Source organism: Sus scrofa, chromosome 13 (genome assembly GCF_054392235.1).
Source record: "Sus scrofa isolate SSC_HxYL_T2T_F1_AM1 chromosome 13, Sscrofa_HxYL_maternal_Yorkshire_Landrace_v2.0, whole genome shotgun sequence".
In the NCBI taxonomy this organism is placed as follows: domain Eukaryota; kingdom Metazoa; phylum Chordata; class Mammalia; order Artiodactyla; family Suidae; genus Sus; species Sus scrofa.
The window spans coordinates 210,863,655-211,152,012 of record NC_139395.1 but is presented as its reverse complement, the minus strand read 5'-3'; the positions used below and the strand labels follow the sequence as shown (position 1 = coordinate 211,152,012).

General features: G+C 46.8%; 1 protein-coding gene and 1 long non-coding RNA gene across 3 annotated transcripts; both read right to left on the bottom strand.

The window, feature by feature from the left end:
* Nucleotides 1–150,706: 150,706 nt before the first annotated feature.
* HUNK (hormonally up-regulated Neu-associated kinase) lies at nt 150,707–287,489 on the bottom strand. Of its 2 annotated transcripts, XM_021070911.2 has the most exons (11): nt 286,592–287,489; nt 237,485–237,777; nt 219,728–219,783; nt 211,662–211,797; nt 196,051–196,178; nt 184,641–184,776; nt 177,717–177,879; nt 171,731–171,814; nt 165,356–165,403; nt 158,060–158,240; nt 150,707–154,152 (listed from the first exon to the last, which is right to left on the bottom strand). In XM_021070911.2, exons 1-11 carry the CDS (start codon nt 286,850–286,852, stop codon nt 153,491–153,493), a joined length of 2,148 nt encoding a protein of 715 aa, XP_020926570.2. In that variant the 5' UTR covers nt 286,853–287,489; the 3' UTR covers nt 150,707–153,490. The 2 variants fall into 2 exon arrangements, with proteins under 2 accessions (XP_020926570.2, XP_084848065.1); XM_084991939.1 differs by lacking the exons at nt 219,728–219,783; nt 237,485–237,777; nt 286,592–287,489 and adding an exon at nt 211,906–212,339.
* On the bottom strand, nt 227,752–236,607 carry LOC146397872 (uncharacterized). Its single transcript, XR_014825129.1, has 2 exons — nt 234,865–236,607; nt 227,752–230,879 (listed from the first exon to the last, which is right to left on the bottom strand). It is a non-coding gene; the product is annotated as an uncharacterized LOC146397872 (long non-coding RNA).
* Nucleotides 287,490–288,358: the final 869 nt, after the last annotated feature.

The following is a 288,358-nucleotide window of genomic DNA, read 5'->3' as shown; positions in this document are numbered from 1 at the left end:
ATGTGTTGGGGTATACTTTCAATGTTCTGGTGATTTAAAACTCTCCTGCTCTCTTCATTTCCTGCTTGTACCAGGCTCTGACAGCAACCATAGGTTAGGGTCTTCTCAGATATCTCCTAGGCATGCATGCAGTCCTGCCCATGAGCATGGTCTTCTAGATTTAAGGAATATGTTGGAGTTTTTCAAAGCCCCCCATGGACATCTCATTCCCCATATTTTCCTTTTTTGCTTTTGGCCAACCTCTTCTTTGGCTCAACTAGTCTTGCCAACTGAGGCAGCTGTGATGTTAATTAATTGCCTCTGACTGCTTTTGATAAATGCTCACTGAGCAAGCTCTGAGTCAGGTCAATTAAGAGAAGGTTTATGAATGAGGTTTTCCAGGGACCTGCCAGAAATGTCAGACAGTGATAATTTTCTGAGAATATGTACTTGGGAGGAGCTTCAAATGTATTCTTCCTCTTCCAGTGGCTGCCAAGAGGCTATTTTTCACAATTTATGTGGTTGTGAGGCTGCTGGTTTGTAAGGCTACCACATAGCTATAGAGAGGATGTGGGGGTGGGAAGGTACTTTAAAACACCACAAAGCTTACTGTCCTTACCAAGATTTAGATATGTTTCTTGAATAAATACTTTCCTTTGATTAATTTCTAGAGTTCTGGAAAGTTCATTTTAACAAATTTTTTTTGCCAGTGTACTTTTTGTGCTTATGAAGAAGTGAAATTTTGGAAGTTTTTATTCTGCCAACCCAATCTTTGATTTTTTAAATTGGCATATTTAAACTATTTACATTGAATGAATTACTCTAACATATTTGTGTTTATATCTACTATTCTACTATTTATATTCTATTTGTTGTATCTACTTTATTTTTCTTTCCCCTTAATTTTATACTTTAAAAAAAGATTATGTTTTACTATTTTACCACTATTAGCTCATTAACCACACACACACAATATGTATACATATATCTAATATATGTATTACCATTGTATATACTACTATTACATATAACAGTATATACATTAATATATACATACACACATACACACACATATACTATTCTTTTAGGGGTAATAGTACAAATCCCATTTTAAAGAATCTTTTATTAGTTAGTTCCTTTACCACTTCCCAGTAATATTAGGGACTTCAAATTTTTGACTCGATTTCCCTCTGTCTTACATTTTGTATTACTATTGTATGCATTTTTATTTATATATACAGGAAGTCACACAATACCTATATTTTCCAGTCAATAGACATTTTATTTTACCCATATATTTATCTTTTCTGTTGCCCTTAATTCCTTCATACATTTCAATCTGCCTGAAGAAATCCCTTTAGTAGTTTCTTACTGCAAGTCTGCCAACAACAATACCTGAAAATTTTCTTCATTTCTCTCTCTTTCATGAGATATTTTTTTTCTGGCTGTAGATTTCTATGTTGGCATTTATTTTCTCTTAGCACTTTAAATATGGCATCTGGCTTAGTCTGCTCAGGCTGCTATAACAAAACATCATAAACTGGGTGGCTTAAGCAGCAGATATTTATTTCTCGTAGTTCTGAGGCTAGGGAATCCAAGATCAAGGTGCTGTTTAATTTGGCTCCTAGTAAGAACTCTTTTCCTAGCTTGCAGATGGCCATCTTCTTGTGATATCACATGGTAGAGAAAGAGAGCATCTCATATCTCTTCTTATAAGACACTAACCCTGAATGGTTGTCCTTTAGGTCCTGATTTTTGGTATCCTGACGATCTTAAATTGAATGCTGGGTATTATGTGTGATAAATTATAGAGCTCTGGATGAAGTTATGTACCTCCACAGGGGATTCATCCTACACACTGGCAGACAACAGAAGGAAGATCAACGCAATCTAATCAGGGGCTGGGAAGACTCAAGCCTGATTTGTGGTTTGTGTTAGTCTTGGTCTGAGAACTGGGAAGCTTCTTAGGGCTTCTGCTCCTTGGTGAGCCTTGAGGTTGAATTTTAATTTCTCAGCACTGTGAAACCACTTTGCTCTGTTTTTCAGCTATTTCTACATGACTTTTTAGTATCTTAAGTGCTAAGAAGAAATAACTTCAATTGGAAAACTAATGTCGAGTGTCAGGCTCACCTCTCTGGGCTTTTTTTCTCTCCCAAACCTTGACCTCTCAAGTCCTGCCTGTTTTGGCATCCACGATCTTCATTTTTTGTCTCTCTCACCTTGTGAGATTTTTATCTAGCTCTGCTGCTTTCCAGGCCACCAGCCCCCCAAAAAAAGTTGGCAAACGCCTCAAGAGGGAAAGCTTCCTGTAAAAATTTGGGCTTCTTCGATGCAGTGTCCTTCTCTCTGGGATCTGAAGTCTCGAGTCTTGGCATCCTTGAAAACTTTTTAATGCTTTCAAACAGGTTCCCCCACCCCTTTTTAATCCAGCTCTTCCAGTTTGTTTGTTTTTAATGGGAGCACTAACCTGCTAAGAAGTTACTCCATCACAGATAGAATTAAGAGTCTGATGTATGTTGCTGTTCAGGGCCACACCTGCGGCATATGGAAGTTCCCAGGCTAGGGGTCAAATCCGAGCTACAGCTGCCAGACTACACCACAGCCACAGCAATGCAACATCCAAGATGCATCCATGACCTACACCAGAGCTCATGGCAATTCCAGATCCCTGACCCACTGAGCAAGGCCAGGGATTGAACCTGCATCCTCATGGATACTAGTCAGATTCGTTTCAGTTGTGCCATGATGGGAACTTCCAGAATTTATTTTTTAAATAGACATTTTTTTTAAAGTCACATTCACAGAGAGATAGTGCAGAAAGTACAGAGTTCCCATATACCCCTCTCTCTCCCATCCCGTGGGCATAGCCTCCCCCACTATGGACAATCCTTTTATTATAATTGATAAACCTACATTGACACATCATCCTAAGCAGAGTCCATAGTTTACATTAGTGTTCTCACTTGGTGTTGTACTTTCTATGGGGCTTGACAAATTGCTTTTCTTTTAAAATAAACTTTATTTGGAAAAAATTTGAGATTGACATGAAATTTGCAAAGACAGCACCATGAGTTCTTACCTACCCTTCCTCCCCTGTTGTTAATGTCTTATAGTATCATGCGATATGTTTTAAAATTAAAACAAACAACAACCCCCCCCAAAATAAACGTTAATTTGGCGTATTATTATTAAGTAAACCTCAGTCTTTATTTGGAGTTCACTGATTTTTCCAGTTTCTCACTCTTTCCTTTGTTTTTCATGACATTGAGCTTTGAATATTACTGGCTACAATTTGTAGAATGTCCCTCAATTTGGCTTTAACTGAATTTTTCATATAATTATGAGGGGTGCCTGTTTTCAACATTTCTTACTATTGCTGATACTATCCTTAATCACTCAACCAAAGTAGTATCTGAAAAGCTTCCCTACTGTAAAATTTCCCTCTTCCTTATTCTATTCTTCAAAAGCAAATAATGAAGTCCAAACTATATTCCAGCAGAGAGGGTGGAATTAAGCTTCATTTTTTTGAGTGGGGTATTTGTATAACTAACTGGAATTCTTCTTTGAGGAAGATTTGTCTTTTCTTCCTTGGTTACTTATTTATTCAATCATATTTTTATATCAGTATGGACTCGTATGTATTTGTTTTATACTTTATGTTACAGTTCAGTTTTATGTTGTGAATTTTAGTATTTGTTTTTGTTTGATTGATGGTGAAGACTGCTCCTGCTTTGCCATTGGGAGCTCTTCTGTGTCCTTTTGACCTACCTCCATCCTTTATTTGGGGGGTGGGGGGAACACTTCCTTACTTTCTCAATACTTTAAGAGGATTCAGGCTCATCTAGTGTTTTTCCTTTCTCAGCCCTCAGAATTGGCCATTTCTCCAGGCCTCTGGCTTCCTTCATTAGAGACTGGTATTTTTTTTTAATTAAAATATAGTTGGAGTTCAGCCAAACTGAGCCATTGTGGCTCAGCAGAAACCAATCTGACCAGTATCCATGAGGACTCAGGTTTGATCCCTGGTCTTGCTCAGTGGGTTAAGGATCCAACGCTGCAGTGAGCTGTGGTGTAGGTCACTGATGCAGTTGGAATCCTCTGTTGCTGTGGCTGTGGCATAGGCCATCGGCTATAGCTCCGATTTGACCCCTAGCCTGGGAACCTTCATATGCTGTGGGTACGGCCCTGAAAAAAAAAATTAAATTAAAATATAGTTGATTTACAACGTTTCTTCAGTTTCTCATGTACAGCAAAGTGACCCAATCATACACAGTTCCCTGTGCTGTTCAATAGGACTGCAATGCCCATCCATTCCAAATTGCATCCATCAATCCCAAACTCCCCGTTCATCCCACTCCCTCCACCGCTTCCTTCCAACAATCGCTGGTATTTAGAAACCAATATCTGAATCTAGTATGCTCACTGCTACTGATGTTGTGTCATATGTTTGCAATACAATTAGTATTTTTTTCACAGTCTGCACTGCATCCTGGGATTCTCCAATTTTCTAATTGTTTTTTAGGATTTGCATATATTAAAGTTCACTCTTCATGACATACAATTCTATAGCATTTGACACGTTCAGAGCTATGTATCCATCATGATAGCACCATAAGAATATTGACATCATCTAAAAAAGTGCCTCGTGCATACCTTTTGTGGTTGTCCGCTCTGCCTTCTCATCCTCCAACAACTGAGCATCTGTCTTCTGCATTTGGCTTCAGTTCCACCATCTCCACCTTGTGTGTAGACCTTGGAGTTGGGATGAATGACTGAGATGGGGTTCTAAGGTCAGTTTTGCAGAAGTAAACAGGCAATAATGCCTGTTAACTAGATTGTGAACCTTGTTCATCGTTATTCCTGGAGAACAGCACTTAGCTCTGAAAAGTTTAGTGCTCGTTAAATTTTTTTTTAAATGCATAAAGTCTCAGCATGAGCCTGATTCAATCAATCCTATAACAGTTTAAAATGTGCTTCTTCAGACTTGTGGTTGCTCAGGGGGAGAGGGAGGGAGTGGAATGGACTGGGAATCTGGGGTTAATAGATGCAAACTACTGCCTTTGGAATGGATGAGCAATGAGATCTGGCTGTGTAGCACTGGGAACTATATTTATTACTTATGATGGAGCATGCTGGAGAATAATGAGATAAAAAGAATGTGTATATGTATGTGTGACTGGGTCACCTTGCCGTACAGTAGAAAATTGACAGAACACTGTAAGCCAGCTATAATGGAAAAAATAAAAATCATTAAAAGAAAGAAAAGAGGAGTTCCTGTCATGGCTCAATGGTTAACGAATCCGACTAGGAACCATGAGGTTGCGGTTCAATCCCTGGCCTTGCTCAGTGGGTTGAGGATCCGGCATCGACATGAGCTGTGGTATATAGGTCGCAGACATGGCTCAGATCCAGCATAGCTGTGGCTTTGGTGTAGGCTGGTGGCTAAAGCTCTGATTGGACCCCTAGCCTGGGAACCTCCATATGCCATGGGTGTGGCCTAGAAAAGACAAAAAAAAAAAAAAAAAGAAAGAAAGAAAAGAAAATGTGCTTCTTGAAATGTTTGAGAATTCCTAAATATTCTAACCAGTAATTGAATGTAGCTGCAGTGTGGACTGGTTATGCTAATACCAGCTTTGCAATTCTCTCCATCTCCCGTCCCCAAAGTCTCCCACACTTGATTAAAATATGTGCATGGCACTTTACACTCTTATCTTGTTGATAAAAATCAGCCCCTTCCACTAGGCCATGTTACCTCATTACAAAAGACTGCCTCTTTAAAGTTTCTAGGTTTTAATCTAGAAAAAAATTTTTTAATCTGGAAATAATTTGCCACTTATAACCTTCCATGTACCCAATAGTGGACAAAAGAGCCTTGGAGAAACCATAGATGCACCTCTCCCAGCCACCCACAAATGGAAAGGAAGGATATCAATTCTTCAATTCAATTCGTGTGTGATCCGCAGGAAGGGAATTTTGCTTCTCTTGGCTCCTGTAATAAAGTGTAAACAGCAGTCACTTTTCTGGATGCTGATATCAACAGGAAATGCAAGTTTATAACCTTGGCCTGGGTTGACATGCCAAACTTGAGGTCACCAGATTCCTTTTAGAGCCAGGTGAGAGGGTCAATGTCCTGGTGCTGTGAGCATTCCTCTTTCTCTGGCTGTTTTCTAAAATCATGGAGAAGAGCCAGAAGGATAATTTAAGATAAAGGAAGATTCACCAGGAGAACCGGGCAATTTGCTTATAAATGGTATCTGTAGCCTCAGATCTGTATCTACCCAGCAAAAAAGTGAAGTGGAAATTTGGCAAACCTGATCATTAATTATCTAATTTGGCTGTTTACGCCAATCAAGTGAATTGGTTAGCTGCCAGGTTTCCACTCCACTTTGAATTACTCGGACAGCAAAAAAGAAGGGGGATTAAACACGCATCTGATGATTTTCTGTGTAGCTGATGAAAATGTCTTCATGGAATAGATATTTGGCCTTTAAGGTACCTTATGATGAGACTTTTCTTGCATTTTCCTTCCAAATGACAGAAGAGGCTCAGCTGGATTTCCAGTCCATTAACTGACTTCAATACTGAGATTAGGCCAATTCTTCATTCCCAGGTTCCAAACATTATTCAACCATGGATCCAACAAGATGCTCTTAAGAGCAAGATGGAAAACTCCTGTAGAGGCTGGCCATGAGCCCCTGGCCTTGGAGAAGAGAGTGTGGAGGTGGCATTCAGTTCATCTTCAAGAAGTTTATGTCTCTGCATGGACGACTATTATATCCTTCAATACTCATCCATTCATTCATTCATGTGCCAGGCACTGTACTAGGTATGGCAGATACAAAGATGAATGAGACAGGATCCTTGACCAGAGGGGTTCAATGTCTGGCTAGAGAGTGGGGGCTGTAAATCAATAAGGTTCCTATGGTATGAGCAATGCAATAGGAGAGGCATACAGAGCGGGGAGATGGAGTCTACTTGATTGGGTTAGAGGTTTATTTCATAGAGTTAAAAGTTGAAACTGATAGATGAAACCTAAAGAAGCCCTCCCTGCCCTGGAGGGGCAGAGGGTGGAGAGGAAATTGTTCTAAGCGTGACAACAGTACATACGAAGACACACGGAACATGCCAAGTACACGCACAAGCGAAGTACACACACAGGCGAAGTATGTGGAACACAATACATGGAACATACTGTAACATACATGTATGTGGAACACATAGGACACACACATGGAACATACATACATATACTGCAAAGTACATGGAACATGTGAAGTACATGCAAAGACATATGGTTCTTCAGGTAAGCTTCTGGGTGCTAAATGTGCCTGGAGCTTGGGGTACAGGCTGGAATGTATGGACTCTCGGGCAGTGCTCAAGGGAGTCTTGGGAGAGTTTGAAAGAGGAAAAATCACTTGGTCAACTTTGAAAGGTCACTGTAACGGTAACAGGGTGAGCAGAAACTCTGGAGGCCACAAGAGATAGTTCAACTCTGGAGCCACTTTTTCGCTGCTTAGCTTTGGAGAAGTTCCCAGATACTGCTGAGCTTAAAGAAAATAGGATATTGTACAAATAGGTCCATGGTAATTTAAGCATTCTTTCTTCCTAAGATCACTTTATACTTCAAGATTCTGGTTTTTTGAACTTTATTTTCCTCTTTACAGATTCCCACTGATCTTCATAAATATTCAAAATCTCATTCCATACATTCATCTAAGTAGCTGAATATCTGTTGATCATTTACATATAATCCTATATGTGGTCGTCATGTGTGGTGGTCTGTTTGCAAATATTCTGGTTCAAGGTTACTCTTAGGCCCATGGAAGGATTGCATTCCCTGCCAGATTTGAAGTTAGGTGTAGCCATGGATCTAATGGAGCCTAAGCAGCAATGAAAGTGCCTCCTGATGGTTGGGAGTTTCAAGCCCAGGTGTACACGTCACCACTTAACCCTTTCCTCACTGCTATGTCCACCAAAATGCACCCAGGGAAGTGGAACTACTGCGAATGTTATTGGTTTCAGGAATTGGATCTTACACAGTGGTGGGAGGAACTGGGAAAGGGAAGGTCTGGAAAGGAGAGTTAGAAAATTAGAGATGAAGTTACTAGCCAGGATTCCTGAAGCACTGGTGTGAGTGGATAAGTTGGAGCTTTCAAGGGAAATCTGAGAAGCCTGTTACATCCAGCCCCTGAAGTAGAACCAAGAACAGGGAGCTTCTGGAGGTGGCCATGGACACTGCTGCCTGAATGCATCTACCACTAAGCCTGGCTGTGAGCCCAAGGCCACCGCTGGCCATCACGACGTGCATTCTGGAAGATGCACTGAATGAAGAGCAGAGGAAGCAAGGACAAGCTGGGACTCCCCTGAGCATCTGGTTTGCTGTTTCTGTAGCTAATGCTGTCTTTCAGAGAGTAATTATACTGCTTCACTTTGCCTCTCAATTTTTTTTTTCAGATTCTCTTTTTAATCAATCTTAAGCCCTTTAAAACAGGAAACAGGACTCTGGAAGTGAAATTTCCAGTGTAACCAAGTTGTCCACAGAACAATCCAGCACACACCTCTTTGAACCATCTACACATACCTCTTGTACCCATTACTTCCAAATAAAGGCAATAGAAAAACAATGCTTCCACCTAACATGATGAGCAACTGTCCTGTACAACCAAAAATGTGCTAATGTCTCCCTCAAGGAGGATATACAATGTCTCCAGGGTTTTTGAAGAGAAATCAAATGTTATTCAAATCTTTGTTACTTTGTATGTAATGTGTCATTTTCTTCCACTGCTTTATTTTTATTTTTGGCATTTAGCTATTACGTGCCTAAGAATGGTTTTCTTCATATTTACAGCTTCTTAAATCTGTAAATTTATGTCTTTCACTAAATTTGGGAAAACTATCATCCATTATTTATTAAAATACTTTCTCTGCCCCAAATTTCTCTCATCTATCCCAAGACTCCAGCCATATGTATATAAAACCTTTGATAGTTTTTAAACTGATTCCTGAAGAGACTCTGTTAAATTTTAATCTTTTTTTTCTGTTTTTTTTTCTTTTAGCTTGAACAATTTCTATGGATCTAGCTTCAAGTTCATTGACTATTAATTCTGTCCTACTTTCAAGCACACGTAGTGAACTTTATAATTCCAGACATTGTGTTTTTCTGTTCCAAAATTTCTTTCTTTTTTTTTTTTTTTTTTTGTCTTTTTGCTATTTCTTTGGGCCGCTCCCACGGCATATGGAGGTTCCCAGGCTAGGGGTCTAATCGGAGCTGTAGCTGCCAGCCTACGCTAGAGCCACAGCAACGGGAGATCTGAACCACGTCTGTGACCCACACCACAGCTCACGGCAACGCTGGATTGTTAACCCACTGAGCAAGGGCAGGGATCGAACGCGCAACCTCATGGTTCCTAGTCGGATTTGTTAACCACTGCGCCACGATGGGAACTCCTGTTCCAGAATTTCTATTTGACCATTTAAAACCTTTTTTTTTTTTTTTAAATTTTTTGGCTGTGCCCATGGCATGTGGAAGTTTCCAGGCCAGGGATCGAACCTCTGCCACAGTTGTAACCAGAGCCATAGATAGCAATGACAACACTGGGTTCCTTTTTTTTTTTTTTTCTTCTTTTTGCTTTTTACGGTCCCACACATGGCACAGGGGATCCAAGCCATGTCTGCAACCTACACCACAGCTCAGGGAAATGCCGGATCCTCAACCCACTAAGCCAGGTGGGATCGAACCTGCATCCTCATGGATACTAGTCAGATTTGTTTTCACTGAGCCACAATGGGAATTCCCACAATGCTGGATTCTTAACCCACTGTACCACGAAGGAATGCCTATTTGGCTCTCTTTATGATTTCTAGTTTTCTGTTTCTCTTTAAGTCAACGAATGTAGTTCAAATGCTGTTTTAAGATCCAAGGCCACTAATTTTAACATGTATTTCATCCCTATTGATTGTCCTTCCCCTTGAGAACAGGTGCCATTTCCTTGGTTCTTCACATGTAGAAGTGTTTATTATACTCTGGATATTAGTTTTTGTGGCAGAATTCTGGATTCTGTTATATTCTTTCATAGAGAATTGACGTACTTCTTGCTTTATTTGTTTTAGTGTCATGATTTGGTTGAACTCAAACTACAAATCCACCTTTAATGCTCCCAAGCCCGATTGTCATTCCTGGTATAACTCTTTTAAATCCATAGCAATAATAGGTTTAAGTGTGGATTTCTCCACTCAGGTGTAAGCTTGTCAAAATTATCCATTTTTGTGTCCTTCCCTTACAACTTAACATTTCACACAACAGCCCTGATATAATGCTAAATGCATGAATGAGATAATAAAGCATGTATTTTAGGAAACATCTACAAAACCAGAACACTTTATAAAGACTCAGAAACCAAGAGGGGAAAGCTGGGAGTCTTATGTGTATATATCCACCTTCTTGTGCCTGGTGTAATTTTCTCTTTCTTTCTGTTTTCTCTTTCTTTCTTTCTTTCTTTCTTTCTTTCTTTCTTTCTTTCTTTCTTTCTTTCTTTCTTTCTTTCTTCCTTTCTTTCTTTCTCTCTCTTTCTTTTTTTCCTTCTTTCCTTGTTTCGGTTTTTTTTAGTCTTTTTAGGGTCGCACCCATGGCATTTGGAGGTTTCCAGGCTAGGGGTTGAATTGGAGCTGTAACCACTAGGCTACACCACAGCCATGTCAACACCAGATTTGAGCTTCTTCTGTGACCTACTACACAGCTCACAGCAGTGCCAGATCCTTAACACACGGAGTAAGGCCAGGGATGGAACCTGCATCCTCATGGATGCTAGTTAGATTTGTTTCCACTGAGCCACAATGGGAACTCTGCTTGGTGTAATTTTTGATTGTTAATCCACTACCAAGAATCGGGACCCCAGCTACATTTACTCTTCCATATTTGTGCCCTCTGGATCAAGAAGAAAGGTGTGGAGTTCCCGTCATGGCACAGAGGAAATGAATCCGACTAGGAAACATGAGGTTGTGGGTTCAATCCCTGGTCTCACTCAGTGGGTTAAAGATCTGGCGTTGTCATGAGGCGTGGTGTAGGTCATAGATGCGACTTGGATCTGGTGTTGCTGTGGCTGTGGTGTAGGCTGGCAGCTGTAGCTCCAATTCGACTCCTGTCCTGGGAACTTTCATATGTGGCGGGTGAGGCCCTAAAAAGACAACAACAACAAAAAAATCTGCCTATAATTTTACCAAGGTAGACACTAGACTAGTGACTATCAAACAAGAAAGTGAACACTTTGGGGGTCCGTAACTAATCTGTCTTTATCTAAGTCTGTAGTTTTGTGCGGTATAGACAAACAAGATTTTAGAGAAAAGCAGGATTAAAACCAATTACACACACTCACATATGTGGGTGTATTTTCATGTCTATATATGTATATATTTCCCTTAATTTACTGGGAACCAATATTTTAAAATAAAATTCTTAAAAAAATTTGTATCCTCATCTGTTATTCTTTGCAGAGTACACATTGTAGCAAAGCCCCATTATAATAAAATAATTAAAACAGCAGATAGTGATTGGCCAACCATTACTTCAGCTGCATTTCCATAATGTGAAATTAATTTAAAATACATGTTTTAAATGTAAAATGTAAAACACAGCAAAATTCATCTAAGATGAGTCATGATTCAGGAGTTCCCGTTGTGGTGGAGTGGATAATGGAATCCGACTAGGAACCATGAGGTTTCGGGTTCAATCCCTGGCCTCGCTCAGTGGGTTAAGGATCTGGCATTGCCATGAGCTGTGGTGTAGGTCGCAGATGCGGCTCGGACCCCACATTGCTGCGGCTCTGGCGTAGGCTGGTGGCTACAGCTCCGATTGGACCCCTAGCCTGGGAACCTCTATATGCTGTGGGAGCGGCCCTAGAGAAGGCAAAAAGACAAAAAATAAAAATAAAAATAAAAATAAAAATAAAATAAAATAAAATGAATCACAATTCAGACCCACAATTCAAGCCTACTTTATTTGTTCATTCAATAAACATTTGAGCACCAGTACTGTCACAGTTTCCAGAAATATAAAAATTAATAAGCGCAGTTCCCATCCTCAGGGAGTGAGAAAAACACAGAGGTTAATCATTTAATCAGTTATGTGCAGAGTCTAGGAATATTTATGGTGTTTCTATTTTGTGCTGGGCGATTTGCTAGGATCCAGGAATAAATAATGAGAAGATGGACAGTGCTCTGTCCTCAGGGAATTCAGAGTTTTCATGGAAAACATAAACTCTAAGAGAGGTTTTCTTATATTGCAGTCATTTGAGTACTACCCTCTTGGTTTTTTTTGTTTGTTTGTTTTTTGCATTGGCTAATACATATTTCATTTGTCTTACTCTCAAAACCTTAAACTAATTTAATTTGAAAAGAAAGATTATAGCACAGATGGGATACACTACTTAGGCTTTCAAATTCACATTAAACAAATCCATGATTATTAAAATACAAAATGACTAAAAGCAAAATACCAGGTATTACATGTCCCACACTCTGGGAAATGCTGCTTTACGTGTGTTAAGTGTTGTTAAAAAGATATTCATAAAGTGCAAAAAGTGTAATGGGAATATAAAAGGAGTTATTAATCCTGTCTGTGTTTATAAATAAAACTGCAGAAAAGTCTCCCTGAGGAGTTCTCATCCTGGCTCATCAGAAACGAATCTGACTAGCAGGTTCGATCCCTGGCCTTGCTCCGTGGGTTGAGGATCTTGTGTTGCCGTGAGCTGAGGTCTAGGTCACAGACACAGCTCAGATCTGGTGCTGCTATGGCTGTGGTGTAGGCCAGTGGCTACAGCTGTGATTCAACCCCTAGCCTGGGAACATCCATTTGCCATGGGTGTGGCCCTAAAAAGACAAAGTCTCCTTGAGGGAACTCTCAGTAACCCCTTTATCATTTTATCCTCCATGGTAGTTGAAATAATAGTCCTCTCCAAAAGATGTCACATCTTAATTGAAACTGATGAATATACATATATATATATATAATTCTTTTTTGTCTTTTGTCTTTTGTCTTTTTAGGGCTGCACCCATAGCATATTGAGGTTCCTAGGCTAGGGGTCCAGTCGGAGCTGTAGCTACCAGCCTATGCCAGAGCCACAGCAACGCCAGATCCGAGCCACATCTGCCACCCACACCACAGCTCATGGCAACGCTGGATCCTTAACTCACTGAGAGAGGTCAGGGATTGAACCCACATCTCATCGTTCCTAGTCAGATTCATTTCTGCTGCACCACGATGGGAACTCCCGGAACTGATGAATATATTACATGATAAGGTGAAGGGATATTAAGGTTGCAGATGGGATTCAAGTGGCTAATCAGCTGGTTTTAAGATAAAGAAATGTGACGGGCCCTATGAAATCAGAAAGGACCTTAAAAGCAGAAGAGGAAGGCAGAAGAGAGTCTGAATGATTTGATGTGAAAAGGCCTCTATTGCTCTTGCTGCCTATAAAGATGAAAGAAGGGGCCACAAGCTAAGGAAAGCGTATGCCCTCTAGAATTCAGAGAAGGCAAGAAAACAGATTCTCCAGAAAGTCAGGCAGACTTGGTTTTAGCCCAACAACCCCCATACTGGATTTCTCGCTGACGGAAGTCCGAGATAATCTGTTTGTGTTGGTTTAAGTCACTAAGTCTGTGATCATTTGTTTTAGCAGCCATAGGAAACTCATACAGCCTCTCAGTGCCAGATGCATCTTAGGCACTGGCTAGAATTAAACCAGACTGGATGTGGTCTAAGTTCTTTAAGGACACGAACCTCATCTTTTTGTCTGTTGTAGACCTAGTGGCCACAATCACACTTAGAAAACAGTTGGCAGTCAATGACAATACTGAGTGCCTTTTACAGGAAGGTGCTGTTTGAACTGGCTGATCAGGAATGGGTCCAGGAGTTCAGTTGATTTTATTGAGAAAACGTGCAAACAACTTAAACGGCCAATAAGAGAGGATGAGATAAATGAATACATCACTACTGAAAACCATGGCGTGCATTCCTGCTCTGGAGCACAGAAGTTTACTTATTATATTGTAAGTGCCAAAAGCAGGTCACCAAACAATGTGGACCTTATGATCTCATTTGTACATCTGGAAAATTGCATGCCAGACTCTTAATAATTGCTATTTCTGGGTGGGGATTGAAGGTGGTTTTCATTTCCTCCTTCTTCGCCTGTCTGTATTTTCTAATGATAATCATAAAGGTGAGTTCCTGTTGTGGCTCAGCAGGTTAAGAACCTGACATCGTGTCCATGAGGATGAGGGTTCGATCCCTGGCCTTGCTGTGGTTGGCGTAGACCAGCAGCCGAAGCTCTGATCCAACCCCTAGTCCAGGAACTTCCACATGCCTTGGGTGAGGCCCTAAAAAGAAAAAGAAAGAAAGAAAAGTAACGGTTGACATTTACGATGCATGGAAATGGATTGAGGAAGGACTCTGAAGATGAGGAAGCTGCTTGAGCAAAGACATAAATGTTCAAGGTGTGTTGGGAGAAATAAATGATTCTTTGGCAGAAGACAGCTGCCCAAGGAGAACTAGCCCAGGGCAGTGGGCAGCATATCAAGGAAGAAGGGCCTTGGGTGCCTATCAAGGAAGGGCCTTGGGTGGTATATCAAGGAGCTTGACTGGAGCTCTGAGTGCCACAGGGAGTCATGTGTCAATCTTCTATGCGGCCTTAAAGACCATAGAGGTTTGCACCCTCTCCAAGCTGGTTTCTTCATAACATCCACTGGACTCTTGCTTTTCTGGAACCAGGGTCCCTGCAATCCATGCAGATGGTTTGGAAGAAGGCCTGACCTTGTGCGCTTGGGCTCTTGGGCTGGGGGTCAGGCATTGCCTATCAGGAACGGCCAGACAGAGGAAACCAAGCCGCCAGAGAAGCCGGGTGACTTCCAAGCCCCCTGGAACTCCCTCCCTGCAGGAGCTGACGAGCTGTCAAGGTTTCCGTCATAAACCCCGTACTCCATGTGTTTGCAATGTGGCCACAGAGACGCACAGGGGATCGGGGGCTGGGGTGTGAGGGCTTAGTTCTGGAGGCATTGCTTCCTCTCTCTTCCCGTGCATTTTCGAGAGAGCTTATTATGCTTTCGCAAAGTTATGGCGTGGAAGAAAGGAACAGTAATGAGTTCCAGATGCTTTTATTTTTCTCCTTCTATAATTGGAAACAAAAATATGGCATGGCTTTTAAATCGAAAGTGCCCGAGAGGAATGATGCTTTTAGCTCTGGGGTTTTAGCTGTGATTTAGAGCCCAGCGTGAAGCTGTGGCCGTCATCACCACACACCAGCTCAGTCACACTGCTCCCTGCAGACCCAGCTCAGGGCTTTATCTCAGAGCCTGAATGAGGTTCAACTGTGAGTCCTATTTTAAGCCACTCTAATGCACGAAACCTGAACTTGCAAAGCAGACAGATTTGGGCGGAGCAAGCAGCCACGAAGTCAAAGGGTGATTGTTTTGCAGAAGGCCACTGCACAGACCTCTTTTAATTGCAGCTCCCTTAGGGCACCTCAAAGTTTGCCCACACATCGTTAATTTTTTGAGGAAGGGGACCAAGAACCTTCCAGCTGATGTTTCAAGTGTAGTGCTAAGTGAAGATCGATTTTCAAAAATCGAAGGACTGGAATCTTGAAGTATAAAGTGATCTTAGGGGAAAAAAAATGCTTAAATTACCATGGACCTGGGTGTACAATATCCAGCTTTTCAGGAGACCTCGAGAGCCGCCCTATGAAAGGTCGACTCAAAGCCACACTTGGAGTTGGAACCCTTGTGAGTTAGACCAAGAGATCACCTTAAACGTGCAGGAGGAAACACCTATTCACTTTCCACTCCAAGCTTTCACTCCCTTTTGGAAAACATTCTTCCCTTTGGCCAATTGCTGTTACAGAATGAAAGAGTGGTGGAAATAGGTTTCGGAGTTTGACTGTGGGAAAGGGGTTGGCCTCCGCTACAAGAAGTAATAATAGCAGATTACACCGTCTCCAGGGAGATAATCTTTAACACAAAGCAGATCCCAGCAGCCACCCTCCCCGTCCCCTGATCTAAAGCAGGCCAGACCGGGAAGATAAAGCGAAATAAATGACCACTCAATCCGGACATGATTTGCGCAGCAAACTGGCCCAGAGGGGAATTCTGGATCCCAGTGCTGAAATTTAAGATGGGCCTCTTACATTTTGATCATAGCAAACCAAATAGTTCAGGTTCCCTTTTGATGCCAAAACTCAGGTCGGTCCTGATGAGCATTAGAGACTGACCGTGTCCCTCGTTGTCCCACCCCCCGCCCCCCGCTTGCTCCCCCACTGCCTTAAATCTTCCTCTTGCAGCCGTGCAAGTAATGAGTCCTCAACACACTGACCTGCCAACCATCGCGGGCCTCGTCTGTGCTGGCCATCTTACAGGGGCAAGTGTTATGCCATCCATTCTCCAGACCCTTCAATCATTCAGCCACTTCCATAGTCTGCCTTTACCTTCTGCCCAGTCTAATCCTAAGTAGCCCATGATGCGGTCTAGAGAGATAGCTTGGTGGTTTTTCATCCTTTTGGGAATCTTACCAAGGTTGGGGCTCTACCCTGGACCCATGAAGCCAGAACCTCTGTGTCTAAGCCTTCGTGTCTTAAATCGGCTCACTGTGATTCAAACGCACAGTGGGAGCATCTGCACTAGCATCTTCAGTGATGTGGGGGTTAGGGGGCCAGTTGAGAGCTGATCCTTTTTAGGGAGCTCTGCTCTGTGATGGGTTCTGAAGCCCACCTACTGCCTCTCACGGAGCCTGATAAATAATCAGGGAGATGGAGGCAAAGCACACACCCTCATTCTTGGTGGGTCTTCGGACCCCAGTCCAGCTCTTTCCTGACCTTCTGAGTTGGCCAAGGAATTCAGAAGGAAATTTTGAGGTCCATGTCCTTAAACCCTAGGGCCAGATTTTTGTCCTTCCTCTCTGTCTCCTGCTCCTATTAGCTCTGAGGACCTGAGGTGGCCTTCTAAGAAGGCTTTGCCCATCCCTATGGGAAACTTGCTAAGCCTAAATGACAGAGAGTTTAAAATATGGAGGAACACAGGAGAAAATGCAAGCATCACCCACTCCTTCCCAGGCAGGGGAACTATCCCCAGCATGTGGGGTGTTCACAGCTCACCTTCATTCAAATGGCCGGGACTCAACCACTCTCGCTTTTCCCCATTGAGCTGGGATCTCCATTCTACTGAGTATTGACAGGGCGGTGAGTAGGCAGAGCCTCCAAGCTAAAGTGATTTCCTGGGGCTGGGGGACTCCTCAGGCTTTCGCCCACCAGCCCAAAGAAGCTAGGGCCCACTGGACCTGAGCTTCTGAATACAGTCCCAAACTAACTCTTCCTCTCTGGATCAACCGACTTCAAGCCTAGGTCCCCTTGGAAGCGGGATATGTGATGTTCCCAAAAAAATGTCTTTACAATCATCATTGTCCTCAGCTTATGTAAATGAGGAAGTCGTGTGCTCCCACAGCTGGTTATGAGACTATTCACTGCAACATTGATTTTACTGAGAAAACTTGGAAGCAACCTAAATGGCCAATAAGAGAGGATGAGATAAATGAATACATCACTACTGAAAACCATGGCATGCATTCCTGTTCTGGAGCACAGAAGTTTACTTATTATATTGTAAGTGCCAAAAGCAGGTCACCAAACAATGTGGACCTTATGATCTCATTTGTACATCTGGAAAATTGCATGCCAGACTCTTAATAATTGCTATTTCTGGGTGGGGATTGAAGGTGGTTTTTAGTCCTTCTTTGTGGGTCTGTTTTTTCCAATAATAGTAATAAAGGGGAGATCTTATTGTGGCTCAGCGGATTAGGAACCCAACATGGTGTCCGTGAGGATATGGGTTTGATCCCCAGTCTTGATCAGTGGGTTAAGGATCCAGCATGGCTGCAAGCTAAAGCATAGGTCACAGGTTTGGTTCAGGTCCATTGTTGCCAAGGCCGTGGCGTAAGCCTGCAGCTGCTGCTCCGATTGGACCCTTGGCCAGGGAACTTCCGTATGCCGTAGGTACGGCCATAAAAAGAAAATAATAATAATAATAATAAAGAATGTTTAGTCCTTGTTCAATGGGTACAGATCTCACGTGGGTGCTGTGTGAGGACAGACACCTGAAGGCCAGGTGGGAAGGAGAGGCCCCCTTCGCAATCTTCAAAGACATAAAGGCCAGGCCCCCCCATTCGCATCTTGCCCCAACTCCACTTCCCAGCCACCCCGATGGACATCAGCAGGCTTGACAGGCATTACTCTCTCCAGCAAGGCCTTCGGATTTTTTCATTAACCAGAAGCAAAAGCAGATCGTACGAGACTCCACGGTGGCTACACTCTGTCTGAGGTTGCCTGAAAGAGCTGTACATCTTCAACCCAAAGAGGTCCAGCCCTAGAGACAGGCAAATGGAGAAAGAGCACTTCCTTTCCTGCTGGGGTTGACCAGAGGCGTGGCCTCCCAGGTTTGGAGGGCTTGAGATAAGAGATGGGTGTCATGCCATCACTTTCACTTCTGGGGAAACTAGGTTTTGGGGGAGTTCCCATTGTGGCTCAGTGGGCCACAACCCTGGCTAGTATCCATGAGGATGAGGGTTCGATCCCCAGCCTCGCTCAGTGGGTTGAGGATCTGGTGTTGCTGCGAGCTGTGGTGTAGGTTACAGACTCAGTTCAGATCCTGAGTTGCTCTGGCTGTGGTGTAGGCCAGCAATTACAGCTCCAATTCGACACTTAGCTTGGGAAATTCCATATGCCAAACGTGTGGCCCTAAAAAGCAAGACAAAAACAGACAAACGAAAACAAAAGGAAAGCACAAAAAAAAAAAAAGTGCAAAACTAGATTTGGGGACCTCGGTTACCCAAGTGGTCCTGATAATCCCTCACCCTGAAATGAGGCTGGGTCACAGCTCCTTAGTGGCCACACAGAACAACTTGAGGCATCCAAGGATGTCCTGCCCCCAGGACTTCCAGCGTCTTGGAGTTCCCTGCAACCCCACACAGCCCCCAAAGAGGGGTGGCCAGAGTTTGCCAGTAAAACACACGATTGGTCGCATCACCTCCCCACGTGAGAAATAAGAACAGAGATATGGAACTCTGTTCTAAAGTAAGGGTCAGCCTGCATCCCACAGGCAACATCTGGCTACCTGCTCTTTTTTTTTTTTTTTTTTCAATTTAGGGCCACACCCAGAACATGTGAAAGTTCACAGGCTAGAGGTCAAATCAGAGCTGCAACTGCCAGCCTACACCATAGTCATAGCAACGTGCAATCTGAATCTGAGCCATGTCTGCAGCCTATACCACAGTTCATGGCAATGCCAGATCCTTAACCCACTAGGCAAGGCCAGGGGTCTAACCTGCATCCTCATGGATACTAAGTCAGATTCATTACGGCTGAGCCACAACGGGAATTCCTCCCCACCTGTTTTTGTAAATGAGCTTTATCCAGACACAGCATCAAGCGTTCATTTATGTATCATCTAAGGCTGCTGTCATGTTCCAACACCATAGCTGAGGAGTAGTGACCAAAACCATACAGCCCAGAAAGACAAATATTGCTGACTTTGCTTTGCAGGATGTCTCTCCAGGGAAATGAGAGGAGAGGGGTTTTCCTGGTTGTCCTTCTCTCTCCAGACCATCCTGCTTGGTTGGTGTCAGTCCTTGGATATGAAGGTTTATCAAGATATATGCAACCCAGTGTTCACTGCAGCACTGTTTACAATAGCTAAGACATGGAAGCAACCTGAATGTCCATCAACAGATGAATGGATAAAGAAGATGGGGTATATATAATGGAATATTACTCAGCTGTAAAAAGAGAATGAAATAATGCCATTTGCAGCAGCACAGATGGACCTAGAGATGATCACACTAAATGAAGTCAGACCGAGAAAGACAAGTATCCTATGAGATCACTTACATGTGGAATCTGAAAAATGATACAAATGAACTTATAAGACAGAAATAGACTCAAGGTGTTCCCGATGTGGCACAGTGGGTCAAGAATCTAAGTGCATGAGTTCCCATTGTGGCTCAGCAGTAACAATCCCCCCTAGTATCCACAAGGACGCAGGTTCTATCCCTGGCCTCACTCAGTGTGTTAAGGATCATTTTTGCCACGACCTGTGGTGTAGGTTTCAGACGAGGCTCAGATCCTGCATTGCTGTGGCTATGGTATAGGCTGGCAGCTACAGCTCTGATTCAACTCCTAGCCTGGGAACCTCCATATGCCACGGGTGTGGTCCTAAAAAAAAAAAAAAAAAAAAAAGAATCTGACTGCAGCAGCTCTGGTCACTGTGAAGGTGCGTGTTTGATACCCAGCCCAGGGCAGTGGGTTAAAGGATCCAGCATTGCCACAGCTGCAGTGTAGGTTGCAGCTGTGGCTTGGATTCAGTCCCTGGCCTGGGAACTTCCATATGCCATGGGTGCAGCCATTGAAAAAAAGAAAAAGAAAAGAAATAGACTCACAGACATAGAAAACAAATTTATGGTTACCAAGGGGGAAATGGAGAGAAAAATAAATTAAAGATTTTGAATTAACAATCTACTATATACATATATTATATATTTTATAAAATAGATAAACAATGAAGACCTGCTGTGTAGCATAGGGAACTATATTCCATATCTTGTAATAACCTATTACACAAAAGAATCTGAAAAAGAATAAATACGTGTGTGTATGTGTGTGTGTGTGTAACTGAGTCACTTTGCTGTCACGTGAAACTAACACAATATTGTAAGTCAACAATACTCCAATATAAATAAACAAATAAAAAGTTCATCAAGGTTTTCTCCTCGGTGCCTCCTCTTGTCATTCTAGGCTCTCAAAATCTTCTCTTGCGGAGTTCCTGTCATGGCACAGTGGAAACGAATCCAACTAGGAACCATAAGGTTGTGAGTTGGATCCCTGGCCTCGCTCAGTGGGTTAAGGATCCGGCGTTGCCATGAGCTGTGGTGTAGGTCGCAGATGAGGCTCGGATCCTGCATTGCTGGTGGCTGTGGTGTGGGCTGGCAGCTACAGCTCTGATTGGACCCCTAGCCTGGGAACCTCCGTACGCCATGGTTGCGGCCCTAAAAAAAAAAAAAAAAAAAAAAAGCAAAAAAACCCCAAAAACCAAAATCTTCTCTTGCATGTCTCAAAGGCCTTTCAAATCATACAAGGTTAGCCTGGGGTGACCATACAATCGATTGGTCCAAACCAGGGCCTTGGGGGAATAACAGATTCTGGACAAGACTTAGAATAGGCATAACGAGGACAATCCCTGAAAGACGAAGTAGGATCATTTTAGATGAAAATACTCATTGTCTTCTTTTCCCAATCCTGGGTCTTTCTCAAGAGTCCCCAGCGCTCTGGCATCACCATCTTGCCCGAGGTGTGGACAGAAAACCCAGCATGTAGCCTCTACACCACCCTCACCCTCGTGACCCACCTCCAACCAATCCCCAACTCCCACTTCCTACACTCTGGAATCCACCCACTTCTCCCCCATCTCAGCTGCTCCATCCAAGTCCACACCACCATGTCTTGTCTCGGCTTCTTGAGAGCCTCCTCTCTGACCTAACACCACTGGCTTCAGCCCTTCCCACCTCGTCACCAGGCAGCAGCCAGACCGATTCCTTGGAAACATCAGTCTGATTGGGCCACCCCTGGGCATAATACAAGTGGCTTCCCCATGTCTGAGGACAGAGATAAAGTTCTCACGTTTGGCCTGCATGGGCTGCCCTCTGCTCCCATCCAGGGCCCTTCTTCTGTCTGCCTTTAGGTAATGCTTGAAAGCGTCCAGAGCCTTCTGGGTCTTTCTACAGACTGTTCCCTGTAACTGGAAAGTTCCTCCCCCCACTGAAGCTCAGGTCTTTTTTTAAATCTCACTCCCTCACTGTCCACACGAGGCCATTAATATGCCATCACTTGTCACACACTCTGCACTTTCCTCCTCTCGGCACTTACTGCACACAGTAATGACACCAGGGAGGTCCCTGGGTCAATGAGCATCTCCCCCACCATAAGCTGCCTGAAGATGGGGTTCATGTCTCTTTGCTCACTGTTACACCACAGCACCTCGCTCATTCAGCACATGTTGGCACTCATCTGTTGAGGGAGTTCCCACTGTGGCTCAACAAGTTATGAACCCAACCAGTATCCATGAGGATGCAGGTTCAATCCCTGGCCTCACTCAGTGGGTTAAGGATCTGGCATTGCTGTGAGCTATGGTGTAGGTCACAGACGTGCCTCAGATCCTGCATTGCTGTGACTGTGGTGTAGGCCAGCAGCTGCAGCTCTGATTCGACCCCTAGCCTGGGAACTTTCAGGTGCAGCCCTAAAAAGCAAAATAAATAAATACATAAACAAATCTGTCAAAAGAATGATAAAACAGGCCAGCAAACCTCCATGGTATCAGAGTTTGAGGGTCTCAGTTTAGCTCGGATGGAGAGGTCCTGGTTTTCTGTGGCTGCTGTAATGAATGACCATAAACTTGGTCACTTACAACAGCAGATACCTCTTTCCTCACTGGCCAGGAGTCTGAAGTCGAGATGTCAGCAGAGCCTGTGGGAACTCGAGGGGGGCACGTCGTCCAGCTTCCGGGGGCTGCAGCCTTTCCTTGGCTTGCGGCCACATCCCTCCCATCTCTGCCTCCACCGTCACATCAGCGTCTCCCCTTCTGTGTCAATATCCCTCCTTGGGAGTTCCCACTGTGGTGCCATGGGATCGGTGGCATCTTGGGAGCAATGGAATGCAGGTTCAATCCCCGGCTGGGTTAAGGATCCAAGGTTGCCCCAGCTGCGGCTTACGTCACAGCTACAGCTCCCCTCTGTTCCCTGGCCTGGGAACTCCACACGCCTCAGGGCAGCCAAAAACAACAACAATAAAAAAAACCTTCCTCCTTGCATAAGTGTCTTCTAAGGATACTTGTGATGGCACTGAGGGCTCACCAGACAGTCTCCTCATCTCAAAATCCTCAACTTAATTACATCTGCAAAGAAGTTCCTATTGACACGTTCCAGAGATTAAGATGTAGACACTTCTCTGTGTCAGGGACCAAGAAGGGGAGCATTTTCATCTGCCACGGGCACCTAAGAGTAGATGTGGCTCCACAGGAGGAAAGATCTGCCCTGGGAAATTCAGGATGAAAACCTCTGCCAATCAGGAGACGGAAGGGATTTAGATGATCCCACTGGCGGGAGAAACATCCTTAAGAACCTTCTCTCGGGGGTCCAAACAGACACCACTGTTGTCCTTCCCCCTCTTGCCTTCTCTGCCCACCCACAAAGAGCACTTCCCTGGGGCAGGGGGCTCAGACGAGAGCGAGTTCCTAGCCCACCTCGGAGACTCATGCCTGATGAATCGGTGGAAAAGAGCCAGAACCACAGACTCACCTTGGCTCCATAATGTTGGACAAAAAGCTTCATCTCACTTAGCCTCAGTTTCCCAAACGATAAATCAACTTCTCTCTTCCCAAAGGAGCAAATGGAATGTTTTCCTGTCCCTTCTCATGTGTCCTGGGACAATAGGGTTAATATAAAGCCTCCTTATTGTTATCAAGCTAGTTCCTCGCAAGGGCAGAGTCTCAATCTCGAGGCTGTTTCTTACAGCTGCAAATTCTCCAGCTGCCTTGAAAAATAACAACAAAAATCCACACACACTCCCCCCACCACCCGACCTCTCAGTCACTGCACAAATGTGTCTTTTCAGCTTTTAGGAGGTGTTTCCTTCGACTTCTCCTTGAAGTATATGGGAGCCATCAGCTACTTAAACTCCACTGGGAATCATCTTTTCTTTTCTTTGCTTTGAACATCTTTTCTTTGCTTTGCTTTGCTTTTTAGAGCTGCACCCGCTGCATATGGTTCCCAGGCTAGGGGTCGAATCGGAGCTGCAGCTGCCGGCCTCTGCCACAGCCACAGCAACTCGGGATCCGAGCCTCGTCTTCGACCTACACCACAGCTCATGGCAACACCAGATCCTTAACCCACTGAGCAAGGCCAGGGATTGAACCTGCAACCCCGTGGTTCCTAATCAGATTCGTTTCCACTGTGCCACAGTGGGAACTCCTAGAACATCTTTTAAAAGGCATAGCTTCCAGAGTTCCCATTGTGGCTCAGCAGTAACAAACCCCATTTAGTATCCTTAAGGACGAGGGTTTGATCTCTGGCATTGCTGTGAGCTGTGGTGTAGGTTGCAGGCATGGCTCAGATACTAAGTTGGTGTAGGCCGGCAGCTGAAGCTCAGATTCACTCCTTAGTCTGGGAACTTGTATATGCCGCAGGGGCAGCTCTAAAGAGACCAAAAAAAAAAAAGAGGCATAGCTTCCTAAAACAATTAAAAGTATGCAAACATAGGGGTCTGGCCAGAAATAAATGGAACTGTATTTTTAGAAGACTGAGTTCTTTCTTTTATTTTTAGGTAATGAGTCTAATTCGATTTCTATAAACCCCTGTCGTCCCTTCTGTGGTTTAACTCAGATGGAGCATCTTGTGCCTATAAGCTGCCTTCTGAAATGGCAAAGCTTCTGGATGTGTACTTGTGAGGGAGAATTAGGGTGGTGTTCCTTTTTTTTTTTTTTGGCTGCGCTGGTGGCTTCTGGAAGTTTCCAGGCCAGGGATCGAACCCATGCCCGCAGTTTTGACCTGGGCCATAGCTTCGGCACCCCCAGATCCTTAACCAGCTGTGCCACAAAGGAACTTCAGAGATCCAATTCTCGGCAAAGGGTAAAGATAAAGATTTTTTTTCCCGAACGGGCCCCTCTTAGAATCCAGCCCGGTCCTGGGTCTACATTGGGTACATGTGTACAGCATATGTCAGCCTCTCTTTTGAAGACAGTATATGAATCACTCTGCCTGGCTCTGCTCTGGGGAGCTCTTAAATTGTGCTGCTTCTCTAGCATGTAAAGCAGCATTTGATTTTCTGGGAGGGAGGTGATGGATATTTTTCCAGTAAAATATGAACCGTGAATACAGTCGGGCTTCACAGTGAGGACTTTGGAAAAACAAACTAAAAGATGACCATCAGATGGCTCCCCCACCACGGGGAGCTTCCAGATCCTTTTCTTGTGGACAGAGGGATGGTGGCAGCCCCATGAGAGGATGAGGTCATTCCTTCAATCAACAAACGCTTTGGGAAGCCTACCATGCATGTGTGTTGGGAAAACCCTGGGGTCCTATGGAAAACAATGAACCTTGGTGTCATAGTGTGTGTTGGCTTTTAATGAAGTGAGTCACTCCTAGCTTGTCCAAAATCCCGATCCTGACAGTGAACAGGTTCCTGATGACCAAGTTCAAGTACAGAAGCGGGGTCTCAGCCATCACAGGCTCAGAGGTCTGTTCCTCCCGGTCCATTGTCAGTGAGAAGGGCTGACCTCACTCGGGTTACACTTCCAGGACTCCAAGACTTTTTTGGGGGAAATTAGAGTCAAATCTGATATCTGCTGGGACCCCACTCCTCCAGGACCCTCCAGGTTTGGGCTCAAAGCCATCCCTGAGGCCACCCTGAAAGTATTTGCAATCTTCCAGGTTCCAGGGGATCCCCCAAGGTCCCAAAATTCCAATGTGCTGTATGGGGTCTGAGGAATGGGACTCAGGGGAAAGAAAGCAAAAACAGATTGATCTGACCGGAGCCCCCCGACAAGAGGCAGGAAGGTTTGGGTGGTGCTGGGTGGCCTGATCCCTACCCCCTTAGGCATGAAATGGATGAGGCTCTCGGAGGGGTGCCTGCAGGGAGGGCAGATCGAGAGGCGGTCGGGGGCTCACCCAGACAGTGTCTGAGTGGGGCTGATGCTGGGGAGGACCGGGTGATGGTGAAGGGTGAAAGTTTGGGAGAGGAGAGGAGGAGGTGGTGAAGAGGGAGGGGAGAGGCCCCGTGTCCCCTGGGGGACGTGGAGACAGATGAGAAGGGAGACTCAACCGAGGAGATGATAATGGCCATTACTGGCCTTTAGCACCAGCATCTGTTGAGCTGCTCAGGGAGCCCTTTTGCTCAGATGGCTTTTTACACAATCCTGCTACCTTCTCAATAGTACTTTTTGTTTGTTTGTTTGTTTGTTTGTTTGTTTGTTTGTTTTTGCCTCTTCCAGGACATGTGGAAGTTCCCAGTCCAGGAATCGAACACACACTGCAGCAGTGACGATGCCAGATCCTTAACCACTGAGCCACCAGGGAACTCCTCACTAGTGCCTATTCTTATCCACCTTGCCCTCAACTCCCCTCCTTACTAGAACCCCAAGTTCACCCCCTCTCCCCCCCAAAAAGATATTTCATGAAAAATCACTGGCTAAAGGGTAACTCAGAGGCCAGGCTGAGAGCAGTAGGCTAGGGCTCCCTTCCAGAGGGGCTGCTTCTGCCTCCCCTCCACCCACAAGATCCCACTGGGTCCCTCCTCTCTGTAGTTGCTTTGTATTTTCCAACTCCATCCTGGAACGGGCTCATGCCTCAGGCTCATGTGGAATTTTCTGGAACACAGCACGCAGCCTGACAAAGCCGGGAGAGATGTTCTCCGAGCATAGACCAGGATGGATCCTGTGCCAGTTCTTTTGCTTTTTCTTTTCAGGCATATGTTGAGTCTCGTTAGGGTTCAAGCTGCCTTCCCAGCAACACTTTCCAGAGGGTCTCCCTCCCCCCTCCCCCTCCCTCTTCTTTTTCTGGAAACTGCAGGTGCAGCCTCTGCACAGGTAGGCTTGGGGTCACGGGGAAGTCCTCCCACTGCCTATGACTGGAGCATCCTAAGTGAGGTGGAGTTCTGGGCCAGGCCCTTTGCTCTGTTCTGGGCCCTTGGGGGCCTGGGCACTGGTTTTGACTAGACTGGCCAGCTGGGAATTTACATGTGATGGGAGAATTGCCAGAAAAGATCTCCCAGGGAAAGGCTGGCTGTGTTTACACGCAGCTTCCCATAAAAGTGCCTAAATCTGTTTAAGACACAAAGCAGTCCATTCCCTTTGTTGACAGGATGTTAAACATCAAATAGAAAAGCCAAGCAACATAGGAGTTCTCGCTGTGGCTCAGCCGTAACAAACCTGAGTCATACCAATGAGGACAAGGGTTCGATCCCTGGCCTCGATCAATGGGTTAAGGATCCAGCATTGCCCTGAGCTGTGGCATAGCTTGCAGATACACCTCAGATCTGGCATTGCTGGGGTGTGATGTAGGCCAGCAAGCATCTCTACCTCTGATTCGACCCCTAGCCTGGGAACTTCCATGTGCTAAGGGTGCAGCCCTAAAAAAAAAAAAAAAAGAAGAAGAAATGCAGGAAATTCAAAGGAAGTGTCCATACTTGTTAGTCAGACAGATTTAGGTGTGAATCTTTGCTTCATTGAATTCTGTGTCCTTCAGCAAGTGATTTCCTATTTCTGATTCTGTTTTGTTATCCATGTAATGGTTGAGACTAACTCCATTGCTTACTGACTGTGTGACCTTGGGCTACTTACTTAACCTCTCTGGGCCTTAGTTTTCTTCTATCTGTGAAACGGAATAAACATTACTCTCTGCTAACAACAACCTGCTGTGGCTCAGTGGTTAAAGAATCAGACTAGTATCCATGAGGACTCAGGTTCAATCCCTGGCCTTGCTCAGTGGGTTAAGGATCTGGCATTGCCATGAGCCGTGGTGTAGGTCACAGGGGCAGCTCAGATCCTGTGTTGCTGTCGCTGTGGCATGGACTGGCATCTGCATCTCTGATTTGGTCCCTAGCCTGGAAACTTCTAAATGCCACGGGTGTGGCCCTAAAAAGCAAACAAAACAAAACAAAACAAAACAAAAAAAAAACCAACAACAAAAACACCTTGACTGAGTTACCATGTGTCAGTGGATCTCTGCATCTAGACGGTGATAAGCACGGTGTGAGAGTTTGCTGGTGTTATCATGGGTTGTTGTTAGGACTGCATGAGATGATGAAGGCCAAGCACTGGGCACATGGGAGGTGCTTGTTGAACCCATGCCCCCTCCCCTAACTCCCTCTTTGCTCACATCCACCCCCCACCCCCCACCTGCCACCAGCATCCTCGACTTCTCTCTGAATCTCACCTTTGAACACGTTCTCAGCTGCCTGTCCAGGGCAGGCCTCACGCTCTGCTCTTTCTCTCAGCTGATCTGCCCTAAACCGTGTGTATCCGCACTGACCCCAGCTTCTCCTGTCAGGTTTAGTTACTCTCTTCAGGCTGCAGCCGAGCGGATGACTAAGCATTCCTCTTACAGAGCCCCGTCCGGCTCTTCAGCATGAATGATATTCAGCCAGAAAACTTAGGCCCAAAGAGAGTGTAGCAGATTAAATAGGGCCCAAAGGTTTGCAGCTCAAGAAGTGGAATCTGGACGTTCCCTGTGGCTCAGCAGAAAAGAATCTGACTCGAATCCACGAGGTGGCGGGTTCGATCCCTGGCCTTGCTCAGTGGGTTAAGGATCTGGCGTTGCCGTGCACTGTGGTGTAGGTTGCAGCCGCATTGCTGTGGCTGTGGTGTAGGCTGACAGCTATAGCTCTGATTTGACCCCTAGCCTGGGAACTTCCTTATGCTACAGGAGTGGCCCTAAAAAAATGAAAAAAAGTTGGAGTCTATTTGTCCATCTTTTGAAATTGGGCTGGCCTTGTGACCTTCTCTGACTAATAAGAGGAGGTCAGAGTGACACTGTCTGACTTCCAAAATCGGAACACTGCCCTGAGGATGTCATGTATGGAAGCTGGTCCAACCTGCTGGAAGATGAGGGGCCATGGGGTGAACGGAGGGCCCCCAGGCTGAGCTAGTACTCCCTGCTGCTGATAAACCCCTCCCAACTCATGTGGTCTGTGTCCCTAACACCAGAGAATGTAGATGTTAAAGAGACGTGCTCAGGTGTTCCCCTTGTGGCTCAGCCGGTTAAGAACCCAGCATAGGGGTTCCTGTCGTGGCTCAGTGGTTTACGAATCCGACTAGGAACCATGAGGTTTCAGGTTCAATCCCTGGCCTTGCTCAGTGGGTTAAGGATCTGGCATTGCCGTGAGCTGTGGTGTAGGTTGCAGACAAGGCTCAGATCCCATGTTGCTGTGGCTCTGGTGTAGGCTGGTGGCTACAGCTCCGACTAGATCCCTGGCCTGGGAACCTCCATATGTGGGAGCAGCCCTAGAAATGGCAAAAAGGCACACACACACACACAAAAGAACCCAGCATAGTGTCTGTGGAGGATGCAGATTTGATCCCTGGCCTCACTCAGTGGGTTAAGGATCCGGGTTGCCACCAGGTACAACGTAGGTCACATGTGCAACTCGGATTGGGTGTTGCCGAGGCCGTGGCATAGGCTGGAAGCTGCAGCTCTGATTTGACCCCTGGCCCTGAGACTTCCATATGCCACAGGTACAGCCATAAAAAGAAAAGAGAAAAAAAAAAAAAAAAAACTTAGAGATATTTCTTTTAGAAAAGATTTTCAATGCCATATACATATTTTGAGGTCTTCTGCTGGGTGAATTGGGGGCCAGTGGTTGGAATGAGATGCAAGTCTTCATATTGGGAGAATCTATCCCGACTTGTCAAGCATTTTGGTACTTCGGTCATGACGGGCCCACCCTGAATAGAAAATGTTCCCAGTGAAATTGCAGATGGGACCGGGAGAGGGACAACCATGGTTCATTATGACGGTGAGTGAAATGTTCGCTGTGAATTGCTCCAAATCGGTAATTCCAATTTGACTTAATTCTGCGCTTTGAAGACCATGAATGCAGAGATCAGAGGAAGGTTGGGTCTGACGTTTCAATCAGCATCCAACCCTTTCTCTATTTGACAGGGACTCTGTCAGCACGGAATCCTGAAGCACCAATGTCGTAAAAGGATTTTGCACCATCTGAGCAATAATGCAAGTCTTTCTCTAGGTCAGAAAGAAGTGTCTATGTGAGGAAAACAAGAGTCTGATGGTGGTGTGTACTGGAAAGAACTTGCCCTTTGGTGTCAAACTAATCTAAGTTCAAATTCTCCTTTTGCCATTTGCTAGCTAGATATCGCAGTTACACAGGGCTGTGTAACAAACCACTCCGATGCTTAGTGGCTTAAGAACATGCCTTTGCTCAGAATTCCATAGTCTGGATTGGTGTGTATCTGTTAATTCCAAAATCCCACCCACATTTTCCCTTTGGTAACCGTCAGTTTGTTTTTATGTTTTCTATGCCTGTGAGTCTGTTTCTGTTTTGTAAATAAATTCATTTGTATTATTTTTTAGATTCTACGTATATGTGACTCATAGGATTTTTTTTTCCTTTTCCACTATGGTTTATTACAGGATATTGAATATAGTTCCCTGTGCTATAGAGTGTGACTTGTTGTTTATCCATTCTATATATATTGCATCTGCAGTCTCAAACTCCCACTCCCTCCCCCCACTCCCTTGGCAACCACAAGACTGTCCTCTGTCTGTGAGTCTATTTCTGTTTTGTAGGTAAGTTCATCTGTGTCATATTTTAGACTCCATATATAAGCAATATCATATGGTATTTGTCTTTGTCTGACTTACTTTGCTTAATATGAAAATCTCTGGGTCCATCCGTTGTGCTGTGAATGGCATTATTTCATTCTTTTTTATGACTAATATTCCATTATATATGCACCACATCTTTATCCATTCATCTGTTGATGGACATTTAGGGTGTTTTCGTGTTTGGCTATTATAAATATTGTTGCTAGGACCACTGGAGTGCATGTATCTTTTCAAATGATAATTTTGTCCAGATATATGCCCAGGAGTGAAATTGCTGGATCATATGGTAATTCTACTTTTAGTTTTTTGGAGAACCTCCATTCTGTTCTCCATAGTGGCTGTACGAATTTATATTCCCATTAACAGTGTAGGAGGGTTCCCTTTTCTCCACATTATCTCTAGCATTGTAGATTTTTTTTAATGAAGGTCACTCTAACCTGTGTGAGGTGGTATCTTATTATAGTTTTGATTTGCATTTCTCTAATAATTAGTGATGGTAAACATCTTTTAAATGCCTGTTGGCCATCTGTGTTTCTTCTTTGGAGAAACATCTATTTAGGTCTTCAGCCCATTATTTTATTTTATTTTTTTAATATTGAGCTGCATAAGCTGTTTGTATATTTTGGAGAGTAATCCCTTGTTGGTTGCCTTATCTGCAAAAATTTTATTTCATTCTGTGGGTTGTCTTTGTCTTGTTTATAGTTTCCTTTACTTGAAAAAACTTTTAAGTTTAATTAGGCCCAATTTATTTATATTTGCTTTCATTTTCATTTGCCCTAGGAAGTAGATCCACAAAGGTATTGCTGCGATTTGAGTAAGAGTGTTCTGCCTATGTTTTCCTTTAAGAGTTTTATAGCATCCAATCATATTTAGGTCTTTAAGCCATTTTGAGTTTATTTTTGTGTTATGTTGTCATAATCTCAATTTTTTACATGTAGCGCCACTTTCCCCAGCACCATTAATTGAAGAGACTGTCTTTTCTCCATTGTATAGTCTTGCCTCTTTTTTTTTTTTTGTCTTTTTGCCTTTTCTAGGGCCACTCCCACAGCATATGCAGGTTCCCAGGCTAAGGGTCGAATCAGAGCTGTAGCCTCCTGCCTACACCACAGCCACAGCAACGTGGGATCTGAGCCACATCTGTGACCTACACCACAGCTCACGGCAATGCTGGATCCTTAACCCTCTGAGCAAGGGCAGGGATCAAACCTGCAACCTCATGGTTCCTAATCGGATTTGTTAACCACTGCGCCATGACAGGAACTCTTGATTTTTTTTTAAATTAATTTCTTTTTTATTATAATTGATTTACAATGTTCTGTCAATTTCTGCTGTGCAGCAAAGTAACCCAGTCATATACATAAACACATTCTTCTTCTCACATTATCCTCCATCATGTTCCATCACAAGCGACTAGATGTAGTTCCCTGTGCTATATAGCAGCTTGCCTCTTCGGTGGGAGATTAATTGACTGTAGGTGTGTAGGTTTATTTCAGGGCTCTCTATTCTGTTCATTGATCCAGATGTGTGTTTTTGTGTCAATACGACATAGTTTTGATTACCGTAGCTTGGTAGTATTGTCTGAGGACTGAGAGGTTTATGGCTCCAGCTTTGTTCCTTTTCCTCAGGATTGCTTTAGCAATTCTGGGTCTTTTGTGGTTTCATATAAATTTTAGGATTATTTGCTCTACTTCTGTGAAAAAAAATGTCATGAATAATTTAATAGGGATTACGTTAAATCTGTAGATGGCTTTGGGTAGTACAGCCATTTTAACAGTATTAATTCTTCCAATCTGTGGAGCTTTCCTAACAACTCTGAACCAGCTGCAGGTATTCAGCCAGGTCAGATCCCTGGAAAAACATCCTTAGGTGTTCATCCAAAGGGCGTCATTATTTCATTCCTCAGGTACATCATGCTTATGAGCACAGACTTTGGAACCACGTGGCCTGGGTTCTAACCCTGGCTCATCTATCACTTACTGACTATGTGACTGGGGGCCAATTACTTACTTCTCTATAAAATAGGAATAGTGATAACCTACCTCATGGGTTATCCTGGGAATTAATTGCACTAATACTCCTGCCACTCCTAGAACAGTGCCTGGTACACAGCAGGTACTGAGTCAGTCATTATTACTTGGGATCCGTAGAATTTGCCACTATCAATGGACCCTTTTTTCTGGTCCTCTTCACCCTGTGCTTTATCATGTGGCATTAATATTAGCTGCTGCTTTTTTTTGCATTTATTTAATCTTTCCCCTTTTCTTCATTTATTCAAACACTTCCTGCATGCCTTCCATATATTAGTCATTGTGCTAGACACAGGGGACAAAAAAAAAAAAAATCAATCAGCTATGGTCTTTGCCCTCATGAAGACAGTCCATTAAACAAACACTTTAAAAATCCCAACAGGAAGAAAGTACAAGAACGTGTGATAAATGGTTTGGTAAGGGCAGTAGGATGCTTATAGGAGCCCAGAGTAGAAGCAACTACTATAACTTTTTTCAGTGTTCTAAAATGCTCTTACAATGAGTTACGCTAGGATAACTAGGCCATTACCTGGGGCTTGCAAATATTTTGGCTGCACTTCACTTGGATTTTGACTGTAACCAGATTTGACTTGTATTTAGTGGCTCCATTTCCTCAGGGTTGAAAAAGAGGTCACATCTTTCAGGAATGGGACTTGACAACGAGTTGCATTTCTTTTCAGTGCATTGCTTGTAGGAAGGAAGACTGTCACATGGCACTGGGTATAACTCCCTGTGTTATAGCTAAGCTGGCCAACCAAGTAGTTATAGTAACGGAGTTTTTAAAAAATTTGATCTGTATCCCTATTAAAGAAATACGTGACCCTAGTTTGAAAAGTCAAACAGTGTTAAAAGGCTTCCCTGACCCCTGCTTCCTCCTCTATTTAATCCCTTCTCCCTGAGGCAAACACTTCCAAGCCTTTTAAGGTGTTTCTTATGGTTTACCACCTTGGTTTTAAATAATATGTATATATTGCTCTTTCTTGATTTCTCTACTTTAGATGTTTTCATATCCCACCCCTCCCCCCAGTACTTCCTACACTTCTTTGCCTCCCTAACCTTCCAATATGTATGTATATCTTGGAACAATGTTTGATCAGATAATACTTGGGGTTTGTGGGTTTGTTTTTTTTTTTTTTTTTTTTGCCCATGTAATCATAGCTGAATCACAGACAGTTTCTTTTTTCTACAGTTAGTAATTGCCTCATGTTTAAATTTTACTTAGTTTTCTGTGTGCTTGGCAAACAATTAATTCATTGTTTCTATCAGAGCTTCTCCCTTTGGATACCTGCACATCAAGCTCCATTTTTATCTTAAATACACCTCTCCTAGGCAATTTCTGGACTTGCCTCCAGAGAGACCTCAGATTGGCCTCCAGGAAGATTCCAGACACCAATTCTGTCACTTCCCTTTACACTTGTAGTAGGATTTCCCTTCATTACCACCATGAGTGTTCCATTGAACTCTTTCCCATGTTGGAGCCTTTGTTTCCTTGACTTTTATGGTCTTCTGTTAAAAAGAAAAATTACTTCCTTCCTTTGGTGGTGCATCTTGGTGCACCATGAATGTCTGAAAATTCACTCTACCTCCAACCTGATTGCTGGATTGGCTGGTGTGATGTTTAATATTATGTGTCAGCTTGGCTGGGTTAAGAGATGCACAGATAGCTGGTAAGATATCGTTTCTGGGCATTTGTGTGAGGATGTTTCTGGATGAGATTAGCATTTGATTCAATAGACTGAGTGAAGAAGATCCACCCTCACCAATGTGAGTAGGTCTAAATAGAACAAAAAAGTGAAGGAAGGGCAACTGTCTCTTTCTTCTTGAGCTAGGGCTTATATCTTCTGCCCTTGGACTTCAGGTCCTGATGCTCAGGCACTTAAACTCTGTGATGTATACCAGTGGCCCCATCAGTTCCCAGGCCTTCAGCTTCAGACTGAATTGTATCACTGGCTGGTTATTCAGTTTTAAGATGACAGACTGTGGGCTTCTCAGCCTCCTTAACTGCAAAAGTAAATCTCCTTCTATCTTTATCATCTATTTCTATACCATCTATATATCCTATTTGTTCTGTTTTTCTGGAGAACTCTAACATAGCTGGGTATAAAATTTGAGTTTACAAATTATTTTCTCTCAATTTGAAAAGCATTGTTCTATTCTTTTCTGGACTCCATTATTACTATTGAAAATTCTAATATCATTCTGATTCCAAATCCTCTTTATACACCTTATTTTTTTTTTCCCTCCCTGGGATTTTTAGGTTATTTTTCCTGTACTAGCTCTTCTAACATCTCACAATGGTTTGCCTTGGTATGGGCCTCTTTTTCATTCTTTGTGCAGGAAACTCAAGGTAGCCCTTTCAATTTGTAAACACATGCTTTAAGTTGGAACTTTTCCCCTGTATTTGTTCTTTAATAATATCTTTCCCTCTATATTCTCTTTTCTCTTTTTCTAAAATTCCTATTATTCAATGCTGACACCCTTAGACTGACTCATAGATATCCATTGTCTTATCTTCTCTTTCCTATTTTACCTTTTTTTCTTCTCTATGGATGATCTTTTCAACTTTATCTTCCAATTCTTCAATTTTTTTCTTTTGTATTAGTTAAAAATTTTTCTGAATTTCCAAAAGCTTCTTCTTACTCTGTAATATTCTACAAATATTACATATTTTTCTCAGCATCAGTTTTTGCTTCAAATATATAGCACCTTTTCATCTTTCTGAGAACTTCTAAAAATTTTATCTAAAATTTTATTTAACATTTTTCTTTCTGCTCTTGTCACTCTCTGTCTGCTTTGAGGTCATCTTGTCTGTTGTTGTTTTTTTCTGACTGTCATTCATGCCAGAAATTTCCCCTCAGATGCCTGGTGATCAAACCCATATCCTCATCAATACCTCTTGGGTTTGTTACCACTGAGCCATAATGGTAGCTCCATCTGCTTCCTTCTTGATACTCAGTTGTCTATAACACCAGACACAGGTTTCGTCACTCTGCTGGGCAGATTATGTCTTTTTTTTTTTTTTTCCAAGCACAAAGATGCCATCTTTTTGGTTTTTCCTCTGTAAGGTTGCTACTGAAGCTTCGTTATCTGAAAGAGGGCAGCATAATGAGATGTATGACACTGAATGGGGGTTGAGAATCTCAGGATCTAATCTTCCCTTTGGCACTAAGTGGCTATTTGCACTTGACTATGTTAAGGGGCTGCTCTGCATTCTGGTTTTGTGAATATTTCTTGATCTGTCACATGGTGAGCTGAAGGCAGTGCCCTTGCCAGTCCTCAAAGCCAGAGCTTGGGCAAAGAAGCCTTTGGAAGATCAGGTGTCAGCCCTTTGGGAGTTGAGAATTACTGGGAGTCCCTTTGAAACCTCAAGCTGTCATTTAATCCTGTTCATACCTTGGGAGCAACGTTTTCAGCTAAAGGAATAAAGCACAGTAAAAGTAAGAGAACACTTGAAACACAAGATAATCCCCAGGGGGTAGACTGCTGAATAGAACAGGTGATGAGAGCTTAGCCTGTTGGCTGAAATGGAGATACTTTAAATTTTCATGCATCAAGGATGGCCGTTAGTTTGGCCTTACATTCCTCTACTCAGTGACCCTCTCCTTCCTTAGATCAAATTCTGGCTCTTTTTGGTTTCAACCTGACTTTCCAAATTGCATTAGGAACTGGAGTATCTGCAGAACTTACACCAGAGTGGCTCATCAGCACATTTCTAAAAGCCAAAACAAACCGATGACACAGAACAAATATTAATGATCTAAAAAAAATTTTTTAAGGCAGCCTCATTTATGTACAGAAACCACTCTGGAGGGGAAACCAAAGGGATGTGGGGGAGGAGCAGGTCTGGGGTACAGAGGGAGGCAGTTATGCAGGATCTCCCTTCCGATGTTATTAAAAAATGTAGGGTCCTTTAAAGCTGTATTCAGAATCTAGGCTAATTCTGAGACTCTGCTCTTAATTTTAGAAAATAAGAATTGGAGGCAAGTTTGTATGGTCTGTGCACCTCAAAAGATTCCTTCCCACCCACCCCCATCTTTCACTCTCCCCTCCTTTTTATATACCTGCCTTTCTCATCTCCTCTCTGTTCCCTCTCTCCTTAAAGCCCCTATTCTGTCTCTCTCTCCCTCCCTGTTTCCCTCCAAAACTGATGAGACCCTGCCCCAGCCTTGGGGACCTGGGAGGCACATGGACCTCCCCCCATGACTACCCTTTTCTGCTGCCAAGCCAACTTTTCAGTCATCTCCATGGCCTCTGAATCAATCCTTTGGGTCCCTGATGTTTATCTTTCAAGTTGAAAAGTTTAAATGTAGCCCAGAGTGAGGCTTGGAGGCCCAGCAGGGGAGGGCAGACTCAATAGATTCCACTCGACAGGCGGGATGCCATCCAGTGCCCACCGAGGGGGCCATTCAGGATTCAACATCCTGGGAGGCTGTGCCTACTGATGATCAACCAGCATCCAGAGCTGACAGCCCGCCCTACGTATGCAGTCTGCTCTGCTCACTTTTTCTCTGAAATCTCATCATCCTCTCATCCCATTTTTGCCTGACTCTCACTTTTTTCTCTTTGGGATGAATTCTTCAATCCCATATGTCTGTTTTAATCAAGTAGGGCTGGGGGAGTACAAATGGGGAGAAAGATATCACAGTATAACACTAGCTTGTTCTGCTGCATCCTAGCCAAACGTTTGTGCTTCTGGTCTGAAGTATTGGAAGTGGCCTGAAAGATGAAAGAGGAAACTTGACTTCCTTTGAGATGTTACAAGTCTATCTTTTTGCCTCCTTGATAAATGAAAAAGTTCAAAAGCTTGCTTTTCTGAAAAGATGACTCTGTGTGGTTTTTGTTCTTGCTTTTTAGGGTGGCACCTGCAGCATATGAAAGTTCCCAGGCTAGGGGTTGAATTGGAGCTGCAGCTACAGGCCTATGCCACAGCCACAGCAACATGAGATCCAAGCAATGTCTTCGACCTACACAGCTCACAGAAACACCGGATCCTTAACCCACTGAGCAAGGCCAGGGATCGAACCCTCATCCTCATGGATACTAGTTGAGTTCAGTACCACTAAGCCACAATGGGAACTCCAAAGCTGAGTTTTAACATGCCCACAGTGCAAAGGAGCCTGATGTGCCTGTCAAAGGTGATAGGAAATCCCAAGCCCAGGGAAGAAATAGGAATCCAGCTGGGGTCTCCTGGGAAGGATCCCGTGGCATCCTGCAGTCCTGTGGTTTGGATGGGGATGCACCCGCAGGGCCAACGGATCCACACATGTTTCCCAGCTGATTTGCTGAACAATTTTGGAACCATTAGTCTCTGCTCCACTATTTCCTTATGTGCAAAACCCGAAAGCATAAAATAAATTCTGAGATGACTCTGCATGGCATCTGGGGTCTGAGGAAGACATGTTCTGCCCTGAGTACCATCATGCTAGGCAAAGTAGGTTTGGCTGGAAAGTCAGGTGCTGGGCTGCTTTCTAAGTGTGTGGGTGTCTGGGTTTCTCTGTTCCCTCACCTTGTGCTGTTAACCTTTCCCAAGCAACCAAGTTGGAAGGCATTTAATATCTGTAGGTGTTTAGGAGAACCAGACACAAGAGTGTGGTCATGTCCCAGGTCATGGGTGAGTCCCAGGAAGGAATTTAAGAGAGAGCCATAGTAAGTGAAAGCAGGTTTATTTAGACAGACATGTTCCATAGGCAGAATGCAGTCTGTCTCAGAAGGAGAGACGGCCCCCAATTATGGGGTGCTTAGTTTTTAGGGGCTGGGTAATTTCCCAGACTAACAAGTGGGAGGATTATTCCAACTATTTGGGGAAAGGGGCAGGGATTTCCTGGAATTAGGACACCAGCCACTTGTTTGGCCTTTTATGGTCAGCCTGGGGACTCTCATGATACCTGTGGGTGTGTCATTGAGCTAATATATCACAGTGAGCTAATATATTACAATATACAACAATATATTACAATGAGCATATCATGAGGCTCAAGATCCAATGGAAGTCAAATCTTTCGCCATCTTGGGCGTAACTGGTTCTAACCAGTTTTTGTCATGTCCTGTTTTTCTTAATGGCTGTGTCATTCTTTTAATGTTACACCCTGCCTGCTTCCCTCTGTCTCCTATGGACAAAGAGTCTCTCCTCTACTAAATTCCACTCATAGTCCACTGACCTCTTCAACTCAAAGTGCCACCGAACTTTCATGTTCATCTCGGCATTGTCCAATTTTTGCACGTAATCTTTGCAAATGTAACCCAGCAGGACCCTGTGGGACTTCTTGGGGCAGGCCCTTCCCCCATATCCTCTGCTTTACCCCTCTCAAAAGTACTTAGATAACAGTATGTGGGAAGTTCCTGTTGTGGCTCAGGGGCAACTAACCCAACCAGCATCCGTGAGAACTAGGGTTTAATCCCTATCCTTGCTCAGTGCATTAAGGATCCAGCATTGCCATGAGCTGTGGTGTAGGTCACAGATGTGGCTCGGGGATCTGGTGTGGCTGTGGCTGTGGTGTAGACTGGCAGCTATAGCTCTGATTAGACCCCGAGCCTGGGAACTTCCACATGCTGTAGATACGGCCCTAAAAAGATGAAGAAAAAAAAGGGGTATCTTATGCACTGAGTTGCTTTATGAATATGAAAATCTACCCCCCCATCAAACGGAAGATGTTAACTCCTTGATAACCATGAGCACATGGCCCCCGGCCTCCTAAGGGTTGACTATGTTAACCCCTGTGACACTGCCATCACCTCACCATCGCAAACCAGAGAACTGCACAAGCTGATCACTTACCCTGAGATACCCACCCACCCCGCAACCTGGCTCTTCAAAAGGCTTTACAATTTTCTTTGGGGAGTTTGGGCTTTTGGGGGGTGGGGCATGGCATGCAATAAACCTTCCTCTGCTTTAAACTTGGACATTTTGGTTTGTTTAGCCTCACTGTAGGGCACATGAACTTGTGCTAATGCTAAGTCAGTTTCACCAGATTTCCCCACTTTTGATATCTGACTCTCATCCTTCACCCTCCTCCATCCTCATCTCCAGACCCACAGGTGAGGTCTGATCACCCTGGCCTGCCTTCAGCCAGAATCCTGTTTGATTGGCTTAGCAAGAATCCCCTCTTGCCTCTCCTGTTTCCTCTCAGCCTTGGCTGTCCAGTGGCCCCGACCCTGCTCCTTGGCTCTGAAATCCCCTTTACCTGTGTGGTATTGAAACCAACAACACTTCTGACTCAAACCCAGCCAAAACCCAGATTGGGACTTGAACCCATATTTTTTTGTTTGTTTGTTTTGTTTTTTGTTTTTTGACTTTTTACGGCCTCACCCATGGCATATGGAAGTTCCCAGGCTATGGGTCGAATTAGAGCTGCAGCCGCTCGTCTACACCATAACCTCAGCAAAGTCAGATCTGAGCCATATCTTTGACCTATGCCTCAGCTTGCGGCAACGCTGGATCCTTAACCCACTGAGTGAGGTCGGGGATGGAACACACATCCTCATGGATATTAGTTGGGTTCTTAACCCACTGGGCCATGACGGGAACTCCCAAACCCATGATTTATTAACTAGAATCACTCCCCTGGTGTCTGGACTTACTAAGGTTCAGGTTCTTTGTGTCTCAGCATAGAAGGAATTCAGCGAGAGACAAAGTGATAGGCAAGAAATAGATTTATTACAGGCAGGCAGGCAAGAAGGCTCTGCCCTGAGGATTAGGTGGGCTACATTTTTATAATCCAAGGGGAGTAGGGAGGGGAAAAGACTGCCTCTTCCTCTTTCTTAGCGTGGACATCAGGCTTACATCACTAGCTCCTCCTTCGTATCTGGTAAGAGAGTATTGGACCCTGTGAAGTCAGACTAGGACTGTCACTTGTTCACATCCACAGAAGGGTGGTAATGTGTGCTAAAATATGTTGAATCATCTCAGGTTCAGGTTTCTGTATAATGAGGGTTTCCTACTCTGGAATGTCATCTTTCCCTTAATCTCCCCTTCTGGTCCTGAGGATCATTATCCTGCTGAACTTGAATGCAGGCCTCATTTTAGCTTTCACTTGATGACCTGAGGCATATCTTGTGCTTTTAGTTATAGTTGTATAGTTAAGCGAGGCTGCTTCATTCCATGATGTTCTGATGGCTTTCTTGAGAGGTTATTAACTTACCGTGGTCTCCCAAACTTCCCTAGGTCTCCCTCTCTATTGGTGGTCCCCTAATGGGACTTCTACAACTACCTGTGTAACTATCCTACTCCATCCTTATCAGTATTCAGAGATGAGTCCAGTTTCTCCCCACTGCAAAGGTCCTATGCCTACTGCCATGGCCCCATTGAATAATATCTCCCTCACCATCCTTCATGTGATTGAATTTCTTCCTCAGCAGTATTGTTGATTTCAATGATTCTTTGCTACTTGTTGTCAGCCTGTGACATAGCTGCTATTATTACTATTGTTGCTTCCCAGATGAAGAACCAAAAACTCAAATACATTAGGTTATTCACCCCACATCACAGAGTGGAGGACCAGGTCTTCTGACTCCCAAGTCCACGGATTTACTTTCCACCAGAGGAAGAAATGAGGTGCATCTCTGGTTTGAAGACTTCTTGAAGCAAAAAATGTTAGTGTCAGGGCCAAGTATGGGGTATAATTTTGATGAGTTCTTATTCCTTAATCCAATAAACGGGGGGAGGGGGGAGTTTTATTTGCTAAAACAGGAAAGTGTCAACCCTTATTATGTAATAGCAGGTGCATTTCCCAAGAAGATCGCTATCCTAGCAGCATCTAAGCTTTGAAAAGGGCACTGGGAATGGTCTGTTGGATATTTTGGGCCAGATCTCTACCAGGGGAAATAACCAGAGTGATTCGAAAGAGGTTTTTTAAGTCCACCAAGCCCTATGATGAGGTGGTGTGTCATCAAAGACGTCACTTGCTTCTCAGAGGCTCTCCAAAGCTCCCATTCTCAGCAGCAAGGCTCAGACTCATTGCCACGCAGCCACACCAGGAGCTAGAGGGCATTCTGGAAGAAATGAATTTGAAAGGAGCCCAGGGACTCCTCCATTAAGTCAACAAGCTCCAAAGAAAGGAACAGAGGAGAATCTGTAGCCCTCATCTCTGCACTGCTAGGGCTGCTAGGAAGTTGTCAGTAAAGGTCAATGGCCATGTGTTTGAGATGAGTGCTGCTCTTTAGGAAATGATCCAGCAAGGATGTTAGAGAGGAAGGCTGGGACTTCCTATTGTGGCACAGTGGTAATGCATCCGACTAGGAACTGTGAGGATACAGGTTCAATCCTTGGCCTCGCTTAGTGGGTTAAGGATATGGTGTCACCATGAGCTGTGGTGTAGGTCACAGAGGTGACTCGGATCCCTCATTGCTGGGGAAAGAAAGTAGGAATCATATGACCTGGGTCTGAATTCTGGATCTATTATGAACTACTTGTGCGACCTTGGAGAAATCAACATTCCTCTGTTGTCCTCAGTTTCATTTGTACTGAGTGAAGTGGTTGGGTAAGGCAATCCCATTTTTTTAAGCCTCTAAGAACCATCTGACATTCTTGAACCCTCATTTTCTGGCTCAGCTTCCGCGGAGCCTTGAGGAGAAGGATCAGGCAGCCTGTGGCTCTTGCTAATGGGCAGAGGATTTACCTGCCTGCCCCCTGTCCCCAAACACACTAAGGAAATAATAGTGCTACTGCCCCCACAAAATTCATATTCAAATGGGGATTTATAGTTACAAAGCCTTGTGTGCACATTATCTGAATTATTAAGATAAGCAACCCAGTTTCCCCAGGTTACCAGGAGGCCTGACACAGATACGGGTAAATGGAAAAGATATGTTCTTTGACCGGTTGGAAGAGGCAGGATGAGCTTCCATAAGCTGGCCACACAGAACTAGTCTAGCTGCTTTTCAGTACAGGCAAACTTTAAGGTGATGATTCTGTTTGTGGTTGTGTGTTTTTATCCCAACTTCTCTCTTTTCCTCCCTTCATCTATCCATCTATCCATCCACCCATCCACTCATCCACCCACCCATCCAGCAATCATCCATAATGTTGTACTTCAAGGCCTCTTCAAGCAGATGGAACGCAAAGCCTCCGGCCAAAACAAAAATGACCAGACCCTTATCATCGCCCCACCCATCTCGTTGTAATGCCCCCTCCCCCACCTTGAGCAACCTGGCCTACTCCTTCCTTCCCCCTACTAGGATAGGTTTCTGGCCACTTCTTACCTCACCCCTATACAACCCCAACCAGCTAGCAAGTGTGTCATAAGAACCCTCTTTCCCCAACCAATCAGCAGGTCAGCAGGTGTATCGCAAGACCGCTCCTCTCCCTGGGTTATAAAAACAGACATGACCACATGCTTGTTGTTGGCTCTCTTCTCTCAGGAGGTCATCCCACTGTGCTTGCAGCATCTCTCATCTTAAACTCTTCTTTCTCTTTGGGATAGGCTCTCCCTGATTGTTAGGTTGTCATCCTGCTGGACTTGCAGCGTCTCTTATTTTAATAAACTCTACTTTCTCTCCACCTTACCATGCTCAATAAACCTTTCTTTTCACCCTGATTCAAGTCCAGAAATTCTCTTCTGACCCACGTGCACAGACCATGGTGCATAATTCATCCATCCATCATCCATCCATCTAGTAATCCATCCATCTATATTTCCACCCACCATCCATCTATCCATCATCCATTCATCATCCATCCATCCATATAGTAATCCATTCATCTACACTTCCATCCACCTATCCACCGCTCCAGCCATCTATCCTTAATCCATTCATCACCCATCATCCATCCATCTAGTAATCCATTCACCTACACTTCTAATCCACCCATCCATCTATCCATCATCCTTTCATCATCAATCCATCCATCTTTCATCCATCCATCCACCTGGTTGTCCATCCATCTTTCCATCCCACGTCTGTCTATTATTCTCCAAAAGTATTTATTGAGCACACACTTGGTTCACAGAGGCTGTGGGAGGCTTTGTGTGGAATACAAGGGACATGTTGAAGATGGGAACCTTTTTTTGATTGGGAAGACAAACTCCTGAAGCAAAGATAATGCAGCTGGAATGCTCAGAGCTGAGGAGGAGTACAAGGGAGGTGTGGGGCCCTCTTCACTCAGCCCCTCCCCTCCAGCCCCTTCATTCTCTCATACACCTGTGTAGCAGGCCAATCTGGGTCAAACTCCTTCCTTAGCTGAAAGTAATTATGTGGTTGCGTTTACACAGCTGAGAAATGAACATCGTGGAGCCGCTTCACAAAGGCTTCCAGAGTGAATGGCATTATTATTGCAGCTGGGCCCCCTACTCACCCGGTAGAATATCTCTGTGGTCAATGGGCCCTTCTATGGTTTTCTCAGAGCATATTAGTAAGAATAATAAATTAAATATGTCCTCCTTTGGGTAGAGCCTGTTAGTATGATTCCCATTCAACTTATCATTTTACCATTAACCATAATATAAAAGAATAGTTAAAAGGGTAAGTGCTTGCTATGATATTCTGCTCTGACTATCCCTCTTTTATGGGGGTCTTGTGGTAAACTGGAATTTGCCAGAGGACTGGGATTAATATGGGGAGAAGGGTGTGGTCTACACCTTCCACCACATGAAGAACTTCAGAGGGTTTGTGGGGAGAGAACCTCCACACATTCAAATTGTTCTCACTGAAGAAGGAGACTGCTTGTCATGGCTTCACCTAGAAGGTCAAAGCTAAGACAGAATTCTAAGGCAGAGTTAGTTCAGAATTTTGGTTCAACATAAGGAACTACTTTTCAAAACAATCAAAATGTCTATTGAGTACGAAATGGATAAACAAGACGCAGCACATTCATACAATGAAATATTATTCCATATTAAAAAGGAAGGAAGCATTGATGCCACTAACATGGACGAACCTGAAACATGATGCTCAGTGAAAGAAGCCAGTCACCAAAGGCCACATATTGTGTGATTCCACTAATATGAAGTGTCTGGAACAGGTGAATCCATGTAGACAGAAAGTAGATTAGTGGTTGCCTAGAGCTGGGTCAGAGTGAAATGGGGAGTAATTTCCAATGGGTATGGGATTTTTTTTGGGGGGGCAGCAGGGTACAAAGGATATGTCCTAAAATTGATTGGGGTGATGGTTGCACAGATTGTGAAAAAGCATTGAGTTGCACCCTTCAAATGGGTGAATTGTATGGCATGTAAATATCCAAAAAAAAATAGCTGTCATAAAAATTAATCTGCCTGTTTTTAACTTAAAAAAAGAAAAAGAAACTGCTTTTTAACACGGATAGTGAAAGGATACACTAGCACAGAGCTGGACCCGTGTTAAGCCCCTGGACAACGCCAGCTCACTTCTGTCCCCCTGCCTTGTCCTGCAATGGGGAGACTTAGCTGAGATGACAAAAGCTCCTATCATCTCTGGAGACACCAGCAAATCCTGGGTGACCCTCTGAAGAGGATATGAGGAAGCTTCCGCAATGAGAGTTGGGTCTTGGTTTGGAGTTTCCTGAAAGTGATGTCTGAGGCTTAGACTTGGGTCAGGTCCCTGATTTAGGAGGCGATCCCAGCAGCCAGTGTGAGGAGCAGGGCAAGGGAGGCAGGAGGAAAGTGCAAGTCAGGTGCATTATCAAGGTCACCGCTGCAGGCAGGGGGCCTCCACGGCATGGGTCTTCCTGAGAAGCATACAGAATGCCTCTCCAGATGTTCTGCTTCACAGTAGAAGGCTGCCTCCTAGCCACCACCTTCTCTCCGCATTGGCTGAGGACCACCCCAGGGTGTGCTGACCTGAGGGAGGGAGACAAAGGGACCACCACAAGCCCCTAGGGATTAAAGGAGGGAAGATGCATACAGCATATAGTGGGCCTGGACTGAGAGATCATGAGTAACCCAAGCTTGGGCTCACATGGAACCTTCCAGCACAGCTGAGACAGAAGTCAGAGGTGACTCAAGGAAGTATATTATGAGCGCCAGACACTTTTGCCACAAAAGGGCAATTTCAGTCCACATGCACAAAATTTTTTTCAGTACCCTTATTTATAGTTTCATCCGTAAGATGGACATGACTTCTTTAAAAAATGAAATGAAATAGAATAAAAATGCTCGTGTGATTACTTCTGAAAAATACCATTCCAGGAAATTTTTGCTTTTGTTACATGCTAAACATGTCCCGTGTCCATATAAAGGTATTGGATTGTGACATAAGATGTATTGGTTTCTAGGGCCACAGTGAAAAATACTGCTTAGCTAGAAGAGTCTCTAAATTCTTTCAGAAAGGGAAGTTCATCGTAAAACAAGTTTTGGGGGTTGTAGCAAAATAAATGGAAGAGTTGTGTGTCCCGATGGAAGGAACAGGAATGAAGTATGAGTCCAAGGAGATGTGGGCTCTAGTCTTGCCTGTTTCTTAGGAATGATGTGAGCTAGGGCCACTTACTGTTGTAAAGAGATTTATTTCAAGGATTTGGCTCATACAATTCCTTGTAGGGGCCAGCAAATCTGAAATATTTAGGGAAGGCCACTGGGATGTAAACTCAGGCAATGCTGCTGTGTTACAGTCTTGAGAGAGAATTTCTTCTTTGGGAAAATTTCAGCTTTTTGCTTATAAGGTCTTCAACTGATTAGACATGGCCCACCCACACCATGGAGCATCACCTTTCTAAGTTAAAGTCAGCCGATTGCAGCTGTTGACCACATCTAAAAAAAAATGTCTTCCCAGCAACACCTAGAGTGTGACTAAATCAGCAGGTGCTAAAGCCCAGCCAAGTGGACACTAAGAATGACCATCACACCTGTTCGGCAGAGATTGGAACTAGTAGCAGCCTCAATTCCTTTGAGTCCTGCAGCTCCTTGAGGGTGAGATCATTCTCTGACAGCCTCAAAGTCAAATGCCTTACAGGGAAGAGTATTTGAAGCCTGAGGCTTGTGCTCTCTTCTCAGAAATTCTAGAATGTTTGAACCCAACTCTGTTCCCAGCTGCACAAGGGAGAGGACTCAGGCTGTGTGAGAGCTTTTACTCTGAGCTGTAGAGGATCAACAATGAACGTGTGGCCAAACCCTTGCTCAGTGACTGCTCTCATCTCTCTTAGAGAGAGTGATGGGTTCCACAATGACAATTTGCTCTGGCCAAGAAGGGGGGCAAATACCACGTTTTAACAGAATCTTAACTTCACTGCAAGCGGTTCCTATTCTCCTGAACAAGGGCATGGTCATGTTTTCATTTGACAGCAAACATTATTGAGAGCATGTTTCCTATGGAGAACAGACCCGCTTCCCTTTTCAAGAAGAAGGGGGGGGGGGGGGCGGTGAGCCGCAGCTGTTCTGGGAAACTCAACCCACTCCAGCATGGATGGGTTTTGAGTCATCAGAACCAGATGTGCAAGTGTCTGGGCCTCTCCACCTCATCACAGGGTGACTTAGCCTGGAAGGGGGGCTGTGGCCTCCCGAAGGTTCTCCTGTGTGTTGGGTGCCTGGGACCTCTCAGCGCAGGCAGGGAGGGGGCTCTGTGGCAGGAAATGCATTGGTCTTTCTCTCAACTCCCTTTTCTCCTTGCCTCCTGGCCTTTCAATCATTTACTGTGGACGTGACCAGACTCCACTCAGGGTCCCCATCTCTACATCTGTTCAGTTCTTACGCTGACAGCATTTCAGCAAAGTTTGAATGGATCAGGGCCCCAGTCTTCTGGGTGGCTTGTCAAGAGCTCTCAATTTAAGCTGCACACTTATCTGTCTTATATATATTGGAGATCTGTGTAAGATTTCATTTGAGAAAAACAAATTCCCCAGCTTATATTAAAAAAATCTAAAAATTATTGCCGAAGGTAGTGAGAACTTACTTAGGATGATAGTCTTAGAAATGCTGAGCGTAACATAATGTTAAAAGATATGGGAGAAAATGACTAGATCACATATGATCCTCCCCAATTTTTTTCATTACCCTTATTTATAGTCTCCTCTGTAAGAGTTAAAGGGTCAAACTTCCCTGTGTATAATTGGGATTTTTTTTTTTTTTTGTCTTTTTAGGGTCGCACCTGCAGCATATGGAAGGTCCCAGGCTAGGGGTCCAATCGGAGCTGCGGCTGCTAGCCTACACCACAGCCACAGCAATGCGGGATCTGAGCCGCATCTGAGAACTACACCACAGCTCATGGCAATGCTGGATACTTAACCCACTGAGCAAGGCCGGGGATCCAACCTGAGTCCTCATGTATACTAAAAATTCTTTACCACTGAGCCACAATGGGGACTCCTGAATTTTTTTTTTAAATGGCTGCCCCTTGGCATAGGTGAAGTCTTGGGCCAGAGATTGAATCCCAGACACAGCTGCAACCTATGCCACAGCTGTAGCAACACTGGATCCTTTAACCCACTGCACAAGATGGGAGATCAAATCTGAGTCTTCACAGAGACCCAAGACACGGCAATGATTCTTAACCCACTGCACCACAGCAGACACTCCACCGTCTGAAATTATTAAACAGGTAAAACTGTACGTGACACAAGGCAAAATACACATCTCACTTGGACAAAGATGAGTTGGGACCCAGGAGCCCTGTCTACCATACAGTTAGGGTGCATGGTGCTTCTTGTCTAAGATGCAGGGCAGCTCCAGTCTTGTCCCCATGTCTCTGACCGTGAGCAGTGAGTCTGGTCATTCCAGCGGACCCAGGATCCCTGTCTACCATACAGTTAGGGTGCATGGTGCTTCTTGTCTAAGATGCAGGGCAGCTCCGTCTTGTCCCCATGTCTCTGACCGTGAGCAGTGAGTCTGCTCATTCCAGCAGACCCAGCTGAATGCTGGTTTACCCTCAAATGGACAAGAGTCTCCCAAAGTTCTTATTTCACACTCGGAGAACAGAGCACATCCAGCCAGAATACAATCCACCTTTTTTTTTTTTTTTTTTTTTTTTTTTTTTTGTCTTTCTGCCTTTTCCAGGGCCGCTCCTGAGGCATATGGAGGTTCCCAGGCTAGGGGTCTAATCGGAGCTGTAGCCGCCAGCCTACACCACAGCTCACTGCAACGCCAGCTCCTTAACCCACTGAGCAAGGCCAGGGATCAAACCTGCAACCTCATGGTTCCTAGTCGGATTTGTTAACCACTGAGCCATGACGGGAACTCCATACAATCCACCTTTTAGATGGATGGAGGGCAGTTCCAGTCTTGTCCCTATATCCCTGACAGAAAGCTGTCTTGCTTACAGATATCTCAAATTACCCCTAGTTTCATATTTTTCCTCATGTGTACATAATTAAAACAAAAGTGTATTGCTTGGCCTCAGAGGGAAAATAAACGCCTTCTGAAATTAAAAATTTCTGCTGTGATGCTGACTTTTAGCTGTACTTTTGCTCGTGGGAAATAGCAGTTACTTCCATCACAGCCCAGTTTACTGAGATGTCATTTTGGTGTTTCTATCAAAACCAAAGGTGCAATGACCACCTGACACTCTGTTCTGCCCTTGGCTTCATTTACGTCACTAGGGATCATGGCAAACAAGTGTGTCCTCTGTCACAGGGACTGACGCCAGAGTGGTGACGGGGAACCAGTGAGGGGAAGGGCAGGGGTGGGCACGCCTCTGGCGGCTGGCGGCAGCACGGCATGGGGGCACAGGGGCTTAGCCTAGACTGCAGCTCCAGGAGCCACAGCATTTAGGAGCCACACAGAACACTGGATGGATTTGTGTTTCTGTCTCGTGCATTCTCTGCCCACAACACTCACTCTATCACACCCATTATGGACCCCAGGCTGGAAGAATGTCCTTGCCTTGGCCTCGATCCAGGTCCTCTCTCTGAGGCTTTTGACTTCTGTCAGGACCTGGAGGATGTCTCTGACCTAAGAACCCTTGGCTGGGACTTCCTGATTTCCCACCTTTCTCTACTTCAGCGTTCACCCGAGACACCCAAGTGTTTCTACGGAGTGTCCCTGGGCCCGGGAATCTGCAAGGCCCCTCCTTTTGTTTCCTGGTCCCCTTCTTCCACAGGCTTACGGAAGGGTGTTTGCTGGTCGCCACTCTACCGCAGACCCAGGCCTGCGTCCGGAGCAGGATGACGGAAGCGGGCTGGAAGGAGAGGCGGCCCGGAAGGAGAGGCGGCCGGAAGAAGAGGCGGCCGGAAGGAGAGGTGGCCCGGAAGGAGAGCCGACCCGGAAGGAGAGCCGACCCGGAAGGAGAGCCGACCCGGAAGGAGAGGCGGCTGGAAGGAGAGCCGGCTGGGGCCACGTGCACTGTGGCAAAGCCCTCAAATGTTCTTCCGAGCAAGAGGGGAAGAACTGGAGCACTTTGAGCAAGCAGGTGACAGGATTCTTTGGGATCGTTTCTGGTTTTCAAGGTTCACTCTGGCTTTCTGTGTGAGTGGCCTGTAGACGATAAGAGCGGAAACATGGACACCAGTTGGGAGGCCATGGTGGGGAAGGGGCTGGGGAAGGTGAGAAGGAGGTGAGGATGGAAGGGGAGAAGGAGAGAGCAGAGGAGGTGAGACTTGGCCCCATAGCATCCAGACCCTCTTCTTACTCAACCTGGCAGTTGAGGGTTAACTCTGCTTCCTTTCGAAGGCATATGCTTGGGCTTTTCTAGAATGCAGGAGAATGACCCTGCAGTGCCCGCCTTAGGCAGAGTGGAAGGATTTATGTGTGGAAGAGCAGGGGGTTCCCCTCAGCCTCCCTTAAATAAGTCACCATCAGTCACCCAGCAGCTTGGACTCTTGAGCCCCTTTCAGGGAGGCCTGCCTGTTGCTGAGGGGAGCGGGGAGGAATCTGGCCTCTGTTCAAGAGAACAAATGTAGGGGAGACTGAAAAGAAACAAGACAAAGCTCACCATCAAATAAAATTCAGCATGAGAGAACACGGCTCCTAACCGTGTCAAATTCAGCCCATAGTTTTGCACGTTGCTCTCCCGCTCGCCCAGGCCCCAGATGAAATGCACACCGTGATTAGATTTTAATGTGAGAAATATTTCCACTGCAGACATTGACCATGTGTTGAGAGTTATAGGGACAATGACTTTGGTGGAGAAAGCCTCTCCCCTGCCCCCCACCAAGTAATAGGAAAATGTTTCAATAGTTAAGATAGCACTGAGAATGAAATTGTATTTGGTTTTGGCATTGAGGAGAGAGTCACAAATATAAATAGCTGTCATAGAACCACTTTGAGGTGTTGCCTGTAAAGCCTGAAAATAGTGTATCGCTAGCAAGAACAACTATACAAGGTGAAAAGTCCTTAGGTAATATTTAAGGAGGTTTTCAGCTACAAAGGTGGCTTAGACAATCAGGGTTTATTATCTCATACATCAGGAGGGTGGAGGTCGGCATTTGCAAACTTGGTAAATTCAGCAGCTTGTGGGCATCAGGGCTGTATGTCTGCTCACTGAGATTTTCTGGGATTTTTGCCTCATGGTCACAAGATGGCTGCCAATACTCCAGGCACTATAGTTTTACATCTTGGTGTCCAAAACCACAATGTGTGAGTAGACACTACTTTGTGTACCTATTTTATAGGGAGAAAACTTTTCTCAGAAAACCCTAGTAGACTTCCTCACCTCATTGCATTAGTCAAAACTGGATCCCATGCCTATTCCTAAAGCATCCTTGGCAAATCATGATTTACCTCCATGAGGCTGGGTGTACCATGTCAGAATGTATTGCTGCTCAATATCTGAATGAAGTCCTAAGCTGAGTTTCCAGCATATCTGTGGGTTTATGAACTGAATGTTTGTGCCCCACCTCCACTCATATGTGGAAACCCTAAACCCCAGAGCGATGGTATAAAGAGGTGCAGCTTTTGCAAGATAATTGGGTCATGAAGGTGGAGCCCTCATCCTGGGATTCATGCTTTTATATGAAGAGGCCAGGGAAGAGCTCTCACCCTCACTCTCTCTGCCATGTGAGCGCACAGCAGAGGGCAATTCTCTGCAACCCAGGAGGAGAGCCCTTTCCAAGAACCTGACCATGCTGCCACCTTGATCTCAGACCTGCAACCTCCAGAACTATGAGAAATAAGTTTCTGTCATTTAAGCCACTTAGCCTTTGATATGTTTGTTATAGCCACAAAAACTGACTGATATACATAGTTTATATTTATTGAGTAAAGAGGAGGAGAGTTCAGTGAAAAGAGGAATAAATAGTTCCAAACACCTGCATCAGTTTTCTCTGTTGACTTGGATCCATCAAGCTTGAGCCACTTGCCCATCTCCAAACCAATCAGCGTGGCCATTGGAATTCCACTGAATTTGAACATGAAACAGATGCTTTGGGGACATTTTAAAATGTAGTGGGAGTTCCCATTGTGGTTCATGGGGTTAAAAACCTGAAATAGTGTCTGTGAGGATGCAAGTTTGATCCCTGGCCTCACTCAGTGGGTTAAGGATCCAGCATTGCCATGAGCTGAGGCATAAGTCACAGATGAGCCTCAGGTCTGGCATTGCCATGGCTGTGGTGTAGGCAAGTAGCTGCAGCTCCAACTCGACCGCTAGCCTGGGAACTTCCTTGTGCTGCACGTGCTGCTCTAAAAATAAAAAACAAATAAAACAATTTATTTTAAATTATTTTAAAATTTAAAATAAAATAAAATGTAGTGATCACTAGTAATTAGCATACATTCTTAAAAAACAAACCAACTGGGGTTCCTGCTGTGGTGCAGTGGGTTAAGGACCAGCATTGTCTATGTGGGGGCACAGGTTCAATCCCCGGCCCGGTGCAGTGAGTTAAATATCTAGCATTTTGCCACAGCTATAATGTAGGTGACAGCAGTGGCTCGGATTCGATCCCTGGCCTGGGAACTTCATGTGTCAAAAAAAGAAACAAACAAACAAACCTAACCAAATCACCAACTTCCTTTTTTCTTTTTTTTAAATTCAAGAGACCTCTCCTTTGCGTGATTTGATTTCTATGAAGTATTTGACAGTCTATCTTGGTATCTTTGTGGCGGATGAAGTAGAATCTTAGTGCATTTAAAGATGATGAAATTAACCAGCTGATTGATTGATGGTGATTATGTCATCCTTTTTTATTTTAACTAATTTCCAAGCCATCTGTTTAAAATTTGTTGATGATCAGTGTGACAGGGTACCTCTTCAATTAACGTTCTTCTGGAGAACTCTCTTTAATGGGTAACCCCGAGTTTGGGGTTTTTTTTTGGTTTTTGGGGGCCGCACCTGCGGCATCTGGAGGCTCCCAGGCTAGGGGCCTAATTGGAGCTGTAGCCACCAGCCTACACCACAGCCACAGCCATGCGGGATCTGAGCTATGTCTGTGACCTACGCCACATCTCATGGCAATGCTGGATCCTTAACCCACTGAGCGAAGCCAGGGATCGAACCTACAACCTCGTGGTTCCTAGTCGGATTCATTAACCACTGAGCCATGATGGGAACTAAATGGGTTGTTTTTTGGTTGTTTGTTTTTTTCTGCTTCTGGCAGAATATCTTTTCAGTATTTTTCTTGGACAAATGTGTAAGAGAATTTTTTATTTTGAAGATGGTATGAAATGGAGAGGGAAAGCTTGTGCCATTGATAAGGGAGCATGTTGACTTCGACTGGAATTCTGTTTTGAAGGGATTCAAATGAGTTTTAATAGTAACTAATTCAAAAACCTGCATTTAGGTTAAAAAAATTCTCTTGTCCAAGTTTAGAGGGTGGGGAACACCTCGGTGATGGCAGCTTATGTGCATAGTCAAGATCAAAGGGATCCATGGGGCCACCCAGCTCCTAAGGAAAGCAAATGCAGCCCACTCGCTGGGAAGCCAGAGCACAGCGAGGGGTCTCCAAGCCCACGCTGCCTGCTGCTTGCTCCAGTTTTAACAGTGGGTTCCGTTCCTGGAGCCCTCATGTTAAGGGGGAAGGAGATCAATGGGCTTGAGGGTATTCCAATCAAGGCATTCTGATTAGTGAGGAATTCAGAGCCATCATGTAGGAAAAACTGGATGGAAGGTTATATTTAGCCCAGGGAATTGGAGATTAAAAAAAAGAACAGCTGCTTTTAAATATTAAAGGGCTGTCATGTGGAGGAGGAAGCAGTCTTGATTTCGTCACTCCAGAAGACGCACTAGGAGAGGGGAAGGAATTATTATTTAGCTGTGCCCGGAGCATACAGAAATTCCTGAGCTAGGGATCGAACCTCAGCCACAGCAGTGGCAACACGTGATCCTTAACCCACTGAGCCACCAGGGAACTCCAAGGGGAGAAATTTTTAAGAGAGGAGATTTGACTCAGGGTGAGACTTTTTTTTTTTTTTTTGGTCTTTTTTTCCATTTCTAGGGCCGCTCCTGTGGCATATGGAGGTTCCCAGGCTAGGGGTCCAATTGGAGCTGTACCTGCCAGCCTGCACCAGAGCCACAGGAATGCAGGATCCAAGCTGTGTCTGCGACCTACACCACAGCTCACGGCAACGCCAGATCCTTAATCCACTGAGCAAGGCCAAGGATCGAACCCAAAACCTCATGGTCCTAGTTGGATTTGTAACCACTGAGCCATGATGGGACCTCCAGTGTGAGACATTTTCTAATAACTCGAACTGGTGAAAAACGGGAGCAAGCACCTCCTATCCTTGATGGTGAGCTCCGGCAGACACTCGGGGAACTTCTTTAAGCAGAGATGGCATTTTTAGGAGTCTCCACATTTGTGGAACTGTCTGAATTAAAGTCCTTTCCCAGTCTGAGTCCAGGCTGCATCCTGGATGGAATGAGTTGGGGTGCAGACGTGGGATTGATACCGACACCCCACGAGCCCTAGTGAAGGAGAGAAAATCCAAGTTGGGAAAGAAGCGAGTCTCCTTTAACAACAATCTCCGGGTTATTTTGCCAGCAGATAAATTGAGTGTATCTACCTACAGGATCCAACTCTATAGGGATTGGATTTTACGTTTCTTGGCAGAGCAGGTTGTCTTTCTACGGATTCTTATTTGTTTGTTTGCATGCTGTCAAATGATGTCCTAGGGAGTCCTGCTAAGGGATGGACTTCCCTGTGTTGGGATTGGCATGGGGACAGGCCCTTGGACTCTGGCTCTGGTCCGGTCCCTGGGACAGCTCTGTCAAGTTGGCTGTCTTGGGAACTTGCAGATGAGCCATCCGCACTGGCAGTCTACTCAATGGCCAGCCCCCTCTGACTCTACCAGAGCCCCCAGGGCTTCTAAGGAGGAGGCAGGTGTAGAGGGGACCAGTTCTTCTTTGCAGTCCTGGTGAGATGTGCACAGGGCAGAGGCTCCCCCTGTAAGTGGCTAAGGGGATGAGGGAAGGGGAGCCATGTCTTACCAGGAAGGCAGTCAACTTGCCCACTGGGAAAACCAGAATCTCTAGAGTGAGTGCCAGCAAGACGGATGGGAAGGAAGAGCTTAAATCAGTGGTGGGGGACCAGGCTGCCGTGTCCGAGTTCCATCTTTGCTACTCACACTGATGAACTTTGGGCAAGTCACCCAGCCTCAATGTGCCTCATCCACACGAAGGATGCAGTAATGGTACCTACCTCACAGAATTGTTGGTTTGAAATGAGATAATACCTGTAAATCACTTAAAACAGTGCCAGGAGCATAAGAAGTGCTAGAAAAGTGGTTGTTAAAGAAAAAAAAAAAATCAAGGATAGATAGACTGTGGTTCATGCCCTCATTCTGCTACTTTCTGGCTATGTGACCTCGAGCAAGCGTCTCAACCTTCCTGGGCCTCTTCTTCATCCTGAACTGGGAATAGTAATGCCTACCCCACAGGACCACTGTGGGGACCATGCAAGGCCACATGGATAAACTTAGTGTGGCCCTGGCATCGGTCACCAGCGATGGCTTATAACCAAAGAAGCTGGGGACAAGCGTGAGTGAATAATTGGCTTCATGACAGTATTTACCCCCAAGATTCCAATAAAAACAGCCTTGGCAAGTCAGAGATCATTTTTGAGAGCGACGAGCGGGGCCCAGAGGGCCAGGTGACCTGAAGTAATAGTAATATTAACAACAACGACAGCAGCAGAAGCAGCAGGAACTACTGCATCCCAGGCCCTGGGCCAAACACTTCGCACATTTTGTCCTGTTGAACCGTAACAAGGTCCCAGGGGCGGGGGCGGGGGGTGGGTGCGTGGATGACGGAAACGATGATCATTGTCATTTTACGGATGAAGGACGTGAGCCTCAGCCTGCCTTATTCATACTGCCTTTCGGGGTGAAACTCAGATTGGAAAACTTGTCCACCTCCCCACCCCACCCCCAGGCTCTGAACCAGCAGGCACACAGTCTTTGAGCCACTGCAGACTGAATTTCATCAGGACCTAAGGGACCCCTGAGGACAGTCTGAAGGTCTTAATGGAACACAAGACTACATGAGCCAAAACTGTGACATAGCTCCTTAAAAAGCAAATGCGATCATTTCAGACAATTCTGGGCATGTTCTCCTCATCATCTCATTGTCATCTGCTGCACCCAGGCCTGGCTCTGGATGCTTAAATACAGCCACATTTGGTTGGCCTGAGTTCACTAGAAATTTCCATGGTTCTGGAATGCCTTCAAACAGAGTTTTCTTCAAGTACAGATAATCCTTGAAGTGCCAGCACTTTAGGTCTGGATGGTAACTTCATCTAAGATCACTGATACTGGGAACAAATTGCAAAGCATCCTTCCATCTACAGAGTGCCTGGTCCTCATCTGGCTGCAATGGCAGAGGAGGTCGAGGAGACCCAGCTTCAGTCCTTGAGCCTAGACCTGCGAGATGTAATCCCTCAAGACACCCTTCCTATTGGGGAAGGAGTTTCCTGCAAGTTCCAGGCTGTTCTCTTCAAGCAGAGATAATCTTTGAAATGCAGACACTCTAGGTCTGGATGGTAACCTAATCTAAGATGACTGATGCTGGGGACAAATTGCAAAGCATCCTTCCATCCGCAGAGTGCCTGATTAGAGCTTCCTGCAAGTTACAGGTTCTCTGCAAGTAATTTCCCCAAAGTGGAACAGCTGAGAAAGATAGAGACAGACAGAGCACATAAAGGCCAAAATCCCAAATACACAAAGGCATCCTCTAGGGTGGGAGGTTTACAGTTTAGGAGGAAGGAGATTGGAGCCCCAGAGGCTGGTTGTTCTGCAGGAGAAGGTCAAAGGGAAGACATGGTGGGAGGAAGCTACAAAGGAAACCAAACCTACCTGATGAAGACTTTTAGGAACAGAAGCAATACTAGCGATGACCAACTTTATTGTGCATTTACCGTGTCAGGCATTATTCTCTTCCAGCCTCATTCTGCAGATATCTCAGGTCACCAAGAAAAGGAGAAAAACAGATGATGGGTGAACAGTCTGTCAACAGGAAGATGTCGGTTCAAGTCCAACTTTCAGGTGCAAGTCCAACTTTCATATTTTCCAGAGACCAATAAGAACAACCTGTTGAAAGTTAATCAATGGTCAATCTATTCAAAAACGTGAAACATTTTATTTGAGCCAAATTTGAGGACTTTAACCCAGGAAGAGCATCTCAGAAAGCTCTGAGAACTTATAGAAGTCAAAACAGTCATGTAAGATTTTTTTCCGAGACAGAGGGCTCTACACGAAATGATGTATAACTGACAGTTTACACAACCCAGATCTAAGTGCTGACATGACCCCTTATGAGATCAAGAAAGAATGTTATCTTTAAGGTGTTGTCTTGTTGGTGCCAGGAGAAAGTTGCTGTTTAGGCTTGAGCAGGTATTTCTGCCGATGGGGGAGGTTTGATGATACACAGTGTACAGGGATGGGGGGGTGAGGCCAAAGGGCAGGGAAAATTTTTTGTGTTTAAGTTTTTCTCGTCTTGCCATAAAATATGAATTTTATTTCACAAACCCTGGTAGACAGAAATGTTTTCTTGGAGTTCCCTTCATGGTTCAGTGGTTAACAAACCCAACTAGCATCCATAAGGACTTGGGTTCTATCCCTGGCCCCGTTCAGTGGGTTAAGGATCCACTGTTGCCATGAGCTGTGGTGTAGGTCACAGATGCATCTCAGATCCCATGTTGCTGTGGCTGTGATGTAGGCAGGTGCCTACAACTCCAATTGGACCCCTAGCCTGGGAACCTCCATATGCCACAGGTGCAGCCCTAAAAAGACAAAAAAACGAAAAACAAAAAAAAAAGTTTTCTCCACAGTTTGGAGAGGAGAAAACTCAGATACAGAATTTTGGTAATTTGTCCACGATCACACAGTCAGTAGAAGAGCCGGTATTTGAACTCGTTTTGGCTCCAGAGTGCACCATATTGCATAGAGCACCAACAGGCAGTTACGCTGAGATGTGTGATGGAAATGTCGACTTAAAAAATATGCATAACTTAAAAGTTGAGAGTTAAGTTTTATTTGTACCAAAATGAATGCTATAGCCCGGGAAGCAGGACTTCACATAGCTCTGAAATACAGCTCCAAAGAGGTGGGGGAAGGTCAGTATATATGTGACTGTGGTGAAGGGGGAGGCACATGAAACCAAGCACATATTTTACAGAAGTTTGATGCTAGTCTCGAGGCACAGACATCACTGCAAAGGATTTTAGTGCTTTTCTAGATATGAGGAGATGCAAGAATTGGGCTCATAAAATCTCCTTAAAATATCTGTCTGGAAGTTCCCATTCCCAGTGGTAATGAAACTGACTAGGATCCAAGAGGATGCGGGTTCCATCCCTGACCTTGCTCAGTGGGTTAAGGATCCAGCATTGCCTGTGGTGTAGGTTGCAGAGGCAGCTCGGATCTGGCAATGCTGTGGCTGTGGCATTGGCCAGTAGCTGCAGCTCTTATTCAACTCCTAGCCTGGGAACCTCCATATGCTGAGGGTACAGCCCTAAAAAGACAAAAACACACAAAAAACAGAAAAACTGTCTGAAGACCTGTTCTGCCAGTTTTTCCAGAGCACAGAGGGCCTCAGTGCTGATCTCCACCTTAAGCTCCTTTCAGGGGGTGTTAAGGGTCAGCAGCTGCTGTGGCTCATGATTCAGTCCTCGTAGAGGCAGATGGCAAGTGTCCATCTCCTGTTCACAGAAAGCTCTCTATCCTCTCTCTAAAATCTTCAGTAAAATCAGTATCAATCACTAGCTCTTTTGACGTAATGGCCTCCTTCTGGGGCCTGGGAAAAGAGGCTGTGTCCTTGAGACAGTCCAGGGATGAAAATGAGGGCACATGTAGGAACATGTGACATCAAGGCCACAACAAGTCTATAACAAAGGGAAAGAAAAATTCTTTCTAAGGTAGACTGATCTCTCCATGATATCTTCTTGTAATGCAGCATGTCCTAGCATGCTCAGTCCAAGCCCAACCCCAACTTCATAGAAGAGAGTCTGAGTATATTCCACCTACACTCTGGATCACTCAGAAAATGCTGCAGTAACAACAGTCCCCAACCCACAATGACTTAATAGCCACGGGTTTATTTCTTATGCAATTTACATGTCCATCATGGGTGGATTACATCATGCTTCATGTCATCATCTTTGGCAATCCGGGCTGATGAAGCAGCCCATTTTTCTGGACCATTGTCCAGTTCGTCAGAAAGAGAGAAAAGACACACAGCCAACCATGGTCTGGTTCTTAAAGCTTTTGCCTGGATGGGACGCATGTCACATGACTTTTGTTTGTGTTTGTTGGCAAGAGCAAGCCATGCAGCCAAGATTAATGGTGAGGAGTTGACTGGAGGACAGAGGAGAAGGGCCAGCAAATATTTTTGAATAGTAAGATCATCTATGACCATCTCAAAGCATTAAACCCTTGAGGACAGATCAAAATTCCACGCTTAGCCCCATGACCCAATAAAACATTCTTGCCCTTAGTATTTTTTTTTTGAACTTTTTGTTAGGGTTACACCCACGGCATATGGAAATTCCCAGGTTAGGGGTTCAACAAGAGCCGCCAGATCTTTAACCCACTGAGTGAGGCCAGGGATTGAACCCTTGTCCTCATGGATATTAGTCAGGTTTGGGTTTATTACCTCTGAGCCACAACTCCTCTTGCTCTGATTATAACATATCTGTGGGGAGGAAGGAGGCCTGTGGAAGGGAAGGGGGAGCAGAGAGCCTCTGGAAGCCAATGGCATCAATTAGTGATGACAAGGAAAAGGGGACAGTGCAGCTTCAGCTGGTAAGTGACAAGAGTAAGTGCCCTTGGCCCAGGAGGCAAGGAGGCCACAGAGAGGCCCATCCAGAAGGTGGGCCCAGAGGAGGAGAACCTGGCACTGCCCGAAGCTATCGTCTGCTTAGAAAATGGAACAACTCTTTTTCTATGACCCAGTTTTAACACTGTGAGTTTGTAAGGAAGCTACTGAGGGAGCCAAACTTTAATCTCCAAAGGAGCTTAATTTCTAAAAAAAATAAAAACACATCTCCATAGATAAGTACAGTCCAGTACAAGTCAGAATAGAGAAAGTCAGTCACAGGGGAGCAGGTCAGGGTCACTGGCTCAGCTTCTGAGTTCATACCAGTTCACATCCTCTGGGGTTGACAGTCAGAGGGTGAAAAGGCAAAATCCCACAAGGGGATGACATTCAGCCGAGGGGCCTGCAGGGGTGGTGACCATATTCCTCCACAAAACCCACAGCACACGCACATTTCCAAATACATTTATGTGAACTGGGCCAGAATATTTTAAACTAAAATTGTCATCAAAACCTGAACAGAAGCTCATGAGGCCCCCGGGCTTTCCTACAACTAAAACCGGGGGTCCGTCTCTGGCATGGAACCATCTGATGTGACCTTTCCATTGGCTCTGTGAGAATCTGAATATTTTTAAAGGGTTCTGGGCCAACTTCCTGAGATAAGAAACCCCTGGGGGGCAAGGGGTAGATTGTGTTGGTTAAGAGGCAACAAAAAAGCCAGATGATGTGTGAGCTGTCCTTTCAAAAGGAAAGAACAGGTTCAAGTTCAATATGCATGTTTTCTGGACACCAGTAAAGGTGCTTGATAAAAAGCAAGTTACCTATTTTATTTTATTTTATTTTATTTTATTTTATTTTCCCACTGTACAGCACTATTTTGTTTTTTTCTGTTTTTTTTTGTTTTTGTTTTTGTTTTTCTTTCTTTCTTTCCTTTTACGGCCAACACCACAGAATACAGAGTTTCCAGGCCAGGGATCAAATCCAAGCCTCAGTTTTTACCTATGCCGCAGCTGTGGCAACAATGCTGGATCCTTTATCCCGTGGTGCCAGGCCAGGGATAGAACCTGCATCCTTGGTGCTTCAGAACTGCCATCGATCCCCTTGCACCACAATGGGAACTCTGCAAATTACTTATTGGTGCAGTTAGGATATAGTGGTTTAGCTGCTTTAACAGAGATGAAAATAACAGCGACTTAGACAAGAGAGAAGGTTCATATTCCTCTCCTTTGAGGTTTGAGGCGTCCAGGGCATCCGAAGGGGGGAGAGTGCAGCAGTTCTGATCCACTAGGTCTGTTGGAGATCTGAGGTCCTTCCTTCTTGCAGCTCCACTGCTCCCTGTGATCTCTTCATTGGTCCTGGTTCAGACCACTAAGGAGGTGTGGAGGGCAAGCAGCTTTCCCGAAGGGCGGAACCCTGGCAATGGCACACCTCACTTCCACAGCATCCCATTTGCTGGAAGTTAGTCACGTGGGCTTGGCTGGCTGCAGGGGAGGCTGGGAAATGTAGTCCAGTCAGGCAGTTCTGTACCTGCTAGGAGGAAGGGAAAGTAGAGCCTGGGGAACCATGCTCAGGAAACAGTAAATGATATACATCTCTATGAGTCAACAAACAAAAATGTTATGTTGTTTAATAACTGCAATTGTGACTATTTCTCAAAGGTAAAAGCATTCATTCATAGCCTCTCCTTGGCACCTCCAAGGCTGCATAGCCACTCCCTGCATGGCAGATTCATGAGGAAGATGCTCTTAGTGAACTTGCCCATCAGCCACACGTTGTCTGGTTCCAAAGTCCTCCACTCAGGTCAGCCAAGCCTTCAGAGGTCTTGAGCTGCCCCATGACCCCTGGGGTGAAATTAAGGGGAAGACAGAGTTTGAGATGGGGCTCCCTCTCCTACTGCATGTCCTGGACCCCAGGTGGTACTGTTGAGGCTGCAAGATTCAACATGTGTCTCATCAAAACCAAGCCTCCCAGAGTTCCTGCTGTGGTGCAGCAGGTTAATGATCTGCTTTGTCTCTGTGAAGGTGCTGGTTGAATCCCCAGCCTGGCACAGTGGAAGGATCTGGCATTGCTGTATCTGTGGCATAGGTTGCAGCTCCAGCTCAGATTTGATCCCTGGCCTGGCAACTTCCATATGCCACAGGGGCAGCCTAAAAAAACAAAACAAAACAAAACAAAAACAAACAAAACAAAACAAACCCGAGGCTCCTGCTTTTTTCCTGCATCTCTCTCTCTGCAGAAGAATGAGGCATCTCCCTCTCCTCCATCCTTCTCTCCATCACTCTTGTATCCTCAAACCCCCATGGATAGCAGAACAAAAGCCCTGTGCAACTGGAAAGATTATCCTTTTAAAAGCTAGCATGAGTTGGTGCTTCCTGTATTGTCCCTATCCCCCTCTCAAACAGGTAGCCAGGTTTGGTAATTCTTCATCAGAGAAGCAAGCTGGACCCAATGAGGGTGACGAAGTGATGTCCCACAGGCCACAGACAAGACCTAAGGCAGAAGGCTGACCACTGTCCCTAAACTCTTGATATCTCACCCAAGGCCTTTCCAGGGGTCAGTCAGAGTCCCATTAGAGTTCCCACAGGCACTCGGGTTTCCACAGCAACTGCAGCACTGTCCTCCACTGTCCAGACGGATGCCTCACAATGTCAGGAAAGCAGGCTGGCTGCCAGCAGGGCAGCGGGTGTCCCGTGACAGTGGGGAGGGAGATCGTGGAAGTGCCTGCAGGTCTGAGATGACAGAGTGAGGGCCAGGGTAGTGTTCCTGCGAGTTAAGCCACTGCTGAAAATGGCAGCAGAAGGACGGTCAGAGGAGCCTGGCCCTTCCCTTTCCCCGGGGCCAGTGAGCTGTCTGTGAGCTGTGTCTGGCTGGGGCCATCATGTGCAGCCTGACAGTCCTCATCTGTGTCTCTCACTGGGGGCCTCCTAAGGAGACAGACAGATGGACAGATGGGGGAGGGATATGGAAAGAAGGAAGAGAGGGGACAGAAGAGAGGAAGGGAAAGGAGCAAGACAAGGTGTGGGAGGGAGAGGGAGGAAGGGAGGAAGGGAGGCAACTGGACTTCTAGCTCCAGACCTGTGAGATAATAGATTTCTCCTGTTCTAAGCCACCCAATGTATGGCACTCTGTTACAAAAGCTCTAGGAAATGAGGACACAAGATTCCAAGATGAAGGTTGAGGGTCCTTGAAGAAGGTGACTCCAAGGGCATAGCTGGCCACTGCTGGTCAAAGCATAGTGGATCTTGGGGGTTGAGTAGATCATGGGGGTTGAGTGGGTCCTTGGTGAAGAGCCCACTCTTGGCATGGGGGTGGCAGAAAAGATGAATACAGGTAGGTGATGGAACATACGCGGTTCATGAGGCTGGAGCAGCCAGCTGGCCATGATCCTTGCTGCAGAGTGCCACCTGTTCACTCGGACAATGCCCTCTGTAGCTCCCTATTGTTCTGTAGTGGCCATGGCTTTTTTTGTTTGTTTGTTTTTTTGTTTTTTGTCTTTTTAGGGCCATACCCACAGCATATGGAAGTTCCCAGGCTAGGGATTGAATCAGAGCTTCAGCTGCCATCCTATGTCACAGTCACAGCAATGCGGGATCTGAGCCACATCTGCCACCTGCACCACTGCTCATAAAACACTGGATTCTTAACCCACTGAGCGAGGCCAGGGATCGAACCTGAGTCCTCATGAATACTAGTCAGGCTCGTGACTGCTGAGCCACAGTGAGAACTCCGGTGTTCCCCCAAATGCTCTTCTTCATTGCCTCCTCCACTTCCATCCACATTCCTTCCAACAAAAGTGCTCATCTTTCCTTACAGATGCTTTTGTGGTCAGATAGAGAAAATCCTTGATTGTCCATTAAAATCAGAATATGTCAAAGGCCGTGGAGGAAAAAAATAGGAGTTCCTATTCCTAGAGCCTTCCCCGGGGGAAAGGGAAGGCTCTTCTCCAGAAGTGTGCTTGCTCCTTGGAGGAGAGGGGGTGCTTGCATTCCAGCCTGGGAAAGATTTTCCTCGCCTACCAAGATCCAAATGACACTTCCATGAAGAAAGATGGGTTTGGAAGGGAGAGAGAGAGAGGAGGCAAGAAGTCTGCTTCTCAAAAGTCAACCCTGAGCATTATGTCTTTTTTCAGCTGTGGTCAGGAAAATGATCTCAGGCTGAGAAATCAGACAGCAATAAAAATTAACTCCAAATGTATTCTAGACTTAAATGTAAAATGCACAGAAACTCCTAGAAGATGACATAGGAGAAAACATATGACCTTGGGTATGATGATGCTTTTTTAGATACAGTGCCAAAAACATGATCCATGAAAGAAAGAACTGATGAGCTGAACCTCATTAAAATTAAAGCCTCTGCTCTGTGAAAATCAATATCAAGAGAATTAGAAGAGAAGCCACAGACTGGGGAAAAATTACTTGCAAAAGACACATCTGATAAAGGACTGTTATCTAAAACATGCAAAGATTTCTTAATACTCTGCAATAAGAAAACAAACAACCCAATTAGAAAATGGGCCAAGATTTTGACAGACACTTCACCAAAGAAGATACACAGGTGACAAATAAGCATAGAGAAAGAGGCTCCACATCAGTTGTCATCAGGGAAATGCAAATTAAAACAAGATACCACTGCACACCTATTGGAATAGCCAAAATCTGGAATACCAACAACATCAAATGCTGGCAAGGGTGTGGAGCAACAGGAACTCTCATACATTGCTGGTGGGAATGCAAAATGGTACAGCCGCTTTGGAAGACAGTTGGCAGACTCTTATAGGATGCAGCAATTGTGATCCTTGGTGTTTACCCAGAGTTGAAACTTTTGTCTGCACAAAAACCTGCAAGTAATGTTTATAGAAGATTTTCATAACTGCCCAAACTAGGAAGCAACCAGTATGTCCTTCAGCAGGTGAATGAATAAATAAACTGTGGTACATCCAGATAGTGGAATAATACTAAGTGCTGGAGTTCCCATTGTGGCTCAGAGGGTTAAGAACCCAACATAGCATCTGTGAGGATGCAGGTTAGATTCCTGGCCTTGCTCAGCGGGTTAAGAATCCATTGTTGCTGCAAGCTGTGGTGTAGGTCACAGGTGCAGCTTGGATCCAGTGTTGTCGTGGCTGTGGTGTAGGCCTAGCCCAGGTCATGTGCTGCAGATGCAGTCATAAAAGGAAAAAAAAATAGTCATTGTTAAAAACAAAGGAACAATCAAGTCATGAAAAGACACGGAGGAAATTTAAACACACATCACTAAGTGAAAGAAACCGATCTGAAAAGGCTACATACTGTATGACATTTAGTAAAAGACAAAACTATAGTGACAGTAAAAAAAGATCAGTGGTTGCCTGGGATGGGGGAGGGGGCATGAATAGGCAGAACACAGAGAGTTTTAAGATGGTGAAAATACTCTGTATGATATTATAATGATGGATATAGGACATAATATATTTATCCAAACCCATAGAAGGTACAACACCAAGAGTTAACCCTGAAGTCAGCTACAGACTTTGGATGGTTATGACGTGTCAGTGTGGGTTCATCTATGGTAAAAGAAATTTACCATTCTGATGACTGATGTTGATAATGGGAGAGGCTATGCATGTGCGGAGGCAAGAGTACGTGGAAAGTCTCTGCCCTTTTGTCTCAATTTTGTGGTAAACCTAAAATGTCTCTAAAAAAATAAAAGCTTTGTAAAAAATCAGAAAGCAGGGAATGGTGGTGATCAGAAAGAAAAGCAGGTGTTGGCACCAGCCTGGTGAGATGACACTCTTGGCCAGTTGACTGTCTCTCTGCATTTCTCCCCCTGGTTAGTCGTAAGGACAATGCCACCCTCGTGGAGCCCACCACATGCCAGGCACTGGGCACAGACTTTTTACAAGACACAAGTGAAAGTGGACTTTTATTGTTCACAATAACATGAACATTTCCCCAATTCTACAGAAGACAAGAATTAGGTGATGGCAATGAAGCAAGATCCAGAGAAGTTAAATAGCTTGAGGCCTCCTGGCCAATGGGCTGCTTGTAGTCAAACCTCAATATTTTTAATTCCGATGATGGTATCCTTTTAATGAATTTTATTACCTTTATAGTTGTACAATGATCATCGCAACCCAATTTTATAGCATTTCCATCCCAAACTCCCAGCCCATCCCCCACCCCTCAACCTGCCTCCTTTGGAAACCATAAGTTTTTCAGAGTCAGTATCTGTTCTGCAAAGAAGTTCATCATGTCCTTTTTTTAGGTTCCACATGTAAGTGATAGCATATGACGTTGGTGTCTCACTATCCAACTTCACCCAGCATGATAATTTCTGGGTCCACTCATGTTGCTGCAGATGCCATTATTTCTTTCCTTTTAGTGGCTGAGTAATATTCCATTGAGTATATGTACCACATCGTCTTTATTCACGCCTCTGTTGATGGACATTTAGGTTGTTTCCATGTCTTAGCTATTGTATAGAGTGCTGCAATGCACATTGGAGTACAGGTATCTTTTCGAGTCATGATTTTTCTCTGGATAGATGCCCAGGAGTGGGATTGCTGGATCAAATGGTAATTCTCTTTTTAGCAAGGATGGTATTCTTGCCACCAATTTCTCATCACTGCATTGCATTTAGGGAGTCATCAGGATTAGAATATACATGGGGAGAATCCATCTCCTTAACCACTCTGGACTATCTCATCGTTAAACACTGGATTCCAGTGATAACAGTCCCCCAAATACTATGAATTTAATTAACCGAAATAAAAATTTCTCTCTCAAGAAACTGTTCAGACATGTGGCGCAGGGTCGCAGCGCAACTGTGTTAGACACAGGACTTTTCCATCTCTTTGCTTTACCAACCTTTGAGTCTTGTCCTTGAACACATGGTCAAGGATGACTTTCCACCACCTCCTCCTTCCAGCCCATGAGAAAGGGACAAGGAAGGAAGGGAGCATCTTTTCTTTTATGGGAATTTACTGGAAGTTGCACATTGTATTTCAGCTCACGTCCCAGTGGCCTGAACCTGTCCATATAGTTGGTCATATTTAGCTGCAGTGGAGACTGGGAAACAGCACCTTTTTATCTGGATTAACAGAGTGAAACTTGTGTTGCTATGGAAAGGAGTAAAGGAATTGTGTTTCCCATATCATTTTATACATCACCAAAAATAGTCCCAATTGCATTCGAAAATTCAGATATAATTATGTCAGTTTCCAGCTTCCAGCCTTCTGATGGCTCCCTGCTGCCTGGAGGACCTAGTCCAATTCGCTTAGCAAAATGCCAGCATCTTGGTCAACTTTTAACTCTCTCTTCCATTGGCCCCACATGATTACCCTAAGCTGTGGGCAGATGGAGACATCAGCTACTCTCAAAATGCTACAACCTCCCACTTGTATACAGTGTTTCCTTGTCCTTGTATGTGATGTTTCCTCTGTCTGGAAGGCCCATCCCTGCTTTGTCCTTGAGGTGAATTCAGTCCTCAAGAGCTGAGACTTGAGACATAGCTCCAGGGTCCTTCCTCAGTGAAGCTCGACTTTGTCAAACCCCCCAGGTTGGGTCAGTCACTCAGAGAGTTATGAGACGTTAACAGGTCTTGGCGTTACACTCTGGATACAGAACCCACCTCTGCCACTTATTAGCTGGGTGAACCTGGACAATTTCTTAAACTTCATTTTTTGTATCTATAGGATAGAATCCATACCTGTATCATATCATTATTTTGAAAATTAATGTGATTTGCTTACATCTTCCCTGACCCATGAAAAGGGTGCAACTCATGGAACCACTGTTAAAATTATTACTCTGTGAGTGAATTAGGGTAAAGCTAAACTAGTCACCAAAACACCCTAATAGAGCATTGAGAGAAACTAAGTGATCTTTATCTCGAGAGGCGTTGGGGTTATATGGGTGTGTATTTGTCAAAACTCAACTGTTATGCACTTCAGGGTTTCATTGTACGTACAGTTTTCACCAAGAGGAAAACAATGATTGGAGTCTAGGTCATCATAGGCATGGCAGTGTACTAAATATCCAGAAGTCTGCAATATACTTTGAATCATGTCCAGAAAATGAGAAAGTCTGATGGATGCATGGTTGGGTAGAAAGATGGATAGGTTTGCAGTTTTTTTAAGTGTAGTAAAATGTTAATGGTAGATTCAAGCTGTGAGCATATAGCTGTCCGCTGTACAGGTTTTTAAACTTTGCTTTATGTTTGATATTTTTCGTAATAACAATAAATAAAATGACCCCATCATAAAGTGGTTTTTAAAATTATTGTTGTTTCTTCCCCCTTCAAGTAAAAGTTCCAGAATGAATGTGCCAGGTTTGTGGGCAGTTCTGCTCCATCTGTTCACTCAGGGGTGCCAGGCTTGTGATCAGGGACTCAGTTCTTTCCAAGTTGTCAAGTCACTGCTTATCATCCTCTAGACCCAAGAACATTGTTCTCATCTATGGCTGAAGCTGGACCACTCTGTCACCATCCCAAGGGAAAGAAAGAGTTTGGAGGCACGTCTTTTTCTGAAGGCTAGACCCACCTGTAGACTGCATGACTTCTGTCTACACACCACTGTGAGAACCGAATCATGTGACCACAAGGGAAATAACTAGCTCTGTGCTTAGAAAGAAGGGCGGTACCCACCCACCCCCAACCTTGTGATCTCTGAGAACACACCAGGCAGCTATTTATCACACTGGGGTGTAGTCCCGTGGAACCTGCAAACTCCTTGCGGGCAGGGATAGTGTGTTACACATCTTGGAATCAGACAGGTTGAAGAAATGTTTTCTAAATGAATGAATGCATGAAAGTAAAAATACATAAAATAAATGAGATGAAGAGTTAACAGGACCTTCTTGGACCATACCTGTCTCTATACGTACCTACTTTTATTGGTGGAAAGCAAGCCATCTCTTGATAGTGTAGGTCTATAATATGCCAACTCATTCATAGTAAGTAGTTCCTTATTAATTTCAACCTCTCTCCCGTCTTTCCTCAAATTTCATCTTCATGAAGGACAAGAATGACTCTTTTACAAAGTTTAACCTGGTTAAGAATGGAAACTTTTTTCCACATTATTAAAGCACTTGAGTAATACTGATTTGCAAAGTGTGAAAATAATTAATGTGAAATGGCATATGAAAATTGTCTACTTATTACAATCCACCCATAAGACTTCTACTTGGCGACTTGGTTTCCATTAAAAAAAAATCTATGTAAGAACTGGGAAGTAATATAATTGTGTTTCTTCCATTATATTCTGTAATGCTAACTTTAACTCGTATGGAATTCTTTGTCAATTAATCCAAATTATAGTGTTTTTATTGCACTTCCCCAGCATTTAATCTGAGATTTAAAGAAACAGGATACCACTGTAGATGGCATTTAGCTCAAATATTAATTGGATCAATATTGAAAAAAATAGAATATGAAACAATTTTCTCTCTCAAGTTTAATGTATTTGCCTTATAAAAGCTACAGAACCCTACTTTCTAATTCTCATGTCATTTCTTTCTGTTCACTTCAAGGACCTTTTGCTGTTATGCATTCACATCATGTTACCACATATACCACATCTAACTCGGTGGTGAATAGAGAATTACCCAGGTTATTTTAACTGGATCTCCCGTGTCTCTATATTTAACTTATTTTTAGTAAGCTGGTATGATATACACATGCTAGCTCAGAAGATATGGTGAATGTGGATGGTTCAGGAGTTGGCTATCAGAAGAAGGATCTTGGAGTTCCCGTTGTGGCGCAGCAGAAACAAATCTGACCAGGAACCATGAGGTTGTAGGTTCGATCCCCAGCCTCACTGGGTTAAGGATCCAGTGTTGCCATGAACTATGGTGTAGGTCACAGATGTGGTTCAGATCTGGTGTTGCTGTAGCTCTGGCGTAGGCCGGTGGCTACAGCTCTGATTAGACCCCTAGCCTGGGAACCTCCATATGCCATGGGTGTGACCCTAAAAGGACAAAGGATAAAAAAAAAGAAGGATCTTGTTTGGATACATATTAGCCTGGGTGTGCCTGAGAAGAGAAGGTAGTGATACAGAAACAGGAGACTTTTCTGCAAGAGGATAAGCAGAAAGAGTGATGTTTCGGGAATGAAGCAGTGAAGGCTACAAAGGGCAGCTTGGAGGTTGGTGGTGGAAAGAGGCGGTTGTAAGCAGCCAGTGATGACTGAGAAGAGACCATCAACCTGAACAGTTGTAAGACGAGAATATCTCCAAGGTCCTCAGTGAAGACGCTGATTGCTTCTAATGGGAAACATGGCCAGTGGGGTAGCATTCGGGTTCCACTTTTCAGGCTGCAGAGTTTGGGACCACCATCAATTTTGTCATTGAGTTGCATGTCTCCAAAGCCACTTTCACTCTGACACCAACTGCAAGTTGGAACCAAGACTCTTCCCCAAAAACTAGAATCATTTTTGGTTGGATGTCCAGCCTGAAGACACAAGTAAGCCAAATATTGAGAGAAGGAAGGATTTATTATTTGCAGCAAGTAAGGAGAACACTGGGAATCTTTCCCAAAGCAGTGTCTCCCCCAACAGCAAAATTGCAGGCGTTTTAAGCTAAATGTACATACATATTCTTGAAGGAACTTGAGATGTTGACAGAGTCCAGGCTTTAATTGGTAGAAGCCACAAGGGTCAGAAAAGTTCCACATCGTCATCTCTTAGGTTCCAGTTGATATCGAGGTTGAGCCCTTCAGGCTAATCTTTACCACAGAAACAGAATGGGAGCCTTTACAACAGATTTATTTACCTTTCATGTTGTTACTTCTCTTGCCTAATAACAATTGTTTCTGTATTCATTTGTTTCCTTACAATTTTTAGTACTGAGACCTGTTCCAGGTCAAGCATTGTGGTCAGATCACAAAACAGCTCAGGCCAAAAATGGCTTCTCTCATGTCAAGAAAGTCATGTCTTGTTCTCTTCCTCCAGGGACACCCTATCCTATCTGCTTACACGACCACCTTCAAGTTCAGTAGTTTGCTAGAAGTACCCAGAGAGCTCAGAAAAGTCTTTATACTTATGACTACAGTTTATTAAAGTGAAAGGACAGAGATTAAAATCAGCCAAGGGAAGAGAGCATAGGGCAGGGTCCAGGAGTCATCTGATGCAAGTGGTACCAAGAGCATCTAATTCTCCATAATACAGTAAGATGTGAAGCAACATACACAGAGTGTTATTAACCAGAGATTTTCAAGCCTTGGTGTCCAGAATTTTTATTGGGGCTCAGTCATGTAGACATGGTTTGTGATCAGCATGGCTGACTTTTGCCTCCAGCCCCTCCAGAAGTCAAGTTGATACCATGTGGCTCAAGGTCCTCCACCCTAAAACACTTTAACATAGACTTTCTGTCATGCCCCAAGGCCTCCAGATAAACAGGCACTCTTATCAGGCAGGGCATTCCAAGGGCTTAGAAATTACTTCAGGCGATGAAGGCAAAGGCCAAACTCTTCTTTGGGCAAGGTAAATCCTGTACCACGCACAAAGGTCTTTCTTGATTAGTGGCCCTATCCTCAGGGCAGATCAAAGCATCAAATCTGTGGCAGAGCATCAGATAGAAAACTCAACTGTCTTTGTACTCAAGGGGTGACTTCAAAGTTATCAAGGGAAATAAAGCGCCAAAATCTGGACAGGTAAGATGAACAGACAAGAAGGGAGACATACCCAAGGCTGAGATACCAGGAGCTTTTTCTTATTGGGTGCTTACCCTATGAGGCTTGGATGGGTCTCTCATTTAAAAAAATCCAGGAGTAGAGTGGTCCTATTGAAAAAATTAAAAATAAATCCTACCAAATGATCATTTGGAATCACATTGGTCATGATGACTAATCGGGGCACCTGAAAGTTTCCATCTATATATAGCTTGACCTAGTTGTACAGCAGATAATTATATCCAGAAAAAACTGACACTCTGATTGTGCTGATGTGCAGGCACAGGGTTGTGAGAGTAGATGATAAACTCCAAATAGCATCCAAAGAAGACCAGCTTCCCTTCTTAGGGTGAGAAGTAGGAGTGACCCCAGATGAATGCAAGCATCCTCCATAAGCTCATGAATAGCAGCATCAGTTCCCATGCCTGTCCCACCAGGAGAAGAGACAATCCCAAACCAGGCTCCTCTCTCATCTCTTAGACAAGGCACATGGGATTGGAATGGGATTACCAAGCATGGAACATCTCTCAAAATTAGAGGATCCTTGTAGAAAGACTTTGGTTGAGGCTGTAGCCAACACATTTACTTAATCAATCTATATTTAACATTTGTTGAACACCTCCTACATACCCATCGGAGGATTAAGTTCCAGGGCTATCACCACAAAGCTCACCCCTAAGGAGCTTATGTTTGACCCTCAGTCAAACATATTTATTGAACACCCACTAAGTGTAAGGTGCAGGTTCTCTTATTTGTCTAGAGTCTGTAGATATTACGTGATGGTGACATCTGGCTGCTCCATGGAAGGCAGCAGTTAGGATCTCATTGTCTCTCTGCCTTCTCTTCCTGAATCCCCATGGGTTTCTGAGCTTTGGAGAAGCTCTAGAATCCCTGGTGACCAAGAGGAGGAAAATGCTGATGTGAATGATTAGGAGAAATTATTGCAAAAATCAGCTGTGCACCTGGAACTAAAGTAATGTCTGGAGTATATTCTGATTGGTCAGGTTGATACCATAGGCATTGCTAATTCTGAATGACACCTTGGCTGGGTCCTCTCCTTCAAGAATTCCTCCCCTTCAAGGACTTTCTCTTCTGCAAGAGGAATCCTGGTCTTGATGGACAAAGGTCGACTTAAAAGACACCTTCTGGAACCTTCCACTCTTCTCCTTGAATGGTGAACTTCCCTCCCTGCCCCACCCCTGCCAACTTCACAACCCCTAAGGATTCATCTCTGGGCAATAAGCAAATCTTCATAATCGTTTCACTGGTCCATTCTACCTCTAGACCCAGCATGGCATTTGATTCTGCTAGGGCTTCTTTGTGTGTGAGAAACTGTTCTGAAAGCCCCCAACAATGTCATATTATACTGTGCTGTGTGGGAAATTCACACCATTTCTCCCTCCCTAGTGAGGATAATCACTGCCAATCCATGGTGCTTTTGTGAAAATGAGTCATTTGGAGGGGTGCCAAACAGGCAAAGAAGGGGGATAGCAAATTGGACTGATGGGTTTGGTGGCATTAAATCACATGGATTTAAATGTGAGGCACTTTGCAGAGTCGTGTCTTTCATTCTTGCTGAGAATGTTGATTAAAGAAGGTAGTTACCTAAATTTGTGACATTTGGAAATATGATTATATTACCCCATAAAATTTGAAAATTTTGACTAGATAATAAAAGCACATGCTTTGAAATTCAAAATGACATGCAAATGTTCACATTAAGAAGTCCTGCTCCTCACCTTTCCCCATATCCCCTTCCTACAAGGGTAACCACGTTTGTATTATTTATATTCCTTCATGCAAATACAAGCAATGGAGCATCCCCTTTGGTTTGGGGGAATCCCACACTAGAAGAGCTTGTTCCCACCTCTATAAGCTCAAATTAACAGATACACCCCCAGCCTTGCCCACAGTTGTGGCAAAGTCCTACGATCTAGGCTCAGCCAATCAAAAACACATGCCCAAAGTCTGAGTTGGAGGGAGGTGACATCCCAAAGTAAGCACGGAGGAGAATCTTCTCCAGGGCAGAGTCAGCTATGCCGTATTTCCAAAGACAGTGGTGCTAGTGGTTCAAAATGCAGCATTTGGGGTCCAGGGCCAACGGGTTCAGCAGTGCATGTGGAGACATTTGCAGAGCCAGATTAATAGAGAATCTAATTAACCAGAACCTATTGTAGAGCACAGGAGCATCTACTCAATAATCTGTAATAACCTCCATGGGGAAAAGGATGGATATATTTATAAGTACGACTGATTCACTTTGCTGTATACCTGAAGCTAATACAACATTGTAAGTCAACTATACTCCAAAAATTTAATTTAAAAAAAATGAAAAAAAAAAAAAAAAGCAAAAACCAGAGACTCTGTTGCCTCTTAAACCTCAGGCCTCCTCACCTCAATGAGCCTCTTCCAAAGACTAGAAGGGGGTTCCAGCCACATGCAGACATGATTTTTTTAAATCTGCAAAAGCCAGGTGTTTTCCCTGCAATTGGTTAAGACTCTCTTTCCTCACCAACTAACCATTTGTCACACTTCCTTTTGTGCTACATGATGTTGGAGTGGCTGCAGAATTTTGAAGGACAGGCTAATTCAGGGGAAGCTGAGTTAGGGTGCATTTAGTTTAGGGTAATGTGACACATTTATGTGGTTCATGATTACTTCTGGAGTCACTGCTAACCACTCCGGGTCAGAATGGCTGCCAGAAGCTCTTCTACTTCTCACTGTGCCAGTTCTCCCAGCCCCAGGTTGTGAAGGTGCAGGGCCAGAGTCTATACCGCGATTAGGATATGTCCTTAGCGCCAGGCCCTGGAACCACGTGGAGCATGGAGGAGAAATAAGATTCGAAATTCGAGGAGTTCCCATCGCAGCACAGCAGAAACGAATCTGGCTAGGAACCATGGGGGTGCTGGTTCGAGTCCTGGCCTCGCTCAGTGGTTTAAGGATCCAGTGTTGAGGTGCGCTGTGGTGTAGGTTGCAGACGCAGCTCGGATCCTGAGTTGCTGTGGCTGCGGTGCAGGCCAGCAGCTATAGCTCTGATTAGACCCCTAGCCTGGGAACCTCTGTATGCCACAGGTGAGGCCCTAAAAAGACAAAAAAAAAAAAAAAAAAAAAAAATTTGCAGAGCTGCAGAATTCCCTGGTGACCTAAGGATTAACATTGTCATCACTGCGACTCAGGTTCAATCCCTGGTCCAGAAACTTCTGTATAGGAAAAAAGAAAGAAAGAAATTCACAGAGCCAGAAGCTTATCTATGGGAAATCCTTCTAACTCTTCAAGATCACAAATGAACTTGATAGAGACTCTCCCAAATCTGACAACAATCCATCTTACATATGACGTTATGGATAACAAGTATAAAGCCAAAAGAAAGTTTTCTAAATTATAAAATGTATAGACAGGAGTTTTCATTGTGGCTCAGCGGAAACAAACCTGACTATCATCCAGGTCCGATTCCTGGGGCCTTTCTCAGTGGGTTAAGGATCCATTGTTGCTGTGAGGTGTGGTGTAGGTCACAGACTTGGCTCGGCTCTGGTGTTGCTGTGGCTGTGGCTGTGGCAGGCAGCTGCAGCTCTGATTCAACCCCTAGCCTGGGAACCTCCATATGCTGCAGGTGTGGCCCTAAAAAAAAAAAAAAAAAAAAAAAAAAAAAAGAAAGAAAAGCAAACTAACAAACCAAAAATAGTATAAACAAATATGGACCTCCATCAGGTGATGCAAGCTAACATCTGATGGGATGAAAGTGGTACTATGCCGGCATGGTCTTTCTCCCCTAAATCTAGACTCCCCATGGAATCACAAGAAAAACAGATAAACCCAAACTGAGGGACATTCTCCAAAATAGCTATGAAACTCAAATCCTTCAAGCTTATCAAAAAGAAGGACAGTCAGAGTTCCCACTGGGGCACAATGGGATCGGTGGTGTCTTGGGAGCCCTGGGATGGAGGTTCGGTCCCTGGCCTGGTGAAGCTGGTCAAGTGGGTTAAGGATCCGGTGTTTCTATACCACGGCCGTGGCTTAGGTCACAACTATGACTCAGATCTGATCCCTGGCCCGGGAGCTCCATAGGTGTGGGGGCGGCCAAAAAAAAGAAGAAAAGTCTGAGACATTGTCACAGTCCAGAGAAGTCTAAGGAGACCTGATGCCTAAATGAGTGTCATGTGTTATCCTGGAACAGCAAACAGTGCTTGGGGAAGAACCAAGGACATTCAAATGAAGAGTGGAGTTATTGAATAATGATGTTTCAATATTGATGCATTTGTTGTAACAGATAATAAAAGAGGAAAATGGGTGAGGGGTATACAGGAACTCTGCACTACCTTCACAGCCTCTGGAAATCTAAAAGCGTTCTATTTTTTTAAAGTTGCTTCGAAAAGAAATTTGGAGCAACCACGCTATAGAAAATATTACAAAGTACACTTTTTCATCATATTCTTACACAACTCAAAAATAAAATGGAAAAATATAATGTGCAGTGTGTCAGGCAAATAAATTATTATGTAATATTTCTAGATTTTGTGAGGTTTATGGTATTTATCAGCTTTTTAAATATTTAAATTTTTTGTGATTTTTTTTTCCTCATTCTAAATTTTTTTTCCTTTTTTTTTTTCTCATTCTAAATATTTACTTTGGTGCCTAATTTTCTGTTCGTGATTTATTGTAAACAAAGCTCCCTCAAAACCCAGATCTACCCCTGGGTGTGTGTGCAGCTGTGGGCAATAGTGTTATCATGGTACCAGTCTACAATACAATGGGTATTTGTACTGTTTTTTGGCCCTTCCAAAGGCCAAAGATATTTACTTAAAAACTGTTTATATAATTTTTTTTTAATGGCTGCTCCTGCGGCATATGGAAATTCCTGGTCTAGGGGTCAAATTGGAGCGGCAACTGCTGGCTGATGCCACAACCCCAGCCACCTTGTATCTCAGCTGCATCTGCCACCTATACCACAGCTCATGGAGACACTGGATCCTTAATCCACTGAGCAGGGCCAGGGATTGACCTGCATCCCCACAAAGACTATGTTGGGTTCTTAACCCACTGAGCCACAATGGGAACACTTAAATAAATTCCTGGTCACATAAATCATCCATAGTTTATTTCTGCTGCTTGTAAATGAGACTTTGACAGATAAGTTGGGCACCATTTAAAGCAATGGTTCTAAGCTGTGCATTAGAGCTCCCTGGGGTGGGGACGAGAGTAGGAGGTTAAAAATATACAGATGCCCCATCCCAACATTGAACCAGCATTTCCAAGGGTAGGGCCTGGCCATCAATAGTATTTAAAATTCCCCAGCCAAGCTTGAGAACCACTGAACAGAGTCTGATCCCCAAGTGGTCCAAGTTAGCTCTTTTCCATCATGAGTCCTAATTCTGTGCCCATCATTATGCGAGGCATGGCAGAGGCACAGAAGTAGGAAACAGACCATCAAGGACCCCTCCGTCTGGACATCCCGGAGTGAGGTTGGGGTGTCCGGATTTCCCTTTAAGTAGAAGCTGAAGCGAAAACAGCACGCAGACTGCCTGGGGAGAGGAGCCGCAGAAATGTTGGCAATGTCGGGAGAGCTGTGTTTGGCTTTATCACGTGTAGGGGTGGTGAGAGATGCTGAAGGGGTTCTGGCACTTCCCAGAAGCTTCCAAAAAATGAGGTGTATGAGGAACCCTCAGCTTGGACATTAAGCGGGGGAAGATGATCTCGACCAGCAGGCTCCAAGCCCCTGCCTTCATGGAGACAGAATACAAGGAACTAGTGACATTTGTGGGGTTGTTAAGAAAACATAAAGGCGGGGGGGTGGGCGGAGAGGTTGCTCACAATAGGACCAAAAACATAAAAGACTGCGGAAACAAAAGGGAGAGAGGATCTGGAGTCAGAAAACTAAAAACGTTCCCAAATAAGTCTTTAAAAACCTACTTCAAGAGGTCCCATCGTGGCGCAGTGGTTAACGAATGCAACTAGGAACCATGAGGTTGCGGGTTCGATCCCTGGCCTTGCTCTGTGGATTAAGGATCCAGCGTTGCCGTGAGCTGTGGTGTAGGTTGCAGATGCGGCTCGGATCCCGCGTTGCTGTGGCTCTGGCTCCCATTCGACCCTTAGCCTGGGAACCTCCATATGCCGCAGGAAGCGGCCCTAGAAAAGGCAAAAAGACAAAAAAAAATCTAAAAATTTAAAAAAAAAACCAAAAAAACTACTTCCTAAATAGAAAAATATCAAACTGGGAAAGCTTAACAGCAGAACATGTTATTCACCCCAAACTAACTATACACATCCTTTCGAAATTCCGTTTCTACCCCAATAAAATTACTTTTGGAACTTGACAGGGATTTTAAAGTTGACACAGAAGAATGTGCGAAGCTGGTCAGTTTTTGCAAAAACATAAAGGAGGAACATTGACTTTTACCAGATATTAAACTTATTTTTATTTTTTTATTTTTATTTTTTGCTCTTTAGGGCCACACCCACAGCATATGGCGGTTCCCAGGCTAGGAGTCTAATCAGAGCAGTAGCCGCCGGCCTACGCCAGAGCCATGGCAACGCCAGATCCGAGCCGTGTCTGCGACCTACACCACAGCTCATGGCAGCACTGGATCCTTAACCCACTGAGCAAGGCTGGGGATCAAACCCGCAACCTCATGGTTCCTGGTCAGATTCATTTCTGCTGCACCACATCAGGAACCCCTAGAACATATTTTTAAAGTGACAAAAACATATACAGAATGATATTATCTTAGGAACAAACATACAAGGAACAGAATGAAAAGTAAAGAAACAGCTGTAATTATTATACGCAATTAGGGATTACGATAAAGATGGAATTCCAACTAAGTGGGGCGGAATGAGCCAGTCAATATATCATTTTGGAATAACTGGCTAACCATTTGGAAAAAATCAAGCTGGATTTCCTCCTCATAACATCCACAGTAATAACTTGCATATGGCTTATGTATTTAAAAAATAAAGAAATAAATAAAGGTACCAGAAGGAAAAAAAAAAGTAAAATTGTATGTAAACTCATAGTAGGAAAAGCTTTCTAAGCCTAACACCAATAAAGTAACCTACTGGGAGAAATGATTACAAAAAATACTTTAGTCTTATAAGTCTAAAAAAAAAACAATGAAAGGTAAATTACTTCTGGGAATACAGCTGTGACACATGTGACTTTCATAAGGTTTAATATCCTAAAATACAGAAGTATCTGACAGACAAAAGAAAGAGGCAAATTGTTCAACATAAAGTGAAGGAGATAGAATAAGAAATAACCATCCTTACGGTAAGACTACACAACTAACACACAAAAAAAGCATTCAACTGCCTTGGGCAATGGAATGCATATAAAAGCAAAATGAAGCCCCTTTTGGCCTAAAAAAATTAGCAAAGAGGGTGTGGAGAAATAGGTTCGCCTCCAAAAAATGTAAAATGATAACATCATTTCTTGGAAGACAATTAAGCATTGTCTTCACAATCGTGCAAAGAGTCATATCCTTTGGCCCAGCCATCTCCTTCTGGGGAAGTCATTCGAAGAAACGCTGGCCTCAAAGCGCAAAGAGATAAAGTTAAGCACATATGGAAGCATCAGCAAAGCAAAACAATCTCCTTTTATTATTTAATTTAATGTAATTTAATTTTGGCCATACCGGCGGCATGCAGAAATTCCTGGGACAGGAAAAGAACCCAGGCCACAGCAGTGACCCAAGCCACAGCAGTGACAATGCCTGATCCTTAACTGCTAGGCCACCAGGGAACTCCCAAAATCTTTTTTTTTTTTAATAAAAGAATTATAGGGGTAGGAGAGAGGGAAGGCAGGAGGGGCTTAAGAGGTACAAACTGTTAGATGTAAAATATTCTATAAGGATATATTGCACAACGTGGGGAATTTAGCCTGTATTTTACAATAATAAATGGAGTATAAAAATTGTGAATCACTATGTCGGACCCTATAACTTACATAATATTGTACACCAGCTATACTTCAATAAAAATAAAAAAGGAGATGGGGATGATATAAGAAAATATATATAGATGTATGGTATATATATATATATATATATATATATATATATATATGTATAACTGGGTCACTTTGCTGTACAGCGTAAACTGGCACAACACTGTAAATCAACTAGACTTTAATATAAAGAAAGAAAGAAAAAAGAATTGTGTATTTGGTACGCCGTTTTTTGGGGGGGGCCCACACCCGTAGCATATGGAGGTTCCCAGGCTAGGGGTCAAATCGGAGCTGTAGCCGCCAGCCTACACCACAGCCATGGCAACACCAGATCTGAGCCTCGTCTCTGGCCTACACCACAGCTCACGGTGACGCCGGATCCTTAACCCACTGAGCAAGGCCAGCCAGGGATCGAACCCACATCCTCATGGATTCTAGTCGGATTGGTTTCCGCTGCACCACGAAGGGAATTCCTGTTTTGATATTTGGAAAAAGGACTGGAGGAGCATCATTATAGGTAAACCAGAAGCTTATTGAACCTTTTTAATGATTTTACTATTTTCTTAAATTTTTTATTATGATCAATTTGCAATTACTACTGTTTTAATTTTCTAATTTGAACTAGACAAGGGAATGCGATGAGAAACCATGATTTTTTTTCACTCTTTCATGTATCTTTATCTCTATCCACACTCTGCATCAACCTATCATGAATACTTCTAGTAATGAAAAACAAGGGGGAAAAAATAGTAGAGAAAGCAGTAAGTGATTTGTTTAAAATGTATGGGCACAGCCTTATAATGGAATACTAAGAGCCACTAAAAATTATACCTGCAAATTTCTATGTATTGACACTGTAAGAGAGTCATAATTTACAAGGTAAAGAATAAAGGGCAGAAAAAATTGCCTGGCAAGATCCCGGTTTTGTTAAGAAATATTTCGATCCTGTTTTTGTTAATAAATACTACTGATTGTATTTATGCACATAAAAAAAGCCCAGAAGGGGGAGTTCCTGTCACGGGTAGCAGGTTACAAACCTGACTAATATCCATGATATCCATGAGGATACGGGTTTGATCCTGGCCTTGCTCAGTGGCTTAAGGATCGGGCCTTGCCCTGAGCTGTGGTGTAGTTTGCAGACACAGCTCAGATCCCATGTGGGCCGGTAGCTGCAGCTCCATTCAATCCCTGGCCTGGAAACATCCATAGACCCATGGGTGCGGCCCTAAAAAAAAAAAAAAAAAAACCTCAGAAGGATAAATACCAAAACATACATATACAATGAGTGTGGAAATGGGGGGGAGATGATAGGCCAGCAGTTTTAAAAATCCATTATTTTCCAATTTTTCTACAATTAAAAATAACTTACTTTTGGGATACAGAAAAGATCCTTGTGGAAAGTTTTAGCTGCCCAGTTGTAATACTTCCTGGAAGAAGATAGAATATAAATTCATTTTTTTTTCCCTTAAGGCCACACCCACAGTATATGGAAGTTCCCAGGTTAGGGGTCAAATCGGAGCTGTAGCTGCCAGCCGATGCCACAGCCACAGCAACACAAGTTCCAAGCCTTGTCTGTGACCTACACCACAGCTCATGGCAACGCCGGATCCCTGACCCACTGAGCGAGGCCAGGGATGGAACCCACATCCTCGTGGATGGTCGTCGGGTTTGTTACTGCCGAGCCACAAAGGGAACTCCCTAAATTCATTATTTAATTAAAGAAAGTAGAGCAGTTGTTCCGAACATCTGGTCCCATACATTTGTAAGAATGCTGTTGGTTCTAGGGGTTCCCATCATGGCTCAGTGGTTAACGAATCTGACTGGGAACCATGAGGTTGCGGGTTCGATCCCTGGCCTTGCTCAGTGGGTTAAGGATCCAGCATTGCCGTGAGCTGTGGTATAGCTGTAGACGCAGCTCGGATCTGGCATTGCTGTGGCTGTGGCATAGGCCAGTGGCTACAGCTCCGATTAGACCCCTAGCCTGGGAACCTCCATATACCAAGGAAGTGGCCCTAGAAAAAGGCAGAAAGACAAAAAAAAAGAATGCTGTTGGTCCTATGACATTTGATCTTCAAGCTTCCGCCCTCTTGCCTTTCTTGACTACCCTGAAGATGCCTGGGGGTGCTCAGCCCTTGTTAAAGACGAGAGGACTGAATCCCAAAGAGGGGATGTGACCCGCCCAGTGTCACACGAAGGACAGCATCCTCACCAGGACTAGACAGGGCCCTGGGGCTTCTGCTTTCTGCCCTACATGCGAGTTATTTTGTCAATCCTCTTTTTCTCTTTCCTTTTAGGGCCACAGGTGTGGCATATGGAGGTTCCCAGGCTAGGGGTCGAATCACAGGAGCTGCAGCGGCCAGCCTACACCACGGCCACAGCAACACCAGATCAGAGCCACATCTGTGACCTATGCTGCAGCTCAGGGCAATGCCAGATCCTTAACCCACTGAGCAAGCCCAGGAATTAAACCCGCATCCTCCTGGGTACTAGTCAGGTTCGTAACTTGCTAAGCCACAATGGGAACTCCCTATTTGGCCAATCCTTGCTGGACATTCTGTCCAGGCACCTCCTTTTGCAATAGATTGGGTGCCTTTCCTTTTTTTCCTTTACGGGGTGGGGGGGGCAAGGACCCCTCATTAGGTCAACATTTGTGGGGCACCCTTTTGTGAAGAGGCCACAGTCTATGAGGAGAGAGAACACGGACGAATTACAGAGTTGTCTCAAAAGGAAAAGGCGGAGGCTTAAATCAACCCAAGGGTGAATGACAGTCACCCTTGGGGAGCCACAGAGCTTCAAAGAGAGTTGACAGCTGGGGGAATGACAGGGCCAGACCGCGCAGTTGGAAGAGTTAGAGCTGGAAACCTGGGGGGCCCTCGGGCCGGGCCACCCTTGATCCATGGAGCCTCATGGTTCCCTGGGGACTTGCCAGCCTCCCAGGGAGGCCCCACAAAGATGGTCCTCCAGCCGCTCTGCTGTGATCACAGCAAGGGCCAGTGGGGGCACCTGAGAGTTTGACACCCACCCCCTGCCCCGCCCTCCTGTCATCCTCTCTTGGCTTTTTCTTTCATGCTCCCCCCATTGGCTGGCAGCCAGGCGCTCATTGTCATCCAGAACGGAGCCAGGCTTAGCCTAAACCTCCTGGCGCATCCGAGCCCATGCTTGAGAGAGACACCCTCTAAAGCTCTGTCTGAGATGAGTGCGTTTCTGGGAACAAAGCCCGAGGGACCCTCCAGGGCCTGCATTGTGCTCAGCATCTTGGCTTCTGTCTCTCTAAAGTGGAGATACTATTATTTCCATGCAGAGTCATTAAAGAACAAAGTAAACTCAGGTACAAAACCTGGGAGATAGGAAGGGCTCAATAAACATCACTTACCACTCGACGGCAGTCTCTTCTTCTGGAAAAATGCAAGGTTGGTGAGGCAGCCTTGGTGGTCCCAGCCACCTCCATTCTCCGTGAACCCATAGCATTAGATCTCCTCAAAGAGCTCACGGCTCCCAAAGAGGTGGCTCTTCGCATTGCCGTAGATCTTCCTGAAAAGACTATTTTTTAATATCTGTTGGCTAGACACCATACCTAGAATATCTTTTGTTTCTCTAGAAAAATACATTTTCTAGCCTTCTAATCTAGTATATGATATTGTTCTTTTATCCTTTCTTTAAAAAAATCTTTCAAACTGCTGGCCTTCCGTGGAAGAATAGCTAGTACATCATTTCTGGAGGGACCTTGTAAATGATTTAACATCTTTGTTTAAAGCCAATTTACTATACGATAGCTACAAAGCTAATATTGACTTAATTTTTTTTTTCTCGACTCTGCCCAGTTGCAAAGATCTTAAGTGATAAATGGGTCTTTCAGCTCAAGTATTACACAGTAGTGTATTCACAGCTGGCAACAGCAGAAGCAGGTGTCAGGAGGCAGTTTTCCTGCAGAGGTGGGCAGGGCGAGGATGGGAGAGCCTGGGGGAAAGCTTTGGTCCAAGGTCTCTGAGCTTGGAGTGTGCAGAGACAGAGAAGGACAGAGCCCAACAGAGACCAGTGAGCTGGGCTGAAGGGGCTCATCCTGGGAGGCCAGGCTGGGAGAGCAGAATGGGAGGGGCTTGCCTGCCTGCCTTCCCTCCCTACCTCCTGCCCCTTCCCCTTTCTTCAGTGAGGGTTCAGTGGGTGGGCAGCCAACCCACAAAGCATGCGGAGAAGGAGTTTCACGCCCTGCCCCCAGGCACGGAGTTCAATAATAATGCATTGAATCGGGAGTTCCCTGGTGGCCTAGTGGTTAAGGATTCAGCATTGTCACAGTACTGATGTGGGTTCCATCCCTGGCCCAGGAACTTCCACACGCTGAGGGCACAGGCAAAAAAAAAAAAAAAAAAGGCATTGAATAGCATTTTCTCATCTTCAGATCACTGTTTCTTCACTTCAAACCCAGCTCCCATCAACTCCACTCTGAATGAAGCTCTTGACATGGCCCAAGTCAAGGTGCCTGGAGTCTAGAAGAGCACACCAACTTGGGCTTCCTACTTCCCATCCACGCCTCTTTCAGCATCATCCTCAAGAACCCCTAGGGCAGGAAATATTATGCCCAAACCCAAAACTCAGGAGCCCAGAGTGGGTGAGTAACCTCCCAATGGTCAGCCAGCCTGTGGGCCCTCCCTCCTGGGCTGTGACACTGTTCACCTCACTCCTCTGATAGTCCACTAAGGGCCAGTCCACCCTCGTATACCTTGTGCTACTTACTGCTTACAACATCCCATTTTGTCAAGGTCAGATGACTGGTCCAAGTTCATCCATCAAGTTCTTGGAGTGGATCACAAAGACAGGATAACTTTGGGATCTTCTAACACTAGCCCAGGGCACTTCTCCCACCCACAAGGTCTTGTGACATACTCAGCTTGGCCTGTGTTACAATGACAATAGCTAAAAATCCATTAGTCCTCCTTTGCTTATTGTAGGGATCACTGATTGATGTTAGCTGAAGGCAAGGGATGAATTGGATAGAGCTGCTTGGAAAGATTTCCACCCTATTGAAGAGCAGCCCAAGAAAGGGGAAGCTGGTAGTGAGTTCCTCTTGCTAGAAGAATTCAAACTCAAAATGGACAGCCATCAGCATGGGTGCCTGAGAGGTGACCAGTCAACAGAGGCTAGGTCACCTTGACGTCCAGGTTCCTTTCTACGCAGAGGCCTAGGACACATCTTGGGACAAATCTCCCAAGAGCTTTGAAAAACAGGCATTGGTGGCCCCAATACTGCCCCCTCCCTATGGAAAAAAATGTTACAAGGTTAAACTATTTCTATTCCCTTCAAATTCAGGTGTTGAAGTCCTAATCCCCAGTACCAGAATGTGGCCAACATTTGGAAATAGGGTCACTGCAAATGTCATTAGTTACAATGAGGTCATACTGACATAAAGTAGCCCTTGATCCGATATGACTATGACTTTACAAAAGGGGGAACTGAGGACACAGACAAGCACACAAGCAGAAGGCTATGTCAAGATGAAGACAGAGAAGGGGCTGATGCACTGACAAGCCCAGCAATGCCAAAGAGTGTCTGGAAAGCACCAGAAGTTAGGAGAGAGGCCTGGAACAACATCTCCGTCCCAGCTTTCAGGAGGCAGCTACTCTGCCAACACCTTGACCTCAGACATTCCAGCCTCCAGGCCTGTGGAACAATACATGGGTGTTGTCTCAGCCCCCAGCATGTGGTACGCCATTTAGAGCAGCCCCAGCAGCCTGAAATTCCAACTCAGAGCTCTCATGCCAGCCAGCTGGGGACAGTCATGTTTGTTACCTTCTCTGTAATTGCTCTGTTACTTAAATGCAGGGGTCCAGCAGCTGAAGGGCTGCTGGTTGGAGACGAAGCCATACTTGAAATGATCAGCTATGGGGCATGAACCTCCTCGGAGCCCCTCACATTAAAGCAGCCCTCCTAGGCCCAGGAGGGCCCAGCTCTGCTGCAGTTTTGAATGAAAACCACAGAGGGAGGCAGCCATCTCCTGGTCAGGGGTCAGAGGCCCTCTGTTCAGATAAAAGTACCCACAGGGACACAGGGATAAAAGGAGGAAAGAGAGAAAGAGGTACTTAGGCAGCCAGAAGCCCTGCTCCACCACTTCCTAAAGACTCTTTCTTGGAACTGGACTCCCTTTATTCTGACTAGGTTTTAATTCAAGCCACTGGGGCTCTGTCCTCAGTCCAGATTCCTGCCAGCTGTGCGTGGGCTGAATGCACTTTTAGGGTTTGGTTGTTTGTTGGTTTTTTTGGTTTTGGTTTTTTTTTTTTTTTCTTCAGGACTGCTCCTGCAGTATATGGAGATTCCCAGGCTAGGGGTCACACTGGAGCTACAGCTGTCGGCCTATGCCATAGCCACAGCCACAGCAATGCTAGGTCTAAGCCGTCTCTGTGACCTACACCACAGCTCATGGCAACACCGGATCCTTAACCCACTAAGCAAGACCAGGGATCAAACATGCAACCTCACAGTTCCTAGTCAGATTCATTTCCACTGTGCCACGAAGGGAACTCCTGAATGCACTTTTTAAAACCAGAATCCACGGACCTCAGCATCTGAAGATCAGCCCTCAAGAGGAGCAAAGATGAAAGGTCAGGAGCTTTCCAAAGACCCTGTAAAAACAACTCACATCTCTCTAGCACTCACTCTGCATGAGGCGCTTTTCATGTGTTGTGTCTTTTATCTTCCACCTGCTCTGAGAGGGGTGTCCTTTCACCAGCTCAACTCTCCCACAAGAGAAGTGAGGCACAGAGGGATAAAGGAGCTTGCCCGAGGCTGCAGAGCTCTAGATGGTGGGGCCAAGCTCTGTGCCCATAACCACCGTGCTAAACAGCGTCTACCTTGGCTGTGCCCTCCCCACTGGGGGCATCCTGGGGCAGACAGCAGACAGGAGGACTGGTAGAGCCCCCCAACTCATGAGGGACGAGCTTGGTCCTGATCCAGGCATCTTGTTCCCCTCTGGAGCCTGCTGGCCCTGCAGAATGGTAACTCACACCGTGTAGAGCTGGACAGGACCTTGACATTCATACAGTCCCCATTTTTTTTTTTTCACAAAGAGGTTGAGGTCTAGTGAGGTAAAGTGACTGGCCCCAAATCCCAAAGCAAATTAGTGACAGAATCAGGCCAAGAGCAGATGTCCTGGTTTCCAATCCAGCAATCTTTATGAAATACCACATTCCATCTTCACAAGAGGGAGTACTTTTCTTCCACAGCCTGAAAGATTCATAAAGGATGCTAAGAAACCCTTTCTGATGGCTAAGGCTGTGATGCTTTGCCATGGCAGTTCTTCCATGGAAGTTTAAAAAATGGGTCAGGAGTTCTCAGTGTGGCTCAGCAGGTTGCAAACCTGACTAGTATCCATGAGGGTGCAGGTTTGATTCCTCGACTCACTCAGTGGATTAAGGATCCAGCATTGCTGCAAGTCAAAGCATAGGTTGCAGATGCAGCTCAGATCCCACATTGCTGTGGCTGTGGCATAGGCTGCCAGCTGCAGCCCTAATTTGACCCCCTAGCCTGGGAATTTTCATATGTTGCAGGTACAGCCCTAAAAAGAAAAAAAAAATGGGGCAAGTACTGTGACTCCCAACTGGGACAAGTACCCAAACTGCTGTAAGCAGACTCCCATGAGGGAGAGCAAATGCAAACTGGAATCTCTTGGGACCATATTTTAGGTGTGAGGTTGAGTGAACTAACCTTTTGCTAGAAGTCCATCAGTCCTCCTATGCTTATTGCACCAGTCACTGGTTGTTAGCTGAAGACAAGGGAATCATTTTAGCACAATATTCAGAGACAGCTGAGAGAGAAATATATATCAACTGTGGATAGTTCTTATTGGTAGCTCTTGAAGCAGTCTACAAAAGTTTTCCATCAATTCAACTGCTTATCCATCTATCCTTCTATTCTTCTTCCCATCGTTCATCCACCGACCCATCTATCCAACTGCCTGTCGATCCATCCATCTGTCCACCTATCTGTCCACCAATCCATCTATCCATCCATCCATCCATCCAACCATTCATCCACCCACCCATTCATCCATCCACCCATCCATTTATTCACTGTTCCTTCCACTGTGCAAAGAATTCCACTAAACCTTAGGATTTATAAATGAACAAGACTTAGTTCCTGCCCTTAGAAGAGCTTGGATTCTAGTGGTGGAATCATGCTGTAAACCTGTAACTACAACTCTGTGTATTCAGTGAGGGAAATAGCCAAAAACCTGAGGAGGCTGGAGAGGGCTTCCTGCAGGGAGTGACATTTGGTTGAGTAGGGATTCCAGCAGAAAATGGGGGAGAGGGAGGGCATTCCAGCTACAGAGGGAAAGATAAGCAACAGCAAGATGTGGGTTGGGCAGGTAATGCACATAATCCTTGTGTTAGAGTGGAATTCAAACCTTATTTGTAAGGTGTCTTCACACCTCTTGTCATAGTCAATTCCCCAGCAACCCTATAAGGTAGGGAGGGTGATGCCAGGAGAGGAAACATGGCCTTTGTTCAGACACATGAACAGCACTAAACAGTTAACATGTTTTGAGCCCTCACGACGTGCCAGGCAGGCCCTCACAAGCAACCCTTGGAACATCATTTCATTTCTGGATGGAACCGAGACTTAGAGAGGTTAATGAACTTGCCCAGGGTCACACACTGGCAGGTGGTAGTGACTGGAACCAGGTCTCCCCAGCCCAGCCCAGGTGAGATACACGTGATGTCTTGCTTGATGGGAGGGGATGAGCTCAGACAATGAAGCGGGTAGCAATCCCAACCCTGGACTTTACGCCAGGAGTTTCCACTTTCTCCTTTCGATGAAAGGCTTTTTATGAGTTGCCCTCAGATGAGCAGACAGGCCTCCCTGAGGTGATGCTATAAGCAACACAAGGGGACAAGGAAGCCCCAGGCCCAGGAGAAAGGCCACATCTGCCAGAAACACGCCTACTCTCGCAGCAGCCTGAAGCGCTTTGTTCCCCAGCTCTCACTCCCCTCTCCCTCCCTTCTCTCTCCAGATGGATTCTATAAACAAGATAAAATCAGAACTTAAAAGCTAAACAGACTCCACAAGGCCCCTTTCACTGGCCAGGGCAGCCCAGTACTGTTTTTCCAGATGTTTTCCTGGCCCATTTCTAGGAGAGGCCAGAGGTAAGGAGTGCAGGGAGTTCAGCAAGTGCTGGAAGGATGAAGGGACCTCAGGACTTTCTGAGGGCAGGGAGGTCTGTGTCACCTGAGCAAATACTCTGCCTCCTTACCTTCATGTTTTATGAACGCCACCCCAACTCTCCTCCCCACTCTGTCCCAGGAATCCACTCAGCATCCTGATCGCTCTCTTTCTAGTAAAGAGTTTAGAACAACTGCAGTGCAGTGTTAGGTCAGCCCCATTCACCACTCTCAAACGCAGGCCAACACCGTTCCTATCATCTGCTGAGAACACACACCCTGCAGTCGGGCAGGGATGGGCTCTGTGGAGAAGGGACAAAACTGTTCTGTGCCCACAGGTCTGGGGAAGGAAGACCCCAAGCTGGGGGTCGGGATAGGGCCAGTGCCCAGTGTGAGTCCTGGGTTCCTTTCTGTCTTACTCGGTGAGGTTTGCAGCATAAAATGGGGCTGCAGATCAAACTGTGAAACCACCAGAGTATTAAGACCAAAACATTCATATCTTATGGTTTAAGCTTTGGATTGGGGCGGGGCGGGGGGCTAAAACTGCTATTGGATTGGCAAGATAAGGAAGTCCACTGTATGTCAGTATCATAACTGCAGAGGAAGAGAAATCTGTGACATGCAGTTATAAAAACAGTTGTTACTGGAGTTCCCGTCATGGCACAGTGGAAACGAATCCGACTAGGAACCATGAGGTTGCGGGTTTGATCCCTGGCCTCACTCATTGGGTTAAGGATCTGGCGTTGCCATGAGCTGTGGTGTAGGTTGCAGGTGCGGATCGGATCTGGCATTGCTGTGGCTATGGTGTAGGCTGGCAGCTGTAGCTCTGATTAGACCCCCAGCCTGGGAACCTCCATATGCTGCAGGTGTGGCCCTAAAAAGACAAAAAAAAAAAAAAAAGCACTTCTGTCAAAGAAGAAGAAGGAGAAAAAGAGGAAGAAGAAAAGGAGGAGGAGGAGGAGGAAGAGGAGGAAAGAAACCAAGCTGGGATTTGAACCCTAGGCAGTCTGGTATTCAAGTCCATAAGCTTAACTGCTACGCCTTGGAAGCCACATCACCTATCATGTATCTTCCGTCACATTAAGCACTTTGATGTCAACAGGCACAGGAAGGCCACTCGTCTTGTCAAGAGACTCAAAGGGTAAAAGCTGGACCCCCTGCTCCCAGTTTTAGAATTTGAGGAGGTCCTGGGAGTGGAGAATGGACTTCAGTATGATCTGGGGGGTTGGGGGCCATCCTGTAAGCTCTGCTCCTCAAAGGGCCACCTGCTGTAGAATCAACCTGCGGGATTGTTAAAATGCAGAGTTCTGAGACCAGACCCAGAGATTTAGAACTTGGGAGGTGGGAGTCTTGAGAGCCTGTGATTTAAACCAACATTCCCTACCCCTCACTCCCACACTGGCTTCAGTGACACAGGAAAGCTGGAGAAGAACCCAACTGACTGCTTACCCCCCAGCTCACCATTCTCTCTTCACATCTCTCCTCCCAGGGGCCAGGAGCTCTGAGAAGGGGGTTGCGGATAAGCAGGTGGCATTTGATAACATACAGCTCTTTCATTTACTAGGGATAAAGTGTCTTCCATATGGATTGCTGGGTTCTTCAGGTTGTGTATAAGTATGGTTCTCCAGAGAAACAGAACCAATAAGAGATACATGCAGATGGATGGATGGATAGAAAGAGAAGGGATGGACGGATGGATGGATGGATGGATGGATGGATGGATAGAAAGATGACGGAGGGATGGATGGACGGGTAGATCTAGATTTAGATTTATCTATTGATCAATCAATAGGTCTATCTATCTATTCATCTATATATCTATCAAGGGATTTATTTTAAGAAATAGGTTCATGCAGTTGTGAAGGCTGTCAAGTCCAAAATTTGTAGGTCAGGCTAGATATTCAGGCAGGACTTGATGCTATAGTCTCAAGGCAAAGTTTCTTCTTCTCCAGGAAACCTCAGTTCTTTGTTCCTAAAGTCTTTCATTAGATGGGGTTCATCCGCCTTATCAGGGATAATCTTAACTTGAGTCAATGGATTGTGGCTATTAACCACTTCTATAGAATACCTTCCCCTAAACACCTAGATTAGGGCTCAGTTAAACAACTGGACCCATAAAACTAACCATCATCAGATATTTCTTAACTGATTTATACTTACCCAGGTAGCATTGGAGGGAAAGAACATTTGTTGAATAACACATAGTAATATAACTCTAGAGTTTACAGCAAAAGCTGACTTCAAAGGAAAAGAAACACACTACATCTGCTGCCAGAAAGACTCTTTTTAAGCTAGCCAAAGCACAGGGTCGATTCAGCATGAAGAATCCCAGGTTCAGCCAGCAGTGGCCTTTCATAATCCCAAGGAGTTTCCTGTCTTGTTCTGCCTCCTGGCAGCCCTGCGCTCTGGTCTCCTAATGAGCACTTTAATTGAGATGAATGTTCCTATGTGCCAAGGAAGAATAAAATGGTGCCTTAATTGCTGTGCCTCCAACCAAATAATGTTCCTAGTATTCTTTCTTTCTCACCAAGAATTATAAAAGAGACAAGCATAACGGTCGGATCAGGGGCCATGGCTGAGTGAAGATTAACGTGGTTTGCTAAGGTGGGCTTCTTGTCATGGGGTCTGAAGGTTTCTTGGGAATCCTACTACATATAATGCTATTACATAGGTATGCTATTCATATGTATGCTATTACATATAAAATGTGTGTGTGTTTATGTGCAAGTGCCTTTTTATTGGGGGTGGGGTGGGGGAGGGAATTCATACTGTCTTCAGGTTCTCGAAAGGGGCAGTGGTTCCCAAATAAAACCAGAACCTCCTTACAGAGTTTGCAAGGTGATTCCATCCTCTTTAGAGGGCAGTGAGGTGGCTGATCCAACCAAGAGTCATGTACAGTGATTTTTTGAAAATAAATGTTACTTTTCAAAGCAGGCTTAGGTTCACAGCAAAAGTGAGCAGAAGGTAGAGAGAGTTCTAATACACTTCTCATCCCCAAGAATACACACACAGCCTCCCCATTCTCAACGTCAACCAGCATTGTGGGTTACAAGGGATGAACCTACGCTGACAAATGATTATCATTCAGAGTCCAGCGTTTACATTAGGGTTCCTTCTTGGTATTGTACATTCTTTGTATTTGGGCAAATGTATGACTTGTCTTTTTGTATCATTCAGAGGAGCTTCACTGCTCTAAGGACCCTGTGCTCTGGCTCATCATCCCTCCCTCAGTTTTTCTTCTTCTCCTTCTTCTTCGTCTTCGTCTCCGTCTCCGTCTCCGTCTCCGTCTCCGTCTTCGTCTTCGTCTTCGTTTTTTAGGGCCACACCCGCAGCATATGGAAGTTCCCTGGCTAGGGGTCAAATTGGAACCGCCCCTGACCGTCTACACCACAGCCATAGCAATGCGGGATCCAAGCCACTTCCGCAACCTACACCACAGCTCTCACAGCAACAGGGGATCCTTAACCCACTGAGCAAGGCCAGGGATCCAATCTGTGTGCTCAGGGATATGAGTCGGGTTTGTTACCACTGGGCCACGACGGGAACCCTGGAAGCAGCCTTTTTAACAAGCTCTCCTATGATTCTGTTTGCAGGTACAGTTAATGACAATGCTGTGGACATGGGACTAAACTGAACTCGCCTATTCACAGGGAGGGTCCTGTTTCGCAAATCACCACCCACAATGCCCCGGAGGGAATACGTGGTGAGCTTCTACGTCCTAATGCTGGTTCTGGCTGGCGAACCGGCTGGGGTCAGCCTGGCCCTCTTGGCTGGGGGTTGAGGAGGCTCCTGTTACAGCTGCAGAGGCTGCATCTGGATCCAGGGGCTGTGACAATGGCAGGATACAATTCAAATGTTTCCTGGCAGCAGGAAGGGAACCAAGATGATGGGCGGAGCATCCTGAGAAAGACGCGGACCACAGCCAGGGGTCCCCTCCAGCCCTCCCGGGGCCACCCGAGATCCACCTCCACTGCGACACCCACCCTCTCGCCTGCTCAAGGACATCTTCCCCAGAGACCTTCTGCCACCTCTTCTGCCCCCTAAGTCCTCTCTCTGGCCCTGGTTTCTCTCTCTCTCAGCTTCACACTTTTGGTCCTTCCTTCTCTGCCAAAGTTATAGAGGCCCCAGGGGGCATTTAGGTTCCAAATTATCCTAGAGGGTGAGGGGCTCAGCTCTGGTTATGGGGGCCTGTAGGCAGGTGGCACTTCCAGAAAACTGACCCAGACCCCAGCCCAGTCACCAAGCTGATGCACAGAATTGCTGGCAGCAGAGGGCCAAGACCACAGGGAGCAGCAAGGGTGTGGCCCCACGTCTGGGAAGTCCCTGCCCCAGGTGGTCACACAGTGGGAGGTAGGCCACCTGCACCCAAGGTGGAGCCTGATGCAACGACGGAGGCAAGCAGACAAACAGAAGGAGGGCCCATGTCGGAAGTGGATGAATTCAGAGGCAAAGAAGTGACGTCTTTGTCCTTCTGGAGGGACAGTCCTCCGCTCAGCCCTGCTCGTGGAAATAGGGCCTGCATCCGCAGACAGCGAGGGACTCCAGCTCTTGGGCAGAGGAGGGGCCAGGACCCAGCAGGACATGGCCTGGGGACATTTTGACAGTCATGCAAAAAGTCACAGATCCCAGGACTAACTACCTCAACGACTACAATTTAGGGCCCTTCCCAGGAGCCAGGCCATGCTTGGGGGCCCCCTACAGCAACCCCATAATCTAAGCCTTAGCCTTAGAGGCAGAAGTGCTCCAAAGGTCTGGGGTGGAGCCTCTGGAGCCAGGAAGACAGGTTCAAGCCCCAGCTCTCCCACTGACTAGCTATGTGGCTTTGAACTAGTTTTTTTTTTTTTTTCTTTTTTTTTTTTAATTCTTATTTCCCCAATAAAATTTTTTTTCTACTGTACAGCATGGTGACCCAGTTACACATACATGTACACATTCTATTTTCACACATTATCATGCTCCATCATAAGTGACTAGACATAGTTCCTAGCGCTACACAGCAGGATCTCATTGCTAATCCATTCCAAAAGCAATAGTTTGCATCTATTAACCCCAAGCTCCCAATCCACCCTACTCTCTCCCCCTCCTTCTGGGCAACCATAAGTCTATTCTCCAAGTCCATGATTTTCTTTTCTGTGGAAAGTTTCCTTTGTACCATATATTAGAGCCAGATATACAATGGAATACTACTCAGCCATAAAAAAGAACAAAATAATGCCATTTGCAGCAACATGGATGGATCTAGAGACTCTCATGCTGAGTGAAGTAAGTCAGAAAGAGAAAGACAAATACCATATGATATCACATGTCTGAACTAGTTTCTTAATTTCTCTGATCCTAGGTTTCCAATTCTGTAAAATAGATAGGCCAAAAGGCATTCCTGCCTCTGTGAGTTGCTATGAATGTTAAGTGCAAACATCTTTGGAAAGCTGAGTGGAGTTCCCATCGTAGTGCAGTGGAAAGGAATCCAACTAGGAACCATGAGGTCGAGGGTTCGATCCCCAGCCTCACTCAGTGGGTTAAGGATCTGGTGTTGCTGGGGCTTTGGCATCAGCTGGCAGCTGTAGCTCTGACTGGACCCCTAGCCTGGGAACCTCCATAGGCCGCAGGTGCGGCCCTAAAAGGAAAAAAAAAAAAAAGAAAGAAAGAAAGCTGAGTGCTCAGAGCCAGGGACTCCACAATGCAGCTGATGGCATGATGTTACCATTACTATTTTGTTACTGTTTTAGGTGGGCTCTCCCAGCAGGCTGTGTCAGGGGACGAAAAGGAGCAGAGAGGTAGGTGGGCTGACCCTCATAGGGATCTGGGTCAACCGAAAAGAAAATGGTGTTTAAAACATGCCGGAGTTCCCGTCGTGGCGCAGTGGTTAACGAATCCGACTAGGAACCATGAGGTTGCGGGTTCGGTCCCTGCCCTTGCTCAGTGGGGTTAACGATCCGGCGTTGCCATGAGCTGTAGTGTAGGTTGCAGACGCGGCTCGGATCCCGCGTTGCTGTGGCTGTGGTGTAGGCCGGCAGCTATAGCTCCGATTCAACCCCTAGCCTGGGAACCTCCATATGCCGTGGGAGCGGCCCAAGAAATAGCAAAAAGACAAAAAAAAAAAAAAATAAAACATGTTTTTGCCTGTTTCCCCTTGTGCACACTTCAGAGACAGTATGAACCCACCACAAACAACCTTCCACTGACCTTGGACTTATAGATGTCGAACCACGCAGCAGAAGCACCCACGCTTTCCTTGGATACTCGTGCAGAAAGACTGTCTGCAGAAGACAAGAGTCTTTAACCAAAAAAAATTATTCATTCAGAATGTCAATAATAATGATATGGAAGAAAGGAGGAAAACAGGGGGGAAAGAAAAGCAAAATCCTTCAAGGCTTAATACGATCCTACCGTGCAAATCTTTCCTCTGTCCCTGGTACATCATCTGCACACACTGATTGAGCTTTAACATAAAAGCGACCACACCCAGTTACATGTGGAAAATGCTTGCCTCCCTCTGGGCTGAGCATCCTATATGAAGGTCATCATTTTGCACACCTTGTAGAAAGAGTAGGAGCCATTTGGGTGCGGGGACAGGCAGGTGGCCTGGGGATGTAAGCAGGAGCAAGAGACCTGAAAGGAAAGAGAAGTCACTGAAATAGGATCCTTAGAGCTAGGACGCCAGGAGGCCAAGGCACGGTGCATGGGGATGGATGCATTTGAAGATGGGGTGAAAGGGGGCATAATGATGGCTGGTGGTGCACTGATGCATCAGGACCACAGGCCATAAACCTGGGAGGGGAAACTAAGGCAGGACATGAGCAGGTTGCCTGGGGGTGACATCCAGGGCTGCCATTTCTGGAGGTCGAGGGAGGGGAGGAGGATTCTGATTAAGTGCCTTGTTAACACTGCCCTGGTAACAGAAACCTAACCGGGCAAGACTTTATGAGCTCCACCTGATGCTTGAACAGCACTGGTTTCAATGCATGGGTCCATTTGTACTTGGATTTTTTTCAATGAGTATATGGGGAAAAAAGTTGGAGATCTGTGACAATTTGAAAAAGCAGATGAACCAGAGAGCCTAGAAATAGCCCAAAGTAATGAAGAAATGTCATGACCGTCATGCATGCGTAAAATATATGTAGATACTAAAAACACATAAGTAGACAGTAATCTATCCTTACAAAGGCATAACGTGAGTGATATTTAATATGAAATTAATGTGCTTGGTAGCTTTCTTACTGTTTTATGACTACTTTCAAAGCATTTACATCATGGTACACTATGCCTCTCATAATTGGAGAAGCTGAGTATCAGCCTATCATCACAGATAAGTGGTTTTTTAAAAAATGTAACAATGTTTCCAATACTGTATTATGAACGTGATTGTAATATCATGTGCCATAAAATTTTTATAATGATTCATTCATTAGTATAGGCTAGACTACTATGAAGCAATTGTACTGACTATACTAAGCTAACCATAAAGCAGTCATTCCACTGCTTCTTTGTTATCAATGCATGAATCATTACACTTGTAAATAAATACGATTTTTTTTAACATTATCTTTTTTTTTTTTTTTTTTTTTTTTTTTTTTTTTGCTTTTTCTAGGGCCACTCCCTGAGCATATGGAGGTTCCCAGGCTAGGAGTCTAATTGGAGCTGTAGCTACTGGCCTACGCCAGAGCCACAGCAACACCAGATCCAAGCCAGGTCTGCGACCTACACCACAGCTCACCGCAACGCTAGACCCTTAACCCACTGAGCGAGGCCAGGGATTGAACCGGAAACCTCATGGTTCCTAGTCGGATTCATTAACCACTGCGCCATGACGGGAACTCCTAACATTATCTTTTCATTTTTGATGTCTAGTGTTCGAAATACATATAACATCTACGGTGTTTTGGATCTTATAAGATAATACTAATGTGGGTACTGACAGATGATTTATCTTATAAGCATATGATGTAAACTTATGGATAAACACAGTAACACAACCATAAGTTTATTTTCTCTTTCTTATGACTTTTTTTTTTTTTTTTTTTTTTTTTTGCTTTTTAGGGCCACACCTGAGGCACATGGAGGTTCCCAGACGAGGGGTCAAAGCAGAGCTACAGACATCAGCCACTGACACAGCCACAGCAACACAGGATCCAAGCTGCATCTGCGACTTACACCCCAGCTCACGGCCACACTGGATCCTTAACCCACTGAGCGAGGCCAGGGATCAAACCCGCAACCTCATGGTTACGACTCAGATTCGTTTCCATTGCACCACAAGGGGAACTCCTCCTTATGACTTCTTAATTACATTTTCTTTCCTCTAGTTTTTTAAATGATAAGAATACATTATGCAATACATATAATGTATAAAATAGTGTTAATTGACTCTACATTGTTGGTAAGACTTCCATTCAACAGTAGGCTGTTAGTAGTTTGGTTTTAGGTGAGTCAAAAGTTATATGTGGCTGTGGAGAAAAGGGAACCCTCCTGCACTGCTGGTGGGAATGTAAACCAGTACAGCCACTATGGAGAACAGTTTGGACATACCTTAGAAATCTATATATAGAACTTCCATACGACCCCGCAATCCCACTCTTGGGCATCTATCCGGACAAAACTCTACTTAAAAGAGACACATGCACCTGCATGTTCATTGCAGCACTATTCACAATAGCCAAGACATGGAAACAACCCAAATGTCCATCAACAGATGATTGGATTCGGAAGATGTGGTATATATACACAATGGAATACTACTCAGCCATAAAAAAGGATGACATCATGCCATTTGCAGCAACATGGATGGAACTAGAGAATCTCATCCTGAGTGAAATGAGCCAGAAAGACAAAGACAAATACCATATGATATCACTTATAACTGGAATCTAATATCCAGCACAAATGAACATCTCCTCAGAAAAGAAAATCATGGACTTGGAGAAGAGACTTGTGGCTGCCTGATGGGAGTGGGAGGGAGTGGGAGGGATTGGGAGCTTGGGCTTATCAGACACAACTTAGAATAGATTTACAAGGAGATCCTGCTGAATAGCATTGAGAACTATGTCTAGATACTCATGTTGCAATAGAAGAAAGGGTGGGGGAAAAACTGTAATTGTAATGTATACATGTAAGGATAACCTGACCCCCTTGCTGTATAGTGGGAAAATTAAAAAAAAAAAAAAAGAGGTATAAAAAAATAAATAAATAAAGATCTCTATACTTAAAAAAAAAAAAAAAGTTATATGTGGGAGTTCCCATTGTGGCTCAGTTAAGAATCTGACATAGAGGAGTTCCCGTCGTGGCACAGTGGTTAACGAATCTGACTAGGAACCATGAGGTTGTGGGTTCGATCCCTGGCCTCGCTCAGTGGGTTAACGATCCGGCGTTGCCAGGAGCTGTGGTGTAGGTCGAAGACGCGACTTGGGATCCTACATCGCTGTAGGCTGGTGGCTACAGCTCCGATTGGACCCCTAGCCTGGGAATCTCCATATGCCGCAAGAAAGGCCCAAGAAATGGCAAAAAGACAAAAAAAAAAAAAAAAAAAAGAAAGAAAGAAAAAAAAAAAGAATCTGACATAGAGACTGTGAGGATTTGGATACAATCCCCGACCTTGCTCAGTGGGTTAAGGACCCAGCGTTGCCCCACACTGCAGCATATGTCACAGATGCAGCTCGGATCTGTCATTGCCATGGTTATGACGTAAGCTTCAGCTGCAGCTTCAATTCAACCCCTGGCCAGGGCATGTCCATGTGCCACAGATGCAGCTGTAAAAAGAATAAGTAAATAAGTAAATAAATAAATAAATAAATAAAACACAAGTTATTTGTGGCTTTCCAACTGTGACTCTGACCCCGTGTTGTCAACTGTAATTATGCTTATCTGCACTCCAGCTGTAAATAATGTTTTTGTAATGATACTAATATTTGTGCATATATGAATATGAATATATTTATTTAACATTTAACATTGCTTTCCTCCAATGCCTAATGTGCAAGTACCTTAGAGGCAACACTGGCTGAGTAAATATTTTCAGGTTTAGCGGTGGCTTCAGGGTCACAGTTCCAAGCAGGGAGCCAGCCCCCAGATGGTCATCCGCTGACCCAGCTAGCGGGAAACATCTCTTGGCCACGTGCTCTTCAGTTGGTGACTTCCTGGAGGGCAGGGACAGCAGCAAATGTCCTGGTGAACCTCTGACATTGTCCATGGCAAATATTCAGTCAAATAACATGACAGAGTGGAAACCAGCAAGGGGAGCTCACAGCTAGCCAAAGGCGTGGCCAAGGGCATGGTCGCCAGGAGACAGACGACCAGACAGATGAAACACTGAAAATCCCTGGGTAATGGGACAGACAAATACACATGGGAGAAGGGCCAGGAGGGGGTCTTCACCTGGACAGTCAGGGCAATGCTTCAACAAAGAATGCTGGTGCCCTGGTGAAGGCCCAGGTGGAGACACTGTCACTCACACCCTGCACCCCCACCACCACCCCCTGCATCCCTACCCCCCCACCCCCACCCTCAGCACCCCACCACCCCACCCCCCATCCGCTGATAACTCATACACAAGTCCCCACCCCCTCTCACCCCCCCACCCCCACTCCCCCTGCATCCTCTACAAACACCTCCACCCCACCCCACCCCCCACCTCCACCCTGCCAGATCCCAGTGATAACTCATACGATAATTCTGGGTCCAGGGCCAGAGAGGTCTTCTGTCAACCCCATGTTGAGCCTCACTACAAACTGCAACTTTGTGTGTGGGAGCTTTCAGTGTGTTGCAGAGACACCAGCAGCAGCAGCAGCAGCCCAGGACTTATTGAGCAGCTTTGGCGCGAGACTCACACAATCTCCATATTTCTCTCCCTTCTTCCTTCCTCTTCCCGCTCTCCCGCCCCCAAGACTGCAGGGTGGGAGAAAGACATGCATTAAACGTTTGGAAAGGATTAGTCCATAAAGCCAGATCAGATGGTTGGCTTTGAGGAAGGGGGAGGAGGATGAAGTTAGAGCCTTCACTTCAACCCAGACTAAAATTAATTCCAGATGGCTTAAAGAATTAAATATAAAACATGAAGCCATTAAAAAAAAAAAAAGACTTCAAAGGTGCCACGGGTTAGAGGATGATCCCACAGATGAATCCCCCAAACATAAAAGCAAGGAAAGAAGTCACAAAAAAGGCTTGCTAGGTAGGAATACATAAAGCTACAAAGTTTCATCCCACCGAAAAGACACACTAAAAAATTAAAGGGCAAGTCACAAAATATTTGCAACATATACAACCGTAATAAACAAGAGGATTCATATTGGAGCACTCGTGGTGGTTCAGTGGGATAAGGACCTGACGTTGTCTCTGTGAGAATGCAGGTTCAATCCCTGGCCTCGCTCAGTGGGTTAAGGATCCAGCATTGCCACAAGCTACAGTGAAGTTCACAGATGTGGCTCAGATCCGGTGTTGCCGTAGCTGTGGCGTAGGCAGGCAGCTACAGCTCCCATTCAACCCCTAGCCTGGTAACTTCCATATGCCTCAGGTGTGGCCATAAAAAACAAACAAACAAAATAATAGGGTTAATATTATTAATATCCTGTGAAATATATATTCGCATTTTTACCCATTTTTCTAATGCCTATAAAACAATAATAAAATTGAAAAATTAGCAAGATGGATAAGAAATGTGTGTATATGTGTATATATATATATTGCAAAAGAAATACAAATGGATAATGTAAATATAAAAATGGTAAAAGCGGAGTTCCCGTCGTGGCTCAATGGTTAACTAATCCGACTAGGAACCATGAGGTTGTGGGTTCGATCCCTGGCCTTACTCAGTGGTTTAAGGATCCGGCGTTGCTGTGAGCTGTGGTGTAGGTTGCAGACGCAGCTCGGATCCCGCGTTGCTGTGGCTCTGGAGTAGGCCAGCGGCTACAGCTCCGATTGGACCCCTAGCCTGGGAACCTCCATATGCCCAGGGAGCAGCCCTACAAAGGCAAAAAGACAAAAAAAAAAAAAAAAAAAAAAAAGATAAAAGCTGCTGGAAATCAAATAAGTATGATTTAAACCAATAACAAAATGGCATTTTACATATCAAAATTAGCAAAAATTTGAAAAATTTGTCATTCTAAGGATGTAATTGTGTTTATACAAGTGCATTGCCATAAATTCATGCAAGTCTTCCAGAAAAGCAAGTGGCAATATGTATAAAATATACTAAATACATGCCTATTCTTTAGTTTTTTTGTTTGGTTTGGTTTGGTTTGGTTTGGTCTTTTTGTCTTTTAGGGCTGCACCCGAGGCATATGGAGGTTCCCAGGCTAGGAGTTCAGTCGGAGCTGTAGCCGCCGGCCTACAGGACAGCCACAGTTACCTGGGATCCAAGCCGCATCTTCTGCCTACACCACAGCTCATGGCAACACTGGATCCTTAACCCCACCGGGTGAGGAGGCCAGGGATTGAACCCGCATCCTCATGGATGCTAGTCCGGTTCACTAACCGCTGAGCCACAACGGGAGCTCCCATGCCTATCCTTTGAAAGACTTTTCCTAATCTTGGAATCTATCCTAAGGCAATAATAAAAGACATTAAGCCCTGGATGAAAACTTAGATTTAAAGATATCTTGTGCAGTATTATTTAGAACATTGGGAAACTGGGAAAAGGCCATATGCCCATCAACTGGGAATTCTTTTGAAAAAATATGATATGGTGTCAACTAACCAAGGTCACTCATAACTCAGTGCTAAATAAATAAAACTCTACCATGCAGTACACAAATATGATACCAGTTGTGGGGTGTCTTTCTTCCTCCTCATCTTTGTCTCTGTCTCACTCTCTCTCTTTTTTTCTTTTTATGGCCACACCTCTGGCATACGGAAGTTCCCAGACTAGGGGTCAAATCAGAGCCACAGCCGCCAGCCTACACCAAACCACAGCCACAGCCATACCAGATCCAAGCCTTGTCTGTGACCTACGCTGCAGCTTGCAGCAACGCCGGATCCTTAACCCACTGATCGAGACTAGGGATAGAACACACATCCTCATGGACACTACATCAGGTTCTTAACCTCCTAAGCCACAATAGGAACTCCCTCTCTTTCTCCTTATTTCTGTCTCTTTCTCTCCTCTACTCCCTCCTGTCTGTCTCTGTCTCTCTCTCTCTCTCTGTCTTTCCATTTCTCTGTCTCTCTCTCTTACCCACAGAAATATGTACACACACAACTGCAAGGAAATTGACCAAAATATTCATGGAGGTTCTCTCGAATAGCTAAGTGTATTAATAATTCTTTGTACTTTTTAAAAACAAGGATGTAATACCTCTCTCTCTCTCTGTCTTTCCATTTCTCTGTCTCTCTCTCTTACCCACAGAAATATGTACATACACAACTGCAAGGAAATTGACCAAAATATTCATGGAGGTTCTCTTGAATAGCTAAGTGTATTAATAATTTTTTGTATGTTTTGAAAACAAGGATGTAATACCACACACTTATAAATTCCACTGTGAGAATGAGCCCCATGGCATAATAGTCATTTGAGGCATAGGCTCTGAAAGCTGGCTGAATGCACACTTCCTGAGGTACTTCCGCTATTTTTCAGAAGTCAGGGAGGAGAATCCACAGTGGGCAACTCTGTAGAATTTTCCACAAAAGTCCCCTGTGGAAGAATTTACTAGAATCCTAGGTTGCCAACTGCCATGTTTTCTGTGGTCTATTAAAATACACCAACCATGGCTCCAGTATCTGGTTGGATATTTCAATAGACCACAGCAAACGATGGCAACCTAGGATCCTCGTAAATTCTTCCACAAGGGGACTTTTGTGGAAAATTCTACAGAGTTGCCCACGGTGGACTCACTCCCTGACTTCTGAAAAATAGTGGAAATACCTTAGGCTGGGGAAATTTGAGTTTAGAACGGTATCAGCAAACTGGCCCAAGGACCAAATCCAGGCCCCCTCCTGTTTGGTACATCACAGGCTAACCATCGTTTTTTTTTTTTTTATTTCTCTTTTAGGGCCGCACCCATGACATGTGGAGGTTCCCAGGCTAGGAGTCTAATCGGAGCTACAGCTGCCAGCCTACACCACAGCCACAGCAACACGGGATCCGAGCTGCGTCTGCAACCTACAAAACAGCTCACAGCAACACTGGATCCTTAACCCACTGAGCAAGGCCGGGGATGGAACCCACATCCTCATGGATACTAGTAGGGTTTGTTACCACTGAGCCACAATGGGAACTTCCGTTTTTATGTTTTTCAATGATTATGCAAGTACCCGTGTAAAATCCTCAAGTTTGACTCTTGGACCACAAAGCCTAAAATGTTTACTAGCTGGCTCCTCCCCCCACCTCAGCCCTGTTTGGCTTATTTGCAATTGGAACGTAGGTACACTTTAGTCCAACTCCAGCAGCAGTTTTCGAAAAGTAGGGCCTTTTTTTGAAAACTTACAAGAGTGACAGTACCGATAGTTTGGGAGAACTTACGTACAGAGAAAGTTATCCTCTGGAAGGAGTGGAGAGGGTAGGCATTGCCCATCTCTTTCTTTACAGCCCTCTGAAATTACACTTCAAAAAGCCTTCACAGAGTTCCCATCACGGTGCAGTGGAAATGAATCCGACCAGGAACCATGAGGTTGCTGGTTCAATCCCTGGTCTCGCTCAGTGGGTTAAGGATCCAGCATTGCGGTAAGCTGTGGTGTGCTGTGAGCTGAGCCACAGATTTGGCTCAGATCTGGCGTTGCTGTAGCTCCGATTCAACCCCTCGCCTGGGAACCTCCTTATGCTGCAGGTGCGGCCCAAACAAGAAAAAGGAAAAAAAGAAAAAAAAAAAAAAAAAAGGCCTTCACTAAGGCAAACGTATTTACTTAGCAATTTCACTTTTCGGAATTTATTCTAAGAAATATTGCCTAGGTGTGCAAAGATCTGGCTACACAGGTGTTCCTTAAAGCATGCCCCGTGGAACTGAAAAATTGCAACCAGCCCCAGTGTCCAGCAATCAGAAATTTGTTGGCTGTCTATTGATGTCATATTACGCATTGCATAATATATAAATACATCATTGATAGACACAAGCTGATGTTCATGATATAGTGTAAAGTAAAACAAAATAGATGATAACAATTATACAATCTGAACCCAGTTTTTAGGCTTCTTAGCCTGCATGGAAAATCCCCCAGAAGAAAATAAACAAAAAGGCCAGCAGTGGTTATCTTGGTGTGATAGGATTGTGGATAACGTTTATTCTCTCCTTTTGCGCTTATCTGTACTTTAGGATTTTTATACCAAGTACAGTACTTATGCCTCTGCTTCCTTCTCACCCCTACACCCTGACAAAGTAGACTAAAAGCTGATAAATATAACAGTCTTGCCAACATGTCTTATAACATCTCACAGGGGTGTTGTATGAATATTCCTTGGCATTAAGTTTTGTCCAGGTTGAAGTGAGGGATCTAATTTTATCCCTCTCCTTCCTACCCAAGTCTAACTAGCTGTCCTGGCTCTATTGACTGATCTTCGGCCAACGTTTAATGTGTCTGTCTTCCTCCCATTCTGTATATTTTAACTGTGTCTCAGTTGCCTTTCCCTCCCCGCTTTTTTTCGGTCTCCCTACAGCAAAGAGAGTTCCCAGGCCAGGGATTGGACCCAAGCAGCAGTTGCAACCTCTGCTGCAGCTGCGGCAACTCTGAATCCTTGACTCGCTGTGCCCGGCTAGAGATCAAACATGCGTCCCAGTGCTCCAGAAACACAGCTGATCCCATTGCACCACAGTGGGAACTCCATCTCTGTTGTTTGGGGCAGCAAAATAATATACCCAAAATTTAGTGGCTTTTAAAAGCCACCATTTTATTATGGGCTCAAGATGTTGCAGATCGGATTGCATCACTTGGGGAGAGCTAGCCTCTGCTCCACTGGGTACCAACTTGGTAGCTTGCGCAGCTACAGCTGGTTGAAACAGTTTGGCTTGGTTCACAGGTCTGGGGCCTCAGCTCTCAATCTGCGGGTGTGTCTCCTGGTCTCCACTGCTAGCTTGGGCTTCCTTCTGGCATATTCACCTCTGGGTGACTGGACCTCTTACATGGTAGCTGGCTTCCCCAGAGCACAAAAGCTGAAGCTGTTGGATATTTATTTATTTGCTTTTTAGGGCCACATCCGCAGCATGTGGAGGTTCACAGGCTTCCCAGTCAAATCAGAGCTACAGCTACTGGTCTATACCACAGCCACAGCAAGGCCAGATCCAAGCCACATCTGCAACTGACACCACAGCTCACAGCAATGCCGGATTCTTAGCCCACTGAGCGAGGCCAGGGTTTGAAACTGAGTGCTCACAAATACTGGTCAGGTTCATTACCACTGAGCCACCAAGGGAACTCCTGAAGCTGTTGGACTTTTAGAAGGTATAGACCCAGATCTGTCTCAGTATCACTCCTGACACACTTTATTTTTGAAATCAGGTCCAGGCCAACCCAGATTCAAGAGGAAGGAATTTTGGGAGGGGTCCCTATTCATTGACAGTCACCAAGGAAACAATCTCACTTAGCTTTTATAGGAATGATTTAGCAAGGTCTCCGTTAATGTACACTGGTTAATTACTAATATAACTCCTATGTCCCTATTTAGGAATTCTTAAGTTCAGCAATACTGTGAAAGAATGAATCTTTATATATTTCACTATGAATGTGCACTTCTCATTTGATACAGTGTGTATTTGATTGGTTCAAACATCTTAAACCAGCTACTTTGATACCTGTCCCTCGACAAGATAACTGTCCTTAAAATATCACCGTCTACTTAGTGTCCCCTTAAAAGCAGCTAATGGCATCAGTAAATTTGAGCTTGGAGTTCCCTTTGTGATTCAGCGGTAACAAACCCGACTAGTATCTATGACGATGCAGGTACAATCCCTGGCCCTGCTCTGTGGGTTAAGGATCCGGCTTTGCCATGAGCTTCCATGTAGGTCCCAGACATGGTGCAGATCTGGTGTGTCTGTGGCTGTGGTGTAGGCCAGCAGCTGCAGCTCCAATTGGCCCTTAGCCTGGGAACATCCATATGCAGTGGGCACAGCCCTTAAAAAAAAAAAAAAATGGTGCTTAACTATAGCTTAAGCTCCAGATTTCTTTGGTGAGATTCAAGTTAGGCTAAATATTTTTTGAATATAGTTTCCAAAAACTTTTCCACCCAGATCAGGGTTTATCACAGATTGTCAAGAAGGGAGCCTACAAACACTGGCCACCTTGAGCCAGGGATGTGTTGCCTGGTTGCGGGGGCTGGGGGAGGGGGTGTTGTCGAAAGGGAGTGTGGAAACCTGGGGGATTGGTGTTGAAATCTCTTGACCTCCCCACCCCCATCCGTCTGCACCATCTCCCCCAGGACCCAGGATCTTGCTCCTCAGCCTTCTCTTCTCTTTTCTGCAATTTTGACTCTCCTTGCCTGCTGGTTCATTGCCAAAATACTACAAGACTCAAGTCCATCGCACATTGAGACAATACCAGCCACCCAGGTTGCCCCACTCAAAACTGTTTCCAAAGCTTTCTGCTTTTCTCATATCCAAATGCCCAACAGAAGAGCCTGGACTCAGCACCTGTCCTCCCTCCCCTCCAGCCCTCACTCCATCTCCACTTTCCTCCGAGAGACCCAGCCATGACCACTGCCATGACCACTGCCACCAAATCCCCAATAGACCCTCTTCAACCAGCGGCTGAACGTCTCCACCACACAGAACACTTGCATCCTTCCATCTGTCCTTCTTGGGATGTTCTCTTCCTTAGAGCACCTTGGTTCTCTGCCCATCACTCCAACAAGCCTCCTTCCCAGGCTCCTTTTTCTTTGAACACACCTTGAATGTTGATGCGCCCCAAAAGGCTATGCTTGAACCTCTTTTTTGCCCTTAAGTTTGTTCCAGACCAGAGGGTCTTTTTTTTTTTTTTTTTGGTTTTTAGGGCTGCACCAGCGGTATATGGACGTTCCAAGGCCAGGGGTCAAATTGGAGCTGTTGCTGCTGCCACAGCCACAGCAACACCAGATTCAATCTGCATTTGCAACCTACACCATAGCTCACGGTGACGCCAGATTCCCAACCCGCTGAGCAAGGCCAGAGACCGAACCCACATTCTCATGGATATCCATCCTCATGGATTCATCTCTGCTGAGCCACACGGGAACTCCCAGGACAGAGGTTCTTAATCTGGAAGCCGGGACTTCATTACAACTCTGGAACCAAAAGACGTGGGAAGATGTTTGAGTGTGTTCCTCTGGCAGGAAAGTCAAAGCTTTGAGTAGATTCCCCAAGTGGTCTGTGACGCATAACAGGGGAAACCCATTGTCTTGGGCCACGTCCCCTGCTGTCCTGACTTCATCAGTCCTCAGGCTGAAGTGTGTATGAAGCTTCATCTCCAGCACCTACATCTTTCTTAAGCTCCGGTCCTGTGCATCAAGCTGCGTGTCTCACAGTTACGCATCACTCAGCTCAAACTCAACATACCCCCAAACCTAGTTTATTATCTTCCCCTGAATCCTGGATCCTTTTACCCTCTTAGCAAAGCTCCCAAGCTAGAAAGCGGTCTCTTTTTCTGAGCCCAATAATTAATTAATTAATCAATACTTAATTAATTGAATAATTGTTGGCCAAGCTCATTAATTCCATTTCTTTTACATCCTTCTTGGGCCTGTATCTTTCTGCCACCTCCACCTTCTGCCCTGGTTTAATTCAGGAGTTGATCAGCTTTTCTTATAAGGAGCCAACAGTAAATATTCTAGGCTCCGAGGATCACGTTGTCTCTGACACAACCACGCAGCTCTCACTGTGGCTCATAGGCAGCCCTAGATACCAAGGAAATCAATCAACATCCTGAGCTCTGACAGAACTATTCATGGACATTGAAGTTTGAGTTTTATCTAATTTTCACCTGTGACATTATATTCTTCATCTTTTATTTTTCTCAACCCTTTAAAAATGTAAACTCTGGTCTTAGTTCTTAGGCCACACAAAAACAGATGGCGAGCCAGATTTGAACCATGGGCCAGAGTTTGTCAACTCCTAGTTTACAGGACATCACACCCCTTTCCTGAAACAACCTTTCTTTCTCCAGGATTGTCCCCTCACATCTGCTCCCCACAGGGCTCCTATGGCGACCTTCCTAAGAAGGAACCTGTGAACCCCACTTTCCAGCTTAAAACCCTCCGACAGCTCCCTGTTAACCTGAGAGCAAGTTTTCTCAACCTTGGCATTATTGATACTTGGGGCTGGATCATTCTTTCTTGGGAGGGGAAGGGGGAGCTGTCCTGTGCCTTTAGGATGCTCAGCAGTGTCCCTAGCCTCTACCCAGCAGACACCAGGAGCATCCCTACCTCCCTGGTAGTGACAATCAAAAATGTCTTCAGAGGAGTTCCCACTGTGGCACAGTGGGTTAAGTATCTACCTGGTCTCTGTAGTGGCACAGCTTATATCGCCACTGGGCACAATGGATTAAGGATCTGCCTTGCTGCAGCTGTGGTGTAGGTTGCAGCTGCAACTGGGATTCGATCCCTGGCCTGGGAATTTCCATATGCCATGGGCACAGCTGAAAAAGAAGGAAAAAAAAGTGTCTTTAGATATTGGGACGTGGCCCCTGGTTGAGAACTTGGATACTAGGTGTAGAGCCCAAGTCCCCAGTCAGCATGCAAGGTCCTCCCTAGCTCGGTCCTGCATTTCTCCCCATGCTCTAGGCACATGGAGCCACCTGTCATTCTCCAGGCATGCCAGGCTCTTACCACCTCCCCTCTCTCCACAACTCCCCTCTGCCCTCCTATCCAGTGGGGTAAATGCCAGCCAGCTCACCTTTCAACATTTCTCCCGCCCTATCCTGTGCATTTCTACAGCAAGGGAAGAGCTGAGCTTTTTCTCCACTGTGTCCTCATGGGCACCCCTACGCCCTTCCATCAAAGCCCCAAAATGCCTTCAGTCCCTGATTCTCATGTTTTCCCCCATCTTAGACTGTAAGCCTCTGAAGGGCTTAGCTCACATTTGATTCCTCTCTGTAGCCTCAGCATCTGGTTAAACGCATGCATGGGTAAACTGAAGCTTAGACATTCAGTGTCTTTGAAGGTAGAGGCCAAGATCAAGAACTTCCATGGTAGAGCTGGACCCCAAAGCCCTGTCCTGTCCTGACCCCAAGCCCTCCACCCTCACTCTGCCATGCAGACCCCCAAGCCTTGGCTGCCGCTTTAAGTATCTGAAGACTTTGCTCTTAGAAACAAATAGGAGCCTTTTCAGGTGAAAAAGGATAAAATGCGGGAAGACATTTGAGACGTGTTGCTGTGCCCCAGACCATCAACCCCCCTATTAAAGCTCTGGAATTCACCAGCTCTTCCAGCGGGTGAGAGCAGACTGGCTTACAGTGTGTGACAGGTCTCTGTGCAAACCCAGACCAAGGTGACCTAAAGGCTCACCCGAGGCTGGGGAAGCCAAGGCCAGTGGAAGCATAAACGCGAGATGCACCCAGATTCCAGCCACCTGGATCCTTTCCTGTCACAAAGGATTTTCTAGCTGCCGTGAGCTGAGAAAAATTACTATAATTAACCCGTGCTAAAGAATAATATTATGACACATGATTTTGCAGCAGGCTCTTGAGCACTTGGAGCCACAGGCAACTGTGTCCTCTCGGAGACAAGCAGCTCAGGAGGCGGTTTAGAAAAGCATTTACAGGGCTGAGACCTCAAGCATCTGGTTTTTATTTCAGAAACCCAAACCTTATTAAGGCATGGAAGTTGCCAACTGGTTTAGAATACAAAGGCTAAAAGTTGACCAGTGGCCTGGACCCCACAAAGGCTAGGGACAGACCTGCTTGTGCTTCTAAGAGGGGAGAGTTGCTACGGGTGAAGGGCATCTAGCTGGCAACCTTACCCCACCCAACACCCCAAGCCCCTGGTCTGGACATGACAGATGGAGCACCAGTGTTCAGCCATCTGGGCCTCATTCAGGAAGCTGCCTCTGCCTCCTCCTGCATTTCTCTCCCATGTGTGCAAATTGCCATCAAACTGTTCCTGAGAAGGAATCAGAGGAGGCAGGGCACTTTCTCCATCCCCTGGGAAACCACTGGAGAGCAGGCAGGAGGAGGCTGGGAGCAGCATCCTGGATGCTACTTGATGCCTGGTAGCTGGAAGGCAGGCTATGGCCATCTCTCCACCACCCATCATACAGAGGAGGTGCTAAGGCCGGGAATGCAAACCACATGGCCAGGGAGTGTCTCCTGCTACAGTGGGGTTGAGCAGGCTCTAAGGCTCTGCTCACTCCCAAATGCCCAGCAATAGAGGGTGGGTCCCATAAATAATGGTATTTCCCCACAGTGGAGAACTAGGCAGCCTCCGAGAAAATAAGGACAGTAGTCTTTTTTATGTTTTCCTTGTAGATGTCATTTTATTTATTTTAAATTTTATTGAAGTGTAGTTAATTGACAAAGTATTGATCATTTCTGTTGTACCACAAAGTGACCGAGTCCTACATATACACATATCCATTCTTTCAGAGCCTTTTCCCATGTAGATGATCACAGAATATTGGGTAGAGTTCTCTGTGCTACACAGCAGGTCACTGGTGGCCAGTTGTTCCATATACCTCAGTGTGCATTTGCCAGTCCCAAACCCCAGTCCATCTCATGTGGAGGGTACCCTTGAAGAGCTGGATATGAGACAATCTTCAAGACGCCTTGCAGGAGTTCCCTGTGGCACAGTGAGTTAAGGACCCAGCACTGTCACGGCAGTGGTTTTCATCCTGCTGTGGCATGGGGTTAATCTTTGGCCTGGGAACTTCTATATGCTATGAGCACAACCAAAAAAAAAAAAAAAAGACACTTTGAAAAGTGAAGAAAAGCAAAGTGCAGAGCCTCACTCGAGTGAAGAAAGGATTAATACATGTATTCGCTTGGATGACGTAGTGTGTGGAATTGTGTGCCCCCAAAAGATACGGCCAAGTCCTAACCCGTAGTATATGAATGTGATTTATCTGGAAACAGGGTCTTTGCAGACCTGAACATGTCAAGGATGTTCAGATAAGAGCATCCTGGATTCAAGATGGGCCCTGAATCTGATGATGACGGTCCGTATGGGATACGAGATACTTAGAGAAAAGGCTCCATGAAAGGAGGCAGAGATTGGAATTATGCTATCACAAACCAAAGAACACCTGGAGCTACCAAAAGCCAGAAGGAGCAATGAAGGATCCTGCACTAGAGACCTCAGAAGGAGGCAGAACCATGCTGATATCTTATATTTAGATTTCTGATCTCCAGAGCTGTGAAAGAATAAATCTAGATAGCTATAAGCCACTAAATTTGTGGTAATTTGTTATGCAGCTCTGGGAAACAGATATTGATGCTAACTGGAAGCTAATTTAGATTTTATTGAATGTAAGATCCATAGGAAAAAAAGCCCGTAATCAATACATAATTAGAAAATTTTAAATTTAGGGAGTTTCAGCTGTGGCGCAGCAGGTTAAGGATCCAGCCTTGCTACAGCTGTGGTGTAGGTTGTAGCTGCAGCTCAGATTCAATCCCTGGCCAGGGATCTTCCAGATGCCATGGGTACAGCCAAAAATAAAACAAAATAAAAAATGTGAACTCTACCAAGCATAATAGGATCAACGATGTCAAATATCTAGGACTAAATATAACCACAGATATTCAAGACCTCTACACAGAAAAAATGAAATATTATTAAGAAAAATTAAAGGTTTAATAAATGAAGGTATATGTTATGTTCATGACTCAGAAGTTTCAGGAATGTAAAGATATCAGTTCTCTCCAAATGGATTAATGCAATCATGATGTAGATTAAATGCAACGACAATCAAAATCTAGGTATATATCTGTGAAAATTGATAAGCTAATTCTAATTTGTGTGTGAAAGTTCAAAAGTTCGGAAACAGTCCAGATGATCCCGGGAATAATAAGAAAGCTAGAAGGCTTATCTTCCCGGGAAATCAAGTCATTACCAAGATAGTCATCATAACGTAGTGTGGTTTTGGGGGGGTTTTTTGTGGGTTTTTTGGGACCCCACCCACAGCATGCGACAGTTTCTGGGCATCGAACCTGCGCCACAGCAGCAAACCTAAGGTACTGCAGTGACAATGCCAGGTCCTTAGCTCCCTGCACCAAAAGAAATCTAAAGTTATGTGTTATTGACAAAGACAGACAAGCAGACCCAATGCAACAGAATAGAGCCTATGGGAACAGATTCACACACAGAAAAATACTTTTGTCTTTTATTTATAATGAAAGATTCACACGCAGTGCAGAACCGAAGGGAAAAGGGGGCTTTTCAATCAGTGGTTCTGGATCAATTGGCTTTCCATAGGGAAAAATATTTCTCTTGCCAGCTGCCTCATACCCTCTATAGAAATCAATTCCAGATCAGTCATAGGTTTAAATGTGAACAGCAAAATAATAACAATTCTAGAAAACCACAAGAGGGAAAGTCTTCATGACATTAGAGTAAACAAAGCTTCCTTTAAGACGCATAAGACAGGGAGTCCCCGTCATGGCTCATCAGGTTAAGAACCTGGCATAGTGTCCTTGAGGAGGCAGGTTCGATCCCTGGCCTTGCTCAGTGGGTTAAGGATCTAGCGTTCCCGTGAGCTGTGGTGTAGTTTGCCGATGTGGCTCAGATCCCGAGTTGCTGTGGCTGTGCTGTAGGCTAGGGCAGCTGCAGCTTTGATTTGACCCTAGTCTGGGAAATTCCATATGCTCCAGGTGCAGCCATAAAAAGGAAAAAATATTACAACAGTGTTTATAGTGTCTAATTCTGGAGGGTCAGCTGTGAAAATAATGTATTCATAAAATTATACTAAGGCTATACTAAGAATAAGAATTCCTAAGAGTGATATTAAATGAATCTTTAAAATACTATCTTAAAATTATAAAGCTATATCTATTAGAATTAGAGGAATTGCAGCATCAGTAAAATAACAGTAGCCAAACTAAAAAGAGAAAAATCAAATTTACTTTAAGGAGAAAACATACACAAGATGTTGTGGTTGTGAGTGTTCACAATTTGGTTGCTATGGAAACTGAGTCAAACCCGAGGGCGACCCTGATGTGACCCTCCTGCTCTCTGGGGAGATGCCAACCTGGGGGACCCCGTGACACTTGCAGGCCTCTGTGGGCTGCTGGTGGAACACAAGGGGCCCTTAGGAAAGGCTGGAACTTGGACTGGACCTCAGCCAGCATCTGCCTCTTGTGGTCATTTTCTTTTATTATATGCTTGAACTTTCAGTCAACACAACTGCCATTCTTCACAGTTCAACCCTTTTCTCATGGACACAGCTCTCTTCTCGACGGTAGGAACTGACCCTCTTCAATTCTTTGCCCAAGTCTTCCACCATCTTTCCTGATAGAGGTCCCGGCCCTCCACTGCGGTTGTCACGTTATTAGCGCATGCAGGAAAGTTTCTTCTCCATTTCTAAGCAGTGCATTTCCTCCTCAAACAATTTCTTCTGAAGTTGTGTGATACGACCTTCATGCATTTCAGAATTGGAAGCTTCAGCTTCAGCTGCTGAATCTCTCCTTCCAGCTTCATTCTTGCACAACAGAGATGCTTCCGCTTGGAGTCTTGATGTTTGTCCTCTAAGTTCTTCATTCAGTTGCCTGTCTGGCCACCGTTGACAGGCTGTTCCCTGAGGTTCTCTTTTAGGACTCCAAAGGGACAGGTGAAAACAACAACCTTCACCTCAGCTTCTGACTGATGGATGGATAGATGGGCATTTTCTGCTTCCCTCTGTGGGGGGACTTTTGAGCTCTCATATTACCTGAGCTCTCCAAGGCGGTTCATCAAGAATATAGCCTTCGGCATGTGCTGGTCCACTGATCTCAGCTGGCTGTCGTTGCATCAGGACCTGCTCCATTTGAGACTTTGGGTGCACCAGCCTTTTCTTTTTCCTCCTCTTTCTGGACTGTCTTGCTTCCATCTCACTATGTCCTGGATGAATAGTTCTGAAATTTCTGGAAAGTGAGTGTTCCTACTCAAATCATTTCTTCTCTTCCGAGGTTCTCCATGCTTCTCTGATGCTTTGAAGATGGGTTTTCCATCAGTCCCTTGGGCAAGTTGAGGAGGTTGGCTCTTCCATCCCTTTTCCAGGGAGTCACCAGTACCTTGAAAGGATGACTTGCACAGCATTGCATCAATCACCCACAAACAGAGGCTTTGTAACTAAGGAGGGCTGATTTCTAACCCAGGGGACCTGAGGATTTCAAAATCTTGTGTCATTGGTTCAATAGTCTCACTACCTATTCCACAGACCTCATCGCGGGCAGAACCTCTTTGGCTTTGCAACTTCACACATTTTAAAGTGTGTCGTCTCTTAACTATCAAAACTAGCAACACAGCACATCCCAGGATCTCCTGGGAAAGCACGGGGAGACCTGGGGTGTTTGGCAGGCTTTCAGAAACCACTGGCAGAGCATGCCACAGGTGCTCCAGAAGCAACCGGAAGATGGATCCACTGGGAGGCAGCAGGCCCTCTATGGTTGCCAGGGCTCCACTGCTCTGCCTCTGAGGGCCAGTGTCCTGTGGGCGACAACTGACCATTCAGAACTCCATGGAGTGTTCTATCTTCAAGGTAAACAACTGCTCGGTAACCAGGGCAGATGAGTTGGGCTGGGGGAGAGAGGGAGCCAGACATGTTCTAGGAAACAGTTCTTCCTAACTGCTCTGAAATAGAAACTAAGTTCTCTTCTGCAGGCCCTGGGGGAGGTGGAAAGAGCTGATCCCAGTCTGCAGCTCAGCCATGCTAGGCCCCACCTGTCCCTATAGCAAACCTAGGGGATGAAAGCAGGGCCAGGCTATGCCTTTTTTCCACGCACAAGGGCACATTGGGGCAGAGTGGGGGGGCTCTGTCTCCAGGTGAGGCCCAGTCTCCTGATTTAAAATTTCTTTCTTGAAGTTCCCATCATGGCACAGTAGAAACGAATCCAACTAGGAACCATGAGGTTGCGGGTTCAATCCCTGGCCTGGCTCAGTGGGTTAAGGATCCGGCATTGCCGTGACCTGTGGTGTAGGTTGCAGATGTGACTTGGATCTGGCGTTGCTGTGGCTGTGGCGTAGGCCGGCAGCCGTAGCTCCGATTAGACTCCTAGCCACAGGTGCGGTCCTAAAAAGACCAAACAATAATAATAATAAAAAAAATAAAATTTCTTTCTGCTCTAGGGAATCCCGGTCCTGCCCCCAAAGATCCCAGGATCTCCCTTCTCTTTGTCTTCCTGTCTCCTTTGTGCATGGTCAGTGTGGGCCAGCAGGGGCGCCAGACTGAAAGGTATCCCCAAAGCTTCTCAGGAGACCAAGATTCCAATCAACAACTCAGGAGAAATCAACTGGAACTGGCAGGGTCTTAAAGTGTAAGGATTCTCTGCAGAACGAGTTTTGTTCAGTTGTTCCTGGGAGGGGGTGACTCTGCTCTGGGAGTGACAGAGTGCTCAGAGCTCCTTCCCCTTACATGACTGTCCATCTTGAGCCACGCTTTACAAGGTGACCCTTGGGAAGGCTTCTGATCCACTGAGTCCTCTTCAGAAGTGGGCCTCTGGGGAGGGGCCAGGCCCTTCTTCTGTCTGAGCTGCCCCTTTTTATTTCATTAAGCCACATCTCACTTTGTAAGAGAGCCACCATCAGTGAGCGACCTTTAGTGGTCCTGCTCAGCCTTGGGTCACCACTGTAGTGAGCCTGTCCCCCAGGCAAGCGACTCTTAATGAGTGACCATTGGCCAGGAGACTGGGCCCTTTCTACTGTATAATAGGAGTCTGAATTCAGACTGAAGGAAGATGGGTTTTTTCAGACAGTAGTCTGCCATCTTCTGGGTCTGCTAGCTTTCTGATTAAAGTCATTCTTCCTTGCCCCACCAACTCGTCTCCAGATTTATGGCCTGCCCTGCAGTAAGCAGAGTGAACTTGGCCGGTATCAACTTTCCTAGCATCTCTCTGGCAGACCAGGCTTAGAACCTTGTCCATCCCCTGGGACTCTGCCCTGAGCCTCTTGTCCTCGGTCCCTCAACCCAAGGAGGGGAGGAGAGGGAAACAAGAGAACTGTCAACAGAGGCTAGCTGGGGGTCCTGTGGGGTATCAGGGTTCAGGCCACAGGGGCTCCATGGATGGAGAGGGCCATGGCTCTGACAGGCCTGGTACTGAGTGGAAGAAGGGACCAAATGCCCACAGTTGAAAGTTGTTTCTTTTTAAAATTTTCAGGTAGCCTATTTTTAAACAGTAGATTTAGGTGCAAAGAAATATGCATCAGAAAGTTTAGAGATTTCACTTATGCCTTTGTCTCCCTGCAAAAATGTCCCCTTCACACACACACCTCCACATGCATATCACTCATATACCTGCACACACGAACATGTGCACCCCACATTCACGTACATACACCCACCTACCCTTACAGGTCTGTGCACATTCTCATGCTCACTCGCAGGTGCGCACTCACACTCTCAGTCACTTTTACACATGCACACATGTGTGTACTCTTAAGCCGTCACACTCACACACTCTTACATTACCCTCTCATGATCCCTCACACTCTCACACACACACATTTACTCACTCACACATGCACAGCTCTCAAGCTCACACTCAGGCACACACTCACTCTCTCTCTCTCACACACACGCACAGTCCTCACTTGCACCTAAAGAGGTACTGACTAGCCTTGGACAAAGCTTTCAGGTCTGCCTCCTTCCTCCACCCAGCAGGATACAGTAGACCACTGACAAATTCAGAGCACAAGTCAGATAAGACCGTCCTCAGGAGGCCCCTGTGTGGTGTGGCTGCCGGGGCTTCAGAGCCAGCACAGGTCTGGGCCAGGGCGGGAGGACTCTCTGCATGGTTTGCTGTCAGCCTGAGGAAGCAGGTGTGAAGGGATGTTTTCTAGAGCAGCCCTCCTGCTGCAGCCCTGGTCCTCTGCTTGTGTTTCTTGGTTACTATCACCCAGATGATCTGATTGCTTCCCCCAAAGCCCTGATCCCGGGACCCCAGACCTCTGCACACTTTTCCTGCCCTGGTCCTCTGCTCTGACTCTCAGTCGTGGTTTTCTATCATTTGGGAGATCCCAGAGGACGAATGATTATCACTCACTACTCATTCATTCCCTCTTTCCTTCGGTAAACACTCATCGAGTGAGTGCCTCCCACGTGGGAGACTCTGCTCCCAGTGCTGAGAATCCAGCAGCCAACAAAATAGAGAACAACACAGAGAGGGTCTCTGCTCCAGGGGCACCTATTCCAGTCCTGGGGTTAGAGGTAGAGGGAGCCAAGCATAAGTAAAAGAGATGGAAGCGTCCCCACTGTGGTGCAGTGGGTTAACCAACCGACTGCAGCAGCTCAGGGCACTGGAGGTGCAAGTTGTATCCCCAGCCCGGTGCAGTGGGTTAAAGGACCTGGTGCTGCTGCAGCTGCAGCTTCAATTCACTTCCTGGCCCAGTAACCTCCATAGGCTGGAAGTGTGGCCACAAAGAAAGAAAGAAAAGAAAAGGAGACAATGTAAATGCCCTAAAGAAACATAAAGGGCACAGAGACCTCCCACGAGTTACGATGGGGTTTTTATAGGGACTTTACCCCTGCTGGAGGAGGGGCACCACAGGGACAGTTGAAGCCACTTGTATTTAAAAGGCTCACTCTGGCTATTGTGCAGATAATAGAGGGACAAAGATGGAAGCAGGGAGAAGAGCCCAGGAGGACGAGGCTGGTGGTTGGCTCAGGGTGGTGGTAGCAGATGGTGAGAAGGGGTTGAGGGTCCTGTCTTTGGGGCACCTCATGCAGGTGAGTGTTTGCATGCCTGAACATGATCGAGGTAAGAACACATCGAGGTGGAGGTGTGGTGGGGACCAGTGCAGGTGGAGCCAGGCTGTGATGGAAGCACTTAAGTGGATGGATGCTCCACCTGGAAGGCTAGGAACTTAGGGTCAGTTGGGTGTCAGGGAGAGAAGGTGGAAAAGAGGAAAACCTTCAGGCAATGCAGTGAGATGATTGCGGAAGGGCAGGCTTGGGTGGCCCCAAGGGGACAGTAATTCTTGTGTGTCACACTGTCCAAGGAGGGTCTAACAGACCCAACATCTTCCTTCTGTGGCTACTTTCCCTTCTGTCTTCCTTAACAGAATATTGTTTCTTTTCTCAAGTCCGCTCGGCTCCTGGAAAGATGGTCTGATGTGCAGACAGCATTAAGCAGACTGGGTGGGCACTCTGGCTCCGCTGGTCCTGGCTAGGTGACCTCAGAAGCTATTCTCTTATGCGTGAATCAGTGATCATGATAGCTGCCTCCCAGGGGTGCTGTGAGCGTTACATGAGAGGATATACATAAAGGGACACATGGCAAGTGGTGGCTGTTGTCGTTCATGCTAGAACTGTCACCAGGAGTGGGTAGCACAGCCTGACACCCGACCAACCAGACACTGGGCGTACCTGACAGTTCTTCGATGCAAGCATCCACGCACTACAAGCCTAGCCAGTGGTTTCTTTGGGTGGCCCAGTTGTGAGTTTGTTAATAAAGCAGATGGTGGCCACTGGGTTTTGGCAGAGGATGAATCAACTCTTCGCAACCACAGCGAACCACTCGTCTTCCAAGGCAGAACCAACTCAGCCCTTTTTCGGTGTCTGCTCTTAATATGATGCACTGAACTCTACCGTGACATTTTCTAAAGGCAGCCCAAACTTGGCTTTCTCATAAAAAGCAAACCAAAAGGGAAAAAAAAAGCCCATCTCTGTCACCGCAAAGAGAAGCATATATCCTGTGGGTAGTAATAAAAGGATAAAAGAAGGTCAGGAGAAGCCAATCCTGGGACATGATGTGGCCGACACTGCTGGCTGAATCCTGAATCATCACCATTCTTTCTCTTTAATTCCTCACTAAAAAAAAAAAAAAAAAAAAAAAAAAAAAAAAAAAAAAAAAGAAGAAGAAGAAGTTGTGGGGGGTGCTTGTTGATGATGGAGGTATTTAAGAATACCCGCCATCGGAAGATCCCACTGTGGCTCAGCGCAAATGAACCCGACTAGTATCCATGAGGTCACAGGTTCCATCCATGGCCCCAGTCAGTGGGTTAAAGGATCCAGCATTGCCATGAGCTGTGTTGTGAGTCGCAGATGCGGCTTGGATCCTGTGCTGAGGCTGTGGTGTGGACTGGCAGCTGCAGCTCTGAGTCGACCCCTAGCCTGGGAATTTCCATAAGCTGCAGGAGCTACCCTAAAAGAAAAAGAAAAAAAAAGTCCTCAAGGAGGAGTCATAATTGGCCTAGCCCAACTGTCAATCACCTTCCCCTTGGCTAGCGACTGGTGGAGGAGTGATCATGTGACCCAGTGCTGGCCAATGAGACAAAAAGAGTGATCTACTGGGGGCTTTGGGAGGAAACAGACTTCATCCTTGATCAAAAGTGAGGCAGGTGAGGGCTTGTCTTCTGTCTTGAGGAGCTCACGTTCTTTCTTCTGTCCAGTCCTTTGAGGGACATCGCTAGTCCCACATGGCAAGCTTCGAGAGAATGGGAATGATGTCTTTGAGTTTATCCCTCCAGTAGCCAATTTATATAATGAGTTTTCACACAAGTGGGCAACACATAATCTGTTGTTTGAATGGAGTCATTCTATTGTGGTGGTCCTGAATTGGGGATGAGTTTCCCCTCTAGGAGATGTTTGCCAATGTCTGAAGACATTTCTGGTTTTCACAACTGGCCAAGGGGAGGGGTACTGCTGGCATCTAGTGAGTAGAGGTCAGGTGTGCTGCTAAACACCCTACAAGGCACAGCTCAGGCCCCACAACAAAGAATGATCAGCTCGGAAGGTCAATAGCACTGATGTTAAAAAACTCTCTTCTGTAGACAACCAACTAGGGGTGCTTCCTCTTGATTCTTTTCAGTAAAGATGAACTAAGTGCTTGAAAACAAAAATCTTTTTTAAAGGGTAGAAACTTTTTTATTGAAATATAGTTGATTTACAATATTATGTTAGTTTCATACATAAGAGCAAAATGATTCAGTTATATATAAATACACTTTTTTTCAACCTTTTCCCACTATAGTTTATTATAAGATATTGAATAGAGCTCCCTATGCTATGCAATAAATTCTTGTTGGTTATCTATTTTATATACAGTACTATGTATCTATTGACCCCATACTCTTAATTTATCTCTCCCCTCCAACATCCCCTTTGGTAACCATAAGTTTGTTTTCTATGAATGTGAGTCTATTTCTGTTTTGTAAAGAAGTTCATTGGTATCACATTTTAGACTCCACATATATGTGATATCACATGATCCTTGTCTTTCTCTGTCTGATTTACTTCACTTAATATGATAATCTCTAGGTCCATCCATGATACTGCAAAGGGCATGATTTTGTTCTTTTTTATGGCTGAGTAATATTCCCAAAGGGTGGAATCTTAAGGCACCAGATCCCAGTCATCTTCACTGATTAACACAAAACCTGCATGAACAGTTCTCTGTCTGTAGGGATGCTCTGATCAACCTTCACAATTAGTCTGTAGTTGCTCAGCAGACTGGCGGCACCCCACAGTCAGAAGACCAAGGTTATTCTTCAGTAAAGAGGCCTGTATGACTGGGTTCTCTTCACCTCAAGGTCATGTTCTCTAGATCAAGGTAAGGCGAGTCGTGGTAGCAACACTTGTGGCCCATGGGGTAGGATATCCAGGGAGATGAATGGTGGTAACTGAAATCCTTTCCTTCACTTCTCAGAGGAAAGGTCTCCCAACTGACAAAGCATAGCCTATAAGAAACTCCCTTCCCATGGCCTTTGAGTCAAAGAAATTCCAGGAGAACAAATTGGGGTGACTGTCCCAAGCTTGCAGGGCCTCCAGGGGGGTAGGACAGAGACTTGGGGGCTTACTGCAATAGACTGAAAGGTGGCTGGGCTGTGTTTGTGCTGAGCAGGACCCAAGGCCTGGCCCTGAGCAGGGGACAGACTCTTCCAGGGGCCTGAGGACACAGGGGACTGAGCCCCCATCTCCCCTCCTGTCCACTCCTCACCTTGTATGGTGGCTTTTTTTGTTTGTTTGTTTGTTTTCCTTTTTTCATTTCCAGAAAAACTGCCCTTGCCATCTTTTTCCCCCTGATTTCACTCTGTGGTTGATGGTCAAGCCTCCACACTGGCCCACCCAGAGATTGCAACCCTGGCCTGTTAACAATACAAACAGAATTTCTCCCGAAAGCCCTATTTCTATCTGTAGCCTCCCTCCCTTCCTGCTGGGCAGACAGCGCTGCTTTGGCTCACAAGCAGGGTACAGTGGGGCTTTCTCTTCCGTGTGAAACCCTCACATGTCCCCCTCTCCCCACCCCACACCCCCAGAGAAGTGGAAACCTGGGAGGGAGAGGGGGCAAGAGTTCTCACTCTGGGAGTTCCCACTGTGGCTCAGTAAGTTAAGAACCCGACATAGTCTCCCTGAGAATGCGGTTTCGATCTCTGGCCTCGATCATTGGGTTAAGGACCCAGCATTGCCATGAGCTTCAGCATGGGTGGTAGATGCAGCTGAGATCTGATGTTGCTATGGTTGTGGTGTAGGCCAGCAGCTACAGCTCTGATTTGACGCCTAGCCTGGGAACTTTCATATGCCAAAGGTGTGGCCTTTAAAAAAAAAAAAAAAAAAGGAATTTTCACTCTGCCCAAGGAAGAAGGAACCTGATAAATTCATTCCTACAGTAAAGTTCTTGATGTCATGCTACCTTCTAGGGGATTTAGAAAGCAGCACGGGAGCTTTAAGAGGAAAATTCTAGACTCTGCATTTAGAGTGGAGACTTTCTGTTTTGGGTCCTGGGAAACATTTCTTAACTTTTCCTCTCACTGAGTTCTCTGTATATCCAACTGGCAACTCCCCTTTTCATACCACCTTAGTTCCCCAAACACCTGGTTGAGACACACACACACCCCCCTCCCCCGCCAATGATTTTTGGGTCCGATGGGTGAAGGTCTTATTTTTACATATTAGGAGGAAAAGGGAAAGCAAGGCTTTGGCTGCACTTGGCGCTGAGTTCTGGAAGGACCTCAGTGAAACATTTGTGGCTGTCACTCAGGAACTGTGGACCAAGGATACACACACAAACACACACACACACACAGCTAGTACTGCAGGCAATATTGGTGTGGGGAGAAAGCGGTAATCTGAATTAATGATTCGAAAGAACCTCGGGCCATTTCATAGCCTCCTCTCTGCTCAGGGATGGCTATGGAGAGACCAGACGAGGGAAAAGCAGGAGAAGTTTCTCTAAAGCTACAGGAGGTTTGGTTGTGCAGCTGGCTTGCATGTGGGGTGAAGGGGCAGAGGGGAGACACCTGAAGCCCTGGGCCTGCAAACCCTTCCTCTGGGAGTTTGGTCCTCCGGAACAAGCTGTGACAGATGGCCAGGCTTGGTGCTTTTCCTTTGCCTCTGCCCTTTCTCTATGGGCTCTGTGCCAGGTGGCCTGGCCTGCATTTACTGTCAGCAGAAGCACCAGCAGAGTTAGGCAGGGGAGATGGAGCACCGGATATTTATCCTCCAGGCTCCTGTTCCACTGAGACACTCCAGGTTGGCTGTGTGCATCTAGCAAATGTCGCTGCCCTGTTGGCAGTTCTTGCCACCCCACTGTCCTTTTCACCTGGAGGTAAGGGCTCCCTACTGACGTTACCCCCCGCACCCCCCGCCCCAGGGTACTGCACCATCCCTGTTCTTCCCCTAAATCAGCTCCCACCCTTGTAAACAGTCCTTTAGGAGACATCTTTCAGTTACCCAGTTTGAGAATGCCCATTTCCTACCAGGATCCCGACAGAGCAGATAAAGAGAAAATGAGCCACTTGGATTCAGACTGGGTCCTTGGAGTCTAGTGGGAACCATCGCTCTGGTTAAAACAATATGGTGTTTTCACCCTTCTGGCTCATGCCCACTCGTCACCTGATGTTGAATAAGCCAGCCAGCTGCTAGCCTGGCCCCCTGTCATTCTTTCTCCCCCTAAACTGACAGGCCATACTCATTTATCAAACAGGCCAGTTGTAGAAGAAGGGAAAAGATTTTTACAGAGTGAACGAAAAATTCCAAAGAGTATTATATTTCACTCTTAGGGAGAGTATCTTGCCGACAGGTCTGTGCCCTGAAGTCATTGCTGTCCCAGAACACATGGTCTTTCTTCCATGCAAGTTCTGTAAGGGCAGCAATTTTCAACTGTGTTGTTCATTTATATATCCCACATAGTTGTAACAATGTCTGGCATATAGTGGGTGTGATGATAGGAAAAAGGAAGGAAGGAAATAAGGGGAAGAGGGAGGAAAGAAAGGGATGGATAGATTATAGATTAGATAGATAGATAGATAGATAGATAGATAGATAGATAGATAGATAGATAATAGATAAATAATACATACAGATAGACCCCTCCCTTAGGCTGACAGGAGGTGTGAGGTACTCCACGGCTCTGGCATCTCACTAAGATGGAAGGCACCTAAAGCCCTGGGCCAGCAAAATCGTCCCCTGAGAGTTTCTTCCTCCAGAACATGCCATGACAAATGGCCATGACCCAAGATAAGGGCAAACCCAAGACAAGAAACTTCAAGGGCTATGGCCAATGCTGCTTAGGAGGCCAGCCCATCCCATGTGGCCCCTGGTCTGTGGCAACGGTGGTCAGCATGGCTAAAAGAAATGAGAATTAGAAGGTCACATACCCTGTGGCCAGGCTTTATCTGGTTTGCTGCATTAAAATCATCTTGGTTGGAGTTCTCATCATAGCACAGGGGTTAACAAATCCAATGAGGAACCATGAGGTTGCGGGTTCGATCCCTGGCCTTGCTCAGTGGGTTGAGGATCCAGCATTGCTGTGAGCTGTGGTGTGGGTCACAGATGCAGCTTGGATCCCGTGTTGCTGTGGCTGTGGTTTAGGCCAGTGGCTACAGCTCCAATTAGACCCCTAGCCTGGGAACCTCCATATGCCACGGGAGCAGCTCAAGAAAAGGCAAAAAAGACTAAATAAATAAATAAATAAATAAAATCATCTTGATTGGGAAAGGGGGCTTGTTTAAAATATTGACTCCAGGAGTTCCCGTCGTGGCGCAGTGGTTAACAAATCCGACTAGGAACCATGAGGTTGTGGGTTCGGTCCCTGCCCTTGCTCAGTGGGTTAACGATCCAGCGTTGCCGTGAGCTGTGGTGTAGGTTGCAGACATGGCTCGGATCCCTTGTTGCCGTGGCTCTGGCGTAGGCTGGTGGCTACAGCTCCGATTCGACCCCTAGCCTGGGAATCTCCATATGCCACAGGGGCGGCCCAAAGAAATAGCAAAAAGACAAAAACAAAACAAAACAAAAAAAAATAAAATAAAAATAAAATATTGACTCCAAAATCTGTGTTCAAACAAATGTCCCCTTGTGGTTCTGAGGCAAGTAACTCCTGGACCATATTTTAAGAAACATGGCAGTAAAAATTGTTCTTCCTGATAGAGGCCATAGGAAAAGTGTAAGCTTTCATATCATTGAAAAGAGCTTTAGGAGGTGCCTACAGGTAAACCCACCTCAGAGGGCACTTGAAGAAGGGCTGATGACATAACCACAGGTACAGGTGTGCAGAGCATTGGAAATGAAGTCACCATGAGTCAAGATCAGGCTCCTTGCTGTCCCAGGGTAGAATCAGTGCCTGACTCATGGTGAGCCCCCAGCAAAACATGTCTTAAATGACTGTCACCCACTAGGAGTGTCTACTGGTGATGCCATAGAAATCACACATTTGGGGAGTTCCTGTTGTGGCTCAGTTTTAATGAACACAGCTAGCATCCATGAGGATGCAGGTTCGATCCCTAGCCTCGCTCAGTGGGCTAAGGATCTGGCGTTGCCATGAGCCATGGTTTAGGTTACAGATGAGTCTCAGATCTGGTGTTGCTATGGCTGTGGTATAGGCCAGCAGCTGTAGCTCCAATTTGACCCCTAGCCTGGAAACATCCACATTCTGTGGGTGCAGTCCTAAAAAGACAAAAAGAACAAAGAAAAAGAAACCACACATTTTAATTTGTTTTAGAAATTCTTAGCCGTGGCTGCCCATTGGAATCTCCTGGGGAGTTTTGAAACAAAGTCTTGTCATTTGGGTTCCAACCCTGGAGATTCCAATTTAATTTGTCTGGAGTATGAACTGAACAGTGTTTTGGTTTTTTCTGTTTTGTTTTGTAAACTCCTCAGTGTAGTATGCAAATTGTGAACCACTGCTTCAGCTATTAATGAACTTGTAGGTATTAAGCTGATGTAGAATTGACTGACAAAAAGGAAAACTCATGTGGCTGAATTTGACATTTCACTTGAAGCATTGCTTCTCTTTAACACATGTCTGTGTTTGATTCTCAGAGGAAAAAGCACCAGAAATCAAATGAAGCCTTGGCAGCCCTGATTTGGGACACTGAATGAGGCATATCTGAAGATGGGTTGGTCCTGGCTCAGAGAGAGTGCAGAAACCCTGCCTTCCATGGGTGATGACTGCATGGAGGCTTTGAGAGCCTTGCAATTCTGTTTGGGCCAAATCATGAACCTACTCTTCACCTGAGAGCAAATAAAAGATGTTGATCTGAACCTGCTTTTCTAATTCACCCTGTAGTGTGAGAAAGACTGAACTGGATTCATTTGTGAAATGCACAGAAATCTATGAAGGTAAGTGCTCTGCAATCATTTTCACTTCTTCAATTGATAACTAGAGATCTGGTCTCAGTGGGGACCAGTGCAGGACCAATGGGAGGAAGGGAAGGGGATGATGGTGGAGGCAAGACCCACAATTAGCCACAAGGGAAAAATTAGGCTTCTGTTCTTTTTCCTCCCTCTTTGGCTGGTCTCTTGCTGGGGAAGACATGAATCATGGGAGCTGTGCACAGAAAGTCTTCACCTCTGGCACTAACTGCAAAGTTAAAGGGGGCACAGTCCCCACCCCAAGGTTTGAGAATTCATTAGAAGGACTCACAGAACTTACTGAAAGTTTTATACTCATGGTTATAGTTTATTACATTGAAAGGATACAGATTAAAGCCAGCCAAAGGAAGAGAAACACAGGGCAGAGTCCAAGAAACATCCACATGCAAAGTTCCTGTTGCTCTCCCATCAGAGTGAGGCCAGCATCACTGTTCCAGCACAGGCTTGTGACAATCCATACAAGGTGTTGCCAACCAGGAAATCACCAAAGCTTTTGGTCCAGAATCTTTCCTGGGGCTCCATCACTTAAACTTTGTTGGCCCCCCCAGGTTGTTGACCTCAGTCTCCAGCCCCTCACCAGGGCTTAGAGGTCCCCTCCCAGAGGACAAAGGCCAGACCTCTCTTTGGATAAGGTTGAACTCTTTCCACACAGAAGATGAGACATCTTTCTCCCTAAAAGGAATCCCACCATATATCCCATCCACCTTCCTTCATTTGACCTCATCAATCTGGAAAGACTCAATGCTTCAGCCCATTTGTCTTTTCTGGATCACTTGCCACCTTCAAACCCTAATCTATATACGTCCTAAGTCCTTGGGTCCAGTGGGGGATGGTGAGAATAGGCTTGATGCCTCCCTCTAAAACCCTCACTTTTTTGAGGGTAGTCTTGGTCTTTCATCATTGAAAGCACAGATTACAAGCAGGTATAACATGAACTGTCCATATTATTTGAAGATATTCAATTCTCTTAGGAGGACAGGAAAAGAGATGAGTTGGGTGAATCTGATAAGGTGAAGTTCAGGGAATGAATAATCAAGTACTTTGTGGGACATAAGCAGAATTCATAAGAAATGTTAATATAGACAAATAAATTAGTAATAAATAAAACAGTAAGTGATGTTATGTGATTTTAAAAAGAGAGAGAGAGATGGATTAGCAAGAATGTTACTTGCAGACAAAAAGAGATGGAAAGACCTAACCATAACGTTTGGGTCATGCCACCTCTAAGCTGATGTATGTCATCCCCAGATTGGGGAGGAGCCTGAATATTTATGCAAACGTTGAATCAGACAACCTTCTGCTTTAATGATTCCCTGGTGGGAAGGAAAAATCATGAAAGCAAAATTTGGGTATGTCTTTTGCTGCATACCAATTAAAATACTAGTGCGTTACCTTTTTTTTTTTGTCTTTTTGTCTTTTTGCCTTTTCTAGGGCCGCTCCCACGGCATATGGAGGTTCTTGGCTAGGAGTCTAATTGGAGCTACAGCCACCAGCCTCTGCCAGAGCCACAGCACCTCAGGATCTGAGCTGTGTCTTTGACCTCCACCACAGTTCACGGCAACGCCAGATCCTTAACCCACTGAGCAAGGCCAGGGATCGAACCCATAATCTCATCATTCCTAGTTGGATTCATTAACCACTGAGCCACAACGGAACCTCTGTATGTTACTTCTTAAAGGAGACACGATCACCATATGACCTGTCCTCAGAGGACTTCTACCTGACAGGGGGTCAGCATCCAGGACTTCAGTTTCTCTCTCTTTAGGTAGAAAGATGGAGAGAGAAGGGCCTTGTGTCTTAGCAGAAGAGTTTCCTTAAGAGACAGGCCTTAGAGGGAAAAAAATAGGAATAAAGTGGAGGGAATGCAGCCCTGAAGAGTAAGAAGTCACAGGTTGCTAGGGCAGGTCTTTCCATCTCTTTTTGTCTGCAAGTAACATTCTTGCTAATCCGTCTGTCTCTCTCTTTTTAAAATCACATAGCATCACTTACTGGCTACTAATTTATTTGTCTATATTTCCTCCTCTCATCCCTACCATCTACCCCCTCACATCGTCCCCTGTCACAACCTTCTCATCTTCCCCTTAGTAATCCTGAATAATTCTTTTTGTTTTGTTTTGTTTTGTTTTGATTTTGCTTTTTAGGGCTGCACCGCAGCATATGAAGGTGCCCAGGCTAGGGGTCAAATCGGAGCTACAGCTGGTGGCCTACACCACAGCCATAGCAACTCCAGATCCAAGCCACATCAGTGACCTACACCACAGGTCACAGCAACACTGGATCCTTAACCCACTGAGGATCCTCATGGTTCCTAGTCAGGTTCATTTCTGCTGTGCCACAATGGGAACTCCGTAATCCTGAATAATTCTAAAACGGTTCCAGGACAGAGTTAAAGAAAGAAATGTGGTCCAAAGTCTCTGGGAAAAATATAAATGGCCAATAAATATAAGATGTTCAACTTCACTAAGAATTCCAGAAACAGGGAGTTGCCACTGTGACTCAGTGTTAACAAACCCAACCAGTATCCATAAGGACTCAGGTTCGATCCCTGGCCTCACTCAGTGAGTTAAGGATCTGGCATTGCTGTGAGCTGTGGTGTAGGTGGCAGATGAGGCTTGGGTCCCACATTGCTGTGGCTGTGGTATAGGCCGGCAGCTGCAGCTCCAATTCAGCCCCTAGCCTGGGAACCTCCATACAACCCTAAAAAGCAAAAACAAAACAAAACCCAAAAAACAACAAACAAACAAACAAAAAACACCCCAGAAATAGGAATTAAAAACAACAATATGATTCCTCAGGAGGGTTTTGAACAAAGGTGGTCTCAACTCTTCCCAAGTAAGGAGATCTTTAAGCTTATAAGTCTTTGGGTCTGCTTCAAGATGGACACAAGTCTGATTTCAGAGTTGAGTTCATATATATATATGATAGAGAAATTATATCAAAAAAGTTGCAGGTATTTTGGCATTTAATAAAAGTGTGGTATCTGGGGTTTATTGAAATCATAACTCAAGGCAGTCTTGAGAGATGAGAGTCATTTTTTCTTTGCCATTGGTCACGTGGAGCTTTCATTTGGAGGAATCAGAGCCCACTACCAGCCTTGAGTTTTGCAAGAGAAAATTAGCCCATCTCTGGGCAATAAAAAACCAAGATCCTTCTCTTTCCTCCTCCCTTGGCCTCCCCTCTCAAGCTCTCCCACCCTGTCCTGCCTGTTCACATGTCCACTGGAGTCTGGGCAATAGAATGAATTGGAATCCTGGGTAACTTCTTTGTTAGCAGCTTTTCCTCCTTTCCTGCCCAGAGAAACTTGAGATTTGCAGGTTCAGCTAAGAGCTTTCTGGCTGGGTTCCCTCCTGAAATGAAGCTGAAACCACCTAGCATCACCAAGAACAGACATATGCAAGAGGGAATGCCCACCTGTCTCCTCCACCCTTCACTTGTTGAGGGACAAACTTTTATTTTCTACTCCAAAAGCCATCTCGTATCTTCTTCCCTTCTCAGTCTCCTCCTAGTCCACCAGGAAAAGAGGAAAGTTAAGAAGTGAACTTGAGGAGTTCCCGTCTTGGTGCAGTGGTTAACGAATCCGACTAGGAACCATGAGGTTGTGGGTTCGGTCCCTGCCCTTGCTCAGTGGGTTAAGGATCCCGTGTTGCCGTGAGCTGTGGTGTAGGTTGCAGACGCGGCTCAGATCCCGCATTGCTGTGACTCTGGCGTAGGCCGGTGGCTACAGCTCTGATTGGACCCCTAGCCTGGGAATCTCCATATACTGCAGGAGTGGCCCAAGAAAAGGCAAAAAGACAAAAAAAAGAGAAAGAAATGAACTTGAAACTCCCAGCATTGCAGAAGCGCCATAAGGCATTTCTTTCTCTTGCGACTTGGTCCATCCATCTCTTACCTCCCAAAGTGACAGCTCTGCAAAAGGTCAGGGATACAGGACGCATGAGGACGACCTCCCGCAGGGAATCCTGCAGATCCCTTAGAAAGCTCTTCAATCATTCAAAGGAGATGAAGAGATGGAAATGTGTGCACTGGGATCATTAAGAATTCCAGAACCATTTTCCAGAATCAAGGCAAGAAGATTTGGTAACATTTCCCTGGTCACCACCAGTGTGATCATCAGGGATGTTCACCAAAACACTAACAAAAAATAGCAGGAGGACGTGAAACTGAAACACTGGCGAGGAGTTCCCATCATGGTGCAGAGGAAGTTAATCCGACTAGGAACCATGAGGTTGCGGGTTCGAATCCTGGCCTCACTCAGTGGGTTAAGATTCTGGTGTTGCTGTGGTGAACTGTGGTGTAGGTCACAGATGCAGCTCGGATTCCGAGTTGCTGTGGCTGTGGTGTAGGCTGACAGCTGTAGCTCTGATTAGACTCCTAGCCTGGGAACCTCTATATGCCATGGGTACAGCTCTCAAAAGTAAAAAAAAAAGAAAGAAAGAAATGCTGGCAACACCTCCAACTGAGGCTTCTTTTTCAGACTGGTCTGCCTCACTCCAGTGGTACATTTTGTCTCAAGCCTTGGAAACTAACATGGCTGGCATGGGAGGATCACAGACACAGGTCTTGCCTTGAAATTCTTACCTGTATCTGCCTGGGAGTTGTATGGCACCACGTGGATGGGGTCAGGTTGGATGCCAGAGCCACATGCAATTCCAGGCAGCAGATTAGGACGTCTGAGCCACTGCCTTTCATTCAGTTTCCCTGCCCTTTGCCAGCTCCTCTGGGAACTTCGGCAGCTGCCATGTTGAAAGGGGGCAATGCCCTGCCACTCACAATCCTGGCTCAGACTCACTGAGCTGCCAAAAAGAGAGGTCAAGGAGTTCCCACTGTGGTGCAACAGGATTGACATTGTCTCTGGAGCACTGCGACACAGGTTCGATCCCCAGCCCGACACTGTGAGTTAAGGATTCCTGAAATTGCAGCATAGGTCACAAGTGCGGATTGGATCTGATTCCTGGTCCAGGAGTTCTGTGAGCTGAGGGGTGGCCAAAAAAAGAAAAAAAGAGAGAAAAAGAGGTCAAGTGGGGGGAAGGACACTGGAGCCTTGGGTACCCCCATCCCCTTGGGAGCAGGGCCACCCATCTGTGAAAGCCCAGACAAATGTCCCACCTCATCCCCCCAATCACAGAGGCATCCAGTGGAGGCCAGAGGCAGGATTAGGCTGCCCTTTAGGCCCGTGTGGTCCTGCTAACGTGTTGGTGACCAGGCTTTGTGGGGGATGTTATGGACTGACTTCTGTCCCCACCCCAACTCTACCCCCGCAAATTCTTATGTTGAAGCCCTAGCCCTGATGTGACTGTATTTGGAAAAAGGGCTTGTAAGGGAGCTAATTAGGTTAAATGAGGTCAAAAGGGTGGGATCCCAATTCTAGAGGCCTACTGTCATTATAAGAAGAAGAGGAGTTCTCCTTGTGGCTCAGCAGGTAGCAAATCTGACTAGTATCCATGAGGATGCAGGTTCGATCCCTGGCTTCGTTCAGTGGGTTAAGGATCCAGCATTGCTGTGAGCTGTGTTGTAGGTTGCAGTGACGACTCAGATCTGGTGTGGCTGTGGCTGTGGCATAGGCCGGCAACTACAGCTCCGATTAGACCCCTTGCCTGGGAACTTTGCAGGTGTAGCCCTAAAAAGGCAAAAAAAAAAAAAAAAAAAAAAAAAAGCAGAAAAGGAGGAGAGACTCCAGGAATTCTCTCTTTGCACTTGTACAGGACACAGCAAGAAGATAGCCATCTAAAAGCCAGCAAGAGAAGTCTCACCAGAAACCAACCCCAACAGCCCCTTGATCCTGGCCTTCCAGCCTCCAGAACTGCAAGAAAATAAATGCCTGTTGTTTAGGCCACCCAGTCTGTGGTTGCTTGTTATGGCAGCCTGAGCAGACTAATACAATAGACTTTGTGTGGAAATTGGGAAAGTCTAGGGAAAACTAGGACAAGGCCATCCCCCTGCCTGGAGGTCCCCAGGACCTTCGTTACCCCCTCGGAAAGCCACAACTGTGTATACTGCAAGCCTGCCTCCCACCATGGGAAGGCCATTGCTCTTTGCCTTGTCTCCTAGGAGCACCAAGCAGCGCTGGGCTCTGGGCCATCCCCATGGACATGAACTCCCAGCCCTTCCACTCTGTGCCCTTGCAGGTGAAGCAAATCCAGTAGCAGGTGACTGAAGGGCACAGGTGTAAACAGGTAGGAGCAAAGCACACAATGCTGGGGGTACACACACAGAGTGGGTAAAAGGGATCCCTGGGGACCTGGACATGGAGAGCGTCCCCTGGTGTTACTCTCCTCCCATTTTGCAGATGAGCAAAATGAGGTACAGGGAGATTAAGCAACTGGCCCAAGACTAACATGCTTTGGTTTGGGATACCTCGATTTCAAACTTCTGGTCTCCAGAATAAAACTGTGTTGTTCCAAGTCCCTCCTTTGTGCTACTTTTTATGGCAGCTACAGGAAACTAAGCCAGGAGGGATCTGTAATTATGGACTCAAGTCATAATTGCAAGGACTCTAGGCAGTTGAGGGTGTTTTAGCCAGTGGGGACAGCAAGGGTAGCTGCTGAGGTCCTGAAGTCCAAGGGCCCTCCATGTCCAGCTCAAACACAGTCGCCACTGCAGCCACTCTGCCTCTGCCATCAGCCATCACTAGCTACCCTCCTTAGACCAAAGCAAACCACAAACTCCTGTTTTTCCTCTGAGCCCCAAGAACACATGTTGGAAATCAGGGTTCCCTAGGGGCCTCTTACCGTGATATTTCTGAATCTGCTGGCTTCCAGCACTGATCAGTTGAAAAGGAGCCATCACACACCAGGAAGTCTCATTCTCCCACTCATCCCCACTCCTGGTCATCAGGCTCAGGGAGTCACCCAGGACACAGGAGACTCAGTGACCTGCTGGCCTCGCAGCCTGGGGACAATGAGCACCACTGGGCTGCCTAGGAACCCCTGCCTCCTCTTTATGAGTCCATTCAGGGCAGAGAAGCCACGTCCCCCAGTGGAGTAGGAGGCTGCCAAATAAAATGGTATTTATGGAGAGGTTTTAGGGACAGGGCCAAAAACTTTTGTTACATATCTGTGTTTTGTTAAGTAAATAAAGCTGGTGGCCACAAAGATTGATATGCAATTAAAAACAAAAATAAGGATAGAAGATGATGAAGGACAGTGTGAGAGGGGGAGTGCATGTGTGTGTGTGTGTGTGTGTGTGTGTGTGTGTGCGCGTGCACGCACGCGTGCACACACACACACTTTGGGTCACTTTGCTGTACAGTGGATATTGACAGAATATTTTATTATTTATTTGTTGCTTTTTAGGTCTGCACCCAAAGTACATGGAAGTTCCCAGGCTAGGGGTCAAATCAGAGCTACAGCTGCCACCCTACGCCACAGCTCAGAGCCACGTGTGGAATCAGAGCCACGTCTCTGACCTACGCCACAGCTCACAGCCACACAGGATCCTCAACCCACTGAGCAAGGCAAGGGATTGAACCCACATCCTCATGGATGCTAGTCGGGTTCATTACCACTGCGCCACAATAGGAACTGATAGAACATTTCAAATCAACTATACTTTAATAAAAAAAAATTTAATTAAAAAATGTTTGAAGAAAAATAAAGTTTAAAAACTCACATATCTTGATAATTGTACTGCTGTTAGAGGTGTTATCCCTGGGCACAGCCATTAGAAAATGGCTATTATCAAAAAGACAGAATATAGCAAATGTTGGCAAGGATGCAGAGAAACTGGAACACTTGGGTTTTGCTGGTGGGCATGTAAAATGGTGCAGCCACTGTGGTAAATAGTATGGAAGTCCCTCAAAAAAAAAATTACTTAACATAGAGTTACCACAGGGTCCAGCAATTCCACTTTTGGGTATATACCCAGAAAAGTGACAGCCCGAGTCTTGAAGAGGTATCATTCGTAATATCCAAGAGATGAAAGCAACACAAGGGTCCGTCCACAAATGAATAAAGAAAAGTATGGTCTATTGATACAAGGGACTATTATTCAATCTCAAAAAGAAAGGAAATTCTGGAGTTCCCGTAGTGGCGCAGTGGTTACCGAATCTGACTAGGAACCATGAGGTTGCGGGTTCGATCCCTGGCCTTGCTCAGTGGGTCGAGGATTCGGCATTGCCGTGATCTGTGGTGTAGGTCACAGACGAGGCTCGGATCCCAAGTTGCTGTGGCTCTGGTGTAGGCTGGGGGCTACAGCTCCGATATGCCATGGGAGCAGCCCTAGAAAAGACAAAAAAATTTTTAAAAAAGGAAAGGAAATTCTGACACTATAACATGGATGAGCCTTGAATACATCATGCTAAGTGAAATAAGCCAGTCTCAAAAGGACAAACACGGTGCGCTTCCACGTATAGGAGGTTCTTAGTCAAATTCGCAAACAGACAGGACAATGGCAGTGGCCAGGGGCCGGGGCGGGCGGGGGAGGTGAACGGGGAGTTCTCATTTCACGGGTATGGAGTTTGGGTCTCCCAAGCCTAAAAACGTTCTAGAGAGGGATGATGCGGATAACTGCACAACACTGTGACTTCATGTACTTGGTGACACAGAATGATACACTTACGAGTGCTTAAAATGGTAAATTTTATGCAGTCTATATTTTACCACTATTTAAAAAAAATAAAAAAGGTATCGTCACTGGAGAAACTGGCAGAGCGTACCTGGGAACTCCTCCATCCTAGTTTTGCAGCATATGTGAGCCTACAATTATTTCAAAATAAAAAGTTAAAAAATAATAATAAAATGAGCCATCCCTATAAAGAGTAAAAATGTATTTATAAATGCATTGGAAAGAATTTCAAGCAGATATACCAAATGTCGTTTATAGGTCATGGGATTTGGGTAAAACACATTTTTTTTTTGTTCTTTCTAATCTTCTGGACTTGCTAACAGGCAACTGTGTTTGTTATGATTAGGGAAAGAAAAAAATAATCCCTTACTTTAAAAAGCACCCTCTGCTACTTTCTAGTCAAATACAGAAATGTGAAGCTCATTTGACATCCAAAGACCAAAACAGGGTCCCATTTTTAGATCTCCAGCAACCACACAAAATTTGTCCATAAACAAATTTGTTTATATATGTATAAATATTCATATATACATATGTGCATATAAATATAGGTATAAATTTGTATACATTTATTTATAAACAAATATCTATATTTATTAAACATAAACATATTTTTGTTGAAGGAATTACAATCACCATCCCTCTAATCAGTGGTGGTGAGGTGAAAATCAGAGCAGGAGTTCCCATTGTGGCTCAGTGGGTTTATGAACCCAACTAGTACCCACGAGGTCTCAGGTTCGATCCCTGGCCTCCTCAATGGATTAAGGATATGGTGTTGCTGCAAGCTGCGGCATAGGTCGCAGTTGTGGCTCAGACGTGGTGTTGCTGTGGCTGTAGTTGTGGCTACAGCTTGTGGCCCTGTAACTTCCATAGGCCTAAAAAGAAAAAGAAAAAAAAAAAAGGGAGGGAGAGAAAGAGAGAGAGGCAGGCAGGGAGGAAGAAAAAGGAAGGAAGAGAGAGAGAGAAAGAAAGAGAGAGAGAAGGAAGGAAGGAAGACAGATGGAAAGAAAAGAAAGGAAAGAAAGAAAGAAAGAAAGAAAGAAAGAAAGAAAGAAAGAAAGAAAGAAAGAAAGAAAGAAAGAAAGAAAGAAAGAAAGAAGGAAGAAAGGAAGGAAGGAAGGAAGGAAGGAAGGAAGGAAATCAGAGCAATTGCTGAAAAGGAAACAAAGGCATCAGTGCCAGCTCAGGCTCAGGGCAGGATGCTCTATTCTAAACAGGAAAGGCTGTGATTGCCACCAACAGACTAGTGGCCTTGTCATTGACAATCAGGACGCTTTTCTCTGAAATGCAGTCACAACGCAGGGGCTCTGGGGTGTTTCATCAGACCCCCCTGTCCCTTCCCACCCCCTCTCCCACCGCAACCCACTCCCACAAACTGCAGAGAAAGCTTTTCTTGAGAGGAAACATCATTTTGAGCAAAAATTCTCATTTCCTAGCTGACGGGCTCTTATGGTTAAAACACATCCCCCATAAAAACGATACGCTGGAGCCCTAAGCCCCAGGACCTCAGAATGTGACCTTATTCAGAGAGCGGATCTCTGCAGGGGTAGCCAAGCTGAGGTCATTAGAATGGGCCCTAATCTAAAAGGACTGGCATCCTTGTGCAAAGTGGGCACAGGGACGGACGTGCACAGAGAGAAGATGACGTGAAGACCCAGGCAGGACACGGCCCCCAGCAAGTCGAGGAGCGCCCAAGACCACCTGGAAGAGCTCCTCCTTCAGAGCCCTCAGCAGGAACCAAACCTGTCAACACCTCGACCTCAGACTTGCAGCCTCCGGAACCGTGAGTCAATATAGTACCCAGCCTGTGGTACTTTGTCTTGGCAGCCCTGGGACCAAAAACACTGGCCTTCCTTGTGTCTTCCGAGCTGGCTGCTTTCCTGAGAAGCCCATATCCAGCCACGGAAGGGTCAGCTCTGGGAGGTCCCATCGTGGTCATGAACCCAACCAGGATTCATGGGGATGCAGGTTCAGTCCCTGGCCTTGCTCAGTGGGTGAAGGATCCAGCATTGCCATGAGCTGCGGTGTAGGTCACCAACGTGGCTTGGATCCTACGTTGCTGTGGCTGTGGTGTAGGCCAGCAGCCGTGGCTCCGATTTGACCCCTAGACTGAGAACTTCCATATGCTGCATGTTCGGCCCTAAAAAAAGCAAAAAAAAAAAGAAAGAAAAGGGTCGGTCTGCCTTTGGATCCGCCATTACTCAAGCCTCCTCCCCAGACCCACCCAAATCTGATGGCTGTTTTCCCATGGGCACCTCAAAGACACGAGCTTGTCATCCCCAGCACTTGGCCTTTGTTATTTTCCAATCTGACGGACTGCTCACCAAATAACTGGCTCCTAACACTAACAGCCACCCAGAAGGCCCCATCCCCAATTCAACCTTGCTGCAGCCCAGAACAGGGACCACGGGACGCCAGCCACATTCAGAGGCCAAAGGCAGGACATGGGGCCCTGTGGTAACCTTTCTAAACAGCTGTCAGACTGCCTGGCATTTCCCAGGTCAGTGGGGTACGTGGGCCAGGCCCCAGAGAAGGGCGCCAGGTCCCCCCTCTGGGAGGACTGCATGGTGGCTCCAAACCCACAGCTTGTGGCTTGGCCCAGGATCGAGGAAATTCACAGCCCACACATCACAATAGGGAGGATGGCTGGTGGTTGATCCAAGTGGGATCAGGAGCTCCAACTCTGCGTGGTTTGGCAACGTGAAAAACTGGCAACGCTAACATCTCCAAACCTCAAACCTCCCTATATGGGGAGGAAGCACCCTTGGGGAGCCTTCCCCACCCCGATGCTGCAGGCCCGCCCTGCCTGGGCCCCCCTGACCTCCAGTTCCTTGGAAGTGGTGCATGTTGCTTCTCTGGGCTTGGAAGGAGGGCAAACTTCTTCAGTCTGGAACTGCTAAATTCTGGGATTTCGTTGGGTCAAGGCAGGGCGTTACTGGGGCAGCTTACTGTTGTTTATGAGGCTCTACAGCAGATAGCTCTGTGGGACCGGCTCCTACTCAGATGGCACGTGGTCCTTCTAAGAAGAGTGCAATACTCAGGGTTCCCCCGGAAATAGAACTAACAGAATATATACATACATACGTGTATATATATATATATATAGAGAGAGAGAGAGAGAGAAAGGGAGAGAGACAGAGACACACAGAGACAGATGGAGACAGAGAGGAAGAGAGACAGAGAGACAGAGATGGAAGACAGAGAGAGACAGAGACAGACAGAGACAGACAGAGAGGGAGAGAGACAGAGATGGAAAGACAGAGAGACAGAGACAGGAACAGAGAGAGACAAAGAGGGAGACAGACAGAGAGAGAGACAGATGGAGAGAAAGACAGAGAGAGACAAAGACAAAGAGAGAGACAGAGACAGAAAGAGACAGACAGAGAGAGAGTCAGAGAGAGAAAGACAGAGAAAGACAGAGACAGAGAGGGAGAGAGACAGAGATGGAAGACAGAGAGAGACAAAGACAGACAGAAACAGAAAGACAGAGAGAGACAGAGAGAGAAAGACAGAGACAGAGAGGGAGAGAGACAGAGAGAGACAGAGATGGAAGACAGAGAGAGACAAAGACAAAGAGAGAGACAGAGACAGACAGAGAGACAGAGGCAGACAGAGATGGAAAGACAGAGAGACAGAGAGGGAGAGACAGAGAGATTGAGAGAGAGGGCAAGAGGGAGATTTCTCATGGAATTGGGCCTGAGAAGTCCCACAACCTGCCCTCTGCAAGCTGGAGCCCCAGGAAAGCTGGTGATATAATTGAGTCAAGTCCAAATGAGGCAGGAGATAGATGGGCCCCAGGCTGAGCAGCAGGAACTGACCCCTGTGAATACTTCAAGCTAAAGATGATGGCAGGACAAGGAGAAGCTGGGTCCTGCTTGGATAAAAGATAAAGAGACCACATATTTCCTATCCTTGAGGTCAAGGAGAGTCCCCCACCTCAGCCTACATATGCACAGAAAGGATCCTGGGGGGGAGGGGGGCGCTAGACCATAATAAGTTCCATCCTCGTCCCAGAGACCCTTGCGCCAGAATCCATCTTGGCTGAAAGGTGTGCTTGAGCACAGGGGAGGGCCCTGAATCTGATCAAATATGGACTCAAAGCCAGACAAAAGGAGTTCCCACTGTGGCACAGCACATTAAGAACCTGACAGTGGCTTGGGTCTCTGTGGAGGCATGGGTTGGATCCGCAGCCTCGAGCAGTGATGGTGAATGGTTAAGAATTCACCATTACCAAAGCTGCAGCACAGGTCACAGCAGCGGCTCAGGTTCAACCCCTGGCCTGGGAACTTCCATATGCCATGGGGATGGCCATTAAAAAAAAAAAAAAAAAAAAAAAAAGCAAACAAAGCAAGATGACTGGCCAGAGAAAACCCAGAGCAACTGCCCCCATTTAAAAGATTTAAACCATCCCCCAAAATACATGGCATAAGCTCGCGTGTTCGCTCTCTCTCTCTGAGTGCCCCCCGCCCCCTAAATCCACCCATGCTTGCTGAGCATGCATCTTCTCTCCTAATAAACACTTTATTTGCAGGAGTTCCCATCATGGCTCAGTGGAAATGAATCCAACTAGGAACCATGAGGTTGCAGGTTCGATCCCTGACCTTGCTCAGTGGGTTAAGGATCCGGCGTTACTGTGGGCTGTGGTGTAGGTCACAGACAAGGCTCGGATCCGGAGTTGCTGTGGCTCTGGCATAGGCTGGCAGCTGCAGCTCCAATTCAACCCCTAGCCTGGGAACCTCCAGGAGCAGCCCTAGAAAAAGGCAAAAAGGCAAAAAAAAAAAACACCACTTTATTTGCCTTACTTCTTTATGTCTCTTTGCTGACTCTTTCTTCAAAGCAGAACAAGCGCCAGGGCCCTGCCCCTGGTCACTCGTCTCTGGTGGTCTCGTGGTTAGGATTCGGTGCTCTTACCGCCGTGGCCTGGGTTCAATCCCTGGTCAGGGAACTGAGAGTGGCTGTGGCCGTCCCCACAGCCCCCCAAGATTACAAGATGTGAAAACCAAGGGAGCATCCGGTGTAAACCCCAGTTCAGTGGCCAGAGACAATGAGGTGAGATGTCCTAGCTGAGTAGTGAGGCAGGAAAAATGGAGAACCCCCCTCCACACACACACACACACACACACACACACACACACACCTGCCTTTTGTCTTAGCCAGGATGGTGCTGCTTTACTGAGACCACCTATTCAAACGCTAATCTCATCTGGAAACGCCCTCATAGACACACGCAAAATAACGTTGAATCTGGGCCCCCATGGCTAGCGACATTGACAGGCAAAAGGAATCACCGCAGACGGAATAAATATTTTAACTCTTTGCACCGTAAACACCTGTCCATCCCCTGAAGTGGATTTCTGGGCAACCAAAGGGGTGACCTTCGTGAGACTTGTGGAAGTCAAAGACTGCTCTAGAAAGGCCCTTGCTGCCACCTGCCTTTGCCCGGCTGCAGCAGGAATTTCCCCACCAGCAGGCAGGTCCACGCCAGGGGGTTGAAGAGGATGCGCGTGTGGCTTTGTGCCTGAGTTCAAATAATGGCAGTTTTAAGAGCAAAGCGGCTCACAAATTTTGCATAAAATAAAACAATGGGCAATCTAGATATATGACTTTTTCTTTTCTTTCTTTTCTTTTCTTTTCTTTCTTTCTTTCTTTCTTTCTTTCTTTCTTTCTTTCTTTCTTTCTTTCTTTCTTTTTCTTTTTTTTTTTTAGCATTTTGGGGGAAAAAAGCCAAGAACAGATGGCAAGGAAGAGAGTTCTTAACTGTCACGGAAGGTTTAAGAAAGGAAGGAGCCAGTTCAGCGATGGAGAGGGGGGAGTTGCCTTGTCCCTCGGAAGAGCAAAGGAACTTCTCGAAGGTCGGCACGCTGGACAGCAAGTTGTGAGCATGATGGCTGAAGTGTTACATGCAGATGAAAAAGGACTGGCGCACCAGGGAAAGTTCTGTGCAACCTTGCCAAGGATTTTGATTGATGAACTTAAAACTAAAAAGCCTTGGCATCTGCTCTGAGTTTTCAGGGGCGGGGGGGTTGAAGACATGAAAAAGCACACATGTTTTTAAGCAAAAGAGTCACTGATCGGGGAACATGGTGTTTCGATTATGATCCAGAAGCTAAGTGTCAATGTTTGTGGTAGAAAATTTCCACATCCCTAAAACTTAGGAAAAAGGCCCATTTCAAACGCCAAAGGGAGAGGAAGTGTTCATTTGTTTCTTTCAGTGACATGGTTCCTGTTGACTTCATCCTACAAAAGCCGAGAGTTGATCAGATGTTTTATTAAGGCATAAACACAAAAGTAATTGGAAGATGTGAAATGATTCTTTAAGAAAGACTCTGGCTATGATTTGCTTCTCAACCCTGGCATGGCTTTGGCTCACCGCTTACTTTCTGTCACAGAGTTTTTTCATGAAGGAGGTTATTTGACTCACGTGATTACCAATTTTTGTCACCAGATAAGATTCCAAGTGACTTTTGGTTGTTAAATGATTTTTCAAATCTACTCACAAAGGAATTTGCATTTGCCACTGTTGGTGGCATGAAAATGACATAATGAATCAGGGCTCCTTGGAGTAACAGCTGCTTCTATGTCTGGGGCAAGGAGAATACAAGATGATCCTGGAGCATCTTGAAGCCCCAGAAAGTAAGGGAGCACTCAAAACACCAAAGGATTTCTGATCCCTCCTCCCCTTACCACCCCCACCTGCCCCCAAGGCGTATGGACGTTCCCTGGCCAGGGATCAAATCTGAGCTGGATGAGTTCCCATTGTAGCTCGGTGGAAATGAATCTGACTAGTATCCCTGAAGATGTGGGTTCCATCCCTGGCCTCGCTCAGTGGCTTAAGGATCCGGCATTGCCATGAGCTGTGGTGTAGGTCACAGATGTGGCTTGGATCCCACATTGCTGTGGCTGTGGCGTAGGCCCACAGCTATAGCTCCGATTTGAGCCCTAGCCTGGGAACTTCCATAAGCCATGGGTGTGGCCCTAAAAAGCTAAAAAAAAAAAAAAAGAAAAGAAAAAGTCTGAACTGGAGTTGCAAGCTACACCACAGCTGCAGCAACACTGGATCCTTAACCCCCTGCACCAGCGGGGGATTGAACCAGTGCCTCAACAGAGACAAGCCAGATCATTAACCACAATGCCACAGTGTATATGACTGGGTCACTATGCTGCACAGCAGAAATTGTAAATCAGCTATAATTTAAAAAAAAAAAAAAAGGAAGGAAGCTTGGTAAAGGGACACAGGAACACACAGGAGAGGGGTCCCAGTGGCCATACCTGGAACAATTTGGGCAACAAAATAAACAAAGCATATGGGATTATAACCTAAGTACAGAGGAGATGGCCGGAGTCCACACTGATATTAATAAATCATTGAACAAATAAAGGGGGGAAGAGACACACCTTCCTTAAAGAAGAATTTCAATAGGAGTTCCCTGGTGGCTCAGTGGGTTTTAAGAATCCAGCATTCCCTCCTACACTGTTGGTGGGAATGTAAATTGGTACACCAACTATGGAAAACAGTGTGTAGTTACCCCAGAGAACTAAATATAGAACTACCGTATGACCCAGCAATCCCACTCTTGAGTACATATCCGGACAAAACTTTGCTTGAAAAAGGCCCGTGCACCCGTATGTTCATTGCAGCACTATTCACAATAGACAAGACATGGAAACAACCTAAATATACATTAACAGATGATTGGATTCAGAAGATGTGGTACATATACACAATGAAATACTACTCAGCCATAAGAAAAGAACAAAATAATGCCATTTGCAGCAACATGGATGGAACTAGAGACTCTCATACTAAGCGAAGTAAGTCAGAAAGAGAAAGACAAATACCATATGATATTACTTATACCTGGAATCTAATGTACGGCACAAAGGAACCTTTCCACTGAAAAGAAAATCATGGATATGGAGAACAGACTTGTGGTTGCCAAGGGGGAGGGAGTGGGATGGACTGGGAATTTGGGGTTAATAGATGCAAACTATTGCCTTCGGAATGGATAAGCAATGAGATCCAGCTGTATAGCACTGGGAACTATATCTACTCACTTGCGATGGAGCATGACAGTGTGAGAAAAAAGAATGTATACATGTATGTGTGACTGGGTCACCTTGCTGTGCAACAGAAAATTGACAGAACACTGTAAATCAGCTACAATGGAAAAAATAAAAATCATTTAAAAAAAAATAAAAGAATCCAGCATTGTCACTGCAGCTGCTTGGGTCACTGCTGTATCTTGGGCTTGATCCCTGGCCTGGGAACTTCCACATGCTGTGGGCGTGGCTCAAAGAAAAAAAAAGAGTATTATGAATTCCAAGAGAAATACCAAAACAGAATTCCATGAAAGCATTTTGGAAAATGGCAACAACATGGGTTCAGTCTCTCAAGGGGCTGAACCCAACTGTTTGATTTTATTTCAGTGAGGAATCTTTCCCTAGAGAGTTGAGCAACTCGTTCCTAGCTTTTGACCACAATACAGATCGAAGCCGAGAACACAGGTCCCCTGGACCCTGGTGCTCTGTACAAAAGCACAACACAGCTGACACAGGATGGCTTGCAGGTCTATAGGTCACTTGCTTTGTTCTAGGTGTCTTGTATATATTAACAATTTAATCTTCTTTGATCCTATTACCCCCAGTTCCTATTCTGCTGATGGCTCTGGATTTAATGCATCTTGTGCTCACCATGCTAAATGGCATGAGTGCAGAGTAGATTTCATGCCTCTGTGTGGATTTTGTACCAGTCCTCACTAGCCCTTCATCTTTGGAGGGTGGAACTAACAGAACTTGTGAATGGACCAGATGTGTGAGGTGAGGCGAGAGTGTGGTCCAGGATGATGCTCAGAATAGACTTGGACATGGAGGGGTCTGTAATGCCCTTTACTATAAGAAGAAGCCCAGGAGAAAATGCTCTGAAGAATGGGATCATTTGTTTTGTATACAGAGTTGAATGTAGGCATTTTCTGGGTGTGGGTAAACATGCCTGAAGCTCCAGAGAATATTCTGATCCAAAGACGGAATTTTAGGGCTAAAAATATGTTGATCCATGGATTTTGTGAAGAATCACTGGTCACAACAAGGCTTCATAAACTCCTAGACATAGGATTCCTGCAATTAAGCATCTTCCCTAAGTGGTCCCTCTCTCTGGTTTTTTTGTGAAAGTACGTAACAGAGACGACCAGAGCATCAACCTGGCCCTGTTGTTTTCCTTCCTTGAGATGGACCTGCCAAATTCTCCACCTAGTCATTTGTGGATTCCTCTCTTCCCCTCCTCTAAGCATCCCAGAGTTTCCCCCTGAAGCATCACTTCCTAACATCTTCAGTTCTGGACATCTCAAGACGTCACTGAGTTGACTACCCCATTTGTGCCTAAAGCCTTGTGTCAAATCCAGATTTGCCAGCCCTCTGGCCCTGGGGACAGCAGAAGAGGGCCCTTAACCAGTGTGGTGGGTTGAATGGTGTCTCCCCCCAAATTCACATCCACCTGGAGCGTGAATGTGACTTTATTTAGAAACAAGAGTATTATTAGTTAAGATGAAGTCATACTTAGATAGGTCCCTCATCTGATGACTGTTGTTTGTGTAAGAAAGCCATGTGACAAGACACGGGGATGAATGCCAAGTGAAGATGGAGGCAGACACTGGAGCCATGACTCTAGGGCCAAAGGATGCCAAGGATTGCCAGAAACCATCTGGAGCTGGAGGAGACCAGTAAAGGTCCTCCCCTAGAGAGAGAGCATGGCCCTGCTGACACCTTGATTTCAGACTCCCTTCTCCGGCACCGTAAGAGGGTAAATTTCTATTGATTTAAGCCACCAAGCTTGTGATGACTCTTTACAACAGCCCTAGGAAACAAACACAGCCAGATACATGGGATGAGAAGACCTGTGATATACAGACTATACAAACAGATGGTAGCCAGATCCTAGAGAACAATGGAAGGCTGATTTTCAACCAACACTGATTTTCAACCTCTGCACTAACCAGCCTGCAAAACCAAACAACACCCTCTGCAGCAATCAACCCAGCCCAGCCGTCAGGACCTGGTCCATGACCAACTTTCTTGGTTTTGCTCCTGCTTCTAAGTCCAAACCAATCAGAAAAAGCCAACTAGGCTCCCCTAACCAATCATGTCAGGCATCCTGCTTCTAGATAGCCTGTCTCCAGCTTCTCCATGACAACAGCCTCCAATTGGGGCACACCTGAAGCTTTCCCTTGATTCCACAATGAAATTTACCCACCCCCCTGCCTGCTATTGAGTCTCTGCCAAATGCAAGTGAAGATGCTGACTCCCTTGCTACAGCAAGCCTTGAAAAACAACCTCTGCTTCCTCTCATTGGCTGGTCCTCATTATTTCCACACCTGTAATCTGCAGGTGTATTGGTTTGCAAGGGCTATCATGACAAAATACCACAGATGGGGCGCCTTAAGCAAGAAGAATTTATTTCCTTACACTTCTGGAGGCTGGAAGGCCAAGACCAAGGTGCTGGCAGGTTGGTTTCCCCTGAGGCCTCCCTCCAAGCCCTGCAGATGACCTCGTTTTTGCTGTGTCCTCGTGCGGTCTTTACTGGGATGTTCTTTCGCATACCTGGTGTCTCTCTGTGTGATTAAATTTCCTCTTCTTATAAGGACACCAGTCACACCAGATTAGGGCCAACCCTAACAGCAGCCGTGCTTTAACTTAATTACCTCTTTAAAGGCCCTGGTTCATATATTCATATCCTGAGGTACTTCAATATATGAATTGTAAGAGGACACGATTCAGCCGCTAGCAGAGGGGAAGAGACTGGTTCAGCTGGGGTGCGGCTGAGTTACGTGAATGCCATCTTGATTAGCCATTATGCCTCCCTTGTGAAAAATGCATTATCTGTTTGTAGCTTTTAGGTGACTCGTGTGCAACAGAGCTGAAAGATTGAGGTGACAAGACATGCAAGTAACTAAGAAAGAGAATTTCAAAGAGAATTTCGGGTGAGTGGAGGGGGGGGAGCCAGGTAACTTCCCCAGCTTCTCTCATACTCACCTCCCCTTCTCACCAAATCTCTGTATAGTCACCAAAAGAAAACAGTCAAGTGGACGTATGTGCATTTGAGAAGTGGGGACAATAGCTTCATCACACACCCAAGGCCCAGGATTACTTGTTTCCAGCCTGACAGATGGACCAGTATTAGAGGAGGCAGTACTCTGGCTGTCCTCTGTGAAGGATGTTGGTATCCGAACTCAAAGCCCTATTTATTTCCCAGCCTCTGCACTTTATAATGGTTATACTTGAGAGCTTATACTCTGGATTAAAGTATTTTCCTATCCCTGACGTGCCCCTCAGCCATTCACTCATCTAAATCATCTAACTCCTCTCAGTATGTACTCTTAAAATTATTCATGCATCAGTCTACACACCCATCCATCCATTATCCATCCAACCTGATCCATCCATTCACCACTATCCATCTACCATCCACCCACATATCCATTTGCCAACCATTCATCCATCATCCACCCACCCATCCACCATCCAGCCACACATCTACCCATCATCCATCTGCCAACCATTCATCCATCACCCATCTATCCATCATCCATCCACCCATCTATTTATCTACCATCCACCCACTCATCTACCCATCCATCCACCCACCTATCCAACAATCCATCATCCATCCACCATCACCCATCCATCCATCTACCTCCACCCACTCATATACCTACCATCTATCCACTGTCACCCACCTATCCATCAATCCATAATCCACCCACCCATCCATCCACCATCACCCATCCATCCAGTCACCATCCACTCATCTACCCTCCCATCCACCCACCTATCCATCAACCCATCATCCACCCACCCTCCCATCCATCCACCACCAACCAACCCATCCACCATCACCCATCAATCCAACCATCCATTCACCATCCACCCATCCATCCATCCATGTGTTGGATGTACCAATAGAGGACCAGAAGTACTCAGAGGAAGGACAAAGCATGCTTGGGAAGGTGGAGAGAGCAGTTACGCACACTCTCTTCCTTCATACACTCCTCAGAAGGCAATGTCCTATTATGGTCCTCACCTCGTCCACCCTCTCTGTGGCCCAAATTTGCAAAAGGAAGCAAGCAGATCCCAGACATCCTGACACTTCTAAGCATCCGCAGACCTTCCTTTAATTCTGGTTCTTCACCCAGAGTAGTGGGAAAAGAACTGACCCTGGAGGCAGATGTTGCCCATGACAAGTTTGGGCTCTTCACAACTCATTTCTCCATTCTGGTCTCAAATGTATCATCTGTAAATGAGGGAAGTTGACCCTGACCCCTGGACTCTGAAAATTATTTCCTAAAATATCCAAAGTAGAGAGGACAATCAGGGATGGAGTCACAATAGTCACACTGATTTTATATCTGAATACATGACACGTTAGTTTTAAGTTTAAAAAATTTTGTTTTAATTAACAGTGAGTTATAAAAACTTTGCTCCAAAAAGCTGCTTTGTGCTTATCCTGAGCAGCACATTTCTTGGTGCCGTTTGTGGACTTCCCAGAACTCCTCGGGGCACTGAGCCCAGGGCTGGGTGACTCCAAGGTCCTTGTGATACTGTGGCTTGGGCCCAAATGTTCTAAAAGTGAGAATGGCTCATGTAATTGAAGTGGCCACGGGTGGGAAGGACTCTGAATTGGGCTCTTCAGGGCTCTCTGACTCAGATGGCACGATTCATCGTTCAGTGGAGGGGACGCTTGCCCAGCCTGGGGCGACACCACGTCATTCAGGTGTGAGTAATGGCCGTGATTCGTCTGCAAGGCGTCACGCAGCTCCCTGTCTGCTCTAGATTTAGCCTTGTTCCCTAAACCACTGACTAAGCTCTCTCTTTTGGTGAGCAAGCACGAGCCCACTTTTGAGAGGCCATTCACACTGAGAACCGGAGACGGCTTGAATGGAACATGATGTGAGCACCAGGGCCAGGCTCTGTTCTGCTCTGATGAAACAGGATGAATCTGAGAGTGAGGACCAAGTGGCAGCAGCAGACTCATCACCAGGATGCTCCCCCTGCGGATGGCAACCAGCCCTGGAACCCACCAGAAGCAATATGGGGAGAAGCTCTCTCTCTCTCTCTCTCTCTCTCTCACTCTCTCTCTCTCTCTCTCTCTCTCTCTCTCTCTCTCTTTTTTTCAGGTGGCAGGTTTGTAAAATGAACATTTGTCATTCTGATTGTGTGTAGTGGGCAAACTTACCTACAAAATACAGACTATTTGACCAGGTCACAAGGTTCTCAGGAGGATTAAAGCAGGAAGCCCAAGGGCCAAAATCTGTGTGTCCTGTTTTCGTCTGCCCACCGGACAAGCATTGTTTTCACAGAGTTCCTGCCATGGTGCAATGTCTCCGGAGCACAGGGATGCAGGTTTGATCCCCAGCCTGGCACAGCGGGTTAAAAGATCCAGCATTGCCACAACTGTGGCATAGATCTCGACTGTAGCTTGCATCTGATCCCTGGCCTGGAAACTCCATATGCTGTGCAGCAGCCCCCCCCCACCCCAAAATAATAGGTTTTCATATTTTTAAAGGTTTGTAAAAAAACAAAACAAGACGCAAAGAAGAACCTATGACAGTCTGCAGGGTAGTTCACTCAGCATTAAGTATATGCTATCCGGCCTTTTATAGAAAGAGTCTGTGGTCGCTGGACTGAAGGATGAAACATACTTGAAAGTAACTGGTACAGGGCCTAGCATGCAGGGAACGCTTGCAAAAGATGGAATTTCACTCCAAAAAAAAAAAAAAAAAGAAAAGAGAGAGAGAGAGACAATTTTCCGGGAGTAATGTAGTTGCAAGAAAAGGGTAAATGAGATTCAACATATGGGATAAAATCTGTAGGATTTGTAGAATATATAAATATTTCTATTTGGTCTCCCTCCTGTGTTAGTCTGCTAGGGTTGCTATAAGAAAATACTACCGACCAGGCAGCTTAAACAACAGACATTTATTTTCTCACAGCTCCGGAGGCCAGAAGTCCAAGATCAAGGTGTCAGCAGGCTGGGTTTCTCCTGAGGCCTCTCTCCTTGGCTGGCAGACAGCTGCCTCCTCACTGTGTCTTCACATGGCCTTTCCTCTCTGGTGTCCCTTTGTGCATGTTCAAATGTCCTCTTCTTATAATGACAGCCATCAGATTGGATTAGAGCCCACCCTAATGGGCCTTATTTTAACTCACTTCTCTTAAGGCCCTGTCTCCAAACACAGCCACTTTCTGAAGTATTAGTAGTTTAGTCTTCAACATATGGATTTTAGGGAGAATGCAATTCAGCCCCTAACACTCTTCTTTTTTTTTTTTTTCCTTTTTAGAGCCACAGGTGTGGCATATGGAGGTTCCCTGGCTAGGGGTAGAATCAGAGCTGCAACTGCTGGCCTACATCACAGCCACAGCAACACAAGATCTAAGCCACATCTGCCACCTACACCACAGCTCACGGCAAGGCCAGATATTTAACCCAAGGAGCGAGGCCAGGAATCAAACCCATCTCCTCATAGATATTAGTCAGGTCCATAACCCACTGAGCCACAATGAGAACTCCTTGCCTAACATTCTCCTTAAATAAAAGGAATTATTAATAACTAACAATGCTTATTCCTTTATTTAAAATAAATCATCTTTACACATTAAGCGGTGCCGTAATTGTGTAACAATGGGAAAGGCCAATCTTATTTTAGGGGACCTTAAATGAGAGGCATCTGTGCCTTCACTGTGGCAGAAAACACTAACTGCCACCCCAAAGATCCATATGCTCCCCCACATTTCTCAGCCTCTTGCTCATAGGTGGGGCCATAGCCCTCACACTGCACTCTAGGGCAGTAGAAGCTCTCCAGCTGGCCCTTGTCCTCTGGCAGCCAGAGAAGCTTCATTCTGAGGGGACAGAACCCCAGGCTGGAGGCAGCCTGGATCCCTGAGTCTCCACATGGAGGACACCTGCTCCAGAGTCAGCCAAACTGCATAAACATCTGTGTGAGTGATGCATAAACCCTTATTGGGCACATCAAGAGATCTGGGGTTTGTTATCATAGCAAACCCTGATCTAACACACCAGCCGAAGGGGTCCCAGAGGCATTCTCATCTCAGACCTGCCATGACTTCACCACCCATCTTGGACAAGCAGACTTATTCTTGACACATGCTTGCATTCTGCCCTTTTTAGCTGACTGTAGTAACAAGGCCTGGGGAGAGTAACTTTTATTATTCCTGAAGGTTTGTTTATAATGTCACCCAAAGGCTTTCATTTCAAAATAGCCACGGGCCACTTTCTGAACAGAGAAGATGTTGTGTTGTAAGGAGTCCAGGTCCTTGAGTCAGAGCTCCTTTTATTTCACCTGTAAATATGCAGCTTCTTGGCATTGTCCTCTCTGCAGTGTGTCATTAGTTAGTCTGAGTTTGCTGCACATCAGTCTCTGCTCTCAGAGCTGGTGACCCCAAATGCCTCCTTATCTGCACAGCAGCTTAAATGTGGATATACATGTGGAAGGAAATTGCAAAGGCGAAGATGCTCCCCACCCTTCCCCACCCCCAGGCCCTTGGTGCCTCAGACATCAGCTCCCAGAGATAACTGGGTGTCCTGAAAACAGGTCCACAGAAAAGATGTACAAATATAGACCCTATTCGTCTTGGGAACCAGATGTCTGAAAAGCTCCCTTGTCAAAAAAAAAAAAAAAAAAGCCTGCCACAAATAATACACTCATTTACTACTCAGGAAATATGCTCCTTTCATTGAAAAGTGATGACATTAAATTGAACCAGCTACCGGTGCTGCTCTGAATTATTCTGTGCCTGTAGCACATGGAGGGTCTTAGAAAGAAAACAAATAAAATAATCAAGAGACTTCCAGACCCCCCTAAAATTATCAGTCTGGCATTCTTTTCTGAATTTTTCTCATTTTATGACATGGCTACACAGAAAGTACCTTATTGACTTACACTAGTAAAATCCAACAGCCTTTTAATAACTAGCATAGATGACATGGTCAGCCCGGTTGCGGCTTACTTGTGAAATATGTTGAGAAAGAGTCTTTCTCCAGCCTCAAGAGTTGATGAGATAATGGAAAGGGTATGATGCTCAGAACTTCAAGGAGCTGCATGATGTTGAGAATGACTTAAAATTACAAAGACCTGGCCCATGGAGAGACCTCAGCGATACATATTGTAACGACAGCTTGATCTGCTGCCGACTTTCCTGTCTACCCATGGTGGCCACACTTTCAGATTTCTTTGTGTTCTTTGAGAACATGCCCTGCCCCCCCAGATCTGCTCTGGGGCCAGCTTACTCGGGGACCCTGGAGTCCTTAAACCACTTGGGGCCCCCGTTTTTTCTTCTTCAAAAAAGCTGGGGTTGAACCAGATAATCTCAGGTTCCCTTTCTGTTCTGGATTGTTCTGATTCCTAAAAGAAAACATCAGGAGTTCTCATAGTGGTGCAGTGGAAACAAATCGAACTAGTAACCGGTTGCAGGTTCGATCCCTGGTCTCACTCAGTGGGTTAAGAATCTCATGTTGCCATGAACTGTGGTGTAGTTCAAAGATGTGGCTCAGATACTGTGTTGCTGTGGCTGTGGTGTAGAACAGCGGCTGTAGCTCCGATTAGACCCCTCGCCTGGGAACCTCCATATGCCATGGGTATGGCCCTAGGAAAAAAAAAGAAAGAAAAGAAAACATCAGAGTTCCCGATGTGGTATAGCAGGTTAAGGATCTGGCATTGCCGTGGCTGTGGTGTAGGTCGCAGCTGCGGCTGGGATTCCATCCCTGGCCAGGGATCTTCCATGTGCTGGGGGTGTGGCCAAAACTACATACATCTTTCTTGCCCCCCCAACCCCCTTCCCTGCCTCAATCTTCAGAGAGGGCTTCATGTACTAGAATCTGTGGGCCTCTCACTTTGTACCATGCCACCCTCCGAGCCACACTGTATAGGGGACACAGGGCTTAAGCAAGGTGTGTCGGAACTGCTGTGAATGAAGTCGCAACCGGGCCAACCCAAACACCCCATCTAAACCCCTCTCCTGTTCCACCCCATCACCCCTCTTCACCCACCCCTCACCAAAGCCTAAAACAAGGACCCACCTAGAGGTCATGTTCACAGAGTCATTCTTCATGTGCCATTTTCAGAGCCCGCAAGGAAGATCCTGAAGCCCCCGACCCCAGAAAAGAAAAAGGCTGATTCATCTTGAACTGCCGTTGGCCATAGGTCAGGCAGACAGACACCCCTGCGGCAAGAGCACCAAAGCCAGAAATGCCCCCGAACACCCACAAGTCCATTCCCTCTTGAACCCCATCGCTGGACCAAGAACTTTATGTAGAAGACGATACCGCTACTTTGCACCATACTCTCAGGTCTCAGATTTATCAGCAAATAAATGAAACAGTCATAGTGAGGGGAAAAGTGTATTTCACAGTCATTATAAAAGTACATGTATTTAATAACAGTGACATACAGTCCTTACTTATGACCAAATGGGGACAATGAGAGTCAACTCTTCCTCCTAGACGTTGTGATGATGGTTCTGCCACCTCCATCAGTAACTACAGGCTGACCAAGCTCAGGGGCGCAGACTAATGACAGACAGTCATGGGTTAAACAGACAACACGCTTTGTACTTACCAAAGGGAGAGTCAAGTCTTCCATATAAATATAATAAAATAATAAAGAATTTAACATGTCCGCTTTCACTCGAGTTCACAGATTTGTCCGGGGCTCACACGCACACAACAATTTCCTCCCCTTCTTCCCTTCCCCTCACCTCCCACTGGGTTTGGAATAAACCTGAGTTCACAGTTCAAGTTGCCTGTGGCGACGTGGCTGGTCAGACGCAGGATGCGATTGGAAAGTCCGCGGCTGTTCTGGAAGCATGCGATGAACGGGAACGCGTCCCAACAAGCTAACAGCAACACAGGAACGCTCGCGTTATCAAGGCAAGTCAAACACAAGACAGTGAAGGGCTAGATCCAGTTCACAGGCACAGCTATGCAGCCTGCCAGACTGCAGCATGGCCACTTGAAACCAGCTTCCAAAAAGGCTCCTTCGCCCATCAAAAACCAAATACTTCATGTCAAACAGAGAGAGGGACTTTTTCAGATGTTTCTTTTCTTCTCTCGGCCTAAAAAGCTCTATTTTCAAATAGACAGTTCAGGAACCCAGTCTGGAGCCATACAAAGGAGTGCCATCGACAGCCGGGAGCCTGACTCCCTCCCAACAAGCCCGAGGACTGGGGTGAGCCCATCAAGGGGGTGGGGGAGCAGCAGCCCCAGGTCCTGTCAAGGTCAGCCAAGACTGGGCATGGCAGTGGCTTCCGGGGACAGCTGGATCTCTGCTCTCTCCTCAAGCAGCCAGAGACGCATGGGGCAGAAAGAGGTCACCAACAGCAAAGGAGAAAACAAATGAAGAGCCACCCCTCCACCCTCTGGCTCCAGCTGGCTGCTGGTGGAAGAGAAGGCAGGCTTTGCAGTGCTCAAGGGCTGTGGCCTTTTTTTCAGGATCAGGGGACAGAGAAGACTAGCCCTGGGGTGGCCACCGTCGTGGTTTCCAGTCATGCCTGCGCCGGCCAATGGTTGAATACTCCAGGCCATAGGGTAACTTTCTCTCCTGAGCTGACCTCTCTGCAACCTGTGCTGACTCTTTTTTTTTTTTTTTTTTTTTTGGAGGTGGGGAGGCTGCACCCACAGCATGTGCAAGTTCCAGGGCCAGGGATCAAACCCGAGCTACAACTGCGCTGTGCCACAAGGGAACTTCCTAACTCTTCTTCTTTGGCCAATTCTGCTCATCACTGAATGGTCCCCATCAAGCGCCAGGGCCCAGGGCCCCGTAGAGACAGGCCACCGCGGGCTCCAAGCTAACACAGTCAGACAACGTCGGGGTCCACAAAGCACGTACACAAGGACAGCACAGACACAGACCTGGAGACGTAATCTTTGGTTCCATCCTTGGAAAAGGTGTGAAAACAGAACACAGGCTCAAAGCCTATTTGAGGAACGCAGCTTTCCTCAAAGATACAGTACTGCCTTTTGAATGGGGTTCCCTCCAGGAGAGCCTCTCACAGCCAAGGGCCAACCGAGGGGTGCTAGACCACCCGTGTTTTCTTGGCAGCTTGCAAACTGCATTGCACAGAGGTAACGGTGCCTTGCAGGTATACTCGAATCCCACCTTAACCATCTTCTCTCTTTCTAAATAACCAACGGTAACTCTGCTCTACATCTTCCAGAAGAATCGGGGCGCTGCTGATCCGATAGGAAGAACACAGGGATAGGTATGATCGTGCCCCTCGTACAGGCCACCGGAGGTCACCAGCTGCTAAAAACATCGCCTGGGCGAGTTCTGACGCCCTCCAGGTTTATCCTCTCGCAAGAAGAGGAGTTCGGTGAAATTGCTACGCGTCTCTCCATTCAGGCTTTGAAAAACGATGCTGCTTCGACGAAACGATTTCACATAAAGAAAAATCATCTTTGGAGAAGATAATTCAACCGATCGCAGGTTTCAACCAAAAACAAACAAACAAAAATCTATCAAAACCTTTCCGGGCAAATGTGTGTCCCTGTGGGTCTTTTCCTTTCAAGGAGGTCCCCACTGCTGCCATCAGTCATTGACCAGAGGCTCCTTTTTGCTCAGAGTGGGTGGGGCTGGTTTCGGAGGCTTCTGCGCATCTCCCTGGGGGGTTTCCTGGGGCCTGGTGCTCAGGGGCTCCAGCGCTCACCACGCTGCAGGGACTCACCTCTACCAAGGGAGGGGAAAGCGTGGTCCGGGTGGAAACAGAACCCAGTAGAGGCACACACACAGAGCACATCGTGGAGGAAAGTTCCAGAGGATCTGAAATCTGAGGAGCCCAGGGGCCAATGCAGGCTTCTCACCCTTGGCCCAGTGGATGGAGGTGGCCGATGGCCAGCGAGTTTGCAGGAGGAAGAAGGTGGTGCAGGAGTGCAGCTGGCTGCACAGACAATCTCCTAGGAGACCCCAGCATCTCGGGAGGTGGGGGCGGGGTGTATACTCTGGACTGGGCTGTGCAGGCTCTGGGTCTGTGGGTTTCAGCTGTGGGGACATCGCATGTCAGGAGAAGCTGACGCCAGGAAGGATGCTCCGAGAGAGGCCTTTGAGTTCACACCCTGACAGACACTGCTCCGTTGCTTTCCTTAGAAATGCCCAGAACCCCACAGTGGGCCTGTTAACACTGGCCTTTGACCCCATCAGCCAGGTCAAAGGAAAGACTCACAGGGGCTGTGGGCTGCAGCGGGGGCATGCTGGCCTCCAGAGGCCTGTCTGTGGGGGGCTGCAGGCTCTGATGTCGCTTCCTTAGCATCTGTCCGATGCCCATCATGGGGAACCTGCCTCTGCTCTTCACACAATGCGGGCTCCCCAGGGGCTGCATGGTGCCACCATTACTGGACCCTGGGGGTGGGGAACACACGCCCTCCTCTTTGGGGGGGCTGTTCTTATCTTCATGGGCAAAGGAGACCAGGGTGGAGTGCAAAGGAGTTTGGAGAGGTGATGGGCTTCCGGGCAGCAGGACAGGTGACAGCGTCCGCTCCCCGGGATTGCCGCGAGCCAGGACCCCGGGGGAGTTCAGAATCCTATAGTGATGGGACGGGGACAGCAATTCTGTCTGGTCTTCGCGCTCCACAGACTCAAAGGAGCGCACCATGTCCAGCATCAAAGGGTCTTCCTTGGTGGGGATGCTGGTGCTCCCAGGCCCCTGCTGAGGGGACTCCGGTTTCTTGATAACCCTGGGGGTCCTGGGAGGTGGCACTGGGATGAACTCCATGGAAGAAGAAGCCACACAATTGGAGTCCGAGGTTTTTCGGAAAATATTGCGGCAACCGAAGGAATCTGCACAGCAAGAAAGCAAAGGAAACATGAAGACGGCCGCAAAAACAGTGCCAGCGGCCCTGCTCTGACCTCCAGCTTGACTGAGACAGTGCCTCCCCCAGGAAGATCAAAAGGAACGGCCTAGAATCTGACTCTCCTCACGGGGACCCAGATGAGCTTCCTAGGATGGAGGGGACAGAAGGCTGGTAACAAGAGGCCTCCTGGGTTCTGATTTGCCTCGTGGCACCAGCTTCACATCTGCTGTCCTTTTGGTCACTTAAAATTCTGGATGCTGCCAAAGAACCCTTGAGTAAAAAGGTCCACAACTCAACAGAATGACCACAAAACTGCTGGAAGCACAAGGATCCCAACTCATTAAGGACTTGTGAATTTGGTCCTCAGATAATCGAAAGTGGAAGGAGTTTTGGTTTTTGTTTTTTTAATTACAGTAAAAAAAAAAACCATTACATAAATTTATCACCTCAACCATTTTTTAAGTGTAAATTTCAGTAGTGTTAAGTACATGTGTACTGTTGTGAAATACAACTCTTCATCTTGCAAATCTAATAGTGGTTGCCAGGGGCAACGGGTCTATGTGTCTGACTAGCCTATTTTTTTTTTTTTTTTTTTTTTTGTCTTTTTGACTTTTCTAGGGCCGCTTCCCGCGGCATATGGAGGTTCCCAGGCTAGGGGTTGAATCGGAGCTGTAGCCACCAGCCTACACCAGAGCCACAGCAATGCGGGATCCGAGCCGTGTCTGCAACCTACACCACAGCTCACGGCAATGCCGGATCCTTAACCCACTGAGCAAGGCCAGGGATCGAATCCACAGCCTCATGGTTCCTAGTCGGATTCGTTAACCACTGCACCACAACGGGAACTCCATGTCTGATTATTCTAGAGCCCTCCTACAAGTGCAATCTACAGTATCTGTCCTTTTGTGACTGGCTGGTTTCACTGAGCAGGATGTCCTCCATGTTTATCCGTGTTGTAACACGGGTCAGAACTCCCTTCCTTTTTAAGGCTCCTTCATGACCTTGGGTCTCCCCAGAGCCTCTCCCAATTCTGAATAGGAGTGAAACACTCTTTGCCTATACATTTAAGGCAACCAGCCAATCCTCATGGTTTCCATCTCAAGTTGGCACAGACTGGAAGCCAGGTTTGCAGACTCTGCCAGAACAGAAAGGGAAAACCCCCATGAATCTGGAGCCAAGTTCCTGGGAACAGGCCCTGTCATAGCTGCCTGTTTCCACCATCACATTTTATAGCCCTGCTGGGGCCTGGCGGCAGGAACAGGCTGCGGCCACCAGGAATGATTTCGGGGGCAGCCCAGGGCACTGGGAATCCTCTTCACCTTCCATAAATAAATATACAGATCCCTAAATACATCTCTTCCTCTCAGAGTTCCCGTCGTATCGCAGTGGAAACGAATCTGACTAGGAACCATGAGGTTGCGGGTTCGATCCCTGGCCTCGCTCAGTGGGTTAAGGATCCAGCATTGCCGTTGAGCTGTGGTGTAGGTTGTAGATGCGGCTCAGATTTGGCATTGCTGTGGCTCTGGTGTAGGCTGGCAGCAACAGCTCTGATTAGACCCCTAGCCCGGGAACCTCCACATGCTGTGGGTACAGCCGTAAAAGGACAAAAGATCAAAAAAAAAAAAAAAAAACAAACAACAAAAAAAAAAACTCCTCCTTGGGCCCACACAGAGGCTGCAGATTGACTGGCAGAGAGAAGTGAAATGTCATTGTCTCATGTCTCCAGTGTCCCAGCTGATACGAGTGCCCCCTTCCTTCCCTGAGGTGTCTGCGTGCTCCCCACTCGGAGCCCAGCTTCTCCCTCTGCCTTGTCCTGCATCTTTCACTTCCGGGGGTGTAGACCCTGCGAGGACACCTCCCACACATGCCCTACTAATCCCCACCTCAGAGTCAGCCGCCCCCGGGTATGGACCCAGATATGGCATCGTCCCCAGCTAGAAGGGATCGGTCCACAGTCCGACCCTTGGGTACCTCTGCCGGCTCCAATTCATCCTGGCTCCCCAGAGGAGCAGTAAGCCACACTGGTCAGGAGAGAAAGCTCTAGAGCCAGGCTGCCTGGTTGGAAGTCTGGACTCTGTTACTTACCACCTCCCTGACCTTGGACCATTCTCTGTGCCACTTCTCATCTCCAGAAATGAGGATGAGAGTGGTCTCACGGGCTCATGGAAGAGTTGAATCAGTGCCTGTCATCCCGCGAGGGTCAGTGTGAGCAAATACACAGGCTCTGGGGCACCTCTCAGCAACAGGCTTTCAAATCCCAGGAGGAAGGAAAAGGCAAACAAACAGATGCCATCTGGCCCAGGAAAGTACCAAGAAATGGACTCCACTTCTGGGGCTGCAAATTTATCCCAAATACGCAGCCACGACCTAGACCTTCCTTGGGGGGAAGTCTCAGGGCGCCACTGTCAAGGGCTCGGGTTCTCTGCGGGTTCCAAAGCCAGAAGGGGCAACTCCCCAAGGGGATTCTGCCAGGGAGCTCCTGCCTTCTAGAAACATGCAGGATGAGGCTGAACCACATAGAACAGTTCTTCTCTGGGTGAAAACCGGTCTCTCTCAGGTCAGACCAGGGCTGCATGGTGCTGTCTGAGTCTCCCGATGCTGTCCTGCTTCCCCAGGGAACTACTGTTGATCTCAGACAGCCGGGGCGCTCCCTGAACCTCGGTCTCTTCATATTTAAAACCTCGGGATCGAAGACTCAACTCTACAGTCTCTTTGTGCCCCTCCATAACAGGAAGCTCTCCTCTACCCCTTGGCTGGCTTCAGAATGCTCCCTGGGCCCCCCTGCACCCCACCCATCCAGTCTCCCAGTGCGCAGTGTGTGCTAAGCCTGTGGGATGCTTCGCTTCGGCAGCCCTGGATGCTTGCCCCAGAGGAGGGAGACCCATGTGGATTAGTTATCTCCTATGCTGGACCATGAATGAGGCAGAGAAGCCCACATATGCATCTCCTCGAATCCACCCAGTAGCTCTGGTGGCCTGTCACACGTAGGGGAACCAGTTAAGATCCCCAGAAGGTAAGGAACATGGGCCATAACCAGCCACAGAGCTGGGTTTGAGCACCCTCCCTCCACCCAGAGTCCAGATGCTGTCAGTCACACGTCAGTGCCTCTCAGGGACCACTGCTCTGGTGAAAGGCTCCCACAACAGCATGCCCCCATCACTGCTCGGCACTCCGATCCCTGCCCCTCCAATACTGAACACCCACTCCTGGTTCCATAATACCAGGCACCCCAGTCTCTGCTCCCACAATGCTATGCTCCCTAATCTCTGCTCCCATAGTAGCACATGCCCTGACATCTACTCCTGCAAAACCTTCCCTTCCAACCCCACTCCTGCACCCTGATCTTTATTTCTGCACCCCGAATCCCTACTCTTGCAATACCTTACACCCTGATCTATGCTCCCACAATCCCATGCACCCTATCTCTGCTCCCATAATCCCATGCACTCCATCTCTATACCCACAATCCCAAGCACCCCATCTCTGTTCCCACAATCCCATGCACTCCATCTCTATACCCACAATCCCAAGCACTCCATCTCTGTACCCACAATCCCATGCACTGTTTCTATATCCACCATCCCATGCACTCCATCTCTATACCCACAATCCCATGCACCCCATCATGGCTCCCATAACCCCACACACCCCATCTCTGTTCCCACAATCCCATGCACCCCATCCCTCCTTTGTCAAATCCTCCCCGCACAGATGGACAATACCAATCTAGACCTTGATTGTTCTTGGGTTGGTTGCCTCGCATGCATTAATTCTGTTTTCTCATGGACACGAGTGACGTCTGCCCCAGAGGCCCACACAGCCACCAGTGTGGGGCGCAGAGCAGCCACGCAGCTGAACACGAGTGGCCCGGAGAGTCCCCTGCGCTGACCCACCTTTGTCAGGGAAGCCGGGCTTGGCGGCCTTCCGGTCCTTCAGCAGGGCCCTGGTGTTCTGGATCTGCGTGATGAGCGAGGCCGAGGGCTGTTTGTGCGACGGCAGGTTCTTGTCCAACTTCTTGGAAAAGGGCCGGTGAAGAAAATCCCCTCGTTTTTCTTGTTCTTTGGGCTTTTTATCCTTCCAGTCAGAAGCAAACAGAGATACTCAGACACACACGAGGAGAATATACAATGTGACTCCTCTCTAAAGAGGCAGCGAAGTCAAGTTAAGAAACCCCAGTTTGGAGTTCCCGTCATGGCTCAGTGGTTAACGAATCCAACTAGGAACCATGAGGTTGCGGGTTCGGTCCCTGCCCTTGCTCAGTAGGTTAACGATCCGGTGTTGCCGTGAGCTGTGGTGTAGGTTGCAGATGCGGCTCGGATCCTGCGTTGCTGTGGCTCTGGCGTAGGCTGGCAGCTGCAGCTCCGATTCAACCCCTAGCCTGGGAACCTCCATATGCCACGGGAGCAGCCCAAAGAAATGGCAAAAAGACCAAAAAAAAAAAAAAAAGAAACCCCAGTTTTCCAAACACTCTGTTCTCACACACGTGCTAAACAACACGAAAGCGCTGAGGCCCCACAGACACTCCGGGGAAGCCACCTCCTCTCCCTGGGCCACGGCAGGCTTCAGTTGTCCCCAGGTCCCCGCACTATGGCATTTTGAGGTGTTCCAACAAGGGCAAGGTCAGGGAGGTCAATTATTTTAGAACAAGCTGAACAAACCGAGGCAAAGCAGATGAGGGAGGACTCCCGGAAATCTGCTGGTTTGGGGTTTTGCTTTGCTTTGCTTTGCTTTGCTTTGGTTTTTTGCTTTTTAGGGTCACACCTGTGGCACATGGCATTCGGCATGTGGGGTCGCATCGGAATTGCAGTTGCCTGCCTACACCACAGCCATAGCAATGCAGGATCCGAGCCGCGTCTGCGACCTACACCACACCTCACGGCAATGCCGGATCCTTAACCCACCGAGCAAGGCCAGGGATGGAACCTGCATCCTCATGGATACCAGTCGGGTTCATAACCTACTGAGTCATGACGGGCACTCCAAAATCTGCCGTTTTATTGAAAGTGGCGTCCGAAGATTCTGCCCACAGTAGTGGCTTTGCAAAGGCAGTTTTGCAAAGGAAACATAACTGCTTCCACCCTAACCTCAGTGCTTGCGAGCCAAGGAGATGGACAAGCCTACGGCGCCCGGAGCCAGCCCGGGTGAGTTTCTGCCCTCGCTCCCCTCTGATCTCCTGGGCTCTTCCTTGTGTACTTGACCTGGCATGATTCAGCCATTTGTGCTGTCAGTCTTCACTTGATGAAATTCAGTTATAATCCCTCTGACGGGAGAGAATTTGACAATGATACACCTTTAACCCCACAGCCTCTGGCATGAAGCCAAGCAGGCAGAGCAGGCTTACTAAACAGTTATTGAAATATCAAAAACAAAACCAAAAAAGCCAGTGGAAACCAAATTATATTAATTGAGTTCACGCTTCTGGGAACCGGGTGATGGCTGCTGAGAGGATGTTTGTTGTTTGTTTTCCTGGCCCTAAAGACTGCCTTTGATGTTTACCGTGCAACAGAAGCAACTGGATCCCTGACCTCACCAGCCAGCCGAGAGCGAGGGGAAAAAAGAAACTGATCATCACTTTTTTGCCTTCAACTTTAAGAGCATTTGCAATTCAAGAGAGCTCATCTATTTTTCATTGATGTTGTTGAAAAGCTTCTCAAGGAAGTGTCCCCATGCACTTCTGGAGCCCTTTCTAATGCGGATTTTCAAAGCCTTTTCGGGTTGGGGTTCAGGATGTCCAAGTTTTGAGTGGGGGAGAAAGGCAGCGAAGAGGCAGGAAGGGGGGACGCCCAGCCCAGCCTTGAGTGTCACCAGGAGGACAGAGGTTCCTCTGGGGACCTAGGCCTTGGATGAGGCGGCTCATCTCCCCCCACCACCACCCCTGGGAGGACGAAAGGAGAGGTAAAGCTTCCTTCCCCCGCATCTGTTTGGGGGTTTTGTTTGTTTGTTATGGGATCTTAGTTCCCAGACCAGGGATTGAACCCAGGCCGCAGCACCCAAAGCACTGACTCTTAACCACTAGACCACCAGGGAACTCCCCTTCCTCAACCACTGGCACCTTCAGCGAGGATGCCTGGAACGCCAGGTGCCGTAATAAGAGCGTGACTCACAATGAGCCAAATCCTGTTATCCCTTCTTCCAGAAGAGCCTGCCGTGGTTAAAGAATTCACCCAAGAGAGAAATGGCAACTCAGATTTTCACATCCCTCCCTGAAAAGCTTTTCTTCTTCTTCTTTTTTTTTTTTTTTTTTTTTTTTTTTTTGCTGTTTAGGGCTACACTTGCAGCATATGGAAGTTCCTGGGCTACGGGTTGAATTGGAGCTGCAGCTGCCAGCCTCTGCCACAGCCACAGCAACTCGGGATCCGAGCCACATCTGCAACTCGCGCCACAGCTCATGGCAACGCCGGATCCTCAACCCACTGAGTGAGGCCAAGGATCCAACCAGCAACCTCTCAGACCCTATGTCACGTTCTCAACCCACTGAGCCACAACAGGAATGCCCAGAAAGGCGGTGTTCCTGACCCTTGACTTCACACTGGCTTCTGCAAGCCTGGGGCAGGGCCAGGCAGTTCCAGGGCCACAGAAAAAGTCTGGAAACAACAAATGGCCAGGGGCAGGGACCACCTGTAGTCCTAGGGCACCAAGTCAGCAACCAGGATGCTACAGAGGAGGCCGTGTGCAGGACAAAGGGGGAAGGGAGCATCCCTGTCACGTGGTCTTGGTCAAGATCAAGTCAAATTCTCCGTTTCCCCCTCCTGTTTCTATCAAACACCAACAGGCTCCCTTCTCTACAGCAAAGGAGAGTAAGTTTTCATGCTCCCCTGCCTCTCCTGGGTATCAAAAGGCCCTGTCTCGGGAGTTCCCATTATGGCTCAGCAGTAATGAACCCGACTAGTCTCCAAGAGGACACCAGTTCAATCCCTGGCCTCACTCAGTGGGTTAAGGATCCAGTGTTGCCAGGAGCTGTGGTGTAGGCTGCAGATTCAGCTTGGATCCCGAGTTGCTGTGGCTGTGGCGTAGGTGAGCAGCTGTAGCTGTGATTCAACCCCTAGCCTGGAAACTTCCATATGCTGCAGATGTGGCCCTAAAAAGACCAAAGGGGGGGGGTCTCTTTCAAAAAGTTTGGCAGAATTCCATCCTTTTGCTCAATTTTTCTATTTCTGTTTTTATGAGAAAACTCATTAATTCTCCCTGTTAACACCTTAAACAGGAAAAAAGAAATCAAGTGCACTTTTGTGGGGTTTTTTTTTTTTTTTTGGTCTTTTTAGGGCCACACCTGCGGCATATGGAGGTTCCCAAGCTAGGGGTTTAATCAGAGCTATAGCTGCCAGCCTACACCAGAGCCACAGCAACACCAGATCCAAGCCGAGTCTGTGACCTACACCACAGCTCACGGAATGCCAGATCCTTAACCCACTGAGCGAGGCCAGGGATCGAACCCACAACCTCATGGTTCCTAGTCGTTTCCATTGAACCACAACGGGAACTCCTCAAGTGCACTTTTGTGATACATTGTAAAACAGCATTCCCCACCTCTCACCCAGCCCCTTGTAAGATTTTTTTTTTTTTTTTTTAGAATGAGGAGCACACCTGCCTTCAGAACTGCTCTGCATCCCCTATAGGCAGGGAGCTTCCCGCCAGCTTTGGGACCTCCCCGTGGTCAAAGCTAAAGGATCAAGATGCAGACTTTCAGGGGGCTAGTATCACCATGCAGATGGAATTCATGAACCAAGAGCTGTACAAGGTATGAGAGTTTTCTGAAGGAAGGGACCATAGTTGGCTTTAGAAATATCTCTTATAACTACAGAAAGCCCTCGATGGGAACAGAAGGGAACATGGAATTAGGACTAAAGATTCCAGGAAGACCTGCTCAGGCTGCCCTGTTGAACTTTATCCCAGGATCCCACCCCCTGATACTTCCTCCCAAACCCCACCCCCCGAGCAGCCTTCTCCAGCCTAAAAGAATGGGTGACTTCATAGTGACCCATTCTAGGGGCTGCCAAGAGTTCACTGCCCCATGCTCCCTGCAGGGGACAAATCCCAGGGTCAGTCGACAAGGAAGGGTCATCCACCCCCCAGGAAGCGGGTTTGTTTACAAGCAGCCAACCACATACCTTCCAAGCACAGGTTACAAACGCCAGCAATCATCCAATGCTACCTTTCCTTTGCATGCCCTATTTTCTCCAAAAGAGATTTCCTAGGGAGCAGGATGCTAAACTGCCTTATGTAACAGAAACAGAGCTTCTGAAGGACTTATTATGTTCCCTTAGACAGGCCCTCGCCCACTCCCGAGCTCTGCCCAGGGATGCTGGCTGCTTCTTTGGTTTCCGCCTGAGTCTCAGGTGATGCGCCCCTCTCCTGGATCCAAGGTGGATCCAAGAGGAGGCCATATGAAGCTTCACATGCAAGCAAGCCCCCCACAAAAGAGCCTCTTGTTTTCTTTAAACCACTTTGCACCCATCACACCCATGCATGGGCATTTATTTATTTATTTATTTTTGTCTTTCTGCCTTTTCTAGGGCCGCTGTATGCAGCATATGGAGGTTCCCAGGCTAGGGGTCTAATCGGAGCTGTAGCCGCAGGCCTATGCCACAGCCACAGCAAGGCGGGATCCGAGCCGTGTCTGTGACCTACAGCACAGCTCATGGCAACGCCGGATCCTTAGCCCACTGAGCAAGGGCAGGGATCGAACCCGCAACCTCATGGTTCCTAGTCGGATTCGTTAACCACTGAGCCATGATGGGAACTCCTGCAAGGGCATTTCTAAAACCGGACACTTTGAAGATGTGGCCCCATAAAGGACTGCCTACCCAAGACTCTTTGGATGTTATGGAGTCTTTGATGGAGGAGAGGAAGAAGCCAGAGAGTGATGGCCTGCTGGGCTTCAGGAAGAAGATGCCTGCAGGCTGGGCAGCCAGTGGGGGAGGAAGCCAGGCCTCAGCCTCCGAGGTCTGAGCTCCGGGGCACTGGTCCCCTGGGACTCTTCCTGGTGACTCCAGGCTCGTGGCTCCAAAGACCTGCATCCCTCCCTCTCCCTTCCCGGTTTTTCCGCCTGAGAAAGAGCCAGGTGACCTTCAGCAAGTCACTGCCCCTTGAAGGACAGGCCTCCCCATCTGTAAGTGAAAGGGGGGGCCCTAAACGGAACCCCACATCTTGCTTGCTTCAACTGTCTGAAAGGCAAAGGCATCCATTTAACAAAGGCAGATGCAGCCACGCCTCCTGACTGCCACTGCCCCATCCCGGGTTGTAGGAAGAACCTCGCCCCTCTCGCAGGGCAGAACTGACCACAGGGTGTGATGACACCAAGGAGGGGCCTGGGGACTGGAGGCCAGCCAAGCTGTCCTCTTTGAGGAGCTAGCAAGCCAGTTCCGAATAGGCTTTCTGGAGCCTGGTGTCCCTTTAAGAATGAGACAACCTCACGTGGAGGTTTGGAACATCAGAACCAGGTAAGGATTGGGAATACCGGGAATGGCCCAGGGGCACAAGTGTTGTTTGCTGGTCGATGTATATATATATATATATATATATTTTGCTTTTTCGGTCTCCACATGCGGCATACGGGAGTTCCCAGGCTAGGGGTCAAATCAGAACTACATCTGCCACCCTATGCCACAGCCACAGCCACAGCCATGCAGGATCCAAGCCACATGTGTGACCTGCATCACAGCTCACGGCAATGCCAGATCCTTAACCTACTGAGAGAGGCCAGGGATCGAACCCACCTCCTCATGGATACTAGTCGGATTTGCTTCCACTGTGTCACAACAGGCACGCCTGATTTTTTTGCTTTTAACTCATACCCATTCATTCTCAGATTCTTTTCCCCCATAGGTCATCACAGAATACTCAGTAGAGTTTGCTGGTTGATTTTGGTCCTTGGCTGCTCATCATATAAGGGAAAGACACAGCGGCCTGATTTTGTCATAGGAAACACACGAGTTGAGAAAAAGAGGGCTTGATTCATAAATTAACCACTGAGCGGGGAAGACCTGGACTGTTGGAAACCCCACTTCTTTACAGGTAGAAACATGAAGACATAGCCCAGTGTGTAGTTACAGTAAGACAAGGAAAAAAAGTCACCTACACACAGAAAGCACTGATCTGACCTGATCTGAACTGAGGGGATTCTGAGAAACCCACTTATAGTAAGATTCTGCGTATTTTAATTCAGAACAGGATGGGGGTGTGCAGAGTTTGGAGCCCTGGGCAGTGATCTGCCACCTTCAGGATCATGTATGATGGTTACTTTCATGTGTCAAGTTGGCTCAGCCAGGGTATCCCATGTGTGGTCAAATACCATTCTAGGTGCTATGGTGAAGGTGTGTTTTAGATGCAATTAACACGTAGATTGGGGGTGTTTCCGTCATGGCTCAGTGGTTAGCAAATCTAACTAGCATCCATGAGGACACAGGTTTGATCCCTGGCCTCGCTCAGTGGGTAAAGGATCTGGCGTTGCCATGAGCTGTGGTGTAGGTCGAAGATGCAGCTCGAACCCTGTGCTGCTGTGGCTATGATGTAGGCCAGCGGCTACGGCTCTGATTGGACCCCTAGCCTGAGAACCTCCACATGCTGCAGGTGCGGCCCTAAAAAGCAAAAAAAAAAAAAACAAAAAAACAAAAATAACATGCCAAACCCCCCCAAAAAAAATGTAGATCGGCAGGCTTTAAGTAAAGCAGATTATCTTCCATAATCTGGGTGGGCCACGTGCAATCAGGTGAAGGACTTAAGAGAAGAAGCCTGGGAGTTCCCGTCATGGCACAGTGGTTAACAAATCCGACTAGGAACCATGAGGTTGCGGTTCGGTCCCTGCCCTTGCTCAGTGGGTTAACGATCTGGCGTTGCCATGAGCTGTGGTGTAGGTTGCAGACGCGGCTCGGATCCCGTGTTGCTGTGGCTCTGGTGTAGGCCGGCGGCTACAGCTCCGATTCAACCCCTAGCCTGGGAATCTCCATATGCCGCGGGAGCGGCCCAGAGAAATAGCAAAAAGACAAAAAAAAAAAAAAAAAGAGAGAGAGAGAAGAAGCCCGAGCATCCTGAAGAAGAAGGATTTATGCCCGCAGAAGGTCCTGGGACTCAAGTTAAAACATCAACTCTTCCCTGGGTGTAAAATGTTAGGTATACACACGTACACACACCATTGGTTCTGTTTGTCTGGAAATCTCTGACTAACCCATTGCAACCCCCCAAGTTCTTACCTGCACAGCATGAAATTCAAGGTCTCTTGTCCAGGTGTCCAGGGAGGCCTGTAAAAAGCAGCATTTTTCAACAATGCAAGAAGCCATAGGTGCTGTTTATTCCCTAAATGCTACCCTGTACCACTTGTGGCTCTGGTTGAGAATTATTCATTTCAGTGTTTATAGACAAGAAACCAAATTGTTGTGAAAGCTGGCAGCAGATGTCCTAGTTTCCATCCTGGATAGATTTCCTAGGTAAGCTTTTGAATAAAGTCTAGGACAGATAATGGGGGGGAGCATTTCCGGTGATGAGTAAGGAGTTCAGTTGTTTCCTCAAACAGCAAAAGACACGCATGGGAACGGCACCCAGATCAAAAAGCAGAACCCAGCTGGCACCTAGAAGTCCCTTATACCCCATGTCCTCTCTGTGTCCCCAAACCCAAAGGTAACTACCATTTCGATTTCTTTTTTTTTAGGACCGCACCCGCAGCATATAGAGGTTCCCAGGCTAGGGTCAAACTGGAGCTGTAGCTGCCGGCCACAGCCATAGCAACACAGGATCTGAGCCGAATCTTCGACCTACACCGCAGCCCTCAGCAACGCCGGATCCTTAACCCACTGAGCAAGGCCAGGGATCGAACCTGCATCTTCATGGATGCTAGTCAGATTCATTAGCCATTGAGCCACGATGGGAACTCCCCATGCTGATTTGTAACAACACAGCTTGACCTGGATTCCAAACTTAATTTTTAAAAATTGTACAGATTTTGAAATAAGACACAAGGAAACACTGTCATATTTTACCTTTAACCAGAGAGTCCCCATTACAGGCTGAATTATATTCTCCCTAAATTCATGGGTTGGAACCCTAACCCCCAGATCTCTGACTGTGACCTCACTTGAAATCAGAGTCAGGCCCATCACTTCCCGTGTGAAGCTTGGGGGGAGGAAGAGAGCGTGAAATCTCGATCCTTCTTCTTGGAGGAGGAGCGGGGAACCATTGGCGTTATCTTTAAAAGGGAATCACGTTAAGATGAGGTCATGGGGGGGGTGTCTAATGCAATGCCACCGGGATTCTTACAGGAAGACACAGATCACAGACACACACGCAGATAATGCCACGTGAAGATGAAGGCAGAGATGGTGGTGATATTCCTCTAATTTGAGGAACGCCAAAGATGGCCAGCAAGCCCCAGAAGCTCAGAGGCATGAAAGATGCTTCCTTATAGTCCTCAGAGGGAACCCGCCCCACCGATCCCTTGACCTCAGCCTTCGGGTCTCCAGAACCAAACCGGGAGACAAGGTATTTCTGCCATTTCAGCCACTCAGTGTGCAGGACTTGGTTATGGCAGCCCCAGTAAACTGACACAGCCCCTCTGCCTCTCTCTAGGCAAGTTATCTTCCAAAACTGCAACAATATTTGGATACTACAGAGAGGTCCTCCTAGTTCAAATTTGCATTTTTCTACACATTAGCATTCTTATTATTTTTTTCTTTTAAGGGCTGCACCTGTGGCATGTGAAGTTCCCAGGCTAGGGGTCGGAGGGGAGTCGCAGCTGCCGGTCTACACCACAGCCACAGCCACACCAGATGGAAGGCTCATCTGTGACCTAAGCCGCAGCTTGTGGCAACGCTTGATCCTTAACCCACTGAGCAAGGCCAGGGATCGAACCTGCATCCTCACAGACACTCGTGGGCTTCTTAACTAGCCCCACTAAGCCACAACTCCCAAATGAGCTTTATTTTTAAATGCTTTTAACTAAAATGGCTCCTGGCTCTCTATGGCTTTAAGAAGCCAGTTTAAAAATGATGACTGCCCTGCTATGACACCCCCCCCTCCTTGTCAAGTCCTCCAGGGCCCCCTTTTTAGGAAAAAAAGTCTCTGGGCCACATGCCCAAGCTGTTCTGCACTGAGAGAAATGTCCCACTTTTTCAGATACCATCTCTGAGAAAGTGGCAAAGTCCTAAGATGACGGCATCGTAATCCCGAGAGGGAGGTTTTTTTTTCACTGAATCCAGCTCCTTTGTCTCTGCAGACAAAAAGAACTGGGATTGAGAAGAAGAAAGAGGCCATCAGATGCCCTCAATGCCCTGACGTGGCCCCGGAGCCACTCTCAGACTGCTTGTGTGCAACCTTGAACTTTGGTTGACGGTGCCTGCTCACCCCCCCACCCCACCCCCGGATGTCCCCTGGCAGCTTGGCCCCTTCGCCTCCTGGACCAGCTGAAGACAAACTCCAAGTGGGCTTTACCTGGAAAACCTGGCCTCTCAGACTTTCTCACCATTTCGCTAACTGGCCCCATTCCACTTTCGAGATTCCAAAACAAACAAGCAGGATAACTTAGCGAGCCTATAATTTCATTAGCACAAGTTTCGCTGCAGCGTGGAGAAAACAAACGGATCGCAGAAAATTGTAATGCCGTCCTGCCAATAGCATTCCTAATGGGAGGGTTCCCACTGCAACCCTCACTGTTAAATATTTCAACAAATGTTTTAAAATGCTTACCATGTGTTTTCGGGCCAAATGATTAATCAGCTGAGAAAAATAATCTGGATGAAAAAAGGAAGCTCCTTTCCCATTGCGGTTCTGATGCTTTCAAACACACAAGAAGGGTCAGGAATGAGGGCGGCCAAGGCTGGGGCCTTGGCAAGTGGCTTCCAAGCCACCTAGGGCCACATATGTAGGGGCACGTGGTGCATCTAAGATTGGGGGGGGTGTTATTTTGGGGTTTTTTGTTTGTTTGTTTTTGGCCCTGCAGGCAGCACATGGAAGTTCCTGGGCAAGGAATCGAACCGCACCACAACAGGCATGGCAGTGACATTTCTAGGTCCTCAACCCACTGAGCCACCAGGGAACTCCCTGGCACATCTAAGTTTGTGTTATTACCTGAAGCCCTAAAGAGTCCACCAAGAGGCAGGGGAGCCCAACAGTGAAGTCTGTATCCACTGGACCCGCGGTGCAAGTGACCATAAGAGGTCCCTCCCTGCCACAGGGCACGGCCATCTGGTGATGATAACTCTACTTGTCTGCTATGGTACAGGTTACTTTAACCAAGCAAGGTGTCTCACCTGGAATGTTCAACCTCCCCCAGACGTTAGTCCAATTCTATTTTCTGAGACTGGGGCCGAGGTCCACTTGATTACTTCATGTGTTCATTTAGCAAATATTCATTGAGCCTCCACTGCGTGCCAGGCATCGTGTAGCTTCTAGGGACATTGTGAGCAGCAACAGGGACACCGTCCCTGCTCTTACGGAGCCCACAGTCCAGAGGGGGAGAGAGATGATAATCAAATCATCTCTGAACAAATGAGAGCCCTGTCCACAGGACAAGCCCCAGGCTACTGATCGTGGCGTGACGGCTGGGACTGGAGGGAGGCCCCCCAAGGGCAGAGATCAGAGGAGGTCAGAGGTCCAGAGGACAAGACCCTGCCTTGGGAAAGAGGGGTGGGGAGAACATTCTGGAAGAGAGACCAGGGTGTGCACAGCCCTCGCAGCCAACAGAGCACAGAAGTCTGAAGGCCCCTGGGACTGAGCATGCAGCAAGAAGCAAGGCTGGGATGATGGCTTGGGGGCAGGTGGCACGGGGGTCGGCTAGGAGACGAGGCTGGAGGAGACAGAGGAAGCCAGTCCAACCCCAGGACATGGTAGCCACGTCACAGAGCTTGCTTTCCAAGCTTTCAGGAGGGAAGGGACATGGTCTGACTTGAGTGTGAATAGCTCGCTCTGGCTGGTGTGCGGAGAGAGTGCCAGGCAGCCACGGGGAAGGAGGGAGACCAGTTAGGAGGCTGAAGTCCATGCAAGGAGCGATAGTGGGATGGGAGGGGGAGGATGCCGATGGAGAGTGTGGAGGGACTGGAGAGCTTCGGAGTCAAACTGGCGGAACTTGGTGACAGACTGGCTCTCGGTGTGAGCGAAAGGAATAAAAAGGACTCCTAGGTTAGGGGCAGAAGTGGGGGATGGGGAGGCTGGTTCTGGGTGTGTTAAGTTTGAGACACCTTCACTATGGAAGGCGAGATTTTTCTTTCTTTCTTTCTCTCTCTTCCTTCCTTCTCTCCTTCCTTCCTTCCTCTCTCTCTCTTTTTTTTTTGGCCAAGTCTGTGGCATGAACAAGTTCCCGGGCCAGGGATCAAACCCGCACCACAGCAGTGACGATACCAGATCTTTAACCCACTGCGTCACCAGGGAACTCCAAGAGAAGGATTAGTAAGCAACTAGCCGGAAGGGTCTGGAGCTTCGGGGAGTCTGGTCCCTATGCCCTCCTGCTCTCAAACCTGAAAGCCATGTGGCTGCTTCCTGCTCCACCCCAGTGGGCACCCCCTTCCTCCCCCACCCCACAAAAGCTTATCTCCAACCTCAGCATGCCAGTGCCTCCCAGCCAGTCTCAAAGGGGGCCTTCAGCCTGAGGTCAAGGCAAGGCTGCACCCTGGCTGCTCTGAACACACACCCCTCCCCACCCACCTCTTTCCCCCACCCCCGCTGCTCCCCAACCCCATGTGTCCTTCAAGCAGAGGCCATGTCCTCTTCTCTTCATTGCCGGCATCACTGATGGAGACATCTACACTCGCTGTCTTTACTTCTCCTCCACATTCGTACAATCTCCTTTCAGCCTCTTCCACTTCCACCGGGACAATGAACTGCTGACACCGCTGACAGTTTTATACTTGACCTTTCCCACGTCCTCCCTGGCATCCTTCCCCGCTGGGGCTCTGGCTGCCCCACCACCTTGGACAGTGTCTCTGTCCTCTGTGTCTCCTCTCTTCTGCCTCCTCGAATTATGCCCTCCCCCAGGCTCTGTCTAGATGGGTCAGCCTCACCATCACCCTTGGCCTCGACGCTCAAGTGCAGTCACATTCACATGTGGCAGCAGGCAGCTCAGCGTCCCCGTCACCTGCATCACTGGGTTGGCCTGGGCTGCATCCCACGCGCTCTCTGCCGCTGACATGGAGCCCAGAGTGGCGTTCAGTTACCCGCCCTACTGTCTCACCACAGCCTTGCGCCCAAGGAAAACCCAGAACTTCCTTTGCTGGTAACATGCATGGCTTGTGGAATCAGGATGAAAACTTTGGGGAAGAGAACAAAGGAAGAGGCAGTAGACGGACCATCTGCCTCATGCAGGGCATGGAGGAAGGGTCCCTTTTTTGTTTGTTTGCTTGTTTTTTACGGCTGCACCTGCAGCATATGGAAGTTCCCAGGCTAGAGGTGGAATCAGAGCTGCAGCTGCCCGCCTACACCACAGCTACAGCAATGCTGGATCTATACCTCATCTGCAACCTACACTGCAGCTTCTGGCAATGCTGGATCCTTAACCCACAGAGCGGGGCCAGGGATCAAACCCGAATCTTCATGGAGACAAGTCAGGTCCTTAAACCACTGAGCCACAACGGGAACTCCGAGGGTCCCTTTTAGATTTCTCCTCAAATGAAGGAAATCCCGGGTGTCCCCAGATAGGCCCCTGAGAGTGGGAAGGGGGACTCGGGTGCATGGAATGAGGTGTCCTGGTTCCGGGGGGTGAGGGGGGCTCACCCCATGTTCCAGGCCCTGGATCTGGGGTTCCGAGGTATAATCTCTTAACAGGCATGAGCTTGGGGTCCATATCTGGGACATTTAGATACTAGTCTTGACTCTGAAATCAAAGAACCTTGGGTATGTTCCAGATAGCATCCAGCCCCTAGGGACAGCTGATTGAAAAGCTTGCTTCCAGATGTTTCTTCCTATTCCTCACCTTGCTTTCTTCTTCTGATGCCAAGTATTACACTCACTTAGATTTTTCAGCATCTTGTTTTCACCTGATAGTGGATTCCAACTTTGACTGCTCAATAGAACCATCCAGGGAGCTTTAAAAATACTAAACCCCGGGAGTTCCCACTGTGGCTCAGTGGTAACGAATCCAACTAGGATCCAAGAGGATGCAGGTTCGATCCCTAGCCTCGCTCAGTGGGTTAAAGATCTGGTGTTGCCGTGGGCTGTGGTGTAGGTCGCAGATGCAGCTCAGATCTGGTATTGCTGTGGCTGTGGCATAGGCCAGCAGCTACAGCTCCAATTGGACCCCAGCCTGGGAACTTCCATATGCCACGGGTACAGTTCTAAAAAAAAAAAAAACCTAGCCTCCGATGTCACCCCCTGAGACTCAGTGGAATGGGTCTGAGGGGTGCCCGGGCATCTAGATGTTTAAACTCTCCCGGGGATCCTACTGCTTGACAACAGCTGAGAACAGTCTGGAGACAGAGCAATGGTGGCCCCACTATGAACCACTTCTCTGGGGCTCAGTTAAGTGAGTCTTTATCTCTGGCTACTTCTGTGTCCCACGGTCACTGGTTTTCCTTTCCACTCTTCCCCCTAGAATGGAAATCCGCTCTTCCTAACAGACCCTGGCTTTTGCTCTGGGGAGCACTCACCTCATAGGGCTCCTTGGTGGGCCTGCACCTCTCTATCTGGTAGAGCTGGGTCTTGTAGCAGACGCCGTCCTGGATGTCGGATTTCTGCCAGAGGAGGAGAGAAAAAGAAAGCCTGGCTTAACACATGGGAACTGGAAACGTCCAAGAAGCAGGCATTAATTTTTAAACCAGCCCTTGGCTGAGAAAGGCCAGTGAGTGGTTGGCAAGGCCCTAATTGCAGTCAAAGCCTCATCCGAGGGCCGCCTGCAAGAGCGTGGGAGACAGCCAACCTAGAGTCAGGTGACCTATTTCTGCTACTGGCTCTGCCAGGAAAGGACCAGGTGACTCTGGGCATCTCCTGGCTCCTTGCTGGGCCTCAGTTCTTCCATCTGAGCTACGAAGCCACTGTAAACATGAAAGCAGGAGTGCCCTTGGTGACGCAGCAGAAATTAATCCAACTAGTATCCATGGGGATGTGGGTTCGATCCCTACCCTCACTCAGTGGGTCGGGGACCCGGCCTTGCCAGGAGCTATGGTGTAGGTCACGGATTCAGCTTAGTTCCACCATTTTCATGGTTGTAGTGTAGGCTGGCAGGTGCAGCTCTGATTCAACCCCTAACCCGGGAACTTCCATATGCCCGCAGGTGCAGCCCTAAAAAGCAAAAAAAAAAAAAAGTGAAAGCAGAAGCCAAATATGTGAGCTGGAGAGAATAACTTATTTTGTTGAACTACTGAATGGGATAGAGATCTTATTTATTTAAAAAGAGCCCGAGGGCGTTTCCTTTGTGACTCAGGGGGTTAAGGACCTAACGTTGTCTTCGTGAGGACACAGGTTCCATCCCTGGCCTTCTCAGTGGGTTAAGGATCCAGTGTTGCCACAAGATGTGGCTCTGATCCAGTGTTTCTGTGGCTGTGGTGTAGGCCTCAGTTGCAGCTCCAATTCAACCCCTAGCCCAGGAAATTCCAGGGGCCGCAGGTGCCACCGTAAAAATAAAAATAAAAACAGCCCTAGTTCCTGTCTCATTACCCAATAAAGGTCGCAGCAATTCACAATAGCGCTTAAAGAAGAAGATAAATAACTGCACCTGAAATGATCTAGGGGAGTGATTTAGGTGCATTTTTCTTTGGTGACGCGTGAAATTAAATGACAGATTAAACTATCAGCCAACAAGTATTCACAGAAAGCCTTTACAGGCATTAAACCCACGCTTCTAGGTTTTAGAAAAAAAGAAACAAGAATCAAGGAAGAATAACCAACACGGACCTACTATAAAGCACAGGGAGCGCTACTCAGTATCTTATAATAATCTACAATGGAAGCAAATGTTAAAAAAAGAACATGTATGTATTTTTACATATGTATATAACTGAATCACTTTACTGTACCCCTGAAACCAACACAACATGGTAAATCAACTATATTTCAATAAAAAATTTTTTTTGTCTTTTTAGGTCTGAACCCACGACATAAGAAAGTTCCCAGGCTAGGGGTCGAATCGGAGCTGCAGCTGCCAGCCTACATCACAGCCACAGCAACGTGGGATAGGGTTAAGCCGTGTCTAATACCTCATGGCAACACTGGATCCTTTAGCCCACTGAGCAAGGCCAGGGGTCGAACCTGCATCCTCATGGATCCTAGTCAGATTCGTTACCGCTGAGCCACCACTAATCCATGGATCCCAGTCTGGTTCATTACCAATGAACTCCAAAAATTTTGAGAAAAAGAATCAAGGGAGAAGGGTAGAAATGACAAGTGACTAAGGTACGATATTTTACTTTTTAGTTCACTGGTTTTGCTTTCAAAATTATACGCAGCTGTTAGTTATCCATTAATATATTAATAACTGGGACAGGGCAGATGGTGCAATTAAATTAGCCTTGTGCGGAAATTATTGAGTGGACCAGTTATGGCTGTCTGTGGGGAATCCACTCTTAAAAGCAGCCACCCCCAGGGAGTTCCTTTCATGGCTCAGTGGTTAACAAACCCAACTGGGACCCATGAGGATGCGAGTTCTATCCCCGGCCTCGCTCAGTGGGTTAAGGATCTGGTGTTGCCATGAGCCATGGTGTAGGTCGCATATGTGGCTCAGATCCTGCATTGCTGTGGCTGTGGTGTTGGCCAGCAGCTGAAGCTCTGATTAGACTCCTAACCTGGGAACTTCCACATGCCAAGGGTGCGGCCCTAAAAAGCCAAAAAAAAAAAAAGCAGGCACCCATCGAGACGCTGGTTCTCAGACCAGCTATGTCCTATGATTTAAGGGTTAAGGGTGAAACTGACACAAGAAAATAAGAATCTTCTCCAGTTAGAATACACATTAGTGGAGCTTCCAGAGAACGTCTCAGTAGACAAAACCACAAAGCTTGGCAAAATGGCAACATTTGCAGCCTTGATGCAGGGCAAACACAGCAGATACCAGGACACCCAGAGAAGGCAAGACACAGCCTGAGAGCTTCAGACAATGTCTCTTACTTGGATGAGCCACGTGACAGTTTAAGAGGGTGAGTAACCAAAGTTTGCATCTGTACATGTGGCTGTAGACATAAGAAAGAAACTTTTGTTTGTTTGTTTTTTAGGGCTGCACCCTTGGGGTATGGAAGTTCCCAGGCTTCGGAACTGGAGCTGCCGCCTACACCACAGCCACAGCACCTCAGGATCCGAGCCACGTCTGCAACCTATACCACAGCTCATAGCAAGGGCGGATCCTTTAACCCACTGAGCAAGGCCAGGGATCAAACCCGCATCCTCGTGGATACACAAGTCAGATTCGTTTCCGCTGCGCCACAACATGAACTCCGAAAGAAACTATTTTTAAAACAAAAGCCCCTCCATCTTGTTGGTCAGTATCCAGAGAAGTAGTTCTGCCAAAACAGTAAGTTTGAATCTGCTTGCTTGCTTAGGAAGGTAATGCCATCCTTTAAATATATGGGAAACCACAAACTTCACAGTTTCATGGAAACACTTTTTTTTTTTTTTAAAACAAATTGGTTTTTTTTTTTTTTTTCTTTTTAGCGCTGCACTTTCAGCATATGGAAGGTTCCAGGCCAGGGGTTGAATTGGGGCTGCAGCTGCGGCCTATGCTGCATCACCAGATCCTTAACCCACTGAGCAGGGGCCAGGGATCAAACCCACACCCTCATGGAGACCCTGTCAGCTTCTTAACCTGCTGAGCCACAATAGGAACTCCCGTGGAAGCATTTTTTTAAAACTAAGTTTTGAACACCACTCATCATTTCAAAAAAAAAAATCAGGGTATTGACCCTCCTCTGTTCCTCTTACGTGAGAATTACTTGTCCCCTAGCACAGTGGTCCCCAAATGCTGTGACCCTGAGCCCATATGAGTGAAAAAGTTGCCAGCAGGCACCTACACTATGTGCATATTTATTTATAAATGATAAGAATGTACTGTACTAATATATCATGCACATTATAAAATATGTAATAAAAGAGGAATTTGAAATGATAAGAAAAAGAAATATAGGACAGATGCCTTTTTATATAAGAGAAATGAGAAACAGTTTCAAGTCCAACTTGTCTTTTAAGCCCATCATCTTAGATGAACAGAGACCCTCTGTTCTCTGATACAACAGAATGTCTTAATTCTTCCTATCATATAATAAAATGATATAAATAATACACTATGTGTCACAGGTCTCGTCTTTCTGGCCCCTGCTTCTTTCCTGCAGTAGCTTGCCTGTGACCGGGGCATTGTCTCTGAAATCTAGTCTCAAAGCTCCATATCTGTTCCCATCCAAAGCGTCATGCCCTCACTGCTTACAGAGCATGGGTTTTTTTTCCCCCCATAAAACATTGCTCTCATTTCTAAAAGCCTTTTCCTTTGGTGGGTCACAAAAAAAAAAAAAAAAAAAAAAAAAAAGTTGTGGATAATTTCCTGTTGAAGCCAAATCTAGGTGATACCCTCTGCCAAAGTAGCTTAGAAAACTTCCTTACTTTTTTTGCATTATTTAACCCACCTCCCATCAAGCTTCTTCCTCTACTCGGCCGTGTTTTCTAGGCGTCTCCTCAAACCTACTTGCTAACAAGAGACACATCTGGACCATCTCGTCTTCTGGGCATCCTTGGGGTCATCTTCTGCTGGGGCAGGGAGAGAATATCACTTCCCGAACGGCAGGTGGAGTTTCATCTTTAGCTCTAATACGGAAACCTCACAAAAGTTTTCTAAGCCTATTGTTCCATGGACGTTTGTGGGATATTGGGCTCGCCCATGGCTTTAAGTAGTACTGAAAAACTCTAGAAGTTCATGTTCTGGATTCTAAATGTCTTCCTACCAGTAGCAGCGACCCCCACAATCTGATCTCAAGGCACCGTATTCGCAAGAGGAAGATCATCCTTCAGGAGCATAGGGATGACATCAAATTTCAGATGGGCTTAGGAATTGCCATCGTGGCGCAGTGGAACACGAAGCCGACGAGTATCCATGAGGACGCAGATTCGACCCCTGGCCTCACTCAGTGGGTTAAGGATCCAGCATTGCCGTGAGCTGTGGGGTAGGTCAAAGACTGGCTGGGATCTGCTGTTGCTGTGGCTTCGGTGCAGGCGGGCAGCTGCAGCTCTGATCTGACTCCTAGCCTGGGAACCTCCATATGCCACACATGCAGCCCTTAAAAAAAAAAATTCACATGGGCTTCCTGATGATCCCAAATTTCTCTGGCCTGATTTTCGATTTGAGCTGATCAATTCCCACCATTCTGAGTAGGAGAAACAGAGGGAGTGACGTGCAGAACCCATGCTGCCTTTGATCCAGTTTTCTTTTCTTTCTTTCTTTCTTTTTTTTTTTTTTGTCTTTTTGCCCTCCTAGGGCCACTCCCGTGGCATATGGAGGTTCCCAGGCTAGGAGTCTAATCAGAGCTGTAGCTGCCAGCCTACGCCACAGCCACAGCAATGCGGGATCCGAGCCACGTCTGCAACCTACACTACAGCTCGCGGCAATGCCAGATCCTTAATCCACTGAGCAAGGCCAGGGATTGAACCTGAAACCTCATGGTTCCCAGTCGGATTCGTTAACCACTGAGCTACAATGGGAACCCCTGATCCAGTTTTCTTTTCAGAATTCTTGTTTCACCATTGTGCATTTGGAAGAAGTTGATTTACTTAAAACTAGCTATTGAAGCGTGTAAGTTCCCTCCCCTGGGTACACGTGAACTGTGTGCAGCAGAAGGACAAAAGTGACCAAAGCTTGAGGGTACCACTGTTCACCCCAGGCTCCCAGCTGTACCTCCCTCATACGTGACACGTGACACCTGGACCTCCCTTGGCCCAAACCAAGTGCAGCGGCCAAGGTCAAGCTAGTGAAGCTCAATTTCCTTCTTGTTTTCTAGAGAAGTAAACGCAAATGATGGCTTTCGCATCAGAGAGGAATGCCTATGAGGCTCTGCTCCCCAACTTTTATGATCACACAAGCCTCTAAGGGGGGAACCCCAAAGAGCCAAGAGAAAGAGAAGCAAAAAGGCAACAAGAAACTGAAGAGAGGTGTTCCCGTTGTGGCTCAGCAATAACGAAACCCAACTAGAATCCATGAGGACACAGGTTCGATCCCTGGCCTCGCTCAGTGGGTTAAGGATCCAGCATTGCCATGAGCTGTGGTGTAGGTCACAGACATGGCTAGGACCCCACGTTGCTGTGGTGCTGTGGCATAGGCTGGCAGCTGCAGCTCCGATTGGACCCCCAGCCTGGGAACCTCCACGTGCTGCACCTGTGGCCCTAAAAAGACCAAAAAGAAACAAAAAGAAACTGAAGGGAAAAGAAGCTTGACTCTCTCACGAGTCTGTCCACCGCTTCATTCTGTGCGAGGACATTTGAAAAACACCCCAGATAAAAAGCGCTCCCTGAGAAGCAGGTTTCGCTACGATTTTACCCCACATTCAGGAAACTCAGCCTCACGTTAGTTTCAATGAACAGCTCGGATCAAGTGTCAGCGACCGGGAAACACTTCAGGTGTCAGGGCTCTTTTTTTCCACAGAAAGCAAAGCCCCACGGGGCCCCACTCACCCCTGACAGATAGCGCTCGAGCTTCTTGTTTAAGAGGAAGTAGATGGCGAGGATGTGACAGGCACGGTTGGACAGCACCGTGTTGATCACGTCGCTGTTCTTGTAGCCCAGCTTCTCGGTCATGTGCAGCACCACGCTGGGGCTCAGGTCTTCCAGGGAAATCCTGTGTGACAGAGCGACAGAGAACCAGTTACCTCTCCACTGTCCCTGAGAGCATCCGGTGCGGCATCCCTAGAGATGCTCACAAACATGACAGCACGGAGACACCCCCATTGGCCCAAAGATACGCACAGCCCCCCCCCCCCCATGGACAATCAGGTCCATTCAGTCACTCATTCATTCAGATTCCTTTATTTATTTATTTATTTTTGCATTTTAGGGTCACACCGGGGCCCTATGTAGGTTCCCAGGCCAGGGGTTGAATTGGAGCTACAACAACCAGGCTCCTCCAGAGCCACAGCGACCCCTAAGCCAAGCAGCACCATTGAATGACACCACAGCTCAGGGCAACACCAGATCCTTAACCCACTGAGTGAGGCCAGGGATTGAACCCTCATCCTCACAGATGCTCGTCAGATGCATTTCTGCTGTGCCACAACTGGAACTCCTGCTTTTAGTTAAATGTGTTTTTTACTAGGGTACAGTTGATTTACAGTGTTGAGTCAGTTTCTGCTGTACGGCACAGGGACAGAGTCACACATGTATATATATATATACATATACAGTCTTTTCTCATGTTATTTTCCATCACGGTCTATCCCCAGAGACTGGATATAGTTCCCTGTGCTGTACAGTAGGACCTCATTGCTTATCCATTCTAAACGGAATAGTTTACACCTACCAACCCCAAGCTCCTAGTCCTTCCCACTCCCTCCCCTGTCCCTGTTGGCAACCAGAAGTCTCTTCTCTACATCTATGAGTCAGTCGCTTCCTTTTGTTTTGTTTTGCCTTTTAGGGCCGCACTCATGGCATATGGAGGTTCCCAGGCTAGGGGTCGAATTGGAGCTGTAGCCGCTGGCCTACGCCAGAGCCACAGCAACACAGAATCCCAGCTCACACACCTGCACCACAGCTCACAGCAACGCCAGATCCTTAACCCACTAAACGAGGCCAGGGATCGAACCTACATCCTCATGGATCCCAGTCGGGTTAGTTAACCGCTGAGACATGATGGGAACTCCACCTTTTTATTTATTTATTTTTTTTTTCTTTTTAGGGCCATACCTGTGGCATATGGAGGTTCCCAGGCTAGGGGCTGAATCAGAGCAGTGCCAAATCCGGGCCATGTCAGTGACCTACACCACAGCTCACAGCTCACAGCAACGCTGGATCCTTAACCCACTGAGTGAGGCCAGGGATCGAACCTGCATCCTCATGGGTACTAGTCAGATTTGTTTATGCTGAGCCACGACAGGAAATTCCTCAGTCACTTACTTTTTATTCTTTATATTACGAAAAGTTACATATATAGAAAGGTAAAGGGAATAGTCTAATTACCCTATGCGCATACCCAGTACCTGGTTGAATAAATTGTTAACATTTTTCCCTTCTTTCTCTTTCTCTCTCTCCCTTAATTTCTTTTCTTTCTCTCTTTCTTTTCTTTCTTTTCTTTCTCCTTCCTTTCCATTTCAAATCACAGACATCATGACATTTTGTTCAACGCCTCGATGTGTATCTCTAAAAACCAAGCACATCTCCTACAGAATTGTAATACCATCAACACGCCCAACAAAATTTTAGTAATCTCTTACTATTCTCTGATATCAGAGCTGCACTCAAATTTCCCCAGTCGTCCCCAATTTTTTTTACAACTTGACTTTTTTTTTTTTTTTCCTTAAAATGTATTTATTGGACATGGGTAGAGCCCACACTTAAGTTGGGTGGAAGCTGAGCTGGGAAAGGAGGGTAGTCGGGAGCCAAGCCAGACTGTGTTTAAAGGAACAAGCTCACGAGTTCAAAAGCAGAGGATTTGGGGCTTAGCTGTCAAGTAAGGTGCTCTCAGAGGACGGGTTAAAGCTTCCACTCGGGTGTAGTATGAACATAAACTCCTTGGGATAAAATGCCAAAGAAATGAATGCCAGACATCCATTTATCCATTCATTCATTCATTCATTCAGCAAGTCCCCACCTCAGTTCCCTGTTTTCCAATGGGGAAGAGAGACAATAAAAGCATTTATTCAGAAGTTCCGGTCGTGGCACAGCAGAAGTGAATCCGACTAGGAACCACGAGGTTTCGGGTTCAATCAATGGCCTCTCTCAGTGGGTTAAGGATCCAGCGTTGCCTTGAGCTGTGGTGTAGGTCGCAGACGCGGCTTGGCTCTGGTGTTGCTGTGACTGTGGTGCAGGCAGGGGGCTACGGCTCTGATTAGACCCCTAGCCTGCGAACCTCCATATGCCACGGGTGCGGCCCTTAAAGAACAACAAAAATCATTTATTCCTCATGACAGTCTTATAAGTAGGTCCCATTATTATCCCCATTTTACAGATGAAGAAACTGAGGCCCACAGCCGTAAAGTAACTTGCCCGGGTCACACAGGCAGGAAGTAGCAGCCCCAAGATTCAAATCTGGACAGCCTGGTTCAGAGTCTAATCGCGACACCTCTATATTCAAAGCCTCTCAAATAGATACATGTAATAGCTGTGGAGAGCAGGAAAGCGGGCCCAGGGACAGAGTGTGTGTTGGAGGTGTGTCATCAGATCGAACATTCTAAATCCCTTAAGGGAGATGCAAATACAGTCCCCTGTAAGCAGAAGGCAAGCACCTCTGGCTAGAGCGCTCCGTAGCCCCTGTCAAAAGGTCCCGTTGATAGACCCTTTTGTTGGAACCTCAGAACCATAACCCTGGGAAAAACCACACAGTACAACCCCCTCGTGGTGCACAAGGGGAAACCGACTCGCCAAGTTCGCAGGCTAGGAGGGGCGGCAAGGGCGGATGTAGGTCTGCCGACTGTCTTCCACCACCCTCCGCGTAACCTACGTCAGCTCGCTCTCTGCTGCTACTGGATAGTGCCGTCCAAAGAAAACGCGCCTGAGAAACCAGAAAATCTGCCTTCCTCACGCCTGTTGGCCACAAAATCACAAATTCTAGAAAACAAGTTGGAGTAGGGTTGGTATGATTAATGGTTAAAAATAAAATTTGTTTTAAAAAGGATACAATTACTTGAAGACTGTCAAAGCATTTACTACAGAAAGCACAATTCTTTGAAACTGTCTGGTAACATCCCCATGCCAGTGGCCCTGCCATTGGTCAATGAAACGAATACCATTTGACCCCACTCCTGCCCAATGAGATCATAGCCATGAGCCCTGACACTGGCCAATCAGATCACAGGCACATGGTTCCAACCCCCCCCCCCCCCGCCAATCAGAACATGACATTTGTGACCTTCCCTCCACCCCTGGCCAATCAACTAAAGCCCCAATCAACTAGGATGGCCCCACCCTCTCCCCGGAGTGGCCCTGGAAGAAAGAGCCCTCTGGGTGAGGGTACCACGAGGGTGGGGCTGGGGGTGGAGGAGGAGAAGGAAAAATGAGCAGGGGCGGACATGCCATTCTTCCCCTTCAGATCTGTTCCTCTTCAAAAACAGGTGAGTTCTGCCAAACGTGGACTGGGGACTGACTCTAATATTTTAAACATTTCCCAGAAGTCATGTATATATTTGGTGCTCTCTTGAATCAGTGACTGAATTTGTATTATCACTCCATGTTTGGATGATAGAGACAATGGTAAGATATAATTTTGAGTGAATCTGCATTAAATCCAATTTTCCTTCCACTATGGTCTAATTCTGTCCTGTGTTACCCATGTCCTCCAGAGCTAACTGGAGGTGCAGGACCCAGGCAGGACAATGGGAAGAGGCGGCCAAGGTCTGCTCTAAAAAAAAAAAATGTCTGTTCCCGGAACAGAGAGGTGAGCCCAGCATAGGGCAAACGTCTGTGACTGTCACGAACATTTAAATTAAGACATTTTCCCCTTACCTCTTGCAGATCAACTTGGAGGCCCAAATGAATTAACAGAAGGCTTTACGGAAGAGTGATGTAAAACATGGGACCTTTATTTTCACTCTTTCCCAAAAGTAAAACATTGACAAACATCTAAAATAATTAAGTCTGGGCCTACGTATGTTGGGACGCTTTAAAACAGACTTTATAGAGAAACTATTCCTGGGAGTTCCCATCGTGGCTCAGTGGTTAACGAATCTGACTAGCATCCATGAGGATGTAGGTTCGATCTCTGGCCTCGCTTAGTGGATTAAGGATCCGGTATTGCTGTGAGCTGTGGTGTAGGTTGCAGATGCGGCTAGGCTCCCACGTTGCTGTGGCTGTGATGTAGGCCAGCAGCTACTGCTGTGATTCAAGCCCTAGCCTGGAAACCTCCATGTGTCGTGGGTGCGGCTCTAAAAAGAAAAAAAAAAAAAGAAAGAAAAAAGAAAATATTCCTTTCCCTGGTCCCATGTTCTTACTCCATTTATCTGTGTGCTGGTAAAACCAGAAAAATAATTATCAAAATCACATTTTTTGCCTTATACATTTTTCAAAATAAAGACTATAAATAATATGTGTCTCCCTCAATAGTTTCAATTTCTGGTTTCATTACTTTAAAACTGAACATGGATTTGCCTCTAGTATAAAATGACAAACGGAGTTCCCACTGTGGTGCAGTGGGTTAAGAATCCGACTGCAGTGGCTCCAGTCACTCCGGAGGCATGGGTTCCATCCCCTGCCTGGCGCAGTGGGTCAAAGGATCCAGCATTTCCACAGCTGCAGCTTGGTGGCAACTGCATCTCAGATTCAATCCCTGGCTCCAAAACGTCCATATGCTGTGGGCACAGCCGTAAAAATAATAAAACAGAAAAATGAGTAACGGGCCTTACCTAAACAGAAAACACTGAGCAGCTATTTTTTTAATAGTCAAGATCTCAACCCTTTGTCTACAATCTTCGTACCTAGATCATGTGCAGATTATGCTTCTGACCAAGTCCAAATGCAAAAGGACCAATCTGGCAAAGCCAGGATGGGTTACTGGAATTTAATCTACAAAAGCCTATCTCTAACCAGTGGAGAAGCTACTAAAGGAGATGCCAGGGCGTGAATCTTTGTGAATGAAGATGCAGCCAGCAAGGATGGGGGGCGGGTGACAGTATTTCTAACAGCAGCTCTGCTTCTTTCAACAGCTGCCTCGTGGAATGGATGGACGATGTCATTTAGACAGTGATGACATTAAGGTAATGACTCATTTGGCTGCCACGGGTGCCTCCTCCTTTACAAGAGAGCATAGCTGGGTGAACGTGCCCTTGGTAATGAGGCCTGGCCTCTCAGCTGGCCTTTCCGTCTCACATGGGGCCAATATTCCTGGTGTCTATTTCAGATACTAACCCACATCGAGCCAGCGCTGGAAACCAGCAGTCTATTTCCAGGTTCCCTTGGTAACCTAAGTAGCCCAGACTTTGTTTAAATTACCTCCCAGGAGTCAAATGCTAGAATTCTAGATGGCAGCTGAGTGAAACCACCCCAGCTACAGCCACGGCGAGTGTCGATGTGGCTCAGTAGCTTTGGAGGCCTGTCCACCCACACCCCCTGACATTCTTCTAGAACTTTCTCCCCAAGGTGGAGCACTCTGCACTGCAGCTCCCCTAAGCCTGGGTGGATGCTTCCAGACTTTCCCGGGCATTTTGAAAAGGTCATCACGGAGGACACCTCTTTCCCACCCGATTAGTGCCCTGTCTGTCCCCCGTCGTCGTCAGTGGTTCTCTTGTCTTCATCTGAGCTTCAGGATCTAGAATGTTCTAGGTCTGAAGGAAGAAGACCTCAAGGTAGGTCCCAGTCCTGGAGGGTCTCTGACTCAGGGTGTTTGCTCGAAAGCCACCAAGGGGAGGGTCTTCGTCCCCTCCCTCGGGTGAGTTAACAATATGTCGATCGAGGAGCAAAAAGGACAAGGAAATGTTTCCACATCTGCAGTCACTACCCCCACATGGGGACGTGTGGCCATTACAAGGGGACCTGCAGCGATTCCACGCTGCGGCTGGGAAGCCTTCCTAACGTTCCAGTTCATGGAAACCACTAAGGTGACGCCTTTGTAGGAATCACTCAGGGAAACATGGCCTGCCCCCAACATTTTAGGGCAGGGGGCTTCGGGCTGAAATAAACACCAGAGCAAAGAAATGACAGAAGAGGACACCAGGGTGGGGGTGGGGAGTGATTTGAAAACGGAGGGGGCAATTCCATTGGACTCTGCCCGATGCTGGCAGGAGAGCTCTTGAGTGGAACACACACACACACACACACTCATACACTTGCTCAGACTACAGCTCTGGAAAGATCTTGGCCCTTAGGAGCAGTCTTTTTTTATTTTTGGGGGTTTTTTTGTTTGTTTGTTTGTTTGTTTTGCTTTTTAGGGCTGCACCCATGGCATATGGAATGCCACTCCCAGGCTAGGCGTCCAATCGGAGCTACAGCTGCCAGCCACAGCCACAGCCATGCAGGATCCGAACCCGTGTCTGCAACCTACACCACAGCCCACAGCAATGCTGGATCCTTAACCCACTGAGCAAGTCCAGGGATCGAACCTGAAACCTCATGGTTCCTAGTCGGATTTGTTTCCACTGTGCCATGATAGGAACTCCAGGAGCAGGTTTGAGGATCGGGGGAGTGTGGCCTGGATTTCAGCCTCCAGTTTCCCCTCCACCAGGCGCCCCTGCAGGGCGCACTCTGCACAACCACGCGGGTTGGCCCTGTCTATGCCAGCTGGTGCACTGAGGTGGGCTTGTCTGTGGATGCGTCTGGGCGCAGAGGAGGGAAGGGCAGCCAAGAGAAGCCATGGCCCTTCCTCGAATCGTGCACAGCTTCCTGTCTGGAACTATTCGGGGCTCAGAAGCCAGGCCCCATCTAACCCGAGGAGGGGTCCCTCTGTGGGCCCTTGATTACCTGTTGGGATAGGTGACGTTACATGGCACTTTGCCCATGTAATTCTCATTAAGCCAGCGATTCGCCAGTGCTTGCTGGATATTGGGCCTCTTCACGGGATCCGGTTCCAGAAGAGAACGCAGGAAGTTCACGGCTCCTGTGAAGACATTGGGCAAAGAACACATCTGTGTCACAGGCTGAATGAACACACAGGCTGAGTGAACACACAGGTTGAGCAAACACTCAAGGCAGGTGACCCCCCCTACACACACCCCAAGACACCTCCCAAGCCACTGCTGATCCATATTTCTGGATCTCTAGGTGCCACAAGCCCATCCAAGGGAAGCATCTGGAACTCGGCAAAGCAAGACCCAGTGCGTGTCTCGCCACATCCTGCAGGCTTTTCTTGTGGTCCACAGCGTAAACCAAAGAAGGATGAAACCAAGTAAAAAGGCAATGCTTGGTCTTTGTCTGACTGCAAATATCATATGCTATCATTTATATGTGGAATCTAATTCTAAAAAGGATACAAAAGAACTTATTTATAAAGCAAACAAAGGCACAGATTTCAAAACCAATCTTAGGCTTACCATAGGGGAAACTGGGATGGGGGGAGGAATGAGGAGGATGAGAATCTCACACACACACACACACACACACACACACACACACACACACACACACACGACTGAATAAACTAGATAATTAACAAGAACCTACTGTATAGCTCAGGGAAGTCTACTCAATAGTTCGTAATAACCTCTATGAGAAAAAAGAATGGCTATATTATGGGAGTTCCCCTTGTGGCGCTGCAGAAATGAATCCATCTAGTATCCATGAGGATGCGGGCTTGATCCCTGGCCTGGCTCAGCAGGTCAGGGATCTGGCGTTGCGGTGAGCTGTGGTGTAGGTCGCAGATGGGGCTCGGATCCCACGTTGCTGTGGCTGAAGTGTAGGCCAGCAGCTGTAGCTCCAATTTGACCCCTCGCCTGGGAACTTCCATATGCAACACGAGTGGGATATATAATATACATTATATATATATTATATGTAATATAATGTACATTAATATATGTAATCTATATTATATATCATCTATACACATTACTGTATATACATTAATATATATTATGTATATATTGTATATATGGAACAGAGGGTAAAGGCATTCTAAGTTTGAACATCTATCTTGGCCTTCATCATTGATACCCAGAGTCGCAAGAGGACGGGGAGGTCCTGCCTTCTTTCTGGTCCTTTCTTTTGAAGCCATTTTTCACGGCTGCCCACTTACACCCCAGACTCAGTAAACCGAAGATGCCCTCAACTGAGCCAGTCAGAGCAAAACAATGCCAGAGAATCAGACTTGGTTAATTGTTAAGTAAACTCTGTAATAAGGATTCAAGTTTTAAAATCTTAGTTCAGGAGTTCCCTTTGTGGCTCAGTGGTAAGGAACCCCACTACTATCCATGATGATGCAGGTTCGATCCCTGGCCTCACTTAGTGGGTTAAGGATCTGGCAGTGCCATGAGCTGTGCATGGTGTAGGTTACAGACACGGCTCAGATCCTACATTGCTGTGGCTGTGGCACAGGATGGCAGCTACAGCTCCGATTCGACCCCTAGCCTGGGAACCTCCACATGCAACACGAGGAGGCCTAAAAAGCAAAAAATAAAGTAAAACCGAATCAAATCCTAGTTTATGTAGTCTAAACCCACATCTACCTGCTAGGTTCTCTCCTTCTGTGCTGTCCGGGGCAGAAGGTATGTCAGTCAAGTTTGCCCTGATGTTCCAGCCTTCCAGAGCCTGCTGTTGGTCACATCAGTTACGCTGACTATGGTGTGTAAGGAAACGACGTGAGAAGTGACTGACACACTGTAAAATCCCTACATCTCCTTCTTCTTCCATCCCGGGCAAAAATGGTCTTTTCAGATACCCTGGTCTCCTTTCATTAAATAAACGTTTCCAGAGAACCTGCTGTCCATCCAGGCATTAGGGTTAGGAAGCTGGTCCCTCTCTAAGAATATTTGCTTCATTTTTTCTTTTTTCTTTTTTTTTTTTTTCTGTCTTTTTGCCTTTTCTAGGGCTGCTCCTGCGGCATATGGAGGCTCCCAGGCTAGGGATCTAATTGGAGCTGTAGATGCCGGCCTACGCCAGAGCCACAGCAGCGCAGGATATGAGCTGAGTCTGTGACATACAGCACAGCTCACGGTAACGCCAGATCCTTAACCGACTGAGCACGGCCAGGGATCGAACCCAAAACCTCGTGGTTCCTAGTCAGATTCGTTAACCACTGCTCCACAACGGGAACTCCTATGCTCCTTATTTTATGGAGCACAGTGATACCATCCTTGCAATCTAAAAAAGAATGTATTCTTTTATGTAGTTTTGTACATGAGCTTCCATTTTCAATAACCAAGTCCTAGATTCCAGAAAATAATCTTGATTCGCTTGGTCCCCAAACATTTCTATCCTTCTCGTCAAAGCTATGTTTCAGTTTTCTAAGATAATCTAAACTTTCAAGGAAAAGTCATAAAAATTCTCACTTTTTCACAGGCTTCAGTTGTTATTTTAAAACTAGCCTTTACAGTATGATGGGTGTCATGTCAAACATTTTTTTGTGGGGTAAAAATGAAGCCATCAAAAGAGAGGCTAGCAGTTCCCAATGTGGCTCAGCAGAAAGGAGTCTGACTAGCATCCATGAGGACACAGGTTCGATCCCTGGCCTTGCTCCAAGGGTTAAGGATCCAGTGGTGCCGTGAGCTGGGGTATAGGTCACAGATGCAGCTCGGATCCCATGTTGCTGTGGTTCTGGTGTAGACCGGCAGCTGTAGTTCCAATTAGACCCCTAGCCTGGGAACCCCCATATGCTGCAAGTGGGGCCCTAAAAAGACAAAAGAAAAAATAAAAGAGAGAGGGAGAAAGAAAGCCTGACTATGATGGCAGAATCAACCCCAAAGAAATAACTTTTGTAAGGGCAGGCCACCACCAGGTAACCCCTCCAGGTGGGTTCCCAAACAGTGAGGTCACCAGAAGGTCGTTTCCCTTTGAGAATCTAGTGGGTACAAATATCTGTAGATGCCAGCGCAGACATGAGATGCATTTAATCTTCTGTTTTATAGCCAAGTCTCCAAATAAAACTTTTCTAAAAGGTCCTTCAATGGCCTGAAAAGTGAGTGGGCCTCCGAAGGAGGGGTTCCTCCAGCTGGTACCTCCACTACCCTTCTCTCGATTCCACTCTATCACAAGAGTCATTTGGCTGCTTAATCAAGGGCATCTATGGTCAAAGAAACAAAGATGAGGGCTTAATGAATTGACACAGGGAGGCTATTCGGTTAATGATGACACTGAGACCTCTCTGTTGCGTACCCTCAAAGGACCTGGACAGCAACCCAGGCTTTTTCAGAAGATGATTAACCAGGAGAGCTAAGAACAGACTGGATGTGCATTTCTGTTCTATTTTCAGAACCAAGCACACTGCGCCTTCACAAATTGCTGATGAGCACAAGTAATTTTAGTTCCGATCTCGACTGGTGAAATGTCTTTCTTTGGCCATCACAAATATTGCCTTGCTATCCAAAAAGGACTTTGAAAGCATCCTTAGAGCTCTTTGAAGTTTGCGTTTGTGTCTTGAGTATCCTTATGACTCATGAGAAAAAGGGATTAAAATATTCTCTACTGTCCTGGAAAGCCATGGTGGGCACAGCCACGCATCCTACTCTGCTCTTCTCACCTGGCACTTGGGGTCTCTGTTCGGGCTCAAGTATAGGGAATGACCCACCGGGGCCGTGCTCCCTCTCTGTGCGCCATGTCAAAGAAAGTACACAACTCTCATCCCAACAAAGTGCAAGACCTACTGTCCTCCAGGAGCATCAGCTTTCCAAAGCCTGGACTGGCTTGTATGAGCACCCTGACCCTGTGCCCAGGGAAAGAGCCACAGGAGACAGACAAAGCACCAAGCTTTTTGCTTCAGTGCAGTGCACAGGTTGCAAGTGGGATCCCACCCCCACCCAAAGCTCCCTCCTCATCACCTTCCAGGACAGAGCAGCAACGACAATTAAATAATTGTTGGGCCTTCTTGAAAATCTTTTTTTTCATATACATATATATGACTATATGTATTTTTTCAGATTCTTTTCCATTATAGTTTATTATAAGGTATAGAATATAGTTCCCTGTGCTACGTGGTAGGTCCTTGTTTTTTTTCTGTTTTATATGTTATAGCGTGTATTTGTTTTTGGTTTGTTTGGTTGGTTGTTTATTTCTTTGGCTTTTTAGGGCCACATCTGTGGCATATGGAAGTTCCCAAGCTAGGAGTCACATCACAGCTGCAACTGCCAGCCTACACCACAGCCACAGCAGCTCGGGATATGAGCCACATCTGTGACCTACACCACAGCTCACGGCCACACCGGATCCTTAACCCACTGAGCGAGGCCAGGGATCAAACCTGCAACCCCATGGTTCCTAGTCGGATTCGTTTCCGCTGCGCCACCATGGGAACTCACCACATCTTTATCCATTCATCTATCAGTGGACATTTAGATTGCATCCATGTCTTGGCTACTGTAAATAGTGCTGCTATGATCATTGGGGTGCATGTATCTTTTCTAATTAGCATTTTCTCTGGATATGTGCCCAGGGGTGGGACTGCTAGTCCATATGGCAGTTCTATTTTACCTTTTTTTTTTTTTTTTTTTTTTTTTGCTTTTTAGGGCCACACCCATGGCATATGAAGGTTCTCAGGCTAGGGGTCAAATAGGAGCTACAGCTGCCAGCCTATGATACAGCCACAGCAACGTGGGATCCAGCCGCATCTGCAACCTAGACCACAGCTCACAGCAATGCCAGATCCTTAACCCACTAAGCAAGGCCGGGGATTGAACCCACAACCTCATGGTTCCTAGTCAGACTCGTTTCCACTGCACCAGGATAGGAACTCCCTATTTTACTTTTTAAAGGAAACTATGTACTGTTTTCCATACTGATTGCACCAATTTACATTCCCACCAACAGTGCAGGAGGGTTCCCTCTTCTCCACACCCTCTCCAGCATTTATTTTTTATTTTTATTTTGTGTCTTTTTAGGGCCACACCGACAACATATGGAGGTTCCCAGACTAGGGGTCGAATCAGAGCTGTAGCCGCTGGCCTACACCACAGCCACAGCAACTTAGGATCCAAGCCACGTCTGCAACCTACACCACAGCTCGAAGCAACACCAAATCCCTAACCCACTGAGCAAAGCCAGGGATCAAACCCGCATCCTCATGGATACCAGTCGGATTCCTTTCCGCTGAGCCACAACAGGAACTCCTCCAGCATTTATTACTTATAAACGTTTTGATGCAGGTCATTCTGACCCAAATGAGGTGATACCTCATTGTAGTTTGGATTTGCATTTCTCCGATAGTAAGGGATGTTGAGCATCCTTTCGTGCCTGTGGGCCAACTCGGAAATCTTAATTGGCACTGGCTCAACCCTCGCAAATGCTAACACCCCACCTACAGCATCACTTAATGGTACAAAACCCTCTTGATGTGAAGTGAGTGTCTGGAATGTATTCTAAGTGCTGTCATTGAGGTGTAGTGATAAAAAGGTAAATGCGGAAGCCATAAAAGGTATTCACGACTCTGTGCTGTACAAGCACCAACAAGCAGAAAGAGAAACTGTCTAGAAGCCAGAATTGGAAAGATCCCAACAGCGTAGCCTTGCAAAAGGGGAGAAGAGGGGCCATTCTTCAAAAGCACGTAGAACAGACTCACAAGGGCAATGACGCTGTGCTCTTTTTTACAGCTCAAACTTGCCAAAAATTCTTCCAACTTAATCCAAAAAAAAAAAAAGAGAGAGAGAGAGAGAGAGTACTATGATACAACAGATGTGGAGAGATCATAACAAGGCCGAGTGACAGAATCATCAAATTCATAAAGACGTGTTAGTGAGATACTTAATAAAATGGCACCTCCTCAGTTTGGACATTTCAGTTTTGATGTGACTCCACACATAAGGACAACAGATAATACCGCCCAATCTGGGGTAGGGAGAAGAACAGGGGCCTCTCACACCAAATACAATAAGGAAAGATAGAGAAGCAACCCTGTGTAGTGGGGAAATGCAGGTTTGGAGGTCAAGCAGACATCAATTCAAAACCAAAGAGGAGTTCCCTTGTGGTGAAGGGGGTTAAGGATCTGGCATTGCTACTGAAGCAGCTAGGGTTACTGCAGTGGCATGGGTTCAGTCCCTGGCCCGGGAACTTCCACATGTCACAGGTACGGTCAAAAAAACCCCAAGAAGCTATATAATCTCACTGAGACTCAGTCTCCTCCTTGATAAATTGCCAATACAAGAACTTACAGAGTTGTTACGAGAACAGGCAATACTATGAAAAGCCCTTGTCCATGGCCATTCACTAAATGACAGCTAGTATTCTGGGATGTCAACAAGATGGTATCATCTGGTATCAGAAATGAAGGTGGGGGAGTTCCCATCGTGGCTCAGCAGTTAACGAGTCTGACTAGCATCCATGAGGACGAAGTTTGATCCCTGGCCTTGCTCAGTGGGTTAAGGATCCAGCATTGTGGTGAGCTGTGGTGTAGGTTGCAGACTCGGCTCAGATCCCCCATTTCTGTGGCTGTGGTGTAGGATGGCAGCTGCAGCTCCGATTCACCTCCTAGCCAGGGAACCTCCCATATGCTGCAGGTGTGGCCCTAAAAAAGGAAGGAAGGAAGGACCGAAGGAAGGAAAGAAAGAAGGACGGAAGGAAGGAAGGAAGGAAGGAAAGAAAGAAGGACGGAAGGAAGAAAGAAAGAAAGAAAGAAAGAAAGAAAGAAAGAAAGAAAGAAAGAAAGAAAGAAAGAAAGAAAGAGAAAGGTGGGCCAGGCTGGGTGGAAGGGAGAAGTGGTAAACTTGGGGTGCAAAGGTTTGGAGAAGCAGGGTTGCTGACAGTAGGGCAGTGGCTGATCCCCAAAACCAAAGTCATTCACTTGATAAACAAGATAAGATGAGCTAAGCTTCTTGAGCGGCTGCGGCACAGCTCTGGGCCCCATGGCATCAGGCTGCCTCCCATCCGTGCGTAGCCAAAAGAACCTGTGGGCTGCCTTCCCAGGCCACACATTTTAACACCAATGCCTGGTGGCAACCTGGATTCCCTGAGCAACTTGTATGCACCAGCACCGTGCTTGATACGTGGCACAAAGGGCGAAAGACCGAGATGAGCAGGTATTAATACATTCCCAATAGTAAAAGAATAAAAGGGGAAGAGAATTGTAAAATCAGATATAGAAATGCACTTTGCGGGAGTTCCCATCGTGGCTCAGTGGTTAATGAATCCGACTAGGAACCACGAGGTTGCGAGTTCGATCCCTGGCCTTGCTCAGTGGGTTAAGGATCCAGCGTTGCCATGAGCTGTGGTGTGGGTCGCAGACGTGGCTCGGATCCCATGTTGCTGTGGCTCTGGCGTAGGCCTGTGGCTACAGCTTCAGTGAGACCCCTAGCCTGGGAACCTCCATATGCCATGGGAGCAGCCCTCAAAAGGCAAAAAGAAAAAAGAAAAAAGAAAAAAAAAAGAAATGCGCTTCGTGCATGTTCTTGCCTGACAAGTCAAGACCGCAAAGCCCCACAGGAATGCAAAGATCTTTAACAAGCACACACAGAGCTTAAGGCCAAAGTCAAAACTGTCTGCTCAGAGCAGCTATTTGAGGTTGGACACTAACTCCAGGGATGCTGAAATTGCTTGGAACGCTTCTAATATTTCTAATTTTCTTTGGACTTTTTTTTTTTTAAACATTTTTCAGGAGTGCCACCTCTGCCTCTTTAACAGTTCATTTAATTATCACAATCAGAAAGCACTTAGAGCCCAGGCTGCTAAGGCTGGGTAACAGTGCTGGGGTTAAAAACAAGGTTGGTTCAGAAGCAATGAGACTGGTTTCCTGGTGTTCTTAATCTACCTGTCCTTGTCCTGCTGCCTGACTCACCCCAGGGCCAATCACGGGGACCTGCAGCTCCTCCTCCCCAGCCTGTGGCTCATGCTAATGCTGTCTGATCAACAGGTATTTCTGGCTTTCTGCCTTCTAGACACATAGTAGCTCCTTTAGCTGGATGAGCCCATGTGCCATGTTTTAGAAAGTTAGGAGTTATGAGTGGAATGTTGGTGGGAGATTTCATCACTGACAGGAGAGCTCCTAAATTTCTCTCTCCCTCTGCATGGTGGCTGCCCCATCTGTTTGGGACCTCGACTGAATAGGATGAGCAGAACCCTTAAACCTTTGATCCAACTCTCCATAGGTAAGTAGCATGAATGAAAAATGAACCTTTGTTGCCTCATGCCACTGAGATCTGGGGGATGTTTGTTACTGCGGCATAACCTGGGCTATACCAACTGATACAGCGAGAAGCAGTTCCAGCTCCTTGGGACTGGGATTCAGCATGAGTATTGTCTGCTTTTTCCAGGCATGAGGGTACAAACACCTTCCTACTATTCTTTGTATCGGGCCGCTCAGGACAAAACAGGCTCTGAACCATAAGAGGAACTTTCGAATCACTCTGAAAGATGGCAGTATTTATGATTCTAGAACTCTTAAAGAGGCTACCTTAAAAGAGTCCATTCATTTGTAAATATTACATCTTATTTGTTATCACAATGAGGTATCATTAGACCCCTATCAGAATGTCTAAAATAAAAAATAGTGAGGGTATCAAATGCTAGTAAGGATGCAGAAAAACTGGATCACTCGCGCACTGCCAGAGAACACAAAGTGCTACAGCCACTCAGGACAAGAGTGTAGCAGTTCCTTACAAAACTAAGTATGTGCTTACTATACAACCCAGGGATTTCACTCTTAGGCATTCATCTCAGAGAAATGAAAACATGTTTACACAAAAAGCTGAATATGAGTGTTGACAGGAGTTTTAATCATAGTCTCCAGAAACTAGAAACAACCTAATGTCTCTCAATGAGTGAATATTTAAACTATGGTGTCTCTTATCATGGACTACTACTCAGCCAAAAAAAAAGGAACAAAGGATTGATACAGGCAACAGTTTGGATGGATTGCAAAGGAATTATGCTGAATGGAAAAAAGCAATATATAAATATACAGCATTTTTGAAATGACAAAATTATAGAGTTAGAGAGCAGATTAGTAGTGGCTGAGGGTTAGGAAGGTGGGAAGCAGGGAGCTGGCTGTGGTTATAGAAGGGTAGGACATGGAATCCTGGTCATGAGCTGTTCTGTATCATGATTGTGCAAGTAGCCTATGAACCTACATGTGTGATGAAATTGCACAGAACTAAATACATACCAACATACACAAACAAGTGCATGTACATCTGAATAAGATAAATGGATTTTAATAATGGATTTTGTGTGTGTGTGTCTTTTTAGGGCCACACCTGTGGTATATGGACGTTCCCAAACTAGGGGTCAAATCAGAGCTGCAGCTGCCAGCCACAGCAACAGTCACAGCCACAGCATCGCCCAATCCAAGCCCTACAACCTACACCACAGCTCACGGCAATGTCCAATCCTTAACCCACTGAGCGAGGCCAGGGATCAAACCCGCATCCTGGTTGGGTTCATTACCACTACACCACCATGGGAACTCCACTGGGTGGTGACATTAAACTACAGTTATTTAAGATCTGTACCAATGGGGGAAACTGGGTGAGAGATAAATGGGATCTCGCTGTATGATTTCTTAGGACTGCCTGTGAATCCACAATTACATCACAATAAGAAGGTTTTCAAAAATCTTAATTGGTAAACAAAAAAACAAAAAAAACAGCCCTCTCTTTACTCTTTCTATCCTCTTATCCAGATTTATCTTATTTCTTTAGAGCACTTGATCTGTTTATTTTTTGCCTCCCCTGCTGATATGTAAGCTCCATATGGGTAGAGAGTGTTTGTTTTGTCTTCCTGGTGCCTAGAATATTCCCAGCACAGAGCGGACGCCCAGAGTTATTGCCCATTCACTTATTCCAGGAAGAAGTGAATGAATATGAAATACAAAATGAATGAATGTGCTTTCATGGCAGCAAAGCTGCAAAACCTAAACGTAACAATTCAGTCAACATCTTGCACATTTTCTAACTCCAGGAGAGATGGCTCTCAGTGAAGAATTATGCCTTTTACGAGGACAGAACCGTCATTCATCTTCCCAAGTCCATAATGCCTGCTTTGCTTTCAGCCTCCAGAGTCCACTCTCCCGAGCAGAGGTGAAAGTATGAACCAAATCAGATAATTATAAGAGTACATTTCAGTGTGGATGCCACTTGGCAAGCATAAAGTCCAGGTCAGCTTCAGGAATGCTCTACAAACTCAAAAGGAAAAACAAAAAAACAAAAAACACCCTAATAGTAGTAAAGCGAAAATGCTATATTTTAACCATGCCTCATAAGCTGAAATTAAATAATTACTCCTTTTTTTTCGTTTTTGGCCACATGCCTTATCTCAGTGAAGCTGAGTTGATTCTAAGGAGCCAATTAAATGACCGTCAAGGCCAAGCTGAGGCCAGGAACTGAGGTGAATTGTGAACCCAACAAAAGAACAAATTGTACTGATGCACTGGATCTGAAACCAGACCTTATTACAAACTGTTTACGGAAATGTGACCCCGCTGAAGTCTGAGTGTCCTTTCCAAACACACCTGATGATGCAGTCCAGTCAAGTAACCAAACCTATATATGTTTAAAAGCTTTGGTACAGGCTCAAAAACTCACATTGCAAAACAAATCTTAGACTGAACTCAAATGAAACTCAGAGTTCTTTACAGTGAACTGACTATGGAAGATACAATAGAAATGCAATAATAAACGTTCTTTTCAAAGTCAAGATTATGATATGCTGAGTTTTAAAACAATCCAACCTGCAATTATTTTTCCAGTGGGGGACATACAATCCTTTCAATGGGTTTTGTGCAGAAGGAGGGGGGAAGAAGCGAGGGGTTCAGAATTATAACAGAAAAGGAAAGGATTGATGGGAGATGAAGGGAGTGCCTCCTTGGAGATGAGAAACCCAACTGTCTCTCTCTCTCTCTCTCTCTCTCTCTCTCTCTTTTTATTTTCCTTTTAGGGCAGAACCCGCGGCACATGGAAGTTCTCAAGCTAGGGGTCTAATCGGAGCTGTAGTTGCAGACACAGCCACAGCAATGCCAGATCCGAGCTGCCTCTGCAACCTTCGCCGCAGCCCACAGCAATGCTGGATCCTTAACCCACTGAGCGAGGCCAGGGATCAAGCCTGCATCCTCTTGGATACTCGTTGGGTCCTTCACCTACTGAGCCACAACGGGAACTCCCCCCACGTGTTTCTGGAGACTTAGTTTCAGTACTAGGAAGAGACACAGTACAATCACAGGGTCGTCCTAACGCTGCAAAACAGATACAGCAGTGGTGGTTGGAGAGCAGCCTTGGACCCTGAATCGGAGTGGCAGGTGCAGTACCTGTGGAGAGCTGGGTGGGAAGGGGGTTCATTTCCTTGTCCACCATCTTCTGGTACAGAGCCCTCAGGCTAAAGGGCTCCACCGTGAAAGGCAGGGTCCCGGTCAGCATGGCATACATGTTCACACCTCTGAAAAGAGAAACACCAAAGCGTGAGACCAGAATAAGACTCTGGGGGAGGGGGCAGAGGATGACTCTTTGGGGGTGGAAGCTGCAGTCCTGTCCTTGTCACGTCCACCTCGGCACCTCTCCTCAGTCATTTTCTGGAACCTCAGTTCTGCATTAAAACAGCAAACGTTGAGCGGCATGGATGGAAACACCACTGCAGCGATTTGGTCGGTGGCCATGAGAGCGGTTTAAAGAGCTTCAACAAACTACCCAACTAGGAACCATGAGGTTGGGGGTTCGATCCCTGGCCTCACTCAGTGGGTTAAGGATCTGGTGTGGCCGTGAGCTGTGGTGTAGGTCTCAGACGTGGCTCAGATCTGGCGTTGCTGTGGCTGTAGCTCCGATTAGACCCCCAGCCTGGGAACCTCCATAGGCCATGAGTGGGGCCTTAAAAAGCAAAAAAAAAAAAAAAAAATTAGGAAAAAAAAATAGCTTCAACAGCCAGACCCCCAGGGAGAGGAAACCCCCTCCCTTCCTTCTGGGAGGGAGTCCAGACCAAATGAGGTGAGCAATACCTGGAGGATGATAGGACCTCGAATAAAAGCAGCTCTTCTGCCATGATGTGCTTGTCCAAGTACGGTTTACAAGGTGAAGCCGGGAGGGGACCAGACCAAAAAATCACAGCAGGACCTTACAGGGGAGGGCAAGACACAGCCCGGCCAGGGGGCCTGGTTACCACTCAGCCCTTTGAAATGAAAGCCTCATACCTCAAACTGGGGTTTACTCTTCCCTTGAATTCAGTTTTGGCCTGTAACCAGAGAAATTCCTCCAGTGGCAGGGGTGGGGTGGGGGGGGAGGCTCCTTCCCACTTTTATTTTTTCTGCCACCCAGCCCCGGCCCAATATCTCAGATGTGGTCAAAATACCTTCCGAATGGGCTTAACTGCTTATCTCCGGAGCCAAACTAGAGAACAGCAACATCTCTTGGAGGACTTTTATTTTCCCGATGTGCAAACTTAATATCATTTTGATGAGATTTCCTGATGGGGATGAAATGCCTTGCCTGCTAAGAGGTCTCAAGTGCTCAAAAATGCCCCAGGGAATATGTTTTAAAAACAGGCAACAGGAACTCCAGTCAAAACAAATCCAATGAGACGGACTGAAATAAAGACCCCTGGGGCTCACTTCCACTGAAGTGCCTCTGAATCACAACACTCCAGACAAGGACAGGTACCGAGCCCACCAGCTCCAGCCAGAAATCATTCCTGAAGAATCGGAAACGGACGCCAAGAGCTGGTTCCTGCTCTGTAACTCAGTCGAATTAGAGAAGCAAATATATCAATGTTCATTCCACAAAAGCTCGCAGACTGGCTTTCCACCCCAGGCACCGGCATCTATGGGGGCAGGGGGTGAACTAGACAATGACCTGCCATCTTGGATTAAAGAGTTGGGTGAAGGCAGACAACCAACAAGTCAATATAAGCACAATCCTTCAGGTAGTGAGTCCAGAGTGGATAAGAAAATGTTGAGATTGGAGTTCCCATCATGGCTCCATGGGAGCGAACCCAAGTGGCATCCATGAGGATGCGGGTTCAACCCCTAGCTTTGCTCAGTGGGTTAAGGATCTGGTGTTGCCATGAGCTGTGGTGTAGGTCACAGACGCTGCTCAGATCTGACACTGCTGTGGCTGTGGTGTAGGCCAGGGGCTACAGCTCCGATTTGACCCCTAGCCTGGGAACTTCCATATGCCATACGTGTGGCTTGAAAAAGACAAAAACAAAGAAATAGAAAAGGAAGAAAGAAAGAAAGGGGGGAGGGGGAGGGAGTGGGGGAGGATTGGGAGCTTGGGGTTAATAGATGCAAACTATTGCCTTTGGAATGGATAAGCAATGAGATCCTGCTGTACAGCACTGGGAACTATGTCTAGTCACTTGTGATGGAGCATGATGGAGGATAAAGTGAGAAAAATAATGCATACAGATAATATGTGTGACTAGGTCACTTTGCTGTACAGTAGAAAATTGCCAATTGTAAATCAATTATAAGGGAAAAAAATAAAAATCATTATAAAAAAAAAGAAGGGGCGTTCCCACCGTGGCGCAGCAGAAACGAATCCAACTAGGAACCATGAGGTTGCGGGCTCGATCCCTGGCCTCACTCAGTGGGTTAAGGATCCGGCGTTGCTGTGATGCGGATACGGCTCAGATATGGCATTGCTGCGGCTGTGGTGTAGGATGGCAGCTATAGCTCCTACTGGACCCCTAGCCTGGGAACCTCCATATGCCATATAACTGCCATATGCCATATAACATATATGCCATATGCCATATAACTGCCATGTAACCCAGTCACCCTCCACTATGCACACCTGACTTCATTTTTGCATTTTGCTTTTGCACTTGTGTTTAGCAGCACATACCTTTTGCCACACTATGGCACCTTGTTTATCACAGGCTGATGAGACAAAGGAGCTGAGGCGGACTTAATTTGTCAGTGATGTTTCTGTGTTTATATCTATGGGAAGGAAAGTGTCACAAGAGCCAAGACACGGAAACAACCTAAACGTCCATTGACAGATGAGTGGATTAAGAAGATGTGGTACATATGCAAAATGGAATACTACTCAGCCGTAAAAAAGAACAAAATAATGCCCTCTGCAGCAACATGGATGGAACCAGAGACTCTCATACTAAGTGAAGTAAGTCAGACAGAGAACGACAAACATCATAGGATATTGCTTCTAGGTGAAATCTAAAATAGGACACAAATGAACCTGTCTACAAAACAGAAAGAGACTCCCAGACATAGAGAACAAACTTGTGGTTGCCAAAGAGGAGGGGCAGGGGGTGGGATGGACTGGGAGTTTGGGGTTAGTAGCTGCAAACTATTGCACATTTAGAATGGATAAGTGGAGTTCTGGTCGTGGCTCAGTGGTTAACGAATCCGACTAGGAACCATGAGGTTTCAGGTTCGATCCCTGGCCTTGCTCAGTGGGTTAAGGATCCGGCGTTGCTGTGAGCGGTGGTGTAGGTTGCAGACGTGGCTCGGATCCCGAGTTACTGTGACTGTGGTGTAGGCTGGCAGCTACAGCTCCGATTAGACCCCTAGCCTGGGAACCTCCATATGCCACGGGAGTGGCCCTAGAAATGACAAAAAAAAAAAAAAAAAGGAATAAATAAGCAATGAGGTCCTGCTGTACAGCACAGAGAACTATATCCAATGACATGTAATAGAATGTGATGGAAAATAATGTGAGAAAAAGAATGTATACACACACACACACGCATATATATATGTATGGCTGGGTCACTTGCTGTACAGCAGAAATTGACAGGATATTGAATATCAACTAAACTTTAATTTAAAAAAATGTTTAAAAGAGTGCGGTGGTTCCCGAAGTGTGGTCCTCAGACCAGCAGCAGCAGCATCTCTGGGAACTTGTTAGAAATGCAAACTCTTCCCGATCGTGGCTCAGTGGTAAAGAACCTGACTAGTATCCATGAGGACTCGGGTTTGTTCCCTGGCCTCGCTCAATGGGTTAAGGATCCAGCACTGCCATAAGCTGTGGTGTAGGTCACAGACGCGGCTTGGATCCCAGGTTACTGTGGCTGTGATGTAGGCCAGCAGCGGTAGCTCCCATGAGACCCTTAGCCTTGGAACTTCCATATGCTGCACGTGGAGCCCTAAAAGGCAAAAAAGAAACAGAAAAAGAAATGCAAACTCTCGGGCCCCACCCCAGACCTACAGAATCAGAAACTCTGGGGGGCGGGGCCCCGGAGAGTTCAAAAGCATGTTTAAGATCAAAAGCCACCAGAAGAGTGACAAATGAGGAGCAAATTAAATGATCATTGGCCTGAGTGGCTCAAAGAGCTGGTGCCCAGCAGTGAGAACCACACCCAGACCGTGTACAACAGTTCAGCTTCCACAAACAGGAGGCTAAGGCCTTTAATGTGGCTAATTTGAATATTTGGGGGTTCTTTCTGGCTTGGTTAGACCTAACTTGTAAACTAGTTTTGGTTTTTCATTTGTGCAGGGCCCTAAATAAAAGGAGCTTAACTTTACATTCATGCACAGTTAAGTAAAATTTAAATAAAAGTAACAGCAGTTGCCTCCTTGCCTGCCCACTTGCATCTCTCCCAAGCATCCTATCTTAATAAATCTGTTTCTTGCCTATCACTTTGTCTCTCGCTGAATTCCTTCTGCGTGGAGGCATGAAGAACCTGAACCTGAGCGAGTCCAGACACCGGAAGGAAACCTCCCAATGAATGGAAGATGTTAAGGAAGGCTTCTTTATTCTGGAAAGATCATCAGACCACTGAACACCAGCTTTGAAAACAATGCAAGCCTGCCTCCACCCTGATTCTCTTCTGCAGCCCTATTTTTCACTCCCCAAACTATAAAACCACCTCCCAGTCTCTCCTAAGCGGGGGGCACAGTCTTTAAGGCATAAGCCTGCTGTGACCCTCCTTTACCTGGCAAAGCAATAAAGCTATTTTTTTTTCTCCTTCACCCCCAAATAAATAAATAAATAAATGGAACACGTCAACACGAGGGGTTACCAAGAACTCTTTCTTTAGAAGAAGACTGGATGATCCTGATGTCTGAGGAATAATGCCCTGTGACCTTCTCTATGTCCCTTTATCTTCAAGGACACAGAGCGTCCTGTGACAGGCAGGATGCCTAAAATAATGCAGCAAGCTACAGGAGGAAGGAAGCTATGGTAATGGGGCCAGGATCCAATGAAAGGCGTTTGGTGGATATAATACGAGACCAGAGGACCCACTCTAAAACTATATGAAGTTTCTTCCAGCATAAATTCAGTGCCTGAGACCCAGCTCTCTCATCCAGGGTCTCTCATCTATAAAATATGGATAATAATAGTACCTACCTCTCAGATTACATGAGGGTCAAATGAACTAAGCCACAGAAAGTGCTGAATGCTGTGCCTGGCATAAATTCAGGGCCTAATAAATGTGGCCTATAGTTTCATCACAAAACTTTAAAAAACAACAGATAAGGAGAGTTCCCGTCATGGCTGAGTGGTTAAGGAATCCGACTAGGAACCATGAGGTTGCGGGTTCAATCCTTGGCCTTGCTCAGTGGGTTAAGGATCTGGCACTGTCATAAGCTGTGGTGTAGGTTGCAGATGCGGTTCGGATCCCGCGTTGTTGTGGCTCTGGCATAGGCTGGCGGCTAAGGCTCCGATTCGACCCCTAGCCTGGGAACCTCCATATGCCACGGGAGCGGCTCAAGAAAAGGCAAAAAGACAAAAAAAAAAAAAAAAAAGATAAAATCTATAGTATATTTGGACTCTATTGCCAAATAATAATGGAGATCTGTATTGAGAGTCAGACACAGGAGATCCCATTGTGGCTCAGGGGGTTAAGAACCTGAGGATGCAGGTTCACTCCCTAGCCTCACTCAGGGGGTTAAGGATCCAGCATTGCCACAAGCTGCAGCATAGGTCACAGATGATAGTCAGATCCCACGTTGCTGTGGCTGTGGCCGGCAGCTGCAGCGCCAATTCAACCCCTAGCCTTGGAAACTCCCACGTGCCGCAGGTGCAGCTAGGAAAAGAAAAAAAAATACATTAAAAAAACCGTACATGAAATAGGAAATTTTTAACTGGAAACCAGAAGTTCCCTGGTGGTCTAGTGGTTAAGGATCCAGGGTGCACCTTGCTGTAGCTCAAGCCACTGCTGAGGCACACGTTCAATCCCTGGCCCGGGAACTTCCGTATGCCTCAGCGAAGCCAAATAAATACATAAATAAAAATGAAAAATGAGTATAATGGAAGCCAGACTGAGCAGCTTAATTTTCATACACATTTAATATCTAGATAAAGATAAATCTAGTCCCTTTGACATTTCAGAAGTATGTGAGAATACCAAGGGGAAAATGTGGAATGCGGTTTATAAACCTCCATAATCCCATAGAATTAGGAGGAGGAGGAGTTTCAAACCATGTTCAGAATTTCCTGATGTGTCTTTTGAAACATTGCCCAGGGGCTTTCTCACTTTTCCAGACATGGGGCCCCCAAGAACCACAGTTTTTTGGTTTGGGTTTTGTTTTTGTTTTTGTTTTTTGTCTTTTTAGGGCAGCACCCACGTCATATGGAAGTTCCCAGGCTAGGGGTCCAATTAGAGTTGCACCTGCTGTCCTGTATCACAGCCACAGCAATGCCACATCTGAGCCACATTTTTGACCTGCACCACAGCTCACAGCAATGCCAGATCCTTAACCCACTGAGTGAGACAAGGGATCGAACCCGCATCCTCATGGATCCTAGCTGGGTTCGTTACTAATGAGCCACAACAGGAATTCCAACCACAGATATAGTTTTAAAGGAAGAAAGTAATGAGACCCTGGGATGAAGGAGGGCAACAAGCAAATATAATTCAAGGTTTTCTGAGCAGAAAGAGATAAGGGTGAGTCACTGATGGATGGAAGCAAATCCAGAGAGACTGGCCAAGCACAACACTCTGAAAAGCGCCCCAAAGGGCAGCTGGAAGAAGCCAGGAAGGGACCCGGGGACATGTTAAATGTGGAATCTTCGGGATTAAATCAGGAGCCCAATGGTGGTCCTGAGATTCAGTCCAACACACAGAAACATTCCCTGGAGGAAAAGCTGGGGTACCACCAGACTTCTCTGAAAGGAAAGACATAAAGTCACAGCTCCCTGGAGAAGTCAGCCAGCAACTTTAACAAGACACAAGGGACAAAGCAACTGGTGTCAGGGGAAGATGTGAATACGGGTTCTCGCAGAGCCGGGGGGCAGCCCATCTTACACCAGAGTGCAGCTGAGGGAACCTTGAGTTGACACAACCGGCTTCTGTGCGACTCTTCAAGAAACTGCCTTGGCAAACCTGAAAATAACTCCCCTCCTAAAAGCAACAGTCTTCCATCTTTCAGTATCAACTTCCAGTACAACTTCCGATTTAAGGTCTTAAAAATAGCGTGGGAACTCATCCACCCGTTTGGAAAATCTCAAACTTCAGGAGCCTGCTGCATTAAAATGGTCTGTGTTCAGCAAGAAATCATTTTCTTATGGATTTTTTTTTTCCGTTTTCCTTTCTTCCTTCTCCCCTTCTATTTTAAATGCACATGCTAGCTACAAAAACAAAAACAAACAAACAAACAAAAAGCCTTGGATTTTATAACTGAAAAAAATCTCAGAAGCTAAAGAAAGCTTCTCTTTTAAAAGTCAAAAGCCCTAGGAGGTCCCGTCGTGGCACAGCGGAAACGAATCTGACTAGGAACCACGAGGTGGCAGGTTCGATCCCCCGCCTTGCTCAGCGGGTTAAGGATCCGGTGCTGCTATGAACTGTGGTGTAGGTCGCCAGAAGTGGCTTGGATCCAGCGTTGCTGTGCCTCTGGGATATGCCAGCGGCTACAGCTCTGATTGGACCCCTAGCCTGGGAACCTCCATGTGCCTCGGGTGCGGCTCTAAAAAGACAGATAAATAAATAAGTAAATAAATAAATAATTTTTAAAAAGTCAAAAGCCCTAAACTAGCCAAAAGGAGCCACTGGGTTTCTCTTTCTGCCTGCTTCTCCTGACATCCTGGGTTTCAAGGAGGTCTGAATGGACAATCATATCCTTCCATATTTGACCCCTGGAAGTAGCTGAAGGTGTCCGATGGTACTTTTACAAAACAGGGTCTGAGGACTGGAACAAATTCTCCCACTCTGCCTCCAGAACAGAGGAAGACTGGATACAAGACAGCGCCCCTCGGCCAACTGGTCTACCCAAAGGGACAGCACTGGGACAGAGGTCATTCCCGCAACGTGAAAACAGACTTGGTGGGCCTGAGAAGATGCTGTGGGTGTGTTGTGCATGACACTCCACCAAGCACCAAGTCTGCACACAAATGCTTCCCCACCAAGAGCTGCTTTGGTGAAAAAATGGTGCATTTTAAACTCTTTGGGGAATAGAACGCTCCATTTCTATTCTTCCTCCCCTTAGAGATTCACAGAAGTCCCTGAAAGAGCATGGTAATATCCTGAAAATTAAGTTAATTCTGATTTGTTTCATTTAAAAATACATCTGCCTTAAAGTTTTTCTTTGCAATTAGCATATATGCTACTCCGAGGAAAAGTCAATTAGCAATAAAAGAGGTTCACTGCACCAGAAGGACCATTTTACTTTTGTGTCTGAAATTTCAAAATTCACTGGAGATGGAGCGATAGGTATTTCATGTATACGAATTCAAGGAAAGAAGTGAATGATTTTCTGGATATTCATATATGGTCCAAATAGGAAAACAATAACCACTGAAAAGACGGCACATGGCATTTTCCATTTCCATTGATTCACTAGAAGAGGAGGATCCTGGGGGCCCAATTTGTGGGGAAGAGCCTTTTCTCCCAAGGTTCCCTTGAATGATAAGCCAGGTTTCTTCGTAAGTCAGCCTCAGAACTCTTGCAGAAAGGCCCCATCTGTCTGCCAAGGTCCAAAAAAAAAAAAAAGCAAAAAAACAAAAAACAAAACAAACAAAAAAAAAACAATACCACCTCTGGAGAAGGGAGTTTGCTTTTGATTTTGGAAGTAAACTTTTCATTCTGTTGTTGTTTCAGAGCAATAAAAAGGCATGTTTTACAATAAGAGTGTCAGACCCAGGGAGAAAATTGGTCCCACTTTCACTCTCTTTTTAAACAGCCTTTAAAATTAAATCTTCTTGGTGCCCTCTGCCAGCAAAGCCATGGGCACCAAAAAGAAATCTAACCAGTATCTCAGATACAACACCGCAATGCAGGGGAAAATTAATCTCTCGAAGAAGGCTCCGTTGTGTTTTCTCCAAGAGGGAGAGCAAGAAGAATCAGGCTTTTCACACCTTTCCGCCTTTGCACAGGCTGTTCCCTCCTCTTCTCCACCCTGGCAAACTCCACCTCCACTCTCGCAAGCAGATGAAACTCTCCTCCTTCTTGCATGTAACCCAGCTGAGCAGCCTCACGTGCTCTTTGCACTGTGCCTCCTGACCCTTTGCTCTATCTGTGTTCAGGTGAGCCTTCCAGGTCACCTACGAGCAGGTATCTTGATCAAGGTGGGCTGCCGTAACAAAATACCCAGGCCGGGTATGAACCACCGGAAGTTTATTTTCTCACCGTTCTGGAGACCGGAAGTCGGATCAGGGTGCCGGCAGCTCTCGTTCTGATGAGATCTCTTTTCCTGGCTTGTGGACAGCCACCGTCTCCCTGTGTCCCGACATGTCAGGATGCGAGCAAGCTCCCTGAAGTCCCTTCTTACAAGACACCAATTCTCTCGTGAGGACTCCATCCTCATGACCGCCCAAAGGCCCCACCTCCAAATACCATCACACTGGGGCTTAGGGCTAAAACATGTGAATTTTGGGAGGGGGCAGGGAGCGCAGTGGGGAGACACCATGCAGTCCATAGCAGCAGAGAAGTGTGTTCGATTACCGAAAAAAAGTGCCACAAACTTGTTGCCACTCCCCACAACAAGGGATGAAGTCCATCTCTCGTCTTGACTCTGGGCTTGGCCATGTGATTTGCTTTACCCACCGAGACATGAGCCTCTGTGACCCAGAGGCCTCTTGAAAAGTGCTTCTGCACCAAAGTTTGTTCTTTCCTACTTTGAGGACTCTTCCACCATCATGTCAACAAAATTCTACATATTTGTGGTTTTCATTTGTTTCTGGTTTTCCGGCAGCCAATAAGGTATTGCCTAGAGGGGACAGCCATGATGGAGACTTTGGTTTTATGGTCTGACCATCCGATGACCCCTGCTGGGGGAGCTGGAGGAGGCGTACACTCCACTGGTGGGCAAGAGGTGCGGGGGTGGCCACGACTTCCGTTAGTCCATTCCATTTGTCAATGAGTGCTCTTATGCAGTAAAGGAAATAGGTCCTGCTCACTGGGAAGGAGAATGGCTCTTGGGATCTGCAGGGGGGCAGTGCCTACTCACCTTTGACCTGTCCTGAGATTGAAAAGCTTAGACAACAGAAATTTATTATCTCACAGGCACAGAGGGTCCAAGTCTAAGATGAAGGTTGTTGCCATAGTATCTTTTTCGAGGGCAATGAGGGGGAATCTGTTCCTTGCTGCTCCCCGAGCTTCTGGCAGGTTGCTGGCCATCTCTGGTTCCTTGGCTTGTAGATGCATCATCCTAACCCTTGCCTTCCTCTTCTCATGCTGTTCTCCCTGTGATTCTCTGTGTCCAAATTTCCCCTTTAGATGGGGAGACAGCCATACAGGGTTAAAGACCCGATCTCCAAGTAAGGTCACATTCCAAGGTCCTGGGGGTTGGGACTCCAACGCACCTTTTTGTGGTGGGACACAAGTCAATCCACAACAGTTTATTACCCATCTGCTTCCAGTTGTCCAAAGGCCTCTCACTACCCTTAGGGCAAAATTCAAACCCCTTCCTACACCCACTAGAGAACCTTCACGCATCCTGTCCCGCCTTGCCCTGCCCACACAGACGTCTTCCCACAGCTGATTCTTCTCGTCCTTCGGATTCGGCTTTGAGGCCTTCTTTTTTTAAGACCACACTCACAGCATATGGAGGGTCCCAGCCTAGGGGTCGAATTGGAGCTGTAGCCACCAGCCTATGCCACAGCCATAGCAACGTGGGAGCCCCGTCTGTGACCTACACTATAGCTCATGGCAACGCCAGTTCCTTAACCCACTGAGCGAGGCCAGGGATGGAACCTGCATCCTCATGGGTGCTAGTTAGATTCATTTCCGAGGAGCTACGACGGGAACTCTGCTTTGAGGTCTTTTCAAGAGGCCACCCCCACCCTCGTTCCTTACATCCCACCCACTTCCTCCACAGCTGTTCCTGCATTGAGTGTGTAGCTTCTTAAAACATTGTTGGAGTACCCACTGTGGTGCAATGGGATCAGTCACATCTCTGGAGCACTGGGACGCAGGTTCGTACCCCAACCCCACACAGTGGGTTACAGACCCAGCATTGCCACAATTGCAGCAGAGGTCGCAACTGCAGCTCAGATCTGATCCCTGGCCCGGGAACTTCCATATGTCACAGGGAGCTAAAAAAAGAAAAAAAAATCATCTGTCTGCCCACCTAGAATGTAAACGCTGTAAATACAACATCGAAGAAGCAGTAGAAGGTGATGATGAAAGGCCAACTCCAGTGTCAAACCACCTCGGTCCATCCTGGCTCTATCACACACCAGCTGTGTTATCTGGGCAAGTGTTTACGGCTCTTGGTGCCTCAGTGTCTTTATCGGTAAAGTGGGACAACAGAGCACCCCCCTCAAAGCGTTGTTAGGCAGATGAGATGCTCGAAAGCACGCAAAGCCTTTGGAACGCTGCTGGTCACTCAGCGGGAGGCACATGAGGGTTAACGAAGGTCATTACAGGACCAAGACTGCGAGACTCACCACTGTGTACTCGGCACTCGGCACAGTGCCTGGCCCCACAAATATCTGCCGAGTGAACAAATCTCTAGTCAGCCAACACGTGGCTCACATAGCTTCCTTTTGTGTTTTTTCAAAGCTTTATCCACAGCTTCTAAAAAGGGCCTGGTGTCTACCATCCTGTGACCTAGGTGCGGGTCATGTGGTCTCATCCCCTAGGGAACATTCCAGAGAGTCAGCGAACACAGAGGGCTCCTAGGAAACCTCGTTTCCAAGAAAGAATAAAACGGGATCCTCCACGGCTGAGCAAGAGTAAGAATTTACTCCATCTCAACCCTCCAGCATGGGCACCAAAACAGGGACTTAGACGCTGGGGTTGCTGGTCTACCTGGACATTCCACGTGGGCCTCCAGGGCTTTGCTACGATCGGCAGAAGGCCGGGGTCCTTGGGTATTGCCCCCCCCCCATCAAAGGCTTTTACGTACATCAATCGACAGCAGCATGATTAAGAATGAGGCTTGATTAGAGCTTTCAGGTGACCTTCAGCTGCCCATGACCTTCTTGGAAGGAAATGCAATGAAGTGGAAGTTAGCAAAGAAGTGTCCAGCTGCCCCCAGCACCCCGAGGCCAGCATCCAGGGTGAGAGGGGAGGCGCGCATCCAGGGTGAGAGGGAGGGGAGCCTCCAGGCTGAGATGGAGGCAAGCATCCAGGCACCCTGTCTTCACTCTCTCACTCCTGCAGCTTTCCCCCCACCTCCCCTCCTCCAATGCCATCAGGACTTCTGAACAGAGTAGCTGGATAGAAGGGGACACAGCAGGTGACAATGGACAAAGTCCCTTTTTTTTTTCCCCCCCCCCCGTTTAGGGCTACACCTGTGGCATACGGAAGTTCCTGGGCTCAGGATCAAACCAGAGCAAGAGATGCCAGCCTATGAACACTAGATCCGAGCTGCATCTGCGAGGCTGCATCCTCATGGATACTAGTCCGTTTCTTAACCCGATGAGCAACAACAGGAACTCCCCAAGTCCCTTTGTTTATTTATTTATTTATTTATTTTGCTTTTTAGGGCCACACCCACAGCATATGGAAGTCCCCTGGCCAGAAATCGAATCGAAGCTACAGCTGCCAGCCTACACCACAGCCACAGCAGCTCGGGATCCAAGCCACATCTTCGACCTACACCACAGCTCACAGAAGCGCCAGATCCTTAACCCAATGAACAAGGCCAGGGATCGAACCCACGTTCTCATGGGTACTAGTCAGATTCGTTTCCTCTGCACCACCACGGGAACTTGCTGAGTCCCTTCCTCTTAATCACGGGGCTGAGACTAAAAAAAGGAGCGGCTGTGGTCCTTAAAAGTGGATTCTTTCCCCAGGTCAAGGGACATAGAAGGAGGGGCAGGAACAAAGTCAGAGCTGAATAATGACTCTCCTCACTGCTGCCTTTTGTTCCAGCTGTGCTTTTCATTTCCCTCTGTATTTCCCCAAACCGGATAAATGCGTTGTTCCCATCCTACCATTCGCACAAAGGGACGAGAGCCCCATGCTGGCTATAAGGCCAGGCGCTCTCCTGACAGTCCACAGGCTCCTTCCTGCTACCAGCATCCCTAGACTTTGCAGAGATGCCTGCTTTGTCAGTCCTGGACTGGAAAGGGTCCCCCTTACGCAGGCAGAGCCTCATCACCATGACAACCGGTGATGACGCTACATTGTCCAGGCGCCTGGAGAGCAGGACCTCAGGAGCAGCCTGTCACCTCCTCTCCAACCTACCGCCCTCTCTTTACCTTTGATCATTATGTCACCCTCCCTGTTCCCTGTCGCCACAGTTCTGAGATGCCCTTGGAAGCCCCTGGTCTTTCAGATGCCCCATTCTCCAGGTTACGGATTCAAACTTTCATGTCCATCTCTTAATAAATAAATATTTATTAAGGGCAGATTATGTGCCAGCCGCTTATGAGACCAAGAATGGACCTCACCTGCACCCTGACTCTGATCCACCGCTGCTGGCCGCCGGCAGGGCTGTGTTGAGAAGGATTCTGAGGCGCATCTGGGCGCAGCACAGAAAGAGCGCAGGGCCAGTCAAACCACCCAGGGCACCTCAAGGAGAACGTGTCCGCTGCCTCTGCTTCCTGCCGCCCCTCCCTGGTGGCCCCAGCCAGTCAGCAGCCAGGCCACTCTCTCCCCATCTGCAAGGTTCACACCTCCTCGTGAGAGGTGGAAAGAACCAGGAGCTCAGACGGAGGCGTGAAAAGCCTTGAGTGCCAAGCACAGCTCGCAGGCTGTGTGGCTCTGGGAGGCGCTAACCAGCGAGCCTCCCTCCTGTCCATGAAAAAGAGGGTAAGAAACGGCCTCAGAGACTGTCCTGAGGAGCAAAGGGGACAGTCACCGCCAAGCACCCAGCAACAGGAGCTGATCCACCCCTCCCCCGCCCCCAACTTGTTTCACTCCCTGGCTGAAGACGCCGAGCAGAGCTAGCCCTTTCTCGAAAAGTTCCGGAGATTCTGATGCCCTCAGATTCATATTCTCATCTCTGGGAACTCTCAATCTTCTCCAACTAGAATTTCCCGAAACCCCCTCCCCAGCTCCCCGCCCTGGGTTTGCTTCCTGTGCCAGCCTTAGCCCCTGACCCTTCAGCTGCTGTTCACCTGGGTGAAATTCCGGTCTCTCCCTCTCTCCTCCCCTCCCTCTCCTTTTTCTCCTTCCCTCCCTCCCTCCTTCCTTCCCCTCCAGCCCGGGCTTCGTGCCAGGTACTGAAATCTCCTTGGAACAAGAGATGGACTCTGCAGAGAGGACACTGGATTAACCCCGGGATGTGGGAATGGACGGGCCATTTGAAGAGCCGGGAACTGGCATGCCAGGCAAAAGCAACAGCAAGTGCTCACCAGCAGGGAGGGACGTGGGGGGGGGGGGTTGAGCAAAATAGGCGAAGGGGATTAAGAGATACAGACGTCCAGTTATAAAGAAGTCATGGGCAGGTGACGTACAGCATTGGGAATGTGGGCAAGGATGGTGACCGGTGGTGACTAGACTGACTTACTGTGATGATCAGGTCCTAGAACATATACATTGAATATGCTGAATGTATTGAATCATACATACATACGTTGAATCACTGTGTTGCACACCTGAAACTAGTATGATATATCTTTCTAGTTGTACGTCAACCACGCCTCAATAAAAGAAAGAAATAGGGGCTGCAAAGCCCAGAGGTACGGAAGACCAAGTGGAGGCCAGTGGATCCGAAGAACTCGGAGCAGAGGAGGGGGTGGTAGGTGAAGAAGCGGAGGCAGGTGGGCAGGCCCACCAGGAGTGTGGCCAGGCACCCAGGTTGGGTTTTATGCAGACGCTGATGGAAAGCTTTGGGAGATTTTATGTTTTGGTTTGGTTTTTAGGGCTGCACCTGTCGCGTATGGAGGTTCCCAGGCTAGGGGCTGAATCAGAGCTGCACCTGCTGGCCTACATCACAGCCACGGCAATGCCAGATCCGAGCCGTTTCTGTGACCTACACCACAGCTCATGGCAACGCCGGATCCTTCACCCACTGAGCAAGGCCAGGGATCCAACCCGTATCCTCATGGATCCTCTTCGGATTCTTAACCCACTGAGCTACAACAGGAACTCAGCTTTGGGAGATTTTAAACAGGGAAAGGGCACAAGTGACTCATGCAGCCAGGCCTTGATCTCGAGGAGTATAGGCTGTTTCTCTCTCCCCCAGCACCTGAGGGAACTGGAACGAAGGCCTCTCAGGCAGTTGGTGGAGCAAAGACAGAAAGAGGAGTTCACATCGTGGCTCAGTGGTTAACGAATCTGACTAGGAACCATGAGGTTGCAGGTTCGATCCCTGGCATTGCTCAGTGGGTTAAGGATCCTGCGTTGCTGTGAGCTGTGGCGTAGGCCGGTGGCTACAGCTCAGATTGGACCCCTGGCCTGGGAACCTCCATGTGCCATGGGGGCAGCCCTAGAAAAGGCAAAAAGACAAAAAAAAAAAAAAAAAAGGAAAATACAGAAAGAGCAGAGGTGTAAAGTGGGACCCCAAAGAACCCCTGGATAAAGAGCCCTGAGCCTATAACTGATGCTCATCAAATACTCAAAGGTCATTTCCTAAGACAGGGAGGATGCAGGCAGCAGGAGGGAACATTCACTCTTAGAAGCTCGATAACTCACATGGACCAGACATCGATTTTGGGGCCGTATTTCTTCCTGGCCAGCAGTTCGGGCGCGGCGTACGCGGGGCTGCCACACTGCGTGCTGAACGGGTCTGAGTGGCCCAGGATCCCCGCACAGTTGCTCAAACCAAAGTCTGCAAAGAGGAGAGGACAAAACCGGCTCCGAATTAGAAAACTGTGGAAATGAAGGAGAAGAGGGGGAGGGGAAGGCAGCAGGACAGGAAACACGGTCTCAGGCTCACACATCATTTCGCATCCAAGAGGAAACCCAGCAGCTGCGAACCATAACCTCTGGAAGTGGGTCTCAAGACAAAAGAATGTCAGGCGGTGGTTCCCTTGTGGAACTGGAAACATTTTCTATCAGGCCTCACAGTTGAATCCAGCCAGAGCTGAAAAGTATGCTGAACCGAAACATATTTTCATCAAATCTTGGAAATGAGTCATCCAGGAAAAAAAAACAGCCTTCGCTTTCTAGGATTAAGGCAGGGGGAGAAAACAGGCAGGAGTCCTTGGCGTCAGCCTGCTGGCTTCCAGGTGGCCAAGTGGGGACAAGCCAAAGGAAGATTGATTTTCTCTGGCTGGCGTTGGTGTCACCCCAGGTGACATGCAATCCCACCAGTTAGAGCTGACTTTTCCGACTGTTTTCATTTCAAGCAAGTCTCTTAAAAATGCTCCCAGTGCAAGCAGCAACAGATGGTGATTTGAAGCGGGGGGGCGGGGGGGGGGAAGAAATACACCCACCAGTTTAGACAACGCTGAGTGTTGGCAGGAAAAACTAACGCCAGAAAGATAGCAATGAGAAGGAGACTAAATGACCGCCTAGCACTGCTTTGTTCCTGGCTGATGAAGGCAGCGGGGGAAGAAGAAAGAGCCCGGTGCATCTGAAGCCACGCCGGGTCCATTCTGCCTTTTGTGCTGTGTTTACTTTTGATCTTCCAGATACAGCAACTGACAGGTCATTAGAGAGCTGTTCGTGTTTGGTCTTCATCTGATAACTTTCCTCCATGGCTGTGGATCGCAGAATGAAGAGCCTGGCTCCTCCTTTGAACATCAATGTAAATATTATGGTTCTGGTCCCCTAAACAGAAGACTCAGCCCACGGGGTGCAGTCAGAAAGGGGCTGTGGCTGGGAGATGGGAGAACAAAACCCTTGCGACCTTCTAACGAGAAGGATTTACAGCTAATTTCATTGACTGTGTTTTCTCCTTGACGCTCACCTGTTTCCACCTGCAAAGCCAGGGCTCTTGTGAAAGCTGGAGGAAAGTTCCAGAGAGGAGAAACATGGGGTGGGATAGGGCTGTGAGCCCAAGAAATTGCTCACACACCACAGGTCAGGAGGCACCGCTGAAAATTCTCCCAGCAGTCACTGGGTTAAGCTGTATAATGAGAGAGTGTTTCTAAATAGAAGCCCAGCCAAGGAGAGCTCTGAAAATGCTCTAAGGCCGTGAAGATGACTCAAACTCTTCAGCTTTGGTGTGGAATGAAGCATCAGAACCAAAATCGAGATGGGCAAAGCAACCAGGAAGGCCACGTGTTCACACCTTTTGTCTCTTCTTTTGCTTTGGGCTTGTTTGGGATTTTTTTTTTTTTTTTTTTTTTTTTTTTTGGTCTATTTGAGAGCAGCACCTGCGACATGTGGAGGTTCCCAGGCTAGGGGTCTAAGTGGAGCTACAGCTGCCGGCCTATGCCATAGCCACAGCAATGCCAGATCCGAGCCGCATCTGCGACCTGAACCACAGCTCACCCCACACCACAGCTCACGGCAATGCCAGATCTTTAACTCACTGAGCAAGGCCAGGGATCGAACCCACAACCTCATGGTTCCTAGTCTGATTCCTTTCCGCTGCACCACAAAGGGAACTCCTGTTTGAGTTTTTTTAATATGATTTTTTTTCCTCGCTTAACCACCCTCTTCCTCTCTTCCTCTGCTCGCTACCCTTCCACGCTCACCCTCACAAAGAAGGGAACAAAGACCCCTATTTCCTTTCCCATTGGGCCAGCCTGCACCAGTAGCCCCCACAAAACCTGCCCCAGAAGGGCCGCTTCAGGGACTTCCTGCTGTAGCGCAGTAGGTTAAGAATCCAACAGTAGTGGCTCGGGTGGTCACAGAGGTGTGGGTTCGATCCCTGGCTGGGTACAGTGGTTCCACCTCGGAAGTCTCAGCTGCAACTTGATTCAGTCCCCAGCCTGGGAACTTCCATATGTCACAGGAGTGGCCATAAAATTAATTTTTTTTTTTTTTTGGTCTTTTTTAGGGCTGCACTGGTGGCATATGGAGGTTTCCAGGCTACGGGTAGAATCGGAGCTGTAGCTGCCAGCCTACACCACGGCCACAGCAACATGGGATCTGAGCCACATCTGCAACCTACACCATAGCTCATGGCAACACAGGATCCTTAACCCACTGAGCGAGGCCAGGGATCGAACCTGTATCCTCGTGGATGCTAGTCAGATTCGTTAACCACTGAGCCATGATGGGAACTCCTAATAATTTTTTTTAAAAGGTCCTTCAGGAGCCACGAGGCTCTCTTGCATTTGTATTTTAGGTGGAGATCTCTGTTCAAAAGGATCTGAGGGCCCCTCTTCTCAGATCCCACCCTGTAGCATCACTGAAGTTGGGGGAGGGGGTGCATAAGTAGAAAAATCTACTATTAGCTTTGAATGCCATGGTCGTGTAATATCCTCAAAGGAAATGTAATGAAACAACCAAGGCATGAAGAGCGCCCACTAGGGGAAGACAGAGACGGCACACCATGGAATAAAGCTTATACTATTTGGGGAGTTCCCATCGTTGCTCAGTGGTTAGCGAATCCGACTAGGAATCATGAGCTTGTGGGTTCGATCCCTGGCCTTGCTCAGTGGGTTAAGGATCTGTCGTTGCCGTGAGCTGTGGTGTAAGTCGCAGATGTGGCTCAGATCCCGAGTTGCTGTGGCTCTGGCGTAGGTGGTCGGCTACAGCTCCGGTTCGATCCCTAGCCTGGGAACCTCCATATGCTGCGGAAGCAGCCCAAGAAATGGCAAAAAAAAAAAAAAAAAGTTTATACTATTTGGGGCACCATGTTAAGGAAATTTCATCAATAGTCATGTTAGAGGCCCAATCGTCCAAGAGCCCCAAAGCAAGACTTCCTTTCTCATGTCCACCAGGTTCCATTAACTCCATCAGTTTCCTCCCTCAACTCCTGACCTGGGTCTACAAAAACATGCTTGATCTTAAAAGAGGGCAGAGGAGGTGAGATAAGAGCCTTGCTGCCTGGCCAGCCTATGAACTGGCGTCTCACCATCTCTTAAACCCAGTTTCAAGGAGATAAACCAGCAGAGGATCTGTGGAGTGGAGAAGATAAAAATCCACATTTTAAGGGACGTATGTTGACCTAGTGGAAAGGGTTTCATTTAAAACATATTGTAGAGAAATAACGAGTATGTTTTGCATTCATAACTGTAATTATTAAAAGTTGACACATATGCCTATAATTCGAATCGTGAAACTGGGGGGACGGTCACCTCCCCGTGATGTCACACAGGTCTGCCTCAGTTAGATTTGGTAAACACATAAGCCAATTATCACTCCATTTTCCAAAAGCTGCTCGCGATGAATCTCAAAAAACACCCCGACGGAACGCTGTTTTGGAAAACCGAAGTGCAAGATCATTTTAAATCATGGCTCTTACAGTTTAAGATTATACGAAACTAAAAACATCAGACTCTTCTTTTTTTTTTTTTTAAAGGGGGGCAGGAGGGAATCCTGATTAGATCAAATCTTATTCCAGTTAATTCCAGTTAACTTGAAAGATGGCTTACACGGCTTAAGTAAATTTCTTTAAATCAAATTATTTCTAAAGAAAGAGAAACTCTTAAGAGACAATGATAATAGCTATAATTAGCCTTTGAATAAACAACTAGGTAACTCCTTTGAAGAAAAGGTTCAAAGGGCTTTCGAGTTGGAAAAAAACTGGTTGTAGAGACTTGTGATCCAAATTGTTGTAGAGACCATTTGATCCAAATTGCCCAACCCAGGGGCAAGAAAACCCACAAGTCACCGGGTCTTCCTTGCCTCCAGCGCCCTCTCTTCCCTGCTCGGGTGCCTGCCCTGGATGGAAGCCGGAGGAAAGGCAGATTCTGCTAAACAAAATGCAGTTCCCAGGTGCTCTCTGGGATAGCATCTTGTCTCATCTGATTAAGACACACATCAGCACTCTTGAGTTTTAGCTCTTGGGTTTTATTTATTTACTTACTTATATTTATTTATTTTTTTTGTCTTTTTGCCATTTCTTGGGCCGATTCTGCGGCATATGGAGGTTCCCAAGCTAAGGCTCGAATCGGAGCTGTAGCCGCTGGCCTACACCAGAGCCACAGCAACTCAGGATCCAAGCCGCATCTTCGACCTACACCAGCTCACAGCAACGCCAGATCCTTAACCCCCTGAGCAAGGCCAGGGATGGAACCGGCAACCCCATGGTTCCTAGTCGGATTCATTAACCCCTGCGCCACAACGGGAACTCCCAACACTCCTGGGTTTTAGCTTATCACAAGGGAATTAGGGCCAAGTGAAAATTCTAACAAAGGGACATCCACTTATCAGAACCTCCTCTCCAGTAGGTTTGGGACTTCTGGCTTCTGACACCTGAGTTTTGACGTGGCCCATGTTGTGCAGACGAGGTGCCGTGCCTGCTTGGGTGCCAATCTGGTGGTTGCCAAGCTGAGAGGTGATGATTCTGAGGCCCTTGAATGAATGGTTCTTGGTACCTAAAGGGTCCCCCCCAACTCAAGGGGAACCATGGGCTCTAATTTAGGTCTATCATTTCTTCATCTTATCTGTACAGGTCTCCTTTAAAGGGTTTCTTATGCGGCCAACCTGTGAGCTATCTATAAATGCATCTGCTGTCTACAGAGATTGGTTCTTCCAGAATCTTCTCAGCAATGAAAAGGTCTATGCTTTTCAACGCTGTACCTTCTTTTTTTGTTTGGTTTTTTTTTTTGTTTTTTTTTTTTTTTTTTTTTTGCTTTTTAGGGCAGCACCCACAGCATCTTGGAAGTTCCCAGGCTAGGGTCTAATCGGAGCTACAGCTACCGGCCTACACCACAGCCACAGCAATGCTGGACCCGAAGAGTATCTGCAACCTACACTACAGCTCATGGCAATGCCAGATCCTTAACCCACTGAGCGAGGCCATGGATCAAATGCACATGCTCATGGATACTAGTTGGATTTGTTTCTGCTGAGCCACAGCGGGAACTCCTGTACTTTGTGGGGGTTTTTTGTTGGGTTTTTTTTGTTTGTTGTTTTGTTTTGTTTTTTTTTTTTGTCTTTTTGCCTTTTCTAGGGCTGCACCTGCAGCATAAGGAAGTTCCCAGGCTAGGGATCTAATCAGAGCTACAGCTGCCGGCCTATGCCACAGCCACAGCAACGCCAGATCCTTAACCCACTGAGAGAGGCCAGGGATCAAACCCGCAACCTCATGGTTCCTAGTCGGATTCGTTAACCACTGAGCCATGACGGGAAGTCCCTGTACTTTCTTATAAACGGTCATCTAGGGCTATCATTTGAGAGAGAGAAGGAAGGGCAGCCGCATCGCAAACTGAGGGAAGAATCAGCGTGGGGATACTGGGTGGGTGTGGTCTGTACATTGCTAGACTCACTAGCCTCAGCCTAGACGGCACACAGGGGAAGCGGATTATTCTAACTCATGTTGAAATAGACATCCAGCCTTCACACAGCTTGTGCTCTTGCAATCTCTAAGCTTTAGAGCAACTCTTTGGTGGTCACCTATACATCTTCCAAAGACAAGTTCCAGGGCAGCCTGTCAGGGAACCTAAAAAATAATCTCCTTTCCTTCATTCTTCACCCCCCTGCACCGGGATCCGTCTCTGTTTAATGCTGCGAATATCAGAAACAAGGACCAGAAAGACATCCTGCAGGCATTTCAACATCTGCCTCATTTAAGGCTGCTGTTTTTGGTCCTCAGGACAACTTAAATGCAATAGAGTTAAACAACGCAAAATGTTTTAACAGTTCGATGTTTAAAAATATTCTTGGAGTTCCCTGGTGGCCTAGTGGTTAAGGATCCAGTGTTGTCACTGCTGCGGTCGAGTTCAATCCCTGGCCTGGGAACTTCTGCATGCCGTGGGGGTGGCCAAAAAATAATGGTTTTTTTTTCTTTAAATCATCCAAGGATCTTTTAAGAATACATCCTATAAAATCCTTAGGGGAAAAAAATTGGTTTCCCCTTCATGGTTAATCTCCTAATAATGGGTGTAGTTATCAACACCTGTCACTGGTGCTTAATCACCCAGCCAAGGGGTCTGGGGTCTCTGCAGCCCCTCTTCTGTTACTGGGTTGGAAGCCAAGTGAGAGTCCAAAGAATATAATAGTCATTAGTCATGACATGCTTTAGAAAATCTTGAGATGGTTTTCTGTATTTTCCAAACAAAATGTCCCTCTCGGGTACAGAAGTTAAATTCAGGAAGTTCTCCTGATCCTTCTCTTTTCTCCTAAGATAAAGTTTTTTCAAGCCATGGAGGTGGAAGAAATTCCTTGCACTGGAAGTGGGAAAAGAAAGCAAAGAGTAAGAGATGATGCTAACATCGGGGTTAAAAATGACACCCTGAGGGAGTTCTGTCGTGGCGCAGTGGTTAACAAATCCGACTAGGAACCATGAGGTTGCGGGTTCGAACCCTGTCCTTGCTCAGTGGGTTAAGGATCCAGCGTTGCTATGAGCTGTGGTGTAGGTTGCAGATGCAGCTCGGATCCCGAGTTGCTGTGGTGTAGGCCAGTGGCTACAGCTCTGATTAGACCCCCAGCCTGGGAACCTCCACATGCCTCGGGTGCAGCCCTAGAAAAGGCAAAAAGACCAAAAATAAAAATAAAAATAAATAAAAAGAGGAGTTCCCGTCATGGTGCAGTGGTTAACGAATCCAACTAGGAACCATGAGGTTGCGGGTTCGATCCCTGCCCTTGCTCAGTGGGTTAACGATCCGGCGTTGCCGTGAGCTGTGGTGTAGGTTGCAGACGCGGCTCGGATCCCGCGTTGCTATGGCTCTGGCGTAGGCCAGTGGCTACAGCTCCGATTCAACCCCTAGCCTGGGAACCTCCATATGCCGCGGGAGCGGCCCAAGAAATAGCAACAACAGCAACAACAAAAGACAAAAGACAAAAAGACAAAAAATAAATAAATAAATAAATAAATAAATAAATAAATAAATAAAAAGAGAAGATAAGTCACAGTCCCCCTTATTTCAGTGCCCCTGCATGCACTGAAAAGTGAAGTAAAGCTTGGTCAAGCTAAGGGCAGTATTTCTGAACCAAAGTATTTTCTATTATTTTTAAGACTCTTTCTGGTGAATTCAGATAAAAGAACCTCTATAGGAGTTCCTGTTGTGGTGCAGCAGAAACAAGCCCAACTAGCATCCATGAGGATGTTGGTTCAATCCCTGGCCTTTGATCAGTAGGTTAAGGATCCAGCGTTGCCCATGAGCCATGGTGTAGGTCACCGATGCGGCTCAGATCCCACATTGCTATGGCTGTGGTGTAGGCCAGCAGCTGTAGCTCCAATTTGACCCCTAGCCTGGGAACTTCCATATGCCCGACAAAGAAAAAGAAAAAAAGAAAAAAAAAAAAAAAAGAATCCACTTGCAGAGGCTCCAGTTACTGTGGAGGTGTGGGTTCGATCCCCAGCCCAGTGCCATGGGTTAAAGGATCCAGCATTGCTGCAGCTGCAGCTGCAGCATAGGTCACAGCTGCAACTTGCATTCAATCCCTGGCCCAGGAACTCCATATGCCTGGGGTGCAGCCACGAAATTTAAAAAAAAAAAAAGTTCAGGTTCATCTGAGCAAGCAGAGAAGTAGTTCAAAGAATCCTAAGAACACATTTGATAATTCAATTATCAAAATTAATTTTCCTTGTCAAAACCATTACTAAATGTTGCAGGTAAAAGGGGGGGAACTAGCAGTGTTTCCTGGGGCTTAGAAATAGATGGTGATAATTTTCAGCATCAGCAATAAATAACTGAGAATTGACAACATGACACTTAAAGGATAAGCTTGCTTTAAAAAAAAAAAAGTCATACCAATCAGCTTGATATTATTGTCTTCATCTAGCAGCAAGTTTTCTATCTTCAAGTCTCTGAAATAAACAAAACCATACAACATTTCAGATAAAGCACTTGAACCCGTGCAATAACATTTTGCTTCTGAAGGGAAACAAACCGTTTTAAGAGCCACTTTGAACTAACCCATAAGGCTTTCTGCCAAAACTCGTGCAATCAATAAGTACATATTTATAAAACAGGATATAAGCAATTGCTGCAGACTGAAAAAAGCTAAAGGAGGAGTTCCCATTTAGGCTCAGCAGTTATGAACCCGACTAGTATCCATGAAGATGCGGGTTCGATCCCTGGCCTCGATCAGTGAGGTTAAGGATCCGGTGTTTCCTTGAGCTGCGGCATAGCTCGCAGATGCAGCTCAGATCCCATGTGGCTATGACTGTGGTATAGGCCAGCATTTGCAGCTCCAATTCGACCCCTAGCCTGGGAACTTCCATACACCTCGGGTGTGGCCCTAAAAAGCAGGGGGAAAAAAAATCTAAAAGATTTCAGAGAAGACAGAGGGCAAGGAGGGCAAAACAAATCCACTTCTGGAAGAAGTGGGACCAGAGCTGAGATTGGAAGTCGATAAAATCAGGGTTGGGAGACAGTGGAAGATATAATTCAAGGCAGAGCTGCTAGAACAGTCAGGGAAATACACACATGGCCACATGTTCATGAGACACCAGCCAGAGGAAGGAAGATTCGGGGAAACAGTTTTTTTTTAAAAATTGAAAGCTGACATAATGATCAGTCCTACAACCTCCATGCTTGGAGTCCAAGAGTCATCCACAAAATAGCAAGAGATAATAAATTAATCTATTTAGCAAGCAACTATTATGGTGGGCAGAAAAATAGACCCCAAAAGTGTCAAGGTCCTTTCTTTTCTTTTTTTTTTTTTTTAAGGGCTGCACACACGGCATATGGAGGTTCCCAGGCTAGGGGTCTAATCGGAGCTGTAGCCACTGCCCACGCCACAGCTCACAGCAACGCCAGATCCTTGACCCGCTGAGCAAGGCCAGGGATTGAACCCGCAACCTCATGGTTCCTCGTTGGATTCGTTTTCGCTGTGCCACAATGGGAACTCCCAGGGTCCCTCCTAGTCCTTGGTTTCATGCCTGGGCTATGGTAACATTACGTGACCAAAGGGAATTCAGTTTGCCGATGGGATGCCGATTGCAAAACAGAGGATGGGTGACTTAGATTATGGACCCTGAGGTGGCTGGAGGAGGCAGGAGGGAGAAAGGTATATAGGGTTCTGCTGAGTGTGAGGGGCCTGTGGTATCTGTACAAGCTGACTGTAAGCCCCTTGAAAGTGGAGAACATTGCTGGCTTACCACTGTGCCGCAGGACCTTTGCACATTCCATACCGAGTAACTACCAATGAATCTATATTACCAAGGACATCAACCGCTTGGGATTTCAGAGGGAAAAAATGAGTGCAAAAGTGGAAACCATCTATGTCAACCACTATGGGCATCTTAGGTTGCAGCCTGCAACTCAGACACACCATGAATATTAACTACATTAGAACAGTCTTCCCTTCTGCACACACACAAAATGCTTTCTTCTATTGTTTCGAAACATAGCTTTCTTGGTCCGGCTTTTATTTTCCCACTTTTAAGTGGAGACATGGCCGAAAGAATTATTTCTGTCCTCTTATCTCTATTGTTAGGACTAGAACCGTACGGTCTCGATAAACAAAAACAGCCACGGAGAGCAAAGCACGGAGGCAAAGGGAGCAGGAGTTGCTAGGACTTGGGTAGCCAGGAGAGCAAACGTGTCCCATTTAACAGGGACACTGGCTTGCAGCTCAGTCCCAGCACTGCCACCTCATCCCGTTTCCCAAGAGAAGCCAGAAATCTGGACCGGATCCCAGTTTTTCAGTGTTGGCAACAAGTTCACATTGAAAACAACAGTAACAACCACGGGTGCGTGGGCCAACTTTGCAGGCAAGATGTAGCCTGGAGACTACCAATCCGCAACCTCAGGATGGGTGGAGGCTGAGCCTTGAAAGGACACGAGATACCCTGAGAGAGGGGGAGAAGGAGGGAGGAAAGCCCAGAGAAGACATGCTGGTGGGAACACGGACATTCAGAGCCGGCTGGGAAGGAGCGGTCGGGCACAGAAGGGACAAAAGGGCAGCACTTCAAGATAAGAGTTAAGGAGCCAAGGGCAGAAAAAGTTGGGCTCTAAAAAGTGACCAGTGGGGAGTTCCCAATGTGGCTCAGTGGGTTAAGGACCTGACAGTGTCCCTGTGAAGATGCAGATTTGATCCCTGGCCTCACTCAGTGGGTTAAGGATCTGGCGTTGCCGGGTAGGTTGCAGATGTGGCTTGGATCTGGCCCTGCTGTGGCTGTGGTGTAGGCCGGCAGCTGCAGCTCTGATTTGACCCTCAGCCTGGGAACTTCCATATGCTGCAGGTGTGGCCATAAAAAGAAAAAAAGAGAGAAAAGAAAAAGATAAACTAAAAATAAAAAGCGACCAGTGGATTTCAAAAATTGGAAGATGGTACCAGGTGGCCTTCAGGCTGGACACGTGAATGAGAAGGGAGATTGCGTTGAACTTGGCCGCTGAGAATGACAAGTAGTCTCCAAGCCACATGCAGCCATCAACCAGAAGAACTGTTAGAGTGTCCGTCATGGCGCAGTGGTTAAAGAATCCAACTAAGAACCATGAGGTTGTGGGTTCGATCCCTGGCCTTGCTCAGTGGGTTAAGGATCCGGCGTTGCCGTGAGCTATGGTGCAGGTTGCAAATGCAGTTTGGATCCTGAGTTGCTGTGGCTCTGGCAGAGGCTGGCAGCTATAGCTCTGATTCGACCCCTAGCCTGGGAACCTCCATATGCCACGGGAGCCGCCCTAGAAAAGGCAAAAAGACAAAAAACAAAACAAAACAAACCAGAAGAACTGTATACCTTTGCTTCAGTCCAAATGAAACAATACATGGAGTGCTGAAAAACTGTGCCAGCCTTTAAAATATGTCCAAATGCAGGGTGACCCCCCCCCAGTATAAGATGAGCCAGCTCACTTTCGCAACAGGAAGATCCTGCGCCTCAAAAGGGCTTTTAGAAAACATAAATATCCAATTTGTAGAAATGCAATAAAATTATCGAGTGACTATTTATGCTATTTATCTCTGAAGCTGCATCATCCTCTTTAAGAGCACATACTGTCACATTAATACAATTCATTTTAGGAGTTCCCTGATGGCTCAGCAGGTTAAGGACCTGGCATTGTCACTGCCGTAGCTCTGGTTACTGCTGTGGGGTGAGTTCAGTCTCTGGCCCAGGAACTTCCACATGCCTGGGGCATGGTCAAAATAAAGAAATAATTAATTTTAGGACTATTGTTTCCACACCCTCACATTTGATGAAACAATTTCATTCAAACTTGTGGCAGGTAGGAGCGGGATGACATTGCCCAGTGTTTCCTGTGGAACTCGATTTTTTTTTTGTCTTTTTAGGGGTGCACCCCCTGGCCTATGGAGGTTCCCAGGCCAGGGGTTGAATGGGAGCTGTAGTTGCCTCCCTACACCACAGCTCACAGCAATGCCGGATCCTTAACCCAATGTGTGGGGCCAGGGATCAAACGTGCATCCTCATGGATACTAGTCAGATTTGTTTCTGCTGAGCCACGATGGGAACTCCCAAACATGATCTTTAAGTTGAAGAGATGCTTGAGATAAAGCATCTGTCAAATCTGTGTGTGATGCATATCATCCCAAGCCATTTAAATAATAAGCACCCATTTAAAATCTCTATAACTTATCTGCTCACTGAACTGGTTTTACATTGGCCTCACCATTGAGCCACCTCCCTTTAGTAGTTATTCTTAAAACTAAGCAAAAGGCCTTGGCTTTCTCTCTATGGGTTTCTGGAGGCAACTTCTGGAGTTCTCAAAGGCATCAGTGAGTCAGGTCAAAGTCAAATGGTACTGTGCTGTTGAAAATAAAGTAATTGCGATTGTGCCTCCAATACTGGGAGAGACTTTGCAGGCACTCTGCAAGGCACTTCCTCTCTCCTGAAGATGATGGGGACAGAATAGAACCTTACCCTTCTATTCAAGCATATACGGTACTTCCCAGCCCAGACTCAAACCAGTGTGCCAGCAACAGCCCAAACTGTGATTCTGTGAAAACTGATTATAAAGCAGCAGCACTATTTTAATCTCACGGAGGGCCACAGTTTGTTTCCAGCAAAATTAAACCTCTTTCCCTGGGAAGAAAGGAAGCCACACGAAGGCATTAAAGGAGAAATTTGGTTCAGAACAACTGCTACGGAGAAAAACAGCTTCAAGAGGCGAGGTAAAAGAAAATAATTGCCAAGAATAATAAAACTAAGCTGGATCATTCTGGGGCCACAAAAGCCTAGAGAGCAACCTCAGTGATTAGAAGAATGATATAAGTGAAAGGCTAAAAATAAGAGAAAATGCAGAGGGGGGGGGGGAATGCCCACTTTTAAATTGGGAAAATGTCATAAAACCAGGGGAGAAAGTATAAAAATGTAACTATTAGGCCAAAGGAGAAAACTGAAATCAGTTTTTATTTTCACTCATCATGTCCCATAGTAACGCACCCCCGGAAGTAGGAAAAATGCTCAGAACAGACCTAGTTAACAGGCTGTTTACCCAAACCCTCTTGTCAAGGCTTCTAGTCCAGCGATCACCAATCTAACTGGCTGAAGGTTTCATGACTAGTTAAAGGAAAGGTAGTTACTTCAGTCTCTGCCCAGATCCGTGTGCTCAATCTACCCGAGTGAAGGGAACATAATTCCTCTTTCAGTAAGTTCCCATTGTGGCTCAACAGGTTAAGAATCCAACCAGGAACCATGAGGTTGAGGGTTTGATTCCTGGCCCCACTCAGTGGGTTAAGGATGCCGCATTGCAGTGAGCTGTGGTGTAGGTCACAGATGCAAGTGGCATCTGGTGTTGCTGTGACTGTGGTGTAGACCGGCAGCTGTAGCTCCGGTTCAGCCCTTAGCCTGGGAACTTCCATTTGCCTCAAGTTCAGCCCTAAAAAGAAAGACAAAAAAATAAATAAATAAAAACCTCTTTCAGCTTTATTTCTGCCTCCTGCTTTGTCTTTGGAGACTTATCTAGGCGGGGAAGAATACACTCCTTCTGACTCTTTAGGAAAAAAGCTCTAAAATTACGTTTTTTAAGGTAGTTTTAGGCATTCCCATTTGGCTCAGTGGGTTGAGGATCCAGTGTTGTCACTGCTATGGCTCCGGTTACAGGTGTGGCCAGCGTTCAATCCCTGGCCCAGAAACTTGCATATGCCACAGGTGTGGCCCCCAAAAAAGTTTTAGTCCAGGTAAAACTGGACCAAATGAGGTAAAAACTCATGGACACAAAAAATAAAATAAAATAAAACACACACACACACACAAAAGAAATAAAAACAACAACAAAAAGGTAATAGGGCCCAGAATATAAGAATAGTTTGAATTTGATGACCAAATTATGAGTATCCTGACAGCAATAAAATCACTAAAATGCAAAAAAAAAAAAAAAAAAAGCAAAGCGTTATTAATACTGCTGAGGAGACGTTTTTTCCTGCTTACTTGGCAGAGTTTGTGCTCTGAATAAAAAAATAAATAAAAAAGTAAAAGTTGGGGAAAAAAAACAACAACTTATAGACACGAATGTTTACAGCAGCTTTACTTGTAATTGTCAAAACTTGGAAGCAAGCAAGATTTCCTTCAGTAGGTGACTAGATAAACACCTGTGGGACATCCAGACAACGGATTATCTTTCAGCAATAAGAAGAAATGATAGAAGGAGTTCCTGTCGTGGCTCAGTGGAAACGAATCTGACTAGCATCCACGAGGACACAGCTTCGATCCCTGACCTCGCTCAGTGGGTTGGGGATCCGACGTTGCTGTGAGCTGTGGTGTAGGTCGCAGACGAGCCTCGGATCCCACGTTGCTGTGGCTGGCAGCTGTAGCTCCGATTCAACCCCTAGCCTGGGAACCTCCATATGCCGCGGGTGTGGCCCTAAAAAGCAAAAAAATAAAAAAATTAAAAAAAAATTTAAAAATAAAAAAAAGGAAGAAGAAGAACAAGAAATGAGCAATCAAGTCATGCAAGCCATGGAACCTTTTCTTTTGGTCTTTTTGTAGGGCCGCACCTGTGGCACACAGAAGTTCCCAGGCTAGGGGTCAAATCGGATCTGCAGCTGCCAGCCGACACCACAGCCACAGCAACCCCAGATCCAAGCTGCCCCTGCGACCTACACCACAGCTCACGGCAATGCCGGATCCTCAACCCACTGAACACGGCCAGGGAATGGACCCGCATCTTCATGGACGCTAGTCGGGTTCTGTACCACTGAGCCACGACTCAAACTCCCATGGAAGAACCATAAATGCCTGTTTTTAAATGAAAGAAGACGGTCTGAAAACACTGCATACTGTATGATTCCAACCATATGACCTTCTGAAAAAGATAAAACTATGGAATGTCGAAGGCTACTGGTGGCCAGAGGTCACAGGAGGACGGCTGGAATGAAGAGGTGGAGCACATTTTTTCAGGGTAGTGAAGCTATTCTGTGTGAGACCATAACGGTGGCTACGTGACATCATGCATTCGTCAAAACATAGAAGGTACAACACCAAGCGTATCCTCATGTATTATGCACCCTAATGAGCCCCCCAATGTAAACCATGCATGTCAGTTAAAAAGCACATATCAAGGGGTTCCTGTCATGGCGCAGCAGAAACAAATCCAACTCGGAACCATGAGGATGCGGGTTCAATCCCTGGCCTCGCTCAGTGGGTTAAGGATCCGGCATTGCTGTGAGCTGTGGTGTAAGTCACAGACATGGCTCAGGTATGGCATTGTTGTGGCTGTGGCACAGGCTGGCAGCTGTAGCTCCTATTCAACCCCTAGCCTGGGAACCTCCATATTGCAAGGATGCAGCCCTCAAAAGCAATAATAATAATAATAATAATAAATATATCAATACTGCTTCAACTGTAACGGATGTACTACACTATCGTAAGATACTAGTCATCAGGAAAGCAATGTGGGAGAGAGGAGGGAACTCTGAGGTTCTGCACAATTTCTCCGTAAACCTAAAACCGCTTGAGAAAATAAAATAATTTTCTAAGTAGCTCTGGGATTTTTGCCCCTAAGAGATCAGGACAAGGAGTGCTATGCTTGAAGCAACATGGATGTAACTAGAGATTCTCTTACTAAGTGAAGTAAACCAGACAGAGAAAGCTATACATATCATATGATACTCCCTTATATGTAGAAATAAAAAAATTTTTTTTTTCTTTTTTGCTTTTTAGGGCTGCACCCACAGTATATGGAAGTTCCCAGGCTAGGAGTCCCATCGGAGCTACAGCTGCCAGGCTACGCCACAGCCACAGCAACAGGGGATCGGAGCTGTGTCTGTGACCTACACCACAGCTCACAGCAATGCCAGATCCTTAACCCACTGAGCGAGAGGCCAGGGATCGAACCCTCAACCTCATGGTTCCTAGTCAGGTTCGTTAACCACTGAGCCACAAAGGGACCTCCCTAAAAAAATTTTTAAATGATACACATGAACTTAGTTACAAAACAGAAACAGACTCACAGATTTCAAAAGAAACTCATGGTTACCAAAGAGAAAACGTGGAAGGGAAGGACAAATCAGAGGAGTTTGGAATTAACAGATGCCACCACTAAATATAAAATAGACAACCAACTAGGACCTACTGTATAGCACAGGGAACTGTATCAAACGCTCTGTAATAACTTTCATGGAGAAAGAATCTGAAAAAGAATGAATTATGTATATATATAACGGAATCACTTTGCTGTGCATTTGAAATTAACACTACCTTGTAAATCAACTATACGCCAACAAAATTTTTGAAGATGTAAAAGAAAAATTAACTAAAAAAATTAAGGTGTTCCTGGTAGCCTAGTGGTTAAGGGTCCAGCATTGTCACTGCTGTGGCACAAGTTTGATCCCTGGCCCAGGAATTTCCAAACACAGCAGGTGCAGCCAAATGAATAAATTTTTGTATGTATGTCTTCTTTTTTTTTAGGGCTGCACCTGCTTGGCATATGGAGGTTCCTAGGCTAGGGGTTGAATCGGAGCTGTTGCTGCCGGCCAGCCCACGCCAGTGCCACAGCAATGCCAGATCCGAGCCGCGTCTGTGACCTACACCACAACTCATGGCAACGCCGGATCCTTAACCCACTGAGTGAGGCCAAGGATCAAACCCTCAACCTCACGGTTCCTAGTCAGATTTGTTTCCACTGCGCCACAACGGGAACTCCAAATGAATAAATTTTTGTTGTTGTTGGATCGTACATTTATTGTGGAGTTAATTAAAACCAAGACAAAGGAATCTCTGTCATCATCATTGTATGTTTCTTTCTAGTCCTAGATAGAGATTTTCCAAAGTAGTGATGATACCATATGGACATTTTTTATTCTAGTTCATGTCACTTAGCAAGATAATACGAGTATTTAATATTTACTGTAAACACGATTTAATGATTACATTATATTCTAAGGTAAAAATCTAGTATTATTTACTTTTTTTATTGAATAAATTTTTTTAAAAAAGAATACTACGGCTAACCACCAAGCCCCTCACTCAGGAGGTTCACTGTGGAGCACCCTTACCACCCGAAGTGAATCGAGTCCATTCAGCACAGTGGGCCACCAGGACCCTCTGTCCAGTCGCTCAACAATGACCCCAAAGGCCACAATTAGTCCCAAGAGGACAGAAATTGGAAGATACCTTCTTGAATACTAAAAGAAGGACGGATTTATTCACCAGGCTTTAGTGTTCGCGTATTAATGTCCCTTAAAGATACATATTTCCTACCAGCCAGAATGGCCATCATCCAAAAGTCTACAAACAATAAATGCTGGAGAGGGTGTGGAGGAAAGGGAACCCTATTACACTGTTGGTGCGAATGTAATTTGGTGCAACCACTGTGGAAAACAGTATGGAGATTCCTCAGAACACTACAAATAGAACTACCATTTGATCCAGCAATCCCACTCCTGGGCATCTACCCAGAGAAAACCATGACTCAAAAAGATGCATGTACTCCAATGTTGATTGCAGCAATATATACAATAGCCAAGACATGGAAACAAACTAAATGTCCATCGACACAGAGGTGTGGATCAAGAGGATGTGGTACATAGATGCAGTGGAATATTACTCAGCCATTAAAAGGAAAGAAATAACGGCATTTGCAGTAACATGGATGGACTTAGAAATTATCATGCTGAGTGAAGTCAGTCAGACAGTGGGACACCAACATCATATGCTATCACTTACATGTGGAATCTAAAAAAAGGACACAATGAACTTCTTTGCAGAACAGATACTGACTCACATACTTTTAAAAACTTACGGTTTCCAAAGGAGACAGTTTGGGGGGTGGGGGGTGCGCTGGGGGTTTGGGATAGAAATGTTATAAAATTTGGTTGTGATGATCGTTGTTCAGCTATAAATGTAATAAAATGTATTGAGTAATTAAAAAGTAAATAAAATTAATCCTTTTGATTGCTAAAAAAAAAAAAAGAAAAGAAAAAAAAAAAGATGCATATTTCCTGGCAGGCCCCCTATTTATCCAGAAAACCTTCCCGTGGTCCCTGCGAAAAGCATGATGTTTCACTCCATCCCGAAAGCAAAATATTTGTCTGCGTTAAGTGTCAGATCTGTTGGATGGGGAGGAAAGTCCTCAGAGCTGATTGGTTTGCAACTGCTGATGGCGTGATGCTCCCTTTCACCTTAACAGTCCTTGATGGGATTAACCCCTCTGTGAGGAGCAGAGAGACGGGGAGGGCTTTTCCTCCCATCCTGCAGCGTGAGAAGCTCCTCTCTGTAGCCAGCAACCTAGAGGTGGGCTGTACCTTGCCACAGAAAGCTAAACAGAAGGAAAGCAAGCAGGGCCTGGGAGGAGAGGCTATAGCTCTTCCTTGGCCGCAGAGCCTTCGTCAAGGAGTCAGAACAACAAGAAAGAGGATGGGGCGTGTGTATGGGGGGGGGGGGGGGAATCCGGGGACTAGGATGGTGCTGGGGGATGGGGTGGGAACCATGTGCCAGGAACAAAGTAGCCAGTGGGGTGGCCCTTTGGCAAAAAGCAAGAGGGAGCCCAATCCAGAAGAGGCCACCCAGACTACAGGCTCAGAGCCTTCTGGACCCTTCTCAGGTCCCTGGGCAGTTCCAGGAGAAATGGCCAGTGCTGTTCATCATGGCGCCGGGGCAGACCCAACACCCAATACTGGGTCCTGGTCTTTACCCTGTTTTGGGGGTGGGGAGTGGAGGTGGGTAGGCATTTTTCTAGAGATTGAGAGAAGGCCCAAGGGGAGAGCCCTCATCACTAGCCCTTTGTTCTAGGTTACTTCAAAAAAGCAAGCTCCAACAGGCCACAGCTGACAATTAAAGGTTCACCCACAGGCTACCAAGCGCCCTGCCCCTCCACCCACCCACCCACCCCCTCAAAGGTTCCTTGCATTTCTTTAAAGATGGTAATCTCTAAGGTTTGGAGAAAGGCCACAGGGAATTCTGCCCTCCCAGACCTAGGGGTGGAGGGGAGGACCTGTTGCCATAACAAACACAGGGTCCGGGTGTTGCCATGGGGGAGGGGAGAAGCAGCAGCTGCTCAGATCCCCCCCCCCCCAGCAGAGGCAGACGGGGGTGGGGGTGGGGGAGTGTGCTCATGTGCGCACACACATTTTTCCAGAATACCGGGATGGAATGAAGGAAGAGTTGCTCTGTTGGCCTCACCAGGCCATGCAGTGAGGGTTGAAAGTCAGGTCTCCAACAAACCCCAGGCCCAAACTGAGGGGCAGTCCCTCCAGAGAGAGCCTGCAGGGGCCACTCAGGGCTGAGACCCAAGATGAAAGTGAGGAGCTGAGTGGCATAAAACAGAAGCTGCCAGAATTCCAGGGAGAAGAGAGGGGGCCCAAGGGAGCCTTGGGAGAGCCGCTGAAGACCTAGTGGGGGCCCAGTGTGGAGGAGCTGAGCAAAACCTGGACACACATGGCAGCCCAGGGGGTGAAAGACAGACTCTGGAGACCAGTGCTCTCTCATTGATCCAGGGACCCACCTTGGGCCAGTGACATCAACTCTCTGAGGGAGTGCCCTTTGTGGCGCAGTGTAAACGAATCTGACTAGGAACCATGAGGTTGCGGGTTCGATCCCTGGCTGGCCTTGCTCAGTGGGTTAAGGATCCAGCATGGCCATGAGCTGTGGTGTAGTTCTCAGATGAGGCTCAGATCTGGCGTTGCTGTGGCTGTGGTGTAGTCCAGCAGCTCTAGCTCAGATTGGACCCCTAGCCTGGGAACCTCCATATACCACAAGTGCAGCCCAAGAAAGCAAAAAAAAAAAAAAAAAAAAAACAAGAAAAGCCCTCTCTGAGCTTCTGATTCTTCTCTGGAAAATGGCATCGTAAGAGGAGCTCCTGGCAAGGGCATTCGAAGGTGGAAATGAGAAAATGAGCCATTCCCAGGTGAACAACCACTAACAGGTGAAAGGCGAGAGGCTGGTGCAGTGAGGCTAAGACAAAGTGAAGGGGGAGGCTCCAGAAAAGACTTAAAATAGATGATTCAATGGCTGATAAGCAAATAGTATTGGGCGGGGTTAGGTGTCAAATGAAAGGTCAGAGAGGAGTTCCCATCACGGCTCAGTGGTTAACGAATCCGACTAGGAACCATGAGGTTGCGGGTTCGATCCCTGCCCTTGCTCAGTGGGTTAAGGATCCTGCTTTGCTGTGGCTGTGATGTGGGCCAGCGGCTACAGCTCTGATTGGACCCCTAGCCTGGGAACCTCCATGTGTCGCGGGAGTGGGTCTAGAAATGGCAAAAAGACAAAAAAAAAAAAAAAGAAGAAGAAGAAGAAAGAAAGAAAGAAAGAAAGGTCAGAGAGAAGAACCAAACTCACAGAGGATGGGATCTGGGCGAGAAAGCTGTGCCTGTGAACATGGCCAGGAGACGGATTTTAGTAATAAGCTAAGAATAAAGCATTCAAGAAAAGCACATATCTCCCCAAAGCGATAGGCCTTTTGCAGTGAAAAAGAAGGGGTTTTTTTTGGGGGGGGGAGTTGGGGGGTGTTTTTGGTTAAGTTTTATCTTCAAAAGCACTGTATTAAAAGCAAATGATTTTTTAATCTTTGACTCCTTTACAATAGGGGCAACTGGGTAAGCCACAAGAATAATTTGGTAATCGTGTACTTGATTTATTTACTCAAAAGGAAACTTTTATTGAGTTCCCCCAATGCTCCAGAAATAATTTCTGTTTATAAAATGAAAGAGCAATTCGTTTACTAAAAGGAGGCCACGCTGCAAACTGTGACCTGAAAAATAAATTGGTATGAGGTCAACGAAGAAACTCTCACCTATACACACTATCATATGTAAAACAGATAATCAACAAGAACTTACTGTATAGCATAGGAACTCAATTTAATATCTTTTTTTTTTTTTTTTTTTTTGGTCTTTTTGTCTCTTTGCCATTTCTTGGGCCGCTCCCGCAGCCTATGGAGGTTCCCAGGCTAGGGGTCGAATTGGAGCTATAGCCGCTGGCCTACACCAGAGCCACAGCAACGGGGGATCCAAGCCTCATCTGCCACCTACACCACAGCTCACGGCAACACCGGATCCTTAACCCACTGAGCAAGGCCAGGGATCGAACCCGCAACCTCATGGTTCCTAGTTGGATTCGTTAACCATTGTGCCACGACGGGAACTCCTTAATATCTTGTAATAACCTATAAAAGTAAAGATTCTGGGAGTTCCCACTGTGGCGCAGCAGTAACAAACCTGACTAGTATCCATGACGACATGGGTTCTATCCCTGGCCTCTCTCAGTGGGTTAAGGATTTGGCATCACTGTGGCTATGGTGTAGGCTGGCAGCCACAGCTCCTATTTGACCCCTGGCCTGAGAACTTCCATGTGGCACAGGTGAGGCCCTAAAAAGACTAAAAAAAAAGTAAAGATTCTGCAAAAGAATATAAATATATAGTATTGATATATAGTACTTATATGTATGTGTGTGTGTATATATATAGCATTTATATTGTTATATAAATATAAAACCAAATCCCTTTTCTGTACACCCTAACATTATAAATCAACTATTCTCCATTATAAACTTAAAGAAAAAATGTTTACAGAAAAACATGAAGCAACTCCCTAAAAATTCCAGGGAGAATATGGAATATTCCAGAAAAAAACATGAACTGGCTACCAGATAGTTTCCACCCCGGTGCTAACTCTGACACCAGCTGTATTCATTCAGTTTCCCCTCATTCATCCAACAGAGTCGAGCTGTGTGGTGCTGGGCTGGGCGCTGAGCTAGGCAGTGTCCTGTGCAGAAGACAGATATCAAACCAGCAAGCTGTCTTATGAAAAGTGTTTGGAAATCAAAGTGGGAAGGTGCTGGGGAGTCTGTGACCAGGAGGCCTCACCACCTGGAGGAGGGGAGCTTGGAACTGGGAGCTGAAGGGTGAATGTGATTCAGCCAGAAAGACGGCAGGAGCAGTAGGAGCCGCAAACAGCAGGGAACTCAGTCTCTAAGTATAAGAGGATGAGGTGGCGGATGCAGCACACACGTACTCAGTACTTACTGAGGGTCTCGGTGTTAAGCACTTTACATGAATTGACTCATTTCATCCTCACAACAACCACATGAAGTGGATAATCCCCTATCCCTATTGTGTCGTTCTGGAAAGCAAGGCTCAAAAGCCTGAGTGATTGGCCCAGTGCAGCTCTTAAGTGGTGGACCAGGCATAAGCCGGTGCAGGCGGTCTAGCTTTAAAATAACCCGGCTGCCCCCTGAGCATCCCAATCCACAAAGCTGCTGGGCTAGACTTTTGTAAAATCTCATATTTCCCACCTTTTTTAGGGCCACACCCGTGGCATATGGAAATTCCCAGGCTAGGAGTCTAATTGGAGCTGCAGCTGCCAGCCTACGCCACAGCCACAGCAACACGGGATCCGAGCCGTGTCTGCGACCTACACCACAGCTTCAGGTACCACCCGATCCTTAACCCACTGATCGAGGCCAGGGATCGAACCTGCATCCTCATGTATACTAGTCAGGTTCTTAACCCGATGAGCCGCAATGGGAACTCCCCATCACATCTTTTCAAACCCAGTTAAACAAACAACAAAAATCTTTGATGAAACCAGCGCCTCCAGATATGTGCTCAGGCCCAGCGATCTCCAACAGCCCCTGGATGTGAGCAGAAGTTACTCCTGTCTCACTCCCCTCCCCTCTCCAAGGAAACTTCAAAGTCAAAAAAAAAAACTGCTTAATACCCCGCCAGTGCAGGTGGTGCCTGCTTCTTGTCAGTCGCAAGAGAACAAAGAAAGGTCCCCTCTCCCAACCGGCATTCCTCCCAAGAGCAGAAGGCCCTTCTGCGATACTGACGAGTGACTAAGGTCACGGCTCTGGGAGCAGCTGGGCTGAGGCACAACCCAGCACAGGCTCCGTTCCCTTTGATCCCCTGTCTCTCTCCCCTAGTCCTGCGGGCCCCCATGGCTTGTCTCTTCCTGCTTAGGGCCTGCAGTATTGTGTTCCCCTGGTCTGTTTTGTCTGTATCGTTTGATTGGACTTTGTTGTTTTGAATGAACCGATGAATCTCAAATTAGCCTCTTGGCAGAATCAGCATTCTTGATGATGGATATTAAGAGTCAACGCTCTTGGCACAATAGGAAAATCATCAGATTTCGGCACCCTGCTGGGTGAGCCCAGAGGAGAAAGGAAAAAAAAGAAAAAAAAAATGCTCCCTAGGTTTTAAACCCAAGTATCTCAGGCAATCCTAAAATGGTATAATGAAGAAGTTCAGACCATAGTCTAACTTTGCAAAAATGAACAACTCTGGTAGCAAAAGACACAAAAGCTTCAGCAGTTTTATGTCTTTTTCTTTTTTTGGTCTTTTCTAGGGCCACACCCACGGCATATGGAGGTTCCCAGGCTAGAGGTCCAATCGGAGCTGTAGCCACCAGCCGTAGCCACAGCCACTGTAACACGGGATCCAAGCCACGTCTGTGACCTACACCACAGCTCACAGCAACGCCGGATCCTTAACCCACTGAGCAAGGCCAGGGATTGAACCCGCAACCTCATGGTTCCTAGTCAGATTCCTTAACCACTGAGCCAGGATGGGAACTCCCAAGCTTTGGCCGTTTTAGAAGCAGTTTTCTGCCAGCTGAGGAAATCTGCTATAAGGCTTTCAGATTCCCTTTTTCCCTTCTATTTGTAATAGTCACAGGACTTTTAAAGATCTGCTTTTTTAAATGATATTTAAATAGTTCCGGGTAGATAATTAAATATTTGGATTTAGTTATACAGGAAATGAGGGCTCTGCTAAGCATTAAGTCGATGGTGACATGACTGTATAGAATCGGCGTCATCAGGAAATTTTTTTCTTTTTTGGCCACCCCACGGCATATGGAGTTCCCCAGCCAGGGATCAGATCCAAGACACAGTTGTGACCTATGCCACAGCTGCACCAACACCGGATCCTTTAACCCATTGTGCCCGGCCGGGGAGCAAACCTGCATCCGGGTGCTGCAGAGACTCCGCCCATCCCGCTGCGCCCGTGGGAACTCCAGGCACCCTGTTTCTTAAAACATCCTCAACACACATAACCAAGAGCCCTTTACGTCGTGCAATGTAGCCACCAAAATTCACGCTAAATCCTTTTGGGTGATCCAATCTGTTTGCTCAGAAATCTTCCTGCTAGGGAGTCTGGGACATCTCTGAAATGCTAGCTAAACTCTCTCATTCATTTAAAAACCTCACAATAATTTGTGAAATTCAGTCCATCTCATTCATTTAAAAACCTCACAATAATTTGTGAAATTCAGTCCACCTCTGCAGCGTAAAGGAGAAAAATAAATGCTCCACCACTGAAAAGGCTACAGCCTAAAGGACACCAGCGGCGAGCTAGATTACGTCTGCTAAAAAGGAGGGGGGAAAAAAAAAAAACGAGTGGTAGAGAATCTTTGAAAGTCAAGACATTCCAGGGAAAGCCATCTATGAATATCCTCCAAACAAATGTTTTGCTGTGACGTCTCAACCACCAAAACACCTGTGTCCACGTGGGCTGACACTCGTAAACATGACCTCCAGAGAGGAAAACCAAGACCTCCTCCAAAGCGATACTGATATTACCAATCTTCCCTGACGTTCAAAGATCTGAGCCTTTGCGGTTATTGGCTGATGAATGTATTTCCAAGGAAATAGAAGGCTGGAGATCAGAGGAAGAAAAAGCGCACCGTCTCTGCTATCAAAACGTTATTAAATTTCATTCCTTTGACATTCTGACAGTAATTGCGCTGAGAGGGATTGGATTTTTGTTAAAATTACTTTGAAAGGGTTGTTGAGAATTTCCTGCGGGAGGGACCAGGGAGCAATGCATAGCCTTCGCTGGCTTCCCCTTGGTTGTCGTGGATGCTGGGCGCGCATCTGATTTTTGACAGCACGAAACCCTTGTAATAACAGGCTGAGTCTCTCGGAAAGCTCTTCCCCCGGTTCTATTTTCCGCCGTGACCAGCGGACTGGGTAACCCAAGCTGATTCATTCGTGAGGTTTCTGCCTTTGTCATCTTAATCACCAACGACAGAACCAGGCACACTTACAACCATCATTTCCCTAATAATGGCAGGGCTCTGACAGGGCAGGTTACACAATGGTATTGTTGGAAAGAGCCAAAAATAGTGTTATTCACTTAAAATTTCTGAATGTTCCCTTCCTTGATGATCTAGACTCAGAGGGTTCTCATGAAGCGTGATTTCGGGACATGTGAGACTAAAAATATGTCCATGGTGTGGTTTGCTCACCTTAGTGAGGAAATTATCTGGTCGAATGGAGCCTGGCCAAGGCTGGCTCCCAGAAAGCCCTGTGCCCATGACCCCCTCAGGGTCCCTCTGAGCCCAGGACCCCCCCCCCCACAGTGTCCCCATGAGCCGAAGACCCCCACAGTGCCCCTCCTAGCCCAGGACCCCCAGAGTGTCCCCTGAGCCCAAAGCCCCCCAGTGTCCCCCTGATCCCAGGACCCCCCCCACAGTGTCCCCACGAGCCTAGGACCCCCCACAGTGCCCCCCTGAGCCCAGATCCTTAACCCACTGAGCAAGGCCAGGGATCAAACCTGCAACCTCATGGTTCCTAGTCAGATTCATTAACCACTGCGCCACAACGGGAACTCCCATCCCCTACTTTTAAGTGCACAATTCGAACGTGATTTAATTCCACTGAACCAAACAACTATTAAGGAGTTCCCTGGTGGCCTAGTGGCATTGTCACTGCTGTGGCTGGGGTCACAACAGAGCAACCATTCTCATTACTTTGCAAATAATAATAATAAGAGCAGCCAACATTTAAGATGTCCCTGCCTATGTACCAAACACTGTCCCAAGCTCTTTCCGTATATTAACTCATTTCCCCTTACACCAGCCACAGGATACAAATCATGATTATTCCCATTTTACAGAAGAAGAGACTGAGGTTCAGAGTGGTTAAGTAACTAGCCCAGGGTCACCCAACCATTAGAGGAAAGAGCCACGATGCAAACCCAGACAACTCTGGCTTCAGACACCACTCTTTTACCCCAACTTAAGCATGAACCCAACTCAGGAAGCAATTCTATGGAACAAAAATGCAGAATTGCAAAGCATGCTGCAATGATTCAGCCTTGCTTGGAGTGCCCTGAAGCACAGTGCCACCCACTCAGCACAGAGTTAGTGACCAGCATCATGGTGTGGCCCTTACCTGTGGACCACCCCCGCCCGGTGCAGGTGCTCCACTGCAGAGATGAGCTGCCTGATATATCTGCGAGCTTCCGATTCCTCCAGCCGCTTCTTCTCATATATCTTGTGCATCAAGTTGCCCCCAGGACACAACTCCATGACCAGGTAGTAGCTGTTTTCCGTCTCCAAGATATCGAGGAGCTGGGTGATATTAGGGTGGCGGATCATCTGCTGGATCTGCCCCTCTCGCCGAAGGTTTTTGGTGACATAGGTGTCTTTTTTGGCTCGCTTCTTGTCGATGACTTTTATGGCCACCTAAGGAGACACCAAGAATATAGCTGTTGTTAGACCTTGCAGGCACAGTGTATTCCCTGCCTGTTCCCAAAACCCTGGGAAAATACACAGCTGCTTCTGTGCACCAGGAGCAAAATCTTATCTAAAATAGCATTGAGGAGTTCCTGTCGTGGCGCAGCGGGAACGAATCCAACTAGGAACCATGAGGTTGCGGGTTCGATCCCAGGCCTCACTCAGTGGGTTAAGGACCCGGTGGTGCGGTGAGCTGTGGTGTAGGTCACAGACATGGCTCCATCCCACACTGACGTGCCTGTGGTGTAGGCCAGCAGCAACAGCTCCGATTCGACCCCTAGCCTGGGAACCTCCATATTCCGCGGGTGCCGCTCTAAAAAAGGGACAAAAGACCAAAAAGTAAAAAAGTAAATAAAATACCATGGAGGGAAAAAAAGAAAACTGTAACATCAGCCAAGATCAAAAGAGTCAACTAATCCGGAAGAGGATGAAATTTACTCAAGTCAGCTTGAGTGGCTGCGTGGAAGGCTCAGAGAAAAGTCAGTGTCAAAGTCGGTTCTCCACGAGGTGAAACACCACGTCCTCCAGCAAAGGGTCTCTCCCCCTCCCTCGTGGGCCGCCCCCTCCCCTCTCCAGGTTGGGGCCCCCCCATGACTGTATTTCTTTCTTTCATTTTAATGTTTTATTTTACTGTTTAAATTTTTACTAGAGTTGATATATAGTGTTGTGTCAATTTCTGCTGTACAGCAGAGTGAACCAGGCATGCATACATATATATGCACATACATTCTTTTTCTCATACTATCTTCCATCATGTTCTATCCCAAGAGACTGGATATAGTTTCTTGTACTGTACAGCAGGGCCTCATTGCTTATCCATTCCAAATGTAACAGTTTGCATTTACCGACCCCAAATTCCCTGTCTATCCCACTTGCTCCTTTACTGTTGGTGGGAATGTAAACTGATACCACCACGATGGAAGACAGTATGGAAGTTCCTCAGAAAACTAAACACAGAACTACCATATGGGAGTTTCTATCGTGGCGCAGTGGAAATGAATCCGACTAGGAACCATGAGGTTGCGGGTTCGATCCCTGACCTCGCTCAGTGGGTTAAAGATCCGGCATTGCCGTGAGCTGTGGTGTAGGTTACAGGCGTGGCTTGGATCCCCCATTGCTGTGGCTGTGGTGCAGGCCGGTGGCTACAGCTCCCATTGGACCTCTAGCCTGAGAACCTCCATATGCTGCAGGTGCAGCCCTGAAAAGACGAAAGACAAAAAAAAAAAAAAGAACTACCATATGATCCAGCAATTCTACTTCTGGGCATATTATCTGGAGAAAACTTTCATTCAAGAAGATACATGCACCCCTATGTCCATTGCAGCACTATTCACGATAGCCAAAACATGAAGACAACCTAATATTTAATTTTTTAATTTATTGGACTGTAGTTGATTTACAGTGTTATTATTAGCTTCAGATGTACAGTACAGAGACTCAGTTATACATATCCTTGTTTCCCCCATATAGGTTATTGCAGAATATTGAGTAGAGCTGCCTATTACCATGACTCTATTTCTGAAACAGCCAAATCTGCGCCCATATTGGTTAAGGAGCTGGGAGAAGCAGTGCCCTGTGATGCAGCTTCCAGCCCTTCCTCTGCCCTCCACCAGGCCCTAAGGCCAGGCTACCTCTGGCCTCCAGGCATTACCCCTTTCCCTGGGAATCACTGCACCAGTTAACTCTTGGCCCGAAGACAGCCCCAACCTGTTGCTGCTCCAGAGTCACAGCATCTCAACCGCCCACTGCACACTCCTCCTGGGCCACCTCCCCCACAATCAGTGTGTCCCATGTGGGGACCCTCCAGCTCTGTATAAAAGGAGGGAAGGAGGGGGAGGGGAGGGAGGAAAGAAGCAGGGGAGGGAAGAAGGGGGGAATGGAAGCCAGGATGGAGGGATGGAGGGGAGGGAAGATTGCCTCTTCTGCCCAAATCTTCCTCACTCCCCTCTTTGCTTTGACGGCTGTGGCCAATCCACTCACCCAGCCTTAAAACACACCACTAGGAGTTCCCGTCCTGGCGCAGTGAAAACAAATCTGACCAGGAACCATGAGGTTGCAGGTTGGATCCCTGGCCTCGCTTAGAGGTTAAGGATCTGGCGTTGCCATGGCTGTGGCGCAGGTCACAGACACGGCTTGGATCTGGTGTTGCTGTGGCTGTGGTGTAGGCCGTCAGCTATAGCTCCAATTCGACCCCTAGCCTGGGAACCTCCCTATACCACAGGTGCGGCCCTAAAAAAAAAAAAAAAAAAAAAAGCCCTCCCCGCAAAAAAAAAAAAAAAAAAAAAAAAACACTGTGGTTTTGTTTTGCTTTGCTTTTCAGGGCCAAACCCGTGGCATATGGAGGTTCCCAGGCTAGGGGTCGAATCAGAACTACAGCAGCCATGGCCATTCGGGTTCCAAGCCGTGTCTGCAACCTAAACCTCAGCTCAGGGCAACGCCGATCCTTAACCTGCTGATGGAGGCCGGGGATCAAACCCACATCCTCATGGATGTTAGTCAGGTTTGATCCCACTGAGCCACAGTGGGAACTCTGGAGACACACCGCTGTTTTGCCCTCTTCTTTTCTTACTTTTCTCTTCACTCCTCTCTGATGTGACCAGCCGGTGACATGACATCAACCCCCTCTGCTACCTGCCTCCCTCACTTTCCCCTCCTCTCTGTTCCTATGCCAGGTCGGGTTCATTCGGAACCTAACCTCCCAGCACCCAGACACACGTCTCTATGCGAAACTCCAGCCACCCAAGGGATGCTCTCATCCCTGGCCATCGAGCCACTGAGCTGTGGGACAAAAACAGGGGAAATTCCATTTCTATTTACTTCTTTTACTGCAATTGTATTTTTCAGCTGCATCATAATGCACACAATGTACAGAGTTGTGATACAGGTCAATCAATAAATGATTGATAGATGGATAACTGATTGATAGATACAGGTTTGCAGCTAGGGGATCAAACATTATTTTCTTTTTTTTTTTTTGCTTTTTAGGGCCGTACCCACGGCACATGGAAGTTCCCAGGCTGGGGGTCGAATCAGAGCTGAAGCTGCCAGCCTACACCACAGCTGCAGCAATGTGGGATCCAAGCCATGTCTGCGATCTACACCACAGCTCAAGGCAACGCTGGATCCTTAACCCACTAAGCAAGGCCAGGGATTAAACCCGTGTCCTCATGGATACTGGTCAGGTTCGTAGCCCGATGAGCCTTAACAGGAACTCCCTCAAACAATATTTTCTTGACCTAAGTTTGTGATCAAAACGAAAAGTCTAGAGTTCCCATCATGGTGCAAAGGAAACCAATCCAACTAGGAACCATGAGGTTGCGGGTTCGATCCCTGGCCTCGCTCAGTAAGTTGAGGATCCGGTGTTGCTGTGAGCCGTGGTGTAGGTCGCAGACGTGGCTCGGACCCTGAGTTGCTGTGGCTGTGGTGTAGACCGGGGGCTGCAGCTCCAATTAGACCCCTAGCCTGGAAACCTCCATATGCCACAGGTGTGGCCCCAAAAAGCAAAACAAACAAACAAACAAAAAAACCTAAAAGTCTGGCCACCACTAACCTGGACTATGGCATCCATGTCTGAACTCTTTTCCCTGATATGCTCATCCTGGCCCCTCGAATTCACACTACGACTTGAAACCAGTGGGTCTGGGACTCTGATTTCTTGCTTAAAGCTCTCCAGGGGCACAGTGCTGCCAAAGGGCCAGGTCCACAGCCTCCGCACGGAAGCTCCCTCCCCATCAGCCCCACCGCGATCCAGCCCCAGCTCCCAGCAACCCAGAGTTGAGTGGCAGAGGGGAGGGGGGGTCTTCCTCCTTCCCCCTCCTGCTCCTCTCCAAGCTCGCACTCACACCGCCCGCTTCATCCCTTCAAATCCACCTGGACCTTCAGACACTAACCCCAGGTCTCTTTCATGCTCCATCCCCCTGCTCCTGCCACACCTACCACCTGTGATACCATTTACAGCACTCACCCCTCCCTCAATGCAGGCACCACACTCCTCTTCGCCACGCACAGGCCTTTACAGTGAGTGACCAAGAGGTTACAAACTGGGCAAATCAGTGAACATTTTTGTTTTTAAACCATTGGAGCAAAAACAGTTGTCAGCAGCATAACTATTCTCTCTCCTGGGGGATGGTCTTTTTTTAAATGTTTTAAATTGGGATATAATTGACATAATATTTTGTTAGTTTCAGGCCTAAAACATAACGATGTGGCATACGTATCTATTGGGAAATGTTTATCACGGTAAGTTTATTCTTTATTTTTCTTTTTACGGTGGCCCCTGCAGCATATGGAAATTTCCTGGGCTAGGGCTGAAGGGGAGCTGCAGCTGAGGCCTACACCACAGCCCTGGCAACCCTGGATCCGAGCTGCATGTGCAAACCACGCCTGCAGCTTGCGGGCCCGGGAGCGAGGCCAGGGATCAAACCCTCATGCTCATGGACACTATGTCAATTCTTTTTTTTTTTTTTTTTTCTTGTGGTGACTTTTATTTTCTTATTTTTTTTTATTACTCAAATGAATTTATCACATCTGTAGTTGTATAATGCACTATGTCAATTCTTAACCTGCTGAGACACAGCAAAAATTCCACCACAGTAAGTTTAGTTAACATCCATCACCAGAGTTACAAATTTCTGTGTGTGAGGAGCCCTTTTAAAATCGTCAGTACTGGCAACTCTCAAAAGTACAGTGCAGTATTTTTAATTACAGTCCATACTGAAAGTATTTATCTTATAACCTGAAGTTTGTCCCTTCAGCCATTTTAATGAAGGTGTTCAGGCCCTTAAACCAGAGGCATGAATAAGAGGGACAACAAGCCACTGGACCAGACAAGCAGGAGGCCTGCACCATCCTAGGAAAATATGAGGCTATGTTGTTTGCCCACAAAAGTGGGCTGTAGTTGGGCCTACTAGTTCAATATATACGAAACTAAAAGGTTTTTTAAAAAAAGCATGCTCATTTGTCCGCTTGGGTTTCTGCAGGGGTGAAGGTTCGATCCCTGGCCCAGCACCGTGAGTTAAAGGATCCTTCCTAGCCACAGCCGTGGTGTAGGTTGCCGCTGAGGCTCAGATTCAGTCCCTGGGCTGAGAACTTTCACAGGCTGCAGGTGAGGCCATTAAAAAAAGGGGGGAAGGGATTCCCATGTGGCTCAGTCAGTGGGTTAAAAATCTGACTAGTATCCACGAGGATGTGCGTTTGATCCCTGGCCTTGTTCAGTGGGTTAAAGGATCCGGCGTTGCTTCGGGCTATGGTGTAGACTGGCAGTTGCAGCTCCAATTTGACCCCTGCCTGAGAACTTTCATATCCCTCGGATTCAGCCCTAAAAAAGTAAAAAAGTTAAAAATTGAAAAAAATTTTAAAAGGAGTTCCCACCGTGGCGCAATGGGATCAGCGGCATCTTGAAAGCACTGGGACACAGGTTCGATCCCCAGCCTTTTTTAGGTTAAAAGGCGCAGTGGGGAGAGTTTCCGTGGTGGCGCAGTGGTTAATGAATCCTACTAGAAACCATGAGGTTGCAGGTTCGATTCCTGGCTTTGCTCAGTGGGTTAAGGATCTGGAGTTGCCGTGAGCTGTGGTGTAGGTTGCAGAGGCAGCTCAGATCCCACATTGCTGTGGCTCTGGCGTAGGCCGGTGGCTATAGCTCCAAATAGACCCCTAGCCTGGGAACCTCCATATTCCATGGGAAGCAGCCCTAGAAAAGCCAAAAAAAAAAAAGGCACAGTGGGTTATTAAAAGAATCCAGAGTTGCTGCAGCTGTGCCTTCGGTCTCCACTGAGGCTCAGATCTGATCCCTGGCACACGGAACTGCGTATGCTATGAGGCAGCCAAAAAAAAAAAAAAAACAAAAAAAAAAAAAAAAACAAAAAAACCTGTGCTAATTTGTGACAAAATATATATAACATAATATACCTATACGTACATACGTATATACATATATATCCACCGTCTTGTGGGGGGTGGAGAGAAAGGGAAATACTGCAAAGGACAGTTAGATTCTGTCTTTGCTCCAGTCTATGTTGCAATGTTTTAAAAATTACACCCTTTGGCAGTGAAATTCTTAAAAGTACTATGAATAAACAAGAGTCTGAAAGCCCGGCAGTAATACGATCTGCCTTTCTCAACAGAGCACGCAATTATTATTAGGATAATTTATTTAGCTCTTTAATTGCCTGTCGTAGGTTATATAACGACCACCCAAAGCCATTTCAGTCCCCATCCCCGACCATGCGAATGTGACCTTATTTGGAAAAAGGGAAGGATGTTGAGATGAGATGAACCTCAATTATCTGGGGAGGGCCCTGTGTCATCACAAGTATTCTTATAAAGTAGAGGCCGTGAGAGATTGATTTCGCACAAATACCCAGAGAAGCCCAAATGATGAAAGGGGGCAGAGATGGCAGTGATCAGCCACAGACCAAGGAATAAGAACGAGGCTGCCAGAAGCAGGAAGAGGCCAAGGACAGACCCCCTTGAGCCATCAAAGGGAGCACAGAACGGCTGACAGTGAAATTGACATTGGACTTGTGGCCTCCAGGACTGTGAGAGAATAAACTTCTGTTGTTGTTATTTAGATTTTTTTTTTTTTTTCTGCGACCCCCGGGGCACGTGAAAGTTCCCATGCCAGAGATGCAACCTACGCCACCGCTGCAACGCCGGATCCTTAACCCACTGCACCACAGCAGGAACTTCATTTCTGTTGTTTTAAGCCACTAAGCCTGTGATAACTCATTAGAGCAGCAAAAGGAAATTAGCACACTAGGTACGTGTTCCACCATCACTGGATGTCTTGGTTCTCAGATGCTCCTGAATCTGAGAGTCCGTCCAGCAAAACCCTGAACCTCCAGTCAGTCTCACCTGGAGAAGGTTTCCTGTTCAAGCCCCCTCTCTGTTCTTTTTTGGCCTTTTTTTATTTTTTTTAGGGCCACACCCACATCATATGGAGGTTCTCAGGTTAGGGGTTGAATCGGAGCTGTGCCCTCCAGCCTACACTACAGCCACAGCAACACCAGATCTGAGCCGCGTCTGCAACCTACACCATGGCTCACGGAAACGCTGGTCCTTAACCCACTGAGAGAGGTCAGGGATTGAACCTGCATCCTCATGGATCCTAGTCGGGTTTGTTAACCACTGAGGCACAATGAGAACACCCCCCTTTCTATTCTTTCTTTCTTTTTTTTTTTTTTTTTTTGTCTTTTTGCCTTTTCTAGGGCAGCTCCTGCGGCACATGGAGATTCCCAGGCTAGGAGTCTAATCAGAGCTATACACTCCAGCCTATGCCAGAGCCACAGCAACGCGGGATCCGAGCCGCGTCTGTGACCTACACCACAGTTCACGGCAATGCCGGATCCTTAACCCACTGAGCGAGGCCAGGGATCGAACCCACAACCTCATGGTTCCTAGTCAGATTTCTTAACCACTGAGCCACGACGGGAGCTCCCCTTTTCTCTTCTTAAACACCCTTACTTGCAAGCATCCGTCAACTTGAAAGCTCTGCACTGATAATACTGGAAATGGAATGCCGCTCTTGATTATACAAAACCGTTTCATCAACTGCATCCATGACAACTGAAATGGGAAAAACTAATGGGAAAATTAAGGAAAAGGCAATGATCAATGATCGGCCAGAAGCAGCATCTAATTGAATTTGACAGTAAGCAAGGATTTACAGGCACGGATTCTGCCAGGATGAAGCCCAGTGACGATGAGTCTCTAGCTAAAAAGATAAATGGCTTTAGCCAGGAGAGTTTTAAAGAGGAAAATTAAATCTGCACAGACTGACCGAGGACTCAGGTCCAAGGGTGAGATTGGACTTCCCAACCTGGTCCTCAGAGTGTGTTGGGGGGTGGGAGGTGGGGGCAAGAGGGGGTTCAGGGGAGTTTGAATCTCCTGCTTAGCACATCAGGAAATAAAACTTTTGCTGTAAAGGGTCCATAAGACAAAGACTCCAACTCCTTGATGGATCCAAGTCACGAGGCCTCCTGAAATTTTACAGGGGCATCCGTTTTCAAAGATGCCCCACCCACCCCCGCCCCTATATCCAAGTACGGAGCCAAGAATTGAAGCAGTGGAAAATTAACAGAGAGAGTAACACAGCACCAGTCTGTTGCAGCTAAAACTGATTTTTCATCCATTTCTCTCATAAATCAGGTGGCCTTTCTGGAGTTCTCTTGTGGCACAGCAGGGCAGGGATCTGGTGTCATCCCTGCAGCCACTCAGGCTGCTGCTGTGCCGAGGGTGCATCCTTGGCCCAGGAACTTCCACATGGCATGGCCAGAAATAAAGTTGCCTTTCTGACAATACGGCAACTTCCACCCCACCCCAAAGACTCCCACCAAAAAAGTACCTATAAGTCAATGATGGATGAAACCAGCAAATGTTTAAAGAGCTAGAGTCATAAGAAAGAAAAGGAAATCCCCCAAGGGCAAAAAAAAAAAAAAAAAAAGTTAGAGTTCCTGTCATGGCGCAGTGGTTAACGAATCCGACTAGGAACCATGAGGTTGCAGGTTCAAGGTTCAATCCTTGGCCTTGCTCAGTGGGTTAAGGATCCGGTGTTGCCATGAGCTGTGGTGTAGGTCACAGACACGGCTCAGATCCTGAGTTGCTATGGCTGTGGCGTAGGCCAGCAGCTACAGCTCCGATGAGACCCCTAGCCTGGGAACTTCCATATGCCACGGGAGTGGCCCTAGAAAAAGGCAAAAAGACAAAAAATAAAATAAAAATTAAAAAAATAATAATAATAAGGAGCCAGCAGCTATAGAGTGGAGAAACAGAAGAGAGAGTGACAGCAAGGAGACCCTGAAGAAGAAAAGAAGAGGGGGGAATGTCTACAGGGGGTGACATAGCACCACCCCCTCCCACATAGGAAAAAAAGGGAGAAAGGGAACCACAATGGGTCCCAACTCCTCGGCAAGGAGGCGGCGAGCTGCAGAACGCATTCAAGCCTCATGGCCCCTGTTACGCATTAGGAGAACAATTCCAGCGCTGACTTTTACTTTGCATGTGAGTGTACAAAAAGCATATGGCCCCAGTCCTGGCCGCAGTTCCACCAACCAACTGGGACCTAAGACAATGCACGTAAAGCACTCAGTACAATGGGTGGCACATAGTAAGAGCTTCTTACATCGATGTTCTTAGAATCAGCACCATTTTACCTTCCCTGCAGCAACCTGCAAGAGGGTCAAAAGCATCCAAGCTTAAGTTCAGCCAGGAAAAAGTGCCTATTTCCTTGACTTGTTACTGCTTTAGCATATTAAAAAAAAGAAGAAGATGCCTGAACCACTTGGAACACTCTGGAATAGAGTTGCTTTTAAATCCCAAGGCAGTGGTTTAATATGAATCTGGTGTCTCATCTTCTTTAAACATTGACTTAGTTGAGACTGTCTACATGGGATCAGAGTTAACAGGATTTAAAACTTCATCCCTTCATCCTGGATCAGCCTTCACTGCCTTGAAAATTTATTCCTCTGAAGTTCCCATTTGTGGCTCAGCAGGTTATGAACCCAACTAGCATGCATAAGGATGCAGGTTCGATCCCTGGCCTCTCTGGGTGAGTTAAGGATCTGGCGTTGCTGCAAGATGCAGCTTAGGTCTAAGATTCAGCTCAGATCTGGTGTTGCTGTGGCTGTGGCATAGGCTGGCAGCTGCAGCTCCAGTTTGACCCCTAGCCTGGGAACTTGCAAAAGCAATGGATGAGGCCCTAAAATGGGGGAAAAAAATTTCATTTTTCTGAAACCTGTCAAGGATGGTTCATGTATCCCATCTCCAAAATGAAAACGCAGATGTAAAATGGATCTTCCAAATGACGGAGAGGAAGGAAGACACTGATCAAAGAAACTGCTCTTGGGAGTTCCCATCATGACTCAGTGGTTAACGAACCCAACTAGGAATCATGAGGTTGTGAGTTCGATCCCTAGCCTTGCTCAGGGGGTTAAGGATCCGGCGTTGCCGTGAGCTGTGGTGTAGGTCGCAGACAAGGCTCAGATCCCACGTTGCCGTGGCTCTGGTGTAGGCCGGCAGCTACAGCTCCAATTAGACTCCTAGCCTGGGAACCTCCATATGCCGAGGGAGCCCCCCAAGAAATGGCAAAAAGACAAAAAAAAAAGAAAAGTAAAGAAACTGCTCTTGAATATCACCAAAACATACATCTATGTTTTACCCATGACACAGTGCACGATGTGATTCTGTAAGGGCAGCCTCTCTTCAATCAAAGCACTTTTATACCGCGATGTTTTAAAGAATCAGAGTGCATGGAGAATATGAGGCCCCCGATCAGCCAAATTTTCTTTTTATCTGGATAGTAGCCAAAAAGAGCTTCCTTTCCAGAATATGTTGGTTTCTTAATGAATACGGTATGTTAAAAACTCACATGAATCTTTTCTTCTTCAGCAGACACGTATTAAGCGCCTAAAATACACCCGACTCTGTTCTCCATGCCAAGTGTACACTATGAAAGCGACATGGGTCTTCAGGGCCCATCGTGGTGATAATTCAGACTTTTTAATAGCAATTTTGGTTTGTTTGTTTGGGGGGGTGACGTGCCAGCAGCATATGGAACTATCCAGGCTAGAGGTTGAGCAGGAGCTGCCGCTGCCGGGCTACACCACTGCCACAGCCACACTAGAGCCGAGCTGCATCCGTGACCTACACCACAGCTCAAGGCAGTGCCGGATCCTTTAACCCACTGAACAAGGCCAGGGATGGAACTCACATCCTGACATACACTAGGTCAGGTTCTTCACCTGCTGAGCCACAGTGGGAACTCAATAGTGGTTTAAGATGCCCATCTGTCACAGGCTGAACCATCTCCCCGCCCCACCGTCAAAGTCACATACTGAAGCCCTAAGCTCCATTTGGAGAAAGCTTTACACAGGAAAAAGGTTAAATGACATCATACGGGTAGAGCCCTCGTCTAACAGGACTGGGGTCCACGCGAGAAGAAGAGACACCAGAGAGCTTTCTCTCTCCACACATGCACAGAGGAAAGGCCACGCGGGGACACAGCAAGAGGACAGCCACCACAAAGCCCTTTGATCTTGGACTTCCAGCCTCCGCTATGATGAGAAAATAAATGTCTGTCACTTTAGCCCCCCTGGGCCGTGGTCTTTGGTTATGGCCGCCCGAGCAGATGAACACACCATCTGAGCAGCATACAATTCTTGGGGATGCCCGTACCCTGCCGAAGAGTGCGAGAGTAAGAACCAAGGGTTGGCATCCATTCTCCCAGGGCTGGGGTCAGATCTGATGGCTCCTTTCCCGACATCCCCTGCTTCCCATACTCAGTTCAGAGGGCCGGTTCAGGGGCCTGACTTCAAAGCCTGCCTCTGCCACCTGCTACGTGGCCCTCTCTTGTGTGTGTGTGTGTGTGTGTGTGTGTGTGTGTGTGTGTGTGTGTGTGTGTGTGTGTGTGTTTGCCATTTCTAGGAGTGGCATATTGAGGTTCCCAGGCTAGGGGTCAAATCAGAGCTGTAGCCGCCAGCCTACGCCAGAGCCACAGCAACACGGGATCCAAGCCAGGTCTGCAACCTACACCACAGCTCACGGTAATGCCAGATCCTTAACCCACTGAGCAAGGCCAGGGATCGAACCCGCAACCTCATGTTTCCTAGTCGGATTCGCTAACCACTGAGCCACGACGGGAACTCCAGTCCTCTGTTCCTTTGCTCTCAACTCTCAGCATCCAGAATAGTCTCTGGCTCACAGACAACACTCAATAAATATTTCTTGGCATTCCTGTCGTGGCTCAGCGGTAACGAACCCAACTAGCATCTGTGAGGATGTGGGTGTGATTCCTGGCCTTGATCAGGGGGTTAAGGATCTGGCATTGCCATGAGCTGTAGGTCACAGACGAAGTTTGGATAGGGCATTGCTGTGGCTGTGGCTGCAGCCTGCAGCTGCAGTTCCGATTCGACCCCAGCCTGGGAACTTCTGTATGCTGCACGTGGCCCTAAAAAGCAAAATATGTGTGTGTGTGTGCGCGTGTGCTTACATATATATTATATATGTTTATATATATTGTATATATATAAGTTTCTCAAATGAATGAATGCAATTGCATTTGGAAGAAAAAGATTCCATTAACTATACCAGAAACCTGGACCAAATTGTTTCTCCCTTCAAATTCATGTGTTAGAGACCTAACCCTCGGAGTTCCCATCATGGCTTGGTGGTTAACGAACCCAACTAGTATCCATGAGGACAAGGGTTCGATCTCTGGCCTCGCTCAGTGGGTTAAGGATCTGGCGTTGCTGTGGTGTAGGCCAGCAATTGTAGCTCGGATTTAACCCCTTGCTAGGAACTTCCATACGCCCCAGGCGAAGCCCTAAAAAAGACAAAAAAACACACAAAAAAAGAAGATGTAACCCTCAGTGTGACTCCTTGGAGACAGGGCTTTATAGAAGTAATTACGGTCAAATGAGGACATATAGGCGGGGCCCTCGTCCAATAGGACTGGTGTCCTTCTAAGAAGAAGAGGAGCTACCAGGGATGTTCACACATCCTGAGAAAAGGTCACGTGAGGCCAGAGCAAGAGGACAGCCATCTGTAAGCCAAGGAGAGAGGCCTTAGGAGAAACCAAACCTGCTGACACCTTGATCCTGGGACTTCTAGCCCCCAGAGCTGTGAGACAATACATTTGTTGTTTAAGCTCGTCTTGCTGTGGTATCTCTTGTCATGGCAGCCTGAGCAGACTAACAAAGGACCTTCATCAAAATTATTTGCAATGGAGTTCCTGTTGTGGTGCAACAGAAATGAATCCAACTAGGAACCATGAGGTTGCGGGTTCAATCGTTGGCCTCGCTCAGTGGGTTAAGGATCCAGCATTGCCGTGAGCTGTGTTGTGGGTTGCAGACAAGGCTCAGATCTGGCATTGCTGTGGCTGTGGGGTAGGCTGGCAGCTGTAGGTCCAATTTGACTCCTAGCCTGGGAACCACCATCTGCCGCAGGTGCCTCCCCCCCAAAAAAAAGTTATTCGTAATGATGGCACGGCTTGCTTTGTCGATCTCACGACAGCAATAAAATCTGCGCGACAAGGCTGGATGACGACAACGAGGCTGGATGACGTGACTTGAGCAGGACTGAGCTGGAAGGAAGGTCCCCAAAAGCCATGAAGAAAACAGCAAGGGGCCGAGGGCTCAGAGGCTCCAGCCCAAGCCTGACTTCAGTGTAAAAGGGCTGAAAACTATGGTGATGAGCATGAGCCGGTGGGACGTTTGGAAAATAAATTGGTTTCACGCCTTCTTCCCCGAGAAACAGTGTGTGTAAACGCATCTGAGGAGAACGTGTGCCTGTGTGGAGGATACTTATTTAACAGAAAGCAGAAAATATTCTCTGCTGGCTTTCTAATTAATTTCAGGGTCGCTCCAATTCACAGAGAAACAATGCTAGGCAGCAAACACAAATCGTTGTCTTTTACAGGGGCTGGTTAATTGTCGCTTTTCATGTACTGAGCTACAGCTCTGCCCCCTGGCTCCCCGCCGGCCACCCTCCCCTCCAGGGCCGCACACTCAAATCTGTCTTTGGGGACACAAGGGGAAAAAGTTTTCTTCCCCGGTTTTTTGCTTGTTTTTTGCTTTTTAGGACCGCACTTTGGTGTATGGAAGTTCCTGGGCAAGGTAGGGGTCAAATGAGAGCTTCAGCTGCCAGCCTACACCACAGCCACAGCAACGCAGGATCTGAGCCACATCTGCAACCTACCCCGCAGCTCACAGCAATGCCAGATCCTTAACCCACTGAATGAGGGCAGGGATTGAACCCACAACCTCAGGGAGACTAGTCAGGTTCATTATTGCTGAGCCACAGTGGGGAACTCCTCCTTCCCCAGTTCAAACAACAGAGCTCACGAGGGCTGATCTTGGTGACGAGAGCAGAAGCCAGGGCTTGGTAAAGGCAAAGAGCTTCATTCTAGCTTGAAAAAAAAAAAAAAAGATTAAGTCAGCTCACAAGGCAGGACTGGAAGACCCTCTAACACACGCATCCCGGGAAGTGGTGAAGCCACTGTCACCAGCTATTCTGCGCCCTGACTCCAGAGCCCACTCAGAAAGCACATCACGTCCTGACACCCTGGAAACATTCTTCGAGTGGGAAACCAGAAACTGGTTCCTGCAAGGGAGGAAAAATGCAAAACAGAGTATTCTGCAATAGCTAGGTAGAACAGCCACGCAGCCCAGGAAGGGCAGTACTTATGCACTTGCTGGAATTCTTCTCAAACACCCACCTACCTAGTTATTCCATGCATCCTGTGTCATCAAAATGTATTTATTATCTGCAAGGATAAAAGTCACCCCCAATTCCCTGCCCAGGTGGAATTTACCAAAACTCAGGAATCCTAAGGGGAGACAAGGGACAAATTAAAACAGGTAATGCTGGAATCATTTCTTTGTGGTTTTGGAAAAGGGTCAGAAAGCCCCAGCTCAGGAACAGATTACAAGTATTTTGAGACCATGGGTAATTCGGCTTGGTATTCCCCACAGCGTCTGGCTCCTCCAGCACCAAATGCATTAAATCGATAAATACAGTGGTTAAAACACTGAATGCCCATTTGTCTCAAATACCCTTCGATGCTGATCCCCCCAGCAGCCTCCTCCTGCTCCGATTCTCTTCTGACTCAGTCCCATCTTTAATTACCCAGAGTATAACTCAGGGACGACACAGAGGAAGCCTCAAAGGACAGCATCGAGAAGCAAATCGATCCAAGGAATCCGAAAGATAATGGGATGGTTGGGCCTGACTACCCATCACCAACCATCACTGACAACGGGCTGAGAAGTGCAACACCCCACAGCCGGCAGCCCGCACCGACAGCCTGCGTTCCAGCCTCCCGTCGCAGCCCCTCCAAAACCATCCTCGCCTCGTTCCTCCTCTGAGGTCACCACTGCCTTCCTCCTCTCACTCATGCCATTGTCATCTCCAGCTATTGGCGGAGCAGTTCAGTTCCCCCCCGCCTTCCCCAGTGGCTCTCAGGCAATCAGTTATCAAGTCTCTTCCGGAAGTTTCCTTCCTCACCACCCCCACTGCCGCCGGCCCAGCCTCCCAAAGGGCTCCCCGGCACTCTCTCAAGTCTCCACTTTCCTCCTTCTCTACACACGGAGGCATCAGAGTTTTCTTCCTCCAGATTTGTTTTGACCGCATCTTCGGCATGCAGAAGTTCCCGAGCCACAGCAGGGACAACGCCAAATCCTTAACCACGAGGCCACCAGGGAACTCCCAGAGCTTTCATTCTAAGGATGGGTATGATCATCTTTGTGCTCAGAAACTCTGAAAACAAACTCGATTCCTTTTTTTTTTTTTTTTTGGTCTTTTTGTCTTTTTAGGGCCGCACCTGTGGCATATGGAGGTTCCCAGGCTAGGGGTCTAATCAGAGCTGTAACCACTAGCCTACACCAGAGCCACAGCAATGCAGGATCCGAGACGCATCAGCGACCTACACCACAGCTCACGGCAACACTGGGTCCTTAACCCTCTGAGTGAGGCCAAGGATCGAACCCTCAACCTCATGGTTCCTAGTCGGATTTGTTTCTCCTGTGCCATGTTGGGAACTCCTCGATTCCTTGATGAGAAATTAAAACCCCTCCATGATCTGGCACCAGCTGCCCTCACCTCCCCCTCTACGTTTTACTTTTTTTCTTTCTTTCGGAATAAAATTTTCCTTTGACTGGTTTACATTCTATCTGCTTGCTTTCAGCCCAACTGCTTTCAAAGTTTTCATTCCTTCAATGTTTTCACATTAACCATCATAGTGAGACATAGAGTCCTTAAGTTTTTGTTCTTTCTATTATTATTTATTTTGATTTTGATCAAAGACACCTCATATAAAATCAAGCATTATTAAGTATGCCACTCAGTGGTCTCAAGTACATTCCCACTGCCGTGCAGACATCAGCGCCATCCATCTCCGAAACGCTTCTCATTTTGCAAAACCGAAGCTCTTTGTATCCTTTTCTTTCTTCACTTTTTTTTTTTTTTTTTTTTTTTTTTGGTCTTTTTAGGGCCGCACCCAAGACATATGGAAGTTCCCAGACTAGGAGTCCAAATGGAGCTACCAGCCTACACCACAGCCACAGCAACACAGGATCTGAGCTGCATCGGTGACCTACCTCACAGCTCACGGCAACGCTGGATCCTTAACCCACTGATCGAGGTCAGGGATCAAACCCCTGTTCTCATGGAAGCTAGTCGGGTTTGTTAGCCACTGAGCCACACTGGGAACTCTTTGTACTCTTTAAGCAATAGCTCCCCAGGACCCCTTCCCCTGGTAATCACCTTTCTACTCTGTTTCCATGAGTTTGATTTTTTTTTTTTCTAAGATTCCGTATAAGTGAGATCATGCAATATTTGTCTTTCTGGGTTTGGCTTATTTTGCTTAGCATAATATCCTCTGAGTTCATCCATATTGTCACAGATGGCAGGATTTCCTTCTTTATCACGGCTAAATAATATTCTATTATGTGTGTGTGTGTATATATATATATATATATATACATATATATATGCCACATTTTCTTTATCCATCCATCAACAAACAGTTCATGTATTTGCATACTGTGAATAATTCTTTTTTTTTTTTTTTTCATTTTTGGCCTCCTCAAGGCATATGGAATTCGCAGGCCAGGGATCAGATCTGAGCCACGGCTGCAACCCAAGCTGCAGCTGTGGCAGTGCCAGATCCTTAACCCACCATGCCGGGCTGGGGATCAAATTTGCGTCCCAGCGCTCCCAAGACCCCGCTGATCTCATTGCACCACAGCGGGAACTCCTGTGGATAATTCTTAAGATGTTTTGCATTCTTTTTTGCCTACTAAGTCTCTGAAATCTGATGTGTATTTTGCATTCCCAGCACATCTCAGCTCCGCCCAGGCACAGTTCCGGTGTTCAACGGGCAAAGGTGGCACGTGGCCAGGGTTGGACATCTCAGTCCTGGCTCCATGGCTTTAACCAAGTCCCTTACCCTCTGAGGTCAGGACCCAGTCCGCTAGTCTGTCTGAGACAGCATGCAATAACAACAACAACAAAGTCTGGTGAATGAAGAAAGGAAGGAAGAAATGCCACTCTGTCTTAATCTGCACTTTTGAGGAGGGGATTACCAATCACAGATTTGTCCTGAGAAAAAAATCATGCCTTGTGGAGCTCAAGGTCAAGCTCTAGAAGTGAGAAACCCCAGGCAAGAAACTTAACCCCAATAAACTTCAGGTTGTGCATCGGTAAACTGGGGGTGATGGTGGCATCCAAGATACGCCACGTTGCATGCTTGGCACACAGTGACCATTCGCCGGTTGTAGTGACAACGGAGCAAACCATAGTGACAACATCATGGGGATCCGGATGTTCCCGCTGTAATCACACGGTGCTAATGGGGAGGGGAGGAAGAAGCAAGAGGAAGGGAGGGAGGGAGGAAGGAAAGGAGGAAGGAAGGAGAGAGAGAGGGAAGGTCTGTGTAGGGGTGGAGGGTGTGTCTCATGAAAACCTTCAACTTTCAAGAGGATGGACATACGACTCAAGGTGGAAAAGAGTTCACCAGCACCTCCCCCCCAAAAAAATGGGGGAGGACAAATGTCCAGCAGAGGAAGAGAAGTGGAGGTTCTAGGAAAGGAAAGTCAGAATAATAGCAGTGCGCCAGCGGAGCCCAGGAATCCCCATCCGCCCTCCCCGGGACCAGCTGGTGCCCTTTCACGCAGGGTCCTCAGTCAACATCTGCCGATGGCTCCTCCGTGCCTCGCGCCCACAAAGCATCCTTCCTCTCCACGTAAATCACACGTTAACCATCAGGGCGGGCCAGTGCCTGTGCTCATCAGAAAGGGAAAACTAGGTCTTTTTTTTCCCACTCTTGCTCTGATTTATACACAACCATTTAGGGTGTCAGTCTGCGTGAAAGCAGAATTTGTGTTCCTGCAATGACACCATAAATCCTCCTGGCCTCCCCTCCACTCGCTGGGAAGCCTGAATGTTCGGCTTCCACTGACAGCAGATGATGGCTCTGAAGAAGGGCACGGAATTCACAAGCAGGTAACAACGGGGCTGGCGGGGAGGCCTGCGCCCCCGGGTGGGGGCTGCCTGGAGAGGGCCTGGGTGAAACCAGAACGCTCCAACACCTGATTCTTTTTTCTTTTTTTTTTTTTTTTTTTTTGTCTTTCTGTCTTTTCAGGGCCGCACCCGTGGCATATGGAGGTTCCCAGGCTAGGGGTCCAATCAGAGCTACTGCTGCTGCCCTACACCACAGCTGCAGCAACGCCAGATCCGAGCCACGTCTGGACCTACACCACAGCTCACGACAATGCCCAATCCTTAACCCACTGAGCGAGGCCAGGGATGGAATCTGCAATCCGGTTCCCAGTCGGATTCATTTCCGCTGCGCCACAACAGGAACTCCGATTCTTTTTTTTTCTTCTCAATGCAGGTTGTCTTTCAAGCATTTTAATTAACATTGCCCAGTGTATTTGTTCGCAAGAGTTGCCCTGAGAAACTCCATCAAATCAGGTGGTTTGAACAACAGAAATGTATTTTCTCCCAACCCTAGAGGCTAGAAATCTGAGATCAAGATGCTGACAGGCATGAGGTACCACTTCACACTGGTTAGAATGGCCATCGTTAATAACTCTACGAAGAACAAATGTTGGGGAGGGTGTGGGGAAAAGAGAACCCTCTTACACTGCTGGTGAGAATGTAAATTGGTACAACCACTATGGAAAACAGCATGGAGGTTCCTCCGAAAACTAAATCTAGAACTACCGTATGATCCAGCAATCCCACTCCTGGGCATCTATCCAGATAAAACTACAATACATACATTCGAAGTATACAATTCGAAAGTATACATGCACGGCATGTATATATAAGTTCACAGCAGCACGATTCACAATAGACAATATATGGAAACAATCTATATGTCCATCAACAGATGAGTGGATTAAGAAGATGTGGTACAGGAGTTCCCATTATGGCGCAGAGGAAACAATCCAACTAGGAACCAGGAGGCTAGAGGTTCAATCCCCAGCCTTGCTCATTGGGTTAAGGATCTGGCATTGCCGTGAGCTGTGGTGTAGGTCAAAGATGTGGTTCGGATCCCATGTTGCTGTGGCTGTGGTGTAGGCCAGCAGCTGTAGCTCTGATTGGACCCCTAGCCTGGGAACCTCCATATGCTGCAGGTGCAGCCCTAAAAGGACAAAAACAAACAAAAAAAGATGTGGTAAATATACATAATGGAATACTACTCAGCCATAAAAAAAGAATGAAATAATGCCATTTGCAGCAACATGGATGCAATTAGAGATTCTCACACTACACGAAGTAAGTCAGAAAGAGAAAGAGAGGGAGTTCCCATTGTGGCTCAGTGGTTAATGAACCAGACTAGGATCCCCAAGGACACAGGTTCAATCCCTGGCCTCAATCAGTGGGTTAAGGATCTGGCGTTGGCACAAGCTGTGGTGTAGATCAAAGACACAGCTCAGATCCAAGTTGCTGTGGCTGTGGTGTAGGCTGGCAGCTACAGCTCCAATTTGATCCCTAGCCTGAGAACCTCCGTATGATGCCGGTGCAGCCCTAAAAAGACCAAAAAAAAACCAAAAACAAAAACACTAAAATATGGTACAAATGAATCTATCTATAGAACAGAAGCAGACTTACAGACATGGACAACAGACTTGTGGTTGCTAAGGGAGTGGGCAGGGAGTGGGATGGACTGGGAGTTTGGGGTTAGTGGATGCAAACTATTACATTTAGGATGGAGAAGCAATGAGGTCCTGGAAACTATATCCAATCACTTGTGATAGAACGTGATGAAAGATAATGTGAAAAAAAGAATGTATATATATATATGTATGACTGGGTCACTTTGCTGTACAGCAGAAATTAACAAACCATTGTAAATCAATTATACCTTAATAAAAAACAATATTTTAAAGATGCCGACAGGGTTGGTTTCTTCTGAGGCCTCTCTCCTGGGCTTACAAACGGCCATCTTCTCCCTGGGCCCTTACAAGATCCTCAGTCAGTGCAGGTCTCTGTCCTAATCTCTCTTCATATAAGGACACCAGTCAGATTAGATTAGGGTCCACCCAAGTGACCTCATTTACGCCTAATCACCTCTTTAAAGACCCTACCTCCAAACACAGTGGCATTCTCAGTTACAGGGAGGTTGGGGCTTCAACATGGGAATCTGGCAGGGACACACCACTCCATCCATTAAAGCCCAGGAAGACTCACAAATTTTAGGAGAAAGGAAGTACCAAATCCATTAATTAGGGGCATCAGGACTGACCGTGGACTTCCAGAATTCCAGTGCCATACCCGTTAGAGCATTTTGACATTGGAAGGGGGTGTCAGCTGCTGAGTCGAGCAGAAATGTTTTAAGGCCAGTTTTGCCAATCTAGATGTGTGACCTTGGGCAAGTAACTGAACTTCTCTAAATCTGTAAAATGGGTCTAACAATACCTACTTCGTAGAGTTGTTGGGAATATGAAATACTCAAATGAATTTTCAAATATCGGATTCCGGTCCAGGAGACACTCCAAAAAATAAAAAGGAAGCAACAAATCTCACGGGGATGGAGACTCGCCCACAAAATGACCTGAGGAAACTCAAGGCAACCAGCACACGGCGTTTCTTTTTACCTCTCCCCTCTTTTTCCCCCCCGCTTAGGAATTTCAATATACTTAACTATTTTACTAACTTTTCTACAACTAAGCATATCTTTTGCATCTGAATTTTGGCCACTTACTTCCTGCTCATCATTCAAAAAGGAGGGTGCCCTCTTTTTATTTGTATTTGTCACCATGGTTTTCTTTTCTTCTTTTTTTCCAGCTGCTTTTAGTGATGCACAAAGTTGAGGAGACATCAGATACATATGCTCGCTACGCTCTACCATTTGCCCACTTAAAATTTAGGGGAAAAAAACAGATAAATAAACAGACACAGAAAGGGGGAGGGGGGCACAGGAGGAGACTCAAAAAGATTTCCCAAAGCAAATCCAGGTCGAAAATCTCCCAGGGTTTCAATTCTGTGCCTGTAAAAATCCAGTCCTCTGTGGTGAGGAGTTATAATGTGAATACTGGACAGAACGCTGGGACTAATTGCTTAGCTTACGGGAAAGGCGGGGGTGTCCTGAGATGGTTCTAGGAAGAAACAGAATTGGTTTTTGGCTCCACTCTCCTTTAAAAGATCTTTAAAACTCTTGCACTAACTGCAACTGTCAGATGAGAAATTCACACTCTTCCCCACAGAAGCTATTTTTCCGTTAATATCACTTAGTTTCTTAAATGGTATCTTGACTTCAGAGCAACATCTAAAGCCGCTATCCAAAAAGTGGAATTTATTTTTAATCAATATTGTTCATCTCATTAGATACAATATAATCAGAAATCTAAATTAGATTTAACTTCAAACATGTCTCTTATTTTCTTCTCTAAAAGCTTTCTCATCTTGAGAAAGTGCATTTTTTTAGCACAATTGCTCTGAAAATGTGACCTTAAGAAAAGACTGGCGAGTTCCCGTTGTGGCTCAGCAATTAACGAACCTGACTAGTATCCATGAGGACATGGGTTCAATCCCTGGTCTCACTCAGTGGGTTATGGATCCGGCGTTGCTATGAGCTGTGGTGTAGGTTGCAGATGTAGCTCCCATCTCATGTTGCTGTGGCTGTGGTGTAGGCAGGCAGCTAAAGCTCTGATTTGACCCCTAGCCTGGGAACCACGTGCCACAGGTGTGACCCTAAAAAGACAAAAAGAAAAAAAAAAAGGGATTGGGAGTTCAGTTTTGTTTTCCACTGATGAGAGGGGGTAAACTGGTTTTTGGGGTTTTTTTTTTTTGTTTCTTTTTGTCTTTTGTCTTTTGAGGGCCACACCCGAGGCATATGGAGCTTCCCAGGCTAGGGGTCGAATCGGAGCTGTTGCTGCCAGCCTACACCACAGCCACAGCAACACCAGATCCGAGCCACATCTGTAACCTACACCACAGCTCACAGCCACGCCAGATCCTTAACCCACTAAGCAAGGCCAAAGATCGAACCCACAACCTCATGGTTACTAGTCGGGTTCGTTAACCACTGAGCCACGACGGGAACTCCAAGTAAACTGTTTTTAATAGGAGTTTGGGGACTCATCAAGGGTGGCAATTCCCAGACTGGAATGAGTGATTCCTAATCTATCCAGGACACCAATGTTTAGAATTCTCTGAAAATACAGACCTTTCATTCACCATTTAATCAACCACCTGCTGCAAAGGTAATTTCTTCGGCAAGAATAAATTAATCTGTTTGGTCAAGAGTTAAAATTATTTTTCAACTCCACAGTATTTTCAGTACTTAGTAAACATTTTTTATTATTCCGATGCCGAAAAACAGCAACTAATGAAACAATCTGAAATATACACACACAGCAACATGAATATTTATATAGTCAAATCCAATAAAAGAATCATTTCAAGAGAACGGGCCATCACAGACTTCAAAAGGATGTTTCCCACTTAAAAGAAGGTGATCACTAACTATGAAAAGACATTTCAAATTCTGAGACATCTTTTTTCTTTAATTTTTGGTGGAGGGGTACCTGTGACTGGAGCAATTATTCTCAGTTTATGATTTTCCACACAACTGGGTCCCCTATTGTGAATGTGGGTCAAGCACCACTTACCTATGTCTTCCATCAAAATTCATGGAGCTTTGTCATGTCAAGATTGGGAAGGAAAATTGTGGGGGTTTTTGGGTTTTTTGTGCCTTTTTCTCTCTTCTAGGGCCACTCCCACGGTATATGGAGGTACCCAGGCTAGGGGTTGAATCGGAGCTGTAGCCACCAGCCTATACCACAGCCACAGCAACGCGGGATCTGAGCCGCATCTGCAATCTACACCACAGCTCACGGCAACGCCGGATCCTTAACCCACTGAGCAAGGCCAGGGATCGAACCCACAACCTCATGGTTCCTAGTCGGATTCATTAACCACTGAGCCACAAGGAGAGCTCCAAGATCGGGAAGGAAAGATTTTAATAGTGTCTTTCATAGGCGACAAGACATACCAGTTGCACCTCTCCCCATCCCCTTCAATATTCTACCCAAAAAACAAGATACTCTGATCACTATTATAGTTTTTTTTTTTTTCTTTTTGTCTTTTTAGGGCCACACCTGAGGCATATGGAGGTTCCCAGGCTAGAGGTCGAATCGGAGCTATCTACAGCCACTGGCCTACACCACAGCCACAGCAACACAGGATCTGAGCCACATCTGCGACCTACACCACAGCTCACAGCAGCATGAGATCCTTAACTGAGCAAGGCCTGGGATGGAACTGAACCTGCGCGTCCTCATGAATGCTAGTCAGGTTCATTTCCACTGAGCCACGATGGGAACTCCTAATCATTATTATAGCTTTTAAAGTGGATCAGTAGTGGTAATCTGATTATATTGAACACATTTTTATCATTACATAGATTAATAGTGTGGCTAGTATTAAAAATTCATGTTGTAATTAGGATTGGGTCTCCACGGTCCAGATAAATCGATCCATCAAGGTCAGCAACTGTCTGAATAACTGGAGCTACACAAATATTCAAACTGGCTGGGGATCTGCTTAGGGATCTAAATTGTCTAGTTTAGCTGTCTATAAGCATAAAATTAATGAGCTATTTGGGCAACTGCCATTTTCTCTCAAAGACATGGTGTGAAAACAAATGAAAAGGCATACAGGGAGACACAGTCACCAAGCCACATCAAGCTCAAACTGGGACCAGTCCTATTTATTAAGCACCTGCCAAGCAAAACCCTGCAAGATGCTTCACATGCCTGGTCTCATGGAACTCCCACAGATCCTACTCTTTCTCCCCCGCCACCCCCCCCCTTTTTTTTTTTTTTTTTTGCTTTTTAGGGCCACACACGGAGGTTCCCAGGCTAGGGGTCCAATCGGAGTTACAGCTACTGGCCTCCGCCACAGCCACGGCCACAGCAGATCCAAGCTGCATCTTCGACCTACACCACAGCTCACAGCAACGTCAGATCCTTAACCCACTGAGCGATGCCAGGGATCGAACCCGAAACCTCATGGTTCCTAGTCGGATTCATTTCTGCTGCGCCATGAAGGGCATTCCTCTTTTCCTTTTGACAAGAGGGGAAATTCCTGGTTTCCAGAGGTTAAGAAACCTGCCCCCAGGCCACCCAGCATGCATTTGACTGTCAACCTGCCACTAAGCTGCTTCTTGCCTTGTAGAGAGGCCACTGGAACGGGTTGGAGCCTAAGCTGGACTACCCATGAGTTATTTGCTTATTGTAAACATCTAAATTGCGTAATTCAATGTAACCCAGAAAAACAAAAACAATTTGTCTTTTTGTCCATATGGGTCACTTTAAAAGCCTAATTCCCAGAGTTCCCTGGGAGCCTAGTGGCATTGTCACTGAAGTAACTTGGGTTTCTGCTGTGGTGTGGGTTCAATTCCTGCCCTGGAAAATCCCATAGCCCACAGACGCGGCCCAAAAAAATGGAAAAATAAAAAGAAATGAAAGCCAGGTATTCCTGTCATGGCTCAGCAGAGACCAACCCAACTAACATCCGTGAGGACGCAGGTTCGATCCCTGGCCTCGCTCAGTAGGTTAAGGATCTGGCGTTGCTGTGAACTGTAGCAACTGCAGTTGCTGTGGCTGCAGCTCTGATTCAACGCCTAGCCTGGGAATTTATGTATGCTGCACCTGTAGCCCTAAAGATAGATGGATAGATGATAGATAGATAGATAAATAGATAGATAGATAGATAGATAGAGATAAAAATAAATGAAAAACTAATTCTCAAATCTCTACATCTTTCCACTGCCAAATGAGACATCCGATGCTTCCATCTCAGCACAGAGGAAGTAGTTTAATCACACCGATTATCAGAACTTGGTGAACAGAGGGAAAAAAACAGTACACGTGGGTCAGTATAAACAGAAAAGGGCAAGGAAGTTAAATACGAGCTAAACACAGAGGTGACGGATGCTAGGACCTAAGTCTGAAACCTTGAAAACTCCCTCCCAGAGGGCCTGCCAATTCCTGCTGACCACCGTCTGCATCCCCAGGCCCAGTGGGTCACCCTTGCCACGGGCCCAAGGCCTCCACGAGGAAGAACTGCCCCAGTGCATCAGGTGTACAACCAGATGTATGGACCAGAGTTATTTCCAGGGATGAGAGAGGAGCAGTGTGGACAGGAATAGTCACCCCTTTTTCCCCCACCTCCTTCACCTCTCAGGGTCCAACCCTCTGCCCTGGCAAACTCAAATGCCTCACCCCAATCAACCCCGGTAGACACGTGCCAGGCTCTCTATAGGACATCTGGAGCTTAGGACTTTCTAGGGGTTGCCAGGTGCCCCCAAAACATTCATGCCGAAGTCCTCACCCCCAGGACCTCGGGATGTGCCCAACTTTGAAAGAAAGTCACTGCAGGCGTTCCCACTGTGGCTCAGTGAGTTAAGAACCTGACTAGTATCCGTGAGGATGTAGGTTCGATCCCCGGCTCGGATCTGATGTTGCTGTGGCTGTGGTGTAGGCTGGCTGCCATGGCTCCTATTTGACCCCTCGCCTGGGAACTTCCATGTGCCGCCAATGCAGCCATAAAAAGAAAAGAGAGAAAAAAAAGTCACTGCAGATATAATTACTTAAGGCAAGGTCACCTGCCTGGGCCGCAGTCCAGTGACTGGCATTCTTATAAAAAGGGGAAATTTGGGCACAGTGGCATCAGAGCAAAATGCCAACTGAAGATTTCAGTTTTGCTGCCACAAGCCAAGCAACAACCAGAGCTGGGAAAGAGGCCTGGACCACAGAGCCTTCGGAGGGAGCCTGGCCCTGTTGACACCTTCACTTGGGAGTTCCAGCCTCCAGGACTATGAGAAAATAATTTCCGCTGTTTGAAGCCACACAGGTGGTGGTACCTTGTCACACAGCCTCAGGAAATGCATCCAGGACTCTGGCATGACCAGCACCCAGTCCCTCCTGAAGCCTCTGGAAAATCCCTTCCAACCACTCCACATCCGGTCCATTAAGAAGTTAAAAATAAACCACAGTTAACCAGCGGCTGACCGTGGCTAAAGGCTTAACTTCCACGGTACTGATTAACCAAGGCCTCACACGGGGCTCGGGAGAGGCAGATTGTCAGGTGAGAGGTGACGGGAGCAGGCGAGACACAGAAGCAGGAGACATTGCTTCCAGCCACGCAGATCAGGGTGGGCTGCGTGGAGGCGGGGGCATATCGGCGGGGCAGGAAGGGTGGGCCTGGAGGAGCTAAGGCACACCACCGACCCCCACGACAAAGGCCACTCCAAGAACGGAGAACCCACCTGGCCTGGGCGGACGCAAACCTTGGTGGGTAAGAAACCAGAACACAGCCCAGGGACCGATCACAGAGAACCCCGGGTGCAGGGGATGGAAGCTGGAATCCACTCTGTAGATAACAAGAAAACCAAGCAATCAAGGGGTCTTTTGGAGGAAGCAAGCAATCAGGATGGATTCCGGCCTTGAGGAATGAGAATGAGGAGGACGTAGGGGACTAAATCTGAAAGCACACAACAGGATCGGGAGCGTCTTGGGAGCCCCGGAACGCAGGTTCGATCCCCGGCCCCGCGCAGTGGGTTAAGGATCCGGTGCTGCCGCGGCTGCGGCTTGGTTCACGGCGCCGGCTCAGATCTGACCCCCGGCCCAGCAGCTCCATGTGTCGAGGGGAGGCCAAAAAAATAAAATAAAAGTAAATAAATAAATACTCCTGAAAGCAGCCAAGAGACTGGTCACCAGGAGAGAACATCAAAGCCCCGCAGAGATGGCGGAACTCACGGAAGCCACGAATAACCTTAGAGGAGGGGCTGAGGAGGCTGGAGGAGAAGAGCAAGAAAAGAGCATCTCTGAGCAGGAGAAGCAGGGAAGGCAGAGAGGAACCAGGGGGCACAGCGGTTAGTGCAGGAGACAGTAAATAGGGCCTGCGATGGGTTTGGGATGGAATGATGTCCCCTTAAAAAAATATGCTGAAATCCTGGGAGTTCCCGTCGTGGTGCAGTGGTTAACGAATCCGACTAGGAACCATGAGGTTGCAGGTTCGGTCCCTGCCCTTGCTCAGCGGGTTAACGATCCGGCGTTGCCGTGAGCTGTGGTGTAGGTCGCAGACGCGGCTCGGATCCCGCGTTGCTGTGGCTCTGGCATAGGCTGGTGGCTACAGCTCCGATTGGACCCCTAGCCTGGGAACCTCCATATGCCGCGGGAGCGGCCCAAGAAATAGCAACAACAACAACAGCAGCAGAAAGACAAAAAGACAAAAAAAGAAAAAAGAAAAAATATGCTGAAATCCTAATTCTGAGGATCTCAGGGTGGGGCCTGATTTGGGAAACAGGGTCATTGCAGATGCAACTCGTGAAGACCAGACAAGGTGCTACGGATGTAGGAAGGGTCCCTGGTCCCATGTGGCTGTGGCCCTATAGGAAGAGAAGGGACACAGGGAGGAAGCCATGGGAAAACGGAGGGAGTGGGGCAGCTTCGAACCAAGAAACACCAAAGACGGCTGGGGAACCACCCGAAGCTGGGCGTGGGGTAAGGAAAAATCCCCATGCACTTCACAGGGAACCTGGCTCTGCCGACACCTTGATTTCAGACTTCTCAGTCTCCAGGACTGTCAGAAAGCAAACTCCGGTTGCATCAAGCCCCCTTGCCTGTGGCACTTTGTTTCTTTGGCCGACCCAGGAAACAAACACAGAATGTGAAGACAGAAGATCTGAGCAGGGTTAGTTCCCAGGGAACTCGCTGCCAGCCTTGGTTTTTTATTTTATTATTTTTAGGGCTGCACCTGCAGCATATGGAGGTTCCCAGGCTAGGGGTCAAATCAGCCACAGCACAGCCACAGCCACAGTAATGCAGGATCCGAGCCACCGAGTCTGAGACTACACCACAGCTCACGGCAATGCCAGATCCTTAACCCACTGAGTGGGGCCAGGGATCAAATCCGCATCTTCATGGATCCTAGTCAGGTTCATTACCGCTGAGCCACAACGGGAACGCCTTGCTGCCCGCTTTAAAAGCATTTCCTCCATGGGACCAAGGACAAAATCCTACCCCCACCCGCCCACCATCGTACTCATGGACCTCTCAGAAGAGCGGAAGAAGGTGATAACTTATCATTGCTGAAACGGTCTCCACGATAACATCCATCATAAATGTTTGTAACATTAAGCCATAAAGGAGAGTAAGTGCACGAACGGGATTCCTCAAGAGGCTCCCGACAAGCTATCTTGGCGTGTTGATCACATGTTTCGAGGACATCAAAGGCTTTGCTTTTTCACATCCGTCCCTTTCAGTGAATCAGCAGAAACTGCCTTGCCCCCAAACTTTCCAAACTGATTAAACAGGGCTAGTCTGACCTGAATCCGCCTCCAACCCACCCCAACCTACAGCAAAGGTCAATGCTGGCCTTCTCAGAGGGGTGACCTCAAGGGAGAAAAGGCCTCCAGGATCTGGAAGCAAAGAGAGCTCGCAAAATGCATATTTAATATACTTACTTCTACCCTATAAAACCACAGCATTTAAAGCTTGCCCTGGGAGTTCCCTGGTAGCTCAGGGTGTTAAGGATCTGGCGTTGTTAGAGTTCCCGTCACGGCTCAGCAGTTAACAAACCCGACTAGGATCCATGAGAACACAGATTCAATCCCTGGCCTCGCTCAGTGGGTTAAGGATCCGGCATTGCTATGCGCTGTGGTGTAGATCGCAGACTCTGCTCGGATCCGGTGTTGCTGTGGCTGTGGTGTAGGCCAGCAGCTGCAGCTCCGATTCGACCCCTAGCCTGGAAACCTCCATATGCCAAGGGTGCTGCCCTAAAAAGACAAAACACACACACACACACACACACACACACACACACACAGGACCTGGCATTGTCACTGCTATGGCGTGGGTTCGATCCCTGGCCTGGGAACTTGGACATGCCACAGGAATGGCTCAAAAATAAAATAAAACTTTAAAATCCTAAAAAAGTAAAGCCAGTCCTGATAGTAATCATGAAACATAAAATGGTTTTGCCAAGGGGGGAGTCATGGTGGGGAACAATAAAGCTGAGAAATCCTGGACCCAGACATGAGCTCAGGGACCCCAGGTGGGTAGGCTTCCTCGGAAAGGCAGAAAGAAGCAGTAGTTTTCAGCCTTACTGTTCACCCACGTACCCCTTCAATGGATCCCCACCTGGCAAAACCTGTAAAGTTCAGAAAATTTGGGGCTCTCTTGAGGCCTCTCTCATTGGCTTGCCGACAGCTTGCCTTCCGGCTGGGTCTCCACCTGCTCTCCCTCTGTTCTCACCTGCGCCCAGGTCTCTCCTCTTCCTGTGAAGACACGGGTCCTACAGAGTCAGGCCCCCCCCCCACAGGACCTCATCTTACCGTAAATACCTCTTTAAAGTACCCGTCTGCAAACACAGCCACATTCTGAGGTCCTGGGGGTTAGGACCCCAACAGAGCAGAGGCAAGGGGGTGGGGGGGACCCAATTCAGCTCAGAACAAAACCCCCCAAGAGATGTAAGACTTGGGCCCCCACACGAGGATGCTCAGGACCACAGCAGCTAACAACCCCTTGCAAACACCAAGCACCAGCCTACGAGCAACTACATTTTACAGGTCGCTTATGCCCGGGCACCAATGAGGCATGGCCCACCCAGCTGTTTGTGATAAATCAAAAGTTACTCTCTTAATGCTGACATTTCCCTCTGTCACACTGAGATGGATGAGCTTCTCATTTTACACATGGAGAAATCCCAAACCATCACGTTCTTTTCCCAGGAAAAAAAAAAAAAAAAAAACAATGAAACAAACCAATTCTGTTCAAAGACTCTTGCTTTTCATTCTTCCCACTGGCATGTAGTTGTCACTAACCCCTTATTAAATGGTCACACTATTGACCCATCCAAGGAGGGGAATGGGCAGAGGGGCTGAGGTGAAGTCAACATTTTGGGGGATGTTTCTGTTCGGACTAGGAGACCCCAGTCTATGGGACCCCAGCTGAACAGCTGGTGCAGCTCTAAACACACAGGAAGTCTGAGCCCTGGGCCTCTCCATCAGCGTGAATGATGACTCAGGAGACAGGGGGGTCACAGGTCTTGAGGCTCCAGTGAAGGGCACTTCCCCAAGATCTTAATGTTACATATGCCAGAGTTGGTCTCATGTCTCTCAGGCAGTGAGCAACACAAACACATCTGAATTTATTTCTCATCCAGATGCTTCGTCTTGTTTGTCTTTCTCTTGTAGAGCAAAGCAACGGAGTAGACTTTTCCAGAGAGGAATCAGGACTGATTTTGCAGAATTTTACTTGAGGTTCCCCAAAATCCTAGGACCCTTCATCTGTCACTCTTTTTTTTTTTTTTTTTTTTTTTTGCTTTAAGTGCTGCACCTGCTGCATATGGAGGGTTCCAGGCTAGGGGTCAAATCGAATAGGAGCGGTGGTTCTGGCCTATGCCACAGCCACAGCCACAGAGGATCCAAGCCGTGTCTGCGACCTACACCACAGCTCATGGCAAGGCCAGATCCTTAACCCACTGAGCAAGGGCAGGGATTGAACCTGCATCCTCATGGATGCCTGTCAGATTTGTGAACTGCTGAGCCATGACGGGAACTCCTGTCACTCTTTGAGGAAATATTTGCACTGTTAATACGATGTGAGTTCTGTGTTGGTGGTTGACAGCTTGGTTCCAATTCTAGAACCCAGGTGTCCTGAGGGCAGATCTGATTTTTGTTTCTATTCACAGTGCATGTGGTGCCTGACACACACAGAAAAACATCCACTGGAAGGGACCATTTGGAACTGAAACCCAGACGCCACCTGGCTTGCCAATCCATGCTTCCTGGAGGTGTGCAGCTAGAGCCATTGGGCGGAAGGCCCTTGTCCAACTGGTCTACCAAAGGGGGCGCCTTTTTCTAGACAATCCACCTAGGCCCACCTCCTTGAGCCAACCAGTCTGCCGAGGCATACATGCCTTTTCCAATTTGCACAAAAGCCACACAAGTTGTCAGCAGCTCTGCCTAAGGAAGGCAGTCAAGAGACGTTTGAATGAAAAAACACATGATCATCTCCAAGAGTCAAGCAAAGAAAATGCTTTCTTTAAAAACCATTTACCACCGGGAAATTTCTCCAGCCAGGAGTGTTCTGACCTCAAAGAACACCTAGCAAATGGCTTGAGATTCAGACCCAGATCTTCTGAAAGGACATTATGAAAATGGGAAGAGTGTTCCGAGAATGCAGAGGGAATGATTCAGAAGAGGAAGAAGTCATTGGCTGTCTCCCCTTCTTTCTTCCCTTCCTTTCCCCTCGGCCAGGGTTGACCTTCCTTTGTATAACAAAGAGAGCTTAGACAAGCTATCTTCAAAAGTTGACATTTAGTACTTTCAACTCCAAAATTAGCTCTAACTCAAGAAGCGTTCCTGTCCCACAGGCAACAGGAAACAATCAATAGTCTATTCTCACATCCTAGGATGACAGGCAGCCACATGTAGCTGCAAAAGTACAAGCATAAAGTTGCCTTTGAAAGGGCAGAGGGATAGATTTGAGGGGCAGTTGGGAGCTGGAAACATGGCTGTTTTTGACAATACTAACCCAATAAAAAATTCTTAACCCAACCCTGGAGTCTAAAGAGATCTTAGGGCACATTGGAAATCACGGGAACTTCTAGCGAAGGACCAGTTGACAAGTGTAGCCCCCATGTCCCCAAAACCACAAATGCAGAAGAAACCAATACCCCTAAAGACAGTGAAATGTTTTACTGGGTGTTGAGAAAAGAGCTGGCTACCAAATCAAACACATGGGGAATTAAGTTGTCTAATAAATTTGACTAAACCACATGGATCTAACACCTCGTGGCGAATCACCTGTCAATGTACTCTTTCTTCTGTGGTTAAAATGATCTTCTACTGTTAGAGAGGCCAAAAAGGCGACAAGAAAGTCAGAGCAGTATGGATTCAACCATTCCAAGCACTGTGTCACCCATTCAAGCAATGTCAGGGAACAAAATAATACTTGGAAAGAACAGAGGAAGGGAAAACTAGGAGACAAAGATGCCAAAAGGCAGAGAGGATGGTGGACAGGGGAATATTCCCCAAGAGGCAGGGAAGGGAAGAGCAATGTTTGGAATGCAGACAGCAGGCCCCTGGGGAGCCCTGCCCTGGGACGGGGTAGATGGCAGAGGTGAGAGGTGCTTCTTCTTTTTTTTTTTTTTTTTGCTTTTTTTTTAGGGCCACACCCTCGGCACATGGAGGTTCCCAGGTTAGGGGTCTAATCAGAGCTACAATTGCTGGCCTACACCACAGCCACAGCAACGCTGAATCCTTAACCCACGGAGCGAGGCCAGGGCTAGAACCCGCAACCTCATGGTTCCTAGTCGGATTTGTTTCCGCTGCACCACAACGGGAGCTCCGAGAGGTGCGTCTTTCCTCATCTCCCTCTTATCCTTAAAATAAATGCCATCAAAATAAATTAAAAATAAATAAATAAACGCCCTCTTCCCCAATAAACTGAGTGGATAATCCGTTACTTGCTCTCTGAAAGAGCCTAATCAACAAATCTTTCAGGGTCAAATATAAATGTGAAAGTCTGACCAAAGAAAATAACCAACTGCCATTTATTCACTAACACAACATTGAATACATTTTCAGGCCAACTATGTGCTTTATACATACACTCACATACATATACATAAAATACATATGTATATTATATGTATGCATACACATATATTATATATACACAGAGATATATTTAATCAAATTTCCCTTGAATACGCATAAGGTATTGTTAACATTTTACAAATACAAAAACTAAAGTTTAGGGAGTTCTCTGGGTGACGCAGCGGGTTAAGGGTCTGGCATTGTCACTGCATCAGCTTGGGTTGCTGCTGTGGCACGAGTTCGATCCCTGGCTCGGTAACTTCCGCATGCCACAGGCATGGCCAAAAAAAACCCTGAAGTTTAGAGGATTTGAATACCTTACCCATGATCATATAACTACTAGGTAGCAGCAAAAGGCCATAGAAACCCAAGGCCATCAGCCCCCAAGCCTGTGCTTTATTTAGTACCTGACCCCATTAGGTTAAATCATTATGCAACAGGTTAGAAAATTCAGTCAAATATCCCTACCCAACACAAAGATTTTTCTGCAGACAGCAATGAAACACTGGCAAGACTCACTGATAATTTATAAAGCAAAACCAACAACCAACCCACCAGTTTACTTAAGCATAAAAAATAAGAAGAAACTACAGAAAAAAGACAATGGGTTTGACTAGAAAAAATTATATGATTTTTATATATACCCCCCAAAAAAAGAAGCCATGAAATGAACCAAAAGCCAAATAACCAACTGGGAGAAAATATCTGCAGCATAATAGATAAAGAGCTAATAATCCTTAATATGTAAAGAGTTTGTATGAATCAATAAAACCAAAAGGAAGAAAATGGAGGAAATCATTAATAATATTTAATAAAAAAGGAAATGTAGTTTCAACCAAGTACACAAATTATGATAAACCCTACTAAGTATCAAGATGTACTTTTTGAAAGTGTATATACACACACACAGATATAAATATGTAGATATCTATCTGTATCACATGTAACCAGCTCGAACACCTAAACCCAGTAATTGTTGCTGCGTTGTATGATCACAGAAGGTTTTTACTTTCTTCGTGTTTCGGTTTATTTTCCACAAGGAACCAGGGTTGGGGAGGAGGGAATCATGCTTAATCAGATTTTAAAAGGGAACTTTTTTAAGGTATCCAAAACAGAAGGGGAGAAGATAATGAAACATAGTCAAGTGTGGTAGAAAGTGGTGGAGTTAATAACAAAAATACGCAAGAAAAAATAAATGGCAATTAACAAATATTAGCCTAGGTATATATACATAATGGAATACTACTCAGCTATAAATGAAGAATGAAATAATGCCATTTGCAGCAATATGACAGACTTAGAAATTATCCTACTAAGTGAAGTATGTCAGACAGAGAAAGACAAATATCATGATACCACTTATAAGAAAGCTAAAAAAAAATGATACAAATGAACTTATTTACAAAACAGAAGTAGGATCTTAGACAGAGAAAACAAAGTTATAGTTACCGAAGGGAAAGCGGGGGGTATAAATTAGGAGTTTGGGATTAAAATATACACACTACTACATGTGGAATAAATAACCAACAAGGATCTACTATAGAGCACAAGGAACTATATTCAATATCTGTAATAACTTACAATGGAAAAGAGTCTGAAAAATATATATACATGTGTGCATAGCTGAATCATTTTGCTGTACACCTGAAACACAACATTGTAAATCTACTTTATTTCAATACAAATTTTAAAAATATATTGGCATAGGATTTTTTTTTTTTTACAGCTACATCTGTGGCATATGGAAGTTTCCAGGCCAGGGGTTCAAATCAGAGCTGCAGCTGCCAGCCTATGCCACAGCCACAGCAACGCAGCATCTGAGCTGCATCTGAGACCTATGCCACAGCTTGCTACAACGCCAGATTCTTAACCCACTGAGTGAGGTTGGAGATCAAACCCGCAACCTCACAGACACCATATTGGGTTCTTAACCTGCTAAGCCACAACAGAAACTCCAGATTTATTGTGATTAATTAAAAATGTCCAATATTCTAGAATGTATCTGTGACTGAACTGGCTCAAAGAATTCTTTTTTTTTTTTTTTAATGGCCACACCCAAGGCATTTTTAAGTTCCTGGGCCAGGAACTGAATCTAAGCCAGGGCTGTGGCAACGCCGGATCCTTTAACCCACTGCACCAAGCTGGGGATCAAACCCACAACTCTGCAGTAACCCGAACTGCTGCAGTCAGATTCTCAATCTGCTGCACCACAGCAGGAACTCCAAAGAACTCTAAAACACAACTTACTGCAAAACACTTTAAAAAATTATTTTTAAATATTTATAGTTGATCATAGGAAGAGCACAGATTTCTATTAGAGAATTTACACGTTTATTTTATTTCTTTAATTTTTTTTACAGCCACACCCAAGGCAAGTGGAAGTTCCCAGGCTAGGGGTTGAATCAGAGCTAGAGTGGCTGGCCTACAGCACGGCCACAGCAATGCAGGATCCAAGCCACGTCTGCGACCTACACCACAGCTCATGGCAACGCTGGATTCTTAACCCACTGAGCGAGGCCAGGGATCGAACCTGAATTCTCATGGATGCTAGTCAGATTCTTAACCTGCTGAGCCACAATAGGAACTCCCTACATGTACACTGTAAATAAATATGTCTCGCTGAAATCCATTCGACATTATTCTAAGTCTGATTACTGGAAAGAAACTACCTGTTACTCTACGAACTCTCAGGGGCTTGAATTTCATTTAATGGCCCACTATGACAAAAAGCTCATTCCCGATCTCGGAAAAAAGCATCTCAGGGTAACAGATCGGGTGGGAGTACAATAGCCATAAAGCACCTTCCCTCCAGAGGGAAATTCAAGTTTCATTATGTCCAATTGGGCTTGAAATTATAACTACTGCTCACATACGTTTGTTTTTAATAGAATAAAACATTATCCTGTGGACCCACACTTTACAAACCTGAAGCGGTGTTTTCAAAACAAGTTTTTTATTAGTATGACCACTGTAAATGTTCAACCGAGAACTGAGTCATCGACTGGTTTCCCTAATTAAATTTTTAACCTCGAATACAGGAATGCACTTCAAAAGCCAGACTCCTACTTCTGAGGAGTCATGTCCACTGAAGACCAGATTATGTACGTGATAACACTTATCTTTATCCACAAAATGCTAGAATATTCTGATCCCAGACTTTACAGCCAAGTTTCCTTGAAGCTTCATCGTCACTCGGGCACTACCTCCTTCCCTTTGCCTCTGATGGCCCTTCAGCCCACGTGGGATCTGAGCTAAGGCTGAGAAAAGCCAGTCTAGAGCCAACTGTCTGCATAATAAGCAAATCAAAGGTGTTTTGCCTTGTTTTTAACAAGCAACCTGTGTTCATATTTTTCTTTTCTTTCTTTTTTTGTCTTTTTAGAGCCGCACCCATGGCACATGGAGGTTCCCAGGCTAGGGGTCGAATCTGAGCTGTAGCCGCCGGCCTATGCCAGAGCCATAGCAACGCGGGATCCAAGCCGCGTCTGCAACCTACACCACAGCTCACAGCAACACCAATCCTTAACCCACTGAGCAAGGCCAGGGATCGAACCTGCAATCTCATGGTTCCTAGTCGGTTTTGTTAACCACTGAGCCATGACGGGAACTCCAAGAATTGCTTGGATTTTGAACTTTATCTCATCATCCCAAACAGTGATGGCAAGCCTCCTTGCAGGTGGCTACTACATCTTCTGCTTCCTTTGTCCCTCTCAGCACCTCACCCTGTGCCCAGGAAGGGTCTTCACCGCTGTCCAACCTCCCGTATGCCATGTGCAGAGCTCTGGCAAAGAGCAAGTCATGATGAAGAAAGGAGCTTCCCTGCACAAGAGTATCAGAACAGAGTCAGAAAGAGGCCAGACACCTTACCAAAAAGCCCCAGGGCAGAATGTAAGACCACAGCAACTGAACAGGAGATGAAAATAATGGAGGCAAAGAAAGGGATGAGAACAAATCAAACAGCTCAGAGAACGGGCAAGAAAAACAAGAAGGTTTTCTAAATGTTTTGGCAGCAATTTGGCTAAGAGACTGATAAACTTACAAAAAAAAAAAAAAATCTGTAGTCAAAGAGACAGAATCCAAAGCTTCATATATCTCCATGGGAAACATCCAAAGAAATGTATGTTTGCAAATAGCAACTTCGCCCATCTGCTGCTGTGTCGGTATATTTTCTCAAGAAAGAGCTGCGGGTCCATTAGCAGTCCTGTGACATTGCAAAATATTTTTCTGCCTCTGGCGGGTCCCTCTGATACTCAGGTGGCTTCCTTAACAAGTCCCTGCAGAAGGCAGAGCGGTTCTGGGGTTGGGATCTTTCCCAAAGAGAGGCAGCTGGATAACCAGTCTGATCTACTCGCCACTCACACAGGCACACCCAAGAGCCAAGAGGAGTGAGAGAGACAGGGTTTGCTTTTTTCCTTTTTTTTTTTCCTTTTTTTTTAGGACTGCACCTGAGGCATCTGGAAGTTCCCAGGCTAGGGGTCCAATTGGAGCTGCAGCTGCTAGCCTATGCCACAGCCACAGCAGCTTGGGATCTAAGCCCTGTCTGCAACCTACACCACAGCTCACAGCAACACTGGATGTTTAACCCACTGAGTGAGGCCAGGGATCGAACCCACCTCCTCATGGATAAGAGTCAGGTTCATTACTGCTGATCCACAACAGGTATTCCCAAGACAGGGCTTTCAAACCATCCCCCAGCCATCTGGGACACGGTCATCCAGAAGGCTGTCCTCGTGTCCTGGGGAGACCAAAGTCTTCTTGGATCCATTCAAAAAATATTTACTCAGCACCTGCTCTACACTAGGTACTATTCCAGCCACTGAGGATGGAGCAGTGATCCCTTCCCCATGGGGCTTACCGTCCACTGGGGAGACAAATAACAAACATATAAACATGTAAACATATAGCATGGGGTCAAGAGATATTATGGGTTGAACGGAGGGAGTTCCCCAAAATTCATGTGTTTAAGTCCTATCTCAGTCCATTTGGGTTACTATAACACATAGCATAGGCTAGGTGGCTTATAAATGACAGAAATTTCTCTCTCACGGTTCCGGAAGCTGGGAAGTCCAAGGTCAAAGCAGATTTGGTGTTTGGTGAGAGTTCTCTCCCTGGTTCACAGACAGTCGTGTTCTCGCACAGTGGAAGGAGCAAAGGAGCTTTCTGGGGTCTCTCTCTCTCTCTCTTTTTTTTTTTTTTTTTTTTTTTTGGTCTTTTTGTCTCTTTTTAGGGCCAAACCCAAGGCATATGGAGGTTCCCAGGTTAGGGGTCCAATCAGAGCTGTAGCCGCCGGCCTATGCCACAGCCACAGCAAGCAGGATCTGAGCCTTGTCTGAGACCTACACCTCAGCTCATGGCAATGCTGGACGCTGGATCCTTAACCCACTGAGCAAGGCCAGGGATCAAACCCACATCCTCATGAATGCTAGCCAGGTTTGGTAACCGCTGAGCCATGACGGGAACACCTGGGGTTTCTTTTTTAAAACCACGAATCCCATTCATAAGGACTCTGCTCTCGTGCCTAATCACCTCCCAAAGACCTCAGCTCCTAACACCATCATGTTGGGAATTAGGTCCCTACATATGACCTTTGAGGGGACAAAACATTCAGACCATAGTACGTCCTAAACCCCAGGACCTCAAATGTAACCTTACTTGGCAATAATGATCTTGACAGAAGCATCGAGTTAAAGTGGATTAGGGATGGACCCTAATCCAAAATGACTGGTGTCCTCATAGAAAGGAGAAATGCAGACACAGAGACAGATGCATACAGGAGTTCCCATCGTGGCGCAGTGGTTAATGAATCCGACTAGGAACCATGAGGTTGTGGGTTCGATCCCTGGCCTTGCTCAGTGGGTTAAGGATCCGGCGTTGCTGTGAGCTGTGGTATAGGTGGCAGACTCAGCTGGGATCCCACGTTGCTGTGGCTCTGGTGTAGGCCGGTGGCTACAGCTCGGATTAGACCCCTAGCCTGGGAACCTCCATATGCCATGAGTGCGGCCATAGAAAAGACAAAAAAAAAAAAAAGAGAGAGAGAGAGAGAGAGACAGATACATACAGAGGGAACAATGTGAACAGGCATGGGAGGAAGACAGACACCCACAAACCATGGAGCAGGGCCTGGAGCAGACAGACCCTTCCCTACAGCCCTTCGAAGGAACCTACCCTGTCCACACCTTGATGTTGAACTCTGGTCTCCAGAACCACGTGGCAATAGCCTCTGCTGTTTAAGCCACCCAGTGGGTGGTACCTTGTTACAGCAGCAAACTAATAAAGGTGGTGAGACGTGCTCTGAGGAAAGACAGAGCAGGGTCGGGGCGGAAAGTCACAGGGGACAGGAGCAATAGATAGGGTCATCGGGGAGTTCCCGTTGTGGCTCAGTGGGTTAAGAACCCCACATAGTCTCCGTGAGGATGTGCGTTCAGTCCCTGGCCTCGATCATGAGGTTAAGGATCTGACATTGTTGTGGTTGCCGTAGGCTGGCAGCTGCAGCTCTAATTCAACCCCTAATCTGGGAACTTCCATATGTTGGGGGTTCGGCCATAAAAAGAACAACAACAAAAAAAAAAAAAAAAAAAGGTCATCAGAGCGAGGCCATGTTGACCTCCATGCTTCCAAAGAGGCCCAGTTGTTTGCTCCATCAGTATCGCCCCATCCCCACCCCCCAGGGCTTCTCTTGTAGACAAAACAGTCCCAGAGGGTCCCAGGCATATTTTTACACGTGTGCTCACACCTGACTCCATGCATTGTGTGTCCAAGTTAAGTGGCGGCTATTGCTCCTTAAAAGGTTTTCACTTGCCTAGATGTTCCCTCTCTCTCTCTCTTCTCAACCACCCATAAACCTATCAACTTTCCCATGAAGAAGCAATGGGACGCAACTCAGAGTTGACTCCTAGAAAGAGTCAAGGTCTTCCAAAGATGTCTACTCTCTATTATACCCCTTCCCTGTGACCTAGGCAGGACCCAGGGTGGCCGTAGAACTACATCCTGGCCTGAGTGTACTCTGCAACCTAAATCCGATCAGCACAGGTGCTCACATACCAAGGTGACCCAATCCTCATCCCAACAACACAAACCTCTAACCAGACAGCGTTGCTGACAGGAATGGGCAACAGAGCAGTGGCTCCTCACCTTTGGGGAGTAAATAAGTCCCCTTATACTGTGATGAAGTCATGGATCCTCGCCCAGAAACATAATTATACACATAGAATTTATAGGGTTCTGCAAAGCTCATCTATGGCTCCTTTCTAGGTAGTGGAATCCAGGGAAATAACCTCTGCCATGGCAAGAACCACCAAGAAACAAAGACAAAGGATAAAATGGGGAGCAGACAAGAAGGAAAAGGCTTCAAAACCTATCACTGAAAGAGGACTGATGGCCTTAATATATAGAAAGTGCCTGCAAATCAATAAGAAAAAGACCAGAAACCCAAGGGAAGATGGTGGATGGACATGAACAAGTAACAAAAATGAAGTATAAATTGTTGTCAGACATATGAAAATATGCTCAACTCCACTTATAAATATGAGAAACTACACATAAAACAAAATACCATCTTTAATCCACTAGATTGGCAAAGATAAAAAGTCTGAGAACGCCTTATATTGACAAAGATGTGGCAAGAGATCTCCACCCCAGGGTGATGCAAGTAAAACCTGGGACAACCTCTAGGGCAGGCAATGTGGCAATATCCCTAACAGTTAGTGATACCCTTTTGCATAAGGCTAGGAACTTATCCCTCAGATAAGCCTGAAACATTTACAAGATGACAAACGGGTGTAGGTATTTACTTCAGCACAATTTGGGAATAACAAAAAATTGTATACAATCTAAATGCCCTTTTTTGTTTGTTTGTTTGTTTTGCATAGGCATGCAAAAGTTCCTGGGCCAGGGCCAGGAATCAAACCCAGGCCACAGCAGTGACAATGTCAGATCCCCAACCGCTAGGCCACCAAGGAACTCCCCTACTCCTTAATTGTGCTTAATTTTTATGTAACATCCACTGACTCGCTCATCAAGGATTAGCTAAGTAAATACGGTACCTCCATATAGCAAATAGTATGCAGTAATTTAAAAGGGCAGCAGTCTAGTCCCAAACACTCTGGGCATCCCAGGAATATTCTGGCCTCAAGTTTCTTTGCAGTTAGGATGCTTAGGGGTCTCTGCTGGGTGTGTGGATACCTTTAGGATACTTTTGTGTGTCCGATGGGTTTTGTCTTGAGAAATTTGCGTCCCCACACTTCGGCTAACTTATCAACCAGTGTGTCTCATCAGAGACAGTGGGAGAGACCCTCTCCTCCCCGTCACTCCTGAGTTGTGGGAGGTTAGATTATTACCAAATAGCATCATGATTGGGGATATTCAGGTGACAAAAGGGCTGTGTGAGTGGGAGCCATCTCTTAACATCCTCTTACCTCCTCTACTGCCACCAAACTGGCTCTACTCTACCTAGCTATTCAACTTCTAATTACTGGATTCTTTGCGATTTTTAAGCACTTGTGTGTGTGTTTTAAAATTCATTTGGGAGAAAAAATAAATAAATAAATAAAATTCATTTGGGGAGTTCCCGATGTGGCTTAGTGGATTAAGGACCTGACTATAGTGTCCATGAGGATGTGGGGTCGATCCCTGGCCTTGAACTGGCGTTGCTGCAGTGTAGGTCATAGATGCATCTCAGACCCTGCATTGCTGTGGCTGTGGCATAAGCGTGCAGCTGCAGTTCCAATTTGACCCCTAGCTCAGGAACTTCCATGTGCCGCAAATGCGACCATAAAAAGAAAAAAAATTTCATTGGGTTAAATTTTGGAATAGGTAAAACAGACACATGGTCTAAAAGGGAAAGGTTTCAGGAGGTAATTCTGCCTTCAGCTGAGTGCCTCGTAATGGGTTCTTCTCCCCAGAGGCAACCTTGCTTCCAGTTTCCTGTATTTCCTCTACATATCCTCCGTCTGCATACAAGTGTACATACATTTGAGACTCTCTATGAATACATTTGTAAATGTACACATATAGAAAGATATATTTTTACACCGTACATGCTGTTCGGTATCTTGCCTTGTTCACTTAGCAATATGTCTTATATATCCTTCTCCCAAATGACTACAGAATATCCTTATTCTTTTTAATTATTGCATAGTATTCGCTATATGGAGGTACCATATTTACGTAGTACTTCCAATATCTCCACATTTCAGGTGGAGAAGCAGCAAACTAGGTCTGCAAGGTGGGGCGGGGATGCTGCCCACTTAGGTTAGGGAGCCAGCCTGGACTCAGACTAAGACCCTGGACTCTGGCCCTGTCTCCCCCAGAAAGCAGTGGATGCCCAGCCGCACTGCCAATCTTCCCTTTCTGGGTTAAGAACTTCTTCCCCAGCTGCTCAGCTGTGAGCTCGCCCCAGGAACTACCCCCAGCATGGGTCTGAGGCCACGCCCCCTGCCCAGAGCCACCCCCAGCCAATGCCGGGTCCAAAGGTACAAAAGCCCAGTCCCCTTGCCCCACCTGGACCCCTCAGTGGATACAAAGATATAAAACTGGAGTTCCTGCTATGCTGCAACAGGACTGGCAGCATCCCTGCAGCACCAGGGCACAGGCTCAATCCTGCCCAGTATGGTAGGTTAAACTATCCAGCATTGCTGCGGCAGCAACATGGGTCACAAATGCGGCTCAGATCCAATCCCTGGCCTAGGAACTCCGTAAGTCCGGGGAGAGGGGGGCAAAAAATAAAGATATAAAGCCCAGGGAGTTCCCACTGTAGCTCAGTGGGTTAAGGACCTGACACTGTCTCCATGAGGATGCAAGTTTGATCCCTGGCCTCATTCATTGGGTTAGGATCTGGCGTTGCTGCAAGCTGCAGCGTAGGTCAAAGATGCCACTCAGATCCCGGTGTCGCCATGGCTGTGGGAACTTCCATATGCTGCAGGTGTGATTGTAAAAATAAATTAAAGAAAAAAGATATAAAGCCCAGTTTGGACAGCTCAGCTCTGAAGCATAGTGGGCACTAGGGGGTGGGGGGGTGGGGGTAACTTCAGCTGGTCCTGCATCGGGGCCCAACTTCTCCCTCTGCCCCCTGCTGCCTGGCCCTTCCCTTCGCCTCTCTTCCCCTCACTGGTTTTGGTCCTCAGTCTATGCCCTAAGACCACATTTCCCCCTTCTCAAGGTCTGCTTTCCAGAAAATCACCTACAACACAGTCCTAACACTCTACGAAGGTGTTGAGGGTTGGACTGTGTCCTGCAAAGATGCTATGTTCACGTCCCAACCCCTGGGTCCCTGGGAACGTGGCCTCTTGGTAAATAGAGTCCTTAGAGATCTCAGCAATATGAGTTCCTCTTAGATTAGGGTTGACCCTATGTCCAATGACAGGTGACCTTATAAGGAGAGGGAGACTTGGAGACACAGACGATGCATGGCGGGAAGGAGGCCACATGGAGACAAGGCAGAGACTGGGGTGTGCCAGCTACACACCGAGGGATGCACCATAGGCTGGAAGAGGCTGGAAGGACCCTCCCCTAGAGCTTTCAGAGTCTCTGCCAATACCTTGATTTTGGACTTCTGGCTTCCAGAAGTCTAAGAGCATATGCATTCTGTTCTTTTAAGCCACCCAGTTTGTGGTCATTTGTGAGGGCAGCCCTAGCAACAGAGGAGAGAGGGTCAGAGGCAAAAAATCTACCCAGAGCATACCTGCACGCATTCAACACAGGGAAGGATACCACCTGCCCAGGGCGGCTTCTAGCATCTAATGAGAAAATGCATCAAAGTCCCTGAACACACCACAAAGCGCTACACCACTGAGCTGGTATTTAGGAGGAAGGAGAGGTGAGCGCTCTCCATACCTTTGCAGAAGTATCTGCCTCCTCCACAACTATTGAGGGCCCCCGGGGTTCACTCCTTTCCCGCTGGTCATCCTATGAACCAGCAGCATCCCATCAGGTGGCGTGATCAGTTCAGGTCAGCACTTCAAAGTGACCAGAGCCCAGGCAGAAGGGAGGAAGAGGTTTCACTAGTTTGCTAAAAATAAGGCTCAGGGGTTATCTACAGGTTTCAATTAGCCAAGAGAGCAGGTGGCTCCGTTACCTTCAATAATCAAGACGGGGATGTAGGTCCCCAGGTAAATGATACTTTGTACCCGAGCCACCTTCCTGCAGAGGACACCCAGCCTGTGCCTCTCCCTCCGGGCAGACACAGCTGCCACTCCCCACACCTTCTGGGACGATGATGGCCATGGTGCCCTTGGGAACAGCGGGCGGCGTGCCGTGCGCTGTAGTTGAGCCCCGCCTGTGCCGGTGACTCCACACCCACAGAGAAAATTTAGGGTTGTACTCCTCTTCGTGGGTACCGCTCAGCCCTGTTGTGCCAACTCAAAGCACCTTTGAAGTCCCCGGGGCCTGCGTATCAATGAACCCTGAGAAGCGAGCTCTAACTGCCAATTTCCATCATTCACAAGGACTTCAAAAAGATGAGGCAGGGCAGGAAGTTCAAAAAGACTGTGCCTGCGAACTGCAGCGTGCAATCTCAGAAATTATAGGCACTGCCTTGTCACGCGCGACATACTGAGCAGGTGCTTTTGCCAAATGCCTCTGCTTGCCAAGAAATCCCTGCCGAGGATTAAGGGAACGGGCCAGTTCCCTAAGCATTTCTTGTTCTTCTATTCCCCCTAAATTTCTAGCACTGAAAAAAAAAAAAAAAAAAAAAAAACAGGATTTAGCACCTGTTTGTTTCAGTAACACTTGCTAAAAACAGAGCTGCCAAAAGGCCACCTCTAAAATTAGTCATATTTCCTGCTCTGGAAAACATAGTAAATTGTATTTTTAGTAACTCCTTCACCCCAGGTAGCTAGCATCGTCATGCTCGAAGCATAATTATTGGCAACTTACTAAGCAGGCAACCCTTATTTTTAGCCCCAGAATAGCTCCAATGAAAGTGATAAACAGGTTTAAAAAAAAAAAAAAAAAGGTTGAAACAAGATATTTAAACATCCTAACCAATCATGTTATGTTCCCAACTTTGTCTCTTAAAGAGACTTAATCACAAAAAAGGTAATTGTAGCATCAACGCTTTTCCCCCTTTTTGTAGCTTTGCCGGCCTGTGAAACCCGCTCTATACCTGAGATATACCTATGCTTTTCCCCATACGCCTTTCCAACTATATTTTATCATCTTTTAAATGTAATAACAACCCGGGCAGAGCCAGAGACTGCCTTTCACAGAGACCAATATCAGAGGCTAAAAGCACACCTCTCTGCGGGCTTTTCCAAGTTATCACTTGATATGCCCGTTCAGCAACTTTGCTCTTTGTCTCAAAGCCACTGAGAATACTTTTCAGACTCTGATTTTGTGATCATTTTTCCTCCTCTAATCATCAACTTGGCCAAAGACAGACTGGGAACCTGCCAGGTAAGAGTTTCACAGGACCGAGCGAATGATTGATTTTTAAAGCCACCTTAGTAGAGATTGCACCGACTCAAAAAGCTAAAAGGGGGACAAAATCAGGTCTTGCCTGAAGCCATCCTTTCTTTCTGAGCAGTAAAAGGGCCAACTCAATGCAAATGAGAGGCAGGCAAAGGAAAAAGAAAAAAAAAAAAAAAAAAAAAAAAAAAAAAAACCCACTGTCCTGCAGGCCATGGTGAGAAGAGGAACCTCTCGAAAAGATAGGATTGAAGCCTGAAATGAAAATCAGGAAAACGTGGCTCCTTTGCTCAGCAGGACTCAATTCCCAGCACACCATGAAGGATTTCACCCAAAGCTTCTTGGAAATGTGTGCCAAGTCAAAACGCAACATACGAGCACACACACATACACACACACACAAAGTGCCCTAAACCAGGAATATGTGGCATAAATGACCCAAAACAATGTGCACCATTTGAGACTGCAACTGAAAGCATGGGGCATGTCCTCTTCTTCCTTTTCTCTTTAATTTTTTAATTAAAGTATAGTTAATTTACAGTGTTCTGTCCGTTTCTGCTGTACAGCAAAGTGACCCAGTCATATGCATTTCTTCTTCTCATATTATCTTCCATCACGTTCTATCACAAGAGAACAGATATGGTTCCCTGTGCTGTACGGCAGGACCTCATTGCTTATCCACTCTAAATGGAATAGTTTGCATCTACTAACCCCAAACTCCCAGTCTATCCCACTCCCTCCCCCCGACCTCCCCACCCCCTCACCACCCGCTCCCCCTTGGCCACTACAAGTCTGTTCTGTCTGTGAGTCTGTTTCTGTTCTGTACAATTGTTTGGCTTTTCTCCATCCCTCTTTTCAGAGTTTTTATGAACTGATTTCTTAGACAAGCTGCCCTGGATCCTTCCACTCAGGGAATGGGGGGGGGGGTCTATTTCTTACTACAGTATTCATGACTTAATTCCCCTCCCACTGCCATCTGCGTCCTTTCAAAAAGACAGAAAGTGTGCACCTCCCCAGAGAGGGGTTATTGAGGTGAGGGGCTTTCCTGGGACACTTATATCACCCACTCTGGGGCCACTCATTTCCCCTCCCCCAGGTCTTGTCACCTCAAGGTCTCCCCTTGCTTGGCTCACAGGAGTAACCTGTCTCTGGGCGAAAACCCTTTTAATAGATCACCTTTTAAAGAGCCCTGGAAGCTGCAAATGGTGTGAGGTTGATTTCACCTTTGTTTTTGGTCTTTGTAAGACAATAACCAGAACATGAGTGGGGCTGGGGACCCCTGAACTCAGCAATCCTTCTTTCTCTCTCTCTCTCTCTCTCTTTCTCTCTCTCTCTCACTCACTCACACACACACACACACACACACACACACACACACACACACACACTTTAATCTCTATGATGTGTCAAAAAGCAAATCTATTAGTTAAGCATTAAAGGTGCTGGATTGGGGAGATAAAAGTTAAGAATGACACCCACTGTGTCTTTGAAGCTGGCCAGTAAGCAAACTAAAATCCAGATTTCTCATGATGCTTTTGGTCCCAGAGCCCCGATTCCCATGACCGAAATAGGGCACAGTACAAAAATTTCCCAAACTCTTCCTCCACCCCAAGAACCACCCTCCCTAACTAGAGCCAATCAATTAGTTCAGTGCAACAATTTTACATCAATTAATAGTCCCTGCCCTTGAGAGATGAAGTGAGATGAGTCGTTTAAGAAAGACAAGATGAGATAAATGAGGGGGAGCCCCTAAGGGTGCAGGGGGATCCTTGCTGGACCCCGTCTGGGCAGGAATTCCCCAAATTCCAGCATGCCTGGGGGCCCAGGAGAGTTCCAGAACCCAAGCGCCTGGCTAGGGACCCAGCTCTGAGTGCATTCTAGGGCAGGTCAGCCAAGGCTAACAGCCTGATCTTATGGAGCTGAAATGCATTGGTGAGGAGCCGGAGCCACAGCCCCGCAGCGCTCAGGAAAGTGGACGGCAGCCAGAAGCAACTGAGCAGCAGGGCAGGGGAATCGAGCCGGCTCCTAACCTTGGTCATCACGCCCTCTCTTTTTGCTAAGTTTCAGAAGGAAATATGCACGATCAGACTGAATCCTATACCTTCGAATGAAAATAAAGTTCTATCACTCAGGCCAAGAGGAATTTACACAGGCACTGAGAAGTGAGCACACTGTAATTATCGAGCTGGGGTCCCCGGTCACCCTGGTGCCCAGACTGGATGTGTAAGTTCCCAGCACGGTAAACCCTGGAGGAAAGAGTGCCTGGCTCTTTTTGGACTTAGAATGAGGTCTGGAGGGGTTTTTTTTCCTTCTTCTTCTTTGAAGAGTTACTCCGTTCAGTGAGTTCATCCTGCACACTCCCCTTGTGCGTGGAAATTCAAGCCAAGAGGCACTTTTAGAACTACTCACTCTAACCCCACTTACCCAAAACAAAGGCGCACCACCCCCCCATCCCAGCAGCCGCAGGAACAGAGGACAAGGGACAAGGGCGATGGACTCTAATGCAAGAGGCTGTATGACATGGGACATGATGGGGAATGGCAGAAGGAGACTAAAGCTGGGAGAGGCTGGGACAGGAGGGCAGGGCAGTTCGTCCCCCGGCAGAGCCAGGAGCTCCGAGGCTGCGCGGAGGATCCCACGTCAGGAGGTGGAAGGGAAGGTAGGAAGCCGGGAGCTTTCCTGTCCCTCCCACACTGTTGTCGCCTCCCTGGTGAATGGACCACAAAGGGGGACTAGGACCCCACCTGAGCAAGCTGCAGCCTGGAGGGAGCCTCAAGTCTGAAGCCATCACGAGCCTGGGGCAGCCTCCCAGCTTGAGTTTTGCCTTCAAAGTCATCACACTTGGGGTTTCTTCTCACAGATCTAAGTTGCAGCTTAGGTCTACCTGGGTCTTGCCTGGCAAGGGTGGCTTCACAACCCCTAACTTTTCCCAAGGATGGAGAGAGTGCCCTTCCAAGTGGCTGGGAGGGTCCTCCTTTGCTTCCCCCTCTTCCAAAAAGATAAGAAGGGGTCTCCCAACCTCTGAAGTCAGGGGGTATCAGTGCGTAGTCCTGTGTCTGCCAGAGCAAGATTCTTTCTGTAGCTCCCACCCCAGCGGCTGGAGCGAGGACGGGGGAGGGGGCGGAATGGCTGGGATGGAGGGGTGGGAAGGGTGGGTAGAGGGTGGGCGTGTGAAAACCCTCCTCCGAGCAGGAAAAACCTCCCCTAGCTGTCCCCACCACACACACGGGTGGGAATGCCTCTGGGGCCTTCCCCCACCCCCTCCCCAGAGCCCAGGAGGGGGATCCGACTCTAAGTTCCCCCAAGAGCTGGCTAATCAGCTCCCCGACCCTCATCATAAGGGGTCCACGCACTCCAGCCCTGGTTTCAGCCTTTCCACTGATCCAAGCCCCTACCTGCCCCAAAAGCAGGGTCCCCCACCCCCACCTCCACCCCCCCGCGCCGGTGTCCGCCAGGCGGCGCCCTTCCAGGAGCAAAAAGGCTGCAGGCAGATCGCGAGTAAAGCAGCGGCCCCCTCGGGAAAAGTGACCCCAGATCGCCCCTCGGGAAAGGCCGGTAAGCCGGCTGCGAGGGCCTGCGCGTGCATTTGGTTCGACCCCTCTTTCAACCCCAGAGGAAAGGCAGGCAAAAGGGGAGGCGCCCGGCCGGGGCTCCGCCACCGGACTCGCCGCGCAGTGCTCTCGGCAGGGTCCCCCTTCCCGCCCCGACCCCCCAACCCAAGGGTCAGAGATCGGCGTCCGGGCGGCTCACCTTCTCTCCGGTCAGCACGTGCAGCCCCTCGCGCACCTTGGCGAAGGAGCCCTCGCCCAGCTTCCTGCTGCCGATGAGGTAGTTGCCCACGCGCTTGTGGTGCTGGAAGTCGCGGAGCCGCTCGCGGGGCACGCCGCTCACCCAGGCCGGCAGGAAACTTCCCTCGCAGGCCGCCGCCGGCCTGGCCGCGTCCTCCGCGCCACCGCCGCCCCCTGGCGCCGCCGGCTCTCCCAGGAGCCCGTCCCCCGCCGCCGCCGGCATCGCGCTCGCCCGCGGCCCGCGCCGCTTCGGCTCGTCTCCCGCGCTCGCGGCTCCTCCTCCTCCTGGTCCGGCTGCCCCGGCTCCTCCCGCCGCCGCCCTGGGCCCAGCCCCGCCCGGTCCGCGGCTCCCGCGCCCCCGACCGCCGCCGAGCGCCGCACGCAGACAATAGCGGCCGCCGGGGCCGCGGGGTACACGGGGCCCGCCCCCAAGAAGTTCTTCTTCCGAGGGTCGCCCGGGCCCCTTTCGGGAGCCGGAGTCCCGTCCGGGCGGCTGGTGACTGTCGCCCGGCTCGGGTGAGCAGGGAGCGCGCGGGCCGGGGAGGGGAGGCGGGGGGCGCGGTCCGATGCCCGGTCCGGGAGCCGGGATGCCTGGTCCCGGAGCCCGGGCGCCTTGGCAGCCTCCGCCCTCGCCGCTGCCGCCGGTCGGCCCGCACGGGCTCGGGTCCGGCTCGCTGGCTCCTAGCTGCGCGCCGGGCAGCCGCTCCCGCCCGAGAGCAGCGCGCGGCGGGCTGCAGGCGCCCTCTGGAAGGCAGCGGAAGAAAGCCCCATTCAGTTTGAATTTGCAGAAATTTAATCCGGTCGCGGGCGGCGGGAACAGATGCGAGCTCCACTCCGCAGCCTGTGCACTTTCAAATCCCTCGTAGCCCCTCCCTCCCCGCGCGCAACAGCCAAACTCGACCCTCGCCGGAGAGGGGAGGGCCCTGGGAGCGGGAGCGGCGGAGTGGGCGGCGGAGCCACCTGAGCGCCAGACAGGGGGACCCCGCGCGGCCTCGGAGGCGCGCGCTCCCGGGCCGCCCAAGTCGGGCCGCCTCCAGCTGCGCCTCTCGCCGGGATTCTGGGCTCGGGCTTTCTGGACCTTTCCGCGAAGAGATCCCCCACCCCCGAGCCGCACCCTCCTGGGGCAGGAGGAAGGGAGGGAGGCGCTCTCGAACTGGGTGGACTGTGGGTTAGGTGCCCGGTGTCCAGTCCCGGGCCTGGCACACAGTAGGGCCCTGTGGAGCCTGGATGGAGAGCTAGATGGATGGTTGGAAGGAAGGATGGAGAGGTGGCGGGGCGTCTGCCCGGGCTCACACCAGACAGGAACGCTGTGTTGGAGGAGGAGCAGCCGTAACAATAATAGTAGCAGCAACAACACAGCCACCAGGGCGTTTGCTGCCTCTGCTTGTACGTTTACACCTTCTCTGCTTCCCATTGAAATGATGCTGGCGATTGCAGGATGAGGTGGACCAGCGCTCCCTGCTCCTGGCGGCTTTTGTTCTGTGTGCGCCTTGACTCTGCTTATTCCCGGTAAACAAGTGTAGCTGCCCTGCCGACTCCGATCTTCTTCTCCAGGATCCCCAACGTCTTCTCAAACCAAAAATGAGGAATAGTGTTGCGGGAGCCGGGGGAGCTAGGTAGGGGGAGGCATTTACAAAATGCAACCTGTTGAGCAGCCAGATAAAAGGCGCCAGCGTTTAATGCATGGTTTACCCCTGATATTACAACATCCGAGTTGAAAGGGAGGATT

Excerpts from the sequence above, each read along its gene's own strand:
- HUNK (XM_021070911.2), bottom strand. The coding sequence starts at position 286,852 with ATGCCGGCGGCGGCGGGGGACGGGCTCCTGGGAGAGCCGGCGGCGCCA. Across the intron at positions 211,798-219,727 it reads CAATAATATCAAGCTGATTG|ACTTTGGTTTGAGCAACTGT; the intron begins GTATGACTTTTT and ends TCCTCTTTGCAG. Across the intron at positions 165,404-171,730 it reads CCACCAAGGAGCCCTATGAG|GCCTCCCTGGACACCTGGAC; the intron begins GTGAGTGCTCCC and ends TGCTTTTTACAG.